General features: G+C 31.2%; 2 protein-coding genes and 1 long non-coding RNA gene across 3 annotated transcripts; all 3 read left to right on the top strand.

Annotated features, from left to right (window-relative positions):
* Positions 1 to 2,209: 2,209 nt before the first annotated feature.
* On the top strand, positions 2,210 to 8,342 carry LOC130891508 (uncharacterized). The gene is made up of 4 exons (XM_057796307.1): positions 2,210 to 2,398; positions 4,526 to 4,679; positions 7,850 to 8,038; positions 8,110 to 8,342. The coding sequence occupies exons 1-4, from the start codon at positions 2,210 to 2,212 to the stop codon at positions 8,340 to 8,342; spliced, it is 765 nt and encodes a 254-aa protein (XP_057652290.1).
* A 6,350-nt stretch (positions 8,343 to 14,692) lies between these two features.
* LOC130891158 (putative aminopeptidase W07G4.4) lies at positions 14,693 to 110,812 on the top strand. The gene is made up of 8 exons (XM_057795744.1): positions 14,693 to 14,849; positions 14,909 to 15,296; positions 40,096 to 40,305; positions 45,386 to 45,563; positions 54,231 to 54,517; positions 94,041 to 94,140; positions 108,174 to 108,368; positions 110,564 to 110,812. Exons 1-8 carry the CDS (start codon positions 14,836 to 14,838, stop codon positions 110,728 to 110,730), a joined length of 1,539 nt encoding a protein of 512 aa, XP_057651727.1. The 5' UTR covers positions 14,693 to 14,835; the 3' UTR covers positions 110,731 to 110,812.
* Positions 58,818 to 62,133, top strand: LOC130891159 (uncharacterized). Its single transcript, XR_009058858.1, has 2 exons — positions 58,818 to 59,642; positions 61,565 to 62,133. It is a non-coding gene; the product is annotated as an uncharacterized LOC130891159 (long non-coding RNA).
* Positions 110,813 to 288,358: the final 177,546 nt, after the last annotated feature.

Genomic DNA, 288,358 nt, shown 5'->3' on the forward strand with positions numbered 1-288,358 from the left:
GAAATATTTGGGGATAATGATCAATAGTAATGAGGAAAGAAAAATTTGAGAGTAGCAGAAAGAGGGATATTAAGAACAATAGATTAGAATCCAAATAAATAATGAATGAATGAATACGTCATCTGAATGAATTCAGATAACGTATGGATTATGAAATAATAGATGAATTTGGAATGAAAAGTATAAATAAAAGATTAAAACACAAAAACATAAGACGACAAGGGCATCTGTGAAAAGCAAATGAAAGCACAGTGCCTTTTCCAGTGCTGCAATGTGATCTAGGATATAGAAGAAGAAAAGTTAGGTGCATATAAGAGTGGTGAAAAGAAGTAGAAAAGGACCTGCGTAGAATAGTAAACAAGCGATGAAAGGAAAGACTGAGGACAGAAATAAATACACAATGGGATTGATATACCCCGCAAAAATGATGTAGAAAGTTTTAAGCGGCTCAACCACAAACAAAATTTCAAAGTCAAAATATTTTATTACTCAACATATTCTCTTCTTAATTGGATACATTTATTACAGCGAACCTGCAACGTATCTAGACCTTAAAAAAATGTTTCTTCTTGCTCTGCAAACCAGACCTCCACAGCTTTTATTACCTCCTATTATTTTTTGCATGGCAACATAAGATTTGTATGCAGGGGCGTTGTCCAGCAAAGCAAAACACCTTTGGATAGCTTCCGCGTCTTTTCTCTTTAATTTTTTTTCCGTAGAGTGGTTAGTGATGTGGAATAGTAATTGTAATCTCCAGCTATTGTTCTACCCTTATCCAAAAAATCAATCAAAATAACTCCATTATAATCTCAAAAAACTGAAGCAAGAACTTTTCCAGCAGATTTTTGGATACGAAAGTTCTTAGGGCTTGGAGAACCAGAGTGTCGCCATTCCTTCGATTATTGCTTTGTTTCTGGATCTTAGAAATGTACCCAAGTCTCATCCATAGTAAAAAATCGATTTAAGAAGTCGACATCGTTTTCAAATGGTGCACAGATCGAACGCGATGCTTTTACTCTTGCACGTTTTTGATCAAAATTCAAACATTTCGATATTTTCGGGGACTGACACAGAAACTGGCCTTCCCGATCGGTCATCATCTTCAATGGAAAATTTACCTCTTTTGAAGCTTGCAGTCCAATTTTTCACGGTCACATACGAAGGACATTGATCACTAAGGGTATTAACCATATCTTTGTAAATCTGCTTACCTCTTAACCCTTTTAAATACAGTTACTTGATGATGGCTCGATACTCCAATTTTTCGATTTCCACAATTTCGGTGGACATCTTTTTTCTTTTAATTTATTGTATAACTCCGGTTTACTTTTTTGACGCCAAACTTTACACAGACACTTCTAATAAATTATTGTTCGTTGCTATGGTAACGCAATATTTTGTTTATGCATGGAACTGGTCTAGACTAACTAGATATCAATACATCCTCGTATATAAAAAGTCCAAAGTTTTTTGTGTACCAGAACTTCTAATTTAATTTCAGTACACCTCAAATTGATTAATTTGGAATATTCCATATTCAGCAAATTAGAGATGGGACTAATACTTATATCGGAAAATGTAGCCGTGAACAAAAATTGTGTTTCAGCAAACAGATCAAGGTGAACTGAGGCTCACTCTTTATAATATTCCTTTGGTGGAAAATTTTTTAATCTCAATTTGTCCTCCATATTATTTTTTTTTGATTAGAAAGCTTTAAAGGGATTATTTAGCTATATTTATTAGAAAATTTCAGTTTACAACAAGGTATGCATGTTTTTTATAATTAATTATACCAACAAAATATTCAAATTTGAATAAACTCCATTTTGAGACCTAGAAAAGATTCATCTGAGAATTATTAATATTTGTATATAACCATAAACTTTTTTTTCATAAACATGTTAACTTAATTGACTTTCAATTTTCCGTATTCAACAAATTCAAAATTCACTCATCATCCACTAGATCGACCAACCTAATTCCACACACGAATCTTTAAAAAGTGAATACTTCCATACTCCAGCGGAATATCAAATAACGACCGGATCTACTAGCGGAACAACGCCAAATACAAAAAGAAATCCATACAAGAATCAATTTACTGATTAAAAATTCCATCACAATCGTCCCCTGACCGCTATAATGTTCTGTATATAACTGCGCCCATGTCAATTTATCATCAATTAATTTCGTTGATTCTTCAGCCAACATGTGGAGGTACTTAGTTCCAATTACATTATTTGCAGTGTACGTCACTGGACAAGGCGGTCCTAGATCAGGGGATGAACTTGTTTCTACAGTTTTAGACAACTGTATTGAAATGGACTGTGTTAAACAGAATGTTCTGGGATACCTGAATAATGTACTCCACATCCAGAGCGATGTTCAGAATACTAAGGTGATTTTTTTGTGAATAGTGATTAACATTTTGGTAAACACGGTATGTATGGATTTGTTTGTGAAGTTGAAAATAGGACAATAACAAAAAAAGAAATAATCTCTACTCTTTATTTTTACTTCTATTCCCTTTAAATTGAATAATTCCCCAATTGTAGTAACGCACGTCACATTTATTGACTAGTTTTTCTAACTAAAAATTAATACAAATTATTATTTTTGCACCAAATCCATGTTAAACATATTTTTTCGAGAACGCTTTCGTTTTTAATGTGTCATAACTTCTATTCTCATAATCTTGTTAAATTGTTTATGTTCCATAACACTCCATAATACTAAAATTCTGTGATTTTCAACCTTCCATCAGTTTCATTAGTTCTGTACAAATCATCACACAGTGAAATAAACCAATTTCAATCAATTCTTTTTCGTTTTGAGTTTATGTTTTCAAGAATAATTTTAATGTTCGCACTTCCTATATTGTGAAAGTGAAAAGTGATGATAATGATGATGATGATGATGATGAAAGGGTTCCTAGATTTTTCATTCAATTTTCTCAAATTATTGTATAGTGGTTTCGTATGCAAAGGGAGTTATCAATGGATAATAAAAACATATGAACATTATATAATATAGACAATTCTTCTCTTGTATATTTTCAGATGTCAGTTGTGTACCCATTTATTATTTTGTATTTTTTGTCCTTTCTCATATTCCTCTGTTTCTTCAATCTTTTTCGTTTTTCCCACCAATTATTTGATTTATGTTCATTTCTCTCTTCTTTCTTCCTAAAGTTTCCAGTTACAAAATCTTTCTCATTACCCATCCATATCAATTTTTTTATCCTGTCCCACTCATTTCCCTGGTAACTACAGAAAATAATGCAACTGAATCTGTATTCACCTGTATTTCAGAGGATTATTATCACATCTCACATTAACAAAATACAAATATGTATTGTTCTCACATATACACGAAACATTTCCTTTTAAAAGCAAACAAACTCAAGATCTGCAGAGGAAACTATTGCTATATTAGGGCCATCCAAAATTACCTGAATTCAATAATTATTATACTTATATATCCAAATAAAAAATATTCAACCCTCTTTATCCCGTTACTCTTCTATGATCTATGATACGATTGATCTTGTACTGCGGTTTGTGTCATTATATTCAGTACATCTCGTAGTTAATTTCTATTTGCCACCTTTGAAAGAGTTCTCCCATTTTCTGTCAGCATACTTTGAAGATAATCGCACATGGTTACTTTTTCTAATATAATATCGTTTTGCTTTGCTACATCGGCCACATAATCGTTAGCATAGTTATATAATATCTTAAAATGGGCTACTAATCTTCAATGCTTCATGGTTCTTACAATAATTATACAAATATGCTCATATTCTCTGCATATATTGACTATTATGATGAGCGCTGAGTGCTGAGCTCAAAATGTCCTCTCACTTTCTTCCTCTATACATTGTGAACTTCTGTAGTCATTCCTCTTCTAACAACTGTGTCAAAGGCTAATTTGGAATGAATGAATACTGGAACAGCTGTTCTCATTTTTCAATTGTCACAATCACTTATATAAATATATTACCTATGAATTAATAATATTCCGGATGCTTCCATTAAATATGCAGGAATTACTTGTTAACTTTTACGATTCCATTTTTGGAATAAATTATGGACCAGTTCGGAAGTGTTCCGGAAGAAGCGAAATGGATTCGTAAGCGAAATAAATCATCGAAAAAATACCTACATTTGTATAAAGTTGTATTTTCATCACTATCAACAATTCGATACTGCCACAAGAATATCAGTTTAAAAAATGTAAACTCAAATAAAGAGTAACGAATGAAGATAGATCTCTGGTGTGTTGAAAAATTTTCATGAACATTATTCAGTTCATTACAGCTTTTTGCAGTTCACATTATCTGAAATTTGTTTGGAATTGAAGGGTGAGTTAGATTGGGATGAATGAGAAAGAATGATTTTATACAAAAGACATTCTATCTATCTAGATCGAAATGTCCACACAATAAACATGGGGCTGTATAAATGCATGTGATGGTTATTATTTTGTGTTGATATGAAATAGTAAACTGGGAAAATATTTTTAGAATCTTGACGCTGCTATCCTCAAAAGAGTACGAAGAGTATTAGATACACATGAATTCAGACTAAGAGTTCCAGAGCCCATATTGGAACAAACCGATATTGTTTACAATCCCAAAAATGGATTAGACATTGTTTCTAATGATGCAAGCAATGAAGGTAATAAATCCAATTCAAACCAATTGAATTTAATAATTATTTTTTTCTTATTTAGATTATTCTAATTCTAACTACAGTTTTTTAAATTTGGTTTTTGTTATATATAATCATCAAATCCCGGAATAATACGTGATTCTACTATCTAATACATCTTTTGATAATTACGTGATATAAATTATTCTTATTTTTTTTAGTTGAATTCCCACTTCAAACTAACATGATAATTCCATTAATCATATCAGAATTTGTCAATACATGAAGGCCAAAAGAAAATATTAACCCCTAATTACTCAATATATGTTCAAATTTAAACAATAATTTAGGGAACTCTATTTCTTCACTAATTTTTAAGATGTTATCATCCCTATAGTCCCTTGAAAAATGAATAATTTCATTATTAGACCCCAAAAATTCAGAAAACATGTTATAGTCCATCCATAACAAAGAACTTCAAATCCATTATACAAAAATAAGAGGATTTCATAAACAATAAAACAATTTCGTAATGATGTAATATTTGATAGGGGTAGTTCTGGGAGGTAGAGGATGGAGACAAAATTTGGAAACAGTCTCCTCGAAGATTACAATCGCCATGTTTCAAAAATTTGCACTTACTCGAAATATTTGTTGATGCAAATGTTAGTTGATTCACCCGATATAGATAAGCTGAACTCATCATATCTAAATTTGATCAATATCTCTACCTTGAATGGCACTTCATTACTTTAATTGATTACTTCAATTAATAAGCTCCGAGCATGTACGAAGGTTGTAAAGAAAGCTAGCGACTTAACAAATAAACAACACATTCTTTTTCTATAATAACCTTTACAAATCATAGTTGCCGTCTGTCTTTTCAAAACATGTGTTTAAGTATGGGATAACGTCTTTGTCTGATGAAAATATAGATCCTGTAAATGAAACTACCTCTGTCATTATAAAACGGTGGTGTCCACGTATATGTCCATGGTGGTGATGCAGTAACTTCGAAGACATGTAATATTGTTATGATCGATATAATAGTAAGAATGAAACATACTTGAAAATTGACCTCCATGGCACCATTTCATGGATTCAACTTTAGCGTAAATACATTAATAGCATCTTTTCATCGATATTAAAGACCATATTGTCAGTCACCATGCTTGGGAGTCCACTTGTCGATATATTTCCATAGGTTTCTATCCAATAAAAAGTGTAACGCAGCCCTTATTTTAAGTTTGAATATTGTATAAAATGACAGCGTTGAAATGTGTGATGATACTCATAGACACCAAAATATACGTTTCTTACGTATCTGCTTCACATTGACTTCTCGTGCCAAGGATAAAAAGCATTATTCTCTATTGACTTTTGCTTCTTTTGTCATTTGATATCCATATCATGTTAGTTTTCTATTTTGAGGTCCTGAATATTTCTCTATATTATATACGAGTAAAGTCTTCTGGTTTCTTATTCATCACGACATTGAAATTATTTTCTCAATTAATTTCAGTACATTGAATCTAATCCTAAAAACAACAGATCTAATTCATAATAGCTGACTATGTATCCTAGATTTTTTATTATTACTCTTTCTTTGTACATTGCTTTAGATGTAGATTGTAATTTTTTATCCTAAAGAAATTATACCACACGTCATATTTTTTATGCCTGAATTTATTCGATACCTCGAGAATCATTCGAAGAAGTTATTATTTTGGCTTCAATCCACTACGCACTCACGACAATCATGTTCACGACCACGATCTTCTCGTTTCCAGTAGGTCCAAAGCGTTATAATCGTGATCCCAAGTGGAATGACTTACGAGGCGTTTTGAGCATTGAGATAAATATCAACGAATAGTAAACCAAAAGATATAAAGCGAAAGTTTTAAGAGGTTATGATATAATTGAGAATGTGAATGTTTTAGTTGAGTGATTAACTGATTTACATTAAAGTGAAATCAAAATATCTTCTGCGGCGATAGTAAAATATTTGGTGGTGCATGACAAGAATGCTTTAAAAGCAAAAAACTGCGATGCTTGACTTTTGCAAATTCTGCTAATTCTTTCAAGGCTAATTTTGACCTCTTGACAAGGGTCGTCGTGAACGTTAGCTATGACCGTTCTCGTCGCGAACTTAACGATCGTAGTAGCTATGTGGAATCCCCGAAAGAGTACTTGAGGTGCCGTGAACGCTTAGTGGAATGCACCATAGCCAATAATTGCAATTGCAAAAAAATTATTAGTTCCAAAATTTAAAATATTATGTATCTAAAATAATAGTTGAAATCCTGTTTTAACAAAAATCCCGTGTTCTATTCAATTAACAGTAATCTTTGAGATCAAATTCATAATTTTTTGTTGATAATTGTCAAGATTCGGAATTTATCTTACTAAAAAAATATTTATAAATGTTCTATCAATAAATCTATACACTTGAGAAGTATTTTGGATTTGTCACCAAAAACAGTAGAAATTTCGAATTGTAATAAAGATATTAGAATCCATTAAATCCAATATAATTTCATGATTGCTTCTTAATGAAACACTAAGTTGTTATAGTAACATTTACTGTATCTGTTTTAACTAGAACTTTCCTTACCATTATGTATTGAGATAAATAATTAGAGGCTCATTCCAGCTTGTCAATTTGCTACTATAGCTGCTCTTCTTAGATAGATTTGTAGAAATTTCATGGTGATAATGCAGTAACTTTGAGGACAAGATTTAATTTAAAAATAGAAAAGATACGACAAATTATGAGGATTAGTCGGGACCCCAGTCTTGATATCGAAGTTCGCTCCAAGTAAAGCCTCTGGTTCCAAAAAGGGAACTGAAACTTTTGCGAAGCATAATATAGTTAAAGATCCCTGAAAATTGACCAACTTCATAATGACAACAAAACGTCTCCTTATCCAATCACCAGATTTAGCACTTTGCGGAAACAAAACCATTCGTGTCAATGAGAATGTCATGAATGAACAGATTGAAACTATCGAGATGGAAGCAATATATTAACGACTTGTCTACTTCACTTATGAAACAAAAATAGAAGAATTCTAGAAATAGTATTTTCCAAATAGTTTATTAATGTTTTTCAACACAATATGTTCGAGATATAACGTATCTGAAAATATAATTATTTTAATTGACCATATAACATAATAATAAGTACTCTATTTTAGCAAGAGGTCTCGGTTTAAAGAAGAAATTGTTATTCCCAATCCTATTATTGTTAAAACTGAAGAAAAACTTGTTGCAGCCTCTTTTCATCAAGCTTAGTCTTATTAAAGCAACAAAAGCACTAATTCTGAGTAAACTAGCAATCATTATTGTCATCGGTTTCGTCGCTTACCAACTTCTTGGAAAATCAGGTAATTATCACTTATCAATTAAAAATTATATTTCATCATACAACTCTTAACATCTTTCTCCCAAATCTTAGGTATGCCTCTACCTATGATGTCAATGGCTCCCGCAGAGCCACCAGCACCTTTGTATGGAGCCCCACCAGCTCCATCCCCAGCTCCACCAAGTTCATATGAGCCTGGTTGGGAACCGAACACAGGTGGACCTTACCAAAGAGTATGGACTGTATCAAATGAACCAGCACAAAATTTGGCCTATTCCGCATATTATCCAGGCTCTTCTGCCAGTTCTTCAACTAGTCGTCCTTGAAAAGTTTGAAAGCTAGGACCTTATTTATTTTGTTTTTATTTAATAAATTATTTCAAGCGATTACACTATTGTTTTCCATTTTTTTCACACAATTAAAAATATATTTTTCATAATTTGGAGTGATGAAATACATCTCCATAGATAATTAATATCGTTATATCTAGAATATTCGATTTAAGCTTTTTGTACTCGAACTGATTTGATATTACCAAAAGATCATTTCCATCTTTCCTAAAAAGAAAGAGAGAGTAGGAGTCAAATAATTTGAAAAGGATCGAAGCAAAAGACTTATACGAAACTTGATTAATATTTTAACACCTCGTTGTTTCAACATTATTCATTAAAAGAACTCAAGTGCCTTAACATGAAAGCTAGAGCAAATTAAGGAGGAAAGAAGAGTAATCTTTCTAGCCCCTCTACATTGCATCCTCCTCAGAATAACTTGGCCAACACGCCCAGGGCTCCTGTTAGTTATTGATCTCATGCAACTCAACAGCACGACCACGGTAATTCATTTCACTACCGAACAGGATTAGAGTTATACTACAACTAATGCTTTATTTGCCAGAAAAAGAAAAGTCGTCAATACCACTCCTGCTGGTACTATTATGGCTATTGTAATTCACTAATATCCGAAACGATTATGCCACTTGTCAATTACATAATGTTTCCGGAACGTCGCCACTATCACGATCATTGCTCCACTCAATGAAATAACTCAAAAAAACTTGCTCAACCCAAACGACAATTGACCTTCAACTGTACCAAAAATTGTAATACCGACTATACGATTATGTATGGTTGCATCCCAGTTCCTCTTCATGCGACGGTCATTTCTTTATCTCCATAGATACTTCAGATTCACAATCTTTCGCTCTTCCAGCTACTTTTTGAGTTTCGTCATCTATAATTCATTCAATCACTGGATATCCTTGGTTCTTATTAAAAACAACTTACGAGAAATTTTACGTATATCGTATATCACAAATACATTTTTGACATATTAGAAGCATTAGTAGAGTTTTTAGTAGAAAATATTTTGTTTTTCATCTACGTCAATATTAAATAGTTTAATATTATCTTCATAAGATGGAGCTGTAATTGATGGTATGGCTAGTTACCAGCTTTGAAACTAACCCAATAGAGCATATTAAGCTTAAGCTGATTGAAATTCGTTATCAAATATATTAAACTAAATTCTTATAATTTCAACCACACCTCCTTATAATAATTTTTTGCGCAGTCATTGCAATATTTCTCAACATTGATATTAAAAAATGTGTCAACTTTGGTGGGATGTACATCATTATAAACGATCTTCCTAATCAATGTCCATACTACTGTCAAGTTTTTGGTTTCTGGAGTCTCAATTTGATTCTTAATTTTTCATCGTATATGTCTTCTGTATCAAATTGCTCGGCTCAATTGATATAACATTATGCAAGTTTGATGCATACCAATAACATCAGTATACATCTGTATATTTTTATGTAATGTCGCTGCTAAATATTGGCCAGAAAATATACGCGTTGTATTAATTAGAAATCTTATACAATGCGGTCCATATGTATAGAATAAATTTAATTTTATCGTTATTATGTACTATATGAAAAAAATGTGAAACAGGTCGATTTTTATTCTTAGATTGACAATTTACAGTATGAAAATATTATCCCCCTCCAGCACCCCCTCTGAAGTATAAACACCCCCTCGAACATTTTAAATACGAAAGGGGGTCCCTTGTTGGGAAAAGATTATGCAACACCAATTATTGTATTGAATTAGGTAGAACACTTTAATATCACTCAAAATATTCAAATTCAAAAGATACTAAAGTAAGTTTTGATGAGTATAAAACATGTATTATTCAGCAAAATTATAAATTAAGATTATCTTTAATTCAAATCACAAGCTAAATTAAACTAATAAATATTACGCTAGATATTATATTATCAAACATAAAATTATTTAAACCGCTACCTTTGTGAATGATTCATCTAAACTTGAAAATATATAGAGATCATATTATAAAAAACATTAGAGAAGTGTGACTAAAGATGGATCAAAATCAGTTTATTACGGGCTTTGGCCAACTATTTCGACAATACTCCTGGAAAACACCGGCACTGCACTGATGATCATTGATTTTTCCAAGAAGTTGTCTTTTTTTTACACCGTGAAGGTTCCCTTCGCAAGAATTCACGAAAAATTATACATTAATTTATTCATTCCCTTTTGTTGCTACGCGCTAGACTTGTTAAGAAGTTCATTTTTAACTTCACCGATCAGTATCTCTGTAGTTTTCCAATGAACCTTGATTTTTTAAATAGCTCTTTTGAAGTGGGATGAGCAGTATTGTTAATTGTGTAAATAAGGGAAATTTTTAACAAAACCATATAGCCTATTGCCAATTCTAGCCCTAGTATTCTTATTTTGTGATCTATGCCTTCTCGCCACATCTTTGAAGGTTTTCCTCTTTTCCGTCTTTCCGCTGAATTCGAATAAAGAATTTGTTTCTTAGACCTTTTGATAGGTTTATATTTCTAAATAGTCTTGATTTTAGGTCTTTCGTCTTTTAGGATTCCAATTCAGTAATGCTTTTCTCCCTAGAATGTAATGTTATATTGATTTTGACGGTTTTTCACATTTTTACCATATTTTGATGGACATTAGCCTCTTGATATTTTAGGATTAATTTAGGATCAATGGAGATTGGCCATTTAAGCATTATAATTTTAATGAAAAAATTGTTATATTTACAAGAAAAAATAATATTAAAGACTAGACATGATACAAAAATGAAATAAAAAACAAAATTCAATTACAATTATAATTTTTATTAATAAGTCTTATGAGACTTCTTCCTCATCAAATTCGGACCTACGTCTGTCGAAGATCTTGGATTATTGTAATAGGGCTGATGTACTTTTGGAGAGACTTCAGATCTCTCAATTTGGCCTCATCCAACGATAATGGTATATTGTTTGGAGGTAGTACTTGCTACGAACTATGATACAAAATGATTATAATATATATAGGAAAATAAGAAAAGATAGCACAAAGACAATAAAGACAATGAGAATAAAATGGCTAAATGTCAGTATGGACAACTCCGAAAATGATAATAAAAATAATGTGAAATTATATCAAAATATAAAGAAACAGAGTAGAAAACGAAATACAACGAATATTAATGAAAAAGAGTGGAGTATTTCAAAAGTGGATAGTGATAGCAAATAGATACCAAAAAGAGATGATATAAGTGACAATGATACCATACTAGAAAATGAAGAAAAACCGACGGAAGCGTAATGGCATAATCAACAAACTGAAACACAATAAATCACGAGGACCAGGTGAATGAATTAATAAAATATGGGGGAATAACCTAAGCTATAAAATATTCAATATCATAGATAAGAGTATGGGAAACAGAAGCAATGCCAAGAGAGTGGTTTGCTGGATTGATTATACCAATACTGAAGGGAGGAAATCCCAACATATGTAGTAATTATAGAGGTTTAGTTTGCTTAATACCGTATACAAAATACTTACAACATTAATAAATGAGAGACAATGAGACTAACAAATGTAGACAAAGAATAACTAAGGATACATGAGAGGAAAATAATTAGGAAAAATCATGGACCCGTGAAAGTTGGAAATAATGAATATAGAGGACTTATGAACTATGAAATCAAGAATATATTAGAAAATGAGGATGTGTAAATACAATTACAACAAAAAGGATCCAATGGTACGGACACATTAAAAGAATGGGAAAACGGCAGGGTATAAAGAAAATCATAGAATGGATACCGAGCGAGAAAATATTGCTTGGTAGACCAAAAAATAGATGGGAAGATCAGATTGTGCAAAATATGAAAAATCTGGGAGTACGTGACTGAAACAAACAGATGTGGGTCAGAGAAAAATGGATAACAATAGTCGAGGCTGAAAAAATATGTGATAAGCTATAATTAAATAGGGATAAAATGGACCAACAACAAAAAATACAGGGTCGAAAGATCTCAATTTGAGCAGATACAATTTTCAATAAAATGTATGGACTTACTTAAAAACTAATACTATACCATGCCAAAGAAAAATACAGACTTTCTCATCAATTGTCTGGAAAATTTTCTAAGTCTTTAGAATCAAACTTCTACTACATCACTGAATTTGTACATTTCAAATAATGGCGATTATTACAAATAATTCATTAACTACTCAAAATATTTTCTCCGGAGACTTAGATTACTAACAAAATAAAGAAAATTGGCCTTTAGTGAGCTGTATTTTAATCGAATTTGTCGATGTCATTTTTATTCGCGATGTATTTTCAGGCATATGAAAGTTACAGTGTTTCCTCTATTAGCAAATTTACACTTCGTCCCCTTCAAATGATATCGAATGATTCTCCCAAAGCTACAGGACATACTGTTTGTTCAATCTTAAAGAATCACTCTGTATTTTGAGTCGTTACGATTTACTCTAAATGAATTTAAGTTCTTTATTTCCACATAAGTTGTTCAAGTGTATAATGTGATATTTAAATCTGAGCATAATTATATGACTAAATCTTCTAAATGGTTGTAATAAATATCTGGATATTAAGAGAGTAAGAATTGAAATATATATATATATATATATATATATATATATATATATATAACAAAACTCTGATAACCTTTAATCTAATTGTATCGACTGTTATCAATTGTGGCAAAAATTTGATTTTACTGATTAATTATAAAACTTGGTTATTATCTCAAGAGGAAAGAAAGCGTTTATTAATTTATGAATATTATTTATTCTCTTTTATTGGATAAATGATTAGGCAAAATATTTATCCAAATAATTATAAATCTAAAATACCATCAATGAATATCCTTTGTTCAATTGTCCGAACAATGACAAAATTATTAGTAGAATTTGTAATTGATTCTTCGGCTTCGATTAGGTCGCCACCTGGTCTTTGGTAGCTAAAGCATTTGAAGACAGTCAAGGATACTTTAGTGTCGATAGCGTCTGTGCAGTAAAGATTGGTGGGTAAAGGGGTTACAGACCGTTTTATCTAAACGCTGTTGCCATGTCAATGAAATATCAGTACATCCGGATTATGATACAAGTATTTAAGTTTCATATAATGTTTTTCATATTAATTCCTATCGATCAGATTGATTAACTTCCTAAATAATTTTTTTTCGGTGCTCTAGCAAATTATTAATTTCCATATAAATAAAAAACTCTCATCAAGTTTGAGCCCTTAATATTAATTTTAAGTACTTATAATTTAAACATAAAGTTTCATCATTTACAATGTATGTAAAAATAATTTATTCTTTTCAAATTTCTAATACTCACTTTTTACAATAATGCAAATCAGTTTGCAGAAATTGCTTTAGTTTTTTGTATTTTTGTACGAAATGAGCATTAGAAATTTGAAAAAAAAATTTCTTACAAGCATTTTTAATGGTAAAATTGATATTAAGAGCTCAATCTTTTCTATATGTAGATTAATATTTTGCATGAACCCAGAAAAAAAATTTTCGAAATTGAATAACCCTACTATCAATTGGTACATTTGGAAGGGATTAAGAAGTGTATATGAAACAGGATATGGAAAATATCAAAACATTTTAGATAAAAATATGTAGACTTTGTGCTCAAGTTATAAAATATAAAACAAAATTTCAGGTTTTGTCTTCTGTGTTTTATATTATCTATCTTTCATATCACATTTTACATCTGTCCTTATGTAATTAAAATTATATTTTGGTACAGTATGAATCAATTGAAGGGAAAAATAATGTTATATCAAGATTGGAGAGACGTTAGGTTATATTTAAGAAATATATCACTGAAAAAACGGATGTAGTCCATTTTCACTTCATGACTACAATCAAAATTTCGGAGTAAATATGACTCGTTTATATCTAAAATGTAAAACAACAAACTTTTATTCCTATTTCTACTCCGATATGAAACTATAATATTGTGACTATTTTGAAATATGTTCTATTGAACGAGAGAACGTATGCAAATACCTTTCCCGTTTTTTAACTGTTTGTTCCATGTCGGAAGTAAAGGAATATTTTTGGCACAACCCGCTAAAATTATATATAAAATTCTTACATCTTAGTTGAATCATCAATTAGATGATTTTTGAACCATACCTTATCTAATGGAGATACATAATCCGTTACAAATTCTTGACCAGTAAACTAGAAAGTTTCCCGCTAATAATATTTCAACTAAATTTGAAAATACCTGAAATATAAGTTTTGAATTTATATTTTATAAACCTGGCAACGTCGCTATTGTCAGTGTTAGCAAACCATACATTAAAATAAAATTCTGTCCGTTCCCACTCCCAACAGTTTATACTCATCCCCACATACACAGAAATTCACAATTTAGGAAATCAGCTGAGTTGTGCTTCACGCGGCGTAGACACTTTCCGATTTTCGTTGAAATATTAAGTGATAACATGAGTCCTATAGGGTAATTAAATGAAACATTCATTTGTTTATAGTGTTATTATAAGTTATATTCTATTTCAGTCCACCTGAAACTAAAGTAATTGTAGAAACTTCATTAGAATCACCTGAATATGATGGAATTCTTATTGTTTCTGCTCCAGGCCAGGTACTAAAATGTACGAAATTGAAACAAATTGTTGAAGAAGCATTAAAATTCGACCCTTCTTTAAAATCAGAAATAGCTGTTTTACAAACCGACTTACCGGCTAAACGGTTAGTTTACTCTCCTACTGGACCCATTGATTCTGATTATGATGATGTGAGAATTTTCAAAAATAGTGCAGCGGCGGGTGTTAAGAGGGCGCTTAAAGCTGGTATTAAGAAACTGTTGTTAGTACTTGAAGAATTTCCGGCTTTTGAAAATGCTGAATTGGTTACACTTTTAGGAGCACTGGAAGCATTATATACGGTAAGAAAATTTACAAATTCTGTCAGAAGTTATAAAAAATTTTACGCTTATTTGGTAACATAAATTTTGAGTTAACAGATACAGGGTTTTTAGACTTTGGCATCTACTACTAGTAAGAAAAACGTTATTTATATAGATAAAGAACTATGAATTTTATTTTATTATTTCGTTCCATACAATTTTTATCATGATACTTGGTGTATAAAGAATTGTGTACATATAATTGAACATTTTTTTTCATATTCGAATTCATTTGATTACAGAAATAACGAATAATTATTAGGGTGTTTTTTTCAACAATTTTTTTGGTACCATCGTAAAATTTTGTTACAATTGCTCAAAAAAATTTTATTTTGGACCCTTTTCGAGCATGGACGTTTTTTTTCAGAATTAAATGCTCTACAAAAGTGTCTATTACAGTCAAGCTGTAACTTGAACTGGCGAGGTAGAACAGGCCTCTAAACTTGATTTTTCCATGAAAGTCGCGTTTTTTCTCATTTACCTCGTGAATAACAAGAGCTACAGAAAAAATGTGAGCAGCAAACTTGTAGAAAATTCAATTTTCTATAAGAAATGTCTGCAGTACCAAGTGGATAAAATCAATAATTCCTCGAGATATTTAATATGATAAGATTTTTACAATTTCAAATTTTTATAGAAATCACGTCAAAAAGTATAAATAGTCGGAAATATGTCAATTATAAAAATTCTATTAATAAGCAATTAAACACGTACATTTCACTTGTTTTTTCTCGTTAGGTACATATTTTAGTTTTAGCGTATAAACTACAAAAATTTCTAACTTTATTATCTATTATTATTTATCTATAAATGTAAAATCTTTTTTCCTACAATCGATACTAACATATTTTCGACTATTCATATTTGTTTACGTTCCATTTAAAAAAAAAATAATTTGTTAAGAAAGTTGTGATGAATCATAAATATGAGATATTTTCGATGATTCTCGATAAAAATTTCAAATTACAAAAACTTTATCATTAAATCTTATATTTTAGCAATTTGGTGCTGTGGACCTTTTTTGTATAAAGATTCTACAAGTTTTTTGATCACTTTTTTTCTAACTCTGGTCATTCATGTGATAAATGAGAAAAAACGCGAATTTCAATAAAAAATCAAGTTTAGAAGCCTGTACTATCTCGCCGGTTCGAGCAGGGTTGCCAGACGTCCCGGATTTCCCTAACTTGTCCCGCGTCCCAGAACAAAGTGAAATGGGACGCTGTTTGTCCCGTATTTTACTTTCACGAGTGACAATATTCAAAACATTAAATGAACAGTTACACAAAATGTTTCAGTAAACAATGTATAATCCCGCAATAAAGAAGAATAATATTGGCGCCACCAACAAACCACGCCATGTCATCCATTTCACCAATCGTTACTCAATTCATTTCACAGTAGTCAGATTAAGCTCGAACTTCTGAAGAAAACCCACTTTACCCTTACAATTTTCCATTGTAAGGGACGTCCTTAAATATTTAAGAGAATAGAAAGAAATTGATGTTGGTTCTAAGTGGAAGATGTTGTTTGAGAAGAGCACGGCCGATCTACCAAATATATTTAAGCTTGTTTCCTATTGTCTAAGCTTACTTTTCTCTAATGCCTTTGTGGAAAGAATATCTCATACGTGAACTAAAAGAGCTAATTGTAGCAATCAATTAATCTGATGAGGATTGTTGATTTTCTTGAAAATATTAACAATAACGTCAAAACATTATTGATTCATTGAAATCTAACAACAAATATTAATTTAATGTATACCACAATGTTAAATTATATTGCTATGGTTGAGAGTAGACCAAACCTAATAACCGGACAGACCAGCCAGTAAGGCTGGACATTTGGGTAGAAAGGCCGGACAGCCTACAGTATTGTAAAATCAAGTTTGTTTGATTATTATCAATAATCTTGTTGAATCCTAGTAAAATAAATAAAATCGAATGCCAAATCAGTCATAGGTAGGTACTTTATTATTGATCAGTCAAAAAAATCAAAAACTTCCCTTCAAGTTAAACAATAAAACAAAAAATAACTTCTTCTCTTCAAATTACACAATAAAAATAATTATTCATATTTTTGGTTCGCCGAAACCTGCTTTAAGAGCTCAGTTTTAAATATTTTAAATTAACTTCCACAACCAAAATTTTTGGTAAATGTCAATATGTAATCTGTTGTATTCTTTCTTCCATTGCTGAGCTCTCAAGGAGAAAGCTCTTTCAACCTTTGCGTTATGTCCTGGGAAAGTGGTGCTGACAAATAGTTGAGAATTCTGAAAAGCAATCTAGACATATCATCGATTTAAAATAGGCTACCCATTTCTCATGTGCTAACAGCTTCTTGAAATCAACATTTTGTTGGTTAGTATTAAAAGACTTAAGATTTTGCAGTTGTCAAAACATTTGCTATCATCAATTTGGACGTTGTATTATGAAGGATGCTTATAGTTTCGGAAAATTAATTCCCTTCAGGAACATCTTTTAAAGTGATACATGAGAAATGTTTTGTATTTTTTTATAAGTTTCCACTCCAAGATCGTAATATTGTACTGCAATAATGTACATGTTTTTAATATCATCTTTGAAACAGCCTGATGTTTCGTTGTTCTCTTTGAATTTAGGCAAAATGGAAGTCACTTTCAGTGAGCAAAAGTTTTGAATTCTTGCATTTATGATATTCTTCATCTCAGAACAGTTTTCCAAAACCTCATTTACAGAAACATCAGCCTTCTCTGTATCTTGTATCTTTGATGTAGTTTTGATAAATGGCCATGAAAGAATGAATCACAAATAGCCTTCGTTAAGGTCATTTCCAAAAAAATCTATCTGTATTATTTTTTTCCTTTTTTTAGGATATACGACTTAAGAGATTCAAATAAAAAAACTCAGCCAGCGCGTCCTTCAATGATGAAGTATTTTTTTAAAATGAATGTGTAATTCTAAGTTAATACTTTTGAGTTCCTCTGTACATACGGTAAATGTAGAAAAATTATATCAGATAATTCCTCCAATATATTTTTTAAAACATATGGTGGAAGAAAAAAATTGCTTCTGCTTTTGTTCTATCACAGGTCACTTCTTTCGCAATAATTGAATCAGCATAAAGGTATTTTTGAAGTGAGACTGTACAGTATAATGAATTAAATGACTGTACCATGTGAAAAATTATAGTACCCTTGGCCGCTCGTATTTCCCGTTTTGTTCCCGATCTTGATGTTACAAATTACTATTTTTGACGAACACACAAAGTTTTTACGGTGTTTTTCGTTATTTAAATGCTTTTCAAGTTCATAGTTTCCCCAAATCGCTATTGATATTAACTGGTCACGAAGCTCAAACTTCACTTCTGACGGTTCTGCTGATGGCTCAAACATTTGATATTTTATTTTTAATTCTTCTTCGGTATTTTGAGATCTGAAAATTAAGAAAATTTTTTATTCATTATTTTTGTTTTAAAAAGACTTTTACTAGAAATTGTCAAAATTCACTCAGAAAACGCACATTTGGCTTTTTTCAATATATTTTGGCTACATTAAATAAAAAGATAAAATAACTGTGTTACTATCTAGAACTCAGGGAAAAATATTATTCTTCCAAAAGTTGGTGGAAATTATCAATATATTGGTCATAATTTGAAAAAAAAAATAAATTATAAAATGCATGAGACCTTTTCAAGTAGCAGAAGTACATCACAAACAATACTTACCAAAATTATTGTTGCTAAATACAAAACTATCGACTAGTGCATTATCAATCGGGGAATAAACAATACCAACAAAGCACAGTGGCGGGCGACAGGCGGCACATCGGCCTACGTGATCCCACCATCAGTCGACTCTTGTCGCCTGCGCTCGGCCACTCTCGTTTGGGAAATGTAAAAAACCGGACAAGCCGGACACCGTTTATTGTGGCCGGACAGGCAATAAAACAGCCTACCTATGTCCGGCTTTATTTGAACGCCTGGCAACGCTATATATTGCTATGACACTATTATTCTGTTATTTTCAATTCCCAAGAAAAGAAAATGAGTAAAAACTATTTTAATATCTTTTCATTACTGTCCTTATTAACGTACTTGTATTTGCATTGTAAAGAAAAGCTTTCGCTAAAAAAATTTCTATTATAAAAAGAAAAAATATCAAATATCTGGTTGAAATAATGTTTTGGTCAAACTCGAACTTAAAACAAATCATTATTTTAAATAATCAAGTTGATTTAAACCAAACTTCCGTTTAATTAATATTATATTTTAATAATTTGATTAAATGTGGTCAAAATACATAATACATTTTTAATACATTTCAGAAAAAATACGTTTTAAAAGTTATTTTTTCAACTTTACTATGTTTATTTCTATTTCTATTTCCCGCTCTTGCTTTTCGCGAGGGAGGGATACGGGAATACGGGACACATTCAGCTGCCGAACCTAACCAAACATCTGGCAACCCTGGGTTCGAGTGACGGCTTGGCCGCAATGGACAATTTTGTATAACATTCAATTCTGAAAAAAAAACCGTCCTTGCTCGAAGGAATACTATGAAATGCCGCTGAGCTATAGAAACTTAATAATAAAAAATCAAAGGGCTCAAACTTTCAGATAACTTTTTTTTCTGAATACTTGCAACAAAACTTTACGATGGGACAGAAAAAAAGTAGTCTAATAAATATATATGTAGAGCGGACAATACATTTACACTTTTTTCAAATATGGAATTTTCTGTTTATATAAAGTATATACTTCTATAATAATTGTATTAAGTTAAACTGTCTTCGCTAATGTAAAATAATTTGTGTGAGTGAGTGTAGATCAATTTCTCCACAGATCATTCGAAGTAAGTACAGTATAATCAGGTTTTGGGGTGACAAAGTATTGTAGCACTCCCAATATTGTTAAATTTCCATGATAAGATGCATTTTGAGAAAAACGGGCGAAAGGTGAAAAAAGAGTTTAAAATAAGAAAATGCATTTTCTTATTACACGTGGAATACCGATATACTTACTGTACATAGAATCAATGTTAATTAAATTTCCTACAAAAATTATCTGTTGCCCTTTTTATGTACTATTACTCGTTTTCAGACAAAATTCGTTTGCAAGTTAGGATGTATAAGATTTTTTTTTATTTTCTCGCTACTACAGGATTGCTAAAATTCAGTAAAACAAAATTTAATATTTTTGTTCAGAATTATGGTAGAGGCGAGCTTCAAAATACGTTGTGTTGCTAAAAACCTCCACTTAATTTCCAAATAAAATTTTTTTGGAAACTCCTCCGTAGAGCTCTTATTTTATTAGATTTCCAGGTGTCTTTACAACTTCCAATTACAACTAGATCGTTCTGGACAAATTCAGCCAAAGTACGCGGTTATTGCCAGATGCTTAAAAAATTTAGTTTCATGAATTCGTATTTTCTTAACTCGAACAAATTTCCCGGCATTCCGTAGGAAAAGATCTTCATATTTAATAAACATTTGACGTAGAAAGTGAAGCTATCATTTTCAAGCTTTGTATCTAACCTTTTTGTGTTAGCGTAAATTAATTAAAGAAAAACTTAGTCATCTCCGGATATACGTTTTTGTTGCGTAATTCAAAATTTTCTTCTTCCAACAGATTATCTCAAAAGATCAACGAGACACAAAATAAATGCCATTCGATTGAATCTTTCTTTAATAAGAACTAATGACATATCTAAAAAACTTTGATTGGATTATAAACTGAACGGCTTCAAAAACACAACGTACTTACTTGTTTTTCCCTACGATAATTTCCAACAAAGTTTGTTTTCCCATACTGCAGCAAAATAAGAAGGGCTTTTTGTCAGAAAATGTTGTACGTAAAAAGGATAATAGATTTTTTTTCAGAAAATTCAATCAACTTTCATTCTATAAGAACAGTTTTTTTCTAAGTGTTTCGGTTTTCCAAATATAACACCGGTAACAAAATTTTTTGTCACACGAAAACTAGCTATGATTTTCGTAAATGTTTGGCTTTTGGTATGTGCAGGATATGTATTTTTAAAGAATATTACATTTCAAAGCTTTGTATGAAATTATAAGCTGCTCATTGATTAAGTCTTTGTAATTTTCCGCTTTATCATTTTCTAGGAAATTTTGGACAATATTTACAAAACATGTCCAGGCGAAATTTTTCCAGTTCATTCAAAGTTTGTATCCTTTATCAGTTCCCGTATTTGTGGACCAATAAATATTCTCTCTTCAATTTTTACCTCGCTGAGCTCTGAAAATTTCTCTATTATGTAAAAGAATCCACTGCCATCTTCAGGCATAGCTTTTACAAAATAATTCATCACGCCGAGCTTTATATAATATTCTGCCCTAGAGTAAGTGATCCACGATTGGGTCATACTTTTTTTATGGTGACTTTTTTTGTCTTCGCTATCGCATTCGCAAATGAAACAGCAATATGTTGTGTAACCATGCTGTAGCTCAAACAAAAGAGCAATGACTTCAAAATATCCATAAATTTTCCAAACATGTTCACTGTAATTAATTTTTTCAAGAAGGAACTTCATGTTCTCGTAAGCTTCTTTCATATCAGAACTTTGGGCAACCGGCACTGAAGGAGATTTGTTTCCGTTGAAGCTTTTATGCTAGTTTTCGAGGAATCAATTAACAATTGGCAGAGAATTGGATCATAATCAAAATTGAATAAATTAATCACTAAGGGATTGTTATTACAATAGACTGAATCATGTCGGTAATAAGAAATTTTCGTACCAAGGAAGTTAATTCCAGTCGTTTAACCTAGACCCCAAAAGCTCACCTTGTTTTTTAGACATATTCAATTCACTCATGTACGAAATCGCTTAAATCACTTTGTATCAATAAATACGGTTTTATAGAAGTTGACGGTTCATAACTTGGGTCACTCTTTTGCAATACGGTCTGTCGCAAAAGCGTGAAAAAATGAACCGCTACGGTACTTTTTTTCACACTTTTTGACCTATTCAAAAACTGCATTCTTTATTCATGCAAATGAATGAGAAAAAAAACGTGAATATTATAAACGACGTAGAAAGAAATTTTTTTTAATGAGGGTACATCTTAACAAATATGAATCATCACAAAATTTTTAATTTCTGGCTATTTTTTGCTCCTGCTGCCTGTACCTACTAAATATACAAAACGACTCTCGATCGTTCCTAGAATATTGATCAATAATCAACGAAAATTATAACCATTTGCTAGAATTGTAGTTGAGCACAACTATACTCATTATCAAGTGAATGTGTTGACATTCATCAAAAACAACACTAACGACATTTATCTAAATTGGGATACCCTGTGTACATTATCATTGTCTATACGTGTAAAACTGGGTCCAAGTATTCAAACTATTCACTTTTTTCCAACTTACAGACTTTGTATTAGCATTAAGTAAAGATAATTCAAAAAATTCCTCATATCCTCCGCAAAATGGACGTGATATCTAATCTTAAGATAACTTAATATAACAAAAGAAAGTTGATGTCATTCTTTACTATAATATCAAAATGTCATTAATTTTTCATGTGATGATTTGTCTTGATTTTATTAGGTTTCGTTTCTGAGAAAATTAGTATAAATAACATGTAAAAATTTACGTTTCGGTCTTTATAAAAAAACGTCATCCCCAAATTAGTTGGGAACATCAAGTTTTACATGTGATCAAGAAAAATCATCACGAAAAACATATAAGTAAATTGAAGAAAATGTCATTAATTATTGAAAGATTATTAATAACTATAGATGTTACTTGACTAAATATTATAATTTATTCAAATCTGTTAAGAATATTACAAATATTACAGTTAGAATTATGAATTTTAATCATTGTTATTGTTATAACTCATTGTTAGTGTTGATACAGCATTATGTTGGAACTTTGTTTCTTGTAACAATATTATACATAGCAGTGATTATTTATTATCTCTAATTATAAATAAATAAAAAATGTCCATTGTGAATATATTTAATGAATACTAAAGTCAACTATTAATCGATATAAACGCGTTCATAAAAATATTAATTTTCAACAACACTAAAAATTTTATCTTTCAGATAGGATGAGATGATGTTTATTTTTAAATACAATAAACATGACCCTATTTATTTGTTTGCCTTTTAAGTAAATTTTATGATTATGCAATTGTTTGTATGTTATGAAAATTCTGATTTTTATGATCTTATACCGAAGAATTAAAATGTGACTAACTACCCATAATTAATTAGTGTAACCAACATAAAAAGTATGAAAATGAGAAATACATTTCTTTCATTAAGTCTTTTTGAGACTGCACTTCTTATTTGATAATGTTTCTAGAATTATATTTAGTTATAAACTTTTTCAAGTTCAGTACAGAACAAAAAAATGATCTTCCCTGCGACCCAAATTCTATTGTGTCCCCCTTTCTTGTGTTTATGAATCCAGTGTTTACGACTGATTCGTTAATCCCACTCCTTTTAAAAAGTATAAAATGTGGGATGACTGTAATTACCAGAGATTTTCGTCTTCTATTTCAAGCGCTCCCAGATGTAGAGCAAAATTTGCTATGATACCTTTCAATTCTCTTTATACAAGAGTATTGGAAACAATATTTAGCACAGTGGGTTTAACTTTGGTTTTTTAATCCAACAATACATTAAAACAATTGTTGGGCAATCCTAAGGATAAAATACCAAATTTGGAAAAAAACTGGTATAGGTAGTCGTAGCTGTGACCGAAAGTATATTGGGCAGACTGAGAGATCCGTTATTGTTCGGTTTAAAGAGCACATAGCTCATTTGAAATATGGAAGGACCGGAAAATCAGGTATTGCCGATCACGCTGCCAGTCACAATCATGACATAAATATTAATAACGCAAAATTGTTAAAAAATTTACCCAATAAAAAATTGTTTGATGCAAATGAGAGCATTGAAATTGCTAGAAGTAAGAGTAGCTTAAATAGGGACAAAGGACCAATTCCTTTAGCCCACTCTATAGTTTAGTACTCAAATGATGAACATGAATATTCCCGCCGAGGAGTTTTTTCCCGCTGGAATTAAGTTTCGCGGGAGAGGGTTTATTGGTGGGAAAATTTAGTATAAAACAGGTAAGTCAATTTATTAGATCTTAGTTTACCTTTAGTCTCTGAAGACGATAACTTGGTGTTAGTGTAGTGTTGGTAAAAAGTATCAATGCAGTGTATATAACCATGTTGTTGTGGTATATTTATGTATGGTTAGCATTGTGATGTCATTCGAAATCTAACATGGCGGAATACCCAAGAAAATACAAATACTGCTAATCATGGAGACGAAAATTTTTACTGCTGGATGTGGTCTTAAGAAGAGTAACATCATTGAAATGCTTGCCACGAGAAGAGCTAGACTATTTAAAATTAACTTGTAAACGACTTTGCAACAATGATGTGCTGGATGAAATAAAAAGACGAAGAAATCTTTCCAGTAGAACTGAAAAGTGAAAACCTTAACCGGTTTGTAACAGTCTTTCAAGTAAAAGCTCCTTCAAGACGTTTGAAGTTTTTGACGTTGTTGAAGGGTGTTTTATTTTGTCGGTAACATTATTTTGGCTTGATGGCGTGCCTTTGTGTTTTCTATTTACTAATTGAATTCTTCATTTCAATTTTGCATTCGAATTATTCTATTCAACAACTATTTTTATTATTTTTAATCGTGATTGATGCAAAATTTTTATTTTTAGTTTAATTTTTTTTAAATCGGGTTTGTTCTTCACAATGAATAGAGAAAGAGTTCATTCTGTTCATACTCGTAATACGAATTTTGAGAAAGAAAAACAAATTATATCAACTGCTTCACATACTTTGTGCACTCTCCAATAGTTATGAACATAAGTACTCCCTGTAGACAAAAATCGCAATTAGTAGAGCTTGAATACGGTTTGAATACATCCTTAAATTACATAGTACAATCAGATTACAATTTATTAAATTTAGGAATTATATTTGGTGTTTTAAGTAGTTCTGTTTAATGCCGTAGTATGTGGAATAGTTATTCAAACTCGTTCTAAAAATTCCTGTCGTTTTATGTTTCAAAATAGTTTTTTCTATGTATGTATATATATTTCGTCTTATTATATACACTATAATGTATAGAACAATAATATACACAGTGTCTTCTTTATGCCCGTAGTTTCAGCAGAGCTTCGCAGTACAATTAATGACATCAAAAATAAATACTCATCTGGAACTCATAAACTTATATTTAAAATGTTTTCGAGTCTGTCCGATTGCATATTAAATAACCTTACGACTTAATTAATGTTTCATTTCAAAATGGCAATTTTTCCAATTGCCTTAGGGCTGTTATAATTATACCTCTGCTTAGAGGAGGATATAAAAATCAAACATCGAATTATTACACAATTACACTCCTCACGTTATCTGAAATTATAGAAAAATTGGCCAAAAATAGGCTTTTATCATTTCTGTTTGACTATAAAATACTTACTACTCATCAATTTGGGTTTTTTAGTAACAAATGCACAAAAGATGCTATATTCTCTCTCCTACTCCAGCCTAAACAACCATCACTACATTACAACAACTTTTTGTGATTTATCTAAGGCTTTCGATCTTTCTATCTTAATGGTTCAAGTCATACCTTACAACAGAATTCATCTTGTAAGCTTTGATACAACTATGTTTTCTTGCAAGCCATTAGAATGTGGAGTGACCCAAGTTAGTACTATGCCCTATTTTGTTTCTTCTTTTTATAAACGACGTGAGTGATGATATATGTCTATTTGCAATTTCTCTTGGAGCAACCCTGATCTCATGGCACTTCATAGGATCATATCTAGTGACCTAATCATCCTTAAATTATGGAGCGATTTTAATCTTCTTTGACTCAACGTTTCAAAAACTATAAAAAACATACAAAAATACATTGAAACCTTTTTTATTGAATAACACCACTATTGACGTCATTGAATCTATAAAATTATCTAAAAAATTAAGTTCCTCCTGTTTTGCGATGCGATCAGTTTCTAAAGAAAAGAACTTATCTACCTCCTTAACAGTCTATTATTCCCTTATCGAGTCGCATCTCCGATATGCCCTTCCCTTCTTGGGTACGAGTAGTGCTACTCAATCATTAAACTACAAAAGAGAGCTGTTAGTCCACTGCCGGGACTTCTTTAAAAGATTAAAAATTCTGACTCTTCCTTCCTTATTCATCTTTGGATCCGTTTGCCTAATTCATAAGCACGCTTCTCCAATTTCAGAAAGATCGTTGCAATGCTATCCACTTAGGAACGCGGAGCACGACCTTTGTCTACCTACTCCACGTTTAGAATTAGTTAAAGGCTCAATATTTTACGATACAAAACATATGCAGAATCACTTGCAAATTTTCAGGGCATATTTACTGTAAAGTGCCTTCTACTCTGTAAGCGACTTCTATCCTAATAATATTCAATTCCGGGCATGCGGTATACTGGTTTAATTCTTCTATGGACTTATAACTAATTAATATCTATTAGTATCATCTATAATTTTGGTATTCATTGTGGTTTACACTTGTATATTGAAATTTTATTTCATTTGGATCTTTATTTAGTTAGTTTTATGTTTGTTTTTTTATTTTTTACACGCTTTTGTCTACAAATTTTAACAATTTTCTGACAATAAAGCATCTCTCTCTTTAATAATACAAAACAAGTAAATATTATAATAATATTTTCCTCCTCGGATGAGCTTGAGCTCGAACTCGTACGATATCGAGCCATTATGTTAAGAACCTTATTTTTTATATTTATTAAAACGACGCCTGAGTCAGCTTAGTATTCAAACATAACCAAAGGTTTAATGGGAACTTCTTCCTATAAATGTATCGACTTCTAATCATATTAACGATTCAATGAATTCAATGCAAATTGCATACTTGTCAGGAACCAATGAAATAATAACTTCATAATTCGTTCTCTTATCATTATCACGAACAAAATAATTTATAATTTAATGAATAAACTGAAAAACAAGCTTTTATGGTTAGTCAAACTAAAGAATAATTCTTAATACAAGACGAGAAAATTGATGTTATTGTTCTAAAAGTGTGGAATGCTTTCAACGACATTTTTCTTTTAAAAATAACTCCTTATTTTGAAATAAAACCAGTAAGGAAATATAACTGTGAAGATTAAACATCCCTCGCTTTTAGAACAGAAATGTTTAACTTTTCATCAGTCATTTGAATCTTACATCAAAAATTATTTTTCACGCTCTAGTATAATAGCATGTTTTCAATTGGTCTTTTTTATTCAACTTAAATTTTATTTTGTTTCATTTATTTCTTATAATAAGGCGTGTTGTCTAAAAAAACCTACTCGCAGGTTAATGTAGAATAAATTTTCATAGTTCATCTTGTTGTGGTAGTCCCCAAATTTAGAGTCCGTTTTCCAACGAACGTATAATTCTAGAATAGCTTCACTTCCTGCATAAGCAGTTCCTTTACTATAATTAAATATAGTACTAGGTACTTTCATGGTGACAGAATTATTTCAGAACTTTACTTAATTTTGAGCATTGTTTTTACCTATTTTACTAAATTAATCATTCATAAAAATTTTTTCCCGCAATATAATTGAAAAATCCTATAATAGCCATTTATTATTCTGTTGTTTGCAGAAAATAATCTAAAAGAGAAACAATCAATAACTGTCAAATTATACTATTCACGTTTATTTGAAATGTTCCAAACATTTATTTCTTTCTCAGCCTACGTCATCGACAACCATAATGTCCTAATTGTTATTCTCTTGACAACACAAAAGACAATAAACTACGTCCTAATACGGGGTGAAACTCTTCTTGGCACAGAAGTATAAAACAAATAATGTTCATTATAATTTTTTAATATTACTTACATAGGTTTTTGTAAGGATCACATAGATTAATCACTCTACCTATCAATAAACAATAATACAGGGTCATTCTAAATGGTGGACCCATTTTTAAAAATTCGTATTTATTAAAGTACAAATATTACTTGAATAATTTTCATACCAATAAAAAGAGGAAGTTTCAAAGTGTTTTATAATGTATTACAAGTGTTCAATGCTGCACGGAAAACATCTACGTAGTATCCATCTCACGCACGAGTGCACGGTAGCAGTGATACGGTTCCGCAGATCATTCAGAGTTGTTGGTAGAGGCGGGACGAAAACAGCTTTCTTAACATAACCCCATAAGAAATAGTCACATGGGGTAAGATCGAAATATCTCGGTGGCCAGAATAATGTCTTCATTTCCCTTGCAATCAATCCAGCGCTGAAAAAGGGATTCATTTGAAAAGCCGGATATATCGAGGTGCCAATGAGGTGGAGCTCCATCCTGTTGAAAAATGAAGTCCAGAGAATATTCCATAATTTGAGGGAATAGCCATTGTTCCAACATATCTAGGTACGTTATTCCAGTCACAGTTCTTTCCGCAAAAAAAAATAAATAAACCTTTGTACATGATAAGGCACAGAACACGTTTATCTTCGGTGAGTCTCTTTCGTGTTTCAATGTTGTATGTGGATTTTGCAAAAACCATATGCGAACATTGTGTCTGTTAACATTTCCACTGAGGTGGAAAGTTGCTTCATCGCTAAAACTGATACGCTCCATAATTTCTAGCACATTAACACAAAATTCGAGACGTTTCTCCTTGTCATTGAGTTTGAGAGCTTGCACTAGTTCTTAACGGTAGGGGTCAGTTGGTTGGGGTATTCCAAGCTCTCTACTAGCTCTAGTGGTAGATTTAATTGAGCTGCGAACAAAACTGTCTTCTATCCGTCTGACATCATCTTCTGACACACGCGGTCGGCCTGTGCTTTTTCCTTTACACACACTTCCAGTCTCTTTAAATTGATCAAAACAACGAGTAATGCTTTTTCTAGTTGGTGGTTTAATACCAAATTCAGCACGAAATGCCCGCTGCACTACAATTTGCGACTCACTTCTTGCGAACTCAATAACACAGAACACCTTGTGCTGCACAGTCGCCATCTCATTCACAACTGGCAGTGACAGAGAAAGTAATACTTTAAAAAAAAACTTTGAAACATCCCCTTTTCATTGGTATAAAAATTATTCATGTAGCATTTGTACATTCATGTACATCATTTAGAATAACCCTGTACTTTTCTACTATTCTCTCCATCTAAAATCAATCAGACACACTTTTTTATGCTATGTTTTACGCTCATCATAATCAAATTCCTCAAAAAATGTTGATGTGTTTTCTTTAGCATAGTTGCAGTTTACGCAATGTGTAAAACGCAGTATTTTTTCGTATAGTCTCATAGTCGTAACACTTGTTTTAGTAGATAGTTAAAATATTTGTCCGTTATATTTCTAGTATTTTCGTATGAAATAACATTTGTATAAATATAATGAGTGTATCGGGTGTAAACTTATATTATCATCTAATTAACCTGCTCTAACCAAACAGCTGAAGGTAAAATATGCAATTTGTGCCGTTCGTTCGATTTCGTGTTGAAATTTAATATTATCAAGGAAATATGTCATATGTAATATGCCAATCAAATTTGAGAAATCTGATTGGCCGACGCCGACGGCTGAGTTTTTATTTTGCATACAGGTCGAAGATTACCCATGTCTACATTTACACACAATGGCAGTTGAACGGCAATGCCAATTAAAATTTGACTTTCGAACCGTTGGCAAGTGACAGAGCGAATTGGAGAGAATTAAAGAATTTTCTTAAAAAATAAGTATTAACTGCGTTTTTCTGTGGTTGTCACAAAAATATCGTGTACAATATGTGTTGCAAATTCGATTTCAAGACTGTGTTGGAAGTGATTCGAGAAATTATTCAACAGCTCCGCTTATTTCACAAACTTCTTCACTCACAAAATAAACCATCACTTTTAACCTTATATATTTCTGGTCCATACTACAATATCGTTTTTTTCTATGGAAATAGACTTTCTGGAAGGTTTTTTTCAGCGAAAACCTATCTAAAAGTTTCCATACAGTGCTTCGACTCAGGGTAATTCTCATATTCTTCAACCATGAGAATAACTTCCATGCACTTTACTCCGAAATTTTCGTATTAATGGACAACTTGGACATCCTTACTATATGGAAAACCCTAAAATCGGATTTTCGGTGAAATTTTCGGGAAGAAATTCTTGGAATTATAATAAAATAAAATTTCTAACTTTTATTGGCAAATAGGTACTTATAGATTTTTGATACAGCTATGTAATCGAATGCGTGCATCGAGCGCACATTTACAGGTATAAAGACGGTGTCTTCAATCAATTCCTGTATTCAGCATGAAATGTTTTTTACCGTAAAGAAAAGAAGAGAAATTATAAAAGAGTCGACAACAGAGTAACAAAGAGTTAATACTTTCTCATCATTGCGATTATAGTCATATTCTCCTAACGTAACCTAAACATTCTTAAATTAAAAAGCTCTTTGTGGAAAATTCAAAAAAGGCAATTTTTTAATTATTTTGAACCTAATACCAAACATGCATTCATTCTTAAAAAATAATTTTTTCTATCAATTTTTGTTCAATATTTTATATAATATTAAACATATGCTCATTTTGGAAAATCTTAGATGATGCTGATGGTTTTTCATTTTGTCTTAATGATAATAATTATCCAAATGTTCGTATGTTTGCCCATCTCTTCAATCAAATTTTCTTGTGCGCTTATCGAACGATCTTTTGGATTCGATACAGATAGGGTGCGCTAGATGCACAAAAATATTTGCCAAATGTGCCTATGCGCTCGATGTACGTGCGCTCCTCACAACCCACCATGTAATATTAACGATTCTTGACCATTCCAAACATTTTCCAATTGTCTGTACAGCTAAAGGTTATAAAAGACCAATAAAAGCCCGAAAATTTGTATTACCTCAGGTTATTTAAAATGTTCATAGTTAGATAAGAAGGTTTTATTACTCTCTCGGGTATAGAAATAGACTAATTAGGTCAGTTATCTTGGTTTTTTCACTGTAATTACTTGACACTCTTAGAGTAACTACGCGTTCACCTATATGAAGTAAATATACATTCGATTTTGCATTTCAGTCATTCTTTGATAGTATTTTCGATTGAATTAATTTGATCTAACGAGTTCCATATATATTTTATCTAAAACGAAATTTATTTGAGCCAGAATCCAAATGAGGTTTCAGATGTAAAATAGCTGCGATAATTCAATGGTACGTGAACGCAATTAACATTTCTATGGTTTGTAGAACAAATCTTATTAGGAAAGGGAATAAAAAAGTATTTCTTTTTTCAAATAAACTTATAATTTTTTATTCTAAAACTATTTTAGTATACAAAAATGAGCAAACCACACATTTAAAAAGCATTTAAATATGAAAAAATAAAATTTTGACCTAAATTTTCGTACAATAATTGGTCTTTATGAATAATCTGAATATTATATGTTGATGATGGCGTTGAAATTACAAAAGTAGATATATTGGGAAGTTGGTCATATACGTACTATCATTTTCTAATAATTAGATGAATAATTTGCTTTTGAGGAAAGTTCCTTTTCATCTACTAACGTCCAATCTGATAAAGTTAAGTTATTAAAAAATGTTTGTCGCAGTTCCATGAAGCCGTGATAACAGCTGCTAACTTTCTGATTATCAAAAGTGTCTCTTCTCCAAAACAATTTTTCAATTTATTGGTGGTTATTCGCTTGTAACAAAACATTCCAAACGAACCAAACGCGTCGCGGGTACTGAATTAAATTCGTCTAATCAGTACGTTGCGCCGAAAGAACAAAACGCGCAAAACATTTTCGGAGGTTTGTCGGTAAACAGGACTTAACCAAAGAGAATTTATTTGTTTGCTGGTGTTCAATGGATACGGCAGTTTCGATTGTTTGTTGCATTTGTGATGTAGTAGAGGACAGGCGTTTAGAGTTAATTGATGAGTTTGAAAGGCAGCATATTTTATGGGATCCGACAAATGGGACATATTATAATAAAGTAAAGAAGCATGATGCATGCGAATATTGAGGCTGAAATTAGAAGCGTCTTGTCTTCATTTTTCGTTTTTTTTTTCTTTTTTTCTATTTTTGATCACCTGTCAATGCCTCTATAATTAAAAAAAACTAGCGGCTATGGTTATATCAGATGCATCTCTGTAAAACACACAAACACGGACTGATTACTGGTGGGAACGCAGCGAACACGGATCCTTCCACGCAAAATGTTTTGTTGCAGATTGTTCCTAATAGAATGTGCATTGTTGAAATGTTCCAATCTATCAAAAGATCGTCCTTTGTACGGTGAAGATTCTGTGTAATAGAGATTACGTGATTCAAACGGGCAATTAACGTTCTACCAACGATTCTGTTTTGTGTTCTAACTGATATAGAAATAGTTCGTGAACCGTTACCGTGACGGTCTTTTCGATACTTGGTTGATAGTACTTTGAAGTACTGTTACTAAAACCGTGCATAGCCGGAGATTGCGCATTTAAACGCTTTCGTTAACCATTCCAAGAACGATCCAGATTCACAGGTTAGAACAAACCTATAGAAAGGTTGTGGTAACCAGTGAACCTCTTGATTTCTATTTGTGTTTTTAGGTTTTTTATTTGAGCTCATGAATATTTAATTTCATCAGTTGCTGTGTATTTTGAGTCTGATATTTAAAGGAGATGGAAGTATTGCTCATCCGATTTTGCCGGAAATAATAAATAATAATAAATGAAGTTAAAACTGCAATTTTCTAAAAGAGGAATTAACTGAAATTGGAAAAGTAGTAACTCTAAACATGTTATAAAATGAAAATATCTGTTATATTCAAATTTTACTCTCTTCTTCAGTCTCTTACAAGATTTGATTTTAATTAATCTCTTGTAAACTAAAATATGTAAAAATATAAATTAAATAGCGTTATCATTATTTTTTTTATATCAAAACATTCTACAATATAAACGGAATTATAAAAATTAATAGAAATATTGTTGAAATGTAAACCACATTTTCATTATTTTCTAAATGGACTAAATGTTCAAAATTCCCTTATTTCACTACTTTTATTTCTGTTGTTTGACATCTTTTTGTGGTTTTTAGTAAGTTTAGTTCATGTGTTGGTTTAATCAATTCAATTGCAAACAATTGGAAATAACATAATCTAATTGTCGAATCAATACATTAATTACAGAGACGTAACAGATGGCTTTCTTTTTTTTATCGAATTACTGACATTGAGTTTAATTTTGTTGTCAAATGAATATTGTCCACATATCGGCACCTAATTAAATTATTTTCTTACTCAGTTTTTTTTTATCCAAGGTCATTTAAAAGTATCGAATGTTGTTATGATACATTTATGAAACTAAATTTTTCAATTTAGGTACTAATTGTATAACATATTTTTTCCAAATTATCGTTTAATTCGTTCTGTATAGAAAGACCATAAGAGAAAATAAATTCATTTCAAAAGTCAAAACAAAATATGGCTGTAGCTCAGAAAACGGGAACCTTCAAAATCACTTGCAATTTCGTATATACGTCAACAATCTATAAGTACTATGTAGTCAGTACTAATATGCACCCATTATAACCAGAGTTTTAAATTATTTAGAGAAAGGTTCCTTTCACGGGGGAGGTTCTTTCAGCTCTTGCCGGGAAGGAAGAAGGCGCCCCTCGCAGCTCCTTCCGAGGTGCGGAAAACTCATTATTACATTTGCAAATTATACTGGTCAGTACTGATTTACACTTTGGCATAACCTCTTCAATGGCAACAAAATCATTAAAAAATTTTTTCACCCCCTTCCCTGACGAGACGCCAAAAATCTTTCCAGATACACTTATTTTACACATATTTGAGTGTATGTAGGTGATTCGAGGATTTCCGTTTTCGGAACTTCTAAATCTCTCAATCAAAACTAGATTCTTCAATAAGTTGGACATAGGGTAAAACTAAATACTACTCTTCCTTCTCAATACATTCAATACCATGTTCGACACGGTATTTCCACAGAATGCGATTGGTCCTGCATTTTTTTAGAACATCAAAATTGAAACCGCTTAAATTGTTGAAAAAATATGTAGAATTTAGAAATAACATTATATATTTTATGTGATTAAAAGTTTTATATGCTATTTATACAACGTAAGTTCCGCAAAAATCAAGTGCCGTGTAATGATTGTGAATCTGTTTACATCGAACATACATCTCAGCGTTTAGAAAATATGTTAATACGAAAAAAAATGAAACTGCATTCACAAACAATAAGATATCACATAAACATAAATTCAGTAATTCTTAAGATGGAATCAAAATACAAGAAAAAGAAAATTATTAGGAATGATTCACATACGTATCAGCGAGAAAACTGTCAATAAAAAAGAAGATCTAAACAATTTAAGTAAAATCCTTAGTTCTATTTCATAAATTTCAATGATACTACAAAAATTCAATTGATAACTTCAACTTATTGGCCCCACCTACCTTAGTAGGTGAATTTTAAAAATCATTTGTTATTAATATATATATATATATAAAAAATATTTAATTTATTTATAATAACGAAGATATAAGTCAAAACATGAAAATATTCTTGTTTTATGCCATTTGTGAATTGAGAAAGAGTGCGACAGGGATACTACAATACAGCTATTTCAGTCAGCCTCATATTCGCAGCGCTACGTGCCCGTTTCATTTATTTATCGAGTTCGATGATGTATATAGATAGTAGCTATAATTCCTTCACTTCAAATTTAAATCTTAGGACAAATAATATTGACGTGATCCATCTAAATGTAAGTGATATGAGGTTGAATGCCAAATTGGGTATCAACATGTTTTTGGCTTTTGTTGGAACGAACCTAACAACGCTTAGTTCTCCGTCCGACCGGATTGTAAAGTAGTTATTATGTTTTATGAAATCATAAATCACTTTAACATGCCTAAAATGCAAATCTCATGTCTAAACGCTAAATGTTATGTAATGGATTCTATGAAGTTGAAGCAGAGGATACATACTATCAGTTGCAATGCATCAGTTCAGTATAAAAGACAAAGGATAGAGGTTGTTGAAGACATGGAAAGAATGAATAGAGAAATTATGTTTCAAGTGAACATAGATGAAGTAATAAAGCGAATGGAAAACCTATGTCTTACCGACCAAGAAACAAACGAAAGTGGACAAACGTCTAATTCTCCAAATAATCAACTATACGAAGAACAACGAGAGTTACAGATGATTTTGAAACGTATATCTGCCGTTTGCAAACTATTAAAATCAAGGATCAAATATAAACAACACAACAAACTATTAAGGAAACACAGTAGAAAAACTCTATAATAGTATTGCTATTATCTCTGTTATATTCATAATTAATATTCTTATTATTTATAAGTTTAAAGAGTTACTGTCGTATTTTGAACTACCATTTAGTAAAATGCTGTTTCAAATTTGTTTGTATTGAAGTGAATCAATTTTTTGTATTATTATCAAAAGTGTTATTAAAGTTGATGTTCCGTTAAATTTGTTCTGATTCATTTTACTCCTAACTTCACATTGTAAAAATATTTTTAACTTCATGCTTTTATAGTATGGCCGCTCGTTACAGTGAGTAATCACGTGCATAGTGCGTGAGAGAGAAATTGTAAGCCTGAATCACACCATACACAACACTAAAAGGTATTTAGTGGCAAATTTGAATTGAATTGTAAATGCTTTTTTCAAACTAACATTTTTATTTGAATTTTAAATACTTTATTTTAATATCATATCATATAAATAATACTTTTATTTATCAATTGCATAGCATTCATACATTAAAATCTTCGTTCACTTAGTTAAATACTAAATGTTATACCTACATATTTCACACGTTGCCTTGATTTTTTTAAAAGTATCTATAAATATATATGATTATTATTTTAATCGTAATTTTGTTTTCCCTAACCTTAAATAGCTAGACGGTTTTTCAAATTTATGGTATATTAAATAAAAATGTAAGAGTACCTAATACTGTAAAGTAATATCTAAGAAGGAAATGTCGTGCTATATGTTTTATTCAAATACGTATCAAAGGTTATAAAGTAAATTCATACAAAACGATATAAATAATAATAATAATCTTTATAAACAACACAAGGTTCTTTCCTGAATAAATTCTTTGTTTTCAAAAAAGGTGGTAGAGAGGGATATAAAGGCGGATGAATTTTTATTTTAATCTAAATCGGAATCTGATTCCGACGAGGACGAATCAGCTCTTAAATTTATTATTAGAGGTTCCACTTGTTTCTCCATTAAATTATCAATGTCCCACATTTTATTTCGAAAAAAGCGGACATGTTGGACTGCCTTACTCCAATTGGTTTTGGTAACATTATTTAAAGCTTTAGTAAATAAAGTTTGGACATCACTAATTTTAAATGTTGTGTTTTTCCTTGCCACCTTACCCTTGATTTGTACCCATATGAGTTCAATTGGGTTGAATTCACAATGGTAAGGTGGCAATCGTAAAACAATGCCAATAGTTCTATATGTTGTTGTGATATTTTTTTACCCACACTAACCAAAAGATTGAAACTACAATAAAAAGAATAACTTGGTTGCAATGAGGAAAATCGCTCCAGTTTTTATAAATAATAAATATTTATTATGCTTTGTATCCTCAGAGTCATTTTGTCAAAATTCTAAAAGTATTAAGCAATGACGCGTTTAGAAATGATTGTTCTTCATATTGAATAACGTAAATAGACAGTTTAAATTTAGTTCCATGAATATCACAGCCACTTTTAACAATAAAATTTATTTTAAAATAGAGGATAGTCAATGTATAACATAACTATAATACCACATATTAAAGAATAATAAAAATTAAAGTACATGTTTAACATGCGCTATTATACAGTCACATAATTCTTACTGTAAAAGCGCATGTTAGAAATGTAGTTTAATTTTTAATTTTTATCAAAGTAAATAAATAACATAATAAAACAAAAGCTTAAAATAATTATTAATATAAAATTTTTAGAATATAATAATAATAAATTAATGTAACGTGCAGCTGTGTGAACTTTCTCAGACATTGCTTTAGCCAATACGAATCGTTATAAAAGGTACCACTAGCATCCCACGAGCCGATCACGCGTTTTTATTGCTCTCACTACCGACCGGCCAGATTATAAATGTTCTTGATTTTGGGTCTCTTCTGATTTGAATTTTTTTTTATTTTATAATTTGACAGATGAAAATTTGACGTTTCGACTCTTACTAATCATTTAGATACATGTTTCATAAAAGCATACATCTTGGAATAAATATATTAAATTTATTAATTAAATCAATCATTTACAAACAAATTACAATTTTTTATTCGAAATAACACTATATATACAGGGTGATTCTACTCAACATGCCTTTCCGAGATACGAGGTGTTCACAGTTTAAATTTAAATTTTGATTTTCGCAATAATTTTTTATGTTTTCACAATTTCTCTTTGAAAATTGGCAATTTTACGTTTTTTGGTCATGAGGAATCATAATTTGTACTCTAATTTAACATTGCTAATAGAGGGCGTTAGTTACACTTGTTTGTGTGAATTAAATCAATGTAAACTTTTTGGGGCTAAATTTACAGCTAAAATAATAAAAAAATATTAGAAAACGATAAATTCTACAAAAAAAGTTTCTGTTCTTTGATTCGTGTAGCTCAATCGGTTATCGAGTTATTGGCTTCTAAAAGCGTCTAAAATTTGCCAATTTTTGCAAAATAAACAAAATGTTAACCCAGATTTTCTGGATACAATTCTTTTTACTAATGAGGCAACATTTATCAGACGAAGAATATTTAATTATAAAAATAATCATATGTGGAATTCTGAAAATCCACATGCTATGAGGAAAACACATTTTCAGCACGAGTTTAATGTTAACATTTGGTGTGGTGTAATATGTGGGTATTTAATAGGCCCTTTTAAACTTCTAACCAATTTAAATGGACTTTTTTATTTAGATTTTCTTCAAGAACATTTTCACGAATTACTAGAGGATATACCTCTCGCTTAATTATTTAAATTAAGACAAAATATGTGGTTTTTGCACGACGGAGCACCACCACATTATTCTTTACAAGTTCGTCAATACTTAAACGAACAGTTTCCGCATCGATGGATTGGTCGTGGAGGTGAATTTGCTTGGCCACCAAGAGGCCCTGATTTAAATCTTTTGGATTTTCCAATTTGGTCGCAAATGAAGGCATTAGTTTACAAAGAAAAAATTATTTCTTTTCCACAACTGCGACGAAAAATAGAAGAAGCCGCGGATGTAATTAAAAATAATAGACAAGGATTATTTGATATTAAGAGATCTTTACGAAAGCGGATCATAAAGTGTGTTGAAGTAAATGGTGGGCATTTTGAGCATTTGCTTTGAAGTTTTTTATTTTTGTTTACAAATCTGTTATTGTTACATATTTAAGGAATAATAATTTTTTTTTATGAAAAAATTAGAATTTATTGAACTTTTTAGAAGCAAATAACTCGATAATCGATTGAGTTACACGAATCAAAGAAGAGTAATTTTTTTTTGGCGCTTTTTAATATTTTTTTATTAATTCAGTTGTAAGTTCAATTTGTGTGTAAAACCTTATAAGATACGGCTGGTGCAAGAATTGAAGCCATACGATCTCCCACAACGTCTAACATTTGGTGAAAGGGCGCTGGCAAAGTAGGAGGGAGACCTACTTTTTTATAAAAAATTGTGTTCAGCGACGAATATCATTTCTTGTTGAATGGAAACGTCATCAAGCAAAATTGTTGCATCTGGAGTGAAGACCAGCCAGAAGCATTGCAAGAGCTACCAATGCATTCCGAAAAAGTTACTTTTTGGTGTGGATTATTGGCTGGTGGCATCATCGGGCCGTACTTCTTCAAAAGTGACGATGGCCAGAACGTTACTGTGAATGGCGAGTGCTACTGTATAATGATTGACGATTTTTTTTTACCAAAATGGAAGAATTAGACATGCCTGACATGTGGTTTCAACAAAACGGTGCCATATGCTACACGGTACGCGAAACAATGGCGAAATTTCGAGTCGCCTTCGGTGAAAGTTCATCTCACGTCTTGGGCCCCGTCAATTGGCCGCTTAGATCTTGTGATTTAATGCCTTGTGGGGCCATGTTAAGGCTAATGTCTACAGGGATAAACCAGCAACGGTTGACGCTCTGGAAACCAATATTGAAGCATTTATTCGTGAAATACCGGCCGATATGTTGGATTTGGTGTGCCAAAATTGGACCTTGCGCATGGGCCATCTCAACCGCATCCGCGGCCAACATTTGCATGAAATCATCTTCAAACATTAAATTATACAGATCGTTCTATCGATTCCAATGAAAATTTCATCAAATTTTTCAATTTTTTTTTTCGAAATCAAATCCTATACTTCTCAAAAAATCACTGATTATTTGTAATCTCTGTTTTTTACTTAAGATTTCAAAATCATTTTCGTAAGTCCTTTCAAGATTCTGCCTTTCTTATTCAAACTTTCGATCTTGTTCAATTGCTAATTGCTTCTTTATTACTAAATCTTGGAACTGTTTTTGTTCAAATACAGAGCAAATATTGCCTCACTATATCCTATTCTTCTTTGTTGACTTATTCATTTTCATTTCCCAGGGAAAACTTCATAAGTCTACACAAAACAATATAATTTTTCATCACTTTATTCCATTGAATTCTCATTCATTGTCAATGAAATCGGTATAACAGTTAATTAATGTATATTTATTCTTTTAGCCACTTCAAGTGAGGGAACATGATCCCTCAAAACAACAAAAAGTTGATTACTTGGGAGTTTATACCTACAATTCGGACAAAACAAAAGGACTGATATCATTGGCTGTCGTATTGGAAACTGGTAGAAGAGTAGCATGTGATATTGGTGACTCTGACCCAGAACGAATGACTCCAGCCAGAACAGAAGAATATGTCAAAAATCTATTCAAGGTAAGGTGAATTCGTTTAGTTGTTTTATAAATCTATCAAATACAAATTTGATACATTTGTAACATAATGTACTCGTAGTTAGGACGATAATAATGGAAGTAGTCATTTTGAAGAAATAATTATTCAGCTAGAAAAAGTAATTGTTGCAATAATCTCAATCTGCTTTAACTGTATGAAAATATCAAAACATTAATTCCTTTTTTTTCTCCAATTATTTATTCAAGTTTTAATTTAAAGAAAAGAAGCAATTATCAGTTCATATTATATATATTGATGAAAGCCGAACATTTCAACAAACTTTTATACCTAAAGAAACATATTATTTATCATTACAAATAGACCTAAACAAATTATGAATATTTTCTAAGAAAATGTACATAAACAAGTTTAATAATAACTGATTAAGTGCAATTGGTGGGAGAAAAGTGACCATGAATTATAATAAAAAAATAAAGGTAAAAAAAAGTTGTGCAATATCGAAAAGAGTTCAAAATTGAATGTAATAATAGATTAGGTATAAAAATTCATTACCAATGGAAATGAGCAGCTTATCTATGAATGTGTTGTAGTTTTAATGACAAACTCAATAAAAAATCTACCAGAGAAATTGAAAACTAATGATAACAGTTTGAGAAAACTAAAAAACACGTGTTTGAAGCACATCAAACTAAAAAGCTGAAAATAATTTTTAAAATAAGCTTAAAACAATAATTAATGAAAAATACTAGTATTATCTAGGCGCCCCATGCTTTTTTCACAATAATACTAGTTTCTTTAATTCATTATTCTTCTAAGCTTATTTTAAAAATTATTTTCAACTTTTTTAGAGTATACTGTGAGTAAACGCGGCACTCACTATGAAAAAAGCTTTCTCCTGGTAAATTGTTCATCCTTAATTGTAAACTGCCTTCTGATACCTTTACGGGCTCAGCCATCCCACGAAATTTCAATTTACGATTAGATGTAACCAATTTGTGGACTTTTTTGATGCTTTCTAGAGGAACCACCTCAATTGGACGATCAGAACGCTCATCATCATCGGTGTCTGTACCACCAGGTTTAAATTCAGCAAACCAATAACAAGTGGTTCTTTTCGATGGAGCAGAGTCCTTGCTATACTTTTGAAGCCATTGCTGAGCTTGTACAGTATTTTTTTATCAAGAAGCAATGATAAATTACCACACGAAATTGTTTTGAAAATAACAAAAGTAGCTTCACTTAAATGGCTGTCACTTTTTACCAACTAATCGAAATGTCATGGAATTGGTACTTCATAAAAGTCATGTCGATTTGACAATGGTAACGCCATCTGTGTGTCAGTCACTCGACTTATTGAGTTATGGTATATCTTACGATAATTGTAATGAGAGTATGTGAAAAGACTCTAATGGAGTTGCTATATAAACAATGAAAAAAATAAAACTGCATTATCAGACTACGGAATATTAAAAAACATTTTTATAAAATACAGATCATTGAAACGGAATTAAATACAAGAAAAACAAGAGAAAATGGTTCACATATAAATATACAATATCGAGAAATCCATCAATGATCAAAAAATTAAAATTTTAAATATGACAATTGAAAACAGAAAATCTTACTATTATAAAAACATTAGGTCGAAACATCAAGAATATATCATCAGCAAAAAAATAATTAAGAAATTACAAAAATTTATATACAATATTTTTCAAAAATGGACATGAAAAAAACACTTTGAAAACATAATAGAAAAAACTTAAGTCATATATTATTAAAGGGATAATGACAAACAAAACTTGACAATAACAAAAATAAAGAAGAAACTAATAAGAACAAAAAAATACTCTCTCACCAAAATTGGTTTTAGTTGTAAAAAACCAGTACTGAAGGCACCAGTCTATATAATCTAGAGCCACAAACCATTGAAACAATATAAAAGAGATAAGTAGTCATAACAGGGATATTGTACTCATGAATTATTTTCTTACTATTATATAGTTTAGAGTGTTATTTATATGATCTTCCATCCTACTAATAAGAAACCATTTCTTTCCAGCACTAGTTTCTCATTAAATTCAAAACATAAACAATACTAAAACTAAAAAATATAATCATTTGTGAAAGGATGTGACTTGATATAAGCAATCCAAATTATGATTTGGTTTTTTTTCTGTGGATGGAATTCTTTTTAATTTAATGAATCAAAGTTCAAAGGAAATTGATAATGGGCAGCGATTCAAAAAACAATCCAACTTCCAGTATTAATAAGGAACTCGACTTTGTGATTCAGTTATCAGACATTGGAAAAGAAAATACAAAAAATTGAACTATTCAATGTTTTTTATTTCAATAGATCTTTATTAATGCATGATAAAACGATAACATATCTCTTTATTTACTTAATATCGATGCAATAATGTTACAGATTAGTCTGGATAAAATGTTTTCAAAGTGTGTAAACTTCCTTTTCAGTAACTATTTAATTATGAATTTGATGTTTGTTTTAACTTTTAATGTAGGAACAATGAAGCAACAAGTCGTAGTCGGTGTGGATGAACTTCTATGATTATGAATATTTGTATACATGATAATAATTGTTTTTATCCCTACTTCTCTTTGTGAATATTCATAAAAAAATAAAGTTCGGTGTTCCTTTTATATTTTGATTCAAGTATGTTGTATGAACATGATACATTTTCTAAATTAAAAAGAGATTTGAAGTAACAGTACGATATCCAGATGGACGTCAAAACTCTTCACTACAAAAGTAGCAGAGACAGAGATAAGGGAAAAAATATCTCTATCGGTACAACCAGAGGATGGATGTCCATAAAGGAAACAATATCTTCATTAAAGTGGAATTTGATAGTTGACTACTAACCTCTGAAAACAACCTCTGATTAGTGTAACCAGAGAATGTCCATAGGGGGAGTATCATCTCCGTCAAGTGGAGCTTGCTGGTTGACTAACAATGTGACATTGCCATCATAAAGTTTGACATTTTCAATGGTGAACATACTTAGAACGTGTTGTCATACGAGTGTTATTCGAGTTTACAGATACTTGAAACTCATGTTGGTACAAAATTGGAATTATGTGATTTTCAACATGGGTTAAACCAACAGCAGTATGGATCTCGCTTCGACCTTTGGCGACGAAGCACCACCTCCAGCTACCGCGTATCGCTGGTTATCCGAATTCAATCATCTACAGGATGAATTTCGTGAAGGTCGTCCAAAATGGTCTGTTGTGCCAGAAAACATCGATGCTGTGCGTGTAAACATTCAATGCTGCATAAACATTTGGTTGTCAAAAAGATTTGTTTGCATTGGATACCGTATAATTTGACAATCGCTCCAAAAAAAGCTCGTGTCGATTGATGCAAAGAAATATTGGAAAAATTCAATCTTGTTTGCGCACGGAGCACTTCGAGGCAAATAGTCGTCTGTTTTCTCGGAAAAACTGGATATGTACCCACCGTTCCTTTAGGGATTTTGTGTATGTTCTCTCATCCAGTATGGATTCTCATTAGACCAATAGCGGCAATTTTGACGATTAACTTGATCGTGAGGTTAAAATGGGCTCTAATCAGAAAACAACACATCTTCATAGTTGGATTACGGTGTTATATATAATTACCATCATTTGTTCACAAAACTATTTCTGTCAAAATCGTCTTCCAAAAGCTCTTAAGTTGGTGTCATTTTATAGGGACGCACTTTATTTTCCTTAATAAAAATTTTTTGCCAACGTTGTATAGTGGGGATGCTTTTCGACCAGAATTATGTAGGCTTTCTCGAAACTCATTCGTATCATCACTCCTTTTTTATATGTATTACATGACGAAGCTCGCAAAACTGCTTTTTTATTTTGCTAAAGCTGCAACTCAACGCTGTCTTAGAGAGTCAAATGAGATCACCTGGTATAATTTCGGCTGGATCGCCAACTTGATTTGATGCGGCGTCAGGCTACAAATCGCTGTAAAAATATACCGATTTTATCTTGTCTGTTAACCTATAAATATAAAGGGTGTGTTGAAAGTTAAGATTCAAAATCAGTGCAAACAAGAAATGGCTGGAACAGAAAAATAATAAATGTGGATTAGGCGTGTTAAAAAGTAACTAGAATACAAGTAGAACAACAGTTGATGATATAGGTTTAAGGTTTTTTGCTATAATATCCTTTTTAAAAAGATGGACCATGTTTAGATTTAACGCTGCATTAAGATGACGTTCCAGACAAAATTGTACCACGTGACCTTTTTTGGCGCTCTAGCGCCAACATGAAATTTTATTGGAATAACTTTTCGGAATAACTGGAAATGTCGACACAGTTCCATTAGAGGAACGTAGAATCGCCAAGTATGAATCGTACACTAGAATTTGTTTGCCAGAAGTGTTTGAAAAAATCAGGGAAACAAATCGCAGAAGACGAATCATTCTCCACCACGACAATGCGAACTCTCACACAACAGTTCAAAAAAACGTTTTTGAATAGTCATAGAATCGAATTGACGGGTCATCCGCCGTACAGTCCTTCTTTGGCACCTAATGATTTCTTATTCCCGCAGATCAAAAATAAATTGCAAGATCAACGTTTTTGTCCACAAGAGGTTGATGCGTTCAAATCACAAGTTTTGGATATACCTGAATCGGAATGGTAAAGATGCTTTGACAATGGGTCAAACGCAAGTAAAAGTGTATTGATCTCAAAAAAGAATATTTTGAAAAATAATAGAGCCGTATCCAATTATTAATAATTGGTTTTAGTTGTCTATCTCAAAACTTACGTAGCAACCCTCGTATATCTCAATTTTTGTGGGTCTCAAAAAGGTTCAAATTTGGAAATATAATGCTTAGAAGAAGAAATCAATGATTAGTAACTTGAAATTATATTAGCTACTTCTAGTGAACTGAAATATGTCTGATCTGTGAAATCTCAAATTATAGAAAGTATTAGTCCAAGGGGGCTGAGATTACTGAATCAGTGTATTTAGAGATAGTAGTTCCATCCAAAAAGTCTGGATCTTTCATTTGTATCCATTATTACAATTTATCTGTTACAAAAATTCATTCAACTTTATCTATATTTTTAGGATTCTAATATTAAGCTGACCGTAGTTAGTGATATTAAGGAAATCAAGAAAGGTTATCCACTATTTGAGGCTGTGAATAGAGCTGCAAGTGTACAAGAAAGACATAGCGGAAGGATTATCTACTTGGAATACAATCCACCCCAAGCTGTTAAAGAAACTTTGTTTATAGTTGGAAAGGGTTAGTATTTCATAAAGTTTTAGTACGAGAAAAATTCAGAATATATGGAGCATCCTTACAATTATAGTTGTAATTTTATCTCGGAATTCTATTAGCCTGGTATATTTCTGTAGTAACGATTCTTTTTGATGTTATTCCTCTTACATTTTATTTTTGTCAATAATTGCCCACAATGCATCCATCTCAATGCAAAGATATCTATTTTATCAGATAGCTGAGCACTTGAACTAATAAAATTCAGTTAAATCTAGTATGGGAATATACACACTATTTGAACTCACTGGGAGCACCCAACTCCTTTCATCAGTTTCCTTAAAAGCCATCAAGTCGTTGTCATGAAAAATTGTCGAAACAAGTAGAAATCGGAAATATGAAGTCTGCACGTCTGCAAAATGCAAAAATATTCCTTTCTTATTCTACCAACTGGCCCCAAAAGGCCTTTCATTAATCAAAGATGAACTAAGAAGAGTTACAGTATACTGTCCAGTAAATTACCAACTAAAGAACATCGGAGAAACAGCCGAAACCTTCTCTGGGAGTGAGAGGCTGTCTATAGATAAAGGCTATGATACTTACCTGGTAAACAGTTCGGGATACACAATAGAACAAAGTGTTAATGAGGCAAGTTCCCAGCCTTCATCTTGTAGCTTATCTAAGCTAATTGTCACCAAATTCCTGTATCTACTGTCATAAGTAGTGATGATACAATGTCTGTGATATTTTGTATTATTAAATTTATTGACAGTGTGTATATATTAAAATCCATCATTTAATTTCACTCTATTGACTTGAAAAATGTTTTGTATCTATATATTCCTAGAATTGAATTGTTATTAATATGTTTGCAAATATTTTCACTGTACTTAGATACTGCTTAAGTTGAATGAATTAACTCCAACACATTAGGCTGATGCGCTCCTACGACCCTAATTGATAAGAACTAATAATTATATAGATCATTAAATACAATTGTACTCACTCATATTTTATGAAGATTAATGGCAAAATACAATAGAGGGTAATAGCATTTTTTTTAAAGTATTTTTTGTTTATTTTATAAGCACTTGATATGAAATAATGTGAGAAAGTAAATATTGGTAAGAATATGATAAGCCACCCCACGACGATCATCATGAAACTCTATACATAGACTATTGATATTACGAGAAATCGATTTATCATATCTATTTTTTGCGAATTACGTTACTGAACTTTGAGAAGGCGTTTTATAAAAACGTATTACATGTTGTTTATTCAATAAATTGACAAAACAGAATCTGATACTATCGCAAGTTTACAATATTTATATGTTTTACAAAGTGCCTCGACGGCGTTATGCAATAAAGCTGAATAAACAATGTTCATTAACGTAACTTGTGAAAACATTTACTTCCGGAGATACCGCAAGTGGCCATTATCTCAGGAAGGCTAACAGATATCGAACCATAGATAACTTTGTTCGATAGACTTCATCAAAATCTATCTGTGTGAAAAGTCATGATGATTGACGTAAGCGCAGAAGAGTTTCTGTGAAAAAAGTATGCAAATCTATTGTTATTTGTTACACAGCAGTGTTGATTAAAATCAATCTAGGTTTTTTATATACATTTTATTTACATCTTCATATATATACATCATCTATCACTTATATCTTATAAAACCAACCATGTGCTAAAAACCCGGTAAAACCATATATTAACTTAACTTTACTTTTCTCAATAATAATCAACTACTAAAACAAAACTATGTACATAGAACATTAAACTACTATTTCTACAAATCAAGCGCCATCTCTATAAGAAAGCATTAACTTAAAATAACTCCTAAAGATTTCTATTATAACACCCTCTCTTAATGCGCATCTTATAGAGTCTATAAATTAATATACAATCATATTCAAAATATATCACCTATATTACATGAAATTAACAAATAAAATAAAATTAACCCTCTCTCGTTTCAAAATCTAAACCTAATTGTTTACAATTTGAGTAAAATTGTGGTTTTTGCAATCCTTTTGTTAATAAGTCTGCTAACTGACATTTTGTATTTATATATTCAAGGACAATACAATCATTTTTTACATTCTCATGAATAAAGTTATATTTTATTTATATGTGTTTGACACGTTTATTATTCTCAGGATTTTTAATAAGTGCAATACAACCCTGATTATCTTCAAATACTTTAAAAAAATTCACATCAAGATTCATATCTAGCAACAATCTTTTTAACCACAAAGAATCCTGGACAGCAGCACATAAAGCTATCAACTCCGCTTCAGTACTGGACAATGCAACACAGTTTTGCTTTCTGGTTACCCACAATACTGTATTACCAAAAACTTTAATAACGTACCCTGACACTGATCTTCTGTCATTCACGTCTCCTGCCCAATCCGAATCTACATAACAGCTCAATGGTAATTCATTCATTCTCCTTTCATACTTTAATCTTGCCTTTAATGTTCCTTTTAAATACCTTAACAGCCTTTTTAGTCCAATCCAAATTTCTTCTGAATTTCTTTCTTGAAATCTACTAAAGTAGTTTACTGTGAAACTGATGTCTGGTCTTGACCCTAACATTAAAAACATCAAACACCCAATCAATTCTCTTACTGGCTTGTTTCCATTTGTATCATTTTTGTTTAGATCTATTCTAAATTTTGGGTCTATTGGAGTTGAGCATGGTTTAGAATTTTCAAAATTAAACCTTTTTAAAATTCCCCGTAAATATCTTTCTTGATTTATTTCCAAAATTCCTTTATCTCTGTCATAACAAATTTCTAAACCTAAAAAATTTTTTAACTCACCTTTGTCCTTAATCTCGAAATTATTCATTAATTCATTTTTGCATTTATTAATTATTGTTAAATTTGTTCCACACAATATAATATCATCCACATAAAGTAATAAGTAAATTACATATTCTCCAGTCTTTTTATAGTACAAGCAGTAATCAGTTTCAGATTTTGTACTTAGTATTTCTGCATTCTTGGGCATTGGTGCTTGTATCCAAGTTTTATTTTTCTCTATTGAACTTATTTCTCTTTTCATCGCTTCCATCCATAAGTCCTTGTCTCTTCTATCAGTCAAGTCTTCCACTGTTTCGGGTACATTCTCAACATATGACATTGCATCAAAGGCCATATACATTTCAAACTCATTATATCTGTTAGGTTTTCGCCTGGTTCGTTTTTCTTGTATTTCTTGTTCTCTGTCTTGTAAATCATCTTCTTGTAATACCTGTATCTCTTCTTGTATTTGTTTTACTTCTTCTTGTTCATCGTCACTTTCTTCTATTATTGCATTTTTACTATCAAGTTTTCCATTTTCCTTCAACTCCATTCCTTCATTTTTAAAATAAAATTCGCTCTCATTAAATATTACATCTCTTGCAATGACTACTTTCTGTTCCATGATATCCCATAATCTGTATCCTGTTATTGTGTATCCAATCATCATACACTTCTTCGCTTTAGAATCAAATTTTTTTCTAAATTGTTTTGGAATGTGGCAATATGCTGTAGATCCAAAAACTCTTAAATTACTAATGTCCGGTTTCTTCCCATTCCATATTTCAGCCGGAGTAACTTGTAAAGCACTACTTGGGCTTCTATTTAGAACGTATGCTGCTACTCGAACTGCTTCGCTCCAAAATTCTTTAGGAATATTAGCGTCTTGCATCATGGTCCTTGCTTTGTCCACCAAGCTTCTATTAAAGCGTTCTGCCTTACCATTTTGTTCAGGACTGTAAGGTGTTGTATAGTCAATAAATGTCCCATTCTCCCTGCAAAATTGCTTTATTTCATTTGTAATGTATTCCCTTCCATTGTCACATCTCAATGTAGCTAATTTTAAATTAAACTTAGCCTGAACCATTCTCACATATTCTCGGAAACATTCATACACTCCACTCTTAGCTCTTATTACATAAACGTAAACAAAATTTGAATAGTCATCTATGAAAGTTACAAAGTACTTGCCTTGTTCGTGACTAATTGGAGTTATTGGTCCTGCAACATCTGTGTGCACTATCTCAAGTAATCGTTTAGCTTTTGTGCGCGTTCCAAAATTCAACCTGGTCATTTTACCCTTTACGCAAGATTCACAAAAATCAACTTTACCTATTTTGAGATTTTTTATACCAGTTACCAAATTATTTTTAATTAATTTCTCTAAATTTGCATTACATACATGACCTAATCTTTGATGCCACAATTTTATTTCATTATTTTCATTTTCAATATTTAAAGACTCTACATTGTTTACTTTAAAGGATATTTCATATAAATTGTTTCAATAACCAATTCCGATTAATTTTTTTTCGCTATACATTAGTACCTTCCCATTTTCAAAAACAACTTTTACATTTACACTTTCTAACCTTTTTACAGACAATAGATTTCGCCTTAAATTTGGGACATACAGAACATTTTTAATTTTACATTTGATTTCTTTTCCATTGACCTCACTAAAAACTTCAATATTTCCTACTCCAATGGCTTCCGTGTAATTGTTGTTTTTTGCAACCGCTATTTTAATGGGTTTTTTCAACTTCATAAAATCATGAAAATACATTTTATCATTTACTAAATGATCAGTACACCCTGAATCGATATAAAATACTAAATTTTGGTTACTTACAGTTTGGTAACAATCTTCTAAATTAGAGTTTAAATTTGACAAAAAACAAATACCTTGTCCATCTTGTACCTCATCAAGTTCAGTTCCTTCTTAATTTTCCATATAGTTTGCTCCCTTATTGTTATTGTCCTGATACTCATGGTCATAATTTCTTCTATAGCTTGTTTCTTTATATCCTCTTCCTCTGTAACCAAATCCTCCTCTATAACCATTTCCTTGAAAATTTCCTCTAAAATTCCCATAACCCCGAAAACTACTTTGACCTCCAGTAAAACTGCCTCTGCTTGAACCTCTGTTTCCTCCTCTCTGATTTCGACAATTTTTCCTATAATGACCTCTTTTTCCACAAGTATAACATACACCTGGACTATAAGTTGAAAAAGCTGATGAGTTTACACTATCTTGCTGATAATTTCTGCTTTCGCTATTGGCTTCATACAATGCACTTTTTCTTTCAACTTCAGCTCTTAATTTAGTTTTTGCTAAGCTTATTGTTAGATCTTCTGGTGGTATGTTCTCTAATATGGTTATTACGGTTTCAAACTCTTTCGGCATATCAAGTAATAAACTATAAACAATATCTTGCTCTTTCATGTCTGCGCCTGTAGCATTTAATTGTCTTATGGTTTCATCAAAATCAGACAAAAACTTTTCTAATTTGCTACTATCTTGAAGTTTCATAGACATTAGTTTTCTTCTTAGAATTAACTGGCCCGGAATGCCTTTCTTTTCATATCTTTCCTCTAAAACTGTCCATATACCAAAAGCTGTATCTTTTCCTCTAATTAAATCTATTTGCGAGTCGTCCAAACACTGCACTATAATAGACTTACATTTATTGTCCTTCTTCTTTGCTTCAGCTCGAAGTTTGTCACTTTTATAATCAGAATCATTAAATTCCTTTTCGATACATTCCAACACATCTTTTTCTTCAAACAAAATACTCATACGATACTTCCATGTGTGATAATTTAATCCATTTAATAATTCTACATTAAAATGGTTTTTAATGCCAATAATACTGTTACTGTTCACCTCCATTTTTTTTATTCCTTTTTTATAATAACGACCTTTTTCAATATTGAGTTGTGACCTGGGCCCATAACCTGTTGTTATTTGTTACACAGCAGTGTTGATTAAAATCAATCTAGGTTTTTTATATACATTTTATTTAATCTTCATATATATACATCATCTATCACTTATATCTTATAAAACCAACCATGTGCTAAAAACCCGGTAAAACCATATATTAACTTAACTTTACTTTTCTCAATAATAATCAACTACTAAAACAAAACTATGTACATAGAACATTAAGCTACTATTTCTACAAATCAAGCGCCATCTCTATAAGAAAGCATTAACTTAAAATAACTCCTAAAGATTTCTATTATAACAAAATCCATAATTTTTAGCAAATAAAGCACGTCGCTCCATGAAGCATGATTCATACATATGGCTGGCTAGCCTATCGATACCTCAGCAATGACGGATACACTCATGAGTGGGTCAATCACAAAGAAATATTTATTTCTGATAGCAGGGTTCATACCCAAAGAATTGAGGCCAGCTGGAGACCTCTGAGAGCATTCTTCCGCGATAGGCATGTACCTTCAGAATATTGGGAAGACACACAGGACAGTTATAGATTTAAGTCCAATTAAAATATTTGATTGGAAAAAATCATTTTTGTTTACCTTCATTTCAGTCTCTAACACAATCTAACCTAACCTAATCTATTCTAACCTAACCTAATCTATTCTAACCTAACCTAACCTTACAAAAATTGGTAAATTTTCATTTTATCTATTGATTTTTCGTGTAAATAATGCATTCGCATACATTTTCCACAGAAAATCTTATTCGCTTGTGTCAATCATCATGAATTTTCACACACAGATAGATCTGTGTATGTGTACGTCAATTCTAGTATCTCCGGAAGTAAATGTTTCATGATGATCGTTGTGGGGTCGCTTATCATTTTTGTGCCAAAATATTTAATCAAAAGTGAAAAGATAATATCTAAATATTTGATTGAAAATCACAGAAATTTCAAATCTTTAACCACATAAGAAAACAATTCTCATTAGTTCTCATTTGTCACGTCAACGCAGAGTGTGCTGTTATAATATAGTTTTTATTTATTATTTACGTATAAATAAAACATTTTTCTATATATAAGAATAAAGTGGAAAAACTTTTTATGGGTTCTTACCTTATTACATAATCACGTCAAAAATTGATACCATAATAATTTTAATTACCATAAAATATTGGAATAAGTTAAATTTAAATCTTACTTACATTAGAAAGATCTGACAACGAAAATAATTACATCTCGCAGGATCGTCAAAACGACTAACCATTTTTATTGTGGTATATTAGAATTTTTTGCTATCATAAAAAACGTTATCAGGTATTTTCGTCGTGGTATTTTTACATCCTAGAACAAAACACGATTTATATATCATAGAATAGGTGTCATATTTACTTTGTATCATATGTTCAGTGTTTATTCTATACGTATGACGTCACGCAATATGGCATCCTTACTGAAATGTTTAAACTATCTACAAAATTTTTAAATTTTCAATAATTTTATTCTCTATTATTATTGATCAAAGAATTAAAATATATATATATATATATATATATATATATATATATATATATATATATATATATATATATATAATGAAAATTGTATATAAACTATACAAAACTATTTTTTTCTCAAACCATGTAAGTAGCCTATTATAGAAGTTGAAAAAAGACTTTTGTTAAATGTACCTAATTCAAATATTGCAATTTCGAAATAGTTTGTGAACATTAGATGAAAATTAATAGTAAAGACAAAAGAAATGAACAAAAAAATCGGTTATAGAAAAAATCTACCATTAACCTTTTCTAATATATGTATTACTAATATTGATTTTATTAGAAGTATAATATAGCCATCTTTATAATAGATTTTATAAATGCTTGTGAGAATAGAAATCTTTTGGTCGAATAGTGAGATACTACCATAGCCTTTAAGGAGCAAGGCATTTCTCTTTGGATTGACGTTCTTGTATGGTCAGGGCACTGAAACAATTTCATGAATGCAAAACGAAAGATCGAAACAAGACTGATGTAAAGTGACTGAATAATCAAGATGTATTTTTGTAACTTGAACTTGAAGTACTATGACTAGCACTGCATCCAGAGTTTCTCAGAATGTATCTAAAATCATAGATACAAAAATATTTTTTGATATATTTCAATAACGCTGATTTTCCTTGAGTGAAAACTTTTGTAATAATTTTTTTGGAACTGTGGATACGTTTAAGGTTATTTTCTTAGAAGACATTTCAAATACCATCGTATAATGGACAAACAGGTGTGCAGAAATCGTATGCGTGGCCTAATACTTTAAACTGCATTATTGTTGAATGATCACAGTATTACAGTAGGTGCTTTTCAAATCTTCTTATAGAGAAAATCTAGACAATAACTTCTCTGTCAATCCTATCAAAAGTAGATGTCTCACAAAAGATTTTGATTTCTTCCAACGTAGACTAGAGTTGATTAATTCAACCAATTTTTTATTGGCTTCTTTAGTTGTTGTTTTTACCAATCATCAGATGGATAACGCTCCAACGGATTGCTTTGATGCAGCTTATTAGGTCGTTTTCTGTACCTTTTTGTGTCCTTATGACCCACCTGACTTATATCTAGTCCACCCTGACTTATGAAAGACAATATACTGTAATAAACCGAGTATCAATCATGAATAAAAATGTTTTAAGTATTTGATAAACTAAGAATTTATATGAATGTGCTCCATAAATTTGATATACCCTGAAATTGTATTCAAAATTTTCTAAAATAATTGTTAGGGTCCATAATCTGTCAAATAAAACTAGATGGAAATTATTTTTTAAATATCCATAATTACAAATTACTTTTATTGTGCAAATTATTTTGTTCCTTTGTTCCCAATTTTCGAATAATCAATGAAGTAGTATATTATTTGTAGGTGTTACTATGGATACTGGTGGTGTTGATGTGAAGATTGGTGGTGCTATGGTAGGAATGTCACGCGATAAATGCGGTGCTGCAGCTGCAGCTGGTTTTATGGCAGTTGTTAACCTACTACAACCTCAAAATCTCAAAGTAATCGTTGGATTAGGTATGGTTAGAAACAGTATTGGTTCTAATGGATACACTACTGACGAGGTATTAACTGCCAGATCAGGAGCACGAGTACGTGTCGTGAATACAGATGCAGAAGGCAGGATGATTATGACTGACATTTTGTGCAAGGTAATTACCCAAATAAGTCCATCAAAGTCACATATGCGTAAATAATAATTTCTAGTTTCTTGCAGCCTTACAAGAAATTCATATTCATAAGTCAAGTAAACATTATCCGTTTTTAAAAATTTATCATTTCAAACTTAAGAACTTCAAACTTTTATTTTTTGCATTTTCTAATAGGAAAATTACAATAGTACTATCTGCGTTTCACTATGGGAAAATATAGGGAAATGAAACTAATGGAAAAATAAATATAGAAGGTTTCCTGAGGTTTTAGGAACTCTAGTGACCAACAGTGGCGGATTTACCATTTTGCCGCCTTTATTGACTTCTGAAATTGGATATCCCATTTTTTAACTATTCAAATTACATTTGCTATCAAAAAAATTTCAACTTGGTTGGAATTTCTGGAACCGTTGGTGTAGTAAATGTGATTGATGGTGTAGTGGTGGTGTAAGCTGTGTATTCACAAAGAAATTTCAACTTTATAATTGGAGAACTAACGTTTCCTATAATATCCTTGTTTTTTACAAGGCAAAGAGTTGTTCGAAAACACAATTTTTAGCTATGTTACAAAGCGTTTAGCAAATTACTTTTCTTTTTATAAAAAATTCAGATCTTATCTTCTCCATAATTTTTGTTAATAATTTGAAAAACAATTGAACAAAATTTGTCGCCCCTTGAAATCAGCCGCCCTAGGCTACAGCCTACTGGTAAATCCACCACTGGTGAACAAAGAATAGGTCCCCTTCTACCCTTGCATCTGCCTGGAAAGGTAGCATTCAGATACTCACCAACAGATCTTGTGAAATTGGGAGGTGCACTATCATCTTGAAACCAGTTAATTTCTATTGGAAACATTAATATGTATATGACACACAAATTGTGAACCTCACTTCTCTTGCAAGAATCTCATATATCTTACTCCATTTAGAGTTTGGTTAAAGAATTACTACCCTACCTTTAGTATAGAATTCACTCTCCGTATAAAAACTGGGGCTGTTTGAGTCAATCTTATAGTTTTTCAAAAATGTTTCATGTCAGGTACGTTATTATGGAAAAGATGTTCTTTTTTGACCTGACTTTATTTTAAAAAAACTTGGAATGATTGATAACTAACTGCTTACCTTTATTGTGCTTCTAATAAAATTAAATGCAATAAGGGTAGTCTCAGTCAGCACAAAATATTTTAAACCGAAACAAGTTCTTTAGGAAACAAAACAAAATTGTCCCTTATATTGGAAAGTAATAAACCCATCATTTAGTTTTTTTGTTCATATAAAATTTTTTAAGCAAATTTTCATATAACAAAAAAGATTTATAATTTCATGAAAAGATGGCGTCCTTAATTTCAAAATGAGACGGAAGAAAATGAAAACGAAAAAACTATTAATTATATTAATAGCACTGGATTCATTACAGTTTTAATTCTCTGTTAAATATTATTAAATAAGTCAACTATGATTTTACAAATGAATTTTGTCGTTCAACGTTTTATAAGTACGGTTGCGTGGTTAGGATAGTCAAATGATCACGAGTCTAAGTCTACTGGAGAAATATGCAATTTGTATTTTTATTATACTCTAATACCAAGTTGAAAAAGACATATTGAGAATATGTGAGTACAGAAATGTAAAGGAAATATGGTAATATAGAAACTATTACTTTTTAGATGGAAAATTAAGTAAAGTTAAAGTTTATTGTGATGACACTAACATACAACACACAGTTAAATAATAAATTAAATATTGATATCAGAAAGTGTGGGCATTTGATGAATACAATGAGTTCGGAAGAAGTTGGAAAAAATTTAAAACGCCTACACTTTATGGTATAACTGTGATCATTTACTCTTTAATCATTCTTTCACATAATATAACCATACTTTGATAATTTCAACATCACATTGTACATTAGTATCCACGACAATGAATTTGAACTTTAGTCAACGGCGGATTTTCAGCTAATTTTTAGATATAATAGTACCTATATGACCAACTTTCATTTACATTTTTGTACCTGTCATCATCAGCATCTATTATTTGAATAATATTTTTATTGAACTTTATTCAACTGTTTATACCACCACTACACCAACACTTACAATTACACTGTCTGACGCGCGTTTCGATAACCAAGTTATCATCCTCGGAGACTGAAGGTAAACTAAAATCTAATGACTTGACTTATCTGTTTTATATTAAATTTTCATACCAATGAACCTTCTCCCGCGAAAATTAATTCCAGCCGGAAAACGTCCTTGCCGAGAATCCTCACATTTATTCCTTGTCTACTAAATTATAGATTGAGCTGCGAGGAATTGGCCCTTTGTCCCTATTTAAGCTAGTCTCACATTTAGCAGCTTCAATGCTTTCAAATGCATACAACAGTTTATTATTGAATACATTTTTTAACAGTTTCACTTTATTAATTTTAAGGTCATGATTATGATCGGCAATACTTGATTTTCCGGTCCGCCCACATTTTAAATCAGCTATGTGCTCTTTAAACCGGACAATAACGGATCTCTTGGTCTGTCCAATATACTTTCCGTCACAATCACTACAACTTATTTCATATATACCACTCTTTTCCAAATTCGGTACTTTATCCTTAGGATTGTCCAACAATTGTTTTAATTTATTGTCGGATTTATAAACCAATTTAAAACCCTCTCTGTGGAATATTCCTTCCAATCCTAAACCTAAACAGGATTGAAAGGTATCGGAGAAAATTTTTCTTATTTTTTATTTTGGGTTTGGAAAAAAGTGGTTTCACTTAGAGACTTCTTAAACCTATGACGATTAATTAACCTATTTACAATTCTTTTATCATAACTGTTGAGTACACCTACATCCTCAATAAAGGTCTTCCTTATTTTATCTGGAGACTGGCTATCTTATGTTGCTTAACTTGCAAAAAATTTGATTTTTAAATATTTACTCCATTTTAAAAGTGTGGTTTTTATATTTTTTCACTTAATTTTTTTATCAATATAATAATAGCAACATATTTTTTTATTTTTTAATATGAGTTTAATAGAGAGGCAATTTACTGGCGCTGACCATACTGCATATTTTTATAATTCTATAATAGATGACAATTATTCATATATTAGTCTAATTAAGGATTGTAATTATTGTTTTTATCACAACCTTCTGCAGAGTGTAATAATGTGAATACCAAATACCTGATTGATAAAGAAAAATATGAAAGGTTATAAAGGAATTATCAGATATCTAGAATAATTGCAGTTATTATTACTATAGTTATTTATAATAATTACTGTTCCTTTCATATATCAATGCCATCCGTTAGTTTCTTACGGTAAGATTTCAGTAATTGAATAATTTTATTTATTTTAATAAGAAAAATGCAAATAAAGTTTTTATTTTTAAATATCGTTTCAAACAATTATTATTTATAGCTGGTAAGCTGCATGCTGTTTTTTTTCGTTTATATAGTGCATTTTTATGTTTTAATACCTTAACCATGAAACTGTTGAAGGTATTATAAAATTTTTGCAGAATATTGGGAATAAATGGTTTACAAAAATTTGGTCAAAACCGAATACACTGCTCAAGGATATATTTTAGTCCAGTTTGTAACATGCCATTCGACTTGTCACGTCTTTCTTCAAATATTTTGAATATTCCTTTAGTTTACGTATTGTGGCCCAGTAGCCACTTCTATTTTAATTCCAACGGTTTTTTAAGAAATTAATTTGTTGTCGATATCCCACTCCATTCGAAAAATTCAATAAAACCTCGGTATTCATTCTAAATCTATCTGTCTATATTCTACAATAAATATGAGTAAATTCAGTTAAATTTTTGGTAATATTATCATTTATATTCACTGGTAAGTTTTTCAAATATCTTTTTTTATATACATATGGTGCTCACAAAATTCCAGACATCTTATTAATTTCTTTTTCTTTTCATACACGAAAAATAAAATTTTTGCATAAAACAAAAGGAAATATATATAAGAAAAATTGAAAACTTACTATCGAACATAAAGGGTATCTCCACAAATTTTACTACATTCACTTATATTTGTTGTAGAATGTAGACAGATAGAGGGCGATTTAGAATAAATACCGAGATAATATTGAATTTTTCGAATTGGAGATCGACAACAAATTAATTTCTTTAAAAACTGGAATCCTAAAGAAAAACGTAACAAGCCGAATGGCATGTTACAATTATTATAAATTAGCACAGAATTTATTAGACAATTCATGTGGTTGTTGATTTATTTAATGATTAAAAAAACATACCTCAATGAGCTGAGTCAACAAGTATATAACAAACTACATTATTAGATTTATTATATCCAAAAGGGGAATTGCATTTTTTAAAAAGTATTTTATAAGTTTTTGATATGAAATAAGGTCAAAAAGTAAAATACTACAAATATTTAATACAAATACAAATAATAAACTTAATCACTATAAAATATTAAAATAAGTTAAATTTGAATCTTACTTACATTAAAATGATCGTGGCAACAAAAATAATTATATCTTGTAGAATCGACCAACACTTTCAAACCATTTTTGTTGTAGTATATTCCAATTTCTTGGCATCATAAAAAAATCTTTATCGGGTATTTACTCATGGTATTTTTACATCATGGCTCAAAACACGATTTATATACCATTTTTCAAATTAATGAAAGTTTAATAATAACGCTTATTTTAGAATCACCGAGAGAATAACTGTCAAATTTACTTTGTATCGTATGTTCAGTTTTTATTTTATACGTATGACGTCACGCAATATGGCGTCCTTACTGAAATGTTTAAACTACCTACAAAATTCAGAAATGGAGTCGAATTCAGTTATTATTAAAATTATTTAACTCATTGTTTTCACAATGCAACCCCATTTTTTCCCAACATAGGTGGATTCTACTCTAAAATGAGAGGAATTTATGCTTACAATCACACCATATCGAAATCAAACTATTTTTGAAACTTTAAAAAACTAAAATTTTTGTAGTGTCATTACAGGTATTTAAATGGTCTATGGGCTATTAGTAAACTGGAGTAAATCTATACTGAAATGTTGAAGCAATATTTGGCGCTCTAAATTGTTGGTTATTGGGATTGAAGTTAATACCGTAGGTAAAATCTGAAATTGATGAATTTTTAAGAAAATCTAAATCAAATTTTCCAGTTGAATTTCCATAAAATAATATGAGCCAATAAAATCTTATTCGTATTCTTATCTTCCGAATTGATATGTTACCCATTTCTGATAGTAACTATTCTGCTTTGGTTACTCCCAAACTTTCGATTGTTTATTCATATTGGAACATGCTGTAAATCAATGAACCTTTGATCAAATATATTTCAAATCTCATTTGTGTGTCTTTTTCCGGTTAGAGTAGGCAATAAATTAATATTAAATTGAAAAAAGAAAATGACATAGTCATTGCTGATAAATTAATTATGATTTACAAAGCATAGTGCAAGGTGAAGGGAACGCAAGACGAGACTGATCTAGGAAATTGCTGTTCAGAGACGTGCTTATTGCATTAACAATAATTTACTACAATTCTTACAATTTATTAAGTATATAAATATACTGAAGTACACAAAATCCGTACTAGACAAAGATATTCTCAGTATTCTAATAAACTGAATGTTTGAGAGGGCATCATAAATAACAGAAGACTGGAACTGTTCCTTATTTGGGGATATTAAATGAGACGAGTTTGTTGTATATTTTTACAAATTTGATGATACTTTATAATGTCAACCCTGCAAATATGATTTTACCGTATTGAAGCTGTACTTTATTATGCGGCAGCAGCACGAACTAATCTCATTCAAGTTTTTCCTCATTACCAAATTACCATAGATATTTTGCAGAGCGTTGTCGAACAATTTCAACACGTCTATTTGATTGGCCAGAAATAAACGATGCTGCTAAAATTCTCACAGACGTAATAACTCCTAGCGGGTTGATAGGACAGTTGAACAATTTCATTCAATAAGTGTAACCACTTAAAAATTGAAGTATTTTATCCACGTCTGTTGTATACTGTACCAATTACACATCTGTTTGCCCGACCTTAATAATACCCGTTAATTACGGCAGTGATTACTTATACTTGATCCTGAAGCCTTTTTACCTTCTCAGGTATAAGCATGTTGAAATTGAGTCATTACGTGTGCTCTATTTTTCATAGCATTTTCCATTCTCTCCTATCTTGTGTCTATTGTTTAACTTCCTGACATCTTATTCCTCGATTCTCCCCTGCTATCTTCTCTCCAGCTCCTCCTCGGTATTCCTTTCTGTGTTTTGCTGGTATTCGTGTGCCCTTCGAAGCACAAGCTGGATGGTTGGTCGTGGAGATAGGCGAGGAATAGTCTAAGTGTTTTAAAGATTGTGGGATCCCTTAGCACTGCATTAATTTGCCGCATCCAAATCTCCGGATAGCCGCACTATAGGTGTAGAGTCATCGGATCCATATGTGAGAAATCAAGTCTTTTCTCTCTCCTAGGACTTACAAGCAACTATGGTCTCCCTGTCAGAACCTAATTTTACAGTTTTCACCACCTCAATATGTTGGACGCAGTACTTGGTTCTCGTGGCGTTAGGTTTAAAGGTTTTAAAGGTGAGTTGGCATTGTCTATTTTGGTACCAGGCGGCCACATACATATATCCTAGAGTTGCTTCAAGTAAATTTTTTTGTACACCAATTTTGAAATCGGAATGCAAACTGTCCCCAGTTTTCAGCATTGGGAAACATCGTATAAAGTCATTTGCTCTTAGTTTTTCTTTCACATAGTGTGCAAGCTTATTTGCTGTATATGGAGGCGGAATGTTAGACATTAACACGTAATTTCAATCCTACTTTGTAGGGTTTATAAGAGATGGGGATGAGACAATTTCTGCAGATGAAAGAAGAATTATAATTTCGTTTTTTTTTACATGGTCGGTCTGCGTTGATATTGTTGTGTGGTCTATTGCTATTTGTCTCATTCTTGGAATCAGACTTTTCCAGCATAAGTGTCATTTGTTTAATACTTTGTCTCAGATTAGCTATTCCTTTTTATAACATTGGTGAGTCGTGAACCTGGACTTGAGCAGATCCATACTACAAATATCATGGACAGAAAGAATTGTAAATATGGAAAAGTTTTACGCAAAACGGCAACACGAAGAGAATTATTGGCAACACAAAGAGAATTATTGACTACAATAAAAGCCCGCAAATTAGAGTACTTCGGTTGTGTAATGAGGGGATAACAATACGAATTCCAGATATTAATTATTATGCAGGGAAAGAGAGGTATAGGATCACGAAGAATATCATGGCTGCGAAACTTTAGAGAGTGGTTTAACTGCACATCAAACCAACTTTTTAGAGCAGCTGTGAATAAAATATAAATAGTCATGATGGTCGCCAATCTTGGTCCGAAGATGGCACTTTAAAAAGAAGAAGAAGGACACCATTAACCTATCTATGTAAGTTGATTCGGAAGAAACTGTTTTGTATTTTTCTAAATAATCACAAGAGCGGTCACAAAATAATGTTTTTCTCGGTTAATTTTAGCATAGTCAAATCAAACTTTTTTATTAAGGAATGATGGTAGAATTCAAAAATTGAAAAAAAAAATAACATTATATCCGGTGGCTGAGGGTCCTTAACCCCTATTGCACGCTTCTGGAAACAACGCAACTAGTAGTTTATCAACCTGATAATCGTCAAAAAGTTTCAATAACAATCGATCACACCATTTAAAAGTTATCGACAAAAAATCGTTTTATTTTGAAAAACAACACCCTGTATCTTAGAAAGGATACATTTGTGGACATAAGTTCCCTATCTGGATAGGCACAATTTGACCCAAGGAATTTCCCCTAGAGCGTTTGCAATCGAATTTAGGACACATTATTTTCTACCAATGATATTCTGGTTTAGTACCAAATACTTTGTTCTCTTTTGGTTTATTCTTAATCTTATAATTATATTAGTTAATATTATATATTAATAAAATTAATCTCATAATTTTTACAGTCTATTCTACTTTACAGTACTACGTCTTTTTCAGAATCCTTACCAAAATCTATAAACATAACATGTGGACTTAATTTTTGCTAATAGCTTTTTTTCATTATTGTAATTATATGATCCGTTGGTCCTCTTCCTTTCTTGAAAACTCCACTATTTTTTTTTGGTACTGATTCAATTTGATTCTCAGATCACAATCAGAAGTGATATCCTCTTATCATTTTCACATCTTTTTTATTTATTATTGGAATTTGTGAAATCTTGAATAAAAATTATTGATTAAAATTTTTTATTATTATATAGATATAGATTTCAAATGTTTACTGTATAAAATTTCACAATCAGTTGTAGTTATTTGTAAATAGTGAATTTGTAAATTATATTGAAAATTTTTGTTTTAACAAGAATCATAAGTTGAACTAACATTAGTATTTCCATTTCTTGCTTGGTTAGGTATGTTTGTTTAGTTTTAAAAAGTATTAGTGGGAATATGATGAAACATGTTCATACTCATGTAATCTAATTGAGGTACTTTCAACTAATTCACATAATCAAATACTCTAACGTACCTCAGCTGTTATATTAGTGAGTTATTAGCTTTTTCAGTTCTTGCAATCAACTATAATATACAGGAAGGCTATTTTGTCAAAATATATATTATTTTATGAGTATTACTATATTTTTCGCGCACTTTTCTTCCTCTTACACTTAAGTGCTTGTCTTAAGGTGGTAATATTCAGCATAGACTACCGGAATGGAACAATCCTTAGAATAATAATAACTTTATGTTTTATGTTATTATTGCTATCACATTATTAGACCAGTTGATGAAATGGAGCGAATAGAGAAAACCATTTTTGCGTGAATTGAGCATAGATGGTGTAAGTGAGCGGAAAGAAAATATCGTCGTAGGAAAGTTTAAGAATAAGCTCCAAATACGCAACAACTCAATTCTGCTCTGGACATTTAAATATGTATCTAACTACGAAGAGAATTTAGTACTCAGGAAAATAGCAACATGGAATATTGGAAGCAGAAAATGGAAACAAGACTAGACTAAACAGTGTCAATTTGATAGTAAATGAAAAACTGCTCACTTTGAAAAAATGTTTCCGATCAGTAACATTCAAGAACAAGGTAGTTGGAGTCATAGATGAGCCACCCTCGTAATTGTGGCTAAAGTGAGCTCTTTTAGTCAAAAAAAAAGAAACAAAAGATACAACCAACTGAACTGTTTTATGTGGTAAAAGAATTTGAGGCGTTTAAGTACCTTCAAATCAAAATTTGGAAAAATGTGATGATGATTCCGCCGGTGGTGAAGAATGTTGAAAGGATGGGATGCAGACAACACACAACAAGTAAGTAGTGCGGTCTGATAAAAAAAAAACTATGACTAACCCTTCATTTCCGCACATCCACACATTTTTCAGATCGTCTCACTAAAGCTTATATGCCACTATAAACATATTATGATCCATCTTTAGAGTCAAAATGTTCGTATACTTCCTGTTTACTTTCATCTTCGCTTCTAAATCTTTTATCCCTTCAGCTTCGCGAAAAAGAAAATATCGGACAGGGCAAGATCAGGATTATATGGTGGGGTTCAACCTCTGCAAAGCCACAATCGTATACAGTAGTCTTGAAATGGAAGCACATTGGACTGGAGGTATTATCATGAAGCAAGGGCAGCAATCAAAAACATACTCTCACAGACCCATAATATTGTAGCCATCACTTTTTTAGGTGTTTTTCGTGATCTTTGCTTTTTTTGTTAAAGGACTGTCTTTCCGGGGACACTCTATGGAATCTCTTTTGGATGTCGTATCTTAATAAAATCTTCATCACACTTGATCTGATTACACTTTCTTAGTCGTCACGTCAAAGCTTTAAAAATCGACTCTGCTTTCCCACTTCGCTTAGAATTCGAGGCACCCACATTGGATTAATTTTTGTCATATTCAAATACTTATGTAGGATTCTTAGAACACTTGTTTTGGAAATACCGGTGTGTGCTGCAATTTCTTTAGGCGCCGGTCACTTAGAACAATATGTTCTTAAATAGACACCGTCACAGGACCTTCCCCGCGCGGGTCATCTTGTAATGATTTTCGTGAATACAGTGAATCGACTGGGACCAATTTTGAATTGCTCAAAATAATGGGCACGAATCATAGTAAACTTTGTGTTAAGCTTGTTGAGACTTGCCACTGGTGCGTGTATAAAGATTTATTATTGATTGATTATTGAAGATATATTTTTCATCCGTATAAATTTTTATGTATATCGCACAGTTTTTCAGAAATTTTGAAAAAAGGAGAAAGTTTCAAAAAGGATTTTTCGACGTAAAACATAATTTTTTCGAAAATATGCATTCTAAATCGTTCAAACTTCCAGAAATTATTATTAATACGTCAATAAAATAATCACACTGGATTATATTTTTATTGCAATTTGGGTACTACTGCTAATGGTGAATTTGACTTTCTTTTCTACAAAAAAAATATAAATCGATCTTATTTAGGCCATAACTTTGTTAGCTTTTATGCTAGAGATTCCTATTATCTCTCATTTTAGAGCGTATAGGTAGACCGTTTTTCCGTTACTCAACGTTGAATTTTGGAAAATATTCGTTCGATAAAAATATTAAATCTTCAATAAATGAGAAGTCGGTTTGTATAATGCTTAAAGCAAATTAAAAAAAATCAATATCTTTATTTTTTATAAGCTTCATTTTTGTTTCTTATACTTTTTCTGATAAGATCAAAAGTATTAGAATTATTCATGAAACATCGACTAAAAACATTGGTTTTTTCAAGAAAAATTTGAGTTTTCAATCGCGCATAATTGAAAATTATTGATTTAAAAAAAATGCTAAGAACAATGTTTGCTTGAACTTTGGACCACTTATCAATTTTCGCTTTTATTTTCAACTTCTTCTAATTGGGGTAGAACCCACACCTAGCGCAAAAACACGCATCGTAGATTTTGCTTTTTCAGGTATTTCCTACACGCTGACAAAATTTCATAAAAATCGATGCAGGTTTATGGAAAATCGGAGGTGAAAACCTTGTCTGAAATGAGAAGGGGAATAATACTGAAAATTTGGAGTTCTGCTAAAAATGACCTTCATAACCTGAAAAATTATTAAAAAAATGTGTTTGTCCAATTTTGATACATAATCTGAAATAAATCAAGAAACATGAATTCTCTGAAACATTTGAAACATAAATTCTCTGAAAAATCTGAGCAATCTAACATTTTTAAGCCCTCTAGAACTGAGTTTAGTGGTCCCAAAATTGGACCCTGTGTCTTTCGAATATTCAGTTCCCGAACAGATCCTGGCAATTTTAACATGATTGTCCTACTATAGCTTTTAAATTAAATTTTAAGTAAACAACAATCAAAAATTAAAATTGATTACGTTGAAATGGAAATCATATTATAATTCAAAAATCAAAATCAAAAAAATCCCTTATATGGTGTTATTGTCTGAAACTGAAAAAACATGGTTTTTTTTATTTATACACTTCATAGAGCATAAGATGTGTATAAAATGTTATCTGTTGCCCTTATATTTATTTCCCTATGAAATATAAAACAATAAAAAATTCCGCAAATAATGCTCAAACTAACCTTGATTGATGTATCATATAAATAAGGATGTGTAATATATTTACTATAAATGAAATGATGAGTTCATTATTTGCGTTATATTTCTGTAAAATAAGTTTGTCTACGTCTTTGATTGTATTCCATGTTGTATTAACCGTCTGACCTCTATTGTTACAACGATTCTAATAAATAGTGCACGATTCTTGTAAAGGAACTTGAATTACTTAATTTGTTTATACAATTTTTAAATTTTTTATTATATGTCGTTTATGCAATAACCTTTAGAAACAAATAAGAGAAAACGATAGAGACAGCTTCATTATAAATGTGATTTATGTTCATCTAATCGCGATTCTCTTCCTTACTCCAACCTGTAACCATTTTCGTTTGTGGAATTATTTTTTATAAAATTAACAAAAATATTTTTATGATCAGGGAATTATCGGAATAATGACCATTTTATTAAAAGTTGAATTTAAAACTAGAGTTTTCGGAACATAGTCGCATTCGACACATAACTGGAATTTCTAACTTGAAATTTTATCTTCAAGTATTAATTAGATAATTAGGTAATTACGGTCAAACCTTCCTACTCGTGAAAAAAAGTTTCATACAAAATTTTCATTTACAATGTTGCTTGAACTCGAACTAATTGTTCCCATTAAAATTTTAACTGCGGAATCCATTTTGTTTTCTATTGAATCGTCTACGTAACCCTCCGCAACTGTGCTGGATTTCCACCCACCGTGCTTCTTTAGTTGAATAATATCACCTCCAGAATCCAATAATAGAGACGCCGAAGAGCGTCGAAATGTATGCCCTGGGTAGTTTTTTGGATTAGGTAAATTCAAATATGTTAGCGATAAGCGAGGGAATTTTTCAAAAGGTGTCGATACTTGCAACTTGGGTTTTTCATTTTCCATTTCTATACTGCAAAAAGAAATGATTTGATTTGACATTTGTGGAAGGTTGGTTTCCATAATTTTTATAAATCTTCACCTTCACTTCAGTTTAATCTATTGTCAGATATTTCACTAATAACAGTAAATCAACGTTGAACATAAGTTTATGTATGAAGTACTGTGTTAATTAAAACATTTCCGGTATTATTAATATCGTTACACTTCATTTTATACAATTCCTCCCTTCGCTGAGCTCCTGCGATTCCGAATATTAAAGCAACCTGAAAGATGTTACAAATAATATATGAGCTTACATTAAAATTGTTTGCTGTCGTACCTTTTGCATGAGCTTGCAACAGAAACTTATTAATTTCTTCACTGGCAAATGTTTTAAATTTTTTGGGTCTATGACCAACTGATTCATTTTTCAAATATGCAATGAGCTTCGACTATTTATTGATGTGTACGTAGTTATTTACTATTAGGGTGCCTTTCAGTTTTGAATAAATCGACCAAAGTGTTGAATATTTCCACATTTTGGATTTACTTTCAGAATAAGCTGCTAACACTCTTTCTATGAAGCTGTTTATGCCTTTTTTAAAACGCCACTCCATAAAAGAATTATATTCCTTCAATTACTATTCCCTGGATTTCTCAGGGCGAAGATTCATAGTCGCTGGTGGGCAATTTAAACTTTCTTCACTATTACTCTCAATCACTCCTTTTAATTAGACACAAAACGAATTTTCTTGAATGAATATCAATAAATAAAAGTGTGACAGTTTATCAGAGAAACGATTTGACACCAAAAAGAAAGCGTTGACAGCCCACAATTTTGATAAAACAATTTTATAATTGCGATAAAAAATGACACGTTAAGGCACTTTTTTTAACGTAAAAGCGTGAAAACATGAACCGCTACGGTACTTTTTTTCACGATTTTTGCCCGATTTATGAATGCAAATGAATGAAAAAAACTTGAATATTACAACGGACGTAGAACAAATATTTTATTTTGGTATTATGTGGTGGATTATATAAAAAAAACAGCTGATCTACGTCAAACTGGCGGTCCTGGGGTAAACAATAGATTTTCTCGTAAATACCCGAGTCAATATTTCTTAGCTTTTCCGTTAGGGTTGTTTTGTATTGTTTTTTTTGTTTTATGGTTTTAAGAGGAACCCATAGATAATCCTTAGATTTGTTTTAGTGAGACTAATACGGTTGAAACTGAGTATATTGCGGTTTTTTTTATGATTCAATCAATGTACAATTTCGTGATTGAATTAGGGGAGTTTTTGAGATATTAATTTCCACTGTTTCGGTCAAGTTCATAAAACATGAGTAGGTTCAAAGTGATAATCCTGTGGCAGCTGAAATGTGAAATGATAAACTTGAAGCTTTAGGTGGAGTTGACCTTTTTCATTAGATGATAAGCGGAATCCTGCTCATTTTCCACAAGTTTGCAATATAATTTTGGTTTATAGTATACTATCTACACTAAGCAGTTCTTTTGGTAGCAACTGTTTTAAAGCAGTTTTGCAAAAAACTGGAAATAATGAGGTCTGAAATCGATCAAATAAGTTCCCAAACTACACAAAAATTTACGACAAAAGCATTTGTTAACCCCACAGTAGCAAATTTCTCTATGTCTTTCTGCATTAAAAGACGGAACAAACTTTATTAAAAGCACTTTATTAATGGCGCGTTGTGCGCCTGCGTATCAATCAAATATGTCACAAATAAAGATGATTGTATTAAAATCGTCACTCCGATAATTATTTCGATTACATCAATATATTTTTTCTATTATAATGTAACTGCATCCTTAAATATCCTTATATTTTACTTAGATTGAAGATTCTGGACATGAATAGTTCTTCCATTTATTAAGTTACCAAACTTACACTGAACCATTATTGTACCTCGTTGGTTTTTTCTAGAGACTCAAATTTGAAACCTAAAACATGCCGAAATATATGCCTAAATGCAGAAATTACAACAAAATGTTTTATGCAAATACAGTTATAAAAAACAAAAACAAATGAAATTCTCAACTATAAAATGTTATGGGGTTTTATAAGCAATTATCATCAAAGTCAGAATCAGCATTTGTATATATTATAATGAGTAAGACACAGGATACACCGTAAATCTATTTTCTTTTCCTTCATAATAATATTTCCGTACACTATTTCCAAACCACTTGATAATTTCCTCTATACCTTTTCACATTTACATTTCACTTCGATTGTAGTTTAATTACATTTTCGTAATTCAGCACGTTTGATCACTGAAAGAGGTATATTGTTTTCAGACATGATTTCCACTGCTAAATATTATTTGATATCTTAGGAAGATATGATGCCTTCATAGTAACGACCACTCATCGTGGAGGAATAATAGTAGAAGTAGTATTCTAAATTAATTTTCAAATAAGTTTACTCTCATATCTTCATGTCAATCAGTCATGCATGCATTTCCCTTACTGTTAATTAAATAAATTGAGTTTTTTATTTTGTATTTTACTACCTTTGAGCATTCAGTAATGGCCACATTTAAATGTTTCTTTGATTGTAATTAGAATTTGATGGTGCAATGTCTGCACAGTGGTAAAGTCGAATTTTAATAATCTTCTAATATCGCAACTCTTATTTTCTTATTTATTTCATAAATGAATAGTCCTATGGATAATGTCTGGAATAGCTAGGAAACTTACCTCCCACAAGAATTCAGATAGATGAAAAATTTATCAATTTTTTTCAATTTTTTCAGTTTGATTGCCATTATCAGATCTGGAGACAATCAAATATATTTACAACTAATTAAGTTTGTAAGTACAAATGTTTTTATTTTATTACGTATTTGATAATATTCTCACTTGTCATTGCATTCTCATATTTGAATTATGGAAATTTTCAACAAAATCTAGAGCAATCGCACTGGACATATCGAAGCTTTTTACAAGGTTTGGCATGCTAAACTTCTAAATAAGTTAAGTTCATACGATTTGTCGTCCTCATTCGACTGGCTTAATAGCTTCGGTTGCTATCGATGAACACACTTAAGAGAGGTTTGAGTTCAAGGCTGTTGATCCCCAGAGATGTAGATACTCTCTTTTTCCTGTATATCAACGATCTACTACAAACACGATCTATACGCCGATAATAGCTCACTGGTGTTGTCGTTCAAATCAGCCGCCCCAATAAACTCAGCTAATACCCAAATCCTTATACAGCAAAAGATCACCACCATCAATACTATCTTGAAAACATTCTGGAGTGGGGTGGAAGCAATATGATTAGGTTTAATGCAGCAAAGACTCAGGTTGCTGTTTCTAGCTGGCACTGCAGCTGAGTATTTTATTTCTGTCTGGGCATAAAATTGGCTTGTTAGGTGTTGAGGTTGGGAGCAATATGTCCTGGCGTAGTCATATGGCCGAATTATCTAAGGCAGCTTCAAAAAATCTTGGAGCCCTCTCCAAGACCAAAAAGCTATATACTCCTCCTAGAGCAATATTTGTAAAACTTTCGGCCGACAGACGTGGCTCACAAACACCAAGGATGTATCTTAACCAAGAATGAAATTTTGATTACAGTTTCGGAATGATGTTATTAGTTTCATAGAAGTTTCAAATGTATATGATCTTCAAATGATCTTTTGATTTCTATTACTTTTTCCGTGCGTTAATTTTTCCCTGCTATTTAATATATATCCTAGATATTTAATAATTTTTATTGAACGAATTACGCTCATTTTGTAACAAAGTTTAATATAAGGAGTTATTTTTATGTTGAAATGCCAAAAACTATAAAAATCCTAGTAATCTATCTAGGAGTGCGCTATAACTCGTGACGATTTTTAATTCGTTGAGATAAGGATGCACCAACTTGGGACGGGGATATTTCAGGTAAATGAAAAGGTAGTCCGAGTACCTAATACAACTCGTGAAGAATTCATTAAAAGTATCACCTGGAATTTAAAGCCCAATCCACTTGGGGAAGTTGGGAAATCCAAAAATTGAAATCTAGAATATCTAAATCCTTTAAATTGCATTTTAACATTAGGTAGGTACTAAATAATAGAATAGAGGAATTTTTGAAATTTGAAATCCCTAAAATTCCATTTAACATAATAATGCACACTGGCAGTTGGTTAGGTTAGATTAGTTAGGTTAGTGAAATAAAATAACAGAATATGAATTCGTGAAACAGGTCTCTTATAGATACAAAATGTAATATTTTGCATTGTTTTGTTATATGTTTAGAATGTGAAATATTTCTCATTGAAATACACTGTAAATATGTATTTTATTTTTGTTTTTCGTTTCTTAATTAAAATCCTGAGCATAATCTGCCGTCACGAGTTGTCTAATCTTCATGACAACCACGATCACGAGTTAGCATATTGTAAGAGAAATTAAAATTTTATGGCGGGTATTGGAATCAAGAGTTGGCGCAACGATAGAAGAGGAATTGATAATTTATAAAGTTCAATTAACAAACGAAACAAGAAATTCTGAGATGATCGCATTTATCCATTGGTCGACCAGGGTTAAAATGATCATATGACTACATCCCGATTAACTTGATCAGTTTCCGAACAACAGTGAACGTGATACAGGTTAGAATTTGAACATTCAGAAAATGATCAAGTTAATCCGATCGGAATTTCCAAAATGTCGTTGAATCTGTCATGTAAATCTAGGCACGATAAACAATATTAATATCAAACCTCTATACAATACTTTCTAAACATGATTTAATTCGTTTTTTTTTTCATTTTGTCATCTATATATTTATTATTTATCGTCCAATAAGATGAGGATTCGAGTTAATACATATTTTAACGATTTATAGATTTATTTGTAGTTAACCCTATAATTTGCATTGCATCAAATGTCGTTATTTATATTACTCTCTCCAAAAATTTCGAACCAAGTGTTAGCATGTCGTTTTTCAATTTTTATTACCGTTTCAATAATTAATGCAGTTAACGGGACAACGAGAATATCATCTGGAATGTTCTATCTCGATAAAGGTTAATCGTAAATAAAAATAGTTGACGAAGGCAAATAAATTACTAACATTGACTTTATAATTTTATAAATCACCTCCGCCCAACTATAATTGAATATAATAGGAAAAAACCAGATGCAACCAAAAATGAAATATAAGTTATCAATTTGTAATAAATTCAGTAGCCAAAATTCTATTTTTTCTCAAAAATACTCGGAATCTTCGATCATTATTTCCAGTTACAATATATCACATACAATAAAATCATGTATACAGGGTGTCCCGATTTAGATATAGGACATCATCGTTGATATTGTTGAATAGAGACCCTAATTTTGATAAAGTTCGTTAGAAAATGCATTTATAGCACAGTTCTCATAGCAAAGGTTTATATAGAGGATTGTAAATAAGACAGAAGTAAATGTTAATGAACAGATTTTCACTAGATTTTAATGTGGCCATCCCGAAGGAACTCGAATATAATACATAATAAAAAATAAATAGGTGAACCTTAAATTTTTATTAAATAATTCTATACATCATTGACGGTAGTACGAAAAATAGTGAACTTTTAATATTAAATTTTCACATTCATTTAAAGAAATTTATTGGGTTAAGACATTTCATTAAAACTCAAAAATAAAAATACACACCACCAAATTTATATGAAATACACAAAAAAGTGTTTGCAAAAATTTGTATGTTAGGTACTAACGTCATATAAATATATAATATATAAGAATAGAGTAACATACCTAATTAAATAAGACGTTTTCTATCAATAAAAAATCATCTTCATTAGTGTCGTCATTTTACAAAAAATGGTTTGATGAATTATGATGAATCTATTAACCTCTTCAAATTTCCCAGACTTACTCTGGGAGAGAGTGAAGGAGGAAGGAAAAAGGGAAGAAAAAATATATTGAGTCCCATAGTAGCTAAAAAACATGCTCAAGTTCAAATATTCGATCGATTATTGCGACATATCTCTTCATTTGAGCCCAGATTATGTGAATTGTGCCAAGCGTAACATTTCAACTCCATATTTCTTCGCTATATCATCTACACTGTACTTTTCAAATTATGATTTTGTTTAAATAATTGTAAGAACTCTTCTGCCACTAGTTCTTTAGTAATTGGCCAGTCGAAGAGTTATTGCTTTTTCCATTTAGCGTTAGTGACGGTTCCTTTTACTTTATATAGTAACTGATAACATGCGTTTTCCTTATCATAGAGTCGGTCTAAATGTAATTTTATTTGGTTATACCCTAGAACTTGAGCAGCAATTTTATGAAGGTTCCTATCAAGAACTCCTTTATGTCTTTCAATATGAGTTATACTTAAACGGCGAACTTCAGAAATTAGAAATTTTGAGACAGTAGACAACCTTTCATAAATGCATGACAACCAGACAACCTTTTTGCTTTTTTTCTTTTCCCAAACTAAATTTAATTCATATTGAAGATTTCTACAATTTGTGTCTTTTACATGTTGGCAAGTTTTATCTCCATTGGATCCTAATTAAAAGTTTATCAAAAGTGTGTTTTTTTTGTAAATAAAATAAATGCACTTTTCTTTGTATCACTTGTTTCTCCATCCCCGCTTATATTTAAATATTTAGAAACTAAACCCTGAACAGTACTAGAGTAGAATGTTTTACATGCACAATGAATTGCACTTTAATTTCAAGGAGTATAAGTTTGTGCCATTTATATCACACAAATTCAATTGATCGATATCACTTTGTTTGGCTTTGTAGTACAAAACTCACAATTATTTCGCATATTACAATCAGAAGACTATACAAATAAAAATGAAAATCTTTAATAAAATAATTTATAATAGGTATGCATAATACTGTCGATCGATTAAAAATTTTAATCGCTTCCAAGAAAGTTCAGGGCTACGTAAATTGAACTTGAATTATAAATATTATCTACATGTAGAAATTATATATATTCACTTTATTTTTTTATTGCAATGATTTTATGAGATAACCAAATCTTATTTTGGAGCAAATCCGAGGTTTGTCCGGAGAATACGTATAAAAGTTGAATAATAACTTTATTTTTACAATCATTCCAATATTACAACATATTACCTCCTTAAAAGTAGTTCCTTAGAAATGATACACTTCTTCCAACGCTGTTTCCACTGTTGATAACATTAGTGAAAGTCTTCAGTTGTGATGCTGTTTAGTTGGCGTATCGTTTCTGACTTGATGGCTTTCATATCTCCCAAGTGCCACTCTCGAAGCACCGTTTTGCATTTCGGGAACAAGAAGTCACAATTGGCTTAATCAGGTAAATAATAATAAGGCGGGTGGGTATGTCACGGTGATTGAGTTTCGAGTCAAAAACTCACGCACAACGAGCGACGTATGAGCAGGCTAATTGTTGTGATGAAGGATCTACGTGCTTCCTTGTACCAAATCCTGTCAAACTCGGCCCACATGAGCTCTTAAATGTCTTGAAACTTCAACATAAGAAAATTCCGTTCACTATCTGGCCTTGCGAACAATGCCCTTAGAATCAAAGAGAACAATAAATATTGTTCTCACATTGGAACTTGATTTTGGCGCCTTTTTTGTTCTCTGTTCTCCTGCTAACTTCCATTCCTTGCTTTGAGATTTTAAATCCACATAGAATTCGTAAAACCAGGACTTGTCTCTAGTGATTACTCACTGCACTCAACCCTTTTTGCTTTCTGTTTTGGAGTGAAGAGATTCGATACGATTTTCCCATCAAATTTCTTCATTTCAAGTTTTAATGTCAGAATTTCGTGAACGATTGTTTTGGGGATTGACAGCTTGCCAGCTATTATTCTGTCTCTCAATCTACGGACTTTAAGGACACAACTCCAAATTCTTTTAATATTTTCTCGAGTTTGATGGGCGTCCTAGGCGCGAGTCTTCTCTCATTTCTCCTCGACCTTCTCTAAATTTTTTCAACTACTTGTTTACGATTGGTTCTTTCGGAGAACTGTCTCCGTAAACTTACTTCATACACAAAAATATCATGGCATTTCTTGCCCAGCTTTCTAAAAAATTCAATGTTGATGCGCTATTCCTCAATCAGAGAGCTCCATGCTCCCCATGGGTAACTTTCGCTTACTCCTACTTGAACACAGAGTGCTCTAACTCGAACTGAGCGTTGATGGAATAGGCTCTAGCAACAGTGCTAACTGGCAACGCTTGCAACCTGTAAAATAAAGTTGTTATTTAACTTTTATATGTATTTCTCGTGGATCGTAAGCTGTAATTTTTTAATGAAATATAATAATTATTCTCATAGGGTATGTCAAGTTTTAGATACTCGTAAGTGCCAAATATCATATTGTCATTCTTTACGAATTACAATTTTACAGAAACTCATAATCTCGAGATAAAACCAAAAAATATTATTGCTGTGACTTTTAATAAGTGCGCTAATACAGTTGGAAAGACTACTGAGTCTGGGTGTTGTATTGCCAGGATCATGAGGATGGCGTCTTATTGAAATGACTCCGAGATCCCCAATTCTTTGTGTCTTATTGTTATGAAGGTAGTTTAAGAGCGAAGTTCTCAAGGCAAATGTTGATCTAGCAGCATAAATAAAAAGTCAATTATGATTACGATAACGTTATGTATTTAAATTAAGACATCTTGTATATATTATTTATTAATGTCCGTGATAAACTGCTTTCTCTAATAAGAGAATCGTTATTGGATTTATTGAATTCACTCCAAATTACAGACATTCTGTATATCATTGGATATTTATGATTTGTGTTAATAATTCTGCTACACCTGGAGTTTAGTATTGATAGTTTTCAACATAATCAATAATAAGATTTATCATTGAATTATTTACTGTCAATGTGGGATTGTATAAAAGAATGGCTGTAGTTATTGTGAACAAATGAATACAAGAATATTTTAACAATTTCAAGAAATATCGCATTCTTCCACATTTCACAAAAAAAAATGAAAATAAAGGATATTTATTTCATTTCATATTAATAACTAAAATTTAGTTTAACTAGAAATGAAGCTGCTTAAATCGTAACTTAGTGGGAATTTTTGGAACCCTTGGTGATATACATACCGAGTACACTATTACACTACCACTACATCAACAATCAAAATTATACTATTTGACGTAAGTTTCGATGACCTAATTACCGTCTTCTTGGGGGACTGAAGATAAGCATAAACCGAATAACTTTACTTACCTATTTCATACTACATTTTTCCACTAATGAACCTTCTCCCGTAGAAATAATTGTAGCGGGATAACCTTTTTGGCTGGAATCTTTACATTTATTCTTTAACTACTAAACTATAGATTGGGCTATAAGGTCCTTTGTCCCTCTTTGAACTGTTTTTACATTTAACAATTTCAATGCTTTCAAATGCATCCAACAGTTTATTATTGGATACATTTTTTAATAATTTCAATTCATTTATATTTAGTTCATGATTATGACTGGCAATGTGATCGGCAATGCTGTTTAAACCGAACATTGACGGATCTCTTAGTCTGCCCACTATACTTACCTTCACAATCACTACAATTAATATACTCGATTTTTCGGTCCGTCCATATTTTAAATGAGCTATGTGCTCTCTAAACCGGACATTAACGGATCTCTTAGTCTGTCCGACATTACAGCTGTAATTATTGTGACGGAATGTGTAATAAGTTTACTCAATTCATTGTTCACTTCACGAAGGACAAAATGATCAGGATAACTTACACACTTATAATAAATAATAAAATAAAATAAAAATAAAAAAAAATAAATAAAAATATCAAAAATCCTATTGCTGAATTTAAATGCTTTTAATTTACAGATCGTCAGAAAGCCAGATTTTTGCTATCGGCTTACATTGAAAAAAAAAAATAGAAAATCGAATTTGTTTTTTTTTTTCTTATTTTTATCCAATTTATTTTATTATTGTTTTGTAATTTTTTTCTTATTTATTTCTATGATTTCAATTCGTGAGATTAATTGATAAACACTGTCTCTTACGTTCTTAATTTGTTTAGATATATTCACTCAATCCCTTAATTAACTTCAATAAATAATTCAATTCTTCGAATACTCGCTAATTCGTTCTGTTTACTACGACTATTTATTATAAACTGAACTAAACTGCAATAAACAAACCCGGTTATATATACAATTAAAGTTCTGAAAAGTTCTAGAAAAAGTTAATAAAAAAAAACAATTAAATAAATGCATCTAGAAATGATCTATAGGAAACAATGTTAATAAACCGCTGGCTATAAAAGCGGGTATAAAAAAAACAAAAATCAAACGGTTTACGCGGTTTATATTAAGTAAGTCAAAGGTGCCGTGCGCGCTTTCGCCGAATTTTAGAATTTTAATAGGACCTGCTCTATAGCGGAGACACGTTCGTAACAGTTTTATTCATTGTCCATTAGACGTACAGGCTAATTAATTTTTACCATACTTTACTCAACTTAGTCATTTCATTTGTTTCGATAAAATGTTCTAATCAAATTTTCACCACCTTTTAGCAACTTATTGACTTAGACGTGGAAAACTTTCTCGCTCTTGATGGAAATACATGCTTGAATAAAAAAAGTTTGTGAAATATTTGAAATATCACTAATAAATAGTGCTACTAGAAACTAGAAGATATTCGCTACACTTTGTAGATACGATTTAAAAAATCTCATTGGTTATATTTTTTTATTTAAGCTCACAAATATTTTGATTTTTGGAGACAGAGAGAGAGAGAGAGAGAGAAATGCTTTATTTCCAAAATATTGTTACAATTTGTAGAGAAAAGCTTTCAAAAACTGAAAAACAAACATAGAAATAACTAAATAAAGATACAAATAAAATAAAATTCCAATATAAAGAAAACCACAATGAATAACATAATTATAGGTAATAGTACTAGGTAATAATTATAAGTTCATAGCAAAATTAGACCACTATGCAGTTTGCCGGGAATTAAATATTATTACTAGAATAGAAGTCGTTTATAGAGTAGAAGGCACTTTCCAGTAAATATGCCTTCAAATTATTGCGGAATGGGGAAAAAGATAATATCGATTTGATTTCAATTGGCAAGTAATTGGGCATTGTGAAATATTGAGCCCTTAACTAATTCTGAACGTGGAGTAGGTAGTTAAAGGTTTCTAAGTGGATAGCTGAGCAACGATCTATCTAAAATTGGAGAAGCGTGTTTACGAATTAACGAATTCAAAGATGAATAAGGAAAGAAGAGTCAGAATTTTTAATCTTTTAAAGAAGTCCCTGTAGTGAGCATTGCTGTTTAGTCCGAGAGAATATCTAACAGCTCTCTTTTGTAGTTTGAAGATTGGCTCAAGTTGAGTCGCACCACACGTACCCCAGAAGGGAAAGGCATATCGGAGATGCAACTCAATAAGGGTATTATAAACTGTTAAGGAGGTGGATAAGTTCATTTCTTTGGAAACTGATCTCAGCGCAAAACAGGAGGAACTTAATTTTTTTATATAAGGCGGAAATATGTAACTCCAATTTCAAGGAAATGTCCACTCTACTATTGGCTTGCAAGAAGACATCGTTGTATCAACCCTTCTGACTTCTGTTGGTGAGGGAATACTTGAACCATGAGAGAGATCTCCTCCTGAAATCGTATGACTGCAATTTGTTAATTAAAATATTATGTTTATCACAATCGAGAGCCCTAGAAAAATCACAAAAAATGTTGCAGTCGACTGATGGCTGTTTAGGCTATACCATATAGCATAATTTGTGCATTTGTTACTTGAAAACCCATAAACAGAAATGATAAAAGCCTCTTTTCGACCAATCTTTGTTTCATAAACATTCAAAGTGCAATTCTGGAGCACTACTTTTTTTGTTTCAAAATTTTCTCATATTTTTCATGTGTTTTAAACTTATGAGTTTCTTTAGTTTCTAATTATTGTTTGTTACCTGAATGGAATTGAAAAATTTTTTCATAACATATCCTTGACATATATGATAAAATCAAGGTAATTGAAAAATACAGGTAGTGTTATGGTTATCATATCATCACTTCATAGGATTATAAAATTTTTTATTAAATTTTCTGACAATCTGTAATAAGAGCCTTAAAACATCCTTAGTCCTTACCGACAACAAATTTCATTATTATAAAAGTGTATGATTGGATTGAAGTGAATTATTTAAATTAAGCATATCAACTAATTAAGATGCATCTTTAAAGAAAATATCGGAATTATATGCATTCTCAGATCGCGCCATAGACAGGCGTTAAATTAGGTGTACATGTTTTGTTATAACTTCTTACGATTACAAGATTATCTAAGAATTATGTAATTCTTAATGTGGTATACAACAATATATTTTTCTATTTTTAACACACCTGTACACTTACCTTAGTAAATATCAAGTTTATTATCAGACTAGCATTGACTACAGAGTTCAACGTTGCCAAGTCTATTGCTAATAATAATGAAACGTAAAACTCATAATATAATAATGAGGAAGATCCGGTATCGAAACGACCTATTTATAGTATTCCACGATTATGATGCTATACAAATTTAGACATTTGTATAACCGAACGAATCTTCTGTTTACATATTCTAATAACTTATTTCGCCTATATCGAACTATCTTTGTTGTCTCTAGCTCCAACCATTTTTTTAAATTTTTATTACAGTTACAAATACTCAGAATTTCGATAGGGTTAGTATTTACAAAGAGATTTTCAGAAGTATCTACCAGACAAATATTAGTTTTTTTAAGATTCAGTCAAGGGGAGTTTACGGGTCATTTGGTTGTGGTTTCACAGAGCTTGTTTTCGCAATGATACTTGGTAATTATTGCGCTTAACTGTCATATATAAAAGTTCTTTTCTCAAGTTCACCAAGGTATGTTTATTTGACAGCTTTAAAACTATACAAATTCAATCTAATCTTTCTGAAATATATTCTTCTCTTTTTTCAGTAATATATCATATAGTTTATTGGAATCAATCCTTTTTTCTAAATTCACATTATCGCTTACTCCTTTTTATACCATTATATTTTTCCATTATTGTATTATAAAAAAAGGCTAACTAAATATACTGTTTATATTACCACTGCACCAGAACTCACAATTACACCAAGTTACAGGAAAACCTCCGGAAACCTTAACACCGACAAGCGGCGAGGTGAGTTTTAGGAATAGGTTTCACCTGAAGGAAATATAAGAATGATCAAGGAAGCGTTTTGAAGTCATACAAGTATATCGGGTCTGCTTTGGTATTATGTCAATATTGACATAAATGGTGATGCTAGGGATGTATTTACACTTTTATTGGCAGTACCTGAGAATGGACTGCTCGCAAGAGTAATTTGAGAAGACGGTTAAGTATAGTGTAGTAGGAGTTTGTACTATATTCGATTATGGTACGGTTATAGGTTTCATACGAATGAAGTAGGGTATATGGGTGAGTTCATTTAAATTTTTCTCCGAGTGCTTTACTGGAACGGACACGCCTCCGTATCTAGATAATTCACGATCTAATCGACGCCATCTAAGGTTTGCAGAATTAACCACTTCTTTCACATCCATTTTAAATTCCACCAATTTTCAAATATCTTTTCCTCAAAGCTGGATAATTTTGAGAAATATTATCACAAAAACAATGTAATTGAATATTTTGAAATATATTAAAACAGTACCTATTTCTTTACTCAAGAGAATTTGTGCAAGTCGGTTTTTGCCAGTAATAAAATAATAAGCATCTATTGTTTTAATTGTCGTTTCTTTCCGGGAGTGTCACATTAAACCCATGTCTGATTATCTCTTTTGATGGATTTAAAAAACCTTGTTCAGAATTGTACAGTTACTTAACTACAAAGCAATGAATTTTTTGGTCGTTACATTTGTGCTAAATTTTGTGCAGCGCAAGGGTAGAATACAAAGAAGCTCTTGATATTTCCGGAAATTTAAACATAATTCTTTATCGTGACAGATTTTCCAAAAATGGTTTGGTTGAATTATTTATTTACAAGGCTTTCTCTAGCAACAGATTTTACTCCTTAACCCCCTTCATTATTCAGATTCATTAGTTCATCTTTTTACATCATAACTCATAGAGCTTTTGATTTTCCATTCTGTCTAAGGAATTAATAACAACTCGCAGTTCACCTTTGGTGAAGAAATCTAAGCAACTTAAATGGGGTTCCCGCACATATTTACTATTACTGAATACTGGATACAGGAAAATGAATCAGGTTTCATTGAAAAATATAGAATTATTAGCAGATACGACGGTGAAACCCTTATTTTATCTTCCGACGAGGACTTCTAGCCTGTACTAAATTATGATTTTTTACTAGTAGAAAATACTTTTGAGCTTTCCATAATTTACAACGAAACTATCGATTTATATATGATTTTTATTTATAGACTTTGTCAATCATATCCATTCTTTTTTCGAGAACCTTCTAAATTTACTCTACGTTCTGCCTACTAAGAGCAAAAGAGTTCTAAGCTGTGATTTTAATACTGACTTTACTAATGATTGTACCCCACGATATGAATCACCTAGTAATTAATTCAATTTTCGCCAAATTCGTGATACTTTGTAAATTTCTTAAGAAAAATACTCAGTTGATGGGGCTTTTCTCTAAACAAAACTTCATCAAATTTCATATTTTATGTTGGATTGATCTTTCTGAAGATATTGGCTCTATATTTTCGTACTTTCTTGGTAAAACTATTAGATGATTCAATACAGCATTTTCTCTTCGACCTCGTACAACATCACATATCATGGTCTACGAAACGTACTTTATCCAAGAATTTGATATCACTATTGTATATTAAAAAGTTAACGGAGCTAAAAATTTCTAAAAGAAACTAAGTCTGTTATCAATTATTTGAGAAATAAAATGCGATCATCAAAAACTATTAACACCATCCATGCCAAACTTAACAATTATTTCGTGATCTTTAGTAATAATATTAGCTCTACATTATTTCCAAGTCGTAATGCTCTTTCTTTTCCCTAGCTTATAAAAACAGCTATAATTGTTCCCCTGTACTGCACTAAAGACGCTATGTTTTCTATTCTTAATGAAATATATACATCACTTGATAATCAATTTTATACGGCTTCGGTTTCTGTGATTTCGCTAATGCCTTCATTTGTTTTCAACATAAAATTCTGATTAACACACTAGAGTATTATGGCATCCGTACTGTTTATTTAAAATGATTTGTATCTCACCTTTATTGTAGAAAACAACTGGTTCTAGCTGCCTAGTGTGTTGTGTACCTAAGGGCTTAATTTTAGGTCCAATTGTTTTTGGTTTTCATTAATCCACTTATTTGTGGATAACACCAGTGCAACCTGGAGTGCTCCAGATATACAAGCTTCACATTATACCATGGGCAAAGATCTCTCAAAACAGTTTTATCCTACAAAAGAGTTTCACAATCTCTGAAACTCAACAATGACTTAATACAATCCTCAAATTCGATCAAGTTTCTTGGTCTCCTTATGGACGGTGCCGTTCAATGGTCTGTACATGTAGAAACCTTGAAGATAAAATTATCTTCTGCTTGTTTTGCTATTGAATCTATGTCTAAACAGCTCGATTCTCGAACTGCTTTAACAACTTACTACTCATTGTTCGAATCGCATCTTCGCTATGATTTGCCTTTCTGGGTATCTTGTAGTTTGCATCTCTTCGAATCTTCAAATTACAAAAAAGAGCTTTTCGTTATAGTTATGGTTCATGTAGTACAACGTAATTAGAATTGTATTTTAGAAAATTTTAACTTTTCCCAATCTTTTTATTTTATAATCCGTTTATATGCCTCGAGATTACCTTACTAGAAAAAAATAATTGAAATTTTACTTATCAATTCCATCATATTCGATGCCAAAAAATTATTCAACCAGCTGCCTTCAGAATTAAAGGAGCTAAATACCGTTAATAAGTTCCGGAGATTAACAAAGACATTTCTGCTCGAAAGACCTTAGTGAGATATTAATATTGTATTATAATTATTATTAAATTATATTCTCTAATATAAAATTGTGTGAGTTTGTTCATAAAATGACAATTAAGCTTTTATATTTCTCTCCAATATGACCAGCAACCATCTACTGCATGCTTGATCGTCATACTGGGAGGGCAATCTATTTCTTCGATTCAACTCAAAACCTCATCAGCTGGTGTGATAGGTGTTGAGAAATCTCTAGAAATTGAACACTTCTCTGATAAATATTTAGTTTGGTAATAGTTGAAAACTGGGCTGGAGTTCCGAAAACTGGAACCCACCGATTGCCTTGAAATTTTCTCAGATACTCGTATCACACACTAGATGATTGAAATTGATGATATCTAACGAAGAAAAACACATTTTTTACCAAAAATCGATTTTACTCATCAATATAATCTCTTTCAAGAGCAATACAATCATTGCAACGCTTCTGTTACTTCTCGATACCGTGCTGGTAGAAGGCTTTTTTTGCCTCAAAATGGGCTTCAGATTTAGCAATTACTTCTTCATTTAAACTAAATTTCATACTAGCTATTTTTTGAGATAAACCAATAGGCACTGGGGGCCAGATCTGACCTATACGATGAATGAGGAAGCAATTCGAAGAGTAACTTACTCAATTCAATAATTATTGCACCGACTTGTGAATCGGTGCATTGTTTTGTTGAAACAGTAGGTTTTTCTTTGACATATGAGGCCGTTTTTCCTTGATTTTTGCAATTAAACAAACCAACAACACTATGTAGTATTCGCTAATACTATCTATCCCAGCTGAATGTTGGACGCTTCAGACGTGGTTCACCGGCTGCAGTCCACTCAGATGATGATCTTTTAATTTGGGACTGAAGTGACGGATCCATGTTTCATCCATTGTCACATATCGCAAAACATCTGATTTATTACGTGTAAACATGGCCAAACACTGCTCTAAATCATCAACACGTTGTTGTTTTTGATTGCTTGTGAGTAAACGCGGCACCCACTTTGAAAAAAGCTTTCTCATGGTAACATATTCATGCATAATTATGAACACACTGCCTTATGGATATATTTACGGCCTCAGCTATCTCACGCAATTTCAATTTACAATTAGATATAACCAATTTTTTTGATGTTTCTCCACCTCAATTAGACGACCAGAACGTTCGCCATCATCGATGTCTGTACGACCACGTTTAAATTCAGCAAACCAATGGTTTTTTTCGAAGGTGAAAAGTCCGATTAATACTTTTGAAGCTATGACTGAGCTTGTATGGTATTTTTTTCATCGAGAAACAATGATAAATTAACACACGAAATTTTAAATCCATTGTTTTGTCAATAACAAAAGTAGCTTTACATAAATGGCTATCATTTTTTTTCTGACTAATCAAAATGTCATGAAATTTTAGATATAGCCGTTTGAAAATTGTTGCTGCAAAAACGTCATATGGATTTGTCAATGGCAGCGCCATCTGTGTGTAAGTCATACGGCTTATCGAGTGATTTAATGTCTTATCACCCACTCCTCTCACTATCAATACTAGTTTTTTTCATCACACAAAATAAGTTATTCGTTATAACTGAACCATAATAGAAAAATCATTTATTTTTGATTAAGGCATACATGAAGGTAGCACAAAAAACAAAAACTACTTATTTATTATTTCAATCATCTTGGCATTTCAAGTTCAATATTTATGTGTATTAGAAAATGCAGAACAATAAATTTAATTTATTTACATTAGGAAATAATTTAAAAAATCGTACATCCACTTTCGTATGAAAATATAGGCACAAATATCAATAGCCGAAAATAAGTGGTTAGGTTAGATTGAGAAAAACTTTTTCCCATCCTCCTTTCTTGCAAGACGCCAAAAATCATTTTAGCACAATCATCTAGTTTATGTTGAGAGTATATGGTGAAAATTTGAAGCCAACCGATGAGTTTTCGTTTTCGGAAATCCAGCTGAAAATTTTTCATATTGATGATACACAATTTAATTGAATGAAAATATATTTGTGTCACATATTTTCTGAAATATAATAAAAATGCAACATCGCATCGAAAAGTATTTATCGGCCAACCACGTGATTTTTTTCTACAAGCAGACAAGTGCAACTGCAACTCACGTTTTCTCTTACATAATCCTTGAAGCTGTGCATTGCAGATTTCTTAACGTGTGACATTTAAAGTTTAAAAATACACCTTATAATTGCACACCTAGTTAGAATGCATTTTTTTATTTATCGTATTCATTTTTTTCAATATTGTTACATATTCTAATAACAAAAACTATAATTATGTTAACAACCTTCTTTTTTCTGTTGTACATGGTCATCATTTGCATGATGTTATTCATTAACCAAAAACTAGTTTTATTTATATACGTAATTAGTTTAAATACAATATTATGATAATACATGGACGTGACTTAATTATAAACTACTGGGATAAAATTAAGTTGAGCTACTCTAACTTACCTATATCCGAAATCGTCCTGATGACAAAGCGTTGAAGTTTACCTGAAACTAATAATTTAACTTACAAAAGGTGTAGACTGACATAGATTTTCATTGTCAGTCCTTATGTCCTATTAATATTGTTAGCTTTTTCAAAACTTTTCTCAATAAATTTTTTGATCCAATGGTCTACGATCTTAGTTATTTTCCCTCTCTATTAAAAGTGAAGATTCGAATACAATGTCAGGAAATTTTTGATAAATGTTTTTCTATATTTTGAGAGGCTATTAAAAGCTACTGGCAGTTTTGTCACTTTGGTCTCTAAATAAAACTTGATTTTTCAATTGTAAACTGAGTTCTGAAATCGCTATCGAGGTCGTCCCAAGTTAACAGAAACAGCGGTTGCTGCAAGCTTACTCAATCAATAGCCAAGTAGTGGCCAAAGTTTTACAAACTCAACAGGTAATTCGTCATTATCTGCAGGTGGAGTCGACGCGCAACTTCGTATTTGTTAATAAATTTATAATTTCACTTAATCTGGTTTTTTATTTATCTCTGTGTATAATAGACGTAGTTCAAAAGGTCGCCTTGAACTGTTTTTCCATCATTATCAATAGCCAGAAGTAATTTGCCAAGATAAAACTAATATAACCATATCAAAGAAAAAGTGCCATAAAGTGATGTCCATTGACTGGGGTAGCAAACGGCGTGCGGAGTTCACAAACACAAGCAATCAAATAATATAATTATTTCACTAAACTTTACAGTATTATAATTATGTTTCTTTTAAGAAGAATCTTTTGTGTTACTATGTTATTGTATACAATTATATCCGAAGGAATACAACCATATTACAACATTATCTATAATATTGCGAAATTTGAGCTGATATGAGTTTTTAAAATGGAACAATAGGTGTCGTTAATGAGCTGTGTTCATTGACTAAGTAAACGTTGACATTCATTATTGCAAAGCCGGTATCAATTTAGATATTGAATGAGTCATAATAGTGAACATTTGCAATTGGTTTGCAGAATTTCGCTATGGTCGTGTGTCCGACTGTGATGAACGTTGGCCAAAATCGGTTGTCATTCTGAGAAACGTCGACGCTGTACGGAACATGATTCAAAAAAATCGGCATGGGACTTATAGATAGATAGAGTGCAATCGATTTTATATGAACATGGACAAAATACGTTGCATCATTGTTCATCACTACAATGCCAGATTCCATACAAAACGTCAAATAAATTAATATTTGAAACATAGATTTAATGTCTCTTTGTCCATTCTCACCTGATTTATCGCCTAATGACTTTTTTTGCTCTTCACTATCAAACAAAAGATGCGCGGATAGAGATTTTGATGACCTCAACAAGCTGTTTTTATAATTTCAGCTTCAGAGTGGAAAAACCCAGAATTGGTTTGAGCGTAAGGACGGTTATTTCGAAAATCAATTAAATATATAGTTTCGAACTTCATTTCTATTATACTTTTTGTTAAAACATAAGAGGCAACTTTCGTGTCTAGTCGGTAGGCAAGTCAATTCCATATAGTTAGCATTAAAAATAGAAATTTTGGGTTGAGGTCTCAAAATAAAACTCTCTCAGAGTAAAATGCCAACGTTTCGATCCTTTATTTGATCTTTATCAGTACTTAAAATATTCAAATACAAACGTTTAAGAAGATGAACAAGTAATAAGAATTGTGAGATTAAAAAGTAAAACAATAATCAGAGTTTAGTGTAACAATTAAAAAATCTATTAGGTATATATACATGAATAGGACACACTGTATGTGAGAAAATAATTAAGACAAATTATATAACATTAAACAATAAAAACATTGCTGTATAAAACAGAAGAGCAAGGAAAAAGCCATTTAAAGAAGGTATTTATACATATAAATAAAAACCTGTACAAACAATATACCTTTTCAAATTATTGACTTATAAATATTCAAAAGATGGTTATATTGAACCTTGAGATTGGCCATATTACTACGATTATCAACTGCATCATTCAGTTCTATGTATATCATTTCGCAGATGGTTCTTTTTGAATATTATGTTTCGTATACAGAATTTTGCATTTAAAATAAAGTTGTCACCATTGAGTTCCAAATCCACAAAAACATTCGAAATTTCATTCTAGGACTGACAATAATATCAAGAATTACTTTAAAAATAGAGAAAGCAAGATATTGGAATTTGTTTAAGTGATCCCGAATTACTGTCCGAAAGTAAAAAAATATTGATCTCTAGGGAGAGATAGGGAATAGTAAACCGATTCTCTTTTTCTCTCTTCCAATTGTTCACTTCACGTACTTGTCACTCTTTCTAACTTTAATATTAACTCTATGGTCAGCTTTTTCACTAGAAAGCCTTAAGTAATATTTTTAATTAAAAAATATTACGTTCAATTTTAACAAAAAAAGGTAAAAGTCATTTTTTAGTCGTGTGTTTTGGCATGATCTGGTAACTCTTTTTTGTATTTTTAACGAACCAGCATATCATTATTCAAAAAAAGGATCACTCATTATTGAATACAATCAAAGTGAACCGATCTTACGCAGTTCATACTTATCAAAAATATAATTTAAATCAACGTAATTCTTGCGCCGATATTCAATCAGCGAAAATTGAACACATTTCTTAACATGATTATAAAACCAGATAAAAATTTAGTAATTCTAAATAATTTGTGACCTGATCAAAAATCTGTATGTCCAGAGGCGGATTGATAGTAGTATTAATAATTTTTACTTGTTTCCAATGATTTTATTTTAAACTTTCTCCACGTGTATACTAAACTATAGTATAGTAAATACATACTCATATTCATAAATTAGAAAGACATTAATTTGAAAAATATTAAAATATGGATATTAAATTTTTAAGAAATTTTACGCCCGTGCGTAATTTTCTTTTCCAAATAATTCTCATATTCTATACATTCACGGTTCACTGCAGTAATCACTTATAAATTGTCAAACGTGACAACAGGTTGTTTGTTTATGTTAAATTAATGATAATATTGTACAATCTGGTAAATAAAATGTTCGATGTTTCTTTCTGTTTCTCCTCTCTTTTTGTTCCCGAATCTTTTTCTTCCAAATAAGTTTATTTGTAATTCAAAAAGACTATAACTATGACACTGTCTTCGCAGGCACATATTAAGGTGAAATAGGAATTTCATTCTAATTTTTTTTAGATTCTCAAATACTGAAAGATTATTTTGAAAAATTTCATAAAATTTTTTCAAAATGGTGAACTGTATTATGCCATTTTTATTTCATTGAATACATTCGAAGGATATTTAATACTAATATACCAGTCAGCAGTTACTGTTCTTTGTTTATTTAATACAATCAGCTTTATATAATCGCTTTTCGAAAAGACCGCAGCTCCTGTTTTCCTCCCAGCATATGTGAGCATAGAATTTTGTTTTTGTACGAGGTAATCCCAGTTTAAATCATCAAATCATCGGGATATAAGCACCATTAATCACCCATAACGATATTTATAACGTGTTTGCTACAACCATAATCGTTTTTTTTTAATCATAATTTTGGATAATCTATCATATTTGCTTTTCTGGCTTCCTTTAACTAATTGGGTACCCGTAATGAACATCGCTTGATTAGACGTAGATAATCTTTAACTTTCGTCTGTGTGGATGTTGAACCAATCCCTAAATTCGATTTCGTTATGGGTCAATAGATGATCTTCTGTCGCTAGTTTTCTAACACCTTCAATAATTCCTTGGAAAATCACAGTACACGGTCGGCTAGTTTGTAATTAGTTGACCTATTCCTCTCAAATGCTGCATACCAATGAAACACTGAAAATAGCGAAAGGAAAGACTGGCTAGACCGTTTCATCAAACATTGTTGACTTCCTTCTTACGGTCTTGCTTAGCGATGCTCGTATTGAACTAATCAAGACTTTATCCCATGTACAAACACAACAAATGCCAAAAATTCCACCTAAAAAGACGATATTATTCAAGAAGGTTATGTTGCCGCTTATCTTAAAATTTTCAGCGTGATCTTCGTGAAACGGCAATAATCGTACTCATAGAAGTGGGTTAGAAATTTGATGAGGTGTTAAGAGATGTTTCCATAATGGGAAATTGTACATAAATGAATGAATAGTTGTAAAATAAATGACGAATAAATTTATATATGAATCAGATTTGTACTTCCTCAATTACGAAGCTTAACGCATTAAGCTATTTTATTTCCATCACTCATCACGCCTTCACTATAAACTTCAACAAGTATTAGTGGCACTGATTTTCAGCAGGAGAAACTTCTCGAACTTAACAATCGAATAACTTCACAATCGGAGGGATTACTAGTTGAAATAGCAAAAACAACCAATTACCTTCGAGACGTAAATCATAATAACGACCGAGTTTGAACTGGCGAACACCTTAAAGTGAAGTCACTAATAGACAATGAAACTGTCTCTATATATACGTATCGGCTTACAACGCTCTCCGACTTCTTCTTGTGTCCACTTTAGGACCTGCTTAGGTATTCTGTTCTTTGATTAGTTGTTTGGTTTCAATATCACTTTAATGTGTGTCTGTCTCTCATCATCTTTCTTAGTCTATCATGCTTTAACGTGTTCCTCTTGGATTTGCCCCTTGCTGTTTTTCAAAAGTCTATTTCGGTTATCATTAGCATTTTTCCGTTGATTGTTTTATCTGCCACATGTTATAGTACTAGAATCCTGTTGTATATTCTTTGTTTGCTGCCTTTTGGTATTGTTAGGACCCATAGTATTCCATTTATATTTATCTCTTTGATTGTTGTGTTGAGTGTTCCATCTTGCGTTATTTTCATTCTTACATATTTGTATTCCTTGTAGTGTTTTATATCTGTGCTATCCTCCAGGTCGATGTCTTGTGCTGGTACTCCGATACACATACATAAAGTTTTTTTTTTTTTTTTAATTACTTAGAGACCTCATTTACTGTAATCTTCTATAAGTTTCGAATCAAGTTGCTCATGATCCTGTGTTATTATTATTTCATCGTCTGCGAAGTGTGTATAGTGTAATGTTGACATCTCTCCGCATTTCACAGTTTGCTAAGAGGTATACTGTCATATGTCTTCTACAAATCCACATATACTAAATGAATTTCTTGTCCTAATGTTTATTTTTCGATCATTTGTTTAACACAGTATAGGTGCTTAACTGAGGATCTGCCAGCCCTGAAACCAGCCTGTTCTTCCGCCTCAAGATATTCTCTTTAAGTTTTGGTCTGCTATATTTTGCCCTACATTCTGCGAATTGTATTAGTCGTTGCAATGCCTCTATACTTTTTGCATTGGTCTCTATTTCCTTTCTTGTGAATTGTCGACATTATGGAGATTATTCAGTTCCTTGGTACTTCCGCGCCTTTCATACAATTCCGGAACAGTTTTCTTATATGTTCATATAATGTCTATGTCTCTGCTTCAATTAGTTCGGCAGGAATATCGTCTGGTCCAGGGGATTTTTCGTTTTTCAGGGATCTACATACTTCATCGATTTCTTTTTAACTGACATTTAGTGGAGACAACTTTAACTAACTTCATCAATTTTGATATATCTATTTTTAATCTATTTGTCGTTATCGTTACACTTCATTTTATACAATTTCTCCCTCCGCGGAGCTCCTGCGATTCCGAATATTAAAGCAACCTGAAAGATGTTACAAATAATATCTGAGCTTACATTAAAATTTATTGCTGTCACACCTTATGCGTGAGATAATGATCGTCTGAAGCTTGCAACAAAAACGGATCATTTTGATTTTTTGGGTCTATAGCAAACTTATGTTTCAAATATGCAATGAGTTTCGAGTGTTTATTGATGTCTACGTCATTATTTTCCATTAGGGTGCCTTTCAGTTTTGAATAAGTCGATCAAAGTGCTGAAGATTTCCTCATTTTGGATTTAGTTTCAGAATAAGCTGCTAACACTCTTTCTGTAAAGCTGTTTATGCCTTTTTTAGAACGCCACTTCAAAAAAGAATTATATTCCTTTAAATACTGCTCCCTTCTTTATGAATGCAAATGAAAAAAAAAACGTGAATATTAAAACGAACGTAGAAAAATGTATTTGTATTAAATATTGTAGGTAATGCAAAAATAGCGATGTATCATGTGAGAAACTGTGCAAATTGTTAAAATAGAAAAATAAATATTAGTGCTGTTCCTAAAACCAGTGACCTTTTGCCAATACTATATAAAGATTCCAAAAAAAAAATGTTGATAATATTTCAGTTGAAATAAAAAATCCATTTGCATATAAAAACAGGATTTTAGTGAATTCGGTTCTGAAGTAACCCCGATAAAGATTTTTAAATCTTCGAATTCTTATCGGTTATTGCAGATGAAGATAAGGAAAGTAGCAATAATGGGCGTGTCTGTGTGTGCATAATTTTAAGGCATATATGGGTATCAAAAAAACTATCGTACGTGAACTCGGTAGGTGACGTTTCGAATTTTGTGAATGTGAATGACCTCAAGTATATGTATACAAATAGGTAGTGCGTTGTACCCGAAAATACGTGCGTAAATCTGCGAAATGTGCGTGAGAACGCATGAATTCTTTTGGTTGTTATATCATATGGGAAGTTGAAAAATATTTATTTTTATTTAGATGCATTCGAAATGATACGTTTGGCGTTAGATTTCATTGATAGCGATTGTATGAAATATGTCATGACACAGCTGTTGCCATGAGATAAATTTATTGATGATGGTTACACATCAGATACGTTTTTTTTTCTTTTGGTTCAATACTTATAAGAAAGAAACATGTCTATGTACTAATGGATTAACATTTAGCAAATAACTCTAGATACTATCACAACAATGTGAAATGGGAAGCTTGAGTTTTATGTGAAAATCAAAGTAATATTGCAGTTGAAATATACGTAATGTTATAAAATATTTATTCAAGCTATTCGTAGTTAAATTTCTACTAATAATTTAAAATATCTATCAACTTATTTAGGTTTTTTATCGTCACGAAAACATGTATGATACGTCTTGTCGTTAATGAGATACAGGGTGTTGAATTGTTTGTAATAAATGAGCTCTGTGAGTGAAATTTATTTTTCCTGTTGACTCTATTGGAAGTAATCCGTAAAAAACGAATAAGAAATTTCAATAATACGGATTTTTTTGTGTTAACAACGACGCCTATGTTTATTAATAATGAAATGGCTAATATGCACTTTTTGTATGGATTAACGAATAATAATGCCTTAGAGGCTAGACCAGCGTTCCCCAAACTTCTTCAGCCATGGACTCTTAGGAAATCAAGCACAGTTATCACGGAACTCCTTAATAAAATTAACAGCAAAAAAATTCGGATTAGGTATTTATTTTAGTTATTATTATGAAAAATATGAAAAAACTTTAATGTAAAGGATGGTGTTGCTTTTTTGCAACTAAATCAGTTATATTCGGGTTGATGTTGCTACTAAGTTTAATATCAAATCAGATTCTACTTGTAATCTGTTTCTGTATTTGTTTCTTGTATATACAAGAGTAAAGAATGCCTTTTCACCACATAGGTATGTGGTTGAAAAAAGCAATAAATGTTTTAGTGCTTGATACTGAATGAAGATTTTTTGAAATTGCATTTCAATGCCGAATCACAGGATATTTCTTTCCATTGGTTTTCATGTGCCGTTGTCAAGCCAGTAATATCCCAAGATCACTTGGACACAACCCTCTGGTTCTTTATGTGTAGGGATATCTAAAATAGCTCAATTACAAAACCCCGTTATTAAATTTTGGAAATCTCAAACATCGTATCATACAAGGCTGTAATGTTATTCGTAATAATCCTGGTATCTTCGAACGTATTCGTCAATCCATTAAACGTCGAGCAGATGCATCTTGCCTGGAGGTGCACATTGTGAACATTTGCTCTGAAATGTACAGTTATTTCATGTTTAATACAAGTTGTTGCATATAATAAAATGTTAAATCAATTCGACATTCTGTATCTCATTAAATACAAGACTCACCTAATTTGTAGAATTTTTTCATGTTTTCTGGAGTACCACCTCACGTTCACCAACATCGGTGTCTGTACGACCACGTTGAAATTCAGCAAACCAATAAAAAATAGTTCTTTTCGATGACACAGAATCCAGATAAAACTTTTGAAGTAATTGCTGAGCTTCTACAATATTTCTTTTCATTATAAAGAAATAATAAATTAATACCCGAAATTATTTTAAGTATATTGTTTTGAAAATAACAAAAGTAGCCTCACTTAAATGGCTGTCACCTTTTTCTGACTAATAGGAATGTGATGAACATACATAGTCTTTTAAAAGTTGGTAATTCATAAACGTCATATGGATTTGACAATGTCAACGTCGTCTCTGTGTCAATCATACGACCTATTGAGTTATGTCATAAGTTCATAATCTAGTTATTAAATTGCTTTTGTATCATATTTTTAGTGATTACTCACTAATTTTTTTGCAGTTCAAAGAAGATGCGATTACAGCTGTGAACCCTCAACTTTACACCATAGCGACATTAACTGGTCATGCGCACAAATCAGTTGGGGAAGGCTACTCTATTGGTAAGAACACTGCTCCATATTATTCACTATTTTACTCACGAATAGTAACATAGGAGAAACATATTGAATATTGAACTTGAGTTTTCAAATTATTGTAAAAACTCACTTGATTGAATGAACTCTATTAATTTCAAGCGATTTAATTAAGAAGATTCATTGAATGAACAAATTTCATTGAACGAACTAAATTCATTGAACGAACTAAATTCATTGAAAGGTGTTTACAACAAAACGAAACAATTTTTATAGTAAAATAAATGCTGACACATGTTTACAAAATGTGATCTTCTTGCGTTCTAATTTTTAGAATAATCTAGATTATTCTCCATATAACTTCTTCGTCTCTACGAATGAAAAATAACGGAGGTATTTATCAGAACTTGTTCTGTTGCTCCTTTTCTTTTTTCAAATTAATATTCTTATTTACCTCAATTTATTGATTTCTTAAAATTTGTCAGCAATCTGAAGTTCCTTTCCCTCGAAGAAAACGTAGATATTCGCGCTTCTGTTTTGAAATACGTAGTTGAGTCTTTCACTGCATTATGCGTAAAATTCGCGACCGCACGAATCCTACTACGACTTATATATTTAACTTTCGAATATTTATTTTTGATAATTTTATTAACAAAAATTACATATTTACAAATAAATGAACTCTGTTAATTTCAAGTGATTAAATTCATTATCTAATGAACAAAAATCATTTGAATGAATTAGATTCATAATAAGGTGTTTACAACAATCCTATTTTTATAGTAGAATAAATGCTGACACATGTTTACAAAATATGATCTTTTTGCTTTTTAATTTTTAGAATAATCCACTTTTTTCTTCCTGTAACTCGTAAGATCGAGTTATTGCATATTTATTATGAAAAGAAATAACACTTATGTCACAAACGGGCCTATCAAGACCCCAAAACAATTAATATGACGCACTGGTTGTGTCATGCTTTAAAATCTGCATCAAAACAATGCTATAAAAACAACCAATAACAATTTAATTTTATTAACAATTGCGGTTTAATTGAAAATCATCGACCTTGACTTCAAAAGTTTATTTAGCATCTTAAATAGAGAATGGATTTTTTTTTATTTAATAAGCAGCAACTGCATAAAACGAAAAATAACAGTTTTATTTGTAAATGATGATCACGTACTTAATAATTATTTTTATTATTACTACTGAAAGATAGAAAAATACTTTTTTATTATTGGCAATATTTTAATTCAATAGACATGTTTAGTGATAGCAAAGATCAATGTCTCCAACAAAAAATTGAAGTGAAATAACTACAAATATAATACAATTTGAGATATAAAGGGGGTTCTGGATTGTGGAGCGAATAGATGACGTGAAAATAATGCTGTGAAATAAAAAAATTCTCATACGACCCCTCGTTTCTGAGTTATAGTCCTAATTTCCAAATTATACATTCGAACATTATGAATTTTTAATGGATGATTACGTATGTCGATGTAGTGTGTTTGACGGAATAAATAATCTAAAAAAGGCAAGAATGAATTGTTCAATCGATTTGTTAACAAAAATGTACTCTTTTATTAATTCGATAATATTTATGGTTTATGAGACTTTAGTGCTGCGTTACTTTTTATATTTTTTTCGAAATCGAGTAGATTCAAATATCTAGTGAAAATATTTATAGCCCAACGCACATTCATAGAGACGGGTTGGCTCTGGGTTCCTGGGCCCAACATCTTGTTGTTCGATTATATGCTTTAATTACGATGTTGCATATTAGTGGGCCCTCAACTCGTCTTACACTGAAAAATAACTTTACTGCGTATCTGGATTTATAAATAATTAGCATAATTTGACGTTTTTGTTCTTTGTTTTATTGTGAAGAGATACGCTTCTTTCTTTTCTAAACCTGCCCCGACATTGTACGATTCTATTTCTCTTGTCAGTCTTTTTCCTTTCTTGATTAAAAGCGGTTTTTCATATTCTTTGAAGTTCTCTGAAGATATCTAATGACTACTGGCAAACACTATTCTTTATTGACCGCCTTACGTTGTTCTAACGCCACTATTCATACAGATAATTCCAATGAGTATTATTCCGCCGAAAACTTGTTGGAAAACTTGTTAGCTTAAAATTGCTTCACTTTACCAAATAGCTATTTGTATAACAAGAAAGGAAAGTTTACTGTTTATTGCGTAGCCCTCAAATGACAAGTCATTTTTAGATAATTTATTTGTGAAACTCACAAACGAAATTAATTAAACTAAGAAGTAAAGTATAACTTATATGCGTTATTTGCATTCCACTTATACCAACCACCGCAGTATCCCCCGAAACTATTCGTACTTGGCTGATTACAATCAATTTCATTAACTTAAGCGATTCCCACAATTTACTTCGAACTATACGCTTTTTTTAAAGAGATTTCTGCACATATCCTTCAGCGATATTCGTAGACTCCCAACCTCCCTGTTGCTTTGAAGCAAGAATGTCTCCCTCAAAATTTGCAAGTAAACTAGCCGAGGTTCTTCTGAAACTATGACCAGAATAATTGATGTCAAAATGCCAATATAATGAGAGCCATTCCATGAAGTCACTTTTGCTTCTCCGCCCTTCCTTTACGTCTCTAAGGATGATAAATATGACTTTGTTCCCTACAATGACGCCAGAAAATGTATAATTTGGATAGAGGTAAGTGGAAATAGTATATTACATAACGAGTTTGGAAAGTGATACATTACGCCTCAGCTACTGTTTTGCACGAGCAGCGTAGTGGCGAGTGCTGAAACGTAACTAGTGCGAAATACCCTTTCCAACGAGTTTTGTACACTATTTTTCTTACGATCACGTAAAAAATTATTATTCTTCCTATTTTTCAAATGGGAAAGTCAATTAACATTATCACACATGTGTTGAAAAGTATTTCAACATATGTATTGAAATACGAAGTGAAAATTTGTGCGTAATGCAATTCTTTAAAATTTATTATAATAGTTGTTAATAACAATTGAACAATTATTGTAAATCAATTGTGCCTTATTATTTAATTGTGATGAATGGTTATTTATAATTGTAACACTGCTCGGTACATCAGAAGACGAAGATTAATAATTGGTAATTGCCTCCTATAATCGTAATTCGTTACCATTTTTATTTTTAAAAGATTAATTCATATAGCCTTCCGTTACTCTAGAAGATTGCCAGCTACCAAGTCTTTTGGTGATCTCCTGAAACAATGGCCGGTATATTGCTTGGTTCCGGCAGCTCAAGATATTCAGCAATTTTACGTGGTATATTATCGATTGTGTTTATCCCCACAACCTCTTTTATGCATGTTACATTTCTGTAATTAAGAAATAAAGGAAGCATTCTCCGAAAAGGATTCAACGTTAGGTTTGTGTCGCCTTATGTGAGGCAATTTGAGCTTTTTCTAAAATCTCCGGTGGAGCTCTCAAAATTTCATCACTTTCACTACTATCAGACATATTCGTAGATAAAGTTGAGAAAATGTTCGGATACAATCATATTTTGTTCAATAAAATATATATAAATGACGATAACATTTATTTTCATAGCATGCTACTTAAGAAAACGTGTCCTATTTTTAATGAAATTGCGTAATGTGCTGCCTACATTTACAGGAATCACTCTTTCAATCCTAGATATATATCGCTAATGCTAAAAGTTTTTATGTTTTTTTATTGACTATATTTGTGTAAATAGGCCAAATAAAGTCTAAACCAAGAAGTTTAAGTTTTCTTCTCAAAACATGTATATGTTGAGACCTCATTACGTGCATGTTATTGTTAAATGTCATTTACAAGGAATGTTGGAATGGGCGTAGAAAAAGTATATAAACATGTGTGCTGAAAAGTTGAAAAATCCTACAAAATATTTTTTCATTCATCTACTTTATACATTACCCAGTAATAGTAATAACACTTTATTTTAACGTTTGAATTATATTGCAGACATTAGTATGTATTTGAACACAAATCACAACAAACTTTCAATTTTTATTGTAAACACTAATATAACCTCTAAAAATCATATTGTCTACTTCTTCAGTTTCCTTAAATTTGGCTTTTTGCCTTTTGACCCCAGCCAGACTCATATTGTATTCGTGTATTCCCTTTTCAAGACCATATATAACATTAGAAAAAGAAACATTTCAATAAATGTATGTTTTGTTATTTTTTTTGTACATGTGTGGAATAAGTAGGTAAAAAGAGTGTGCAATTTATCATTTTCAATTCTGTATTTTTACGCGATTATAAATACTAAATGTCGTGTGAAGCAAACTGTCATCTAAAGTAAACATTTCGATAAACAAGTTGTTGCTACGATAACGGAAGCAAAAGAAGGGAGAGAATACGTTTGTCCCATATACCAAGGACGTAAAGCGAATTTTTCATCCTGGCGAGAGTAAAAAGTAATTTGTTTCTTTTTCTCTTTGCTCAAAAATATGTATTGTTATAATCACACCTTGAACATTATTGTAATCTTGTAATAAGTGTATCATTAAAATCAAGAAGAAAAAACTTATTATTTCAGTGAGCGAGTGGAATACTTCAGTTATTAAAGGTTACAAGTAGATTTTCTTCTCCCTAGTACTTTCTGTGATAGTTGTACACTTTGTATTGTAAAATTATTTTATTCTGCTGTTGCGGCTGATTTCCACCCTCTTAGTAACCAACCCCACAAATTGTTGCCGATGAATATCTTATATATTGAAACTTATGCAAGACACTGATGAAATATTTTAAAATTTTGTTTCTTATGACTCACTTTGGTCAAAATAAATGGATGATCTGATGTTTCTTTAAGAAATTTATTCAGTTCCTTCGGTGTAAAAGTCTTGGATTTTTTGTTGATAGTCTTCAGATTGGTGTTTTAGGAATGCTTGTAGCTTCATATAATTATTCAGATAGATGTTATGGTGAATAGTTAGGGTTCTTTCAAGCATCTTGTAGAAAGCCAATAGTGGAGACGACTTGTAGGTCTTGTTTAATTCTGCAAAATACACAGATTTTCGGGAAAAGAAGTGGTTTCTCACTACTTGCTCTCAATAATGGTTTAATTTTGACATGAAGATTGAATAACCTTATTTCATTTCATTCCAAAACTAAGAACTATTCATCATTTGTTAAAGCAGTTTGACATGGTGGAAGAGAACGTGCAAAAAATTGCATGCAATTTTTTCCAAAGTCAGGATATTTCGTGGATTAAAATTCCCCATCGTTTCACATTATAAAATGCTCTTGCCACTGCATTATGGCTAACAAAAATTCCAGTGAAATAAACAAATTTTGGGACCGATTTTAAAATGAAAATCACGAAGCTAAGTGGAATGAATAAGAAAAGTGGTCAGTGGATAAATAGTAATAAATATATCTGCTGCTTTTTGAAACTGATGGTTGATACGCGAAAAGTTACTAGACTTTTCCCTGGAATTGCAACTTGAACTTGAACAGAGACTTAAAGAGACTTGAACAGTTAAATTATATAAATTGAATTATGCGACTACACATTTCCGAAAATTTTCGAATACAAATATTATTTTTAACATTTTTTGACATTATTATAAAAAATTTTTCCCCGCATATAGTTTTCTTCAAAATATTCTGTATAATGTGCAAACAAAACAGTCTTGATGATTTGAACAATGTTTTATATAAGGTAGATCAATGTTAGATTCATTGTGATAGTTTCCAAAAATAGTTATAATAGTTGTTAAGGGTAACTTCTTTATCAGGGCTATGCTTGCAACAACAATATTAAATCCACCTTTTGTATTTTTTTATTTCTTATCGACAACATGTGCCTTGTTCTTCAATACAGGAAACCGGTAAATCGTAAGGAAAATGAGGACAGATAGCGGTCCTCGATCGATAATTTCGCTTATAACAAAATTGAGTTTTACAGTTAAAGAATCGTTATTCTATACAGAATCGGACTAATTCTTCTTATCGACCAAATATACGTTCTCCGATATTTTATAGTTCAACTTGTAGATGAAACAGGGCTGAAAGTAAAGAACAAGTTTTTCTTTCCGATTTGATCTCTCATACATTGAGATGAAAATTTTACTTCCCAATATTGGTTAAGTACATTCTTTTCTCCACTTTGCTCCTTTGTTTGTTTGCGGGTGAGTCCGCCATCTTGAGACGCAATTCCCATGGCAGAGGACGACAGCAATCTTATAATAAACTTTGCAGTATAGGCACAGAGGGGCTTAAAAGCCAAAATGACTCTCCAAAATAATTACAATCTACTTTTGAAAGTTTGACAGTTTTCGATACCAATCGAATTATTCTCAGATCGTTATTATCGAATTCAGATTTAGTTTCTAGTGAACAAATATATTGAATTTGCAAGCACAGTGCGTTTGGACAACCAGCTGTACTTTGGATAGATGCGGACGTCAATAATAAAGCAGACTGATTTTTATATAGAATGCGTAATGATGTTTTACGTAATTGTATATTTATTACCCGATATTTTCGTTTGGATGGTAGATAGATTCCTTGCACGGAAATTCTGTTTAAACTATGACTGCTCACCAAGAATGAATGAATTTTCATATGGTATTATTAGATCGTTTTTTTATATTTCATAACTTTAACAACGATACTTATAATATTGACAACTCTTATAAATACAATTTATATAACAATATGATAGTACAAGAATTAGTTAGTTAGTTACCATTTGTAATCAGTTACTACCGTTGAGGTCCAAAAATTTGAAAAGTAAATTCCATTTGAATTAACTGAAAACATTCTAAAGCACAGAATCACTATTTGCAGTTCGCTTCTCTCTTGTCAAAGCCGATTACCTTTCTAGAGCAAATTGTTACTGTAGATAAAAAATTATTGAAGACAAGGCTACAATGGTTGAATAAAAGTCTGGAATGCCAACAAGATGATGTATTTAGTGGAGTTTAATATAAATATTCCATTATGAATACGAATCATTACCAACCAACTAAACTATTACAAATTAAGTGATTGGTGGAAAGATCACACTGAGTTTTGAGAGATTAATTCTAGGAGTATAATTTGGTGAAAAAACTATACCATTCGCGATCGGAAGCTCTCCCACAACTTGCATATTTTAAACGTATTGTCCAATAAACAATTGTTTCGTTCTTGTCTTTTTGGAAACATTTCAAAAAACCATTTAACTGAGTTCAGATTGAAAACTTTATCATTAATTAAATCTTGTTACTTTATTTGAATAAATTGGTTTCAAAATGTATTCAAAAACGGTATTAATTATTATTGGATTTGGCACGTTAGATTCCTTTTAGTGAAATATTGCATTGCTAAATATTTTAGAAAATGAAGGATATGAAAAGTTAGAAAAGTTATAAAAATAACAGAGAAAAGAAAACTACATTAAGTAGTATAATGAATATAAAACTATTTACTAGTAGAACTATTAATTAACTGTTTAAAATTCTAAAAAACATATTGAAACTAGACACTAGTGAAAAAATATATGCAGTATTCATGTTTTATTATAAGAGTGACAAAATAAGTTTCGCTATTGAGTATATAGAACCCGAAATGTCTCTACGCTATATTACAATTTTGCTATAAATTTTGCTAACAGCATCATTTTATCCTTCAGATACTACATCATTGCGCTCCAAAGAGGTAGTATGGACCGATTTCCATAGTTCCGAATTCATAGTTTCTGGCAGTTTCCGATATGTCCATAAAGTTTCAAAAATCCATTCTTGGCTGACTTCAATATACTGAATCCCTATTATAAACATTCTTAAATATTTGTTTTCAGCAAATACACTAGATTTCTGTGAGATTGGGGTGCAAGTAATAACTTACTAAAACTGAAGCGTTTAGACAAAACATTAACGTTCCGTCACATTCAGGAAACGGTGTTTTTTTATTTCTTACAATTGTGTTAACAATATATATTCATTGTCGTGTATCAAACTTTTTTACAAACATATCTGCAATAATATAAAAATTGAATTTCAATAAAATAATGAGCGTTCTTAGAGTAAGTTTGAAAATAAGCGAGGAATCATCTATACATTTTTTTGAATTCATATTTTGATAAAGACTGAAATAATTTGGAACGTTAATTTTAAATAGATTTTCTATAAAAAGGAACAAAAATCAAGGTGAATCATCACGAAAAACATAAAAACGTCTATGAAATAAGAAACTGAAGAAATTTACTTTTTTTATCTAAGTAGATTTTCCAAATGTCACTTGGAATTTAGATTGTGGTTTGACCAGGCATATATAATTTCATAACATCTTTTATTAATTCATCTCATTTATATAGAAAATAAACATTGAAAATACCAGTTCAAATATTTTTATTTTGTTGTTTTAAGATTCATATTTAAGGTTTGCTATTATTAATTATGTTGGTTGTAAATATATAAACGTACCAACCTCTATATTTCGGCTACTTTAAAAATTTCAAAAAATTTAGAGCCACATTCTAGTAATAGCGACAGAATTCTAAAAAACTCAAATACTAATCTTGGTTTTCATTTTTATACTTATTTCAAGTTTTTATTAAATTTATCGCGAACTGTTTAAAAAAAGTCGAGTAAATGGTATTCTTCAAAAAAGATCTTTAATGAAACCAATGAAACCCATTGAAGTTTTTGGGATTGTATTCACTTATGCTAAAGGATTGATGGGATTTACTTAAAAACCAGCCAGACTTATTTTTATTAAGAGGTACAGAGTGTAATATGTTAAAAACCTTTTGTCACTTTCACTATATTCACCGATATTTTTAATGTTTACAGTAAGATAAGAATTTAATATTATTTTTATAAAATAATCAAACGTAATGCAGAACATTGCTCAGAAATTCTTCGTTAACCTTTCTTATAAAAGGTTACATTAAAGAATAAATTCCGCTTAAACTACTTTCAACCGAAAATCTTTTGATTTGATTCAACAAATTAATACCAATCCGTCTCTGGATTTTGTGGTGAAAGATACACCGCCCACAGTGAATTCGTGATACTATTTCTGAAATAATTAAATGACCCTTAGGAGAAATACCGCTGACCGTTAGTCGGTCAAAAAAAATGGCACACAACTCTTTACACAAGATTTATCTCTTGTACCATTGCTCCGGGGTACTCTCTTGATCATAAACCTACTTGCGGTACATTGTTTTTTGTTTCATTCCTAATTCGCAGTTTCATATAAACTTTTATAGTCACCTTTTTAATCACGAATTTATTCTTAATCAACAGTTATTTTACGAGGAATCAATTATTTCAACTTCTTCTGGAATTATTGAAGTGGTTTAGATGCCATATTAAGAATACCAAACAAAGATGGTTCCTAATAATGTGGTAGGTCATTGTAAAATTATTACATATATTACCGAACGACATGAAAATTATACGTCAAACTATCTGATTTTGATACCAAAAAAAGGATATTCTAATCAAGTTATCAATTACTCATACTGAAATATGTAACATTTCGTTCATTCATGATGATACTTCATTATCGATTTACATATTTTTATCCTTCGTTCCTTCCTCATAAATGTCATTGGCTAAGTGTTATTTCCTAAACCTACAAAAACGAAGTAGCCCCATAGACTTGATTAAGTCTTACTTGAACACCATTTTGAAAATAAAGTAAAACAAGAGACCATAAATCAAATAAAATTGGTGTAGCAGTTTGGTGAAGAAGTTACAAGTAATCAGAGGAGAGTATACAGAGGTGGTCATAAGTCTCGGGAAAGCTCTCGAAAAAACGGCAGGTATCCATGCGGGAGGTCTCGTAGGTCCGTTCTTTTTTGAGGATCGCGTCACAGGCCAAAGTTATCTGGAAATTGTTGAAGATTTACGTGGGCTCGTGAAGAACGATTCAACGCTAAAAAAATAAAACAAAATGAGAAATATTATAATACATATTTAATGGTAAACAAAAACGAACACTGAACTAAAATACAACAAACTACTTATTGAAATGTAGACCACATTTTGTCCAATGTTTCGAAATATCAGTTTTTTCTTCAATTTGTAGCATCGCATATTGTACATTGCCCACAAAGTGGACGGATTCTTTTGTCTGGTTTGTTCTCCAGAATATGCTAAGAATACACTTTCGGAACTGATATTATTCACCTTTTTTCCTTCGCCCCACTCCATTAATTCTTTCTCGGAGGACAATTTTCTCAATTTACTAGTGGCGATCTTAATATCCATCCGACTTTATATAACATTTATTTGGTGGCAGTTGTTTACCACATAGCATAACAATACATTTTTTGTTAAAGGTAATCTTTTAGGTTTAGGTTTATTAATTTTGAAAATATATTTAAATTAAACGTGCTGTCGAATTCAGAAGTTAACTGATAGAGATCCTTTGCTAGACAGATGTAGAATTACCAGTTTCCGAATCACAACTTAATTTTAGGAACTCACCACACATGTTATCACGAGTAGTGTCATAATTGAAAAAGATAAAAGCTTCTATTTATTCTAATAGAAGTTTATGATTTTCTCACAAATCACTCCTTCTAGTGAACCTTCATGAAATTAAGAAAAATTTTGCAAATTTCCATATTTTCTTAGAGTTAATTTTATCTCTGTTGGAATTTTCGTTTATATACCTATTTAAGTAAGTTGAGGAAAGAGATGATAGTCGGACGGAGCCAAATCTGATGAATAAGGGGAGTGTTCTAGTACTTCAAAACCTAAATCACAAATTTTTTGCATAGCAACAGAGATTTTCGTGCAGGTGCTTTCCGCGTCTTTTCTCTTTAATTTTTCCCGTAGAGTGGTCAGTAATGTTGAATAGTAATCTCCAGTTATTGTTCTACCATTATCCAAAAAATCAAACATGTTTACTCCATGGCAATCCCAAAAAACTGAAGCAAGAACTTTTCCAGCAGATTTTTGACACGAAACTTCTTAGGTCTTGGAAAACCAGAGTGTTGCCATCCATCGATTGTTGCTTTCTTTCTCGTCCATAGGAAAAATTCGGTTTAAGACATCGTTTTCAAATCGAGCACAGATCGAACGCGATGCTTTTACCCTTGCACGCTTTTGGTCAACATTCAAACATTTAGGGATCCATTTTGCAGCAATTTTTCTCATGTCCAAATTGACGTAAACTATATGATGAACGAGTTCATATGAAATATTCAATCATGTCATGAACTGCATCGATATTATCGGGGACTGACACAGAAACTGGCCTTCCTGATCGTTCTTCTTATTCAATGGAAAATTTACGTCTTTTGAAGTTTGCTCGATACTCCAATTTTTCAATTTTCAAAATTTCGGTGGACATCTTTTTTCTTTCAATTTATTGCGTAACTCTGGTTTACTTTTTTGACGTCAAACTTTACAGTGACACTTCTAATAAGTTTTTGATCGTGGCTATGCTAACTAGATATCAATACATCCTCGTAGAATAACAAAAATGTTGTTTTTTGAATATATCACAAAAATTATATGATTAGAGGTGGGCATATTTACATCCCTCTTCATTATTACTAATAACAGTGTTTGTAAGTATTCTCAATTTATTAATAGTATTGATAGAATAATTTCATAGATTCTTAGATAATAATTTTGATACACAAATTAATTGATAAATTCAAATGCTAATGATAGATCGTTGTCATTATTGAATTGGACTTGCCCATAATTAAATATGTAAATGAAAAATAATCTATTGAACTATCTTCGATCAATTTTACACATAAATAGTAAATGACATATGATAAATCATATGTCACTTATCGAACCATATCAAGGCAGCAATCAGGGCAATTGGCATAGTTTGAAAATAAGCGAATGAAAATAAAATTGATCATGATTATTTCTATGAAACTAAAAAATTGATTACCAGGTAGTGGGCATATAACTCCTATTCAAGTCACTTATCATAATAGATACTACGAATTATAAATGATATTACAAATAAAATATATTCTGAATATTGGTTATCATGGAGGTACTATGATCATGTCCACAAACAACGACTTTTACAAAATAACACAGTTCAATGATATAATATCCGAATAAGAAAGTATTCTATCGTCTACCACTAGACTTATGACATCTATATTGTTTGTATTTACAGAACACCTCACGCTGACGTGCATACTTTCTGTCACAAACTATTGACATTACCTCTTGGAAGCAAACTAATTCTTTGTGGTGGTCTCAATATTGATTATTCCAACGTGTGTGCTGGTCAAGAACGTCTTCAGTTAATTTTTGATTTTTTTGGTATCGTCATGCATATAACGACACCAACCAGAATAACTGAGATCAGTTATAGTACTATAGACTATGTCGTGTATGATCCAGAATCCACCGACTGTACTGTCTTCAGGTTCTGGTTTTCAGGTTTCTCCAGTCGTAAAGCAAATTATACCACATTTTTTCAGATAAAAGTTTTCAAAACTTCAAGCACCGTTGACAAACAACTGACAGGAGCATGATCGCTGGTGATGTGTACTTTGAAATTCCAGGTTCATAAAAACACTAAATAGTCTAGCATCCAATTCTTTTCCCCTTAGGAGTATTAAAAATAAACAAAATAAACCCTAGTTCACTAAAGATTTACGTATATCTGCAAAGAACATCTTTATCTCACCTAAGGAAATTTTCGGAAAGTTTCTTCTTCAAAAATTACGAGAAACTATACAGAAAAATGTATCATAAGATATAATGATCTAAGAAATAAGTCTTCTTCATCGAGCATAATTTCTAATTCACTTGATAACCTCAATAATTATTTTGTGAATGTAGCCAAAAATTTATGACACTCTATAATTCCTTCTCATGATCCGCTTTCATATCTCCTTGAGGCTAATGCTAACTCACACAGTTTCTTCTTTATGCCCGTAGTTTTAGCATAGCTTCGCAGTATTAATTAATGACATTAAAAATACTTATCTGGAACTGATGGAAAAATGTTTTCGAGTCTGCTCGATTGCACAATAAATCACCTTACCACTTTAATTAACGTTTCATTTCAAAATGACACTTTTCCCAATTGCTTTAAGATGACTATAATTATATCTTTGCATAAAGGAGGAGATAAAAATCAAGCATCGAATTATCGCTCAATTGCACTCCTTCCCACATTATCTAAGATCATAGGAAGATTGGTCAAAAAGAGGCTTTTATCATTTTTGTTTAAATATAAAATACTTACTACCCATTAATTTGGGTTTTTAAGTAACAAATGCACAAATGATTCTCTAAATAATATCTACTTTAGCCTAAACTGCAATCACTCCACTGCAACGACTTTTTTTGATTTTTCTAATGCTTTTGATTATTCAATCATAATATTTTAATCAACAAATTGCAGTACACTAGTTTCTCTTTGAGCAACCGTGACCTCACGGCACTTCATAGGACCATATCTAGTGACCTAATCACCCTTAAATCATGGTGCGATTGTAATCTTCTCTGTCTCAACGTTTCTAAAACTAAAGTTTTATCATATAAAAATAAATTGCAGTTTTTTAATTAAATAACACCACCATTGACGTCGTTGAATCCGTAAAATTATTAGACCAATTCCTTGAAATGTGAATTACATATTGCCGCCTTATCTGAATAATTAAGTTCCTCCTGTTTTGCGCTGGGATCAGTTTCCAGAGAATTGAACTTATCCACCTCCTGAACAGTTTATTATGCCCTTCTCTTCTCTTCTATATACTAAAAATTATCTATTACTTTACCTATAATTTTGTTACTGATTGTGGTTTTCTTTCTGTATATTGAAATTTAAATTTATTAGTTTTATCTTTATTTAGTTATTAGTTTTTACAAGCTTTTGTCTACAAATTGTAACAATTTTTTGAAAATAAAGCATTTATCTCTCTCTATTCAAAGCCATACTCTTTGTTATTTTGATCTTTGATTTCGATGAAGCTATCATGAACTGTTCTAAACAGAAAACTAGATAAGGAACAAAAGTGTGATTCATTTTGTATTTCATTATAATCTACATCAACTTGAATTTGATTCAATTGTTCCAAAAATATATTCCTGTTATTAGCAATGGATAATGGACCTGCTAGAAAGCTGAACATTTCCGGAAAATTGCAACAAGCTGGAGACAAAGTTGGAGATCTATTTGAAATATCCAGATTACGTCGAGATGATTTCAAACATCATAAAGGGGAAATGGAAGGAGACGACCTTATCCAAAGTGCTGCAAAGCCATCAACATTAGTTACAAGAGGTCATCAAGGTAAGTGAGAAAATTGGTTAGAAATTCATCTGTTATTTCTGTCTTTTTTATTGTTCCTTGTGTAGGCTCATGACGTTACAAATTTGAACCAATTTCTGAAACAACATAGGTTTTTAACCACTTCGCACATATATTTATTGCAAAGTGGTTTGGGAATACTAAGGTTCACTTAGCGAACTAATCAAGAATAATAAGAATGAACTTATAAAATAATACCATCATATTGAAAAAGAAAAAAAGGAATAAAATACTGGAACCACACAGTAGAGTTATGAGAGGCGAAGACACTACGACAAGATGAGAGAGGAAGATTGCATGCAAATATCCAAACAGAATATCCCCGTTTGTGTAAGAGACTCTGCAAACTCTCTCTGGTAAAATAGGAAACAAACTGAATTTAAGGTTACACCATCAAGCATGACTCCATACAAATATTCCGTCCAAAAAACTTTGTCAGGGTCATTGAAATAGGTAGTTGTTTATGTTACTTGGACTACACCGAAGAATAGGGTGAATGATGGAGCAAATCATAGCTTAATTATAGATTTTTTAAGGAACGACATATACATTGTCGTTGTATGAAAGAACTTTCTTCTTAGACAAACATGATAGTTTTTCAAATAATCATTGAATCGACTTATTGAGATGGCCAAATTATCTATCTTCAAAGCGTCAATATCCACATTTTTTGAATCAATTGATTTTGAACTTTATTGCTCTTCATATGGACTGAGATATTGGTCTAACTAGTCCGATGAAGAGGAGCGATAACATTGCTGTGAATTTGGACGTCGTTGAAGTAATGCAAATAACGAACGCCACGAGATATAGATGGAAAATGATTAGATGAAAGGTTAACGATCTTGAATGCCAATATCATATGTTTATAATGAGATAAAGCCTTATTAGCTTCGTTCATTTCGTCCATCTGCAGCATATATTCTTCTCACACAACCTCATTTTGTGAACAAAATATAGGAACTCGTGTGAATTAATAGCATTAAATTGTGTTAAATGTAGAGCCATCATTTACTTATTGTGGTAACTAAGCCGTAAAAGGTTATAATTACCGTTGTTAATCCAATGCTGCTTTGATGTTAACAGAGAAGTTTATACGAGCTTATTAGATTACGAGAATGCTTTTGATAGAGTACGATGTGAAGAATTGATACAGATACTGAAAGGAAAAGAAATAGATTACAGAGACATCAAACTAATAGAAACCCGTTATCATAACCAGACAGGCAAGATGAATATATAGAGAGAGAACTAACAGAAGAAAAACATATAACACCAATACTTTTTAATATATATTCGGAAGTAATTATCCAGGAAGCACTAGCAGAAGAGGAAGCGGGGATTCGAATAAATGGAGTCTCAGTTAATAACATAAGATAAGCTGACGACACTGTCTCATTAGCGGAGAATATAGAAGACCTTCAAAAAATTACAGAAAAGGTAAGAAGAGTCAGCGACATGAATTTAAATAAAACTAAATATATGCACTTATCGAAAATGCAGAACTAGAATGCACTAGAATACACTGACAGCAGTGAAGAGATAGAAGTAAGGATTGAAATTGGTCGCAGTGTATTTTATAAAATGAAAAACTTATACTCGATCCTTCTGTACGAAATGGAGGTAGCAAAGCAATAATGAGAAAACTGGAAGCCTTTGTCATGTGGATATTGAAAAGAATACTGCGAATATACGCAAAAAGATAACACAAAGAGAATTATTGACTCCCAAATTAGAGTACTTCGGTCATGCAATGAAGGGACAACGATACCAATTCCACAGATTGATTATGCAGAGAAAGAGAGGTATAGGACGACAAAGTATGTCATGTCTGCGAAACTTAAGGGAGTGGTTTAAATCCAAGTCAAACCAATTGTTTGGAACAGCTGTGAATAAAATAGTCATGATGAGTCCTTTCCTGACTCAACTAGATAATGTCCAGCTACTAGTTTTCATGGAACTAGAGAAGGTATAATACACGCAGTTACAGTTTCTTTGAATGATAGCATGGCACACCATTTAAATGACTGCAGCTCCAATTATAGCGCAGCGACTTCTTGTTAAAAATACTTTTGTTTTATTGAAATTTCAATAATATTGTTCGACGAATTCTACGTATACAATTTTTAAGAAGTTAGCATATAATTTATTATTCATAATTTTCAATAATTTCTCAGGTCCTGGAGCATTTTTAATTGTGGCTTCCGGTTTGGACAAACACGGTTCAGATAGCGAGGTGCCTTTGAAGTATACCCACATTGACATTGCGGGGTCAGCAGGCTCTCTTCCCTTACCTGCTACAGGTGCTCCCGTTCTTGCTTTGTCGCAAGCATATTTATTCTAGAAATGATTGTATTGTATTTAACTATATAGTAATTAAAAATGTTGTCATCTCTCTTTTAAATAATAAAAAGTTATTTTCATTACTTTTTTTTCGTTTTATTTGTCACCGAATCTAGGAAAATTTCTCAGTATGTGTAAATAAACCTATTTGAAACGCATACTCACTTTTTCCTAACCAACAATAAAGATACTTATAAAATTTCAGCAGACATAATATAACCTCCTTGGAACGTCTTATTTCAGTTTCATAAGGGTAAGTGGTAAGTAAAAGTTTATTTGTTTTATTTTTACGTATTCATAAGAAATGGCCAGATATTACAGAAAATTGTACTGTATTTAAACGGGAGTGAGAGAAGTGGTCTTTGGACTTGACACTAGATGCTCATTACAGCTAGACACGTGTACAAGCGCTTTTCAGACAGAAATAATTTTTATTGAAAGATATGGGGAGAGGAACCTGAAAAGAGACTTTCAATATAAATTCCGATAACCAGGCTGCTAGCAAAGGATTGAACTTCTATGTTATCGATTCATAACTAATCTGGTAGAGTCGTAGGTATCCCCAGAACTGAAATGAATCATAAGGTCTTTCTCATTGAGGTTTTCGATCATGCAGAAATATTTGCCGAGAAAGTAGCTCAAAAGCCTTTCAACCGACTGTAATATTTCTGTGGGACAGAAAAGGTTTCAGGAGGAGGAGTCATACGGAAGAAAATAACACTGTAAGAATGCTTACAGGACTTTAACGGAAAGGAAGAAAACCCAAATCGCGTGGTTACATAATGTACAGTCATTATAAGTTACTTACGGATAGGGTTCACGCCAGCATGGCGACATAGCGACAATTGTCGCCAAATCATCAAGAAATGTCGCCAAAATCATACACATCGACGACAAATTTGTCGCCCAAAATATTTTTAAAAAAACCTATGTTTTATATTTACTGTGCTGTTTTTGCATAAAAGAATTTATATATGCCGCAAAAATATGTATCAAAGTGTCTGTAGCTTGCATATGTTAATTTTTTTACTTTTGTCTACCACGTTATATTTTTGGACCACTAAATCATAACTTAGGTGGTCCTATTGGACCACTAAATTTTCATTGCTGGTGTGAACCCTACTTATGGGTTTGTTTTCCAACACACTTAATAGGAATAATATTTCTCCGGAATTCGTAGTAAACAACAAAACAGATCCTTCGTCTGATTGTAGAGACATCACTACTGATCGCATGACGATCACGTATTTTAGCTGTCAAAAAAAGCTTGTGCTCTCATCTCATTAAAACTAATCTTGAAATTGATAATTATTTTTTTAATAATTCTCTTGGTAGTCCAATAATAATTTCGAACACATATTTTTTCCCTATATCCAAACACTCCCGCACTCAGAAATTTCGACATTTACAATGTGATCTTCATAATGACCTCATACAAACTGTCACTGTAGATTACACAGAACACATAACTACCTTCCGCGTAATGTTGTGATAGCACTCGCGTATACACGCATTCATGCCTCGAGTTGTCACATTACGTTATCTCATTATGTACCTTTTCATTTGAACACAATTTTTTTTCATAATTGTTTACCACTCACAAAACTATATATTATATCAATGAAACATTTTTTATTCGTTATTCCATTGTAGTTTTATTGTTTTATAAGTTGTCTTAAATCTAAATCAATTCAATGAAGTTTTATTTATTTATTGTTATTAGAATGTTATTATTGAATAAAAATATATGCAGATATCTCAATATACTTCCATAAATATTAAAAAACTTTATAATATGCATTGAAGCATGAAGCTGAAAACGTGAACAAAATGTCAACAATTATAAATTTATGAAATTTTAAGAAAAAATCCGCATTGCAAATTACAGAGATACGTAAATATGAATTTTATATATAACTATGGATTGTTCAAAAACTATTCATTCATTTAATGAATGCCATGTTAAACAGGCACGTTTTTTGCCATACTTTGTTGTAAATAAATTTTTTTTTCTTAATCCAGCTGGTGTGGTGTCTTAGATAATTGGATCTTTTATTTCTGATGATGTAATTAAATAGAAATTTTATGAAAAAAAATTGGATGAGTAGAACATAATTGTTTCTGCCAGAAGACGACTAATAGAAACAAAATGATTACATAGGTAATTTATCTATTCTTACTTGATATACTGGAAAGAGGAACTCCGACTGCAAATCTGATATAGCGAAGCAAGTTTCAAAGAAGCTCCAATAAAGGTCAATTTCCAAACTTTTAAGCTTGAGCCCGAGCTGATCTCCTCGTTCACATTCAACATAACTTAAACAGATTACGAAGTGTTGTCGATAAACACAAACGCTCACGTTCAAATTCACGCCAAGCTAGTGCTGGGAGATTGCTAACTTTTATGTCAGATACTCGCGTTGCAGCTTCTGCCTAATTAAAACAGCTCATATGACCACGCATACACAGTGGCTATAAACAAATTCAACCAAACTTGAAACAATGACGAGATTTTAATTCTACCATGCAAATGAAATGTCTAAATACGAAAAATATTTTGTGGTTACGTGGAATGAAATTTCTGATTGATCCGAATAAAGCTTGCCAATCAAATCTCCAGTGAGAAACGAAAGTGTAAAATTTTATAAATAGTGTCTAACAAAAATAAGAGCATTAGCGCGGGCGCGAATGTATGAGTTTTTAAATCCAATTTCTTCTTCTTTTTCTTGTTCGTACGTTAGGACTTAGTGCTGTGTTTGCATTAATGGTTGCCTAGGTGCAGCTGGGATGATGATCACCAGCTTTCATACCATCTTGTAGGTGGTCGTCCTGTTAATCGGGATGTATTCGGTTTTTCTTCGTTTGCAATCTTTGCAAACCTATCATCTGACATTCTGTCCACGTAGTCTTTCCATTCCCTTCGCCTATTTCTTGCTTATCTCACTACATCCTGGTTGTCACATATCTTCCTTATTTCAGAATTTCTCTTGTGGTCAAATAATATGTGTCCCGTTATTGATTTTAGCGTTCGCATTTCAGTAGTTCTTAAAAGCCGCTTAGTTATGGTGTCTCTGGTATCTATCGCGTATGTCATTACTGGTCTCACACACGTCTAGCATATTCTGACTTTGCTCCTGGTAGTCATATATTTATTCCGCCAAATTACATCTATCAGATACCCCTGATATTAATGACGCCTTTGTTGTTTGAGGTCATTCATTCTTTAGATTTTTATTACTTGTTATGTTCGCTCCTAGATATTTGAATGACATTACTTGTTCTACACTCTGATCGTAAATTGCGAGTTTACATATACTTGGTTCTTTGGATACTGTCAAAGATTTGGTTTTCTTCAGGGATGTTTGCATGTTAAAGTATTTCCCTATTTGTTCAAACCTATACAGTAGCCTTAGTAAGTTATCTTCGTCTTCTGAGATGATCATTGCGTAAGTCCAATTTAATAATCGATAAGAAACTAAAGCTTTCAAAGTATTGGTAAGGAAGTCAGTTTGTTGAGAGTGCGGACAGAAAGATTTACATGTCCAATGCTAATGGACATGTAAATTTTAGTCTTATAAAAATGTTTTGGAGTACATTAAAAAAAACTTCGAAAATGTAATCGTAAGTGCTGTAGTGATTGAAAAAAACCGTCAAGTTTTTTCAATATTTGGTAGAGATTTATATAATAAATTCTATTGTAGAAAGGGAATACATACGAAACTAATGCCTAATTTGATGACTGATGAACGCCTACGAAGTGGATTTAAAGCAGTCAAGTGATAATCTGCAGTTGCTATATTTATTGGATGTTATGCGTGAAATTAAATGTGAATACGAATGATTCAAATTCTTTATTTTCTCTCTAAGAAAGGTTCTGCGCGATATATACAAAAAGGAACCCTAAATTTCGAAAGTACATAAAACATTTTTCATTAGAACCTCTCTTGATTTCTACAGAAAAGAAAAAAATTATACTTATTATCGTGAAACATCTATCTTTGCTACGCAATTTGTAACATAAATTAAACAATTGTATGTATTTAATGCCAGAAGATGCAGGGAAAAGCAAATCTACTTGTTTAAAAGTGGATGCAATATCGTAATCGTAATATAAAAAAATGAATTTTAAAATATAAGATACCTAAAATCAAAAACATTTAGAAAAATAAAAACTAAATAGGTCCGACCAAGTTTTGTTGTCAAAGTTGATAATGAAATATTCTTGTCAAAAATTACTCACATTGTTCAACACAACTGTACAATTTTCTAATAATTTTTTCAGGTATTCCCAAAACTAATATAAAAATATATTGTCTTCTCGAGAGATGGACATGTCTTCATCGAAACAATATCCAATTAATCGCTTATGCAATCACTCTTCTTGAATGCACTGAATTGACCTTCCCTTTCATTGTATTACATATAGAGAGAAATTGAAATGAGTTATACAAAAGTTATGCCAAAAATTTTTTTCAAAATAAACTAACTCCACAATAGTTAATAAAAATACAATACCAAAGATTGTTTGAATATGGTATTGAATAAACAATATCAATAGTTTCTTGAAATATCCGGCATAGAATATTTGATTTCAATTCAGCTCAATTTTTATACTCTCTTCATTATTTAAGTGAATTTTTCACTCTAGGAAAGACGAAAATGTGTCCATTCATGTTGCATCTATAACCACTGTGTGTAATGATTATCCATCAAACCTCATTATAAAGTTAAATGTAACCTCCAGTCATCTGTGAGATTTGATGGTTGCAGTTTTTATGTAGGTACCTAGATCACGGTCTGAATTTCTGAAACCATGCTTAAGAAATTGTGCAGATATTTTCAAATAAAATAATGTTTAATTCTAAATATATATCAACATTTAATAAAAGTAAAATTATCTTCAAAATAAAAAAATATTTCTAGTCCTTAATTTACATTCTACAAGACGCTATGCTTGTTTCTGTAAAAATTTCTATAGATTCTACAAGTTATAAATATTATAATGCTCTTATATATTGAAACAATTTTCATCTGGTGGGGTGAATTTATATATAAGGTGTATCTTACTGACGCAATTTATTTATTAACTAACACGAAACACACTAAACTATTCATCATTTACTAAACTATGCACTAACACTTATTGCTCAAACTTAATATTATTTGTGGGCAAGTCGTTATTTGTTTTCTTATTTCGAAGGCGTGTCAAAGACGTTTTGAGAGTATTTTGACTTGTTCATTTCCAAATAATTGAATATTATTTTCTTCGCAATTTGGGGTGAATTGGCCAGCAAAATACCAGAAGAGCATACTAATTATTTACGTTCAAGAATCACATGTCACAGAAAGCTAAGAAGAAACTTGGTTTGGGTCTTGTGCGACAATAGTGAAACACAATTTTTTTGTTAGATATCGTTTTCTTTAGCATTAAAACAAAAGAAAAATGTATCTTGTTAGGTTAGTGGCCATATGAGATAAGAGGGGGGGAACGAATAAATATAGTTTAATTATACAATGCGGTCCATAAGTATGGAATAAATTAAATATTATCGTTGTTGTTTACTATGTGAAAAAAAAACTGAAATGTTAAATTGACAAATTGACAATAGTATAAATATATCATCTCCCTCCAGCAATATTGTCTGGTATATTGAAATATACTTTAAAAATAATAAGGTAATTTCGTATTCTTCTAAACCTATTCAAAGTTATTAAAAGGCGTCAGTATAATATTTGTGCGCGTATTAAATTTAATTATGGCTCATTTGTTCGAGAATGAAAAAGGAGGCTTATGAAATTTTTAATCATAAATACCCTGGTAAACACGTTTCGCAGCCTACAACTGTCAAAATTTACATTTCCAGTTTCACGAAACTGTGAAACATTGAAAAACCGAGTAGAAATATTCAATTTACTGATGAAAAAAAATTACAAGTACATTTAGAGATTGAGGAAAATCTGCATAAGGCAACTCGAGAACTTACCGCCGTTATGAGGTAAGTAAATAATTTATTAAGACAGCTTTGCATAAAGAAAAAACCACCCTCACAAAGTTCAGTTGGTTCAGGATTTAAATGAAGATGATCCTGATAGAAGGCAAGAATTCTGTGAATTGATGATGGACAGAATGAACGCTGATTCGCAGTTCATAGATAATAGTGTTTTTTCTGATGAAGCGACGTTCATTTATGGATCGTTTAACAAAAAGAACTGTAGATATTGAAGCATAGAAAATTCTCACTGGATGTGTGACGCCGCTCACGCACAATATGCTTAAAAAATAGAATGTTTGGGCTAGTATCAATAAGCATAACACTATTGGCTCTTATTTTTTTGAGGGCACAGTTAATGGTGATGTTTATCTAGATTTTTTGAATGACTTCTTAGTGCCTACACCTACAGCTTCACCGCATTTTGCACGTACGACTAGAAATTATTTAAACGTGGTTTTTCCCAATAGGTGGATTGGAAGAAGTTACTTCTTATGGGGTGATTTAAAATCTAAAGAATATTTTAATAGACCAGACAATATTGCTAATTTAAAAGCTAGGATAACGGAAGAAATTGTCAAAATAACCCCTGAGATCATACAAAATGTTGTACGAGAATCCAAAATCACCTCGGTTATTGTCAAGTGCCAGACACATTTAATATATTCGAGGGGGTGCTAATAATTCAGAGGGTGATAATATTTTCATACTATTGTATTGTTTAGACATACCCCAATAAACAAAAAAACCACTGATTGAAAATAAGAACTTGATTCCAGACCATCAGTTTGGCTTTAGGAAGAGCCACTTCACTATTGATTAGATCCATAGCACTGCAATTAAAATTGAACAAAATTATATCCAAACAGTTTTCGGAACTATAGAAGCCGTACATTCCAAATAGAATACAATCTGACAGCCTTCTCTATCGTGTAAATTTCTATTCAAAGAATATTATATCCAATTTTCAGTCTATGTCATAACATAACAAAAATTATGTACTAAAATTTGTCCTTGTTGATATTTCAGTTACTGCCTTATGTGAAATTGCCTTTCAAACGATCTTTTCTAACTAAGGAAAACTATGGTATCCCATTTTCCCCTTGATGTTAAATAGCCAAGACATTGTATTTATTATTCTATTGGCGGATTTGTAAACAAGTATGTATTTGGAATGTGGAAGGAATTAAAAAATAGTCATAGGCGAAATGCAATTTATTATGAAATGTAAAAAAATAAGATATCGTATTTATAATTATTTACAACCAAATTGACACTGACATGTAATCTTGATATCAATATTTTTTCAATAGATTCATTAATTAATCGGCGCCGCTGAGTTTGGTGCAGTTCATTTTATTAGCTAGTGCAAGGATATTACTGCTTATCCTTGTCGTATTTTATGCATGCCTAATGAAATCCTGTTCCTGCATAAGTCTGCAGCGTAATGTCGGTCAAGGATGTATTGCGAAAGTATTATCAAATACAAATAGTTATAAACTAAATCATATTTATTATATAACCAAATAAATCTTTTGTGATCCTTATCGTTATATGAAATATTATAAGTAGGTTGAAATATATTTACGAATACCATATCTTCGTATTGGTTTTATTGTTTATTATCCTGTGAGTGACATGATTCAAAATACTTCTCGTTTAATTCATTAACACGTTTTTAGTAGTATTTCCTATTCCCGAGCAGTTACTTTCCGAAATTAAGTTCAATGCATTTACCGCATTAGTTTCAACCATATTTTTGTCCCATCGAACCGGTGTCCTTTGATCAACATTATTAAAATGAGAATGAGCCAATAGTTGCAAGAAAAACGTCGAAACTGTGAGAGCTGATGAAGCTATAAGATGTTGTGTTAATTTAAGTGAAGCAGTCAATCTCCGTTTCTCCAAATCTGGGGGACGTTATCTTCCTACTACATAACGCAACCTCTTCAATATTTCAGTGTAGTAACATATAATAGTACTTAATACCTTCACCTAACATAGTAAGCATTATCCATCTGCGCCCACTTTGATTTTAGTGATTGAGTGAAAACTGTCGCTTTGTTTCAGGTTCATAGAAGTAAACCCATTATTAATAATCATTTATCATCTGGAGTAGAGCGGAACTTGAACCAAATTTAATAATCTAATCATTTTTGTAATAACAAAGAACGAAAAAAGACAGTGTAAACAAAAGCACATCGTTCGGGAAGACTTACTTGTGACGCTTATGACTAACAGAGTTTACTTGAAATTATTGATACAGAGATATAAAGTTAGGCATGGTAGTTTTGGGATAAACCTCATATAAATTACAATTTTAGGAATAGAGTATATAAATATTTGTTTTAACGAATCAATAGCATTTATAATGTGTTAAAATGTTAGTAATTTGTCTTCTTTTCCTTTATAATGAGGACTAAGACCATGTTCTATGTACAGACGAAAGGTTTAATACATTTTAAATATATTTTCCGTTGCAGATATAATTGTGTATTAATATAAACTAAATAAAAGTCAATTGTGTATTCCATTACCAGAGGGTCATTTTCTTCTTTCTTATATTTCGAACATTAACTTTTTTTGACTAATTAAGAATTTTATCAATTTTGTTTAGATTAATTTTTTAACAATGTTGTCAAATAATAATATTTTCCTGTTTCATAATGTAACACGTGATTTGATTATTATAAATATCTTATTTGAGTTTCATAAGAAATCGATTAGATTTGAGAGTGAAACCTGGTACGAGCATTTTTTTTATAATAATCGCAGATAAGTCAGAAATCACCTTAGAGAAAAACAATTTACTTGAAGTGGGAGTCATCACTTACCAATGGTTGGTTTTTTCACCTTATTGGTTTATATTAAGGAATTTACACTTCTGTTCACTGAAAAAGATACACGTAACATTTGCCTACGTAAATCTGAGTTCCTACCTAATGTAACTGTCAGTTTAAGTGACTGATAATTCAGTAAATAATTTCAGTTGAAGTAAAAGTCTACTTAAGGCCTCCTCAGTTGAGATGCTACAAACAGTGTGTTCGCTGGAGTCCAAATCTGTAGGAATTTTAAGCATTATTTGCAGTTTTTCCTCCACGTAGCAAAATGGCTGCTATGCCCGATGAAGCCACAGCAAGAGCTAATTTTCCTTGCGCTCGCACCTGTGCCAATATGATTTTTGTAAGAAAAGTCTTCCCTGCTCCCCAAGGCGCATCCAAGAACAGAACATTTCCTGCATTTTGAACAACTTTTTGGCAAACGCGTTCACGCGTTGCTCTGCTGTCAATTTTCGCAATTCCTTTTGCAACAAATATCATAAAAATACCTTACAGCTTGAAATATATACAAAATAGGTTCGTTAGATGGCGCTTATAATATTAACACCACAATTAATTTTTCCATGGCAACGACTTAATATCGAATACATCCCAGGTACTTACTTACTTACCTACAAGGCAGCCGCGAAACAAAAGTTTGGTAATTAACTTTTGATCAACATAACTTTTTATTCGTACACCAATTTTATTTAAATATAGACGTTGTCCGCAGACGAGTAGTATTCAAGTTTTTTGAGTGAATTTGTAAACATGGAAAAAATTGCTCATGGTTATGTGATACAATAGTTTTATTTGAAAGGACTCACTCTATCAAATATAAAAGCTGAACTAGATTCTATTCTGGGTGAGACTACTCCTTCGTTATCAACATAAAATATTGGGTAGCAGAGTTTAAATGAGGCCGTAAGACCAAATGAGGTGATGATTCCAGAAATGTTGAATAAAATCCACAAAGCGATACTGGATGATCGTCGACTGAAAGTGCGCGATCTATCAGACAAAGTAAGCATATTAACTGATAATTGGGATATGAGAAAGCTGTGCGCAGGATTTTTGTCAATGTCTCTCAGAAATCAGGTCGAATTTTTGTGCCGTTTCATAACAATGGATGAAACCATCACTTCGCCCGCGAAACAAAAGAAAAATCGAAACAATGGACTGAAAAGACTATCTTGAAAAATGGAAAACTACCAACGGTTAGTATTATACGAACTTATTAGTTGCATTTGGCTGAGAACAAATTGTTATTTCATTAAAACAATGTACCAGATCCACATTTGTTATTGTAATGGCCAAAATTAATGAATTAAAGTTTCAATTGCTACCTCATGCACTCTATTCGGCAGATTTAGCCCCTTCTGATTATTTTTTGTTTCCAGACTTGAAAAAATGGCTTTGTGGTCAAATACTTTCCATAATGAAGAGGTGATATCGGCAGTTAATGGCTATTTTGATGTGCTTGACGTTTTGAATAAAAGAAGGTTATAGAACTTATTGGACGTTGCTGGGAAAACTGTATGGAGCTAAAAGGAAATTACGTTGAAAAATAAATTTATTTTGTTTCAAAATTTTTGTGCTTTCTTTGTTGGGCTACGTACTTTCTCGTTCATTTTGTTTATGAATCTGTCATAGTGATAGATGATAGTGGAATCTTATATTTTAAACTTATATCTGTATATGGCTGATGCTTTATAGAACTCTTTTAAATGTGTGTTTAAGAAAGTAATGTGAATCGTATAGAAACGGTATTTGCGTTAAATCGTAAGTAACTACGTTTAATTCTAAGTCTTATCTCCAAATGTGATTGAGCATTTCTTGTCCTTATCGCCATCTAGCTTCGCCTATTTACCAAGGTCATTTCAAGATTGAGCACTCAGTTTCTGCTACACAGTCTTCTTAATCGCCTATTATCGAAGTATACCTTAAGGTATTTTATTATTTTGGCAAATGTATGGTATTACCACTAGTGCGAATACAAAATATTCCTGGAGAGTCCGGCTCTGGCAACCGTAACGTTAACAGTGAAAGTGTCAGTTCATATGAAAAAAACTCTTTTTCGATAGTTATCATAGTCCTAAAATCTATGAAACTATAGATATAATCGTTTAGAAGTGTTCTTAACTTAGAGACATTACTGTAAGTAAAATCTCATACATTCATACTAAAAGAGTGAATTTATTACACACTGCGCTATCAATTTTACAGCGCACCGGTTTGGAAGAAGAATTCACAAAAAAAACAAACCAGCTCTTATCAACTTGATATGAAGTGGCCTGTGCCAAAACAGGTCCGCACTCTAGAATCAAAGCGGAAATATTTCTAAAATTAATGATGCAAAATACAAATGTTGGGACTTCTGACTACAGAAGCTCTCAGAATATAAACCCTACAAAAACATACTCATCTATACTTAGTCAACCACAATTTCCTACAAAACATCAAGCAATTGTTTTTCCAGCTGTTGATAACCTGAAAATTCAAGATTACCTGATATCACTTGGAGAACTAATCGGTCTAAGATATTGTAGACCGCTTCATGACCTTTCATAAAGGGCTGATCATTATCAACAACACTTCGATCCAAGCCCGAAAGCTTATAACACCATCCGAAAGATTGATACTCTCAAATGTATGCCCCACCATACCACACTCAGTTCTAATCGATGAACTTAACAAAATAGGTCTCAATACACTCTCATCAATGTCCTTCCTCAAAATTAGCTCCACAATTCCTGAATATAACCACATCTACAGCTTCAGAAGACCAATCTTTATTTCACCATCCATAATCCAAATACCCGACTGTCTAATGATTACACACGAGAACACCAGCTACAGAATTTACCTATCCCAAGACCGTCTACTATGTTTTACATGTAAAAAACCAGGTCATACTGCAGCTAACTGTAAAAACTTATGAACAACCCCAAATAGCTGAACTACCACAAAACCCCACCCAACCTTCCCAGCAGCCCCAAAATACCGAAGCCAATACTCCACAAGCACACACCAAGATCCCATCAGAAACCCCTATAACACCTCACTCCCAGAATGTACCCCCCATAAACATAAAAGAATTTCCGCAAAACAGCACCAAACGCAACTACGAGCAAATAAGTACGCCTCCCCCTCAAACAGAAGGAATTAAACCAGAGAACCCTAAGAAACCTTCTTTTCCCAAACCAAATAGGCCAAGTAAAAAGCATAAAAATAAACCAGACATCTCTACAGAAATTCTCATGGAACCAATTAGAAAAGTCATTTCAGAACAGAATCCTCCTTTCATATTGGACCACAACCAGATATCTGACCTTTTTGAAAATGTCTACGGCTCATTTGATCCAATTAGTATAATAAAGAACTACACAAATGATTTTACTGGATTAATAGACATGCTAACAAAAATTTACCCTTTCTTGAGCACAGATCTATCAAAAGCAAATGCACTAAACTCAAGAAGAAACTGTTTTCTCACCTACAATTGAACATACCAGAAACGGACCTCTCAGAAACAGAAAGTGAATCATCTCAAACAAATATTAACTAACTGAACCAATAATTTACTTCAATATTTTTCTCCCCGTATTCTCATGGACTTTACATCTATACTACAATGTAATATCAATGGCTTTTATAACAACTTACCAATGTTGCAAACCATCCTATCCAAACAGAAATGCGAAGTTATTTGTCTTCAAGAAACCAATTTCAAATACAATAACAACGAACCGCTCAGGCAATTTAACAGCTTCTACAAGAACCGAATAAATGCTGAAATAGCTAGCGGAGGAGTAGCAATATTTGTGGAAAAATCTCTCCACGCTGCAGAAATCACGATCCTTACAAACCTTGAAGCCGTAGCTATCGAACTACACACTAATCCAAAAGTAAATATATGCAATGTATACATCCCTCCAGCATATCAAGTAGATGCTAAAGAATTAAATGAATTATTGGAACAAATTCCTCAACCTAGAATAATAGTCGGAGACTTCAATGCCCATAACACCTTGTGGGGATCAACATCAATAAACCACAGAGGTCGCTTACTAGGAGATACTCTTGATGACGCAAATCTGTCCATCTTAAATGATGGGAAGCCAACTAGATTTAACATACAATCAGGACAGGGTTCATGTATTGACCTCACTATCTGTGACCCAACTTTGACTCCAGCTCTTTCCTGGGATCGGCTGGACTATACCTACAACAGTGACCACTATCCAATCTTCATTCATAACAATAGAAAACCAAATCACAATCACGACTTATATCCAAAATGGAACTTAAAAAAAGCAGACTGGGCTCTTTTCAAAACAATTATCACAGAAAGTTTGACAAATTACACAATTATAACAGATATAGACGAAGCTTTAGAAAACCTTATTAGTATTGTTCAGCGAGCATATCAATCGGAAGAACTACACATCTGAAACGACGGAATCCTGTGCCATGGTGGAATAGTGACTGCGAATCAGCAATAAAGAGCAACAAAAAAGCCTTCAATAGATATAAAAGACACAATACATCAGCAAACAAAATCGAATTTTTGAAAACCCGAGCCGAAGCTAGACGTACAATAAAAACTGCTAAACGCAAATCCTGGACAGAATATGTCTCTACAATAAATTCTGAAACACCAATGACGGATGTATGGGAAAGAGTGAGAAAAATATTAGGACTTTATAAGCACCACAATATACACTTGCTAGAGAAAGACGGACGCACAACCACAGATAACTCCAAAATAGTCTCAATACTAGCTACCACTTACAAAAACCGCTCCATCACACGCAATTCCGATGATACTGTTATTACCCATGAGAGAGAAGAAAAGGATGAGGTAATGATACAATTCGATGAAAACGAACCCATCAATTTGCCTATTACCACCCAAGAATATGATGAAGCTCTTTCAAGCCTGAAAGAAACGTCACCAGGACCAGATGAAATACCAGTTGTCTTCTTGAAACATCTCCCCTTAATTGCCCACGAATACACCCTTAACCTGTTCAATACCATCTGGCTGCAGCATAACTTTCCTGAAAAATGGCGTGAATCCGTAATAATTCCTATACTGAAACCACAAACCATTAGAACCCATCCCGAATCCTATAGACCTATATCACTCACATGTGCTATGTGCAAACTAATGGAAAAAATAATAAACAACAGACTGCTCTGGACTCTAGAAAAAAGAAACCTTATTATACCGGAACAAAGCGGATTTAGACAACAAAGATCAGCCCTGGATAACATAATAGACTTGGAAAGTGAAATCAACGAAGCATTTGCCCTAAAAAGCAGCTGTCTAGCTATTTTCTTTGACATTAACCGAGCTTTTGACACTGCAAGACATGATTACATCATAAAAAAATTATACGAATTCAACATACATGGTCACTGCCTGGATTTTATCAAAAACTTCGAACATTTAAAGTTAAAACCAACGGCACCACCTCCGAAAAAACATATTTTAATAATGGTGTACCCCAAGGATCAATCATAAGTCCCACACTCTTTATCATCGCAATCAACGACATCCTGAAAAACTTAAAGTTACCAGTAAAAGCTCGACTATACGCAGATGACTTAGTTGTTTACTGTAAAGGAAAAAATATTAAAAACCTCTTCTCACAAAGTCAGGCTTTTATCCATAACTTAGAACTGTGGTCACAAAAAACTGGTTTTAATTTTTCAACTACAAAGACTCGCTATATTCTTTTCTCAAGACAAAAGAACATACCAAACATACCGGTACTAAAACTTTATAATGAAGACATAAAAATCTAAACAACAATAAAATTTCTCGGAATACTATTCGACCACACACTAAGCTGGAACTACCATATTAGAAACCTTCTCCTAACAAACGACTGAACTTACTGAAAACGTTAACGAACAAAGAATGGGGTGCAGATCGACAAACATTACTAACATTGTACCGAACACTTATCCGATCAAAACTGGATTATGGATCAATTGTATATTCAACAGCAAACAAATCGCTACTGAAAAAACTCGACAGCATTTACAACTCAGCCTTACGTTTGATAACAGGTGCATTCAAAACAACACCAGTGGGTCTGTACTGCGAATCAGGGGAACCATCCTTGGGAGACAGAAGAATATATTTGAGCCTTACATATACAGCCAAACTAAAATCCAATCCTTCCAATCCGACCCTCCAAAATTGCTTCTCCAAGAACTTCCCAAATCTTTTTTCAAATAAACCCAGAACCCCCAAACCTTTCTATGCTAGAATTCGATCATATCTAAGCGAATTAAATTTCTTTATTCCTGAATCTTCTCAAACTCCACCATGGACAATAGGAAGCACGAAATTCATCACCCATCTCATCTCTTTCGACAAACACCACACCAACCATAAGCTAATCGAAGGACACTTAAATAACATACTCAATGAGTACAAAAACTTTGTACATATTTACACAGATGCATCATCATCTCAAGACGGTACGGGGATCGCAATCATTACACCAACCTCCAAATATATGATAAAAGCTCCTCTAACCCTATCCACTTTCACTGCTGAATTATACGCAATATATCGAGCTATCCACTTCGCCGTTTCATCAAACGAGCCTAATCATGTCATACTCACAGACTCTCTTAGCTCAATCCAAAGTCTTCAAAAAATTCACACCACAAATTCATTAGTAATCAAAATCAAGCAAAAACTGAAATACGTACAAGACAACAACAAAAAAATAGTATTCTGTTGGATCCCCTCACACATTGGAATAAAAGGAAACGAAGAGGCAGACCTGATGGCTAAGGAAGCTGTAATTAGTGATAGTGCGGAGTGCGTGAACTTTTTAACTACTACCGATATTAAAACAATCTTAAAGCGTAAAGTGTTTAATGAATGGGAGATCAAATGGTCAACATCCACACACAAACTTCGTGAAGTGAAAGACTCAATAAAACCATGGTCAATACTACCGAAAAATCGCAGAGATGAAGTTCTTCTAACACGTCTGCGTCTAGGCCATACGCGACTGACGCACAGCTACTTATTTGATGCGAAACCCGAACCAAAATGTAGCAACTGCAATTGCAAATTAACTATAAAACACATAATTGCAGAATGTCCATCTCTTAACTCAGAAAGATCATCATCAAATCTACCACTCGGAACAACACGTGAAATTTTAGGACCAAAGTACAACATTACTTACCTTAAAAATTACCTTAAACAGATCTCTATCATAAAATTAATTTAACAATTATTCATAGATTAAATACTTAATCTTTACTAAATCGCTAATAACCAGTATACGGTTGATGCGAATTTTGTAATAAAAAAAAAATATTCCTGAAAACATACTTTTGTTTATGAATCTGATATAGTGATAGATGACAGTGGAATATTATATTTTTCACTCATCTTATACACACATTTCTGTCTGTATAAGATGTTAATGAATAATGTAAATCGTACACAAGTAACGATTCGCAGATAATGTAAGTAATAATGTTTTTACATTTTATTTACAAATATGATTGAATATCTCTTGAAAAATCTACAACATTAATATAACATTGTGTATAGGATATTGTGATGCTTTAATTTATGTCTCATAAATTAATCGTTATATGAAGCTTGCTACTTAAATTTTGAGATATGGCAATAATAATGTGAATATGTCACATCTGAAATTGCCATCGTTAAGTTTGACATTTTTAATGGTGAACGTACTCCAAACGTGTTGTCATGCGAGTGCCATTTGAGATGTTCACAGATACTTGAAACATCTTGGTTAAAAAACGGTATTGTATTGTGAACAACCAATAGCAGTGTGCAATCAACTTCATACGGAATGAATTTCGTGAGGGTTGGCTAAAATCGGCTGTTGTGCCAGAAAACATTATTGCAGTGTCTAAACTGATATTGCAAGATCGTCATGTAATATATCGTAAGATCCTGGCATACTTTGGCATTCTTTCCAATAGCACACATTTAAAACTGCATGAAATTTGGTTGTCAAAAAGCTCTTGTCAATGAGTACAAAGAAATGCTGAAAACTTCAATCCCTGTGCTTCAAAAAACGTTTATATGATCATGATAGACGACGAATCATGGATCTATGCGTAGTATCCACTAATCTAAGGAACCATCGACTCTATGAGTTGTTCGTGCACAAAGCATTTCAAAGCAAATGGTCGCCTTTTTTTTTCTAAATAACTGGGTAGAAACCAATCGCAGAAGATGGATCATTCTCCACTACGACAATGTGAGCTCTCACGATTTGATGGGTCATTCGCCATACAGTTTTTCTATGACACCCAATGATTTCTTATTATTCCCGCAGATCAAAAATAAATTGCGAGGTCAACGTTTTTTTTTACTTCATTTACATCAGAAGAAGTGATTGATACGTTCAAATCACATGTTATGGAGGTACCTAAATCGAAATGGAAAAATTGGTTCAAACGCATGCAATAGTATATTGATCCTAATGGAGAATATTTTGGAAAACAACAGCCCTCGTTCGTATCAATATTTATCTAAAATAGTTTGATACAGCAGCTACATCAATTTCCCATTTGAGCGAAGCATTGTATTTTCATTTTCAGTAGCAACGCAGTATTTATCCAAATAAACCTCTCCAAATTCTTTATTTAAACTGTTTGTAAAGCTAATGGATTGATACTTGATTATTTGCTATTATTTTATGTCTATTATTAGATTTACATATTATGGTAATGAATTTTTTCACCCTTTTTTTTTGAAACACGTTTAAACGATTTAATGTTTCAAAGTATTATTATTTATTGTAGTTATTTTAATATGAGGAAGGAATACACAACAAGAACCAAAATAAAATTTTACGATTAATTGCAAATGAATCACTTCATAAAGTTCAAGGTAGCAATAAGATCTTATATGTGACAAGCGTTATAAAAAAAGACTTGTAGTAAAAACGGAACAGATGCAAGATTGTTCAAGGCTGCAAATATTATGCGTTTAAATTATCTAATTAAATATCCTTGTTTAAGATGTATTTTCAACTAGTTGTAAAAAGACAAAGGATTCGTGTATCGTATATTATAAATTGTACGGTTTAAATATGACGATTAATAATTTTGAAAACACTATTTAGTAATCCCACTTTTTCAAAACGTATCTCATCTCATTATTATTCCAAATTAAAATTCAAAGGCCAGTTACGGATTGTGGGATAATAAATTGACGGGGATCCATTTATCATAGTCAGTTTTGAGGGACATAAAACGTGTAACCTAAGTTTAGTTATCAAATTTGAAATTAGCAAAACACTATTTTTCAAAGTCACGCTTTCTCTTGATATTGGGTTTTATAATAAATGTTATTATTTAAATTCTTATCGTATCAGAAATTAGTTGATTACGCATCTTCAAATTAGTATCATTATCAGTACTCCAGATTAGGGAATAAAAGTAACTAAAAAAACTAGATGAAATTATTTCTAAAATGGATAGATTTTATGCTTTATAACATATTCTACTTTGTGTTCCTATAAATCAGTATTATACCTATAGAGTCATTTTTCTATAAAATATCTTATTTCAGAGATCTAATCCTTAGATTCCTTTGCCAGTGGCATTCATATGCTTAGTAATAAGAAGCACATGCTTGTTAAACTATGATCAATTTCACATATTCATTGAATTGAAATACATTGTTAACACAGTTATCACATTTATTGCTGTTTTTATATATGTTTATATGTGTTTAAGGTACGCCCGCAGACCTAAACTTGAAGCTATCTCTTGTTTTAGCGCCACTGCTCGTGCCGTCCATATATTGGGTTTTTTTGGCTGTATATGGTATATGATTATATTGAATTCGGTATTGAAGCTATATCTTGACTAGCTCTTGCAGAATGTGGTCCTATCTTGCAAGCAGATTAGCCTTTGTATGTTACTTAAAAACTCTATAGGCCCTATTTACTGCCTCTTTATTCACAACGCTACCAAATCTTAAGTTATTAATGCCCTAACTTCGTCTGCAAACGATTGGTTTTATTTTCTTATTACATATTTTTCTCATGTTGTCAACGACATGGCAACTTTTTGTGTGGATTTCAATGTGTGAGTATTCCATGTAAGCTTATGATCAGAATATAGATCAAGGTAAATGGAACATTCATTATCATTAGCTCTGGAGGTTTACTTTATGTTACTCTTATTTACAACATTTGTCAGCAGTATTTATGGACAGCACTTAAAGGTACAATACCTTGTATATTTTCTACTGAACACAATTATTACGTCGTCTCCGAATCCTAGTCAGTAAAAATACATCGTGAGTAATTCTATTAAGATATCAGAAAGCGAGATTGACTAGAGCAATGGCGACAAAACTTCTCCTATCGGATAACCTGTAGTGCCTTTTTCTTCGACAGTGACTTAATTCCAGGATTAATTTGTACTTTGAACTTTCGAATAACTATGTGATCGTCGTCGGGGAGTTAATTAACCGAGAATTGTCGTATTTTAATTTTGCAATAAAATATTAAATTCATATGATTCAAAAAAGATCATTCAAAATAACGGTAGATATAAACCTGATGTTAGGTTTACATCTAAAATACTAACAACGTAAAACGTAACAACGTAAAATACTAACAATGGTTTCCATATCAAATATATCCTAATAGAAATGTGAATCTTCTTATTGCTAGCATGGAATCTAAACGAGCTACTCGACAAGATTTAGAAGATAGAGCAATCAACACCCTTCCGAGGAAGGCTTACGTACAAGCCATGTGGAAAACTGAAGCGAACAAAGCAAATATTATCCTGAATTTATAGTATTTTGTCGATGAATAAATAATAATTTTATTGTTGTACCACAAAAACTTCTTTGACGAATGAACCAACATTTACTTGTGATGGTATTAATAATACTATCATCTGTAGTCAGACAAAAGTTTACGATTCAAACGATTTATGAGGAACAATAGGAGAATATTCCTTTAAACATCATAACACAAATGTAATATCAACATGAAAGTGCTCCTTTACATATCTTTTATCATATTGAGCAACATTCAGACGTAGGATTTCCAAGGTGTTGAATTAATCGAGGAGTTCCTATTAATTAGTCACCGATATCACCATACCTTACACCTCTAGAGTATTGTGTATAGAGTTGGTTAAAAAATGGAGTAAACACTCGGGATGTACTAATTCGATTTTTTTAATAAACTGCAGACGATAGTAAGGATAAGAGACGTAAATCAATTAGTATAACAGGTATTCTTTGTTAAGTAAGCAGAAAATGTTTGAAAGCTATTATAAATAACGTTATTATATGAAATTTTATTTCACCGTCCCCACTCACCCAGTATATAATATATACATATTTATTAGAATGTGTATCACCATGTATATTTGCCACTTGGTAAATGGCAATACTGGGAAAAGTGTAAATTATTTTACTGTATGCAAACAGTAAAACTTCCTGTATAGATAACAAGAGTGTATGTTAATAGCACATTGACACGATGTAGGTTATAAGAATAAAATAAACTGAACACGCTCTTACGCAATACCAACATAACGATTCGCATCATTGTCTGGTCACAATGGACAGGTCAAATACGTGGTAAGACTAAAATGCAATTCATTAAATGCACTTTCAAAGGCTGTACTGATAAAACTAAGTCAAACTACGAGACAATAATATGTGTGTTTACATGTGAAATTTCACTGCGACCTAAAAGATTTATTTAGAAGATAAATTATCTTTTATACATTTTCCAAGTCAATGAGAAATTATCAAGAGAAATATATATCATAGTACGTATTCACAAAATAACTAGTTTGATTTAATGGAGAGCATATGTGATAAAATACTTTTAAGAAGCGGAGAAACAACTTTAAAATATTCAAACAAGTGTTACATTGTCAAAAAAGCGATAGTTCACCTAACCGAACATCTGTAAGATACACCAAGGGCTGGTTTCTTCATATGTCAAATAATTATTAGCCATATAACTTGAGTAGGAACTTTTAATTGTCGAATAAATATTTACAGTTTCTTCACCCTAGTTGTTTTAAAACTGAACCAACTAGGAAAGTATTTGTCACTTTATCTACTTAACAAATAGTCCACCGTTGTTAAGATGTTAAGCCTGTAAAGCATTCTTCCATGTATTGAATAAGGAAAGAAATAAGCGAAAAAACGTTCTTCTACTGACGGTTTCCTATGATCTGTGTTTGTGGAAACGATCTGTGCTTAATTTTCTTTGCACGTGTTTTGGGAAGTTTAATGTTGAAGTAGACGCTAGTTCGAGAAAGTTGTGGTGGTTCAAAAATTGTAGTTTATAATAAAAATATTGGATAAGAAAGAAAAAAGAAAACAGTCGAAAAATGTAATTTGTTTAAATATAAGAAATTGTATTAAAAATGAGCCTTCAATATCGCAGACAAAATAAATTTTTGTAATAAAAATGTTATGATGTAATTTTAGACTACCAGTAGAAACTGGGATCAATAGACACCAATTTACCTACAGCGTACGAAAAACACAAAGCTGCAACTTCCAGAAAGACGAAGAATAGACTTGTGTTACAAAATCTAAAAAATTAGTGATTCTCGAAAGGAGTTGGTAGACATCCAACTTGCTATTGCAAGAAAGGAACTGACATATTTATAACAGTAGCAAGTTTTAGAAATGCAGAGGGCAGTAGAAGAGCATGAGAAGAGGATGGAGTTAAAAGATAAGAGCAAAGGGGATATCCACTATCCTCAATCACTATACATTAACACAATTTTCCAGCTTCTATTTGTGAGTTATCAAAAATGTGACTATCGTGAGTGGATCCTAGCCTTGCCACAATTTTTGTAATTTCAATCTTAGCATTACATATAACTTGTGTGTTAATTGAAAAGAATGATTTTCTGTTTCTAAACAGCTCAGCATGATTTCTATAATACTCTGTGAGCAATTACCAGTATTTCCGTATTAGCCGAAGGAAATTTCATAAACCTTTCTCGTAAAGTGCGAACAGCATTGTTAGTAATTTCTTAAACAGTGTATTTGTTATCACCACTAAAATTGCCAAGAACAATATAGAAACTACCTGCAGCCAGAAATTTTAAAGTTATCCAAAATTTATTTATTGATAAATTTCTGAAAAAATATGAATAAGAGTACAAAAACACATACATAGAAAGATTTATTAGGATAGCAATTCATTCCTTTGTTTCGTTTTGTAAACTTTATTCTATTTTTTAAAAAATATGCTGAGCGGTAAACGGAATCGTTTATAAAATTCATCATCGGACCAAAAATTGTATTGATCAATTTTATGTCGAACGGATTAAGTTTGTATTTTTTCAATCAATTCCTCAACAAAGAAATCTTTTATACAAAATTCGTTTTAAAAGATGTGGAAGATATGAGTTTTCTTAAAAAAGTTTGTAAAGTATTTTAATGTTTTTATTCTTATTAAAAATTGGATCAGAAATTTTGAGGACTCTATTTTTCATTTGTTTGATTAAATTAATTTTAGTGTTACGTGGGTGATATGAATGATAATTGTTATATCTCCCAGAACTTTTAGTTTTCTATACCAATAAGTGAATACATTGTTTAAATTGTGACAAAAAGTATATTGTTCAGTCGAGAAGGTCCCTGATCAGTCGGATAACTTCCCACAAAAGTGATAGCAGATTATATCCTGATAGATGTTTATTAACGTCTCATGTCTATCATGAAGGAAACAATATGGATTATGAATCTGTTTTGACAACTGAAAAAAGTGATTTAAATAACCTTAGTGTAATTTATGCATATCTTTTAGATTCTGAAAAAACAAATTCTACAAAAATTCAACACCATTAACAACAAACTAACCTCACTTAACCTATAAATTTTAAATTCACCTATAACCATAAAATTTATTGTCATTTATATTCTAACCAATAAATATTGAGCTACATTCATTACGACCTAGACCATTGAAATTTAATGTTATCCATGAATTAAACAATCAATATTGAACATCATTCACTACAACTTTCGTTATCTAATCTATAAAAATTCAACGACTTTCATAATCTAACCAATTAAAAATCAATAAAAATTCCTATAGTAACCAGAATCAATAATTCAATTAATCAATATTTCTATCAACTTCAATTTGAATAGTGAATTTTGAAACCTATTATCTTTATTATTATTGTAAGTAGAAATTTTATTATATTTATACATATCTCTTATATTGTACTTGAAGATAATTTCAGTCCCAGACGATGAATAGATAAGTATTTGAAAGCTCCGATAATATATTAAAGTTAGTCCACTTTGGTGTTTCATTGCCACGTTTCCAATAAATAAATAAGAAAAACATCACAGAACTTTTTTAGAGTTTTATTTCTCTTCAATAGACTACCTAGTTAAAAAATTAAAAATTACAAGGGAAAAAAAAGATTTAACTAGAAAATAGAAAAGCGTCCAGTCTATTCTTAAAAATATTGACAGACGGTGCCGTTACAATATCCTCAGGTAGATGATTCCATGTTGAAAAAACTCGATTACACAAAAAATGTTGCCTTGTCCGACAAGTGAATATTTATTTTTTCAATTTCCATCTGTGTCCTGTGCCCTGTGCCGATTATCAGTATTCACATTAAATATGTTTTTTAAGTGACCATAATTGAAATTTAAAATGCGATAGGTGATTATCATATCCCCTCGAAGACGATGTTGTTCAAAGGTCGGTAAATTCATTATATTTAGTCTTTCTGTATAACTAGGTCTTGTACGCCCGTAGGATAATCTGTTTGATCGACGCTGAACTTTTTCGAGATCTTCCGGACACCACATAGTTCCACAATACGCCATAATTGTATTTGTTGTTAAATTCTTGGTTGTAGGTGTCTTTTGATTTAAAAAATATTGATACGATAATCAAGATCGTCTTAAAAAAAATTCAGGTATTGAGATATGAAGGAAAACATTTTTAACGTAATTATCTTCTTGAATTCATCTGAAACATAATTATTCAAATTTCTCATATGATTTCATATGATTAGTTGAGTAGAATGTGTGAAATAATTTGAGAAATTCCCATTTTTCATTTTTCAGCCACATGGCTGAGCTATAAATTTTAAATACGTGAACATTCAATTTATAGAAAATTTGGATCTTGACATTTTTTCTTATTTCATTTCATTTCAATTATAAAGATTTAGGTAGTCAATTTTATGATTGAATTTAGTTCTCCTTTTAGTTTAAACCGTAAATACATGAAACAATAGATACGTTGAGTTGGTTGTGACCGCCTTTAGGTGCGACTAACAGTGAAACTGAAAAATTTGCATTCAGTGCCAATGCCATGGTAAGATATTTATTGCACGCTTTCGATTTGGTAAGTTTGGTGATATATTACTAATTAGGGTTATTCGGTGATGTGTAGTATGAAATAAATTGAACATACGGACCTTTTCATCTATTGTGAACTCAATTAGCTGTTTATACATATTACAAAACAAAATAATTGTTATGAGGAATATTTTTTTCTGATATATATAAAAAACAATCAAAGAAACATATTAAGATTCGTTATTCTATGTTCTTATTTCAAAAGCAATAACTATTAGAATTAAATTAACTTTGTCCTCTACCTATCCCCAAGCCCCGTTTTGTTGCTTATATCTATAATTTATTACGTTCGACTAACCGCACCTAGTATCATTGTTTTATGTTCAGCTGTAAGTAAGGGTTGTCTATTAGTTATTCATCTATATCAGACTACCCTGACTTTGGCATTTACATTGGTTTATGTCCTGTAGTCCTCAAAATTGCTTACTATAATTTGTGAAGAACCATGTACTATCCAACTAAATATTTGTATGTAATTACAACATTTTGCATAATATAAAGATAAACATCGACGATTCGATTAGAATACCTTCTTAAGATTTCATTTAATTGTATTTTAATTCTTCTGTTGTATCAGAATGGAAATAACTTCACTGTTTCAGTTTAACTCACCTCATTGACCTCAGCTATATATAAGGAACTATTTTTTATATAACTATTGCTATAATTTTTACAATTATTTTTACTAGTAACTATTAATATGATGGGCCATAAATTTCTGCGTTTTCGAAATTGATATAAAAGAAACAAAAGATATTGTATTCAAACAAATGGCTATTTGAAATGAAGAACATAAAATTGAAAATTATCGCTTAAAAATATTATATTGTCGAAAACTTTTGGATATATGACGCCGGGCATGCTACGCATTTCTTGTTGAATGTTCTCCTTTAGTTCAAGTATTGCTCTTGGTTTATTCACGTAGACTCAACTTATAAGAAAACAGTTGGGAGGAGGTATGAGCTGCGGAGACTCCTTGGAATATCTCATCTGCACTAGATCAATTTATTTGGAAATCTTTCTTTAGCTAAACGTGAACTGTAATTAAATATATGATATATTGCGCCAGTTGCTGCATTCATGTTCTATTTTTGTCACTCTCAGAAAAACACGTAGCATTTTAAGATATTCTGCAGAATACGCAGTTACTGAATCGCCATGTGCATTTTAAAAAAAGACAAATTATGTCTTTTGAACTTTCATTTTTGGAGAGTGTTAGGTCTCTGGTGTTTAAATTCAGGATAAACATATGCAATTTCCTTGTTCACATGCTTATTTTAGGGGTAAAACCACTGTAGAGCTCGGTTTTTGGGTTTTTGAAGATCATTTTTGGATTGATTTTTCATAAAAACTTTACGTCAGATGCAAAATCTTATTAGATGACTTTATTATAGACGATTTAAAAGAATTATATTAATTTTTACAGGGCGTTTAAGAACAAAATTGCGTCAATACAGAGTTATAAGCATAAGAGGAGTTTTCAGAGAGGCCTTCACTACAACTTTTCGTCGTAGCTATTGATCTGAAACAAGAATAAAATTTTTTCTTAATGTGGAATTGAAAGTAAGAGAAGTACGTGGCGGTTCCAAAAATATCAAATTTCAACAAAATGGCGGCCGTGTTCGCCCGACCGCGTAGGATACCTAGCGTCTGATGCTCATAACTAGAAGATTTTTTTTTTTTCGAAAAATCATTTGAGAATCTCATTTTTAACATAATTACCTACCATTTCAGCTAATAAAAAGATATTGACTTTTTGAAGTTTTTAGGGTGGTGTTACCCCTTAAGTGAAAGTGGAGAAGGAAATGTAATGAAAGTCTTAAAACAATTGAATATCGTATTCTTGTCAAAATTGAATCATTTGTTTCAATATTAGCACTAACTGTATCTTGAAGGGATGCATTTTCAAGTCCAGCTTTAATATCCGACGTAGATTTTTCGGGGTACACTGAAAGCGTCTGACTAGCCAATCTTGGATGAGTCCAGCAGACTTCTTCTACTCCATGGCCGCTTTGTTTGTTTTTTGCTGATAGTTGTATGAAGTTTTCAACTCTTGTATCAATGGAATTTTCACTTGGACACTGATTAATATGCTGTAATACCATCTAAATTGTCGGTGAGATCCATCGCTTTTGAACAATTGTTTTACACAGAACACACATTAATCTCCAGCCAAGCGACCTATTGGGACTTTATTCCCAAGAAGCGAGGAGCCCCGTGAGTGCTGCTCCCACCCCTATCCGTGCGATTCCTACATACATGAGTGACAAGGGTGCAAAAATTGATGGCCTCAATAATATCTATAATTTCACATTTAGTATTATTTTATTATTAGACAAAATTATCAGCTCAACTGCGTGTAGTAGCCACACATTTCATGTACCACTTCTCAATTTATACTTCCTTATTTTGAGGGGGTAGGTTTTTTTGCAACTTCTGCCCATCTAGAGTCTGTAATTTCCCGTACCCACATCTATGTTTATATTATTATAATTTAAGATTGAATGTGTATTGCAAGCAATTAAGTATAATTTTTTTATTTATATATTTTATCATGCTTTCAATAAATAGATTTTGAATTACTATTGCGCTGAAGGAATTGGTATATTTATTACGTGAAACGAACGATTGAGCGATTATTTATTTCAGTACTAGCATCATAAAATTTAGTTCTCATGAAAATCATTTATATTCAATATATGTATATTGATTCGATTTTCTCTATCATTTATTATTTAAATGCTTCCAAATGTCATTTTTATTGTTTTCTATTCATTCAACTTTTGCAACTTTGTGCATTGCTTACATTGTAATTATGTTTTATAAAACGAAGCTTAAACGTTTTTGTTGTGATAAAAAATTATCAGAAAGTTTCATAGAAAATTCCAAAATTTCTTATATTTAAAAATATTTATAGAATCCTATTTTTTGAATTAAACCTCATTTGAATTGATGTATATGTTCTAATGCATTTTGTTATCTTTAACACAGTTTTTATGGGATTGCCTTCAGCTACCTATAAGCATTCTCCTTGATATCATAGACGATGTCAAAAGAATCTTTTTAAATTGCAATTTGTGTATAAGTAGCAAAAAAATCGCTCGGTACAAGATCATGTGAAAAAGGTGTGTTTGTTGAATTTAATCATAAAAAATATACAGAATTATGCTGACTACTTAGTTATTTTTCGCTCTAACGAGACCCATGAGTAGGGCTTCGTGAGATGTGACATGTGCTGGACTGAAGGACTAAAGATCAACCAAAAAAATCGAGCTTTATTCTATCAGAAGGCGCAATATTATCACGCCACCAAGTATAAAACTAGGAAGCGTCTTTAATCTTGTACATGTCAATAGATACATCTGGTTTCAACAAGATAGTGCACCTTATCATTTCTCAAGACCTGCTCATCGGTATCTGGATGTATTTTCTATTGATAGGCCACAGAAATCCTCAGACATCAATCCTCTGAACTTATTTGATGGAAAGCAAAGTTTTTGAGTCTAAACCGTCAAATGCTGACTAGTAGAAGCGATTGAGGTCTCTTCAAGCTATAAGGAATGTTCAGAACAAGTCTCTATTAAATATAAGACATTATTAGATAATCAATGAACACTATCACGAACAATTAAATCATTTATTTTTTTCTTTCGATTAGTTATTTCTCACAATTTCGTTTACTTTTAATCATCTCGTGATTAGTGAAGTATAGAATTTTCATATATGGCAGTTAGTACAACTTTGTAGGGAGCACTTAGTCGATAAAATGACGTTTTTGTCGTCTGTAGGCGAGCTTGGTGCTCATGTCTATCGAGTAAGTCTTGAAAATATTGCTCTAAGTGGTATTATGTTGGACAGCTCGGAAGAGCATTGGTAGTATCGGTAAAACAGGTCAGGTGAGCGGCCTTTCTTCTATGCACCAAGCTGTTCAAGTACCTAGTCAACTCTGGATCGCCTGTGAGTATATTTGCTCTCTTCTGTATTGAGTCGAGTATCATCAGGATATGCTTGGAGGCGAGTTCCAAATGTGCGAGCAATATTTCATAGATGGACGAATAGGATAGTTTGTACATTTGAAAAAGAAGTTTGGATTGGATTATTTGATGCAACATGAGGTAATTTATTATTTTTTATAGTTCAACTTGAAAAGGAGATGTAGAATAGCAACTTTATTAAAATAAGGAAATAACTATGTTGTTCTAATACAATTATTTATTTAAAGAAGAGTTTGTAAAACTAGAAATTGTTGAAAATTTTAATTACCTCAAGTTGTTATAAACTAAAATGGACTACTGTTTACTTTTGAGTCAGTCAGGTTTCGGTCACAATTGAGTCATCTGTGTGTGCAGACACATGTCACTAATCATATGGTAACGAGTTGGTTACTTCACTCACATTTAAGTTCAGTCTCTTTTCATTTACTCCATGTGTATTGAGCATCAGAAATACTAATAGCATTAAAAAAATAGTATTCGAACTATTGGATTTATTCCAAAGTAAGACACTCTCTGTATATATTAGAGAGCACTTTTTCGAAGTAACAATTATTTCACTTTTCACACATAAAAATTTACAACAAATATCAAACATATAACAAATATTTTATCATGAAAACATTATTGTATAATTTCTATTTTCCAGTGGAATTTCTGCATAGGATCTAGTCTACTTTGTAATATATTTGCAATTATCTATCGATAAACGAAACAAGATTTTTCAAAGTCTTTTTATAGTACTAAGATACTATTTTTTCAATCATTAACTATTCATTAACCATAAATAATTATCTTACAAAACGGTTAAAATACTTAAATATTCACTATATAAGTATAAGTTCGATAAAATTTGCTTCTGTCTCCCCCGAATTAATTCCTTTCTCTGAATTCTATTCTCTTACACTGTATTACTGCCATACTAGCATAACTCGTCGGTCAAACTTGATATGCAGTCAACAGTTTCACTAAGAAAGTACCTAGTGTCCTAACATAAAATATATCCGCCTTCTATGCAGAATGTTAATTGGTCATTTCTTCTATAATAGAAACAAAAGTAAAAGCTGCGAACATCAATTGAATAGAAATTGAAAACGCTACATAAAAGCAGATTAGTAAATTATGGGGTTAATAATGTTTTTAAATATTATCTGCACTCAAGTTGTATCTTATTACTGTTATCTACACTATAAATTTTGTTGGAGTTTACATTTTATTGAAGAAAATCGTTGAGTCAGAATTCTCACTTTTCTAAATTGATAATAAAATGCAAAAATGACAAATTAACTTAAAGATAATGAGAAAAATGTAGGCTACAATAGAATAGTAAAAGCTTGGGTTAATCATATTTCTAAATACTTTCTACATCAAGGTTGTTTTACTACATTTGCAGTTGGAAAGTTGCCTTTGTAGTGAAAGAATTTACAAAAATGGAGTTTACATTTTTAAATTTATTTTAAGTAAAGCATTGAGTAAGAATTCGTACTATTCTATACTAATTATAAAATGGAAGAATCTGAAAATAATGAGAAGAATTTAAAAAAAATGACTCTACTTATTTATGTATTTTTTAAAAACGAGTATCTGAGCTGAGCACCACTAAAATTGTACAATGTAGGACAAACAATATTTCTAAATAATATTCATTCCCTTTATCTATTCATCACAGAATGGTTTTATTTTAATTTGACGGTTCGGAAATAATGCGATTCATTATCAATAAATCTTGAAAGAGTTCATGCAAAATTATTGCAGAAATCATGGTATTTCAGACATATAATGAGAAAATATTACTTCATTGCTAGGATACGTCTTGTTCCTTCTCTTGCCTTCTTAATAGAAGGATAGTAAGTACATTGACGACTTTATTGTGATACTGTTGCGTTTCTTATTTTGTATCTTTTCCCTTTTCTCATTCACTTTATTTTGGGTGGATCCACTGCTGGTACATTTAGTTGTAACTGAACATACAGTGTGCAGTTGGATTGAACATTTCCTTGTTAGAGCTTTAGTTTTAAGAGATTTTGCTAGCTCCGGTCGGTCTATTACAGAAGAAGTCGATGAAGTTTTACAATTGATGCAGTAAATGGAGGGTTATTGTTCGACAGAGCTACAATACTCTTTATACATAAAAATAGCGGATATTCAATCTATCTTTGAATATGTTAATTGTTCAACTAATTCTACGTCTATAATTAGATTTCGAACATTTTCAGTAACATCTTATAACATAATATAAAGAATCTTTTTTAACGAGACAAGCTAATACTAAATTCTCCTTTGGATCGATGCTTTAATGTTTATAATAATTATTATTGTGTTATTTTTACAATTGATTTTGTCTTTCAATATCTCTGAGAACTTTTGACAAGTTAATTAAGATTATGATTGATGATGACGACCTACTTTTAATGTTTGTAAAGAATTTTAATTTTTTCCTAATTTAAGATTTTTATTTCTAAATTAGCTGTGGTTCAGTAAGGAGCCTGAAGCCTAATTCTCTAATTACCTCCCACTTTTCTCCCTTCTCTAGTTTTTTTGAAACATTACCAAATCGAAATAAAGTTTGTTACTTTCTATGTTTTCTATGTCTAATACTGTTATTTCTTCGAGACGATTGTTATATTCTTTGCAATGGTTGTTCATTGTCCTTCCCCATTTCTGATGTTGTGTGGTAATACTACAATTCCCAGTAATCACTCCAATAATTTTCTGGAATTAGTTAGAATTATTTCCGGGTATCGTGCAAACAATTATGGTTGACTATGATTCCAGGTACCGAGTGTTATGAATCCAGGTGTGTGCCGCAACAGCTCATTACCACTTTTGCTTTTCTAGTTTATGATGTTATTGTTCTCAAGGCTGGCTATGTAGATCGTTTCGTTGTGATTTACCACTTTCTTTTAACAGCCTATCAGTTTTTTCTATTGTGAGATTTTCGCTTGAAAGATATTACATCAAGTTTTAAGTTAGTACAATTTTCATTCCATTTCTTGAAGGCACGCTTACTTTTATCCCTTCAAAGTCTAGTGCATGTTTTGAGCGATCCCTATTCTTTGTCACCCTATTCCACACATTCCTTGTAGATTACTTATATGTTGAGAATGTGTTTGCCTCCAAATTTTGTTATTCTTCAGCCTCCGAGCAACTTTTCACGATGCACCTTTATGAACAATCCTACAGGCTGCACGCTTAGGGTTGCTTCCAGTGCTGCTACACTCTATACTTTTGTGAGATTTTTTTTCGGAAATCCCCAAAATACCACTGGGCCTTATTTTTTACATCTTTCTACAGGCGTAATCAACCCCACATTTCTTTTTCATGAAAGATTGGAGTCTCGTGTGATTCCTATGCAGGATGATTTATTAGTGTGATAAAGTTCAGTGCCTACTTTGGCCTTTGAGATATCAATTTGGAAATTCGAGGTACTCGAGCCATCATTAAATGAATCAGCTCAGTGGCCACCAGATTTCAATAAAATGGGCTCATTTTTCTGGGGTCACATTAAGAATGGAGTGTACAAAATACCTCCAACAACAAAGATGAGATGATGGAGAGAATAGGGAATCTATTTCGAAATGTTCTGATAGAAATGCTTCGTAATGTAAGTAAATCTTTCAATTGTGGCTTTAAATAATGCATAGATGTCTTAGGAGGTCATTTCGAAAACCTATTGTGATAATCAAGACGTGTACATGTACAGTAGTTTTTTATTGTTTCGTTCCTGTAATTTGTTTGTAATATCAAATAGCAAAGATAAAATGGCAATTTTTGACAAATAAATCATAGCCAACTCACAATTGATTGTTAAATGATTTGATATCATTAGTTGTAAAAAATTATTGTTTTCTACAGAAAAATAAATATATCTAATAATTTTAATCAGTCACTGTATATTGAGCTTTATTTGTAAGGCAAAATTCTTGTTCATCCAATTTTGATATTGTGGACTTATATATCTTGTATTTTCTTATAATAGAATTAATTCGGTGTTTTTAGGATCATATTTTCCGTCCACAAGGTGATTTCTCCTAATGCCTTTTTCTTAAAATTGTTGATTGTTTGTAACCCATCGCCAGGATAAGATATTGTTTAGATATTTTTTCTTTTTGGGTTATTAGAATCTTAATAATCACCATGAATCAATATAATGGTGACATCACTTATTCTTGTAGTGTTCCTCTAGTAGTTCCCCTCTTAATTTTGTCTACTCCTATTTCCGAACTGATTTACTTCTAGATCTTAAGGCACCTGGAGAAAATTCTTCTACTCCTAATGATTGTTCAATCATCCCACTTGTAACGGAAAGATCTGAACAAACTAGGAGGGTGAAAATAAATTGCAGTTGCCAAATGTTACATTGACGAGTATAAATAACAAAATAGAAGGAGGAAGAAACATTGTGGAAGTAACTAACAAGAAAAACTGTACCATACAAAATGTTAATATTACAAGTACAACTAGAACAAGAAGTACTTAGAATGTGACTGGTCAAGGAAACCGGCAAATTTTGATAACTGTAGTAATAATACTATTACTTTATTATAATTGTCATGAAAAAATAATAAAAATAATTTTGTTTTTACCTGATGGTTGTAGATAACTTATAGTATTCTATTCGCAATAGTGTCTATTACTCATTCGGATGAATTACACCACTCGCTATATTCGTTGTGCAAAAATTATCCTTATGAATAATAGCCATCATTACTCACTCATTGAATAATCTATTAACGTAAAATATTATACGAACCCTCCAAAACGGAAAAACAATTTTCTCGCATGTGGAGTATTCTAATGATAACATTATCTATTTTCAATGGCACAATTACAAAGTTGTTCAACGTTCTAAAAAGACTCTTTTGCCATGGAATCCACACTACGCAAGTTTCCGGATTCAACTAATGATTGATGTGTCAGCATAATTTTGTTAGTTTGATTCTCATTCATCTTAAGGTGAGTAGGAGTGAAATTATTGAATTGTTAATTTTGATTTTGCATCTTATTTGCTTTCATTACACTTATTTATTTTTAGATATCCTGTTGCATTGAAAATTTTCATAATTTTCTTGAAGGATGTTATTTTACAACATATATATACATATATAAAATTTATATGTCTTGATAATAAATTACGAGATACCGGACTATTGAAACTATTTTTCAAAAACATATAGAGTGAAATCAAATAAAAACGCCTGAATTATCTCGGAAACAATTTACACGATTTTTATGAATTTTAGCTTCTAAGGGTTTCGTAAAATGGCCGATGTTATATGTTTTGAATTATTTTCAGATCTCTTTTATACATGGAATCAATTCTTTTTTCATAAAATGTTTTCTATGTCGAAGTCAAGATAATACAGGGTGTTTCTAAATTCATGCGACAAAATTCAGTTAATTCCTCGTATGAAATTATGATGAGCCTTTCCTACAACAACATTTCCTCATCCCACCCCTTTCCGAGAAACCACCCTTAAAAGGTGTTGACTAAAATTTAGTTTTTATTTTTATTATAAAGTTCCATTAAAGCTATAAACTTGAAATTCTGTAATTTTCGTGTGCTCGCAAAAGACTAACCACGGGTATTTAATATCAAAACTTTGAGAATTTTATTTTATGAAATAAACCTTGTTTTACTTTGAAAATAATTTTTATTCCTACATTTTTTCCCAAATCCAATAGCTGCAGAGAAAGAAAAAATTTATAACTTTTTTAATGAATTGAGTGGAAAACAGTAAAGATGGTAAATGTAATATGATTCATAATAATTGCTGGAAATAACTACCTCTTGTCAAAAAACATGAACATATGGATTGGTATTGTAGGGGATAACTTAATTGGACCACATTTTCTGCTTCAGCGTTTAAATGGAATTTCTTATACCAGTTTTCTCGTAAATGATCTTCCTTAACCAAAGCCATCGCACTCAATATTAGACAAAATATTTGGTTCATGCTCCAGTACAATGGACTGCTAGGCAACATTTAGATGCAACAATTCGCAACCGTTGGTGTAAGTGAGGAGGGCTCCAATTGTCGAGGCATTTTTTTTATTCCAATTGAGGTACTTCCAAAACCAGTGATTTGAACGCTTCTCCGGACATAGAAAAACTTTGACCTCGCAAATTATTTTTGATTAACGCGAATAAGAAGAAATCATTGGGTGCTAAACAAGAGCTGTATCTTCTGACTGTTCAAAAATCGTTTGGGTTTGAAATGATGTGTGAGAGCTTGCATTGTCGTGGTGGAGAATGATCCGTTTTCTGTGATTGGTTTCCCTGATTTTTTCAAACACTTCTGTCAAACAAATAATGGTGTACCTTTTAGAATTGGCCATACTACGCTGCTCTAATGAAAGGGTGGTGAAAGTTATTCCAAAAAAACAGGCGACCATTTGCTTCGTGCTTAAACATTTGTTGAATTTGGCACGTCTTGAAAGACCCATACATTCGATTGTTGTTTTCTATTCATATGCATAGATCCATGATTCTTCGCTTGTCACTATCTTATATATACCTTTTGAAGCATCGCTATGGAACATGTTCACGACCGTTATTCCTAAATTTGGGGATGCTATAAACCAACTTTTTTTTCCGTGTAAAATAACTTTAGACAAAAATAATTTTGGTTTTTTTAGTTTTTGGCGTTACATATCATTTTTTTTTTGTTTTATTATGTAAGGTCACAAATTTGTGTCGTTGATTTAAGGTAAAATATTATTAAAATAAACAACGAATGGACGACGATCGACTGGCGAAAATCGCAAAGGAAGAGAGACCCAATACAAGTAGACCGCCTGGAAGACCACCAAAGCGCTGGTATGAGAGCTGGTTCTCGGAGTCACAACTTAGGTTGCCTCTTTGAAAACACAAGACATAGTCTTAAAATAAGAAGAAGAAGAAGAAAATGAACCACATTTCACATTAATTTGACTCATTATTTCAAATAAAATACTACAAATTTTAGGATTTTATGCTCAAAATTAAAGACAACATATGTATTTTGAATGTATATATTTATTTAAAAACTCATAATTTTAAAGAAAAGTACTCAAATAAAAAACTAGATATATAAAAGAACGAATGAAACATTGATTTTTTCAATAGATCCTATTTTACATTTTTGTGTCATATGCCAAAGCATGGAGATGGACATAATCCTATAGGACTACCTTCATTCTCCTTACATGCCAAACAAGAATACCAGGTCATGTTCCTTTTTTTGATGGCTGCATAATCTAAACCTTTTTCTCTTTCCTTCGTTAAATGGAAAATGATCGTAAATAAATTTCAAAGAATATACTGTATATATTTACCTCAATATTTTTTAATATTTTTAATACTTCAAAATTATTTTTTAAAGAGAGAATTGTATAAAAAGTACAGCTAATTTATGTAATCGGCATCATGAAGACTAGCTCATACGTATTAGACATAGAGAAAAAAAATTTTTCAAACATCGACAATACCCAATATAAAGGAGTATGTAAATAGTGGGTCTTTTCCAACTGCCGTTCGTAAGGTTTTGAATTTTATACTTACAACATTTTGAACAGTAAATAATTAAGATTACCTAAAAAAATAACTACAGTTTTATAATATTTTCACTAAGAAAGTAAATACTACTACAAATTGTTTATCCAATATTTGTTTTTCTTATCAATCGTATCGATACATTTACTACGGATGGATTATATTCAAGCACAAACCCAGCACTTAAATTAAACGAGAAGGCAGGAATTTATGAGAATTATAATGTTGTATTATGTTTAACCCCAAAATTTAAATGAAGAAACATATCTCGAATTATTAGGAAACGTAAATATAATCGAAAGAGAGATAATTGGCAAACCTTCTTATTACAGCGTATGGCAATATTTCAGTGAACGATTTCCTAGGCAATAAATTAGAAGGAAAAGTTATATGGGGAAGCTTGAAAGATTTCTCGATTTAATGTCCTCAGATTTCGTTTTTTGGGGTTATTTAGAGATTAAATTTTAAAAGACCAAATCCGATTCCTTCGTAGAACTGAAATAACAAATAGTAAACGAAACTCATGAAGTGACTTGGATCAGTTGTCATTGTTTTTGCAAAATTTGTTCTAAATAACTTTTTGATTATAAAAGAATAACAAGCGTTGCGTCCAATATCTATGATTAGTTTGAGCATATTATCGGTTTTCTGGGGATCGGCAACATTGACAACGGGCTACTAAAATCTCCCAGAAACACAGCACTCATGGTTTCAAGGAGATAAACAAGGACCGGCTAAATATAGGAGATAAATCTGCTGGATACAACAATGAAACTCGTTTTAAAAAACTATTATCAACAAAATTAATACGATCCCAACACTAGAAGTCACAAGGAGATTCGTTTAAATTCATAATAACTCAACATAATAATGGATGAAAGCGAAAACATTAGACGATCATGTAACGTAGATAACATTAATGCAAGGGTATCACAGCGTGGAACCAACAAATACCCAAGTCGAATGACAGACGATAGACCGGTAAAAATAGCAAAATATAAATCTCCAATTGGAACACGGAGAAGCGGTCGTCCAAGAAAGAGGTGAAGTGACAACCTAAAGCCGGGATGAAGAAAGATATCGAAAAAGAAACAGGCCTAGACCTATTATGAATGAAAGAAAAAAACTTTACATTTTTGATAATTATTGCACTTCAAATCAATAAATCCTTTTCACCAAATTATATTCGAATGCTCCATCTAATGGCAATTCTAATTATGTGTCACATACCGTTTATTCAATATTTAAAAATAATATGTGGGCGGAACCAGAATCAATATATTTTGGGATATCCTTACAATCCTAAAAAAATGTTGGGCAGGTTGATTTTTTTGTGACTTCTTCGTATAAAAAATTATTTGACATTGTCGTATCCAAAATTCTCATAAAAACTATGACTGTGCTTGAAAACAGTTTTTAAATTTGTTCATTTTCTCACATAAAACACAAACTCATATCGCATTTTTCTAGGTTGACCTCGCTATGTGCTAATACCAAGTTTTGGTTGGGTGAATGAACTTTGTCAATCGAAAACCAAATATTCTAAAAATAAATCGATCCTCACAAGTGGATCTTTTACCATGATGATAGATGATAATGTATTGAATAAACTTTTGTTAGTAGATTCTCATTAAGTAGTCATTGTGATCGTATTATTTTTATTCTGTGCTCTTACTGTTTTGCTGCATAGAATATTTACTTATTTTTTCAAATAATATCTCGATAATTCCGTTGTGGTTATGTGACATATCATTTTGTAATATTTTGCAGTGGAAGGCAATAAACATTCATAAATGATGAGAAATAATATCTAGATTCATTCATTTAATATTTTATTGGTTAGCAATAATATTTTTTCAGTGTAAAAAACATTTATTTATCTATAAGAAAACCGCATTGAACATCTTGGAATATTGCCACTTAAACTTCTACTCATTCTTAATTAATAGTATGACGTCTGATACTCAAATGCTTTTCATAATACCGAGATTTACATGATAATTTTCTCAGCTGAAAATTTACTAGATATATAGCTCAACACATCCTGTTTAAAAAAGAAATACATATACACACGATGATAAAGGTTTCATATAATTGAGAATTAATAAAAATAAATATCGTGTTATCTCATGCGATAGTACTATAAATCACCCGGCTTAAATGATGGTTCTATTGAAGATGCCCAGATGTCATTCCTGTTGAAGAATATTAGTAGGATACTTGAATAATTAGTATGTTGTCTAGGGCTTAGTTTATCTGAACTACAACTGTATCATTATGTGAAATTTTGGGATCTACGATCTTTGACACTACCTACTACTCTGCTAATAGTTTCCAGTAGAACAATTTTTAGCATTTTGGAGTTAAAATTCAGATTAGTAGGAGTTAATACTGTAATAAAACAGCATTTGCGAGACAAACGTGCCTCAAATTATAAAATTACTTTTTCAATTATAAATAACATATATATAATGCTGTTTTATATACAGTGCTTTTCAGATAAAAGTATCCACCTTTAATAACTTTTGTAATACTGGTATTTAGAAAAAATCCAAAAACACGTCAATTTATGTTGGAAGGGGCAAGCATTATGGCTTATTTAAACTTACTGGAAAAGCCACCCCCTCACCCCTAGCAGCATCCCCTTTATTTTTTTAAATTACTTTTCATATTTTTTATGTAAAATTTGGATACTCCTCTTTGAGCTGATTTCAAAAATGTATAATACTTGTAGGTTAAAGTGGTTAGTTTATGAGATAAACAATTTTTCTTTTAAGAGCACAAATTTTACTTATTATTTACTTTCACCTTATTTGCCTGTACTAAAATGGGTTGTACAACAGTTCAAACTCTTTAATCTTTTTAACTGTGCTATTTATTATGAAGTTACAATAAGTGTTCAAAATTTTCTATCCTCTCTCGTAAATCATCCAGAGATTCTGGTTGGGTAGCATAAACTTTTGTTTTTAAATACCCCCATAAAAAGAAGTCTAGGGGTGTTAAATCCGGTGACCTAGGTGGCCACTCCATCATCTGCCCCCTTCTACCTATCCAACGAGCGGGGAATGTTTCGTTTAAAAATTGTCGGACAGGCATAGCATAGTGTGGGGGAGCTCCGTCTTGTTGAAATACCAGTAAATCTTCGGAAAGGTTATCATCATTTTCTATTATTGTTGTAATACGTGGGTCAACCCCTTCCCTGAGTAACTCAAGATATGACTCACCATTTAAATTTCCGTTGATGAAGAAAGGTCCGACAATGTGGTCACCTAGGATACCACACCAAACGTTTAACTTTTGGGGATGTTGTGTATGGAATTCACGCATAATATGTGGATCACTTTCAGCCCAATATCTACAATTATGCCTACTTACTAAGCCATTTAATGACCATGAGCATTCATCAGAAAAGCAAATATTGTTTAACAATTGTGGATTGTTATTGATAATTTGCGTCATTGATTCGCAAAACTCTAGACGACGATCAAAATCATCTTCATTCAACTCGTGCACCAACTTAACTTTGTATGGGTGGTACTTGAATTTATGTAGAACTCGGAAAACTGTAGAAGATGAAACACCGATCGCTCTACTTATTGTTGACAACGATTGGGGTTGTTGAGCCTCTAAGCTGACTTGCCCCAAAATTGCCACTTGGATTGCTTCGTTATTTACGAGTCCCTCTCGCTTATGCACTTTATTGCAAACAGACCCTGTTGTGGTAAATTTCTCCATCAGTTGAATTACATACTTATGAGTTGCATGTCTTCCGTCATGTAATTCGTTAAATATTCTAGAAGCAGCTCTTGCACAATTATTATTTTGGTAGTATAAACCTACAATTTCAATTCTTTCTTGCAAAGAGTAAACCATTTCAGAGAAACAAAATAAATAATGTATCAAATTACACTATCAATAGTGACTACAAATTCTAGTTGACAATGTCAAACTTTAATAAAAAGTAGAGTTTTTTGTTGTTTGGATTTTTTAAGTAGAATAAATAGCACAGTTAAAAAGATTAAAGAGTTTGAACTGTTGTACAACCCATTTTAGTACAGGCAAATAAGGTGAAAGTAAATAATAAGTAAAATTTGTGCTCTTAAAAGAAAAATTGTTTATCTCATAAACTAACCACTTTAACCTACAAGTATTATACATTTTTGAAATCAGCTCAAAGAGGAGTATCCAAATTTTACATAAAAAATATGAAAAGTAATTTAAAAAAATAAAGGGGATGCTGCTAGGGGTGAGGGGGTGGCTTTTCCAGTAAGTTTAAATAAGCCATAATGCTTGCCCCTTCCAACATAAATTGACGTGTTTTTGGATTTTTTCTAAATACCAGTATTACAAAAGTTATTAAAGGTGGATACTTTTATCTGAAAAGCACTGTATATAAACTTGTGGACATCTTGGTTCAATGTGCAGCATTTGGGTGCTGAAATACTTCTAATCTGCTTCTTTTGATTAGAATATTACTTACATGTACCAGTTGGAATAGAAAAAATTGAGATTTTTGGTCCATTTATTGTTGTTTTAGCTGTATTTGTCCCCTCTTGGTCTTCATTTCAGAATTTTCTTCAGGCCTTTGCTTATTAACATACCGTTATTGTTATTCACATTAAGATATAGAATTGCTTAAGCTTCTAATAAAATATTTTCATCAATTTTCACTCCAAACTGCTCTGCTAGCTCAAAAATCATTTTCCAAATTAGTCAATTTCCAAAATTGAGAATATTTGATAAAAATTACAGGCAAGAATAAAAATGGTACCAACTTAATATTTCAATCATTTTATGGGTGATACATAGGTTATTTCCCATTATTGATTGGCAATCCTTTTTTTAGAATAAAGTAATATTTGGTAAATATTATGGAGAATTCCTTACTAAATTAGATTGTTTAGAAATGTTTACATTTCCAGGCTCCAGACAATATATTGGGAAAGCTGGCTTAAAAATAGCTGTTCGTGAGTTAGATTTTGATAAGATGGCCTATATCTTTTTACGGTATTTAATTTAAATTGCTACTAATCCGGGGCGATTGCATATTACATAAGAAAATTTGTTGCCACTTTTCCAGTTACTACAGGATGTTCATGCATTCCAAAAGACTGGCTTACCTCTGTATTTATTTCCTTGCCTAAGAAATTAAAAGCAAAGAAATGTGATTGGTTCAGACTGATAAGCTTGATGAGCCAAGTGCTTAAATCCTACTTAGAATTATACAAGCCAGAATCCATAAATGTGAAGGCGATCAAAGCGATACTCGATTTAGATTTCGCGAAGGTTTAGGAATTAGGGAAACACTAGCCAGTTTATTAATACTCTTCCAGAAATGTCGAGACATGAGGGAAGATGTCTATGCCTGTTTCATAGACTACAAGAAAGCCGTCGATCAAGTTAATCATATCGTTCTTCTGATATTACTACAGAAAAAAGGGTTGGACAAACAAGAGTTTACTGGAACCAAGAAGCCACGGTTATATATGGACTAACGATCAGAGCCGGTATGTATAGAAAAGGGGGAACGAAAAGGTTGTGTTTTGTCGCCAATACTGCGATATGCAGACGACACGGTTATCATTGCGGACAATCCAGAAGCCCTTCAACGCCCATTCAACAAAGTTTTAGAAGTGGGAGATCAACTTGTCATGAAAATTAACGTCTTCTTTTTCTTCCTTCTTGTATGGTAGGCTTAAAACCTGTTTCTTTTTCATTCTCAGCCTTCTGGATCCAAATTGTCCCACCATCTCTTTCTCGGTCCACTAAAATTTCTTCTGCCTGTTGGCGATTTATCCTTTTGCGATACGCACTAGTCTTTCTCTTGTCATTTTGCTAATATGACTATTCCATTCTTGTTTTCGTTTTAGTACCCAGTCAATTACATTTTCTACCTTGCACGTATTTCTTATGTTTTTACTTCTTTCTCTGTCTAAAAGTATTTTCCTGCTATTTTCCTGAGTACTTTCATTTCCGTTGTCTCTAAAAGTCTTTTTGTCTTGGTTGTATCGGGTCTTGTCTCTGCTTTGTCTCTGTTGTGTATGTCAATATAGGTCTAATTGTTGTTTTATATATTCTGCTTTTTATTTCTTTTCTAAGATGTTTTTTTTCTAAATGGTGTTGTTGACACATCCTGCTAATTTATTTGTTTTGACGACCTGCTGTCGTACCACATTCTCGACATCTCTCTAGCTCGTTATGTCAATTCCTAAATGTCTAAATTTTAATACCTGTTGTATTACATGACTATCAATTTCTATTTTGCAGCGTATAGATTCCTTAAACGTTGTAATGTATTTTGTTTTCTCAGCTGAAATGATCATATTGTGCTGTTTACCTACTGTATTGAAGATGTGTATTAGTCTCTGGAGATCTTCTTCGGAATCAGCGAGCATTTGGTAACCTTTGCCCTATCGTACTTTTATTATAACTTCGTCCATTATTATGTTGAATAAAAGCGTCCACGCATGACCATCGGGATCTAAAGCCTTGTTGTTCTTCTGACAAAGATCTAATTGCGTTAATTTTGTTTGTTATTACTTTTGTGGCTAGTTTCAAAGTTCTGTCTAATAAGTTTATGCCCCTATAGTTATTTGGCTAATTTTTTTCTCCTTTTGTAAATATTGGAATCATTGTACTAGTTCTCCATCTGTCAGGTATCTTGAGTGGAGTATAATTTTTTGGGTCAGATTGGTGAGTGCTGTCGTTAAACTGTCTCCTCCGTATCTTAGTAGCTCGTTTGGTATACCGTCTTGTCTGGATGACTTCCTATTTTTCAGAACTTCAAGGGCTTTTTGTACTTCTTGTTTACTGATATGTAATTCTTCTCTTATTTATGGTATATTAGTATGTTTGTGGTTGTCATTTCCTTATAATAATTCTGTCAGATTCCTTTCCCGTTCTTCTTGAGGTATTTTGTTAGTTTGCAAATTATGTTATTTCATACAACACTAACCTAACCTTACCTAATGTAACAGAAATAAAAGTAATTTCCACAACAAGACTTCCAAACTCACATCTAAACACAAACATATATGACACCGCAATAGAGAAAGTTGAAAAATTTAAATATCTTGGCATAACGACAAATGTAGACCCTGACGTCGAAGAAAAATCACATATAGAACAAGCTAGAGCCAAATTCCTAAAGGTAAAAAACCTATTATGTAACGCAGCCTTGAACTTAAAATTAAGTTTTGTAAAGGCGTACGTGCACTCAGTTCTATAGTATGAAGCAGAAATATGGACATTATAAGTGGAAACCATGAACAGGCACGAAGCTTTTGAAATGTGGATCTTCCGTAGACTACTAAGAATATCATGGACTCAACTGATATCTAACGATGAAGTGCTTAGACGTATGGGAGGGGAAAGAGAGTTACTTACAACAATAAAGAAAAGAAAGGCCGCTTATCTGGACCACATATATCGTAACAACAAGTATGATATACTGAAATTAATAATAGAAGGAAAAATCGAAGAAAAACATGGACCTGGTCGCAGACAACATTGATATAGTGATAAGTAAAATATCAAAGAAATTGTGAGTGCTAAAAAATATCCGTTTTAAGTAAGGAATATTTTAGCGTTACTTTCGATTCTCTTGGGGTTATTTTCTATTTTTTCCTATAAACAGCCCAATTATAGGATGTGTTTCATAACATATATATGCAATGGAATGATCCTACATTATCAATCACATAGCTCATACATAACAAGAAATAGATCTACAAAAAATTCAGTATTTTCTTCTTTCCATTCTTGACGCCTTTATCTACTTAAATAATAATTTTTCTGGAGAATACCTCTATCAACCTTTTAAAATGAATTTGTTATATGTACTAACCTATTTACCAAGTCAGGTTTGTATTTTTACTTATTTTTTAATTAGTTTATGGTGACTGCGGTCAACACATGACTCGATCACACCCATGTAACCAGTTAGTATTTCTAATATTGAAGGCTATCGGTCAATCTATCCAACCAGACATCCACAAGAAAACCCATAATTACCTACACTGACTTTACAAAACCTCCTTGCATCCAATTAAAGGAATTAATTGAAAACTTCAATGGAGTGTTGAGAACGAGCGTACCTATCTTTTCGCTTGGACCTAAACAATAATAGAAAATTGTTGCGAAGCATTTTATCTTTCAACAATATCCGCTTCCGCCCATACAACTCTGCACTTCCTGGTTATTCGTAAGATTTTTTATCGTTATTAGAATTACTACAGACTGTTTCCGTGCAATTGATAAAATAAATATTCAACTATGTATAGATATCAGTTATAAATTATAAGTGCATCAATTCCCATCATTAAAAAAGTATGGAAACTATCAACATACAACAGCATCTTGCTTACGAACTATATTATTGAATGTTTGTCTTTTGGTAATATGTAGTAATATATTGAATACAGTTTTTAAATTTTTATAGTGCATGGTTTATATATATATATATATATATATATATATATATATATATATATATATATATATATATAACTGGAAAATAATTTTTTATGAAAAATGGTGATATCAATGTAAAATCTTCAATCACAATCTACCAGAACATCGCTATAAATCGTGATAAGTATTTCATTGGAATTTATCATAATTAAATGTGAATGTGTGAATGGATATTCCATGTACCGCAAAATATTTTCCAATTCTGTATATCTAATAAATTTATATCAATTCATTCAAATAAAGTCAACAAAGAACCGATTTTTGAATTGTTTGTGATTAGAAATAAAAATTTGCTATAATTTTTAACATTAGAAATATCCAGAAAGAATAATTTATCATCCTCGCTGATTTGGTGATGATAGGTCTTTACAAAAAGAATTACATGGCAGCATGTAGGTATAACAAATCATAATATTCATGAATAACTAATCAAAATCTAGATTCCTCGCTTAATGCGATGAGATGCATCCTCTGCATCTACTCAAACGTTGAAAATGGATATCTGCAATTAAAGGATGCACTAACTGTAGAAGACATGAAAAAATTTGGATATAAGCAGGCATACTTTTCTTTCAAGATCATTATTTTACGATTTGGCGCCTTGACCATCATTGTACTACAGTTAACACGATGGACCGTTTGGGTATGGGTGTTCGAGAGGCTACAATTCTACCCCTGTCAAAATCGCTTACATTGTATTTTTGACGTGTTCGAAGTCACAATAATTAACAATATTACTCATTTTAGATATACGAAAATAGATACCTTTAGAAAAATTTGAAAAAAACCGTATTTCTAAGCAAAAATTTGTTATTTTTATCATAACTTGCTCTAAATAAAGTCATCATGAAGCAAAAATCAAGGTCAAGAAGCCATGTTGCTGTATGTAAGTATACTTTGGTTGATTCTTCTCATTATATCCAAAATTAAATAGCTGGTTACCATTTTCTAGTGCACCAATTAATTAACCTACAACTTGAAATATACATGAAAAAAAGTTTGGCTTAATATACGATGTGTTTCTAAATTCATGCAACAAAATTCAGAGGTTGATTGCTCGTATGAAATTGAGATGGATCTTTCCTATAACAAAAATTCCTCAGCCCACCCTTTTCCGAGATATCATACTCAGCAGAGTAAATATTTGTAAATAAAACACGGATTCTACGGTATCATTTTATTTCATAAAACTTCATGTTGAAAAAAAAGTTTTGATATGAAATAAAGTACCTATTGTTAGTCCTTCGCGAGTGCACGAAAATTTCAGAATTACAGAAAGTTTCTAGCATTACTAAAAATTTAGAACAAATTTAAAAACCAATTTTAGTCACCATCTTCTAAGGGTGACATCTCATAAAGGGGTGAGCTGAGGAAATTTCATTATAGGAAAGACCCATCTGTATTTCTCAGGAGCGATAACCACCTGATTTTGTCGCATAAAATACCCTGTATATCTGTTCTTATCGCTTATATTGGGAAAATAGCAGATAATTAATTATGATTAATAGTCATAAATTCAAGAAAGATTTTCAAGAAACCACATACTTTTTTCTCATTTCAAAATAAAGACTAAAGATAGATTATTGGAGTAAGTTTGAAGTTATAAATATTACAATTGGTAAGAAAATCTAGGATATTATAACACAAAGGATGAAATACTGACTCAGGAAAAGAATAGTATTTAAGAAATGAGTTGTAATTATTGCGAAGGGGTTGGGCAATCAAAGAATTCTGTTAACGTTCGGCTTAATAATCATCTAACTCATGAACTTATAAATACATAGAATATTATCAAGCATGCTCTTAATCATTATGGAATGAGAATTTAAAGTGGAATATGTGTAACAATAGGTTGTTGTATCCGTAGTGAAGTAATTAGGCGTATAAATATTTTCCTTCATTTTAACGTCTACAGCTCGAAAATTTGAATTATACAGTTTGCGTGCAGTTAATGACAAATATCTATTAAAAGTTGAATAATATGAGGCTTGTTAACAGTGTATTATTTGAAACTTATTAGACTTTCGACGGTGAATCGATTGCGTGCATTTCTGTGAAATCCGTCATAATATTATGGTCAATCTATATACGAGATGATTCATCAATTTTACAATATTGTATAATGAACGAAAGTTTGCAATGTTATGGTTATCAATTATTAAAACAACATTAATTCCTTGTCTCCAGGTTTTAGTCAATAGATCAAAATATATGTTTATATGAAATGAGGAAACAATTCGAACTCCAATTAATTTTCAGTATAAAAAAAAGGATACCTTTTTTTATGAAATGCCTATAAACATTTTCGTTTGTCGCTATAACAAAAAAATATCATATATTTTATATCCTTCGTATTCTATCTTTTTACCACAAAATTAATGTTTATGTCAGTTTTCCTCATTTGTAGCTCTTGGACTGGATGGAGCACAAATTTCGATGATGATAGCATTCACATTAGTTCTATCTCTTTTATGATTTACAGAGATCTCTCTTCTTTACTGAACACACTGTTTACAGCACCACTACACCAACACTCACAATTACACTGTTTGTCGCGTGTTTCGATACTGAGTTTACTTTTAGTCTCTGAAGACGACAATTTGGTTATCGAAACGCGTGTCAGACAGTATAATTGTGAGTGTTGGTGTAGTAGTGGTATAAACAGTTTATTCAGTATCGCCGACGGTTCCAAAAATTCCAACTTAATGCGTTACAGATTTATTCGTAAGTGATTAAAATCAAATAGAGACGTATTTCTGCGACGGAAGACTTTTGTACCCTTTCACCCGTTTTTAGATCTCAAATGAAAATGGAGACCCAACATAAAGTCCAGTAAATCAATGCCCCCCTTCTGTCGGATATTTTCTCTGCTTCAGGACAATTGATGTTCTTATATTATTTTCTATTCCGAAGTATATTGTATAGTTGAATAGTATTTTAAAATACAAGTAACTTAAGGCTTTTCATTCCAGCAAGAGTTTCAAATTCGTACATGAGCTCGAAGTGCAAGGGAATGAAGGAACGGAAATGGAGTGTTTTATACTTTTGTACCATTGTACTGTACCATACCATGGGAAAATACTGAAACCCTTGAGTGATTTGCTTTTTAAAATGACTCATGAAAAGTTCTGCCATAAACGGCCCATTGCTGTTCTTTCGTTTTGTTTCTAGAATTCGTTGTTGATATAGGAACAGTTTTGGTCCATACATATTTTTATTATTTGTAAATATTCTTCTATTATATCAGCTCTCAAATTATTAGATCTCAGTAAGTAAGTAACGAATTTTCACTGGAAAACTCTCCGGTTTGATGGGTAGGTGACTAAACTCCATCTTTAACTATGAAAATATTCCAAATAGGTGTACAATATAATGTTGAAATAATAGGTCTCATTGCCTCCCAGATGTGTGAATTTTGGGAAAGCAATAAAGCTTTGACTAGGGTAGAATTTGATGTGTTTAGGAAAAACACCGCTACGCACAGGTACATCCAACATAAGATGGCCAGTCTCAGCTCATCTCAGTTCTGGTACATCGGTTAATCCACTTTCCTCTCACCATCGAATGATACAATAAGGAAAAGACCTTCATTGAGGATGTAGTTGTACTCAACGGTTATGATAAATTAACCGTCATAGGTTCAAGAACACTCCATGTGAAACCATTTTCCTCAGTTTGATCATAAACATTAAAATTTATAAGGTAATTAGTTTAAATCATTTGTTACGACAAAAAAAATTAATAATTTATCGGTAAATTCTAGGAATGGACATGACACGGTACTGACATGGTAACTTAAGATATTAAACAACAAGTGCATCAATTTTCCTCAGTTTGATCATAAACATTAGAATTTATAAGGTAATTAGTTTAAATCATTTGTTACGACAAAAAAATTAATAATTTATCGGTAAATTCTAGGAATGGACATGACACGGTACTGACATTCAAGTGATGTAGTATAAGTTTTCTTTAAGTGGCAAGTTATATTGTATAAAAATAATGTTTAAATATCTTAAGAATTATTCAATTAACACAAAATTTTTATTAATTGATTATTAATTAATGACTAGTACAAAAAAACAATACAGGACATTGAATATCACAGTTAGAACGGAATCACCCATGTGTATACGAAGGGATGGGAAGAAATCAAACAATACATTAAAAGAATTGTTGAGTGATCCTAAAGATAAAATATCAAATGTGGAAAAGAGTAGTATATATGATATTAATTGTAGTGATTGTGACGATATAGTGAGCAGATAAAGAGATCCGTCAATGTTCGGTTTAAAGAGCACATAGCACATGTGGAAGGCCGAAAAATCGAGTATTGTCGATTACATTGCCAGTCAAAATCATGAAATACCTATTAATAATGTAAAATTGATGAAAAATATATCTAATTATGAAAGTGGAATCATGCAATTGCTAAATATAAAAATAGCCAAAATAGGAAGAAAGGGCCTATTCCTTAAAGCCCACTCAATACATTAGTGGTTAAGGTGGTCCCGCCAAGGATTTTTTCCCACTCGAGTTATTTTTCAAGGAAAACATATAGTCCTAAGAATAAAAAGGAATTTATATCAATAATATTGTAAACTTTGGATTTCGTTATTGCTTATGGAATATTACCAGAAAGTAAAAAAGTAAACTCAATATATGGATTTGTAAGATATTGTCGATTAATAAAATTCACTACCTCCGGGATACTTACTAATTTTGATATTTTGGACAAAGACACATGAACGTAATTTGTTACTGTATTCTTAACTAATTCTTATTAATGATTATTGTATCAACCCTTATATTTTCCTTTTCAGATTCCAAAATATTTATTTCAAACACTGTGTCATAACTACCTGTTTATAATTTTATAATTGTTCATACATAATTGTTGGATATATTGTCAGTATTATTCAATAATACCTGACCTCAGATAATCACTTAAATGACCCTGACACGATATTTGCTTATGATTGGCATTGTGATTTTTATTGAGATCAGAGCAAGTAGTAAAAATGTTTCAATTGAATAATTTGGATAATATATTGACATGGCATACTAAAAAATTGAACAAAATAAATATTATATGAAGAATATAAAAGATACTATCACAGAGGAAGATAAAGTTATCAAGAGATGAAAATTCTTCGAGGAGCTCATGTATCCAGAAATTGAATAGAGATTAAAGAAATTGCTATTGATAAAGATCTGGAGAAGATGAGGAAGTAATAATTAGTAGAAACAATTGAACAATGAAGTCTTGAAAAGCACCAAAAAAGACTACTGAAAGAATGAAATATATGATTGAGGAAAATAAACAAATGGAATTACTAAACGAAATAATGTTGCTGGAGAGATACCTATAATAATCATACTACCTATATATAAAAGAGGAGGCAAAACAGATTTTAAAAAAATATTAAAAAATAAGGTCGAAGTCACTTTAAGTGGGAGAAGTACAGGGTACTCAATATTCACAATAAAACAATTGACTTAAAAATTACTGCACAGAGATGGGAAAATTCATTTGGTTTTTATAGATTTACAGAAAGCCTTTGACCAAATAGGAAGGGATACCTTAAGATAGAGATATGAAGACAATAGCAATGATGAAAGCAATTGTAATGTTGGGCCATAACGAGGGGTAGAAATTAAACAGCGATTGAACCATTTTTCTATTGTCTTAATAGTTTGGAAATACCTTTTTATAATTAATGATGACACATAATATTGTTTCATAATTACGATATAGTTTACCTACGTAGACAGTAAATTGCAATATCACCAAAACAAAGGTGATCTGGTTATAAATAAATAACAGTTAGTGTACAGGGTGTATACATAGATAGAGATATAAAAGAATAAAATAATTGACTTAAAGGGCACCACACAATGTAAAAAATGTTATACGAGTAAACAAAGAATTTATTTTACTACAAATACACAAGCAAAAAATTGAGGTCACCTTAAAATTTTTATGTTCTTTGAACTTTTACGTTTTCAGATAGTATTCGCAAACTGTACATCATTGAATGTGCTTTTGTAAGCTGAATATTAAACAAAAATGCATTTTTTTCTTGGATTTAATGATTTAATCTGAAAAAACAACAAACTAACATTTTGGGCGAAATTCAACATTTTGTTTTTAGGGAAGATATGGTGCGAAAAAAATACTTGACATTAATATCTCGTATTCCCTCCTCTTGCATTGATGACTGCTTGAAGTCGGCGCGGCATACTTTGAATTAAGTTGCGGATTACATTCTGATCGATGTTATCCCATTCCTGCAAAAGAAATCTTCTCAACTCCTGGACAGTTCTTGGTGCTGGTGCGTGTCTGCGGATCAGTTCTCCCAACTCGTCCCAGACATGTTCTATGGGATTCACGTCTGGGGTACAGGCTGGCCAGTCAAATCGGCTAATTTCTATCTCATCCAAATACTCCCTGACAATTCTGGCTGTATCTGGTCTCACATTATCTTGCATAAAAATGCCACGTTCCCCAATAGTCACCATGAAAGGAATAACATGGTCTTCTTCCAACGATACATTCACTAACGTTGACATTTCTCACTGATTTCGCAGTGAAACCGCAGTAGCTGTCCGATTCCGCCGAACTTGTGGACACCAAAAAACGGTCATCTCGTTGAGTGGTAACTCTTTTTCACCCAGACCCTGGTCTTCTAGTGATCAGGCCAATCTCAAGAAAGCGCTGGTACACCCTTTGCACACCACAAAGACTAGCACCAACAATTCTTGCAGTTTCACGTTGCCCTCGTCCATCTTGTAACAGCGCAACAAACTGGAAAACAAGCAAGGGAAATATTAATGTTTAATTAGCGCAAAGGCACATTTTTCATTAAAGTCGTACTCTAATACATCGAATGACAGCTAATGACAGCTGTCAAGTCTCGCTAAAAATTTGCTTTAACGCTTACTAATCCTTATCAATATTGACGCTAAACTTATTCGCAATTTCTGAAGTGACCTCAATTTTTTGCTCGCCAGTGTATAAGTGTTAAATGTAGTAGGCACACTATTTTTTTCAGTATTAATAAATAAAATGATAACGTGAGCATATGAAAAAATTCTATATTGGGGCCTGGAGGATGGAACCAAAATATATGTGATAATTATAATAGCACGAGAAGATATATAATACTACATAATACCCAAATACAGGTAAAACAAATTGAACAAGTGAAGAGGTATAAATATCTAGGTGCAGTATAAAGATGTATCAATAAAAGTATCGTTATCTGGAAAAAAGTACTAAAAACATAAAAATATACATTGTGAGTAAAGTAGTGTGCTATAGAATAAGAAATGGAATATGCAGAAACAAACTTGATATAAAACATGTATATATACAATAACAATGAAAAAGAGAAAATAGAAATTCTAAAATTTGAGACGCTTATATTTGTTTTCAATAAATAATAGTAAGTTCAAAATTAAAGTATCAATAGCCATTAACTGCCGACTTCACCTCTTTATCTGCCATTTCTTTTAAGTCTGGGAACAGAAAATTATCCGAATGGGCTAAATGTGGCGAATAGGGTGCAGGAGGTAGCAATTCAAACTTAAATTTATTAATTTCGGCCATTGCAATAACGGATGTGTGAGCTGGAGAATTGTCTTGATGAAAAAACAACTGTCTTCTTGCTTGATTTCCTCGCTCAAACGTTGCAATGAAATCGAATAATACTCGCAGTTGATAGTTTTTGTTTTTTCAAGATAGTCAATGAAAATTATCCCATGCGCATCCCAAAAAACCGACGCCATGACCTTTCCTGCAGATGGAACAGTCTTTACCTTCTTTGGAGCCAGCTCTTTCTTTTCAGTCCATTGTTTCGATTGCTCTTTTTTTTCTGGTGTAAAGTGATGGACTCAGGTTCCATTCATGGTCATGAAAGGGAACGAAAATTCGGATTTATTTCTATGAAACATTTTCACGACGCTGTTTTTGTTTTTTTGGGAGCAAACGTGGAACCCACCTTGCGCACAGCTTTCTGATGTCCAAATTCAGTCAACGATCATCCAGTACCAATTTGTGGATTTCCGTTTCTGGAGTCGTCACCTCATTCGGTCGACCATTGCGATGCTGGTCTTCGCAGGTCGTATGGCCTCGCTTAAGCTCTGCTACCCGATTACAAATGTTTACAAATTTACTGAAAACGTTCACCATTGATGGCGTCTTCAATCTTGAAACATATGTGTACTTTCTAAAACAGTGGTATTTTTCAAGCAACTACTGCCATCTTTAGATCAGGCCAGGTACTCTGGGACCATCCTCATATAATGGACAAATGTAATCAGCTAGTCAAAGAGAAGAAATCAACAATATGTTGGACTACATACGATGTTTTAAGAAAAAAATTTATTCCATTCAAGTAGTCAGATTTATAGAGCACTCTGCAGTTCAGAATAATCTATATTTGAAGATAAAAATCAGTGTATTAAGAAAGGATTTTGTTATAGAGCGGCATCCATGTAAATTTGAACATTTTAATTGAATACAAGTCTTGTTGCTCTTTATATTTTTGATCCAAGAATGACAAAACATTATGATCTGATTCAATTTTATTGTTTCTAAAATATTTTTCATTGAAATTGATATACTTTGCCATGCGTGTGATAAAATATTCGAAGCACTTTTCTCACTCCTAAACAAAACTCAGTTGATGCCTCATTTAGGTGTACATTGGACGACCTATCAATTTGATCCTTTAGCTGGTTGAAAATTTCATGCTTCTGGCAAAAATATGGTTGCCTACTATCAAGATCTAAACATCTTATATTGCGTTAAAGACTCTTGTTGCCACCTCATAGATGTCAAAAAATTACCCAAAACTATGAGGTGATTCTTCCCCGAACAAATTTTATTGGATTCTATTCGTCTTGAAAGATCCGCAGAGTTAATTGCTGTTTTATTTCGGCGTCTACGATTCACTACCTGTGGAGTTGCTACACACAGTCGTTGAAACAAATGTATATTTCATTGCAATGGTCGATGCAACTCTTCTAATGAGCATTGGTCATGTGTAGTAACTTGATGATAATTGTACTTGAGGTCTAGATCTCATGGTATGTCAGATAACGAATTACTTAATCAATTTTAGTACGATACTGCGCTGTGTGTACATCGACTGATTTTCTTCTGGAGTACACGTAGGCTAGATTTGAATATATACTACTTTTTAATAGTGTAGTAGAATGGTACATCATTACTGCATAAAGTTATGATTTCATTGATGTAATCTTATCGAGATAAATACTAATTCTCAGAAAGTGTTCAAGTGTCAATCTGCAAACAATACTAATCATCCTCAAATGAGAGCATGGGATGGTTAGGTTAGAAAATAGTGAAAAATATAAACTTTACAGAGTACATTGGATTTTCGAATCACCAAAAATGAAGTAGGAAGTAGGAAGTATTTCAATATAAATTTACAATTACAGATAATATTAACAACACGAAGGACAATACACATTTGCCCATGATTTGAAAAAATTGCATTATTTTTTCATAAAAAATTTCTACCTAAGGAAATAAAGGAGAACCAGATGCGAAAATATCGAATTACTCGATAGGAAATCTTATATGAAAATACTAAAGCAATTCAGATGTCTTGCTATCGGTATAGAAAAAAATAAAATAAAAAATCCGCACGTGCTGATATGGGACCATCTTTTGTTGCACCTAAATACACATACACCTATGAGATTCAGGAAGATTTTTTACGATGTAAAAAAGATAAAGGATGAAAATAAAAAGCGGAAGACGGCTCGTAGGTAGAAAGTAAATATATTGATGGTAGGAGGGTGCCCGACATATGGCACGTGCCAAATATTAACAGCACCTTGCCCATTATAGACACATATAAAAAATATATAAAACCACTAATCAAAAAAAAAAGAACTAAAATGCAACAGCTTGCAAAGGCGGAAGTGGATAGATAGGTATTCTTAAATTAAAATCTGATACACCTCAAGCTGCCTTTCGTTGTTAATTTGAGGTTGAATACGTTTTACTTTCTAACATTAATTTTGAGGTGTCTAGATTAGGATTCTCTAATGATATATATGATAACCAAACTCAGTTGCCGGTTTCCTCGATAAATTTACAGTAGTATTATAAGCAAAAACATCAGCTGTGTGTAAATTGCAATAATCCTATTTCAAACTTTGAAACAATTAATCTTGATTTTATGGAAATAAAATATTATATCAGTTTTCTATATTATAAAAGTTTTCAAATGTATTCCTCAAATTAAAAGTTACTGACGATGTTATTTCAATGGAAACCCTAATTTTGTTATTGAATTTTGAATCTCGTATTCCATACACTAGTGAATGTTTTAAAGAAAGTGTTAATAAAACATTTTTTTGTAGACTTATAGCTTTAGAATTTTTAAAACAGAATTGTAGAATGGCCATCGTTTGAAAGAGTGTTTGCTAGGATCAAAGTACAAAGAGGCATGAGCACAAAAAAGTACAAACCTTGCCAAGCACACTGTTGCTGACTGTTCGTTTGAGGGTTTTATTGATTATTTGTTGCTTTGTTGGGTTTGTATATGAGTTTTAGTAGTCAGTAGTGAGTGTTAGAGCTTGATATTTTGAATAATTAAGTGTTTGACTGACTGTGCATTTTTACAAGATCTAAACAAGCCAACATTCAATCACTTAATCACTCTAACGCTCATTTACTCAACACTAGAATAATTGAAAACTTAAACCCTCAGACACTAAAACAAAGAACGTACAAATATGTGCTCAAACACACAGCAATTGAACATATAATTATTATTATAATCATTAATAATAATGAGAAAAAACTGTATTTGTATTTATTTGTATTTATTAAATACATTCGAACTGAAGCAAAAGCCCGCATATACAAGACCGCATCAGACCTATATTATCCTATGCAGCAGAGACCCGACCTGAGACCTCTAAAACGAAACGGATATTAGAAACTACAGAAATGAAAATAATTAGACGAATAGCGGGAAAAACAGTAATGGATAGAGAAAGGTGTGAAAACATAAGACGAACATGCGGGATAGATAACATCAATGACTGGGTACTGGATAGAAAGATAAAATGGAATGAACACATTGACCGCATGACGGAAGAACGAATTGTGAAAATATCAAGGGACAAATCACCAGCAGGACAAAGAAGCCTTTGAAGACCTAGGAAAAGATGGAGTGACAACCTCCCAGGTGACTGGGACCTCATACCCTCGTGTTTAGAAAAACAGTCTGCTGCTTTAGCTGCTTCAGTGAGTTCGTACTTACAATATTTTTCATGAAACACTGAGTTTTGTTAAAATATGCTCAAGAAATAATAAAATTAGTGTAAATGAGTCAGGTAAAAACGAAAAGTAGTCGGAACAACATTGTTGTTATGTTGGTATGCGGATGAATGACCATACCATTGGAGCGAAAACCAACTTCATTATGTATTTTCTGCTGATATTATAGATTCCGGAAAATTTACGACTTATACTTATACTTATAGGTCAATGACGCCTAATTTAATCTATCATGTTATGAACTCCACAAGAGATGGTGTCATGTTTGAACTTCATCTTTGCGTCTCCAGGTCACAAATATAACGCGATTGAGAGTGGGAAATGGTATACAACCCAATAAAGCAGATCACAACGAGACTAGCATACGACTAAAATATGCTCAATGAAAAGTTGACAAAAATGTGGGAAAATGATGACATAAAAATTGAAAGCTCAAGGCCCTTTATGTATACAAATATATAGAAAATATAAAAATAAAGTCTCATATATAGAGTACATACTAATGTATGTTAGTTGCCCCTGTAAAGTTAAAAGATATAACTATCAATACTACAACAAAAAGTAGCAAGGCAATCACTATTGTTGACCTTGATGAGAGAAGTAATCGGCAATGTACCTTTCAATGGAGAGGAACAAATGTTCTATAAGAAGACACAATGAAAATAAAGAATAATTAATCAGAATTAACAATATATTTTTTAAGCTGCCCATACAACACAAATCAGACACTACTGATCACAGCTTCCTTATCAACTATATTATAGGTACAAAACTATGGGATTGAAGAGATTGGAAAACCAAGGAACTAAATGCAATTATAAAACATTGATACAAAAACTTAACGAACATAAATACTATCCTAAAAGCTGTTTATAAAAGTAAAAAAACAGTAATGAGCAATGTGTGCAGCCAGAAAATAAGAAGAAAGAATGTAGAAAAAGCGTAGAGTGAGACAAAGGAAAGACATTCATGATCAATGGATCCAACACTTGGTTCAATTGTAAGGAGAAATTGAAGATAGTAAGTATAAGTAACAAATAAAGAGGAAACTTGTGAAGTAGGCTAAAGGATAAATCAATAGTGAATGAAAGTGGCAGAGACCGAAAGAATAAAGATTGAATTTGTAATATGACGGCAGCTTTCATGATACTAATTCCCAAAAAGAAGATAAAAGTCAGAAACTCACTGGGAGATGAGCTTAATGAGTACGTTGAAACTACCAACTAAAGGCGAAGGTAGACTTGAATTTATGGTTTGATGATATGAAAAGTACATTTGGTTGGACAATACAAAAATATATTATAAAATTATTTGAATACCAGTAAATTTATTTTTCGAAAATCAACTAAAATAAAATAGAAAGGAACTATAAATACGAATTTCATTATTCCGAAATAAAGCAGCTACATGGACAGCTCCTGTCACGAAATTAATTAAGTAATATTGATAAGCAAAAAAAAGTGATTCCACTAACCCACTTTCACCTTACATTTATTTGTTTGATTATATTCTCAATTTTGACGCATATTCACAATTACTAATTTGGAAGTTTAAAACAAACAAACGTATATTATTAACAATCTATAATTAAAGATAATAAACAAGAAACAATCGATTCCTACTTGTTTTAGAAACACAACCGATAACTAATTATAGTACAACGACAATACATTTTTTCTAGATAATTTATTTGTTCTCTTCAACATTTTGGGTATATTTTTTTATTAAAATTTCTTAGGTTGATACCGTTAATTGGAATGCGTGTATGGAGTGCAAGTGAGTCGAGCGCACGGGGATTCGAGCACACAGATTATATAGGAGAGTATATATAAGTAGTATATAAGTATATAATAAAAATTATAAAAGAGTTAACAACAGAGTAACAAAGAGTTAATACTTTCTCATCAATGCGATTATAGTCATAGTCTCCTAACCTAACCAAACCAAACCTTTTTTTTTTTTTTTGCCCAGAGGTAGGGTGGAAGCTAATGCCTTCCTCACAACGGGCGGGTGCAAATGCTGTGAGTTTGTGTGGGACTCTCACCCACTAAACCACCCTCCTCAATCCTCGGGAGTGTCGTATGCCGGGAGGACAACAATTGTCATTACATCAGCGTACAACACTGAATCCTTTGGATTTTTGAGCTGTTTCTTAGCTTCACTTCTCTCCACCAGTCCGTCAAGACGGCACAAGAAGAGAGAAAGTTACTGAGCCACTCCACCAACTTCAAGGTCTTACAGCTCCCAGGAGTGGAACCAAACCAAACCTAACCTAACCTAACCTAACCTACCTAACCTAACATAACCAAACCAAACCGAACCGAACCGAACCGAACCGAACCGAACCGAACCGAACCGAACCAAATCTAATCTAACCTAACCTTTTTTTGCCTTGAGATGGGATGGAAGCTAATGCCTTCTTACAGCGGGCTGTGCAATGCTGAAAGTTCGTGTGGGACAAAATTACACAACACAATCTGACTTTAGTCTTAGTTTCGTCATAGCTAATAAAAGTGTTTATAAAAAAGTGGGTTTTCATGAGACGATTCATATTTGGCAATTAAAAGAATAGTGGAGGAGTCCTTAGAGATACTCGGCGTTTAGACACTATAACCAATAAAATCAGCTCCAGGGTAACCATCAAGATAATACGTTCGATCTATGTTTTTATATAAGTTTTTATAGCAAGTGGTTAATTCACATTGTTTCTTTTGAATTCTATTTAGTTATTTGTTTTGTTCCTTTAATTTTCTAGATGTTTGGAGAATTATTCTGGACATATAAGGAGTTTATGTAGCGAAGTTCAATTCAGTTTATAATAAATGCTCTTAATGAACAGAACGAAGAAATTATTTAAGTGATAGTGATAAGTGAATTATTATAAGTTAGTTGAAAGTAGTGGCTAGTATTTAAGTGATTGACAAAGTACGAGTCAGTGTTTATTAATTAACCCCACGAATAGAAACCATATAAATAAATTAGAAAAATATTATAAAATTATCTAAGTAATTCCAGTATTAACGATTTAAGCCATAATAACAAGACAAACCTTAGAGATAACACTACAATGAGTCTATTTGACGTAAAGAATTTATGCATCATCCCTTACTTTGACGTAAATCCAAATGAACTATTTAATCTTTAAAGGATTAGAATCAATGCAAGTTGACTGCCAGTCAAATTGTAATTAAACGTGATCAATTGACGAACTCCTATTAGACGCTACAAACTAAAATGCGAATGGAGAACCAACTGAATCCAGAGCATCCGAGAACGCAGGCGAAGATCCTCATGCTAAACATGAGGAAGAAGAGCAGACAAATCACACGACAATAGAAAATCCAATCCTTGCCATATCTATATCCAAGAGACCACTTAACCACCTAAACAACCAGATTGTCTTCAGAACAGTCAACTACAACCCGTCTTCCCGTAACATCACACATCTTTTCAAACAAACAACGCATATACGTCCAACTCTCAAGAGATAATCTAGAATCCAGTATTATCGTTTTCTTGAAAAACCACCTCCAGTCAAATATATCTTGTTACAGAGCTGTTGGAAGAAGATATATGAAATTTTATGCAGAAATGATGAGGTGATGTGATATCATAAGGAAGATCTAGATATAATAAGCGTGGAATTATACCAGCGGAGGCAACATGAACACTTTTACCATCACTCATGAGGCTTCTAAGTAGAAGTGGGTGGCAAATTCTTTTCATATCTCAATAACTACATAAGTAAAGTAAAATAAAAAGAGTATGGGAGATTTAATACCTTCAATACCTCTCATTTAAACTAAAATTCAGGTGAAGTTAAATCCAAATCTTAAACTTGGGTTTAAGCTACAGATATCACTTTTATAGAAGTTGTTCATTGACAAACTTCGTTTCAAACATTACCGGCGTTCTAGGGGTAGTTCAACATGAAACAGAGGATTCGAACCTAACTTTTTCAAATTGTTTTTACAATATTATAATCTTTAAATTGTACCACCTTTTTTAATTTGTTTTACTGATAATATGACCGTTTATGATATTTTCATTATTAACTTCCCTTTCCAACTCCTACCAATTTTTTTCCATTTTCTTTCCAAGTTACTATATCTCTTTTTTGAACCAAAAGCACTATTTCATGAAAATTGTATGATTTTTTTGTTCTTTGTTTATAAACTTTTATTGAATAAATATCGGAAAAATTTTGGTTGTATTTGTGACAACTCTCAGAAAAATATCTTTTCAACTGTGACCTGCCAAATAGAGCAATCATGTTCATTGTTGGTTTAAACTAGAGATAAAACCATAATTTAAACTTTAGTTTGATCTTCAGTTATACCCTAGGCTGTAAAATTGGCCATTACTGGTGATAATTTCATTACGCAAATATCAGTTTATTAAATTTGACATGGTGTAGTATTTTATGGTCCTCTATCTTTGAGAAATGTAAAATAATATAATCCAGGACATTATAAACCTAAATGGGCTGAATTTTATTTTCAATATTTCACACACATATTCAGTTTCTGGGAATTAACTGTATCATAAACTCAACAAATAAATAGAATTACACAAAAGACGAGTCTTCACACTTTGACCAAAATAAATTGTTCAATAAGGCATGCTATATTTTTAATTAACTTTTACCGGAAATCGGTATATCTCTTTGCAATTTTTCTTGAAGGTCAGCAATTGATTTCTTTCACAAAAAAAAAGAAACCAAATACAAAAAACACATGCCAGCATAAAAAATCAATATTCATAAAAAAATTCAAGGTTCAATCTTCGTTGACCGTTCTTTTCGAGGAAACAACGGTACCACCCTAAAAAAATTGGGGTGGTTTGTATGCGGAAGAACTTTTGAAGACCTAACGGTATCTTCTTTGTGCAAATGGACTCATCCTAACTAAACTCATTATAGTTTTTTTTGGAGTATTTGTAAGGGCTTATGGCGTGGCACAAGGACGGCTGGTAGACGTAATAAAAATATAGTGAAACACCGGTTAACCCTTCATTATTTAAGTTAATTGCGTTATTAAAAGGGTTGAGAGTGACTCTTTTGTGCGGAGATTCCACTGCTATTGGCAGATGATAGTAGCATAAGGTATTGCGAAAACATAAAAGCATTTAAGAAGTTTAGATTGATTATCTGCATAACCCAACAAAATATAATACGTTTTTATTGAGAAAAAATTGTATCACAAAACATATCATACGAAAACTTGTTTTCAATAAATAGTTATTTGTGAGTATTCAATATAAATGGTCTATTTTTGATCAAAAGTTTATTTGAATTCAATACACAAATATGTCACATAGAAAAGATTCAATTATATACTCTGTCTGTAAGTGCAGTTAAATAATTCCTCTTGAAAATCTTTTGTAAATTAGAAATGCTTGTGAAATCTCCAATGCAAAAAGGAAATTATCGGTTGATCTGCTACTAGAAAGAAAATTGTGACTGTAAATAATTTTAGAATATTGAAATTGTTCTACGTAATTAGTAATAAATTGTAAACAATCGTTTTGACAACTACACCACTGGCACTTGAAATAGAATCTTTTCATGCACCCATAATGTAGCTAACTAATTTAATTTTAAGTTTGAAGGACTTTGGTAGTAGTAAAGCTAGAAACGTCACACCACTATGCACCTGCTTCAGGGATGATATGCCTCTAGGTGGGACCCTTGTTACTTGTATTTCTGTTTAGATTTAGTTTTGAATTATTTAACATTTGATTGATGTATATTTTATTAATACTCGTAATTACGTTACTAGTAAGAACTCTCTAACGTTGTTAGTGGTAATGGACGTTTCTACAAATTTCACCGTACGAAGTAAAAGTTCAGTTCTTAATAAGTAGAAACATTTTCCTTGAACGACACACGGAAATAATGGTTTGCATACCTAGACGACTTAATTCCACACAAATATGTTCTGAACCTATCTAATTAACAGTGTCCAATCAGTCAATGGATGTTGAGTTTCCAGATAAATAAATAGAATAAAGCAACAAATGTATTTGAAAGGAGGTTTTAAAATTCACATTCGACGGAATTTAATTGATATTCGTATTTAGAGAAGACATTACGTGTCACATATTTTCGCACATCAGTCGCAAATGACTTTTACTTGATTGTGGAGAAAAGTAAATTGAATTGAATTGAAAGCTAATATATTATGGGTTGGCAAAAATGTAATTTGAGTTTTGAAGTATAAAATAAATCACATTTTTAATAAAGAATAGTCTCTAATAAATTATATATTTTCCATTTTACTCAATGACCTTTTGTCATCTTTCTTTCAGCTTCATGATTCCGCGCTCATGTAATTTCTGGTCTTTATCAGCAAAAATCTGAACCAGATGTGATTGAATGTCATCGTCATTTATGAGAGTATAACCATTCAAAGAATTCTGCAAACTTCCAAATAAATGGTAATCGGATGGCGCCAGATCAGGGTTGTATGCGGGATGTGGCATCACTTCATAGCCGAACTTCAATAGTTTCCCACGAGTTGTATTATCATGGTGGAGCACTAAAACTCTCCAACTCCGACTCCAACGGCATTTCTGGCCGTTTTTCTTTGATTGCTTCATCCACTTTTATTAATTATTGACAGTAAATATCAGAACTCATTGTTTGGTCCAGCATTTGAAAACAGAAGCATTTGAAAACACTCAACTTCTTTGTAATTCCACCAGACTGACAGCGTTAGCTTTTTTATTGTTTTTCATGTGGTACTCAAATACCAAGCTCCTCAACTAACCCAAGACATTTTAAGAGTTTTTCAATTATTGTGCGCGATTTATGTAGCTTCTTCCGCAGCTTCTTGAATAGTTATATTACGATCCATTTTGGTTTGGTCATCATCAACCTCAGTAGTTCAACCAGAACGTTGCTCATCTTTGAGGGAAAAATCTCCGGAACGGAATTTTTGATACCAATTCTGACACGTGCGCTGTGTTAAGCAATCAATACAATAAACTTTACATATTTCTTTGTAAGCTGTAGCAGCTATCTTTCCTATACGGAAATAAAAAAGTTAAAATTGCCAAAAATGGTAGTTTCTGTAGTCCATTTCAAATTAACCAACAACTAATAGCTTCAATAAAAATCACGCACTACTTGCTTCTAAAGTTACGTCAATGTGATCAGTATCACGTGACAAAAGGCAAAGTACTATCATAAGTTATTCAAAAAATAAATCAAAGCTCTCTATCAACAAAAGGATGCATTTCGCAATTCATCAGAAAAATTTAAGTACAAAATTCGATACAAATTAACTTCTATACAATGTTACTTCATTCTCTCGTTACATTTTGTTGCTATAATTACTTCATTTTCTATATTGGAATTAAATTCTTTAGTAATGAATTGAGGTTAATTGGATATTGAGGTTAATGATTGGTGGTACTATCGATGTCTGTGGGGGCAAAACTATGAACATAGTAGCAATATTACATGGTTTAGTTTTGTTGTGTTTTTTCAGGTACCCATATTCTTTGCCAAAGTAATAAACCTTTTATTTTATTTTAGTTTCCATAAATCACATATTTTCTTGCCATTAATTTAATCGCTGTGGCCAAAATATGCAACTATTCCTCGTTATGTATTAAATTCTGAAGAAATTAAGTGTTTAACGAGAGCTATTTAGGAGTATTTAGGAAAAGTTTTTGTTTAACGTCGTACTGATCACTTATATTTTGGTACTGATATGTCGATGTCCAGCTATCCCAACGGAATCATTTCCACAAAACACATTTGCCTGATATTCAAATTTAAAATGTATGGTGCAATTTGAAATTGTGTCAGTTGTGGGATGCGGTATGTGATGCGGATATTTTTTGCCAAAAATTTATTAAAAATGTGTAGAGGATACAGAAATAATATAGTAATTAAAATATCCATCTGGAAATGGCATATCCTGTTTAGTAACGTGGACGCCCAACATATGTGACTGAGGAACTGGTCGTTGAAGTTATGAAAAGATTTGTTGAAGCCGTTACTTCACAATAACAGATATTAAAATTTTACTCACGGATATATTGTCTAAGCCTTGTTATAATAAATTTTATGAAAAATGAGTGTCAACATTGGTTAAAGACCAACATAAAAAATAGCGAATTGGGAGAGCTTTTATGTTTTTAGACGCATACAAAAGATATGGTGAATCATCATTAACACGTCAATTGCTAGAGAAAATTCCACTCCTTAGTTCCGTGAAACTAAGAAAATTTACAACAAACATCTCTCACACCTAAGATCATGGCAAAATTAAGGGTTCTCTACCTTCATAAATGTTACAATAAATTAGATAACTATATTGAAAATTAGACTTATCGCTTTCTTTTATTCTAAACATTGGCTACTTTCTGAATAGTCCTCTCACAATCATTATGTAAAAGAATATTATACAACATAATCCATAATACGTTATTAAGCGAGGATGCACATTTACATACAACCTTGCTTGGATCAAAAATTTACAAGGCACATAAAATCTTCAGAAATAACATGCAATCTTGCCATTAGAAGAATTTACGATTATTATTATATTTAGGAAGTTATTTTCAATGCATGCTACTTACATTACTAGTTTTAATTGGTATTTGAGTTCAAATTTCACTCTTAGTCTTCTTGTTTATATCCTTACTAGTTACCAACGCATTCCAGTTTATAGTTTTTAATTTACTTTGAAAAGCATTAATACTCGAATTTAATTTTGCGATATGCTGTAACATGATGTTGAAGTTGAAGTAGATTAATAAAATGATTTAATTAAATTAAATTAAAGTATAATATAATATAATAAATATAGTTTAATATTACTAATTTAATATATCAATTGAGTTTACAGTCGAGTAACCACTGAAAGTTCAGTTACGCAAAATCTCAGTCTCGACTTTAGTGAAGCACTCACAAATAGTGTTATCACTCACTTTAAGATCCATAGGGATCTTGAACATAGCAAGTTGAGGGTAGTATCTTGATGGCCGTATATCTTCGTTACTTAAAAACTTGAGCCAGTAACTAGGGTAAACGTTTTTTTCTTCAAATAATCAATTAAATCCAGTGAATAATTCGTTGAATAAGTTATTCTTGTTTCTGAGAAGATATATGTGAATAAATTGTAATCTTCTCATTGGGTCTTTTAATTCCAGACATCTACTGTCAATCCACCTGTCGATAGCACTGAAGAGGTATTTGTATTTGTAATTTTCTTGTTTTATGAGAATATCTAATAATCTTTTCTGTAGAAGAAAAAGAAAATCTGCCGAATTTTCCTTTTTCATAACTTTTCAATGATCTTAGAGACCTTTGTATTAAAAAAATAGTTGGGTAAAATTGCTACAAAGGGGTAGACGAAAAAAATATAGAGGATAGCGGTTGAACATAAAAATTTCGTGTGGTGTTATTTATATAGTAAGTTGTGTATCGAGTTTCATTAATTTGATATACCTGCTTGAAGATATTATAGAAAGTCTTGTGGGTGCTGACTTAGTACAATTGTAGAGAGTTAGAGCGTGGTTCAATTTGTTTGGATTTTGTTCAGAAAAGTGCTGAAATAATCATAAAGATCCTTAAAACCACATTAGTTCTACCAATTCCAGTGCTGTTGTGATCTTGTAGAAGATTTAACATGCTGACAACATTCGAACTTATCATATAAGCTGCAAATGGTGACTGCTCCTTCAATTTCTATTTCTATATATAACCACCTAAATAAATCTAGAGACTTTACTGATAAATAAAAAACTGACAAATATTATTGGGTAGCTAAAGAATATTTTCCTGATATCTCATTGCTTTACTGGTTTTACACGCTTGTCCTGTTTCTATCTATGTATTTACCTACGTAACGGAATCTTGGGGCATTTAATAGATTAGTTCCAAACGAAACTCGCTTTTTAGAGCCCGACGAGCACAGCGAGGAGTGCTTTAGAGCAACGAGTGCGACAAAAGTGTTATATAATTTTTTTTCTATTTTCTTTGAACATTATAGGAAGAAAATTGTGGTAACTATAATTAGATGGTAACACGGATAAACAAACTAGATAAACCATTGAAAGTTTTGAATTTTCATTTGTCGACACGTCATCTATGAAATAATTCAAAAATAAAATAAAATGGTTGAAGAATGAGGTGAACAATTTAATTGCACACCTCCGGAATTATGTAATGTGGCAGAAGAGACCATAAATAATTATACTTTTGATGAATTTGGTTTTATTCTACTTCGATGAGGGGATCAACAGAAAAGACGTTTTAACTTTTTTTCCATTTGCTCAGTACGATACTCGTTTGCCTATCGTACTATGTTATCGGTGCAAAATAGAAAAAATAATATTTGAATGAGAAACTTTGAAACTCTATTTGAACTTTGAACGTCTATCTAGCAAAAATCTTTGAATCAAATTATAGTTTATAAAACTGGATAGCGATAAACGCACCAAAATTAAAGTAATGTTCAATAACATTAAAAAACAATTATGTCTGAAATAAAAAATACTGAAGTAAGATAAGCTGCGGTTAGATAATTTAATAATAGTATCCTTTTTATTGATACAGTTGAAATATCGGAATAATGAATCACTGTATTCATTTTAAGTTATTGCATTCTAATATCTACATCCGAACTGAAGTCTCGAATTACTTCACAAATTGTTCGAGGTGGATTAACCATGGACCAACTACTTCATTCAACAGACTAGCAGTAAATTGACAAGAAAAAAATCGTGTCAAGATATTAAAATAATGAAGGAATAGAAATTAAACAATTTTATTAGAAAACGTAGCTAGAAAATGGAAAATGTGACTCCACTTTAGATAAAACTGGAGTGATCAACAAAAAAAAAATCAGAAGCCTGGACGAGGTATTGGTGAAACGGAGACTGTTTTAGTTGCTAGCATTCTTATTCTTTCACGAATTTTGATTTCATAATAGTTTTGCTAAAGATCTTTTTATTCTTCATCCATCACTTTAATTTTATTCCAAGCGATGTGGATACCATTTCTAACTATTAAATCCTCATGTCAGTTCTCGAATTTTAATAGAAAGAAGGTGGTAATTTCCAATGTCATGAATGCAATGTGAAAATTTAGATGTAGTTCATTATTTGAATTAACAGATAGAATAATTCTATTTTTGTATAAATAGAGTGTTAATACCATATCAAATAACTATCTAGATGACGTATCACCATATTGATGTAGGTAAATATTCATTTTTAGTGTATGTTCACTTTAGTTGATTCTTGGTTTTCTTTTTTCCGAGATAAAGAGTGTGTGTTGTTGCCAACGGATAATAGTTTCTTATAAATCCAATATCAATCCATATCTTTAATTTGAAATGTCAGTACTATTTTTCATTTCGCCAATCAAATAACATAATAGAAATTTTTCACGATTTCATATATGCATAGTGTGAAGGTAGTACTTCAAAAATTTACCAAGAACAATGTACAATGTGGTATATATTGATATGTAAGTAATATACTACGAAAAATCTGGAAATTACTTTACATCAAGCAAAAATTTTGTTTTCTATAGGGTGAGCGGATACGTACTTACTATCTTCTTATTAAGGAGTATTTCCATTTGAGCATCATTTTATAGTAATTGAACTGAAAAACTTAAAAGCAGCAAAAATAATCAATTTTCTCCATGATAATGTTGATAGCAGAGGAAATATCTACCATTTCATTAAGCTATATGACGTTTTAAGTCTATGTTACTAGTATAGGGGAAAAAACGAGAAAATAAAAAAATATATATTATAATATGTAAAATATTATTATATATATATATATATATATATATATATATATATATATATATATATATATATATTATTATATAATATATAAAATATTGATTGCATGATATATTTCAAGCAAGGTTGAAGAATTGATTGTCATACACTCTTCGGGCAACTGCAGGATGATGATCGAAAGTTTCATAAATATTATAGATTTAATCAACTAATGAACTTGTACGCATACATTTTCCTAAACTGAATACTAGATATGACAAAGCAGTGATCCACGACTCACAGTCATGCATTTCATATAATTCAGTGTCTTTACTAACGAATAAAATAATTCCCCCAATTCTTGGTTAGGTGGAAACATCATTTGATGACATCTAGGCAACAGTAAGCAGAATGCTACTAGGACGCGGTGCGCTACAACGCGTTACTCGCTGCTGCTTGCTTTATTTTCACATTCATTACCCTCTCGTCATAATTCTCAAGTCAGTGCAGAAGAACTTGTAACCAGAAGCAAACAATTTTACTTTATAATTATACTTGTTTTTTGTATTGAAAGGATTTATACGGTGTTTCCTTTTTGGCTTTGAAGTTTTACATTATTTATTTTGGTAGGGGTTATAATGCTATAGTGATAAGATAAAATTATCATTGTTTCAGATAATTGTTACTAGTCACATCATATTATTGCTATTTTTTTGCCAATTGGTTAATAAACATATACCTAAGCCAGATAAATTTTTTCATTTTTTCATTCCAGCTCTTTACTTTTGTATACTTTCACTAAGGCACGTCGCAAAAATTATATCCTTCTACAGAAATATTAAAAGTTATCCCTAGTTGTCTACCTTCGATCTATATGTTGATCCTTATAGTGCACAATTGAATGAAGTAACTTTATCATATAGAAATTTTTAGGTGGTGTAGTAATTTCGAATTTTGACTTGTTTGAATTGTCGAAACTGTAAGTTATTATCAAGTTTGTGAAAGAATATATAAAATTTCCGTATCTAAAATTATACGAAACGTTCAAGCAATAAAATATTAAGCAGATGTTGAATGAAAGATGTTAGGAATTGGTGTTATTTTGACATAAGAATTTGATAAATGCATAATGATTTTTGTTTGGCCTTACCATTTTGGTAAGATTTATGTACAGTGAAGAGCTCATTTGAATAAATAGTTCTCATTTTTTAATGTTGTGTCTAACGAATTTTATATGAAACATATTATGTTAAGGAAAAGTAATATAATATTTATCGCGAGAAAATGACCAATAACATATTTAACAAATATAATAATAATAAATATAAAATTATCAATATATTTTACTAAACCAACATCTAAAAAATAAACAGGAGAAGTAATTCCATATTTGTATTTGATATCTCAAGACTCAATAAAATTTCATTAACAAACTATGAAATAGCAAAAAAACGTAGAAACACCACTAATGTCTGTAGAAGATGAGCTATGCACTAATTCCATCTTATTTGGTGCCTCTCTGGCTTCTTCATCACAATAAAACTGTTTTTCGATAAATTGGGAAGCAGTATTTTTAAAACCATAATTTCCAAAAAGTTCAGCGATGGTATCCTGATGGTTATCCAAACTTCATGTTTTCTATTAATAACAATCAAGCCTTCGGAATGGAAACGTTTTCCGATGCAGCATGAATTATCATGATGCTTTGTCCTTTATTATTTTTATACTCGAATCTATCCAATGTTTCTGTTGAGAAACACGTGTATCATTCCCTGACTCATGAATCTAGACAAAGATGGATTTCACCATATCTGGGAGGAAATTCTCCAGAGACTTCTATGGCCACATTGGACATTAGTTTTGTCGTTAATGGATCTTTAATCATTCCTATCAACGATGTTCATTTTTTGTGCTAAGTATAACATGTATCACTTTTTTCGGAAACAAAAAATTTTAAGTCTATATTTTACTGTAGGTATTGATGCTTTAGAGAAATGATGCGTTTCTTCAATTATTTCCAATTGCTTCCAAGCATGACACTTCAATATATCGTGAACATTTTTCATAATCAATTTTGTACCAGTAGTTGTATGCGCTTTTTGCCCAGAAAACAAACGACAGAAAAGAAACATTGTTGAACTTAAAAATATTTGCATTAAAATTATCGCGCCTACGACTTTTACAAAATAAGGATTTGATGATGACCTGATTATAGTTTATCTTAAAATGCAAAACAGCAGAGTTTTTATAACAAAGATCTATATATATATATATATATATATATATATATATATATATATATATATATATATATATATATATATATATATATATTTAAAACGGAATCTAATACACGAAAAAGGGAATTTTTAGAAATGGTTCACATTCATAAGAAAAAGCTATAAATGGTAAGAAAGGTCTAAATAATAGGGAAAATTGATGAATGAAAAGTTAATTCTATCCTTATTTTGATATTCATGATAAAATGATTTATAAATCAATATAAGTATGCAAATTGTCAGTGTCAATATCATATTTTGATAAAGACTTACACAAATTTCAAAATTTATCTTTCTTTTAAAAATTATCAAAAAAAACTAATTTTAAAACAGAAGACACCAAAAATTAAGAACATTTGGATGCATTAATATATCAAAAGGTCTAAGAAATTAAAGAAATTTATACAGAGTTGTATAGCAAAGAAAAGTAAATTACTCTAGATTTTCACTAAGTTTTAGTATGACCACTCCAATCATACATCATGCATAAAAAATAGTAAACATTAAGTAACCAAATATATTTTTATGAAAATATAGAAATAAATAAAGTTTAGACTTTTCCTTCAAATAGAATAATAAATATACATACAACGAAATATATATGTATTCCAACAATATATTTAATATCGAATTATGAATGGGTTTTCTCCCGATAATCATAATTAATTGTCTTACTCCATTCATTGGTTCTATTATTTTTTCTAGTAACATATCAATTCTCTATTTCCCAAAATTTCTTTTTATCTGTTATGGCATGTCTTGCAGCGTTACATCAATTGTCCGGTGCAATTTTCAAATTAGTCACACAATAAATGATGAACATCTTGAAGTTATACCATCAAATCCCTTAACTTGATCCCAGATAACTTCAATGAAGATAAGTTTACAGTGATAAGATGATTAAGGCTACACTTTTCATGTTCTTTTGTGATTTGCATCGATATATTACACTATACTTCTTAAATATTGGTGAATATTGTTTACATAACTATATCTTTTTCTAGTGATTCCTCTTCAGCTAATCTTACGTTGAATACCGGCCAATCGAAGATATCTTACTGTTTTCACCAAGTTTTAGTCAATGTTCCTTCAATTTTTAGAGGTAACTGGCATTGTCCATAACTATTACAGAAATGGTCTGAAATAAATCTTTTAGTTCACTGAAATATTCATGAAAATTATCAACAGTGCTTACTTCAAGGTAGCAGGTTAAAATTTCAAACAAATTATACTATCTAAAAATTTTCTATGAACACTACAAGTGACAAGTAAACGGTCACCTCCACGATATTTTATGTTTCTTGAAATCCTTGAGAAATACTGATTATTTTTCAGGTAATATTCTATATACCTAAATACATTTAGATCGCTACGATTGAATAAACTTGTTTAATTTAGATATTCTTTAATAATTTATGTGCCAATACAAATCTCGTAACAATGTCTAGTGTGAAGTTAGTTAGTGAAGAGTTCAACGAAACTGGTGCAGTAAAATATTTATCCAGAAAACGTACAACAACTGCAGACAAATCTTGCAATGTATGTGTCTTGTTAGAAGTAGATCCACATTTGTGAAGTAGAAAAATTAGAAATTTTAGAAAATATACAGTGAAGGCGATTACAGCAGATGCTCAAAATGTTTATATTTATTTCAATACAACGAGCTATACGATTTTTATAACTTTGCAACATCCTATTCGATAAAACCACGCCTTCCAATCCATCTTCTAGGAACCACATTAATTAGGTATTGCTTCACCACACACCATCTTGTTGTAGCAAATATTGTCATTTGGGATATTGTTATTGACTAAAAATTTCTAATAATGAAGTTTTTTTATATGTAATTGAATAATACTTACTTGGATTTCGAATTATCCGAGCCAACTCAGGTATAATATTGTTTTCCATTGAAAAAAGGAATCAATTATTTTGTCGCCTATTATTCAGTTTTTCAGGATATTAGGTGTGGGATTCACGCATCCAACGAGGATTGTTACGTGACCAGTTTCTACAATTATGCTGATTTCCATTAATACAAAAAGTGGTCTCATCGCAAAACATAATGCTGCTTTGTATGGATGAAATTTATTATCTACTTCTACGCTTATCACCATATCCTAGTATCATTAAAATATCAATTCGTTCTCTTCCAGATAAAGGTTCCATTGTGACTTTCAATAAATTTCAACACTAGTAATTTATTGAAACGTCAAATTTGTTATTTGTAGCAGTCATAGACACCTAAATGTTTATTTTAATTTCCGAAAATATGGCATTTGGGTATAGAGTACATCTGATGAAAAATAATAAGTATTTCTTAAGGTTTTCGAAAAGCGAAAAATATCTAGGGTGATCTATTTGAAAAAACAAAGCTCATTATTTTTCCGGAAAAAAGAAAGATCTGACAACAATGTAAATACCACCATAATACCAGCCGTATCACAAGACCTTTGTGCACAAAAATTTATAAAAATCGTACAAGACGTTTCCGAGATAATTGAGGGGTTCCATATATAAAACTCACTCTGTATATATGCCTATCAAGTATCTTCAACCATTTTTTCTTGCCCTAATTTTTATACAAAATAGCCCTCATTTATATATGTTTCATCAAAATTAACAATTTTTCCATTTTTCTTCCTAAATCCTAAAATATTGCCTTCCTTAAATAATAATCTGATATTTTTTGTAAAACTTCTATCTTCTTTCTCCAAAACTAAGTCTAATTCATCTAAAGTTTTCCATAATTTGTATCCTTTGAAGAAAACCTTTCCTTCTAATATCTACTAAATATTTATACAAATTAGATACATCTCTTTGTTGAAATAACTCTTCGAGTCATTTATTGAGTTCAGTGAACAATTAAAAACTATAATTCGAACAATTCTATTCATGTGTTCATGTACAAGAGCGCCATTAGTTCTGTACTTAGTTTTCCTAGGCATTATTCCATTGCAGTTCGATTTCACAGGAAAATAATTAAAGGATTGTGGTATCTAATTGCAAAAATTTATTTGAATATATCGCTTTATATCGCCTATTGTTACAGATCTGACAATTCTTCGTGTCACAATCACAAATTATGTCAATACTATAATTTTTTCAATCTGCATAACGTATTCACCTCATAACGCGTTTTAATTATTTCAAAGAAAGTTTAGGGAAACTCAAATTGATATTGGATTGTAAATCTTTTCTACCTGTGAAGATTACGTACTTACCTTAATTTTGTTGATTAAAGGTGATTAAATGGTTGGAAAATTTTTTGGCAATGATGAAAGAAAAATAAAATACATTGGTGTTTTCATCAACTATTTATTTGAGAAGAAAACCAGAGATTTTATTTTGAAATAAATAATACTGAGCATATTATTTTAAAAATTTCTTGTTACTGATTATGCTCAGTCATTTCCAAATATACAATAGATGCAAAGATCATTAATTTTGATTAACAATTTTCATAGAAGATTAAGTTAATCGTATGATTATCTATATATGTTTATTGGAGGGAACTTGAAATATCTTGGATTAAACTAAACATTATTCCAAAAATCCTTTGTCTTTAATACAGTAAGTGATAATGAAGGGAAAAAATTAGCATAATTCATAAATAAGGTTCTTTTGCTAATCAAATGTTAATTTCCTATCAAAAACCGTAACTAGTAAAAAAAATTAGCAAAATACAAAAACACAACTGAGAATTTCATTACCATAAGCCAAATGGAGATATTAAATTCATTAATTGTTGTCGGAACTTTGATGTTCTAGACAAACTTGATATCTTATCATGAAAAGAATCTTTTTAGTTTCATTTTAAGGAATAGTACTTTCCAATAAAACTTTTAGGAGAGCATTACATTGAAAAATACCGGACCTATAATATTAAATATAAAAAAGCCACCTATTTTTTGCTTGTTAGTTTCTTTTTTCCCTTAAAAATATCTCGGTACAACAAAATAAAAAGTTTACAACCTCTTAGGTAATATAAAATATTGTAAGAGTTGCACAATCCTAATAACTTTTAATATTTTGGGACTATTGCTTTCCGATAATAAAAAAATACAACTGCATGAAAGAAATCGTTGCCGACATGTTTTGTAGAAAAGTTGTAAAAAGGGAAGAACCAAATTTTCAATTTTAGACAGGAAAAGATCGGCGTTGATGTAATAATAGTTAAATAGTTACATAAATAAATATTTTTATTGCTTGCTATCATAGGGTCAGCTACTTTTTTATTGCAATGGATCTTCCAATCAGAAATTCTGTTATACCTTTTTATTCATTGGAATATACTAAAAATTAATCAATCAATGAAGTAGTGAATTTCTCTTACAAAGCTGGAGCCAAAAATATATCATGTATTGATTTAAAATAGTACACGGTAAACAAAAACATTATTTTCATATTTTATTCATTATCTTTCATAAAGAATCCCACTGAAACGGAAAAAGTTTAAAAGTATCTTTTGCTATGTGTTAAAGCTTAAATATCCAAGCACATTTCATATTGTTGAATCTAATTTATCATATACTGTAATTGAAAAACTGATAGTGGGATAATGGAATTTTTAATGATGATTGATGTTGACGATGGGATGGGGACTCGACAAGATGTATAGGCTTTATTTCATGGAATGTACCCAGATCATGAACGTATTTCTATGTACAGCAGACAGAATTGAAAATGTGTACAGAAAATCAGTAATATAATAAAATTAGAATTCAATGGACTGTAGCATGCAATTCGGCTTGTTACGTTTTTCTTCAAACATTTTGATTATTCCTTTGTTCATGTATTGTGGCACAGTAGTCACTTCGGACTTATTTATCCCAACTTTCGAGTTTTTGGAAGAATTAATTTGTTATCGACCTCCCACTCTATTCGAGAATTTCAATAAAACCTCGAAATTGCTTCGTATTCTTCCTCTATCTATCTACACTTCAAGCAAAAGTAGAGTTTAATAAATTTGTGGTGATCCTATTCTCTATATTCGGTAGTTAGTTTTTCTTATTGTGCTGACAAAAATTTCCCTTATCTTTCTGGATTGACTTTTGCTTCAAGCCAATATTGTATAATAATTTTCATATGAAATCGTATTTTCTATTTATTTAAGGAACAGAACGAATAGAATAGAAGAGATACGTGTTTGGTTATATTTTAAAAAATATAAATTCAGTTTTTTTATATGTTAGAGCATAAGCTCCTTAATTTAGATTGTTTAGTTTTCATTTTAATTTAATTCATAAGATTTTTCTAGCTTTTCCGCATTTTTTATTAATTTTTAACGTCGTTCGTTAAAAAGCTGGTGGCGTTCAATTTAATATTAATTATTCACCCCATCTGAGTACCAGTTTTTATATACTTAACTGAGGCCGAATACCACTTCCCGAGGATGAGGCTCCTGTCGGGGATTTAAGGTTACAGGACCATCTGAGAGCCATACAACTTTTTTTAATATATTTTGATTCTAATATATGAATTTGAACGATTTACAATAAAAAATGGTAAATTTCATGTAAGAAAACAATTAGCTACTCAAAACATTTTTCAAATATGTCTAAACTATGAAATTGCTTGAGCAAAAAATGTAAAGATTAAAGTTCAAAATCTCTACAAATTAAAATAAATAATTTGATAGATGCTATTTTTACTATCCATTTATTTGAAATTTAAAAACATATTTGAAAAATAATCAAATAAAAATTCACTTTATACTAGATACAAAGTTTGTGGGTCTTATATTTGTAACCTTTCTTATTTTCATTTCGTCTTCATTTGAAATCGTGAAGGGCTTAGTAGCATGTTTCCATTTTAATAATAAGTGTGTCAGCTTTCGTTTCAAAACACATAACTTGATAAATCTGCGATTTCAATCAATTTAGATTCAGTCTATTCTAATATTGTAATTGTATGATTGTTTAATGAACCTCCTATAATTCCACACGTGTTTTCAGGAACCTCTATGTCATGGCAATGCTTCTAAGGAAACGGAATTGAGAAAATACTATTGTATAGCCGTGTCATTATTAAAGTTAAGAATGAAAAGTAGAATACTGAATCTACCTTGTAACATCAGAGCAGTATATGACAGCCATTCATTATCTAATTTTGGTTTTCCTAGCTGCAATGAGATTAACAAATCTTCAAAAAGCCAGTTTCTCCGAAAGGAGACGTTGGTAATATGTATAAATTTAAATTATAATTCTATCATCTTTTGATTACAGCTTTTTTCTTTGCAATAAATAAACCAGTTCTTCAAACTCTTCAAACTCTTCAAACTCTTCAAACTCTTCAAACTCTAGCGATTAATTTCCTTATAGATGAAATATCATCATATATTTTACATCGATGAAAAATCTATATGCATTAGCAATTAATCAACATATTTCAAATCTCCCGTTTTATTACATTTGGTATTGGAATTTTTCACTGCTTTGTTCCATCCAGTATAGCTGCTTCCATTTTCAGGCCCAACAAATTTAGAATCTTATTTGTTAATCCAAAAATGGATTTTCTTGTAATAATTGAAAGTTATGATAGTTGCTCCATTAATTGTCAAAGTAGATAAAAAGATATTTATCATTTATTCTTCCTAATTTTAACTTAGGTTATGTTATGGATTAAAACAAATATTATACACTTCTAACTTCTAACACAAAAAGCGTCTGCTTTAGTGAAATAACTTGAAAATACCGAGACGAAAGAAACTGATACACATTAAATGTCTAACATAAGTTATTGTGAGTTTTAGTGGCAGACTTTGATTGGTAGAAAAAGGTTATCTCTTACACGCTACAAACTACCTTCATTCGAATGTGCAAAAAATATGGAAAGGACAGATGTAACATAAGCAATTTTCTTCTTGATACTGGAACTGAAATGTATCATAATCATTTATACCTTTCTAATTTATTTGGAGCATCAATTAAACCAATTTTTTCGGTTCTCATTTCAATAATATTTCTTGTAGTTCATCTTTACTAAGCAATTTAAGGATTTCTACAACAATTTCTTTATTCTTTAAATTTATGTGGTGCACAGACTATGATTCCACTGAACGTTATTTAGATTACAGGTTATACTCGTGGTCTATAACAACAAACTCGTTTTGCCTGAAATTGTATTCTTTCATCAATTTACTCGAAACCGTTCCAATATATTTCCAATGAAGCATTGGAAATAAATAATCTTTTATGGATATTCAAATATTTTTTCTCGTTATTTTTATATTTGCACATCAAAAACAAACAATGTCAGCTATACATTTTTATCGATTATCAGCAATAACATCGGAAACTACGTTTTTCATAAATAGGATGTGGAACTGACAGTAATCATTCCTACATTAACTGAGTTATTGAGCTTTGTCAGCCTACAAACTCACACTATGTATTTACGTGTATGTATACTAGTATACTATGTATACAAGTTTATTTAAAAGTTTTATTTAAGTTGAAATTTTTAATGTGGAATTATCATTTTTTTTTGTTTCGTTAATATTGATTGGTTTCTCAAAATATTGAATATTTATTTTAATTTTAAAGTAATAGTGACAACTTTCTTGACGGCTAGGACCAGGAAGAGGAAGATGAATTTTTATTTTACGAGTAGTAGAGAGTCGACCAGGTAAAAAATTTTACGCCCGATCCTAATTTGAATTTTACAACCTGCAAATATTGTTCAATAAAAATATTTGGTTTGCGATTTTGCAAATTCGTACCAAAGTCGTATTACGTCGATTGTTCGGCTAGTTTTTTAAACTATTTTTGTATTTTTTATGGCTATTATAAATTCTAACGACGCCTGAGAATAAAGTAACAAAAGATATTCCTAAAAGTCAGGAACCAACTGCGAAGTCGGTAAATCTTCATAAAAGTATGAGGTGCGTGTTATGAGTTTTATGGCAAATTTTTTGAATATGCATGAAAAAACCGACTATGATTTTATGGTAATGTATACCGTCACGCTACTGGCCATTAGAGTTTTGATTGAAAAGCATTTCTAGCAAATTTCTTGAAAATATACCATTTTTTAAAAAACTTTTATGATTCCTGGTATCTAATAGATGGCTTTCAATTTTTTTCAATTTACTTTGATATTTAAAAAAAGTTACTTTATAGTTAAAAATGAAGTGAACTTCATCATTAAAATTGTAATGCATGCCTTATTTGAATCAATAGATGTATCCAGAATATTGAATTAATAACTGTACAGGACTGTCAGATGATATGTAAATATGAATAGTCTTTCCTCGATATCTTCTGCTCGTCTCAAATTTTGTTAGCTGCTCTTTTTCAAATTATTTTTCTACTCTTTTTTGTCTCTACATTTATCTATACAATTGATATTAGCTTTGTTATTTCTTGTGAATTCTTCTGTGTCGTTTAGTTTTTACTTCCATGTTATCGTTGATATGAATATTGTTAGGTACTTTCATTTATAGTAAAATAGTAATATGGTCGAATATATCAAGAGTTCCAACGCTTTTGAACGATAAGACAATAGCTGCTTTCCATTCACACTCAAGTGTGACACACACAGTAATGTGAGTATTTTATACTCAGATAATTATGTCATTGCTCAGTGAATAAAAAGAACGTGTAATGTGTGTTAATATTAACAATAACCCCATACAATTCACCATTTTTATTGGTTAAGTAATCCATACGTCTCTAACTCATAGCAGAAACGAGAAACGACGTAACTAAAATAATATTATTTATAGGATTATTTACATCAATGACAAGATCTGACAACGTGATGTCCCCAACCTCACTTTCAATCTGAGTTCATAAAACTAACTAAATCACGCGGTTTTAAGCTTGTGCAGATTGCTGGAAATAAACTCAGTTTGATCTCACTAGTGAGAGTGAAAAGGAACGTGCATTAAACTGAGTTAGAAGTGAGAGTAATCTGAGTTTTGGTGTAAATGGAAAGCAGCTAATAAACGCAATGAAATGAGCAATGTATAAAAAATTACACTAGTAACAATAAGCTAATAATTAAGCAAAATAAGGTTATATTACTTCGGGCAACTTCGATCTAGTTTGGTCGTATTTCACTCGAAGGTCCGAGGCCCATTGAGTTACACTTAATTTTCTATGATTTGGAAATATAGTTAACTAGCTGAACCCCATGCTTATCTCTTTCTCCTGCATAGCTCATTTTTAACTATTTTCAACCTGTAATGAAGTTTTTTGGTTTTTCAAGTCCTGCTTTTTTTTCGAGACAATCTAATGTGTCGTCTCCCAGCATTTAACGTCATTTCTCCATCAATCGTCTCTCCTTCTCCGTTACCGTCTCTTCTTCTCCGTTACATTCTTTGTTCGTTCACTCCTCATTTCTGGAGTCTTTCAGGCCAACAGTCCAATGTTCAGTGATCACTAAAATGGTCTTCTGGATTGAGTATTTCATGAATCATGCCATCACTTCTGTTTGACCATATATCCTAAGGTTTGACTCTGATTTTTGTGTCAATAGCAACTTTTAACAGTACCATCGGTAGTAGCACTACCTCATCTTCCTTGCTTTTGTCTTTTTTTATGCTATTGTTTTTAAGGCTGTCTGGCTGTTTGTATGGATTGGAGTGTTTTTGTTTGATTGGCCACTTTCCCTTAACAATCTCTCAGCCTTCTATAGCGTAGATTTCCGTTTGAAGAATAGTTTTTAGACTGTACTACTTTTGGATGTTCAGTTCCCTCAAAAACACACCAGTTACTGTTCTGTTTTCTGTTTCAAGTCATATGTGAATATTCTTATCAATATAAAAATATATTTCAGGAATATTAGAGCAAATTATGGAAAGTCTACATTGCTTGATGAAGGTGTTAAACTAAAACTAAAGAAAATTGGAATTGACTAATTTTAAAAGGAAAAAAAATTATGTTATAGAGAATTCATAGATACTCTGCAGAGGTATTGTCAAATTGATGACGATTTAAAAAGGGAAACGTGGAAACACGAGAGAACGAAATACTTAAGAAAGAGTTTTTCCATCTGGCAACTTTGTGTTTCTTGTTTTCAATTAACAGTTACTGCCATAAAGCAGACCCTTGTACGGAAACTAATATACTCAAAATCACTACTTTATTAAACAAAGGTACATTTTATGGCATTTTAAATGCAACCAGTAGATGAAGCTTATTTGTGTTATGTAAATGGTCCCAAAGGTTTATTTCTTCATTAATTGTTGATAATTTGAAAAATAACATAATGAAATATAGATACTAAAATTCTTGTTTAATTTTGTGAGTTTATATAATTCATTATCAAAACCAAACATTATTGTTGATTTCAAACTACATTATTTATAATAAGGTACTTGAACACATATAGTTCTACCGTTTAAGTACCTTGAATTAATAGCTACAACATATTGTTCGGAACTCATCTTGTTCTAACCGATACTTAAATGTTGTTTGCGAATATCCAGAATTAATGAATCAAGGCACGCATATAATAACAATCGGAATGGTCCAGCAAAATTATTTTATAATTTTCCATCACGATTGCAAAAAGGTCGTTCCAATATAATCCCGAAAAAGGAACAAATTGAAACTAGAAGTTATCTACGTTGAAATAATGACCTAGACTATAATAAGCCGTATGTAATTTCTAGCTTTAACTATCTCTACTACGTTCTATACCATTCATTAGAGCGCTTTTTAAAAGTTTTCTGGGTTTTACTACATCACGCATTTATGCTGAATCTCATTTATGATGGTGCAGTCCGCAATAAAAATAGATGGAAATTACCTTCAGCGCATCTTCAAAAAGTCACTGAACCAATGACGTGAAAAATGTGTGTTGGCTAATAGTTAACCTTGAACCAAGGTGGTTGAAACCAACTTTTCAATTTCAACTTTAAAACATGAAGATGAAAAATTACGACTTGGACCGCATACATGTTAACTATATGTCTCTCCTGTTTTAAAATTATTTTTTCTTCTATAATTTTTCAAAGAAAGATAAATTCTGACGTTTCGACTTTTCTTTAAGTCTTTATCAAAATATGATATTGGCACTGACAATTTGCTTATTTATATTGATCTATAGATCACCTTCATCGTGAATATAAAATAAGGATGAAATCAACTTAAAACTTTGTTCCAATAAGAAAAAATAAATATTTCTTTGATTTTCACATTTCATATATATAGCGGTAATCAATTAAATTTATTAGAATCTACAGAATAGAGCTATAAAATTTACTTAAATTATTTAGAACTATTTTATCATTTATAGCTTTTTCCTTCTTATGAATGTGAACCATTTCTAAAAATTCCCTTTTTCGTGTTTTAGATTCCGTTTCAATGTATTATTGTTGATAGATAATCTTGATTTTAGGTCTCTATGAATTAAAATTTTTCGGAATAAGTATGACTAGCATCAATATAATACTAGATTTTAGTTGTGGAAAAACCAAAGTCTTCATATAACTTCTGAAGTAATTAACTAATCGAGTGCGGAGCACATAATTTCTAGATTTATTAGCATAGTTGGTTATGAGGCAATAGGGTTGTTAGAGCAACAAGTTCTTCAACTACGAATGGAATTCATCCACTAGTTTGTAATAAGTCATTGGAGAAATTCAGACGTCATAGAAAGGGCGGATAGCTCTTTATTACATCAATGCATGTTTTCTCTCGTCTACTCGTCAGAGGTTCGAGAATAGACTAAAGCTATATAGCCCAGATTTGGCACCTAAGGAGTTATTTTTGTTCACCCACATCGAAAAGGAGTTGTGTGGTCAACGATTTTTTGAACAGAGCAAACCGTTTCAGCGTCAACACTTATTTATTGGAGCTACTTTTGAGGGAGTGGAAAATATATTTCGGAAATTGTAAACTGTATCAATATTAATGAAAAAATTCCGAAAAACAATGGAACTTGTTTCGACTATAACTTTTTTTTAATGTTAACACTGTCATAGATAGAGCCTGTTTAATATAAAAATGACGTTTTATTATGCTTCGCTTACAATCCTACCAAGCATTTCACGTTAATTAGCAGTATCTTAAATAAGCTACTCATTTGTTTTTCTGATAGTGAAAAAATCATTCTCAACTTCACATTCTTCACATTTATTGCCTAGAGATTTTTCTTTAGGATAAAATTTCTTACATTGTATGATGAATATACAAAATGAAAATTGTAATTTCATACCGATGAGTTTACTTCAGAGATATAAGATTTTCAATTAAGTAAACATAGTTGGTATATTAAAAAGTTTCTTTTCTTTTGTTTCTACAAAGACGTGGCATTTTCAGCATAGCGTATTCAAATTAATTATAAGAAGAAACAATTATCTACTTGAAACATTTTTCTTAAAACAACAATATAATTAGTATATTCAGTTGATATTAAAATGAAGTGGGCGTAATAACATTGATTCTACAATTTGTATCATTGCAGAAGTTTGAGCTCTTCAGTATTGTATTCTTTGAAACTGAAAAGGTTGAAGTAACTGATTCGCAGATGTTTTAATTTTCCTGATGGAATGTCACTAAGCTGGTATTTTGTAATTGAGACGGGTTAAATAATTTTTGTGATACTGTGATTAATGGTAATGGTAAAACTTCTTGAGAAAAACATAATTAAGTACCTATTATCTTCCACACCATTTAAGCTCGAAACGAATTCAATTATCTCTACGACATGCGCCAAAGATCCCAAACCCTGAAATAATTTTTGCCAGTAGATATTGTTCATCTGAACCTTCGCACAACAATGTGTTTCGCCTTTAGTACCCTGGACTTTTTTGGTATAAATATATCGTTTCTGTGGAAATGTTGATCATATTTGGTACTATTACGATGTATTATGATTACTTTGAAAATAAAATATTCTAAATTGAACTCATCTACTTTTTTGCCTTGTTATCAGATGTGTATATTAAAAGTTAACGTTCATTGCACGTCCAGAAATGGATTTTTCCATACTTGTATGATTACTTATTTCTCCTAATGAAATATACTATATATTCAGAGACACAGATGAATATTTACAAATACGAACTACACTTTTCAATGACCTAGAGCAATTGCCACTAAATTGTAGGAGATAAATGAATTTCAGACAGGATGAAGCACCGTCTCATTATCTTTAATAATAGGAAATAGGAAAAGTAGCATGGGAAGTGAATTTCGCTCACTACCTAAAACTACAAAATGTTAGTCACTTGAATTTCATTTTATAGGCAACTCATTATTACTCTGGTTTCAACTCTTTTATAATTTTTCTTCTTTTATTTAAAGTAATAAATATTTTAATCTAAATACAGGGATTGAAGATACCGTCTTTATACCTGCAAATGTGCGCTTGATGCACCCTCCTATATAATCTGTGCACATGAACCACCGTGTGCTCGACTCACCTGCGCTTGATGCACGCATTTCGATCGATTCGAAAGATTTGAGCTTCCTGAAAACAACGTTTAATTTAAAATGGTCATATTCTTTGTTGACAATAGAAGGCTTTCGATATTTAAATGTTATTAAAAACGTTTCTTTTATTTAGATTATAATGACATGATTCTTTTCAAAACCACAAGTTGTCTTTAAATGTTAAATGTATATACTTCTTACAAGAAATTTCAATAGACGTTTTCTTCTAAATACTGATTAATGACGATTACCGATATATATAAAAACTTGTTAAATATCATGACGGAATGTCAAAGTTGAAGCATTGTAATCATCATAACTAAAGTATATTGGTAGGTAATAAAAAATCAATCTTTTGTCGTGCGATTATTTTTTCAAATAATTTAGTATTGGCCGCTTGAACTTTCGTGAAACCAGGACTATCGTAATATTTTTAAACATAAACATTATTTGATTTAAATGTTAACTAATCGATTAGATTTTCTAAGAATTTCTTTTCTATCTCCCAGTAAAATCATTATAATCTCTTTAAACTACACACATACGCAAGAAATTTCAGTCACACCTACATACATAAATATATTATCATTAATGAATGATCTTGATTTCAGGTCTATTATAATGAAGAATGACATTTTGAACAGTTAATATTTTTATGGTGCCATAAAAAGGACGCTACCCTTTCATCCCTCCTTCAAATGGGGGGCTAAAGGAGAGACTAGGAGGGGTCTATCCAGTGTGGCTATTAAAGATATTGTCTAAAGCTATTGATCGTCGGTGCTGCAGGTTTTTTGCGATTTCCTTGGAACCAGGGGAACCGGCCAAATGGCCAACTATAGGGCAGCTGTACCCGCCCATCCCCACTAACTTGAAAATTATGATATAAATAAATAAATAAAAATAAATAAATCAAATAAATAAATTATAATAAAAAAATCAGAAAAAATCCAAATCTGTTTTTGTTTTCTTCTAGGCAATGGTCGGTCGTTTTTTCTACTTTCCAGCCAGGATAGGAAGCACAATCCCATGCAACCTCCACAACCCCAGCCCTGCAGAGGAGCAACTCCTATATTAGGGCCAATTCCAACACTCCTTCCTCCTATAAAAAAATTTTCCAACGAATCTCTCCCTCTCTCTTGCAAAACTATTAGTAAACGTAGAAAAGAAGTGCTAATTGAGGAAGAGGTGTTGTAGAGAGGCGAAACTTACAGATAAGTCCCACACACTCTTGTAAAACCGAGGTTTTTTCAATAGAAGCAGAAAAACTGAATTCTTGGTATGATTTGCATAGTTATATTAAATACATTTGAAAAACCCAGATGAAGATATCATTCCTTGTATGTAATTTCGAATGGTGTTGCGGGTGGAGGACTAAAAATAAAACTGTCCAAGAGCTACTTTCGTTGAATGCCAACGTTTCGATTGTTTATTTCATCTTTATCAAGGCTGAAAATATATGGTAATTTATAACTCAAACGTTGATAAAGATAAACAAGTAAACAAAAAATTGCGAAACTAGAAGTAAAACAATATAAACATCTATACATGTATATATAAATGTATACGACACACTGCATCTAAGACAAACTATATTACATAAACAACCAAAAACATTGTTGTATAAAACAGAAGATCAATGGAAAAGTTATTTACAGAAACCAATACATACACATATAAGTAAAAACATGTACAAACAACATACCTTCTTAAATTATTAGTCAAAAGATAAAATATATAAACATATTCCGCACGAAGAGATAATTCTTCTGTTAAGATACATCTATCAGTGAATGAATACTCCCAAACTTTTCCAATATTAACAAAAGCATGAACGGTCAAAATTGTTGGAATTATTGCCGTATTGCCATCAAGTACTAGTCCGACCAGTGTTTGTTGACTCACATACATACGAGGTCGCGCTATTAAATAACAGACCGGTTACGGAAAAGGATTTTATTATAAAAATTTTTCTACAATGGAAAGCTCCGCTTCAATATACTTCCCTCCCCTCGCCACACACCTTTCCATACGTTTCTTTTATTGATCGAAGCAATGCCGAAAGTTTTCTTTGGTGAGTGACTTTAGTTGAAACAGTCACACAACAGACCTGGGCGCTGGTCATCTTCAATGCTCTCTCGGCCCTCACTATGGCGCTTACACCACAAAGCATGCGCACGAGATAGAGAATTGTTCCTCTTAGGCCTCTTGCAAAAATTTATAGCTCTTAGTTGGAGTTTTTTTTTCAATTTAACAAGAAATTTGAGATTGATACGTTGCTCCTGTTTTTCGTGACACATGGCAAATATTTTTGTTTTCGTGAAAATCAAACATTTTCTATTTGTGCAGCAATGAAAAATTATTTTTCTAGTTATTTACTATTCATAGTCAAGAAAATTTGAATTACATCTTGTTAACTTCTTGTTCATTTCACGATAAACGGCTGGAAACTTATATTATTGAAGTCTAAGTTCAAAAGTGTTGGTTTAAATTGAACTTCTAAAATTGTAAAACATTTTGATAAGTTAATCCATAATCCGATGTCGTTTTCATCTTGGATAAGCTTGATTTCACAAAATATTTTGAAGTGACCTCAGACTTTGAGAACGAAGGAAATGGCAGGTGGTCTCAATAAACCTTGAGTTTGCCTTTTCTGAATCCCAATAATGTTAGGCATACGAGTCTTCTCACTCTAAGTTTAACACACATTATATTTTCCACACCTCAAATATATATATTTGTTTCTTGAATTGTTAAAGTAATTCTAAACTAACACTCATATGAAACTATATTAGATTAGTTCTCGTAAAAAATGTAAGTAAATAGCAAAACTTAGAGCAATGTATAGATTTACTTTTACATCCACACCTAATCTAATAACCAAAGATTAGCAGTATGCCATATATGGCATACTGCTATGGCATCCCTGATAGATAAACATAACACTTTGCGAATTAACTTTTAATTTAGCGTCTGATTTATTAACGCTCGTATTTTAAACGATTCGACCTAATTTCGGTCTATATCAAAATACATTTAGATGTATAGGAATGAAAAGTAGATATAATAAAGTAATTTAATAGAAATAAGTATATAAACAAATATAGTCTGTGATTTGGAATGAATTCAAATACATTTTTTTATAAATGATTTTTACTTACGGAAATAATGTATAATATGATTTACAAGGCATGCTTTCAACATGAATTTAAAGTTGAACATAGAGCAGGAAGAGCATTTTGTATCAAGCTTCATTCTCGAAAATATATGAGTCCAGTATAAAATCTAATACTATGAGAATGCGGTGCATATGCAAGCTCCGCTTCGCTTGTAGCAATTTTAATGATTCATAGAAGTACAGAATTAAAAATGTACTTCATCACAATTTCACATGTTTGTAGGAAAAATTGACATCACTTAACAACTTTATATGGATAGAGACAACAGATGTCTCAAATGAATTTATATTGTCTTGAGTTTTCAATTAATTTCGGTCGTTCACCAATGCTCCTATATTGAAAACCCATTTATGTGTTTTTCATCACTAATTAACTCAATCAGAATATAATTTTTTTTGGAACTATTTTCAGCAATGAAATTAACTATATTAATTATAGATTAAAATTTTAAAATATTGATTTTTGTTCATTTTCTACCAGTTGATTACAACATCGTTGTGCGAGGCGCTACTGATAATACTAAAGATTTTCCAACAAAATGGTGTCAGAAGCTTGACTCTAGTCGTAGTTTATTACACCTAAGGTTTATAATCTACCTTCTACAATAATGATTCATTTTTATAAGGAAAGGTATACCAGCTTCTAAAGAAATTACGGCTTTTTAAGCCGAGTATACAACCCACGATTTTCTTCAAACATTTGTTATTGTCAGAGGCGTCTATTCGACAAAGAACATATCTAGTTATATTACGATAGTTTTTCTGATTGTATATCTAATGTGATTGTGTTTGATAGTGCGAATAAATGTATCAGAATATCGACATCAATCTGAAAGTTTTTCGTCAATTTTTTTTATCATAATTGTTGACTAATATTCTATCTCAAACTTGATACACTAAACTAATCATTCTAGTTTCGTATATATTATTAAGTCCTCACGATCCATTATACATTGTAAGAAAAAGGAAACGAGGAACACATGTTTTCATATTATTGTTTCCCGCACCTGTCCACACCTTTCTTGTTATTCTTGTTTTATCCATACCTTGCATTAGTTTTCTGAACTTAGTTTGTCCAGTCATTGTGCGAGTTAAATCTGATCAGCTTCATTGTTTCTCTTAGAACAAATCTCGTTGTTATATGTATAATCCGTCAATACTGTTGCGTTTATGTTGTCAACGCGGATACAATACGAATGTAGAACATTCCATTTACATGACCATCAAATATGAAAATGATGCCCAGATTTCTACATACATAAAGAGAAAGCACAAGTAATGCTTAAGGTACATTATGCTAACATAGATCTATTGCAAAAATAACTTCTCTTTCTGCCAGAAAGGAAGTCTATAAAACCCTAATTCGTTAATTTGTACTCTATGGATGCTCACATTAGCAGACAAAGAAAGACATTATAGATTGGAAAGAAATAAGTCAGATGTAGAGGAGTGTGGGAAAAGAAAATTAAATATAAACATGAGATAGGAGATATCTTCAAACCTTTTTGGACAATTGCCACTAAAACTCCAGTCAGTTGCATCTCGTGTATTATTCTGATCCCCAATTATGAGGCTTCGCAAATTCTTATCCTTGAGGGTCATGTAGAATATTTGTGGAAATAAAATTATTATTTTTATTGAAATGAAATTGTCTATTGTTATTAATATATTTAGTTTCATAAGTTTGACGCTGTCATATATTCTTGTTTCATGTCATTAAAGATATGAAAATTACTCTGCCACTCACTCTCTTTTAAGAGATCTTCAAAAAACAAGTACAAAAAAATCTGCCGTTATTTTAAGTTGAAAGTTTGAAATTGTGTTTTTTTTTATTCACCTTCGTCTGTGTGGCTGACGGAGTAATCCACTATTTGTTTCAGGGATAACTCGAGATATTCTGTAATATTGCAGTGGCTTAGGAGGTACATATTTGCTCTTCGAACCGGTAGCTACTTTATTATCACTCAATATAGCAATAATATTCTTATTAGAGCCAAGAAAGAGCAGGTCTAAGAAAAACAATGTTATACCGATTTCGTAAATTAAAACTCAAAGCGAAATGTGAGGAAAATTTAGAAATAAATAAAGCATGCTAAAATATTACAATAACAGGAAAAGATTTTAATTTTTGATGGAAGAAAACTCACCTGTTTTATATAGCAAAATTTGTTTGAAAACGAAACAAAAACTGTGTTGAGCTTTACTCTTTTATGTCCAAAATAGTAATTATAAACGTAGATTAGGCATTTAGTTGTTGTTTATGACACAAGACAAAAAAATCTAGTGAAATCTAATTCCCCCTTAATTTGTGTCGATTTTTTGTTTTGGAAAGTCTTATATGGTTATCAGTTTGATTCTTGTCTGTTTAGTTTTTACTTTTTCCTATTTAAAAATTATATATTTATGTTTGCTTTCAATGTTAATTAGCTACTGAAAAACTTTGATAACCTACTGTTAACTTTTTCATAACAAGCATTATTGAGAAATTGAGAAATCCGATGTTTTAGAAGAGAAGAGAAGAGAAGGAAATTTTCGTTTTTATTGTTATTTGACAGACAGCGTACTTTACACAGTCTGCATCATTGTTATGTCGCCTTTCATTGAGGTATAGCTTTAAGAAGAGAATCAAAATATCATTTTAGCTTCGTATGTAAGATACACGTGAATATATAAAAAATTGAATTTAACTTATATAAATTATATAAAGCACGTAGAAAGAGGAATAATAATTACGACAAATATAAACTTTACTTGTTTTTCATCCTTTTGTTTCCTAAAATTCTGTTCATCTGAATTTATCGTGCATTATCTGAAAACAACGGTATTTTTTTATTCCAAAATATTCCAAACGGTTCTTTAATTTAAATACACTTCATTGTAAATGCGACGATTTAATTCAGGCTATTGCACCGGATTTATATATAGAATTGTAGACTAAAACAACTGTTCGTTTTCCTATTTTCTCACCATTTTAATATAGTTCTATTAAGAGGAAAATATATAGTTTTATTGTTAAATAGGCGTTGATTTAGCGTGAAGAATGGCTCAGTTATCTCGGAAACGTTTTGCAAGTTAGCAGTAAAGTTTGGTGTCCAAGAGTTTTGAGATATGGCCAAAAATTTGGTGATATTTCATTTTTCCATACGGATCTTCTTTTTTTTAAGAATAGTATTTTGTGATGTTCTCTAAACTAAACTGGCTATCGGGATAATAGATAAAACTTTTTTTACCAAAGGTAATGGGAATGGGTAACATACTTAGTCAACCAGATACAGCTGCACGCCGTCTGACGCTGTCAAAATTTGTGATAATTTTAAAAGAAATGGTCGCTATTTCTATTTATTTTTGGGTAACCGTTGAACTATTGTACAAGGTGTTCCTGGAAAATGAAGTTGGCTATTACTGGACAGTTTGAAACAATATAAAGTATATATAAAACACGAGCTCGCAGTTGGTTGATTAATGGAGATACCTGGTGAGCGATAGAAAGCAGTTCAGGTGATAAAAGTGAGCTGATGAAATTGTTCATAGAAGAAGAAGAAGAAGAAGAGAAGAAGAAGTTTCAAGTTTTAATAAATTGACTTCTACCATTAGATTGATGAATACCCTTCACAATATTTTATAGCTGTAGCTGTAATAAATTTAACCAAATCAAAGATGATTTTCAAAGCTCCTAGTTCGCTGATTACTCGAATATGATCAGCAAGGTTTTTGTTGATTCGAAAAATATTTCACTGCAGCAGTTTTGTAACATTTTTCCACCAATTTATTCATAAATTAGATCAAATTATCAGATTGAACTAATTTATTGAGTCATCTTATGTATTACTATAATTTTAGCGGAGGATATTGCAAATGCCGCTAAGACTGCGAAATATTTTCTACACAAACTCTTTGCGAAAATTCATACATAGTTATTGATGATTATGATAAAGTTCAGTGTCTTCTTTGTTAGAGTTACATTTTTTAATTGAAACACCCTATATTTTATTGCATATTTGAATTGACTTCTCCATAAAAATAATATAGGGTTGTGATACAAGGTATTTAAAAACTTATGACAAATTCATTAATAATATTACCTGGAATTTAGTACCTAACCCTCACCCACTTTATAAACAAAATGAAATATTTTTTTATCGTTTTTATATGTGTTTAGAATGTAAAAAAGTTTTTCTGAAATACTATGTGAATATATATTTTATTTTTGTTTCTTATTTCATAATTAGAATCCCGAGCTGCAAAATCTTACGTCACGAGTTGTCTAATCTTCATAACAACCACCATCACGAGCTGGCACATTGTAACAGAAGTTAAAATCATTAACCCTATATATGACAAGCTGAACTTTCTAATTCAGTGATATGATAAACAAATTTCTAGTTTATCGGGTATGGGTAATTTTTTGATAATAGAATAGAAAGCTACTAAACTTTCAGCAAGAACCGTAACGTGGATCCTATATTTCACAATTTCGGTTTGATAGACATTTGTGTGTACTATTTTTGTTAATTCTAAAAATTAACACTTCTATGAAACGTGTCGTTTGATTAATCATAGTTAGATTCAAATATTAATTGAATTGTAATTGTAAGATTTTATTATGTAAGTTTCATATAATTATTACTATATTGAATTTTATTCTAGAGTATTTTAGAAAGTATTGTAAATTATTTAAATTTCCAGAAAAATGTTCGGTTATGATTCACTATGTGTTGTGAAAATTATTGATTAAATTAGTTGATTTTTTAGTAATAGAATAAAATATATTCTAAATAATATGTAGAGCAACCAACAAATGAATGAAAAACAGTCTGCGGCAGTTATTTCTAAAAAAATCCAAGTAGTTATGGTATATATGTTATTTTATAATAGATGTAACATATAAATATAAAACCATTTTAACAGGTTGTTGACTCAGTTTTAATAACTGTGCCTGTAGTAATTTCGTTGTAAATATACACGCAACAAAAAATGAATGTTTTGATTCCGAATTCCAAAGTATTACAGCGAGTTTTTTGATAAACTTATGTATTATATACTATTTTGAAAAAAAAATTTGTACAGCATTTTCATGAAGTTTTGGATTAGAATTGTTAAGGACTCTATTAATCACCTGTTTGATTAAATTAGTCTCAGTGTTAGGTATTAAAATGTATATGAGAATCAAAACTATTGAAGGAAAATAATAAAATATGAATTTCCTTACAAGGAAGTGATGAAATTATATCATTTACATACTTTGAAATGAAGAAAGGCGAAATATAATAAAGTCCAAAATATAATCTGCTAGTATAGTAGATATTGAGAGCCTTGGTGTTTCAAAGATTTGTTTGTAATTTTGATTATATTCTTATAGAATTCTTTTCAATTTGTAATTTTCACTCATCACTTAATTTCTCTTGTAGAGATATTAGACTCATATTTTATGGATATCCAAACCTTAGACAACACAATTTTGTAGCATTACCACGTCAGTAGAAGTTTAATTATTTGTAAAGAAGTGTTTGATATAATATTCATTGTTATAATTATTGTTATAAAGATTTTGTCAAAATTTCAGTCAACCATAGAGGAGGAGTTTCAGTTGGGGAGTATAGTGATGCTCCAATTGGTGTACCTGATAACGTAGTTTAATGAATTTTTAGTAAAGAATAGTATTTGGAATATATATTATTGTTGTTCATTGCCACATTCTCACAAAAAACGCATCTTATGGATGGCAAAGACTTCGTTCAAATATATATATACAGCAACATAAGAGTTTTCCACTATATTTTTCAAGATTTTTCCATTTCCTTATTGTTTATTCCGAGATATTCTACAGGGCAACCTGCTATTAAAATATGCTGAGCAGCCCCTTGTTCAAAATGAATTAATATATGAAACCCCCATAGACAATTTGATATTAGTAAAAATATTTTCAAACTCTTTTATAGATGATGATGCAAACTTCTCTAGTTTTCCTACGAATGTTCAAAATACGATTTATTCACATAAAAGAAAAGAAATAATTCCAACTTCAAGTAAAATTATATTGATTGCAACTTTTTTGTTTCTGCCTCTATAAAACTTGGAAAAGTACGTTGAAAAATGAAACATTTTGTGGTACTCACCCTGTTACTTCAGTGTGAAAGCAGAAATGATGGTAATGCTATTAACACGCGTAGGTAACTAAGCACTTTGTAAATTCTTCTTCAATCACTTTATTTAACCATATAATCACTTTGTAATCTCTTGAAATGAATTAGTAAATGGGAGTATTATCATTAAAGCACCAAACAATTTCAAAGCGCAAATGAACTTTCAACCTGAGTGCAAACTTGTTATACAGAGTTTTCATAAAGTACGTTGATAATACTTCGCTTATATTTAAAAACAAACTCTTCAGTACATCGGTATAACTTCATTATAAGTATACAAGGTGCAAAGTATTCTAACGAAATATTTTCTTAAATATCAAATCATATATAAATTTTTAGTTTTGCATAAGCTATTAAAGTATAAATACAACCGTCAGGATCGCGTAATTCTATATTTAATAGTTCCAACGTTACAGTCGTTTGAAATTAAAATTAAAAAAAAATAGTACCTTTTTCTGTCATCAATATTGTTTAAATGTCATGAATATTTACTCATTATTATTAGTGAAAGGTGTTTATTATAATTGGGTACTTTACCTAATAAGACAGAATAACGATTCTAATAATGAGAGGTAATGGTGATCGTAAAAGAGGTAATTTACTTATTCAAAACTCTAATCGCATTAAAACTACAGATACTGTAGTTTGGATGATTGTGACATTTTTTGAAGAAGTGACTTCAACTAAAATACGTCCTAGAACTAACTAACCGACCCAAAACCGTTTCTAAGGATGAAAAATTCTTTACTGTTATGAGAAAACATAAGAATAAATTTCTTCCTTATAAAGTAAAAGTATGTTTAGAATCATTTGATGATTATAAACGCAGAATTGAAGTCTGTGAAATTATAACACAAAATATAGATAAAGATTCTCATTTTACAAGATTAAATCATATTTATGTTGAATGGTAGTTAATCACCATGTTGATTTTGGTTTGTACATAATGTAATGATGCTGATCCTAGATGGATATGAGGAAAGAAAATAAATGTATTTGAAATCTATTATTTGTACAGGCTTATTGGCACCACCAATTACTAATTATTGAAAAAACAAATAATCATACGATACGCAGTTTGCAACAATTATAATAATTTTCGGCTTAAGCAGGATGGTGCTTTACCACTATTTATTGTTTTTGCTATATATTACTTGAATGAAATTTTTCAATGATAAGAAGGGAACAAGAGATTGGCCAGCTATATTCTCCAATTACAGATTATTCTTATGCGGATATTAGAAAAAGATTGTGCAAAAACAAAACCTGCTAATCAGGATAAACTGAGAAATAGATTACAGATAAATGTCCAAAAAAAGAAGACAATTTTAGAATCTAATTGAATCAGATCAACAATAATGTTGATTATATTATACTTTTTATTCCATTGGTAGCTTACACAAGCTTTTAGAATATTACAATTTGATATGATCCTCCAACCAAATACATCATCAATGGCTGATAACTTTTTCCGCCCTATATTACTCACTTGTACCATGTACTTATTATTGGAAAAATTGGTAAATAAAGGACTCTCGTTTCTTGAAAAATACAATGTAATCTCAAAATAGCAATCCGGATTTCGACTAACTATATCACCTCAAGACAATCTAATTGTTCTTCAATCCCATATATCTGTGGCACTAAATAAAAACAAGAAGTCATTGCAGCGGTATTCAATATTCTTGTTGCTTTTGATATCATTAGTAGATAATCAATTTCAAATAAATTAATGTCAGTTGATATCCACGATCACACTATTTATTTTATCCAAAATTCTCTAGCTATTAGATTTCTCAATGTCTCTGCTAATAACACTCTATCGTCAACTTACATTCAGCATGACATGCTCACCAAAGTCGGTTTTGAGCCCTATTCTATTTACTCTAGCTATTAACGATCTTTGCTTTGGTCTCCTTTCTCCCTTTAACTAATAATCTAATAATTTTTAGTCATTTTTTTAGAGTACTACTAATCTAATTCGGTCAGCAGTAAATACTACAGAAAAAATATGAGTAACTTGGGATATAATTTATCCGAAACATAATTCCAAATTTTCCAATTAAGTAGGCGACCACCTACAATGTCCCATCATGTCTTTATTGTTAACGTTGTGGATAACTATCTACGATTTCACCAATAAAACCCATTCCATTTATTTTACCACAGCTTCTCGACGGCACAGACCTCTCACAAACAAGCCTTTTCCCTATTTCCACTATGTCACCATGGATTATTGACCTATTGACAACACCAAAACAGAAATCGACTGATTGCTTTGGAAGAAATAAAAACTAGTTAATAACTATGTTTTAACTTTATATACGGATGCTTCCAAGAATGAAACAGGAGCAAGCTTCGCAGTTACAACGTCGTCAATTCCAATCAAAACATCCCTAATTCCTCCAATCTGCAGCGTTCACACAGGTGAACTATTTAGCATTCTATAAGCCATCAATTTTATCACTCAGTTACTATCATCTAGCTATCTTCCCACATTGGCGTAACGTCGTAGGTAACGACCTATCAGACCAACAGGCAAAATGTGCTTCAACTCAAGCCATCACCTACAATATAATTACTCATAAGGACTTAATATCGCAGTTAAAAAAAACCAGAGTAACTTGTCAGCAAAACCTGAATACTTTCTTACACTCTATGCAACACCCTCGACCAAGTAACTTTGTAGGCCTCTCCAGACAAGTTTTAATCATTATAAGGATAAGAATCGTTCACTCAAGACACATCCATTGATATCTAATGTTTCCCACTGCCAGACCTATCTGTACCAGTTGTGGTTCCAATTCCGACTGAATGTCGCAAATACGTCATCCTAAGGATACAGTTTCAGTTCGAGCCTAATTACAAATGCATCCTAAATGATTCTGGCCAAATTTCTTTCGTATTCAAATTCAATAAGGTGTTGATGTATATATTTAAATATAACGAGTATAATCACATATGGCTAAGTAGCCATGGTAGACTAACACGTTAAAAATAAGAAAAAAAAATTATTTTTCAATAACTGTGAAATGAATGAAGTTGAAATTATGAGTTGTTTATAGTTGTGTTTTTGAATCAATATGTTTTGAAAACTGAGAATATGGATAGAGTTATTATTTAAAAAAATTCAATAAGTTGTTTTATATATTCATTTGGAAAACCATTCAATCAAAATTTTTTGTAGATCAAACCAAAATTGTATCAAGTTACGTTACTTCATAAACACAATATAGATATAGTAGAATACCAGAAAGTAGAGTACCAGAAAGACTGATAACAAGTTAAAATACGTATCAGGAATTTTTTAAATAAGAATACTTGTTTATTTATAATCAAGGGATGATATCTCCCACGTTAAGATTTCCTATGGCACACTGGTATTGCAATTTTGATTTTGTTACGTTAATTATTGCTTATATACTTCAATCGACGCCTCTTTTTTCAGGTTTCGATTCCTTAAAATACTGTAGGTGTGTATTTTTCTGTCTTAAGACTTCTTTCACTTGTAATCTAAGATTTATCTCTACCACTTTATCAGATTAGTTCTTCATTGAAGATCTCAAATTCATATTATATATATCTGCACTTTTGATGCTTATTCTTCTATTTTTATAATTCTAGCAGCATTATTCTTTTTTCTACCTTTTCCTTTTCTTGTTATTATTTCCAAACAAATATAATTTGTTGTTATTTTTAATTATTATTCTTTTGTTCCTTCGTAAATCAACCACTTCTTTTTTCACACAATACACTTTAATGATTTACTCCACGTTTTTCTTATAGTGCTTTCTGCAGCTACGTTTGAAATCAAGTGCTTTAATCCTTGAGATACTTGGAATTTGTTCGAAGCATTTCCTTCTACTATTAATCACCTCAAGAAAGTCTGCCAAAACGGCCTTAATTTATAAAAAAAATTTCAGCCATAAATGGGAAGCTGATTCTACGTATTTGATAAACCTGTAAAAGACTCTCGTAATATCAAGAATCGACTAAGGCTGCATTGTTTACGCATCATGTGAGAAAACATATATAGCACAACACTAAGAAGCCTTTACTGTTTCACCAAAGAATCACCCCTCTGACTTCGAAGAATCCAACTGAGTATGAGCTATGCAACATCAGTTCTGTCCCTGTTAATCACAACATTAACACAGATCGCTTTTAACACCTATTCGATTACAAACAAATACCTATTCCGTTCTATAAAAGAATTCACGAATATACAAACACCCTAGCACTTGATTACTAGTTTTCTTTCCAATTAACATAAATGTCCCCCCTCCTTGGACAATCCCTATTCCCACCAACAACGTTAACATCAACTCCTTTTAAAAAAGAAGAAACAACAAGCTATTCTCTAATAACATAATCTTTCCGTAATCTTAGGGAAGTGAGATTCAAAGCATACCATTTTCTGAATACAGATCCATCCAAAATACCTAATGCCCTAGAAGCTGTAGTAGTATTAATGAACGAAATACACATATTTAAACTATCTCCAGATAATAGCGTCCAGCTGGAGAACTCTATGCCATATTACAGCTAGAAAAAATCAATACAATAGAACAGCCATAATTACAGACTCCATGAGCTCAATACATACCATTCAACAACTTTCTCTCATATACCCAATAGGTCTCCTAATTAAAACCTAATTACACCTTATCCACCAATCCAAGGCATATTGGTGGATAGCAATTTGACCCAACACACACAGGCATCCTATGCAACGAAAAAAAAACAGATCAACGTGACAGAGCAACAGATAACAACGAAGCAACAATTATGCGCAAAGTGATAGCAAAGACTATAAAGAGATAATAAAAACAAAAGCTCAGTACACGTGGCATAGGGAGTGGAAGGCTAGGCTAGGGCACATTAAAGTGACACCACTCATATCTATTTACCCGAGAAAACCCACCAATATGTGAATCTTGTAATGTTAATTTAAACGTGAAACACTGTCAGAAGTACAAAAACGAAAGACTAATTAACAACTTCCCAAATAATATAATCTCTCTACATAACAACAATTGTAATACCACAAACTTAATCAATAACCTGTGAAGTTGATGCGACAATAAATTCGAAAAAAAAAACAAATTTCCTCCTATCATAACTAGAATTCAATGCATACTTCAAGATGTTCCGTCCTGTAAATGCGTGATTTATTGATAAACAAACCTTAATTCTAACATGAATGCAAAACAATATTAATAAGAAATAAATGAAATTTATCATTTAACCATTAATTTTATACACACCAACCATCTGCAATTCTCCTGGGTGTCGTAAAAAAATATAGGCTTTTAATCTTGTGAGTCATTCTCTCAGAATAAGAGCATGGAATGAATCTTTATCTTCATAGTTTAACACTACGGTTTATTGACCTGTCCAACCTTGTTTCTGTTGCAGCTAAGCTACATCTCTAGGATAGATTATTTCATTATATTATCTGCTTGATGTTGAGAATGGAACCTACTTAAATACAGGATGTCTCAAGATTTAACTGAATCATTACAAAAGTTTAATGAAATCAGTAGTTTACACGTAGTTCTATCTAATTGGGGTTATTCACTCTAGATATTTGTTACGTGTTAGTTGTGGCGTTTCGATCTTACGTTATAATTCTCTTCGTAAATTTAATTATGGGAAAACGGGAGAAGATTATCAAAAACATGGAGTAATTGTTAGGGGCATCGAAATACCTATCTACCAATTAAAATACTGAAGCTCATTAAATTAGTTGGTGGATTGTGAGAATTTCTCATTTTTTGTGCTTTATTATTATGATTGTTATTATATGAAAAAGTGACAAGTTACTTGAAAATTGAAAACTTCACTACTATAACTGAATATTTTCATTGTGATTATATTGGTTTTTAAGTGATAAGTAGGAATATAAAAACTAGCAGTTTCTATTGGTATATTTTTCAATCAATAGTAAACAAAAATTGTTAGTTTACATTGAGGACTATTTCAATTTATATGCAAAAGGTGGTTTTTGCTTTTTCATAATTTTTACAGAACGCCCACTATCATGTTTTGTTTAACTTAACGAGAGAGACCATATGTGGTTATTTCTGATGTCGTTTTAGACATTGGTGAGTGATAAAACGCAAATTTTAATAGAAGTAACCACAACAAATTATTTATATACCATTAATTATCAAAATGTGATGTGTGTCGTTAAGGTTGTACATGCGTAATGAATGGTAAAAATCGTATTTCAATCCCAAATTTAGACATATTGTTCTTCCAACAACTTACCTATACACAAAATATTATAAACTTATAAGTAACTTGAATAAATCATTTTTCTGATTTCCTGAATTTTTTTTTTCGCTCCATTTACGGAGTGCTTTTTCCACAAGTTCACTGTTTGAACTTTGAAAATATTTTAAGAAATTCGGAAAATTTAGATCTTTTTTCTACCTTATGAGGTCTTCTGTCACTTTTGGTGATTTTTCTAGTATGAACAGATTTCCCTTGACCAGGTGAATGAATCCATCATAAGGTAGAAAAGTATCCACATTTTTAGTGATCGTTTTACTTATTGATTTTGTAAGGCTGCAGAAGGGATCGGGTTCAACATGATACTTGAGCCCAGGTACTTAGACCACCCCGAATTTCTCACATTTACTCAACGTGCTTAGAGCACACACACTATCCCATTCTAACTTTTTTAAACAATACAAGACTCATTAAATAGATGGTAGACCGCCACACTTTTGTAAGATCCCCAAAGCTTATTTGGCATGGAGATAACATTACACTACTAAACGATGCTTAAAAAGTCTCTGATACAGTTTCAGAATAATAGGAAAAATCTGAGAAATATAAAAAAAATATAAAAATAGATTTGACATTATTTTGAAAAATAAAAATTGAGATGTTAAACAAAATTTTCGTCACAAGGGCCCTAATAACACAGATCTGCATGATTTTTGCAATGCAGTTCAAACAATTCCTCTTTATCACGCTAATACCTTCTAAACGAAAGAAACAAATATTCATAAAGCCCAAATACGTACTACTTTTCAATATATTCCTTTTTTGATCTAAGGTAGTAAATTTCATGAGATGTTATCAAAGTGAATGGTTCTATGTAGTTAAGAAAATTTGGAAAGTCATACATGCCACAGTCTCAGAATGTCAAAAGGACATAAATTCAATTATGAAGATTCGAAAATTTTTAAAACGGAATCAAATATAGGCAGAAAAGAGAATTTTTAGAAATGATTCCCAGTCATAAGGACGAGAATGTTATCAATTATAAAAAAGACCAAAATTTACAGCTCTATTTTAGAAATTTTAATAAAACTACAAATAATTTGATTAATAGCTACTTCATACTTTTGAGATGTAAAAAATAAGGAAAAATTAATTGTTTATGTTAAAACTGATTTTATTTTGATATTCATGATGAAGGTGATGATATATTGGTTAATATAAATATGCAAATTGTCAGTGTTAAGTCATATTTTGGTAAAGACCGTAGCAAATCAAAACGTCAAATTATAAAAAAAAAACTAATTTCAAAAAACATATCAAAAGATCTAGGAAATATGAAATCTAAATAAATATTTATATATATTTTGAATATAATCGATACACAACATTATAAAACCTGTAAAGTCATTTTTTGAATGAATATTAAACGTAACCGTTCTGTTTTGTTTTTATAATGTACCAAAAAATCTCACGTGTTACATTTTTTTTCTGGTCACTTTTGAATTTAGACTAAAGTATGCTATTCAACTTTATGTTACAGTAAGGAATTTTTTTTTGTCTACCAGTGTTATTGCACCTCTTCGGGTAAACAACCTCTATATCAATTATACAGTATCATACACTTTTTTTAGTTTATGTTAATAAATACTTCATTTTATATAATCCCAAAAAAATTATTTGGGTATAAATCATTTGGATGGATTTAGAAGACCACTTAAAAGCACATCGTGAGGAGTTAATCTTATTATTAGAAGATTCTTTGGAATAATTTTGAGTCTCACGTTTAATAACAACAAGGAAACCTGCAGGAATCATTTGTATTTGTATAAAAGCCAAATATCTATTACAGTTTAAATTATTATTCACCTATAAGAAAATATGTTATTATAACGAGATATATTGAAAACGTGTATTCAATTGGATTCGTTTATATTCATCACTTAGTGATGGATCAGGTGGTAAATATTGTTTTATGCCTCGGTAACAGTGAAGCAATTGACCATTTACGATCAACAATTCTAGCCTTTCATAAATTTCCTCATTTTTGTAAATTGAGTATTTTTTTGGAAGATACTTGATAATTGCTATTGCAATATAGCATTATTTAACTGATCCTGAATCAACGTTCATCTGAAAACAATATCGAACGAAAGAAAAAATGTGTATCCAATAGATACGGATAGTGTCTTTCCACCCTTGACAGTTTGTCTGAACTCTACTTTGTGTCTTCAGCGCCACGGCCAATTTCCTCATTGGTATTATATATAGATTAATAGATGATTTCAGTTTCCAGTTACTTTATCATATTGTTATTTTTAAATGTGAAGTAATTGACCGAAATGTGCCAGGTACAAAGGAAAGAAGTATACACTCTCACGGAGATTGAGCAAAAATTGTCATTAAAATTCATTTCAAAGCTCAGTTTTATCAGTTTATCTTCAATGTGCTTTTATAATGCTTGAAATTATTAAGTTATCAATAACACTTATCGTCCAGGGTTTCCCGAACATACCATGGACTGACAGAATCGCCAATGACGAAGTACTAAGACGCATTGGTCGAAATTATTGAGATAGAAAAACATCTTACGCAAGGACAAATACCTACTACAGAAAGGCATCGACAGGAAGAAGGAATTGGTAACATAAGAGAATGGACAAATCTCAGCATCGGAGAATTGTTTCATGTTGCGAGAGACAGAGACGCATTTAAAAATGTGGCCGCCGTCAATGAGAAGACGGCAAGAGAAGAAAAAGAATACTCGTATTCTCTTGATTTTCATTGACTTTGTTACATCGCGGCACAATTTTCTTAATTGATATTACATAGATATTATAATCGATTCCCGAAAAAACCTAGAAATATTTTTGATAATTGGGTGGTATGTATGGGTTGTCTCTAAAAATAGATACTTTGGAAGCGATAAATACAATTAGTGGCTCCATCATTAGAAGAGCTTGATATACGAGAAAATTATCAATTCAACTCACTTGTGGATAAACTGTAATCTGTAAAATAGATTTAAAAATTTGATTGCATAAAATATCTCAATAAAAAAGAGATGGGTTTAGAGTCAAGATTACAAAAGGTACTGAGGAGACAAGGAACTTAGGAGAGTATTCATAGTAACAGTCAAAGGGAAACAGTATTATTCCAAATACTAACCTCTAGACTATTTTTTCAAAGTATAGTCACTTATTATTAACACGTATTCACCGCATTCACAGCCTACAATGCTTGGTTTTTATAAACCTAAAACAGGCTAAGTAAAAACCACTGAAAGGAGTCTACAATGTTTTTGATTTGTTATTATTGATTAAAATTTTTACGTATTCAACCCACTTCTCAATCGAGGTAAAACGATTATTAAAGTTATATATGAATGAACATTTTTCATTGGCTATATATTCTGAAAAATAATGTGCTACTCGTTTATTTATTAAGTTATCTAAAGAATAATAGAAGCAACAATATTTCAGATCTACTTGAAACATCTCGATTTGCCAACATTATTGCGTCAATAAAAAAATCAATAATTATTTGATTTCAAAATAAAAAGCTTATATTATTTATTATAAAATTAAATTCATTATTATACATAAAATTTGTTGTAAAATAAAGCGTAGCCCCCGTAGAACTTGTAGTTCTCGTTCTTAAAGCGAAATATTTTGGGAGTGGAAGTCACCAATCAGGCAAGCAGGAGTATGCGAACACATGATGGTGAAATCTAGTCAGCTGTGAGAGTGCGGACTCTTTCCGCAGGCCAAACGTGACGTCACAGGTGAATGACTTCTACGTCACGTTAGTTCAATGGCAAATCGTGACCCAGATCTACCTGACATGCTGACAATAGATTATACAAACACTAAAAATATTTGCAAACATATTTATGAAGAATCAACAGACTTAACTCGACACTTTTTTTATTGAAATGCTTGTTTTGAATACTGCCTCAACAAAAACGAAGATATTTCAGTACTTTTATATTTACGACGCTAAAGCCTGACAGAGAAAATATGTTGGTTCTCAATTTGTTGATACTTATGCGGTTATTGTTTGATTCAAATTTAAATAATATGATCAAAAAGACAACAAAGTACTAAAAAAATGTCAAATGGAAAATTAAACGAGGAAACAGTCAGTGGTCAGGTGGATTGGTCTTTCCAAAAAAACATTCGACCTACTGAGACGTTATTTGATTTCAAATCAAACAAATGGTAACTAATAACATACTTGTTAAATGCATACCAGAAAGGATATGGAATACCTAGGAACAAATCTCAGGTAACATGGAATAAATGCTTCATTTTGCAATTGTGGAGATTTGGAGACATGAAATATAAACATAGATCATTCGTTTAGGGAAGCGAAGAAGTTTATCCGAGTGAAAGCAATACAAATAAGGTTATTCTTCATAAACTGTAACCGTTCCTCCTTATATTATGTCAATTTCTGGTTATCACTAATTATATGAAATGGAGGTATAACACATAATGATGTGTTTAAACGAATAAATTGCATTCGGCTAACTGGCAAAATGATTCGTAAAAGCATGTTTAATTGAAAAGAGAATTACTACAGTGATATGTCGAAGAAATAAATTTTAGAGTTCATTAATAAAAATTAAAGGACACTTTTAAAAGTTAGCAAATGTATTTTAAATGAGTAGTTTGGAACGATTATATTAGATAAAAACAAAACTCGCCTTTTTTATCTTATTCGTTCATATAATATTAATACATAAACGTTGTTATAAATCGAGTTAGCTATGTTCCATCAACTTATTGTTAGTTTTATTGTGAACAGTAAATATTATGATATGCACTGTGGTTATTGTAACAATATAAAAAAATTGGTAAAGTTAGTAGATTAAAACATTAGTTCAATTATCATAAAACTCTCGAACAAAGGCAAGTTCACTTACTGAAACTGAAAAGTTATTGGTCATATCAAGGCACAGAAATGAAATGAAATTTTAATAGCAAAACTAAAAACAGGCGAGACGTGCTTATTATGGTCTTTAGAATGTACAATGGAGTGATACTGTAGAAAGACGTGTTTCAAGATATACATGATGCAGATGAACTTTAATTTAGATCTGACAAGATGGAATTTTTAGAATATATATATTTTATTACATATAGTCGGAGAATAGTTGAGAAAACTTCTATCTGTTTAGTGCGGGATCGACCAAAGGTGTCGGCTGATTATACTTTATAGATGGTAGGTATTGTTAATATTTACTATTCTTAACGAAGTTTTGTTGCAAAAATCTTTGAACTCTAGGGGAGAATTTTATAGTCCAGTCACATGTCATTTGTCACAATCGGCTTAAAAATGGTTCAAGTAGAACAATATGATTGATATTCTTAGAATACCAGAAGTACCCGACACGACAAAGAAAGCACAAAAATTTTGGAAAAAAATATACTTATATTTCAGCATCATTTCCTTTTAACTCCATACACTTTTGCCAGCAATATTCAATAAGCTCGATACCCTTTTTATAATAAGAATCGTCAAGCTTCTCAAAATAGCTAGAGAATATGGTGCATGTGGCAGCAATTCAAACTTTAATTCATTAATTTTAGCATTTGCAATAACCGATGGTCTTGATTTCTGAATAAATTTGCATAGTTGATAGCTTTTCCTTTTTCAAGATAGTCAATGAAAATTATCCCTCGCGCATCCCAAAAAACCGACATCATGACCTTGCCTGTAGATGGAGCGGTCTTTGCCTTATTTGCAACTGGTTCTTCCTTTTCGGTCCATTCTTCTTGTCCATGTATTTTTTGCTTCGGGTGTGAAGTTTTGGACCCACGTTTTATCCATGATTATGAAATGGCGTAAAAATTTGGCTCCATTTCCGTGAAACATTGCTTAACACTTTCCCACAGTTTTCTCATGTTCGAATTTTCTTTTATGCGTCTCAAATAAAAGTATTGTATCACATAACTATGCCCTATTATTTCAATGTTTACAAATTCATTGAAAACGTTCACTATTGATGGCTGCCAAACAAAACAACGTGGCGTCTGCAAACTTGAAACATAGGCTGTATAGATTGTGTTTTTCCTAATACAGTGATATTTTTCTAGCAGCTATTGCTATCTCTAGATCAGGCCAGGTACTTCTGGGACCATTCTCATATATCTCAAGCATGCTTGCCCTATCATCCATATAGATAATGGCATACAATTAAAAACGTCGTTCACGTAATTGAAAGAATTTGAAGCGAGACTACGAAAAATATAGTACCTAGGAGAATCCATAATGTTTCAAGTTAAAGGTAATATAACGCATTGGTAAAGTTTCGTTAATATTGAAATAATGATCGTCTGAATTTTACTCATAAATAATTATTATTATTGATTTTTTTTTCAAAATAAGGTGCTAACTAGTTTGTAATTGTAAAATAATGGATGAAATATGAAATGAATTTTACAGCATTTTTCCTCTTAAAATATTTCAAAAATGTGAGGTGATCCAATTGGAACGAGACGAGTTCGAACATGAGCATTTGAAAAATATGCGTCTGATGAAATGGACAAAGAAAGTGACTGTTGTTCGATTACCCCCATATCGCTACGAAATGAATAAGATCGGGTTATTTCGCTACAAATAAAAAGAAATATGGCACGTCCAAAATGACATTCTCAATTTTCGAATATCTCTTGTCTTCTCCCCATAAAATATCAAACAATATATGTATCGTTTCGTATGTATTAATATCCACTGAAAATTTATCCAAAGTAGGTATTATTTGTAAATAGAATGAATGCACTTTTCTTAAGATTAGTTGTATCGCAGTAACTCCTATTCAAATGAGTTGATCTTTTAGGTACTACTTGCATCCTTCTGTTCTCCATAGTGGGTTGTTTTTTCAAATCCGGTCATACTTGAATAGTTTTATATTCCGAACTGTTTTATTCAAATTTTCATGTATCGGGTGGGCAGCTAAGAACGAGTGCCGCGAGAAACATGTGGAAATTACTATCAAATTTTATGTCCACCACCAGAGGGCGGGTTTGAAATTAAAAAAGCAAAATCTAACCTAACCTAACCTAACCTATTAAGTAGCACTTTATAAACAATAATCGTTCTACAAGCTTTAGATTATCTCTAGTGTAGGTGGAGAGAAGCAACCTATGAAAATGCCTGTAAGTCCGGTTCTGCTTCTAATTTTCATAAAATTGTTACATGTTTGTCAAACAACAGTAAGTAAAATTTGAAATATGAAATAATAATTAATGAAAATGAAACAAGAAAGCCATCTTTGTAACACGATAAAGAATAAATTGCCTGTTGAAAACAAGTATGACTTTCATACATATCCAAAAATTACATGACATGTTCTTACATTATCGGGGACTGGCATATTATTTCATATATATTGCGCACTGTTCTATCCACCTATCCACCCTGATAGGACGTGGAGAATTATTTATTTGAGCATCCAGATCTCCAGACCTAATTTGCTAAGACTTTTACTTGTGGGGCCGAATAAAAGACCTTCTTTACACAACACACAACACACAACAAATTATATTATTGGAAGAATATGACAGGCAATACGACAATTAATGACATCAAAAATAAATACTCATTTGGAACTGATGGATTTACACTTAAAATATTATCGAGTCTGTCCGATTGCACATTAAATCACGTTATCACTTTAATTACCGTTTCATTTCAAAATGGCACTGCTTTGCGCTGAGATCAGTTTCCAAAGAACTGAACTTATCCTTCTTCTTAATAGTCTATTATGCCCTTATAGTCGCATCTCCGATAAGCCCTTCCCTTCTGGGGTACGTGTGGTGCGACTCCATTTGAGCGAATCTTCAAACTACAAAAGAGAGCTGTTAGATATTTACTCGGACTAAAGGGCTCACTGCAGAAACTTCTTTAAGAGATTGAAAATTCTCTTCCTTCACCCTGAATTCGTAAGCACGCTTCTCTAATTTCAGAAAGATCGTTGTACGGCTATCCACTTAGGAATGGGGAGCACGACCTTTTCTTACCCACTCAACGTTCGGAATTGATTAAGGACTCAATATTTTACAATGCAAAACATGCACAATCACTTGCCAATTGAAATCAAATCGATATCATCTTTTTTGCATTCCGCAATAATTTGAGGGCATATTTACTGAAAAGTGCCTTCTACTTTGTAAACGACTTCTATTCTAATAATAATATTTCATTCCAGGCATGCTGCATATTGGTTTAATTTTGCTATAGACTTATCATATACTAATTAATACCTACCACTATTACCTATAATTTTGTTACTCATTGTGGTTTTCTTCTGTATCTGAAATTTTATTTTATCTATCTATCTTTATTTTATATATATATATATATATATATATATATATATATATATATATATATATATATAATTTTTATATTGGTATTTTGGGTTTTACAATATTTTGTCTACAAATTGTAACAATTTTTTGACAACAAAGCATGTCTCTCTGTCTCTCTCAATTTAATTTACTTTAGGTAGGTTAATGTAAGGAAGTTCCATCCAGAATAAATTTTCAATTTCCATTTGGGCGAACCAGCCTAATAGATGTTCGAAGAAAAATTTTCGCCGCTCTCATATTTTTTCAGCTATCTCGTTACAGAAAGAAGATATCCAGACTTAGTGGTTTTCACTATTTTCTGTTGATTTAGTTTACTTTCAACAGACCTATTTAAACTTTTATCTTTCAATTAAAATTTGTCAAAAGAAATTACAATTTCAAAAATATATGAAAAACGCCTTCATATTGCTGGACAAAAGCTTTTTCAAATTTATACAAATCGGACCCACAGGCATTCTTTTATGTCAGCGCTCCCATTTTTTCCCAATTCTTAGTTGAAGGGATAGACTAAAGCAGGGCTACTTAAACTGTGGGTCGTGACCCCCAGGGGGGTCGCGAGACTACTGAAAAAGGGTCGCAAAGATCTGATACTTTTCAATCATTATAAATAAAATTTTAAAATTAGTATACACACTACGTACAAATATAAATACAAATAAAAATCATACAAAATACTATTGTAGTTTTATTATAACTATTTTTTGAAAAAAGTGGAATAAATGAAAATATGGAAGTAGCATTTAAAATAATAAATAGAACGCGCTCCTCGATTTTCAACTGAACGTTTATATGGAGGAGGGGGTCGTTTAAAATTTCCTAAGCTTGAAGGGGGTCGCTATATAAAAAAGTTTAAGAAGCCCTGGACTAAACCTTGTGGAATGAATAATGCGCAGAATTTCTTGAACAATTATCGTATATAAAGGGCCACTGGAGTAAATTTTGAAAAAGCCCGCTCTTTCTATTTTATATTTTAAAATACCTCTTCTTGTGGTGGACCCGAAATTCTTAAAATAATTCCCACATTATTCTCGGAGCCCTTTTGTTATAATTTTTTCTCTGAAGCTGTAATATAATCCGTTTCTGAAATATGGCCGACGGTCATTATTTGTTGGTACACTTGATACAAAAAAGTCGTGTTCATTTAACACTAATTACTTGAAGTTTTACGTAAACAGAAATGTAAATCATAACTCAAATATTTTTCAATCTGCATACTAGTTTAGGTCAATTAGAAATTTAGATTGTTACTCAATTTAAGGCTACTTAAATTGATTTTGAATTCTTAATATATGTTTTTAGAGATTGAATAATTACCTTTCTTTTCATTATCAAAATGATTAAGAAATTGAACAACATATATGAAAAAATTGGTGCTTTTATAAATCTTCTATAAATGAAGAAAACATAAAATTTTGTTGGAGAAAACTTTTCATTTTAGGGTCATAAAAATTATGCTAGCGAACATAACCTAGCATTGACATGTTTATTAAAGTGTTTTTAGTAGTCCAATGCACAGGACTATAATTAAATTTATCATTCAAAATATCTATTAAAAGATTGCGAATTACCATCTAATGACTTCCGCCTTTGTGTCATCATTATAACATCATTCTTTTTGTAAAGCGTTTCATAATTGATTGCCAGCATATTCAGAAAAAAAACGACAATTATTACTTTTGAACACTCTACCATAACGTTTCTCAATCTTTCATTATTCGTTTGCAATGCGGCTCCGCTATATCTTATGATAGAATCGTTGTTTTTCATGTGCTCTCTATCATTTTTGATGTGTATCAAACATCTTCGAGAATTACTGTCGCTTTCATGTTCTGCATTGCACCAAGTAGTGTCTGTAGATTCAGTTCAGTAGAAGAGTTTCTAGACACCCTGTATAATAATTTTCCATATTATTCTTAATTTCTTATTATTTGAAGTATTTTCTTAACAAAAACCATTCTGTAGAAGTCTATGAAATTAGCTGCAATTTCCAAAAAATATTTAAATATTCCATTTCTATGGAAAAATTACGTTTATATTGTACTAGCAGATATTATTACCTGAAAATACGTTTTATGTATTCATATTCAAGTTTGGTATTGACAACAAAAGCCTCCCATAATCTCTTGTGGCTTTTCAACAAAATTTCTGTGTAATTTGTAGGGTTACGGTTGTTTAAATAGTTCATTGATTGCTAGGATCGGTTTATCCTTTCATAAGGGATTTGTATACAAAAGAAGCATTTGTGGTTCTTGGTGCTTAAATTGATATTTAAGTCCTTGTAAATCACAGTTAGTCAAAGATAACATTCACACAAGTTCCATTGACAGCAACCGAAGAATACATAATTTTTGCTTCTTAAAGATATTAGTAAATGATTTATGAATTTCAATCATTGAAGATAAGAGAAACCAAAATTTTGGAAAAAAAATTATGAGGTGATTTTTTTACCACAAAGTAATTTTATGATTTGTCAATAAGATATTTGAATGATGTATCAGATAAATATATTTTCATAAATAAGTTTGCCCACTTTCACTTGAGCGGTTATGTCTATTATTATAGGTAAACATCCTAGGAACTCGTAAATCTGACACTACAAGATATTTTTATTATAGAATTGAAGTTGAGCTGTATATTTTTTTTCCAAAAACTATTATAGAAAATTATACAATGCGGTCCTTATATATGGGATAAATTCAATTTTGACGTTATTATATACTATGTGAAAAAAAACCTGAGACAGTTCGATTTTTATTCTTAACTGACAATTTACAGTATGAAAACATTATCCCCTTCCAGCACTCCCTCTCAATTATAAGCATCCCCTCGAAAAATTTTAAATACGAATGGCAGTCGTTGAAAACGGATTTTAGACCTTTGTTCAGAAATATAATTAATAATAGATAATTTCACAAAACGTAGAATGAAGTTAATAACGTCGAATAATATTTAGAATGAATTTTCAATGTACTTTACAATTAAATTAAATGTTCATTGTTTAATTTGTTAATTTCTTTTGTTGTCCTAACTTTAAAAACAGCAATATTTTCTGGTTTACCAAAATATACTTTTCATATATGTTCTGCTAAACATCAGGAGAAATTATTTGAAGATACTAGAATATTAGACAAAAAACCAAATAAACAATTGATATAAATTGGTTGTGGTAATGAAACAAGAACTCAAAAGGAGGTTTGTAAAATTTTTAATAATAAATATCCTGGTCAAAACGTGTCGCAGACTACAGTCAGCAAAATTGGAAGAAAGTTTCGTGAAACTGGACATGTGAAAAATATTAAGAAATCAGATAGAAATAATGAACTGATGAAAAAAAGTTAGATGTATTTCTAGAGATGAGGAAAATCCGCATAAAACATCTCGAGATCTTACCGCCGACAATTATGTGAGTAAATTATGTATTTTGAGAGTTTTGTATGAAGAAAAATACCACCCTTATAAAGTTTAGTTGGGTCAGGAGTTAAATGAAGATGATCCGGATAGAAGGCAAGAGTTCTGTGAATTGATGATGGACAGAATGAACGCAGTTCATAAACAAATTAGTTTTTTCTGATGAAACGACGTTTCATTTAAACGGAACTGTTAACAAACATAACTGTGGACATTGGAATTCTTTTTCTTAATGTTAATTATCCAAATGAGATATATCGATCTTATTATTACCAACAAGTCAGAACTCGACTGCATTTTGCACGTACAGATAGAAATTATTCATACGAGTTTTTTCCCAATAGGTGGATTTGAAGACGTGGAATTGAGGTTATTTAAAATCTAAAGTATGTTTTGGTAGACAAGACAATATGGCTGATTTAAAAGTTAGGATAACGGAAGAAATTAACAATGAGTTAGTTCATACAAAATGTACGAGAATTCCAAAATCGCCTCGGTTATTGTAAAGAAGTGAATGGTGGTCATTTTGCACATTTAATTTAATTGTAAAGTACATTGAAAAATACATTCTAAATATTATGCGACATTATTATTTTCATTTTAAGTTCTGATCGCACCAAATTTGCATAAACTTTTTATTGCTCAACAGAGGACTAAACCAACAAGGTGCCACACAACCCTCTTCCTTATTTCCGAGTGGGCGCCTATAATTCAAAGGGGATACTGAGGGGATTAATAATTTTTGAACGAATTAATCTATAACTGACACTCATTAATAATAGTAAAAATTTCTAGCATCTTTTCCTCTATTAATAGTGATAATAGGTATTCATCGCTGTACCAGGTTGAATAATGAAACTTCTGTGAAAATTTTGAAAACTGGAAACATATCTCAGTAAAACTTCATAACAAAAGTAGTCAAATTGAACCCTCGATGTGAAGCTACATTGTAATGTTTCTTTAAAAAATAATGAAAACTCGTAATAATAAAAGGAAAAATAATTTCTTATGATTTCACATTCTATTAGTGGAGTATATTAACACCGTATGAATTTTATGATATTTATTTATAACCACATTCTACTATCACCAATTTAATCCAATCTTTCTCACGAGATCTGTAAATTTCTCCCATTTATGTACATTTATATATCCATGTCAATGTGACGAGCTATATATATTTTTTGTAGAGCCAGTTTTAAATTTATGTTTTTCTTTATGTGATTTTTTAAGAAGGCAACTACAACTAAAAGAAGTTTAAAATATTTTCTTACCGTTATTTAAACACCGTTGGATTCATTTACTCGTGATAATCTTCTGTTTTTTGCCATCCAAATATGAGGTCACAATCAAAAAAAAATTTCAATATGATAAAAATAATAGAAGGAACAGTTAAGTTTACTGATTCCAGCCTGAATCTAAACAATACAGGGTGTTCCGGGACTTGATGCAAAAAATTTGGAAGTGAGTGAAAATAAAGCTGTGATATGGAAAAATTAAAAAAATATACGTCTTTAATGTCAAAACTTATATTTAAGTATATTTTCTTAATTATAAATTCGAACATTATGAATTTTTATTGGATGATTACGTATATCCATGTTGTGTGTTTGACGGAATAAATAATTCTACACTACTATCTGAAGCCCAGAGGCGGCTCATGTCGAATGGTTAACAACCCGTAACTTTACAAGATAGCAAAAATTAGCTCTTCCGGAGCCTACGAAGGATATTTCTTTGAACTTAGAAAAGCATTACAAGATTCTTCCTTATAGCACCACATTTATTATATTATTTTTTTGTTTTTATTTTATATGTTGTAGTGTAGCCAATAAATTTTCCTACATTTCAATTTTTTTCTTATGTACCCTACATGATGTTCGTCAGTATATAGTTCAATTAGAAATGTTTGATTGGTTTTAATACCTCCTGTAAGTATTTTCGATAAATAATTACAGTTTATGATACTTTTTTACAGAATGTCTCTTTATGGCGAACGGTTTCCTTGGCATGCATAACGATCTAAAAATCCCCAAACCATATCGAGTTAAACAAAGAGTACATTTTTGTTAACAAATCGATTGAACAATTCATTCTTGGTGTCTTTAGTTTGTACAGGTCGTCCCTTTAAAGCTTTCAGATCTTAATCATTAGGAATGAGCCGCCCCTGGGCTTTAGATAGTAGTGTAGAACTATTTATTCCGTTTAACTCACAACATGGACATACGTAATAATCCATTAAAAATTCATAGTATTCGAATGTATAATTTAGAAAATATACTTAAATACAACTTATGATGTCAATTTTCATGTCAGAGTACTATTTTCATCTTATCTACTCACTCTCGAATTTTTTGGATCAAGTCCCAGAACACGTTGCAGATTAGGATGCTAATTTTGGAAAAAATACTTACGAAAAAAGTTGCAGTGGCGTTTAATTGATATAGATTCAATCCTCTGGAAATTATTATGGTAAATAGTTGTATTTCCTGATTTATAAAATATAAAAAACAATCTTACTAAAACGAAATGTATTGATAACTTCTTTTATTCAGTAAGTCTTTTATCGAGTGTACGATAATATATTTTGGAATTACAAAAAATTCACTGTTAATATTAATTTAATGGCTAATGTACTGTCGGTGTAGTCGGTATCATCGACACCCGCAATGGCTGTTTATTTTTGAATGACAGAGATCAATTTGAAATTGAAATTATTGATATCTATTGATAGATGGTAGATTTTAAGCTGTTTGCTTATTCCTGTCCATTCTCCATATCATTTGTACACAATACTTATCACGTCGCATAACTTTATTCACAGAGTCACTGAATACTACTTATTAGTATTTGAATTTCATCTCAAAGTAATGCATAAAAAGTTACTAATAAGCTAGTAGATTTATATTTCCTGGGAAGGTTTGTCGACCGATATCTGCATATCTCGTAATAACCGCTTTCACTGAAAAAATTTAATAAAAAAAGGTAAGATGATTTTTTCGTTAGTATTAGATTCTTTGATATAATCTGCATCGAAAATCTGCTAAAACTAACCAATTTCACGATAAGGCGACTATTGCCTGGTATTTTCGTTCCTAGAGTAGAAACTACATAATAAAGCTGCAGCTTCATTTTAGATTCTGTCAGAAACGGTGGAGGTCTTCCATCACATGACTAATACGTCAGTTCAATATTCACATGAATATGAATAAGCTGACATCAATAATCTTTCAGTCCTACGACATTTTAGGTATTATAAAATGTCAAAATTCACCAGTTGATCATATACTATATTCGTACTTGATGTAAATTTAAATAAAAATTCAAAATAGTTCTTGAAAGAACGGATTTTAACAATGAATACACGTTCAGTTCAAAAATTTGTTAAAAAGGTAAACAAACCTCACATAAAATTCGACTTTTAATATGGTCAGTTATTCACGTTACGTCAATTATATCGTTATCTCTTTTTACGATAACTACTGTCAATGTTTTATTTATATTGATAGAAGAAGATAGTTTGTAGAAAATGTGTGTTCGATAGATCATAGATTGAGTTATTGATTGAATAACTTTACTGATAATAATTAATTGAATTTGGATCCTTAAAAGTAAACCACAACATCACGTTGCTAAAGCAAAAGTTGCAGTTTTGGACTAAATACATGAAGAATCTCCAATTAAAATATCTAGTATTTACGACGTTTTGGAAATCAATTGGAAAAAATCCAGACGAGTTAAATAATCTTCTGAAGAAATATTATTGAATTTTACTAAACTAAGCTGCAACTTTAATACCGACTTGAAGATACATCCAAGAATCAATAAATGATAAACGCAAAATTTATAATTTATTAACTAAACTCATAGATCAGTCATTTTTAAGTTATATCAAAATCATGGCTCCAAAAAAAAGTTAAGAAGTACAGACGTTGTGACTTTTTCAAACAAAGTATACATTCCAGAATTCCAGAGACAACAAATTTGGAAATAGTCATATTAGATACGTTAACAGCAATAATAACAGTTAATTATCATTATTTTATTCATTCCATTCCCTATTAATTTCTAGGTCACTCATATATAAATAAAATTTGTTACATAGTTCATGATTCAATTAGCCAAAAGCAATTACGAATTGATCATAGTTACGGCGCATATATAAGCGATTATTTGCTTGGCGAAAAGTCGATTCGTTTTCTGGTTTATCCAACGATATTTTTTGCGATAGAACCACCTCAAAAAGTCAGAAAACGTTGTCAGCTTAATCTCTCAAAAAATCCATTAAACTAAACAATGGACATCATCTTCAAATCGTCGATAAAATGAGAAGCAAAACTCTACAGCTACATCGACAGATAACAGTGTTTCAAAAATTGCAATAATTGTATGTTCAATATTAATTCAAAATAAATAATTATCGTATAGAGCATTCGAAAAAAAAAACGATAATTATGTTTCTCGTTTTCGTGATTCTTCGTAGATAACGTCTCGTTTCTCATAATATTATCGATTATTTTCGAATCTCTTATAACTAAATAAATTCACAAAAAAGTGAATACAAAATAAGCCCTTAATTTTTGTAATTTTTGTTTTATCTCTAGTCACATAATATACCTTTTCGTACTTGATAAATGTAAACTCTTAATTTCATAATGTATAGTACAAAACTATACTTGAATCAAAATTGAGATTATTGCATTACAAAAAATTTGATAATTTTTGAGATGTGACTTAAAAAGAATGTTAAACATTCCATGGGTCATGAGAATAACAAATGCAAATGTACTAATCCAAAAGAATATCAAATACTCTAATAATGATTGTTTCCTATTAAGTCGGTTAAAACAAATAGGGAGGAACACAAACCGGTTCCCACAAGTATCTTATTGCCACTAACAAAGTTAGTTTTAGCGAAAAAATATGCCCTAAATAGTAAATTTTATGTCGTGGGAAGACGATTACTACTTACGAGTACGTCTACTTAACATGAAAGGTTGAATCGTGGGCCACAGAAAACGTTTGTTACTTGAAAGCATTCGAAATGAAATACCTTCGAAGGACTCATTTGACGCAATGGAGTTCGTAATCAAATCTTTGGATCAACCCTTCGAAAACTATGCAAACTCAAATTGAAGGAGTGCAGATCCGTTGCTTGGTCAAGCAGGAATCACGTTATCTAAGTTCAGCTTATGATGCTTGATACAAAGGACAACACATGGCAGACCAAGAGTGAAGTTGGAAGATAAAATAAAAATAATGATAACGAAAAAGTGGTTGAGTTCAATTAAGCAAGGTTACATGTCATTGATCGAGATAAGTGGTTTAGAGTATGCCAAACATTTAGACCGCAAAGTAGGTGAGAGTATAGACCAAGTAAGTACTAAAAAGTACTAAACAGAGAAAAAGTTCTCCCTGGGAGTAATAGCAAAGAAAAACAACATAATTAAGCCAGATATTGATAGGATATAAGTATAAAGTATCTCAAAGGATTATGCAAGGAAGAGTAGATTGCGAAAAAGGCGTCGAAACCAAAATTATAAGCTGAAGAATATATGAGATTGGAAGAGCATGCGTGTGCCAGATTTGTTCCACATAAACAAAGAGCATTCAGAGCACATATCTTAGGGGAAAGTATGAAAGGGAACCAAAAGTATACCAATTGATCAATTCGTATTTATAATTCATTTAACTCAAGAAATGGATTTAATTTCATTATCTCTAATTATGAGTAGATACCGGATAATAGTTAAGTTCTAGAAATAGGATATACAATCACAAATTAAAACTAAACTAAAACTAGATATTGTTGTGAATGGATTCTGAAGATATGTGACCAATTATTTGCTTTTTTTATTACGTTTGATATTAGGAAAGATATAAGGTCAAGAGACAATTCTTTCTCCTATTATTGGAATGCTATTTGTCGCAGCTAGCCCAACTTCCGCCATTATTATTTACACTATACTGGTGAAAAACCTCTGTGAAAATTACTCTGGGGTTTATAAATTGAAAATAAAATAATACAGACAAATCTCTGTTTCAGTTCGCGGAAAACATGACTTGACTTTATATGATGAAGAAAGAGATAACGATCCATTCATGTGTAAATATTTAACTTGAAAAAAGTAAATTCGGAATTTTGCGAGGAACAACATCATAAAATGTATGCTAATGAAAGTGTAACACTTAAAACATATAGTTCGTTCCACGATATTACATCTTGACTCTAATAAACATCCGGTATAGGTAGTTAATAATCCCAAACAACTAGCAGTAGTAAGTACTTAAGACGTTCATAATTATAAATTGGAATAATATTTACATAGAAACTTATTCCAAAATAATAGTGCTAGTATCTAATCGGATCATCATATTTCCTCTAAAAAATCTGCTTTGATGAAAATATTTTTTTATTTTGTTATTGACTGGTGCTTCAGTTAAAATTTTAGTTCAAACTGCAGTTACTGAAGAAAGCAGGCGATCCAAAATTTATCAGAAACTTGGACAGCGTAGAGCATAGAAGAAAATTATCTGACATGACTCTGTTTAACCGATATCACCACGGCAAATAATCTTTCGAGCTGTCCAAATAATCTGACCTAGAGCAGAATTTGCAAAATCTACACAACAGACAAACGTGATTCATGAAAACCCAGGTAGTCTGCTGACTCCCAAAACGTCAATTTATAGGGATTCCTTTTTTTAGAGAAATGCAAGTCTGTGGCATCAGCTAACAAGACATGTTATTTCTGACCACTATAGTCTACATAAAAAAAAGAAGAAAAGCTTCAATTGAAAAACATTACTTATATATTTAATAAAAAATATCATATAGTAAAAGAAGTGATGCTTATAAAACCGAATGTATAAAAGAATTTTGTAATTGATTAATAAAACTGTTTTTATCAATTTTTTATTTTATTTTATTTTATTCTACAACCATCAATTTAAATATTAAATGTAGAAGGTTATATATCAACCAAATAGTGAAAACTGTATAAAGAGAAAATGAATTTATTTTCGATGAACGACTGTTTATTTTACTCTTCGCAATTCACAGATGTCAGAGATTACTATAGATTATTACGTGGTACGTAATAATATATTTTGGAACGAACTATACAAAAGTGGAAAAACAAAAGTGTGAAAATGTTTGTAATAAGTGAATCAGTCGAATACAAATAATTACAAAATTCTACAAGCATTCGCTACTCTATAAAAAGCTTTTATACTGCTTATTTGTCCAGCTTCTTAACATCAAATAATCTCCTCCCTAAATTCATGGATTCTTCATTTGATATTACAAACAATATTTTCATTAGTAACCACTTTTTTATTCGGCCATAAAAATAGTTATAGTATCCTAAATGCTAATGAACATTTAACCTAATTTCAAGGACAGAATATTCATATCCGTGTCATCATGGAGATTTTCATTTGCAATTGAATAAGTACATAAAAATGATTAAATGCTTCAATTTTTCATTATTTCAAGTTATAGTATTGTCATTTACTTTGGAGTCTTAATTTGCTTTATTTATCAGGACCCTTCTTGTTATTGCTTCCTGCTGTTTTATCTTTAAACTGAACCTTATCTGCTAAATAATTCTCAGCTACAGTAGTAACACCATCTAAAATGCATTTTTAAATTTATCAAAATTTCACCTGCATCTGCCGTAACACAAATTCAATGTACACTGTATTTAGTATAAAAAATTGGACATTATTCTTAGTATTTCCAGACAAGTTCTTTTCTACTGGTTGATGCGACGCCCGCTCTTATACTTTAAGAGTAATTTGGACATGTGGCGATCGCTGTTTCTATTTCCTTTCTAAAGATAATGCAGAGACTCTTCATTTTAAAAAACAGATTTTACCTAAGAGTACTTTTCTTTGAGAAATGGTAACCATCACACTAGAATCCCTCTCTTCAATATAAAGGACTTTCATTATAACCCTTGACTACAATATGTGATATTGTTTATAAATTGAAGTTTGTAATGCAAACAGATGTTCTTTATGCAATAAATAACAAGTGCATTATGCAAGAAATTGATAATATCTTCACGATCAACTGTTGCAACTTTCTTGGACCATAACAGATGCTTGTTTGATCTAGAAATGCTCAATTTCAATAAATTGTTCTATGACCAGATTGCTATGAAGTAGCATCATAGATTGTAGTATGAATCATTTGGGATACAGGGAATCCGTGGATATTTTCTTAATCTACAAGCTTAAATGCCTACAAATAAGTGAAATTACTAGGAATTAGATATTATGAAGATCATATAATAATACTTTGACTCCTTTGTTTCAATTTCAATGTAACTATTGCCGAACCACTCTTCAAATGCTGTGTATTTTTTCTCATATCTTCTTGAGACTTCTCTGGGCTCAGAAAGAGCTAGCGTTACCGGAAATTTGAATTATTTTTTAGAAAATAAATTCATCACAATAACAATTATAATTATGTCATAAATAAACAAAGTCTTGGTATCTATGAAAAATGTTTAATACGAAATTCGATTGTTTCACCATCAGACTAAACTAGAAAAAAATGTGTTTTGCGTTTGCCAGAAGGGTTTAGAAGACGTCAGCTCACGTAATATAATGCTGCTTATTACAAAGTAGTACAACACTAATTATTTGAGTAAATTTTTAACGATAACCTAACCTAATCTGCCACCACAATTCCTCATGCAAAAACAAATATGTGGATATGCAGCGAAGATTGATTTTAGTATCTAATATACTTTTTTACATTAAAACGACTGTTAATAATTTATATTGACTATTGCTATGTGTATTTAAAACATCATAGAAACGGTGTCATTAAACATTAATTCAAATAATTAGCGTTGTACTACTTTGTTACCAAATTATTATCAATAGCAGTATTATATTATGTGTGCTGACGTTTTCTAAATCTAAAATAATTTCAATCGGATTCTGGCTATATTACTGGCTGTTTTCGTTTTTGAACGTACCATATATACCACGTCAATTAGGTACTAAATCTTTCTGGAGGAAAACATTGTCTAGATTCATTTTGTATTCCCTTTATATTTAAATAAGTCTTTTGTGAAAATTTAAACACAGTAGCAGTCGTTGGTATATTAAAAATTTTCCACTATATTCTCAACATAGTGACAGATAATAAACTTTGAAGAAGATTTAACGACGAATCTTCTGCTTTGATTTATCTTTGAACTTATCAACAAAGAATCATTCATTGTGGATGTAGCCAGACTATATCATCTTTAAGACTATTCATTAATGCTGACACCCTACCTTTACTTTAAGTCTTTGAGTCTGAACCCTTTTCGATAGATAGCAATTCTGCTTTTCAAAGAAAAAACAGTGGATGTACCTGAAGAGTCATATATCTATATTGAATGTTGAAGTTTCACTTCTCGCCTAGATATTATTATTATTTTACAAGCAAGATGTCATCATGCTAGATCAATAATCACAATGATGACACATAATATTTTGACGTATGTACTCCATTCATACTTATATTCATTGATTCTCTATTGGAAATATTCTCCAATAAATGCCTTTTGTAAAAATATTTTTAGTTGAAATTCTTGATCATTTAAGTTTTTGAGTATCAGATTCTATTCTTTACAAAACTTACTTTTTAAACAATTTATTTTTCTCTCAATTGCTACTTCTAAGATCTTTTTTATTTATTTTCTTGAATAAATGATCTAAATTACGAACCTATTTCAATAGATAATGTGTTTTAATATGAAATATTTTCAATGTTTCAACCTGATGACATTGTATGAAAATATTACTCGTTTATCGAAATAAAACATATTTCAAGTATACACGCATTTTTTATCATTAATTGTGAAAATTCAAATTCCAATTTACGAAAAAGATCAACAATTATCATTGTCATAAAATATCTATAATAAGATTGAAATTCATAAAACAGAATTATACGTTTTGTTGGAATTGCTTAGATCCTTTTCATCATTGATGCATTTTCCATTTTTATGTATATGAAGCATTTCCAAAAATACTTTGTAGTATTGCATTGTTTCAAGGATTATGTAATATAATATATAGTTTCTTGTTTATTAGTAGTTTTTGATATGCTTCCGTCCGTAAATATTATTATGTGGAACCTCATATACAATATTAGTTTTTTTGGTCCACTAAAATAATGTCATATGAACTTGTGGACCTAGTAAAAATGGGTGATTTACATTCGGAAAATTTTCTCTTCCTGCAGTTTTTGCTTTAAGAATAGTTCTACATTTAAACTAAGATATAATAATTGCTCAAACAGCTCAATTAGCATAACTGAATACCACTGAATTTTAAAAAACAATTTACCAGAATATTTGTACACAAAAGTTACTTGTAGAACAGACATCCATAACTAGAATTTGAGACGAAGAAATGTAATAAATATACCTACTCATCATAAAGATATATATAAATGTTCCTCTTCATAACAAGTTATACTAAATATTTGGTTATTCCCAATTATCTGTTATCTTGTAATGAATTTAAAAATAAATATGAGCGACTGCTTTTTGAGCAACAGTGAAAAAATTGTGCTTTGTGTTCAGTATTTACTGATTTTTGTATTTCTATGCTTTAATAAAAGTTTTGTATAGTGTTAGTGTGGAAGAATTGGTCAATCGACCTAACACAAACCTTTCATTCACCTTTCTATGATAAATATCGATAATTTGTTGTTAATGGTAAATAATAAATAATTTATTATTATTATTACTATTATTATTATTATTATGCGAAAGATTTATGCACTACTTAGCTTAGAGCTGGTATTATTTACCTATTCCGGTAAATTTGTCGGCGAAGGTGTTTTTTGGTAATCGCAGTTTCGCCATGCTATCGTGTGAGGTCTTAGGCACCACGCCGGTTGTTGACATAATAACTGAGACTATTTCCACATTTTCGTTGTGCCACATCCGTTTAATCTCAATTGCGAAATCCGCGTATTTAGCCAGTTTTTATTGGTGTTTGTTAAGGACGTTATGAGTGTTTGCTACATCGACCAGAAGGACTGAATTGACTCTTCTATTCTTCTATCAACCAACACGATGTCGGATTTGTTATTCGTCACTTTTCTATCGGTGATAATGAAGCTATCGTAGAAGAGACTGAAATTGCCATTTTCGAGCACCTTCTGCAGCTATTACTTGTAATATGATGAATACGTATTGAAAAGACTGAACTTGTTGGACAGTTTCTGGTGGATAATGCCGCAACTTGGTAATGCCGGTGTAGATAGTCGGTATTAGCTAACACACTACAAGCAGGTGTGTTTGAAACACAACATTAAATAAAACTCAGATGGATAAGTCTTAGTCTTTTAGTCAGGTTCACATTGCTGGAAAGCTGCCTTTACATTGATGTGATATAAGAGCCGTTCCTCGTATTTTTAAATACCAGAGGAGGATTATTCCCCTTGACACAATCCCATAGCTGTATGCAATATGTACATACGAGAGTGGGAATTCATGTTCTCAAAATTGCTTTATTGTAAATTTCAAGAGGGGAATTTTGTCCAAGCAGCCATCACATAGTCAAATATTTTGTGACACTTTTTTTTATATTAACAGGAAAGTATTGGCTCCTTTTGTTTCCAAAATGGACACATCTTGGAAGATACCGTAGAAAGGAGAACTGAAATTAGTCAATATGATGACACAGGATTTATTGAGTTTGGTGGTATTAGAATCATTGTTATCTCTGCCACTTTTCATATCTTTGGAACATTTTTAAGTCTAAAATATTCATTAATAATGAAAGAATGTAAATATTACTTTACCAAGAAGCTCTTTTAAGAGTTTCCCTGTAATTTTATTCCTTATTTAGATGTCTGATACTGTATAGGATATTTCTCATTGGTAATTGTTTTTTATTAGTATATTAAGTGCATGTTTGATCATCACAACACCTGAATTCATTTTTTTTGTTATTTCATTCTCCGTTTACTTGCCCTTCCCTTGTGGTATATATTTCTGTTGATACATATTGTTGATATTGTTTCAATACTAGGTTACTTTCTTCTTTAATATTTTCCATTTTTCAAGAAAATTTGCTTATTTTCCATAAAATAAGAGTTTTGTATTCCAAATTCCCTTTTCCCAAATATTTTTTATTATTTCTCTTTATAAACTTCGATCACATCTTTCGAACGTGTAGTATTCCATCATATTGATTGTCATTGATTATTTGTAAACATATAATTATCGTTTGCAATATTCTCAACATTTACTTGTTTTGATAATTGAAGAAGTTGTTTCGTCCATGCTATTAGATTTTTCAAACATCAATCCAGTAATTGTATAATTAGCTGGATTTTTTACAACGCTTGAAGTCAATAACATGAGAAAACAAACTAAAATTTCCGTTGCTATCTTAGCTACGCACATTACTGGAATCAACCGACGTTTTCATCACTCAATTAAATGTAACAAGAAGTTTAAGAAATCCAAAAAATATACAATTTTGTATGAAATTCAGATCATAAACAATGATTATGGCGCACGTGCTACTAACGTGCTGGGCTAAAAATAATCATTTAGAATTATATTGATCGTAGTTATTAACATTATAAAACAATTATCTATTACCATTATCAATCTTGTAAGAGAAAAGATAGTTTCAAAACTTTTAAATAGCGGTAATTTCAAACCTTTTGTATCACCTCGTAACAAAGAGTTCAATGTTTGTTGCGAGACATTGCATAATTTTGCATTATATTTCAAAGTGATTCATCAAAAATTTAGAAAGTTCAGTAACCCTAATACTCTTGTCTATATTTGTTCAAAAATTTATGTATAAGTGATATGGGGGCATAAAGAATTTTCGCATGATATTCTAAGCAATTCTAATATTTTCAGCATAGCATAGCATAGATAAATGGAGCCGGAATTATAATCTTAGTAAGTTGATATATGGAAGAGTTGCACATAACAAAGATGCTGAAAAATCTGTGATAAAGAGGGAGGATCAGTAAATAGAATATTTTGAGCTAAATGGAGCTAAATATTGATTAATCACTTTTAATATTTCATTAATTCGTATATTATTTGATACATGATCAAATGACATTCAAACTCAAAAATCGCTCCATTGTTATAATAAAATAAAGTAAAAAATGAAGGTTCCTATTTAGTCGATTACAATGTTTTGTTTTAGTCGACATGGCATGATAGGTGAATGCGTTCTTTTGATGTTTTTCTTGGGTAGGACTTTTGATATTGGATTTATTTACTATGTCTGTATATTCGTAATAATAATTATTAGTTAAATTATTTAGTACATCTTAAGCAAATGAATATTTTTTTTGTAAATTTAGATAACCTACTTTTCAGTTACGTTTCTAGTAGTGTAGATCCATGGGGTCTTTAGCAAATATCGTGAAAATTGCATTTTGAAATTTGAAAGTGAGTCTAAACTAGCACTTATCTAATGTTAACATTCTGATTTATGTTTGGAAGAGTTACCTTGTATATATACATAAGGTACGAGCTGTAACTTGTTAAAAATCTGAATCACTTCCTCCAAGGGCGATGGGTGTATGCAAATCAATTCAAGGTAATGTTAAAACCTATCCCAATAAATAAAATATAAGATAATTCATCTATCAAGTAACACTCATAGGCAAGAGTTATTATTAAAAGTGATTGTCGATGACAATGAATTTAATGATAAATTTATGGTATTTGAGGTCCGGTTTGTTACTGCGGTTTGTTACAGATGATTAAAATTTTGGTGTAATTGAGAAAATTCGAGTTTCACTACCTTTTTTTAAGTATTTTTCTGAAAATATTCTAGAAGTTCTAAAAATATTTCCAATGATTGGTTGATTGTGGCAGTGTGTACTATGTTAACTCAGGAATGCTACTTTGAGTGCACCTGTACCCCAACCTTATTATATGTCCTGCCAATAGTGAATGGATGGAGCTGCCCTAATTAGCTTTAAGTAGTCTCGGTAAACGTTAACCAAAGCTTGGTTTATGCAGTCAAAATTTCTTGGTGAAAATTTTTAGGTTTACGCAGTAAATTAAGGATAGTTATTAATTACTGGTAAAACAATAGGAATTTCCTGTATGGTTCCTTTTCTCACACAAAAGTGGAAAGCTCCTGATACTGTTTATCAGTGTTCTATCGTCTGAGATATTGCTGACTTTCAGACTTCAGACTGCTTTTTCCTATTTTTGCCATCATCAATTTTAAAAATAAAATACCACGGGAGAAATCGGCGCAATACAAGAATAATATTTTCATAACCAAAGAACAATGATATTGTAAACAGAACAATATCACCAATAAAGACTGACTTGACGTATTCTGTGCTGTTTAACTCAACAAAATTAAGGAATTAAACTAAGAAGTTGAAAGTTGGCGATTTCTTAGTTTAATTTTAATTTGAAATTATTCTTAATTTTCTGCATGAACTACAAGTATCATTTCAGTGTTTTGCAACTACTAATTGAAATTGTTAGTTTAATGTTGATTCTTAATTTTGTCTGCATAAACCAGTTATTACATTATGATAGTAGAAAAATATTTTCAAGATTCAAGATTCATTTCAATTGAATACTACTTTATTGGACTATATCTGTACAGCTCTTTTTAGCTAAAATAATTTCAGTTTTCTGAAACTTCCGGTTATACCGGAAGTGAACAAAACAGAATGCTATGGTTTTCATAAAATTTTTGGAATCTATTCAAAATTTCAAATTTTTTCAAATGGCAACCCACTTTTTTCTTTTTCCCATTGGATTGTACGCTATAAATTAAGAGGACTTTTTCTGAACACCCTATATAAATTTTTGTCAAGTTTTTCTCAGATTTTGAAAGCTGTGTTATTTGTCCAAATCTCCAAAATATTAGAAACACTTAAACTGAGAAATATAATTTTTTTAGTGGAGGGCTGCATGTGTCCAAAAATTTCGAAAATGCCTCATATAAAGTTATGTTGCTGGGATTCGAAAAATTTAATAAAAACCATAGCATATATTTCTGAAAGGTTCTATAGAAATTGTAGAAAAACTCTACTTGCATCAAGAGACCGAATACACTGAACTCAGCTAATTTTCTTGCAACAACGGTGGATTAATGGGCACGCATATTCACTAATATTGCGTTTGAGAATATTCATCCAAGATGTGATTGTTGAATCACTTTGGGAAGTTAGTATAAAAGAAGGAGCAGAAGGAGTGATTGAAAGCTGGGAAAAACTAAATCGGACCATAATAGAAGCTTCAACAGAAGCCCTTGGCACCCGAAATATAAAACAACGAAAACACGGTCCCAATAAAACCACATGGAAGGCTTATCTAAAGCATATGACAACAAAAACGCCGGAAGAATACGATGACTATAAGAGGGTTAGAAACGACACCAATACACTAGTAAGGCAAAAGAAAGAATAGTATTGGGAAGCATTTAAAAAAAAGAAAAATGACTTTTATGGCCTCCAAAAACAGATGTGGAGATTCATCAGAACTTAGAGAAAAGAAGCAAGTGAATACAATAGTTCAAACCACATAACAAAGGAAACTTGGTCCAATATTTTAAAGAATTGTATAAAAAAGAAGATACAGAAAGCATACCAGACACTCCAAAAATCGCAACTAACGAAGTAGCTGAAATAGAATAGAATATAGTTAAACAAAAGCAGCACGAACAAATACATCGGAATCGAGACCAAATATCGAATCTAAAAGGCTGTAGACATACACAGCGAAAACCAGGCCAGATACATCGAACACAAAGAGAATTTTAGAAACCACCGAAGTGAAAATATAGCGCAGGATCGCTGAAAAAATACTTTTTGACAGGGAGAGAAGCGAGGACATTAGAAGAACATGTGAGATAGACAACGAATGGATATTGGTAAGAAAGAGAGAGTGGAACGAACACATAGATCGAATAAATAACGTCAGAATGGTCAAAATAGCTAGAGACAAGTCGCCCTTAGGGCGCCGAAGCGTTGGAGGACACCGCAAGAGATGGAGCGACAACCTCTCTAATAATTAAACGGCAGAGAATACGAAGAAAAGCAAGCATTTCGCTTACATTGAAAAAAGAAAAAGAGAAAGAAGAATTTTTAAGGCTAACGAGCATAAAAAGCAATATAAAACGATTGCGGCAACTTCCTTGTAGATAGCTTCTTCATATACAATGCGGTCCATATGTATGGAATGAATGTTCCAAATGACCGCCATTCAATACTTAACAATGAACGAGACGATTTTGGAATCCTCGTACATTTTGTATTATGACCTTTGGGCCTCTGGGCAACTAAAAAATATCGAAAAACCAGGTAGAAATGTTCAATTTACTGATGAAAAAATGTACTTCTAGAAATTGAGGAAAATCCGCATAAGACTGTAGCTGTAAGCTATATAAATTGACGTACAAAATTCTAGTCTGCCTTGTATTTACGTACGAAGATTCTAAAAAAACACATAGTCATACTTTTTCTACCTAGTAAATTTTCAATTAAAGCTGTGTAACTATAAATTGTCAATCATGCTACTTATAATATATTCGTTTCTTACCTTATATGTAAATTAATTTCAAACTCTCCCAAAAATGATCAAGTCATTATAAGTTGAATGAACACAATGTGATTTCCGATAACGACATAAACCGAAACGTTCATTTAATTACAGAAATTCGCGAAACTTGCTTTGTTCTGGAATTTTAATGGTATAAGTAAATACGTTAAAATAAGGAAACTGTAGTTGATTAAAATCTCCAATTTAATGTATCCTTTACTTACACTGCTCAATAATAGGCACTTCAATTTCTCTTGGTTCATTTATTTTCTTACTACATAATGATTTGATTTCCATAGTTATCTTTTCATTTCATGAATATAATTCAGGAAACTTCAAGCTACGTACAGGTCAGAATATCGATGAATTATGAAACTTTATATATTTAAACATGAGATCATTTATCATATATAAAGTCATGTTCGGGTAAATACAAAATATGAAGAATATATAATGTCCCCGTTAACTGTTATTGTACAATTAGTTAAATGTCGCTTATTTTAATAAGTTTGTATCGGTGGCTCTTTCATTTCTCGCGATCAGATTAATTATTTTCCCTTCTATTTTTTTTTGTTAATAAAATATTATTCGCTGCTAATCCTCGGGGACTCTTTCACAATAATTTGACTTTCTTGTTTGTGTCGCCTAAAAATATTCAAATATTAGATCAAACAAGTTTAATAACAGCCGGTTTGACTTGTTTTTATCTTAGTTTGAATCTCATTTTTATACATTTGCTACTATTCCTTGATGTATTATTAGGTCTAATTGATAGAAAAAAATGACTGAATGAAAAAGTAGGTGAACGGATACGTTTCTATATTTGATATATAACTGCCGCAACACTTTATTTTCAGAATTAATGATGTTTATTATCTGTATGTTTCCAACATGTCGAGTGTTTGGAAAACGAAAGATATGTGTATACATAAAAATAATCTATGTTATCTCTTTTCTGTAAATATTTTTGTATAGAATAAATATATAAGAATCATTTAGGGGTAGGTTAGATGTTGCTGCTACAATAACATAGCTGTTTTTGTTTTTTTTTTATTGAATTTGTTCCATTCCTCATACATTACTATCTGTATTTTCCATAATCGGCTAGCGTTTCGAAAACGGGAACCCTCATAAAAAATCACCTGCAGTTTTGTGTATACCCTCAAATATATATGAAATATATGAAAATAAGTGTATCTGAAAGAATTTTTAACGAAGGAGGTAAAAGTTTTTTTTCTATGGATTAATATTGAAATTGATTATATCTACCTTATCATCTCTCCTCTCCCACTTCTCCCTTTGTCCAACCCCTACTGGTGTTCCTTTTATGATAAAAATTAGTTATTCGTAATAGCTAAAATTGAACCATAATAAAAAATCATTGATTTTTGACATAAACACACATAAAGATAGCAAAGTGACATTTTATTTGCATGATAAATTAATTCTTATTTTTTAATTGCTTATTATTTCATTTTTTTCCTCAATTATAACAATAATATAAATAAATAAAAAGGATATCTTATGTTCGTAATAATATAAGAGAAAAATTATTCGTAATCTTGTGAAGCTATGTAAGGTTGTCAAATAGATATTCAAGGATTATTAACGATTTTTAAATAAAAATGTTTTTCATCCTCTTTCCTTGCGAAACGCCAAAAATCCTTATAGGTACAATTTATCTAGTGTGTGATAGAGTATCTGGTAAAAATTTTAAGCCTATCGGTGAGTTCTCGTTTTTGAAATTCCTCATAATCTTTATCCAAACACCGTCGGCATAACATAAATGTGGGACCAAAACTATATCTTGTTTGTTTATAGAGTTTAGTCCTTTCTCAATAATGAACACATGAATAAATATGAAACCGCGAATTGTCATCCTACACAAGTCGATCTTTGTATGGAAGTGATGAAATAAAAAAGCAACTAAATCAATTAACTGTAGACTTTACATCAACAACGATTTTTTTTGTTGGAATAATTGCAAAAAATATTGGGCCAAATCTGTAAAATATCAATCTATATATGGAAGTATTCTTATTGCATTGATAAATAATGTTTACTACCATATTTTACAATCAGTTAATGGATAAAAGTTTCTATCACTTCCAGTATTGTTGGAATAAAGACTTTTCTTCCCAGTTTACTGCTAATTGAAGACTGGAATTCTGTGCGAATGTAATGAGAGAATTTGACTTTTGGGATGATCCTTCAGAATAATGCAGTTCTCACACTTCGACTGCTTTTCAAAAGCACTTAACAGATATAAGGTATCATAGTAATCTCCATTGTTCTCACAAGATACGCAATCCTCATTAAAATTTGAATTCTTGACTCGAATCATTTATCATTCAGTATTTGCACTAATATCTATTCAACAGGACTTATCTATAGCTGATAAAAAAGAAATTTAAATTAAATTTAGGTAATCATATTTGAGATACGCAAATTGTTCCAACATTTGCCATTGTAGTAAACTGGAACTGACTTCATTAACAGCTTGGACAGAAATAGAACTAAATGAAGCTATAACGTTCTTTGCTCCAAGATGTGTGAAAGTTTTTCTTAAGTCTTCTGCATTACATGAGGTATCTTTCACGCAAGGCATCAAAAGTTAATCATTATTAAGTTAATATGGTAATTTCCAACTATAGTTCAATATTGTTATTGTCTCATTAGGAGACAAAATCGAAATAATCCAATTGTTTGGAGACGCTGCTAGTAGCATCAGGATAGTTGCTGAGGAGATTGACATGAGACTTCCCCGACGTGACCTCTTCAATTATGAAAAATTATTTGGATTAATACTCTCTTTAACCAAGCGATCGTAATTGTCAACTTCATAGAATACACCCACACCATGATAATAATTCATTGGTAAAATGTGCTTCAACAAATGATATATTCTAAAGTATATTGTTCGGGGTTATATATACCACTAATGGAGTTGTATGCTGTCAAAACTATACATACCGGATCACAGATAATTCTCATTTTGTTATAAATTGTTAAAAACCAATTCTCTCAGAAAATAAAACATGAACTTCAGGAAATCGCATGATTCGTCTCTTTTGTTGATGAAACATTAAACGCTGTTTGTAGAGAAATATAGGGATCATAACATTCCTCTATACGTTTTTTTTTGTCTAGAACCAGCGTCTAATCACAATTGCATTCCATTCATTCCTTTACCATCATCTCATTAGAATGAAATAATTTTTTAATGAAATATCGATGTCCATTGGTCGATAGAAATCGGCACTGAAGTAACTGAACAAGCTTACAATATTTTAACATTACGACTAATTCAAACTATTCAATTACCATTGATATGACTAAATTAAAAGAATCAAGATTTGTATGCCTATTTATAGAAAATTTAATATATTACGCGGTACTGAAGACTTTTTTGTCATTCGTCTGGTTAGGCTAAACGCCTCGACAACTAATTTCCATGCTCCTGAACAAAAAAAATTTATTACTTTTCAATACATATTCAATATCACATGTTGCGATTAATAGAATGAAGAGAAAACGGCATAACTCACTATTCTCGAGTTTTATAATAATTGTTTCTTAGATAGTTTTTCATTGTTTTGGGCAGTGTATATCATGGGATTTTCTGCGAAGCATTGGCAACAACTGTATACTTGTCTGATTAAAGTTGGCCCGGGTATTTAACGCTAGAGATCTTGCAAGATGTCTTCCTGAAAGGGGAGATGTTTAAAACCAGCTTATCACCAACGACGTGTGTGAAAGTTGTATAAGAAAAGAAAGGTAACTCAATTTTCATTCAAATATATAATATTACCCAGGTAACTCTATCCGAAAAGTGTTTATGAATGATAACTATACGTTAACTGTGATCATTATTCAGTATTTGCATACGAGATTGTTTAGATTATGATACTCAAAAGGGAAGATTAATTGAGATAACGGATTAAGCAGTACTTAGTAATGGTTTCTATGCTATTCAATTTTTCTAACGTTGTGCTGGAAAATATTTTCAATCATTTTTAATGGATAACAATAAAACAACAACCTCGCTTAAAGGAGACGGTTGGAAACATTTTTCAATTTTCAAAGTTTCAGGATATTTTAGATAAACCAGCAATAACAACTTTACAAATTCAAGTCCTGATCTCAATAAATACTAATTGAGGATACTTTTGTACATTATCTCAGTAAGAGAACATATGACAATTTTAATATACGTGTCATTTTGACAAATGTATAAAATAATGTTTAAATAATTACAGGCTCATACTTTGATATAAAAAACATTTTCCCATTAATCACTTTAGTTGACTTCTTTCTTACTATTCAAAGAAATCACTTTCAATAAATAGACATTGTTGAAAATATTTCTGTGTATGTTCAGATTAATATAATAGTCTGTAGCATATGTGTATTATTTTGAAATTGGACAAGTTCATTTGAAAATTACTTTATTTACAGATACTACTATGGGTCGAAAAATGGAATTAAATCGAGAACATTTTCATGCGACGATTTGCTATGACTTTCGACGTGGATTAAACCAACAACAAAACAGATACTGTTCGTAAACTGATATTGTAACATCGGTTTGGCACTTACCGTGAGATTGAGGCATAATTAGGCATTAGACCACTCGCATACACTCAATATTGCATAAATATTGGGCTGTTAAAAAGATTTGTTCGCGTTGGATATAATTTGACAATACCTCAAAAAAATATCTTGTCGATTGATGCAAAGGAATGCTGAAAAAATTTGATCGGGCTACTTCAAAAAAGGTCTATAAGATCGTGATAGACGACGAATCATGGATGTATGTATTTGAACTCGAATATAAACAACAATCGACGGTATGGGTCTTTCAAGACGAGCTAAATCCAACAAAAGCTGCTCGTGCACAAAGCATTTCGAAGCAAATAGTCACCTTTTTTCTGAATAACTGAACATGTAGCCACCGTTCTATTTTAGCAACGTATACCGGTCAATTCTGAATGGTACATCAGCATTTTTTTGCCAGAAGTATTCGAAAAAATCGGGAAAACCAATCGTAGAATACGAATCATTCCTCACCACGACAATGCGAACTCTCACACATCCGTTCAATTGATGGGTTATCCGCCGTACAGTCCTTGTTTGGCACTCAACGATTTTTTCTTATTCCCAGATCGAAAATAAATTGCGAGATTAACGTTTTTCTACACACGAAGAAGGGGTTGATGCGTTCAATTCACATTTTTTGGAGGTACCTCAATCGGAATGGGAAAACTTCGACAATTCTACACACAGTGTAACAATTAATTATGAACTATTTTTCATTTTCTAAATGAATTTTGGACAATGAAAATTATTTAACTTCTTGTTACTTCAAGCGTGAAATTCACATAATCCTATTATAGAAAACGAATAAGTATTGTATAATATTATGCCAATTTCATTTATTATTTTATTGAAGAGATGAAGAAAGAGAAGTGAACGGCTCTATGAGATTTGCTTGCACATAAACAAGTAATATAAAAATATTCTTACAAATAAGGAACGCGGCAAAAGATGCAATATACATATCAGCCAAAATAAGTGGCATCAAAAATATATTATTCAATAATCTCTCTGATTTTAATGTTTAGAATGTGCATCATTATAACCATTTTTAAGTCAGTTTAATTCAGTACCCATTTTCAACAAAAGCCTTTGATATAAATAAAATCCTGACCTTGAGTTGTGCAATATTCGTAGGATAAAATATCTTGTGTTTCATAATACTCCAGTTATTTATGCACATATAAGAACAAATTCATTCCAATCTTTCGGAAATTATAGCTTTCAATCAGATAAGAAAGTAATTACCCAAAACAAAATGTTATATTCACTATTAGCAAATATTTAAGTTGGAAATATATTGCATTACTATTTGATAATGATATTCATCAACCATGAAGAAATATCATGAAATTTTTTAAACGAGCGAAACTTTTTAAATTGGGGATTTCCTGGAACTTTGGCAACCATGGTGTGTTTGAATTGGCGAATGGTAAATGACCGCGAACGGAAAGTTCAATGTCCGACACAAGCCCTGACCTACTAACTTCGCGAGGTCAATGCTCTGCCATTCTAGTTTCACATCTCTTTCGGTCAACTGAAAGATGCCAGTTGCAGCAAGCCACTGTCCAAAACAGATAGGAGGAGTTTGGAGACACTTTCAAGAGAAAGCACAGAGAAATCATATTTTTTCGAAATGAATTATGTATTTATTGAGTATGGATCGACATATTTTAATGAAATTATTACAATTATTTGACAAGATTTTCATCATACAAATACAAAATATAAATGAATTTTAATATCATGACTATTCACTAAATTATAAGCAAACTTTTTATATTGAATGAACTGTTGAATCTTATAAGACTTGTTGAAATAAAAATTGTTATACATACATGAAAATATACACGTAGCAAAAAACATGTGTCATAAAAGAGGTTGTTAAGTATAAATTCCAAAATAATAATAAATAGGGAGAGTGGGATAACGGTTGATGACTCCGTTACCATGGAAAGTATCCAAATAAAGTTATAGATAAACATTTTAGGCATCGACATGTTCCTTATCTGAAAAATAAACCGATATGTATAGGGCGGCTTATAACTACGTGACTATACTTTAATATACTTTAATTAAAATAGTAATTCAAGAAATAAAAAAGGTAAAATCTGATCATTTTTAAATGGAAACCCCTACGAAATAAACACTATGTACCGGGTGTCCCAATAAGAATGGCTCTCCGTCATATGTCGGGAACCGTTTAGTAGTACAGCTTCGGGAAAAAAATGAATAATTTACAAATTTTGCCTAATTAAGATGTATTTAAACTATGATTATCGTATTCTTCAAGAAATTCAGCGTATATTTGATTTTACAAGTTTGAATAGATAGGTTAAGTAGAACTGGAATTACAGGCCTTTTTTCATAATAAAGTTTCCGCTTTCCCCCAACTCTTATTTAAAGAGATAGACTAAAACTTGTAGAATCAAATATACGCTGAATCTCTTGAAGAATACAATAATCATAGTTTAAATGCATCTTAATTAGGCAAAATTTGTGAATTATTCATTTTATAATTTTTGGTATTTAATTACGCCCTCTAGCGGTGGACCTACATCTCTGTAAATAATTTCCAGGTTGTTCTCGAGGTCACTTTTGTTATAATTTTATTCCCCGAAGATGTACAATAAACGGTTCCCGAAATATGGCCGAGAGCCATTCTTATTGGGACACCCGGTACATTAATAACTCGTGAATAACTCGTGAATTATTATTTGGCGTAGTGAGTTGATGAATATTATTTTGATTTTATCTATTTGAAACTGAAATAATTGATTAAAATGTGTATATAGGGTGAGGTTAAAATGGAAATTAAGAAGAAATTTGAAGTTAAACTTTGAAATAAATGTTTCTTTTACTATTTCATGGTTTACTAAGCCAGCTACGTTTTGGATGGGAGAATTGCCTCTCAATCTATTCTCCAAATAGTATGCTCAAAATCTGGTGTATGCTGTACATGATCCATTCCCTCCCACTTTTTCCTGATCTTTCCGTTCGTATTCTGGTATTGAATTTGTTTCTCACTTGATTCTTCTACTACTTTTGCTCACCAAATTTTTCCTTGAATATTTTTTCCTTGTTCTATGTGCATAATTTTTTCTCTTCTGAAACTTCTGTCTTTATCTGTATGTGCTTCAGCTCCTCCATTCTCTTGGACCTCATATTTTTTTTCAGGTATGTTTCTATAAAAAAATCTTTGGATTACTACTCGCCCATGTTAATCATAATTCTCCTTCTTTCCTACCCCTTGATGTTCTTCAGAATGTTTTGCTTTTCAATTTATCCAATCTGATTTCATGAGTAGTGAACCTGTTGTTACTAGGACAGTTTATTAGATACATATTTTTTATTGGGATTCAACGTGCAGCACACAAATTATATTTGCATACTTTGAACTGTCAATTATTTGGGTACTTCGCCAAGGTACAACATACCCCATGTCCTACGGTGTACCTAGGACACATTGAGAATTGAGGGGTAATTTAAGCAAATTATCAAATATTCTCAACCAAATTCGTTTTATTCTGTCTATTACAATATTTAACAAAACACCTTAGAAATTCTGCAGAAAGTGGACATAATATTGATAGTTTTTTTTGAGTTTTCAAAATCAAATATATCACACAATAAATAAATGAATATAGCAATAACAAATAAAAAAAATATTATTATTTCTCTCTTAACTTTTTAATCACTCATTTGGACTAGCTTTTATGAGAACACATATGTAGATATATTATTAATCCTAAGGAATTTAGTAGAAATCCCAGAACTTCTGTATCTCCAGAACATATTTCTCTGTTCTTATTAACTTATTGCGGGGTTTTAATTTTTACTATGTCACTTATCGGGTACAGATCCAGTTTTTAACTGATTTTTGAAATAGGAACATTCATACACAAATATAACGCAGTCTCTAATATTGTAATTTTCTCTATTAACACGTTCTCATCTTCGTTGTCATTGTCGGAGACACCTTCAGATATGTCACTCGGTGAATAGTTCGTAGAATCTTTATTGGTTTCTGTTTTGGATAATATTCTTTTTGTTATAATTTTTGTATTATTGCATCTGTTTTTATGCGAAAAACTATTTTTCCCTCAAAAGATTGATGCCTCTGCTTCATTCAATTCAGTTTTTTAATCTTCATATTTTTATTTTTTGCTTTTCTGGTGTATTGATGTTCTTTTTTGTCTTCCTTTTCGTTTTTCTTTAAGAGGTTTGTCTTTTGGTTGAGGGCGAATTACAGTCAGCAATATCAAAGTTGAAGATTTTCCGTATATAACTTTGAAACCTGAAGTAGTCGGCTGACTGAAAGGCAATTCTGGTGGGTGATTTTTCGATAAGTGGACGATCAAAATAGGATGCGGGTATAAAATCAGCATCTGTATGGATATTTCCATTTGAAGGATGGAAACCTCTTGAACTAGAATCTTTGCAAATATTGGTGTGAAGGCAAGAGGAAAAGCTTTTCTCACCAAGCCAGCAATATCATATATAGTTGATGACCTGAAGACATTAGTAACTCGTTAGCCGTTGTATTAAAATGAGTTTTTAAAAGCATAAAAACTGACTTATCTACTAGATAGTAACCAGTATCTGGATGTAGAGTAATAAGCTTTACACCATTATCTCTGGCCATTTGTATATCCGGTACTTAAAAATGACTTTGTGCATGATTGTCCATCATGACAATGACAGGTTGTTTTTGGGTAAGCTTTGCAAATTTAATAAAATGATGAGTAATATCATAAATATGGACTAATTTGACCAACCGTATGGATTGACGCCTCCAATACTGCCTTCAGGAGCTCCTTTTATAAGAAAGTCTTTAAAGTTTACACGAGCATGCGTAGAATAAAACTACCACCTGCATTAATAGTCTCTATCATTGTAACTGTGGTTCCTCTTTCAGGGCAACTTGTTTGGCGCCAAGATATCTTTGGTGGACAGAACAGTCTCTTCTAAGTTTCAGATGTCGCTTTTGTATTAGCAGTACATTGAGAAATGTCTTAAAATTGTCGAATGTTAAACTCACAGTATGTTTGTTAAATGCCGAAGAGTGACTAGTAGCGACAATTCGTTTTGGTATTGCTTCGTAAATAATCGCGGCCTCTAATCTTCAACCATTTTGTTTGTATCCCAGCTCTTTGGGTACTTTTTTTCCATTAACTTTTTATTTATTTTATTTTCTATATATTTAAAGTCAATCTAGATTGTAAGTGTACTGCGTCTTTGATATGGTCAACCAGACTATGCTCTTCGGTGCGATCAAAAACTTGATTAACTGCAAGATTTTCGTGTAATGTCCTTAACTGTTTCCAAACAAAACTTCAAATGACAACGCACAGTTGTTATTGGTGATCCAAAATGTTTGGAAGCACCGAAATTGGAGAATTTTATCTCCTTAATAATTTAAATAGCATTTGCCAGATCATCCCCATTAATAGGCGTATTTTTTCTTCTCTTTACTTCTAGTCATGATTTTTGAAATAATAAAGATATTTGATTGAAAATAGTTTTTTATTTTATTGACACTACTGTGTTCTTCGTACCATTTTTTCGATTGTTTCCGTTACGAGTCTCATTTAAATCTGTTTTCTATAACGGTATTTTTGTAGACCAATAATTTGTTACCGTTGACAATCCGCATTATTTGTGCATTGGTAGCTTAAGGTATCTCAATTCTAATTGTGATTCTCTTATATATACTCTTTGTGACGATTGAAGCAGTTATAAACCCTATTTGACTCAATTAAGATGTCATTAGGGTTAAAATTTGGATTGCGTCTTGGTAACTCTCATCTGATTATAGTGTAGCAGTTTTTTTTTAAATATACGTGTCCTTTATATTTGACAATCATCAGTGGGTTAAAAAACTTATTTTATTATTGTGAGATAATCTCTAATGTATGATGAAGAGAGTCTCGTATTACTTAGTTGGTCTAACATATTATGGGTAATACGAGTATAAAAAATGTATTAGAATGAGTTTTTGCTCTTCTTGTCAATTAAATATAAAAATATAACATTCCGTCAATACCATATTAATCAAAAATTCATTCTCCATGGAACTCGATCAGTAAAATTATCTTCATTTCATTCTCATTTAAATCTCTTGGTTACTTTTTGGATGAGTTTCAATGTGACAGGCTATAAATAAACGGCACGATACGTTTCAACTCAAGAATTACTCGTCTGCCAATGAAACATCTTCGTATCTTATACTGAACGTCGCATTTATTACGGTTGTTAAAAGTTTTATACAGAAGTCAAATAATCAGATCAGAACATATTATTTCTGATTTAAAAAAATCTAATATGAGTAGATGATAATAAGTAAATATTTTAAATTAGCTTACTACTTGGAATTAAACAAATCTTGCATCTTGCAAGCAACTTTTTACTTACATGAATTCAATCAATGTTGTTACGGTCCTGATAGCGGATTCCTTGAGACTTATGTCGTGAGAACAACTTATTCAAAAGGAAGTATGTACATGGGTTATACAAATAGGCTTCGTGAAGTTTGCAATATTACGATTTCAAACACTTCTGGTGAATTATTTAAGATGACTATTCTAAATTTTCACATCAAACTTCATACAAATATATGAAAAATGAGTTTTATAACTTCTCTGGAAACATTGTATAAATTACTGCATTTCTTAACCCATCTACAAATCTATTGGTCTTAGAAAGAACTTCAAGATTAAGAGGAGTTATAAAATAAACAGAAAATTTATCAATTAATAATCAAAAAACAGGTTTGATAATAAATATAATATAGTAAACTGCTAATTTCACTAACTAATAATGTACTAGGTAGATTTGTTGTGATTAGGCGTTTCCATTTGCATGGAATTCATATATATTTTCAAGTTTTCAACTTTACTCTAATTTTGAGAAATAAAAAGTCAACTTTATCTAGAATCTTGGATGAGGAATATATTCGAAAAAAGTTGTTTAAAGAAATTTTGTGATGGGAAAGACCCCTCATAATATTGTATGGGAAATAACTGAATTTTGTCGCATTATTTGGGAAACATTGTTTATATTGAAATATTTGCAAAAAATCGTCAATAGAACCTAGTAGTAACGATGATCTTTATATTGAACACACTGTTTGCATTACCACTACACCAACATATTTACACTATATGTACAGTACACAGCATTTGTTTAAAATAATATGTCTCATTCCATCATGTATTGAGAAAAGCAGTGACAAGTTTGAATCCGTTCCACGTTGTCTGGTAATACACTAGTCGATTGAGTGTGATATTATTTGTTATACTTGACGTGAAAGTTATGTCGAAAAATGTGTTAAAGAAGCTAATAAAGTTTGAGGATGATCTTAGACGTCGAAAATTGAGGATAATGTGAACAAACTGGCTTGTTCAAACATGGTATTGAATTTTCAAGTGCTTAAGTAAACAAAAAAAAACTCAATTTTTATCGAAATCAAAAATCGTCTTTGTTCAGATCAAAATTTGATCACTGGAATTGTTTATGAAAATTTGACGTTTGCACTGAAAAAACAGTTAATCACCTCGTTCCAAAAATGTTCGTTAATAAAAGTGGAACAAAACGCTGTAACAAAGATCGCTTTTGATTCGCAGCTCTTAGCTGCCAAAAGTCTTTCTGTCTGCCCAAATCTACCTTACAGACTACAGACTACAGACAACCATGCTACCTTTAGCCAGTCTTGAAATTTTGGGGTGAGAAAATTGAGTTGAGATGATTCCTGTCGTTGAGGAGACCTCGATGGAGCAAATGAGAGTATTTCCCAAAGAAGTTTTCCAGAAGCTTTCAATCACGGAATCATCATTGATTTTTGCCTTCAGTTCTGACATAATAATATACTTATTTTCCTTTACACCTCATATCAATACAATTTAATGTATATAATCGTATTTATTTTTGTATTAATTTTTTCGCTAAATTTGATTATAGTTTTTTGAGATGGTTAGTTGGAAATTGCAATTGGTAAATATTCGCACGACTAATTTCACAAACACTCAGTTACTGTTTATATATTGCAAATGAAATAGGATAATAAATAAAATACCACTTAATCCGTACGTACTTCTTAAGAGCTAATGGATAACGCAAGCTACCAAAATAGGAAGTTGATTAAATATCCCTTTTCTTTGAACATGAAAAGGAATACATCCGGTATACATATGCGAACGATCGTGGTATACAGTTTCCTTGCTTCAATCGTACATACTCGTATATTGAATCATAAAGAACATATTTAGCATCAATTTATATCCGCGATGCATCATAATAATTTTATTACTATTATCCATATTGATATACAAATAATCGAGATATCCGTAATTATTATATATAATCGCCCATATGGAAAAGGCTAAAAGGACCTTGATTTGAGAATTTCTTACAAGCTTGTTCCAAAACTCGTCAAAACAAACTGTACCAAAACACACTAAAACAATCTGGATTTGAAAATTTTTGAGAAAACTCGTATTAAAATAGATTAAAACGACTTTTCCAGACTTTCGACTGAAGACTAAATAAAAAATAGGTTCAAGCTACCTTGATTTGAGAATTTCTTACGAACCTGCTTCAAAACACACTAAAACAAACTGGATTTAGAAATTTTTGAGAAAACTCGTATAAAAATAGATTAAAACGACTTTTCTAGACTTTCGACTGAAGACTAAATAAAAAATAGGTGCAAACGACCTTGATTTGAGAATTTCTTACGAACCTGCTTCAAAACACACTAAAACAAACTGGATTTGGAAATTTTTGAGAAAACTCCTATGGAAATAGATTAAAACGAACTTTCCAGACTTTCGACTGAAGAGTTAATGGAAAACAGGCTGAAACGACCTTGATTTGACAATTTCTAATAAACCTATACCGAAACACACCAAAACGAATGAGATTTGAAAATTTTTGGTAAAAATCGTATGAAAACAGTTTAACATGACGTTTCCAGACTTTCGTCCGAAGAGTTAATGGAAAACAGGTTGAAACCACCTTGATTTGAGAATTTCTGACAAACCTGTACCAAAACAGGCTAAAACGAATTGAATTTGAAAATTGTTTACCGAACTCCTATTAAAACAAGTTGAAAATACCTTTTTAGAATTTTGATTAAAAGATTATTCGGAAAATAAGCTAAAACCACCATTTTTATAAATAAAGTGTCGAGAACCAAAATACATTGAATTCTGAAAAAATTATGGACCAAATCAGTCATATTTCATTATCTCAGTAAGGTAATCATAGATTACCTTACTAGAACTACGTAGAACTTATAAATTTCGAATTTCGCATTACAAGTAATATCGTTGGTAAGACAGGGCTGTAGTTGTCAACTTGCCTGTGAGTCTATTGATTTCTTTAAATCGAATTATAGCTCTGTGACGTTACTTGTTCAAATTCACTTTGATACTTTCAAACCATAAAACCATGAACTTCGATCAACTAAGCAAAAAGTGTAAATAAGTATAATCGGCATTTTAAATATTTTGTCCTGATATTTTATTACAAATAAACAAACAGTGTATTGAACGAATCCCAATTTAATAGATATCAATTTTCCATAGATATCAGTAAATGTAATAATTGAGAAATCAATTTTATTAATAGAGTATAGTGACAATTCTAACTCTAGTGTAGGAATTTTTATTTTAACATACTTGCTTCTTCTGTGTTTTGTTTTTTTTTGTTAAGTTAAAATGTTATTGAAATGAGTAAAAAATCAAGTGAATATGATAATGAAATAGAAAATAGATAAAATATAACGAATTATAAGGATACCAAAGTCAAGATGTATAAGTCTTTGGCCAAAGTGTTAGACGCATTGCAAGATTTCTTGTAAAATATTAATTAGCCAATTATATTGCACCGTTTTATTGTTTCTTACTTACAATAAACTACCCATTAATTTAACATAAATAAAATAACATAAATTTAGAAATCATATGTTTATTGAATTTAAAAGAAAAGTGAAAATAATGAAAGTAAAAGTCAATATTTAGTTAAACCACCTTTAGCCACTATTAAAGCTTCAATTCTGCGCGGCATGCTATCAATGCAAGATTGTACTCTGCGCATTTGAGGTTGGTAATTCCACACGGAAATAATTTTTCTAGGAGTTGGGTTTGTTGGTGATCACCTCTTTAGCCACTTCTCTTTCTATCAGCTAATTCACATTTTCAAGGCTATCAATCGTCCAATTCAACATATGGACATTTTCTTTTTTCAAAAAGCTTTTACAGACCGAGTAATGAGACAGGGAGCTCCATCTCTTGCATGAAATTGAATGGTTCACCATCTGGAAACCATCTCCGAACTGTGGAATAAAACAATTCGTAATACTTCTTTGTACTGATCTTGTCTCATTATTCTTTTTACGACGTACAGACGTCCAGTGGCATTGTCGTTGATGACTGACCAAATCACACTATTAGGAAGATACTTTTCACCATGACGACCTCGCACATACAGAACTTTATTATGCAAAATTTTGAATGTGCTTTCGTCACTGAAGCAGACCTATATAGAGAAAATATATGAATTTCGATACTTCTATGCTTCCTTTAAATGAAAACCATGATAATGTATCAATTTTTCATTAAATTACAATATTGCACCGATCTCCAGACATCCATATCTTTATCTTTGTTACTTTGTTTAGCCTACATCAGGCGATTTGGTTTTATTATAGCTGTTAACTAAGTGAGCTCAGAAGTATTTACGCTAGCATCCGGGAGTTGTGATTGTGCTAGCACATCTATTTTCTGGACAAATTTTCATCAAACATCTCTCTGAGCATAGTAGTATAATACTGTAAATCAAACAATCACAGTCCATAAAACCACAGAAACATGTCCGTACCTGTCGCGATTCCGATACAGGTTTGTACTTGTTTACGTTCATGTATCACTTTGTCATCACAGTGTTGCAATACTTCAAAAATGAATAAAATAATAAAAATCAATGATATTATAGTTTTACTTGCATTCACCGAGTGAAAAGCAACACAATACTTAATTTAAAGCAGTTAAAAACGATTTTTACCTAAGAAAAGTTAAAAAATTTTGAAAATTGCTCCTGATGACTGTTAATTAGCGATAAAATTGATAAGAATTATTATTTGAATACAAATATAATGAGAAAATAATTCGATATTACGTCCTAATCAATAGTTTTTTGATGGTTTGTAATGAGCTTCACAATATTAAAAAATAAAGAGGGACGGCATAACCAATTAAAATTTCAAATAAAACACTAATGGACCAGGTTCATAAAAACGGAAGATTTTTTATAATAATAAAAAAAAAATAATATGACCATTTAATCTCATAATAATGTTACAATATAGATAAATAAATATAAACAAGTATTCTGGGATGATTGAAGTGATTTGAAAAACCATTTTTGTGATTCCTTATAGAATTTTTCATTCCTTTCAATGCTCACTATTCGAAGTGTGTTTCATAAGCGAACCAGATGAAAATTTTGTTAATAATTTCTTTCCCTATGATAATAGATGGGAAGTGTGAGGGAATAATTTGAAAAGCCTCTTTTACGTCAACTTAATATCAGTTAAGTTAACTATTATATAGTGTATTATACGTCAGATAGTTCCTTGAACACGAAAAAGAGTTTATATGGTCAATGATTTCCTATCATCTAAAAATTTCATTGATAATAGTCGATATGTAATAGTAGCAGCAGGATATAGCTCAGATTGCTGTATGTCGATGGGAAAACCGTAAGTTAATGTTATAAAGTTATAATGTAAGAGTTAAACGGTATTTATGGCATATTTAAATGTAACAACTCAACAAATTTACTTCGAGTTATTGCTTGCTAATTTGCACAAAATTAGTTGACACATTTTCAAATTATTACAATGATTTCTAAAAATTCAAGCAACAGAGAATAAATCAACGTTTAGATGGGATGTGAGATACACAAGTGTTTTATTAAAATGACAAAACCATCAAAGGCTGGAGAAGATATTTTTCAAAGATTCATCTTTATGTTTCAATTCCATCGTCTAAAAATTATCAATAAAGTTAGGGTAGCCTGATTTGGAGAAACAAATTCTTGAGCACTCAAATATACAAGTTACCCAAAAAGATAATGATCGCTCTTATCACCCACCAAAAAGGTAAGAGCTATGTGTATTTGAGAGCATGTTATATCGCTCAACTTAGGTCTGATGCACACCTAGCTCCAACTTCTGATCACCTTGGTTATAGATGTTTTAAAAAATCCGAGATAACTGGGTTTTTTGAAGGTCAGTTACCAAAATCTATTAATGTGATTCAAGCTAAAACGAGAATGAAATGAATTGAATTGTTATTCTTATTGTAATTTATAATCGTTTTTTTTTAAATTAATATTATTCACCGACTAACTAGTTAAACAAAACTAAGTTAATTGATCAATCTGCTTATGAAAATATTTGAATTTTGTGAACTTTCTTTGCTTCATTGAAGCGTAATGCAAATTAATACGTGAACTCCTCTCAGACAAAAATTTGCCATCTTATTGTTAATATACTAATATGACAAATAGAAAAATTCAGCTGATTTCATGAAAATCAGGTAAGCTGATAAATTTGATTAGGCAAAAGATTGTCCTGTGTAACTTCTACGGGTTTTCTATCGATAAAGTCAGTTGGCTTATCAATAAATGCATATCAGTTATCTTCACTGCCATTGGCTCATAGAATATTACAGATTGATATGCAAACTGTTCAAAAAACAATACTAATTTGTTATTAAAAACAAAATTCGAATTAACTTCTTTCAAAGAACTGCCCTTGATAACCTATGCTCTCATCCTAATCTTCATACCATGACTAGAGGTATTTCTTGAAGATTTATTTCTACTTTGTGCTCCGATCCTACTAAATCCAGTAATCATGGATAAACAAGAAAACTTTTAGCAGCAATATAAAGCATAATCTTTTATATTTGTCATGCTAAGAAAAGATAAAACAAAATGTGGTAAAATTGTAAAACAACTAGAAGCTGTGTGAGGAAAGACAAACTGATGTCGGTAAATTTTGTGGCAAAGAGTGTCGAAGATAAAGGAGCATTTATTAAATAAATGAGAAGATACTAATATACCTATGGATGATTCAATTTTCTTCGACAAAAACTGAAGAGATTAGAAATATAATTCATTGGCCTGAAAAGAATGAGTTTCAATTCTGAATATGCATAAAATGTGGCAAACAAGTAAGTGATGAGTTAATTACATTTGACAGCGCTAAGTAGCTAAAACTTGCTCTTTATCCGCAAACCGAAGCAACTGATGTAACATATGACACAATAAAACAAAATATTTGCCGCTGAATCTATGTATTAAAAGCGTACTATCATAAATTGCGTAACACATAGCTGGTATAAGACTACATGCTCCACAAATGCGATCAATCCACAGACCTGGTTTAAGTCTTTAGAGAACTCTTAAGGAATAGTTCATTGGTTTTGTATCTGGGAAACGGTGAGGCCTAGTAAGTAAGTTTATAACTATGTATCGATAGTTATAAATAACCACAAATTACCCACACCACATATTTGTACCCCGAAGTATTTGGAAATGAGTTGAGTCAACACAATATTGATTTTTGTTCGTTCAATAATTGGCATTTTATGTAGTCTCTACACCATTGTTATAGAAACGGTTTCAATACTTCAGAATAGACATATTGCAAGTGAAACATCAAGTCATAAATAAAATCCAAACTTATTCTATTTGACTGTTCCACACAGTAGAAAAGAACATGTGTGCTGTATGACAACGTTAAGAAAAATATTCTTGTTATAAACGAGCCGCTCGTCGAACATTTTTTAATTAAATATATACTAACAGCAGTCAACGTATCCATGTGAACTGAATATAATGGCATTTTCTCACTCATAACAAGATTAATTATTTTTTAATTGGATTTTGTGGATAGTAGATACCACAATAATTAATTCGTCGATTAATTACCGTTTGCAAATGATTGATGTACAACACTAGAATAGAATAACTGTCTTTTTAACAAAAAAGCATCGGTTATTTAAGCAAAAAATTAATTTATTTCTATTCTTTGTATTTAAGAACAAGCACATTTCTGAGTTATGAATCAGTGACGCAAAATTAGGATAAAATCACCAAATTACATTTCTAATAAAACTAAATAGAATTTTCAAAGAAAATATACGTGTATTGGGTTGGCGACAAAATTATTTCGGTTTTGTAGTATAGAATAAACACTTTTTCTTAACAATGGATAGATCTTAATCAATAATATATTTTCAGGTTATCGTCATCTGTGAAAGTTTGACTATTCAAAGAATTCTGCAAACTTCGAAATAAATGGTTTTCAGATGATGCCAGTTCAGAGCTGTATGGGGAATGTGACATCACTTCCCAGCCAAGTTCCAATAGTTTCCTACGAGTAGCCAAAGATGTGTGAGGTCTTGCAATATCATGGTAGAACACTAAACCTTTTCGATTTGATTCTTGTCGGTTTTCTTTGATTGCTTCATCCAGTTTCTTCGATTGTTGACAGTGAACATTAACATTGATCGTTCGGTTCCTTGGAAGCAGCTCAATAAACACAACACCTATCTGGGGATAGCATGAGCTTTTTTTGTAACTTTTCAGCTGTGGATGTGGATTGTGCTGGATCATCGTGTTTACTCCATGATCGTTTTTCACCTATATTACTGTACAGGACCCATTTTTCATTAACAGTAATGATTTATTTCAGGAAAGGATCGGTTTCATTTCGTTTAAGGTGCATATCGCAAATGTTGATTCTTTGTGTTACCTAGCACAAGACATTTTAAGTGTTTTTCAATTGTTGTGTGCAATACATGTAGCCTTTTGCTATTTGAATACAAAAATTGAGGGATACCTAGGACAGAGCCGCCAAAACTACACAATTATATATTATACGTCATTAGGAAGATCCTTCAATGACATTTGAGGCAAATTATTTTTAGTTATATTGTTAGATGGATGTTGTATTTCAGATATTTTACATATACAAAATTTATTTCATTTTCTCTTGCCACCTGATAAGTCAAACCAAGTTTTTAATCCGAAAATTTTCATTTGTCACTGAGTGCTGCTTTCAATCACATTGTTACAGATATCAAAATTGCAAAAAGCAACGACTAAGGATTTTGAGGTTATATCATCTCCCGGCAAAGTTAAGGCAACCATAATTTGGGATTTATGTGGTGTTGTTTGGATGGATTCTTTGGAGTGAGGTGAGACCATCGAAACAGATCGTCATTGCCTTACTGTGTAGAGGTTACATAAAGTCATCTGAAGTAAACAGTCATCCGAATGCATGAAACTTTCCATCTTCTAACCTGTTCAGTGAAAACAAAATATCTTAACAGCACGTATATAAACAGATTTGCTTTTTATAACCATCCTATATATGAAATGAATAAATTTTTAGATCTGGTTTATCCTTGGTATTAAGTGCCATTTATACAAATTTTAGATTGTATAATAAAATTCTAATCAATTTTAGTTATTTTTCTATTTTGGAAATATGCAAACAAACTAGTTTGCTGTCCATTAAAAAAGTCGCGTGATAACTTTTGGGCGTATACATAACCATATAAGTTTCGTTAATTTATCTATGTTTCTATAATAAATTGAGTATTTTAAAAAAATGTCACTTCCTATAAGTCACAAATTTATTTGAGTATTCAGTATTCAGTCTTGAAATATACGTGAGTAGTTTGAACAAAAAACTGAAGGTGAACTGTTCACCTTCAGTCTCTGAAGACGATACTTTGGGGATCGAAACGCACATCAACAGTTTAAAGGTGAGTGTTGGTGTGTGGTAGTATAAACAGTGTGTGAAGGACTTTTTCTTAGAGCTCCTTCTCTACTCAGTCAATGTCTTCCACAGCCACTGAAGTGCATGTTTTAATTACTCCTGTTATAAATATGCAAGTCACATTTCAAATCAAATTCTGTAAAGGTGGTACGTACGTTGGTTCTGCTACAGGTTCTGCTGTTGGAATACATACCACTTGCGGTTATTGGTTTTCAGGTCCAATTTTTCTCATCCTATTTATATTCATTATATCCTCTTCGTATTTCATTGGAGTATCCAGTGTCATGTTGACGTATTAAACTTCTTGTTGCTATATAAGTTCAATTCCATCAATTTTGACAAGTGATATAGTTAAAGACTGATTCAACTGATTCTGGATAAGCCTCATTGAATAACGTCTTATTTCTTTTATAGTGGAGCTGCAAGAATTCGATCTGGACCAGTGGTTTTGAAAGGTTATAACTTTGCTGCTAATCTACTAAACGATTGCAATAATTCAATTAGTGATACGTATTTCTCTATTGAATATTTACTTCATTATATTTGACTATTGGAATCTATGAGGTTCAATAACAGTTAAAGATGATGTCTTAGTTCTTATTATAGCTCTAATATTCATTACGTACAAACTAAACACACTATTTAGACTACCACTACACCCACACTCACAGTTGGTGTAGTGTTAGTGTAAACAGTGTGTTCAGTATAAATATCAACCACGGTTCCAGAGATTCCATACAGGGTCTTGGCCTAGATATTATGATAACAATCTATATCATATCTAATCATGGTATTGAGTCTGGTTTTTAGTTATTTTTGTTTCAAGTCAGGATTAAAAATTAACTCTTGGTCTAGTTAGATCCAATGTAATGTGAATATCGCTGTTATCCTCATAAATATTGGACATGCTGACTAAATCTGGAGGATTTGGTACATAGTCGTCACCAACAATCAAAAGACGTCTTTGTCATTTTCTTATACTATATCGGTTTTATGTATGTCTCTCCTACAGCAAAATCGTCGAAATTTCTTGATTTTATTCGATAGGAAGTCAACCTCGAGTTTCGAAATGCGTGAATAAAAATGAACACATTATAAACTTGAGTCACGAATTCGTTCTGGAAAAACTGGATAGTTGGAATTAAATTTGATTCAACTTTGTATACTCCTCGACTGTCAGGTTCCTGTTTAATAGGTATGAATTTGAGCAAATTATATTTCCAAATTCGTTCCTATTAAATATGAACCAAATATAGCTAGAAAAGTAATAATAACTGTTATTTTTATATTTGTACCCGTTGGGAACTTAGAAGCCTCGTATACTTTTTTCGAACATTCATGGTTAAACCTTGCGCGTTTCGATCCTATATATTCTCATTTTACGTTGTTAAAAAATATATGCTATGAATACAAGATTTTAACGAAAATCTTTCATATTATTGTGTAAAAAATATAAATTTCTGCAAGATATTGCTAAAGTATGGGAACAATTGACGGATTTTATTTTATTCAACATATCAAATATTCCAATACAGTCAGTATGTAATAGACCCACGAAATTATTAAAATATTTTCCCCATATATCTAAGACTACAAACTTCAACTGCTGTAATATAAAGAAACTATTTATCAAATATCCGTGTAAAGTCAACATTTGCCAAGTAGGGCAAGTAACTTTCCCGGTAGAGATATTATTGTGAAAGTTTGGAAAACACGGTGAAAGTCTATAATTTGAAATCCTACTTCCATAAAAACGAAAATAAGTAGAAGAAACTGTTTTTAGGAAGAAAAAAACTAATTATTGTATTTTGTATCGTTATAGAATAATTGTAATAAGTAATAGACAAACAAAAACTAATCAGTATTACTGAACGGAAAAGTTTGGTGTTTATTCATTATAGTTAATACTATAGGAACGTTGACTCCTAAAAATTTGAAGTTATTAATTTGAAAATAATAACCTCTATATTTCCAAACAAATTAAGTCGTGAATCAACCATCGATAATTCAAATATTAAATATACAAAACATTATATACAATGTGTCCAAAAAGAGTATCGGGTATCTGTTTTCGCTCCACATTCGAAACGGAGCGACGAAAGGAGCAGGGAGGGGTTCGTGGCAAACGCCATTTTGTGGAGTTTTAGTCACGAGGGAACAGTACTCGGGGACGCATCGCGCATTTTGCGTACGAGCGTATTATCGTAACGGTGATTCAATAGTGACTGCTCAATGTCTATATCGTGTGGAAAATCGTACACGCACGCACCAAGTGACGATAGTATTAGGAAATGGATCAGAATGTTCGAGAATATAGGCGCGACAGTTAAAATCAAAATAATGGTCGCCCTCGTTTAGTTCGCGATGAAGAAACAATTGAAGAAGTTGTGGCGTCGGTTCGTCGAAATCCATCTTTATCCATCCAAAAGCGAAGCCAAGCGTTAAACATCAAAAAATTTTTTTAAAATGCTCATTACAATCCTCAAGCAAATTACACATAGAGAACAAATACGACAATTGTTTTAACTCTAAAGTATTATATTCATGATAATTCGTCTCATAATAATTGGGATACTTATTCAAAGTTCCACAAGCAATTAGAACCGTTACGGGTTATTCCTTAGCTTTCTTGAATTTTGCTGAAACGTTCCGTTAAGTGAGATTTTTACGGTGCAATTTCTGCAAATGCGATTAACATAATTAACATTGCCGAATGGCATATTACAATATAGACCAATTCTAACATTAGGAAGTGAATTGGTATTGACAAAAAAGTAAAATTCAGGCGACAGACCTGGAATATCTAGAAGAGTGAATGGTAAAGAGTAAAATAAAAAAAAACATAGATATAAGAAACGCTCTAAATATACAACTTACATTAGATTATATACAGGAAACAGACCTAAATTGATTGAGACAATTACAACGAATGAATGAAGAACGAAGAACCAAAAGACTAAGAAAATCGCTTGATAGAGTTATAACAGGAATATTAAATGAACTAGAAATAAATTGGAAAGCATCAAAGGACCTAGCTCATAATAAAAATGAATGGAGGAAATTTGCACAAACATAACCATCAACACCCTATACCACTATAGTAGAAGGGCTCACAGATTATATATAAAAATTGCATCAACTTATCCGAACACTATTAAACTAACATGGGTACAAAATTTCAAGAGTTATATAAGACATTGTACTGAAATATGTCAAGAATCTTGGTTTATGTTCATTCCAAAAACATTCAGAAATAGAACGGGATCTAATGAAATAAGTATACAACCAGATTGTGCGCATCAACAAGCTATGACAGTGAATCGCCGATTGTGATGTCCAAAATGGTCCAACATGCATTTGGACTAATTGCGGAGTGCTCTTGGATCATCAAAAAACTTATGGGATTCTTCTTGGATTCGGAGTTAGCGCTGGAGTTTTTATTCTGAATTTATGTTGTTTACATTGTGATATTCATATTTTATTTTATTTGACGCATATCTTGATAACATCATTTTTCTCTATGATTTGTTTTTAGTGTGGTATAAAAATACAAATGGATTTAAGAAATCATCTCATGCTCATATCAAAATCTCAAATATTTGTTGAGGATTTATTGAATGAATTTTTTCTTATATTTTTATTGAAAAATCATCCCGATTTTCGATATATTTTTTCAATTGTTACGGCTTTTTACCGGAAATCACTCTTGAAAGTTCTATCTATTTATTTATATGATCATAATCTGAAAACATCTAACATTTGCATATATACCTACTAAATAATCTTATAACTCAAATGAGAACGCTTGAATTATAAACTTGTCTAAATATTCTACTTAACTTATTTATTCTTGTTTCGATAAGTTAATATGAATGGATTGAAGTTATATGATACTGAAGGATGCTCTAGAGAAACGATTGAAAATAATATTATTGTCTTTCAACATGAATTTGAGGGCTTTGATGATGTACTTTTCTTGAGATAATTACGTCGAGGTGTCTGAGGATGATTTGCTTTTATCACATTGCTTCAAACATTCAAACATAATAATTGTTTCAAAGCAATTGAACATATTGAAAAGAGATAATGTAAAGTTAGAATGAACAGAATCGAAACTGGTTAAATGATGATCTCACAATTTTTATAGTTTGTTGCCTGATTTATACAACGAAAAATGTTAATAAAAATCAAATAACTCTTGATAATATAATCAATAATTTCCGAAAGTGCGTTATTTTTGGAAAATCAATCAATGGATAATTATGATAAGATTACGACTAATACGGGTTGAAATAATTCATAAAGATAAATCCAAAAAGATTTGGTTTGGAGTTGTGGGGTTTGTGTGGTAAGAATGGATATTGATCCAATTGGGCACGGTAAAAAATAGGAAATCTTATCAAGAGTTATAACGAATATGTTGTATATAGTTTTTATTCCCTGCAAATTTGAAAAAAAAAATCGTGCCAGCGATACCATACGATAAAACTGGGCAGACAAGTGACCATTGAGGTTTGTAAAAGAAGTGGGATAGTAAAACGGAGGATTTTTCGACCAATAATATGATCATAAAACAAAAAATTATGTTAGGTAGAAAGATCAACAACAAACAGATAATCATAGTCAACAATAAAAAAAAATATCATGATCACATACATAAATCAACACAATTTATGAATTATATGAATTGTAAACAAATAATACTATAAATTTTTTGTTATATGTGAAAATGGACAGAAGTAGAAAAAAATCAGTGTTAATTTTCAAAATTCTGAAAACTCTATTAAAAATGAACCAAATTAATTACGAAATCTAGCTGGTAGTAAGAATAAATATTATTTAATTTTCTATTTCAATTGATTAAGGCATCGAGAAAATATAATAAATATATTTCTGAGTAAAATACCTCTAAACAATGAATTCATCTGCATGTAAATGACCATTCACTTATAACTATGAAATATTTGTAATTTTAATAATAACTTTGAAGTTGAAAGCTAGTTAGTATTCATACAAAGAAAAAGTAACTAGATAGATACAAGAATTAATTAGGTGAAAGCAATTGATAGTAACTAGGTGCTAAAAGAACCTGTTAGTATTGACAAGTTTTATATGAGCCTAGTTCATTAAAACATGCAAGAAAAAGTAATTATTTATCTTCGGGTGCAAGCAACTGCATGAAGATGTGGATCAATGAAACAAGAGAGAGCTACACAATTTGTGTTATACAGAAAAATGCAAGTAATATTATGAACAGTCAAATAGTTTTACCATCATTAAACCAATATCTTCAAGAAAGTTTAGACATGTTAGATTTTGGAATTGAAAGTTCATTCTGTGTTTTTCTTCCAATATACCTCTCATCATCGACTAGACGTTTCTGAAAAAGAAATTTAAACCAATTCAGCGAATAGAATTGGTGCGATACAATAATTATCAATAATTCGATACCATGTATAATAAACATCTGCGCTTCAGCTCATATTCACAAAAACTTTGTGCTGTTGAAGCTCTTTCCAGTCTAATTATTCAACCGACTCTCAAATGCTCATTACTACTAAGTATTGGAGAATTCGAAACATGATTTTTATTAATCAGACGTCATAAGCTTTGAGTTTGCAAAAAATTAATATATCGTATGTACTGAAATTATCACTGACCTCTAATCTTTTCCGAAAATCCTAATATAATATACTGTGTCTCCGGAGCGGTGGAGCGAAGATAAAGAATCGATTAGAATTTTCATTCTTTATTCCAGCCCTTGAGAATATCATGGAAAAACAAAGTTGTATCCCTAAAAGTATTAATCTGTTGAAGTATACTATCAAAAATTACTTTACTAAACTTATACTATTTTTAAATACAATGTTAATATTAAGAAAAAAGTTTATGTCATTCGGTGTTATGGAACCGGCGAAAAATCGATAAATACGGTTATTCATCTGTTCTTATCCAAATTTTGCAATAAACGAAAAAATTGTCGGGCGTTTGTTCAAGAAATTTCTTACAACATGAAGCATTCATAATAAGAAGAAATATATAAAAGCTTGTAGTGAAACTGGTTCAATAGATGCAGATCCCAAAATGTCACTTATAATTCCAAGCGAAATTTGTCAAACACTGGAGAAAGTAAAGAAACAAGGCGATTGCAGTTCTGTTATTATTAATCTTTTATAACTCCAATATTTGTACTACAAATGGTATCTCGTTTTCATAAACTAACTATATTGGAAGAAAGATTCATTACGCAACTAAAGCAAAATTTACTAGGCAAATTTTCAAATAAGTAAATGTTTGGATTAGTGTACAAATTCTGGAGAGATTCATTGATTACCTTCCTTTGAATATTCGATAAACCTTGCTTATTCTACACAAATAATTAGTAATTAACTGACTAATCAGTTTGGTGAAAGTTGGTTTGGGAAAATAAGTGGCCTACTAGATCCTTAGACCTCATAAAAGTTGATTTCTTTGTATAATGAAGGGAACACAAATATTTAATCAAGAACACATTCTCAATAACAGTAAAACATTAAAAAAATGAATAGTTCGCGCAGATAGATCCTATACTGGAAAACAAGTCTAGACGTCAGCTTTGGGATAATCGAAATTGGTATATGGGACTGTCGGTTCTGAATAACTTTTTAACTTAGTTGCCACATAACCGACACCTCACAAAAAATAGGTTTTTTGGAAAATTTGCGAGGCTTTCTTTTTGCTTAAGAACCTAAATTTTACTCAAAATTATTCTTCTATCAATCAGGGCTGAACCCCAAAAAATAAAAATTGTAAACGAGAATTTTTTAGCTATTTACAACTTTTTACAGGAACAAACTTTTTGATTCACGATAATATGAATATTATTGCTGTTTGTCTATATATTGATTGTAGTAAAATTAGAAACATGACTGATTATCTTATTCTGAAAATTGATTTGAATAAAGTTCATGCCAAGTTACCATGTATTCAAAATTAGAAGATTTCAAATGAAATTTGTTATATTTAGACTTGCCATTTAAGCAAATATCTGATTAGAGTACCTGGTATCAGGAATCTACATAAAAGAAAACTTAAATATATCGATTCAATACAGAATATGCCCTCCAAAAAACTGGTGAACATAACTGGTGTTTTCTTGGATTATTAGAGGGAAATGGGGTAATATCGATCAGCAGGTAATACCAATCAAGGCGAATCTAGGCGAACTATTGTAGTCATGTGAAGAATTATCTACTGTACGCCTGGCGGAGGTTATCGAAAGCTTATATATATTATTACGCTAGTCTGCGTTATGTCGTTGGTAGGCTATGGTCATTTCTGACCCCCATTTTTATCTATTGTATTGTTTTGACGAATTTATTCTAAGGTAAGAACCAAATTTTTTGAGCTTCAATTCTAAGGAAAACAAGGAAGTAATTCCAAACTAAACGATGCTAAATGTTCATTACAGATGCCAAGAAATAGAAAAAAAAACACAGCTAAGGAAAGTCGGGAATGCTTCAGCAAATATGGAAAATAGAAACTTTGCAAGAAAACAGTTCAATATCCTATTCACCACTCTATACGATAGAAAAACGAAGGTATCAGAATAGGACCAAATTTGGGTCGTAAAAGTACTTTTCCTAAAATTATGATGGCCACAAGAATGAAATTCATGGCCGATTTATTTTATGGCTTACCTCCACAGGAGGTGAGACGACTCGTATACAGGATTCCACAGACAGAAAGTGGAATTATTCTATGACAATTTGGAATTTTCTATGTCCAAATTCAAATATGCACGATGAAGGCTTTAGGAACTTGTATCCCTCCAATGATCATTTTTCCATGGAAGGGAATGGCAAAATCCTTCAAAAGATAGGGCTTCTTGTGTAATATATCACTGCTCCCACAATTGATGGTCTAATGAATCTCTTTTTGTGAAGTGGTTCAGACATTTCATCAAACACTCGAGATCTAGCTCAGGAAATCGTGTGTTGTTGATATTAGACAACCATAGGAGTCACATAATTTTAGAAGCTTACAACTTGTGCAGCGAAAATGGCATTTCAATGTTGTCTCTTCCCCTTCACGGATCCCACAGGATGCAAACATAAGATGCCACACTCTACGGACCTTTGAAAGCTGCATTCCACCGAGAATGTAATCTCACTATGAAGAGTCATGCTTTACTGAGAATCTCTTCATATGACGTGTCGTGCCTGTTCAATATGGCTTATTCCAGAGTTTAGAGCTGCAACAATGTCCAGTGTTGCTTCTGGATTCCAATCAACTATCATATATCCCATACACTTTCAATGAAAACAGTAATATTGTTATGCCTGTTGCTGTTCAGCTCAAATCGACTTACGTCCCTAATGTTTCGCAAACAGTTACTTATAATTTGTCTAATTTAAGTCGAGCTGAAATATTATTGAACTAGCCAGGAACTTCTTGTCCCAAGATTGACAAAGAAGTTCTAAATCCCAATATTAACTGTGAATCATCTGAAAGTTCGCAAACTTGTAGCTCAATTTCTTCAGCAGGTTTGGCAGGAGGAATTCAACGAAAGGAAAAACATTAGATGAACTCTATCCAATTCCACGTATTTCTGTGAAGCAGAAAACTGGACGTAGAGTTCAACAGCTCTCAGAAATACTCACAAAGACCCCTTTGAAGCAAGTTTTAGAAGAGAGAACAGAAAAGAAGAGCTAAATCAGCTTAAATGTTAGAAAAAAAAAAATAAAACACTGAAAGGCAAAAACAGCTAAAATTAGGGTGAAGAAAAAGGTGTTTGATAGCGACTCATAATATAATTACGTCGATGAGAAAACCTTATGCGATGACGACATGGAAGATGTTGGAATGAGGAATGAATGTGCTATAGATGCATCGATTGTGGTCTTTGGGTTCATCAATTATATAGCGGGTGAGATTCACCTGAAGGTTATTTGTTGGATATATGCTTGAAAAAATAACCAATAGAAAGTTTTAAACTCTTCATTCATTTAAAAGAAGATTTATTTATTATTTTCATATTATTTCATAATTTTTTGGTAAATAAATGCATTCATTCATTTCTTATCATAATGAGTACCTTTGAAACATCATATCATCACATAGTGATTATCCCAAAATGTGATTGGTATTAGTCGCAGCATGAAGAAATACCGATTCGAGAGATTTTTTGTATTTATCCTCATAAATCTCAAAAACTCCGAATAAAGGAGCTGAGTTGGTATTTTCCGAAATATACACATATAACAGCTTTCGACCTAATTTTTCGAATTTGTTTTAGAACTAAATCACAAATAATCCTGCTGAATCGTTGAAAACAGGAAAATGGAGCAAATAATTTTGAAATTTTACGTGAAGCTTAGTAAAACCTCAACAATGTTTCAAGTGTTTGGTAGCGATTTGAGCATTCTCAAAATAGCCAAGACGATATTATATATATATACTCGCCAGGGTTGTCTTTCCACATCATAAAAAGATTATGTGCTGATGTGATGAAAAGATAAAAATCAGTAATTTGATTCGACCAAGTGATTGTTCTCATTCCTTATTAAGTCAACAGGTTTTTGGAGAAGTTCTAAATCGTAGTGTTATACTGTTAATACGTTTTATTTACCGTCGACTTTTTTTGTACCATAAGATAGAATATATATTTGAAAGAAATAAGATTCACATTTGTTGCTGAGAGAAGAAAACTTCTATGTAATTATTGTGATAATAACTAAAAATGTAAGAATTCAAAATATTTTACGACAATCTCTTTATTGATTGACCGCATACCGTATGCAAGTAAGAATATTTTGTCTATCGATCAAATATTTTATGAATTATTTTCGGAAAGAATACGTGAATAGAAGTTTAAATAGATAAAAACTAAAGTGTTTTTGTAGATAGTTTTATAGTGTAACATCAAGGAAATTTATTTCATTATCTTTTCCAACCTTGTTTTCATTATATCCGGTCATATTTTCAATTTCATTCTTTGTAAGTGATGCAGTCATCTATATAACGAAAAAGAATGAAATATCTGTTAACTTCACTCATGGCAGTTTCCTCAAGATGTTCTAAAACCATACTATTATTTTCCTTCATATTCCATTTCTCAGAAATTCGTGAACCAAAAAAATGAGATATCTATTAATGATAAATACCTGGACACTGTGAGCAAAGTCTATTTCAAGTTATCCGTTACTTTTTTTGTACAAAGGAAATCAAATCTTGAAAATTAAAGAAAAATATCTTTGTAGAATCAATGAAACAAATTTTATGTTGATATTTGTTGTTGATAAACAAATTTATTTAGGAATATATAATAAAATAATATTTGATTACAGAATGATACGATTTAAATTATTAAACTTTGTATAGAAGTAAATAAAATAAATTCATCCAGTGATAATGTAAAAAGTAATTGTATTTTCCACCATATGGTCACAGACAATTCCTTCTAGTACTCAAGTCAACGTCCTCCGCAGTCTCCGCTGAAGATTAGATTCTGCAAAGGAATCTGAAACACGAAAAAGATTTCTGCGTGTACGTTATTGACGTCCCATTCGTCGGAGCAATGGCCGATACATCGCGACGCTTCCTGGTGTATGAATGTAGGTCAAATCGCCACCTCCTTAAACAAGAGGTCGAAGGGAGAGGAAACGCGACCTAGAGTCGCGGCTTATTCTTCGTGTTCTTCATCTTCTTCGGTCAGTATGCGACTGGCCGATGGTTCACTGGGGTAAGGGTGACTAACCGGTGTCGATGACCCGCTTGCTACAAGAATCAGAAAGAATAATCGGCGACGGAGAAAGAATGAGAGGAAATCTTCGGAAGATTGTCTTGAATTTTTATTTATACACAACGATCCGAAAGTCGGCGGGTTGATATTAAAAGAAAATCGATTATTGAAACCATTACATGTATTTTTTGTTTATTATGAGCTAGAACTTTTATAGGTTTTATAGTTTTTTTCTATCATGATAATAATCACTTTGTAGCATAAACCATGCAGTGTGCAGTTAAGTCAAGAAAAGTTTTACAATTTTCGATAGTTAATATTTTGCACGAAATAAAACGAAACAAATTCAACGTCATAAATGCGGCGATTCTATCATGTAGGTAAATCTCATTCTCATAAATCGATAGTTGATATTATAATTGCTGAAAATATAGTTGTATGTTTATATGTCAGTTTTCATAAAAGTCTATCATGAGATTTTTCTAAATACATCAAACGACTCTAGAATTTCAATCGTTATATTTATCCAGATTTCGAAAAATGACGATCGCGAAGTCTTGAATAGGAAAGAATCTTCTCAAAATAAATTCTTTAGATCTTTACGAAAGTGGAGGAAAGTAATTATTATTAAGATACTGTTGAATATCCAAATAAAACAAAATTTCAGATTGAATATACGTATAATGAGTACCACAAACGCAATATTCCTTTCATTTTGAACAGTTTATTGCACAGTAAACAGACGGTTTCTGTATCTAATACATAATAATACAATAATGCAAATCAGCTTGAATGTAACAAATGAAGAAAAAGCAAAACACTGAAAGGCAAAAAACAGCTACAAGTACGGTGAAGAAAAAGGTGTTTGATAGTATTATATTAGATAATTACATCGATGTCAATGAATTGGACGATATAGAAAACGGTGGAATTGGAAATGATGTTAGTTTGATTTGCGAAGAATTCGGTAGTAATTGAGAAATGTGTTATAGATGCACCGATAGTGTGCCTGAAAAAATAACCAATGAAAAGTTTTCAGCTCTTCAAAGAAGAAGACAATATACAAAAAATACAATAGTATTCAACAATTTGTACGATGCCTTTGAGAAATAAAGTGTGAATGAAATACGGGAATCAATTTTTAATATGTAGCCCTTAATCATCAAGTTATGGAAGTAATTCTCATTTTCTTTAGAAGCGAAGTAAATGATTCCAATCTCACAAACATTTAAAACTCATATACGGTTTATAGAATCGTCTCGAAATTTTTAAGAAAATAAATTCGGGATTGCTATACATAATATTAAACATCATATGCTGACTGCACCCCTACATAAAACCTTTGAAATCTCCTTTATATATCAAATGATACAAGTGTACGACAGGATACCCAATCCCACAAGTGCTTCCTCTAGAATTAATATGATATCAGATATTGATGGGACAGTTCCTTTTATATTTTCATTTTGGTAGAATTTGACAATTAGCTTTCTTCTTTTTCTATAAAGAAGCATTGAGACGAAACATTTGAAGGATATTCAGTCTTCCATTCAATATGAGCAAGGTATATATAGGCAAGATTACCCTTTTTGTGTCACTGGTTTTAGGAATAACTGGAATTTCCGTATTATTTCTATGTCAAATATATGCAGTTCAAATTATTTAAAAATTTGAATCTTAAATAGTAGATCAATAAGTTAAATATCTCTCATTCTAATTTGAAAATAATATTAAATCAAATACCATATTTTACTCTAACAGTAAATAGTCAATGGATCCCCTTGTGTGCTGTAATATGTTTTTATACTGATTTCTTCCAACATCAAAATCAGCAAGTACGTTTTCGCGTAACTCCTAATCAGCCTCTCTCCATCTCTCAGTAATAATGTTTTCGCTATTTTCCAGATTCTACACAGTGAAGAAGTGCCATGCTCCCATATATTGCACTCCAACAAAAATAACGAACTTGTATCTTTATAGTGAAATGTTTTATGAGAGATTTCTTATTATATACACATGAATCAAATTACATCTAGGATTGATTGATAAAACAAAAAGATAGATCGTATTCAGTCTCAATTGTTTGTTAACCATGATTTCAAAATTATGTAAACTGCTCATTAGTTCTATCGGTTTCTGTTTGTGTTTTATTTAAAACTTAAGCATTTTGTTCATGATGTAACGAACATCAAACAATTTGTGTCAAATATTCTTTCTCGGTTAAACAATAAATTATTTCTTTCTGTATAGATATTAAACACCAACAGAGATAGAGAGTGAGACGGTCAGAAATCTCTTTTTCAAATGATGTATGCAAATTGATTTCAGTACCTGTTATGGAGTTCCTAGTTCTAAGAATTTATTCCAATAATTAAACGTGCCTCTATGTGCTCAACAGATACAGGAACGTGACGGCTTTGACAGACAGGACGATTCTCCACATCAAATAGTCGTGAGTAAGTTTTGTGAGGTTGATGTTGAGTCTTCTTATTGCCACAACTTCTCACCTTCCCAAAAAGTTTAGGAGCAAGTAAAGTAGATAGGTGGATGTTATGTAATGCTGTAGAATTTTTGCTCCATATATCGCGCCTCGATTCTCGTATAAGATTTCTGAGGTAAGTCTTCAGATAATTGGTAGGTTATACTAGGATATCAGAAGGATTTTTGGAGACTTGAAGTTTATAGTGATTCCAGTGTGAGTTGGCAGCCAGATGAGAGATACTTTTATATCAAGAGCAATAAGTGTTTGGTAGATGACATGAATGTTTTGAACTATGTAAATATAGTTTTAATTGACAAATGGACAGAAGAGGGTCAGTATCTATGGCGATATATTTATGGGGAGAAGAGATAGATTTGAAAGCTTGGAGGATACTGTAAAGTTCACCATTCATTAACCATTTTGAAAGGTGTCATATTCCACACACGTATATATTAATATATAAAATGTCGTGAGGAATGTATTCCATTCGCAGGAATGGTTCCAAAAGATAGTCTGATTGTTCTTGACATCTCCTAGTTTTTTTGGCAAACTGATATGATTCGATCCTAATCAATTTTGAGAGGTACTTTATTGAACACATTCATTCGCATATTTAATAAATTATTTAATTTCTTTGATCATTGATAATATCAGCTTATAAATTAACATTTTGAAGATTCCTAATTAGCTTCTTGAGTGTATAAGGGACCCCCATTGTCTAGCTTCTGTTTTCTTGTAATTTGTTTTCCACATTTTTCTTCCTCAGTTTAATAAATCAAATATTTTGTGAATGTATCCTGTATATTCATATAACTGTTTCTGGTGAATTTACTTATTGCATTAATTCCTCTGTTAACTGTATTATTTTCATATGGAGCATTAAATTCCCAAATTGGCATACTGTTATTTTAGCTATTTTAACGGTCGGTTGCGTCAGGTTGATTGAAATTAAATGAAGCTACTCATTTATATTTTGTTGATTAATCCTCATTTATCCTCACCATATATCCGTAAGTCACTGAAAATCACAATAGGGGATATTCAAATTTATTTTTTATTCAATTGTTGACTCATCTCTATCGAGTTATTATTCAGTCACCTCCAAGCTTCCAAATCAGAATGCTATAAAAATTCGTTTTGTAATTAATTGGCATTTCTTTGTTTTTTTTTTCACTATTCTTGTGTATCAGATTGCATATAGATTCGCTGAGTAATGATAGATTTTTATAGAAATTATAACTTTATTTGGTCGAGTGGATGCGGTCTATTCCATTGCTTGTGAGTTAACTTGGCTTCTTAAAAAATGAAATCATATTGCTATAACTTTTTAGTCTTTTTCAATTTAATTCTATTATCTGGGTATTATTTTGTTCAGTATACGTTTTCCTTTTGGTTTGCTTCTCAAATTTGTCAAAATTTGTATCTCAATTCAAATATTTTCTTTATTAGAGTCCTAAGCGAACTTAATCTTTTCATTCACTGTTTCAATCTGATATCTCCTTATTACAATTTTATGTTCCTATCATAGCTAATTCAATTTTTCTCCAAGATATTTTGAGAAACTTCTATAATTGTTTGTTGTTCGTATCATTTTATAAATGCGACAACATTTCACAAGAAATTAAGCTTATTGTTAACAATGTAAAGCAAATGCTTTAGAGTTGAGAACACTATAGAAACAATTAAAATAGAAAAGCAGTTTTGGAAGTTACTACAGAATGGAAATAGTTAGGTGATGAGTAAAAGATATGGACACGAAGTTGGAAAGCAAGGGAACAAACACATGAATATAAGTTAATTCTAATTCTAATTGTTACACATTTTGTGTAACTTATACTATGAGTAAACTGTTTATTTTACTGAATTTTAGGTAATTCGTTTTGGCAGAAAATAGTATTGCTCTAATTATGTGATTTTCATTATTTTCTCTCCTTCTTAAGCTTTAATTACAAAATAACATAAACTAGGCAAAAATAAAATAATACAACAAAAATATTATCAAAGATAACAACATTCCCAAACTTTTGTAGTTTGGGAATACTGAATCAGTATTTCATTTCTCTTCGTATTACAGACTATACGACTCACTCAAGTTTAATATATCTAGAACCATTCAAGATCTTAAATTCTTTAATAATACAAACTACTAGACTAAGGTTCTTGGCGAATTATTCCAAAGCCAATTGGTGTCCGAATTACATCAAAAAAAGATATTTATAGATATGTAAGATAATTCTAATAAGGTATGGTCTCGCATTATCATGTATAAACATGAAGTCATTAAGTGATTACTCGGTACTGCATCACTGTGGAGAGTTTCTCTAATGTATCTAATAAACGATTTTAATTTTCCTGCTAAGTCTCAGAAGTTACGTAAATTCCACACCATAATCGCAAAATCATTGAATAATAAGCTGGAAAACGATGTGCACAATCTCCACTTCAAACTCTGTGGGAACATTTGGAACTCGAAGTATTTATCGTGTCGAAATCTGTTATCTTTGGATTATAATAAAATAATAATAAAAAACTCTAATGATTGTTTAACATCTCTTTGTTTTAAAGTGAAAAATTGGATTTTTTACAGGTCAAATTACAATTACTTCAAAATTTTTCCCCTCATTCAATGTTTACACTGTCTGCCAGTAATATAATATGGCCTGATTTCAGAATTAAACACAAAGTTGTGAATAAAACTCACGAGGAAATGTACCAACAGATAAAAGAACATATTATCTGTTAATGACACTTATGATCTGTGTAACAAGAACCCGAATAACATGCAGAGCACGCCGTCGATTTATGATGATTTCTTAGTGATTACAGGGAGGGAGAGGTATGAATTGCATCTTCCCTTCACTCATGGACAGTTCAGATGTTGATGGGAAGTGCAACCAATTGTGTGGTCGAATAACTAGAACGGCCTAAACCGCAAAATATGAATATGATATTGATGTGTATTCAGTTTTTAAGAACAACTTCTTTCTTCACCGAAATCAACCACAAATATCCTTTAGCTGGCTATACACATGTTGAATTCAACTAACAACACAACATTATAGACAGGGTAAAAAAGAACCAGATGTCCCACTTAGATATTACATGCAACAATCGAACCAATTCATATCGCACAAATATTATCATTTGTAATCCACGACTTGTGTTTGCTTCTAAATATATTTTCCACACCTTGCTAACTGATGCATCGGTCGTCTAATAGTTAGAAAATATATCGTTCTATTAGAATGAGGTTTATCAAAAACTGCTTGTATATATGTTTAATTTTTTTAAATAGAAGAATTTTAAATTTAACTTTAATTTTTCATTTCATTTACATTTTCATCTACTCCAAACGCACAAACTGAAGTATGAAGTATGGATTTGTAAAGTTTTTTCTATTGTTTTAAATTAAATTTGATACTCTTCACTCTTAAGCTTAATGGAAAAATAAATTCAAATAGGATATTATTGGTAACAAATTTCTTAATTGATATTTTTTAGAAAGATAATAATAAGCAAAGGTTATTTTCCTCTAAAGCAATATAATATTTTTGACATAACTATTTAATACAATAATATCTGGTCCATATATTCTATGAAATGTAACTTTTTCGATGGAATTGATGATGAAAAAGTTGTCTATTTTCCAAAAATTTTGAAATTGATTAAATAAATTTTAGAGCACAATTTTATATATCTATAAATATCAACATCTAGTTTTTAATTAATGAAAATGTTTTCAAATTTAGAAGTGCAATTCACATTGATGAATTACACTCTGGGTAAGCTAGATGTAATTCCTATTCTTTGTTTTATATGTTCCACAATATAATTACTTTTATTTTTTGAAAAACTCAACATATTTCTTAAATAAAATCCAAACGATATATATATATATATATATATATATATATATATATATATATATATATATATATATATATATATGAATTGTACGTAGTTGGACCAAAAGTACGTGAGTTCAAGCACGATGTAGAGGTGTTTATGGAAGAGACAAATTTTTTAACACACGCTCCTTGCTATGCTACGTGCAATAAATAACATGGTTGAGAATTAAAAGTACTTTCTGTGTTATATCATTACATATTGAAAGAAAAAGGAGAATCAAACATATATTTTACGGTTTCAAATTAGTCGATTCCGTTTATCTCTCAATATGGATATAAACAGAATTATTATGCTAGGAGATTAACAAGACAGGAGAAAACAAGAAAAAAAATATTTTGGAATATTATGTTACTCGCAATAAATTAATTGCAGCTTGAGTTATTCCTCATTTAAGTAGTATTCGTATACATTTTTCTCTTTTGTGTCTCCAAGCAGCTGCTGATTTCACAGACTTAAAACTAATTTAACAATTGATACATAAGCCATTGAGACATAAAACAGAGCCAAACATCGGGATTTGGTCAAACGATATCTAGATCGATTTTGCCAAAGATCAATGGAGAGTTAAAAAGGCCACTGTAGTCAACACTGAACTGGAAAAATAATGTCTAGTCCTGGCGACTTTTTTGGTTTAATTCTACTTAAAGCATCACTCAGCTCTCCTAGACTAATAAGTAGTATCTCATTTTGATGCATTTCATTTGAATTACAGTATATCATTGGATGTTGTGGAAATAACTTTTCAGCCCAGCCCGTCTCATGTAGTATCGGTTTCGTTGGTTTGAAGTGGAAAGCCTTTGTTACTATTTCATATTCCATTCCATTCCATTAACTTTAATATATATAATAATAATATATTTAATATATTTTCCGAGCTTTCGAATACTTATGTATTCATCGTCTGGGAAATAATTAATTTAGTTTTTCGGTAGTTTAGAATTGTATTCATTCTTATAAAAAATTTTAAATTCATAGGCTTCAAAATTCAATATTGAAATTGACGTTGATAGAAATATGTTTTTATGCTTCCAATTAACCATAAAAGCTAGACCACAATTTAATGAGTAAGTGTTATTTAAGAACTTAACTGTGCCCCTCAAGTTAAGTTTCCAATATAGGATTCTTTGTTTACTTTCCGACAACACCAAACCAAATGTTTAGGATAAAACCTGCGATTTTTAGTTGCCATAAGTGTAATCAACCTCCGATTAAAACTGATCCCTATCCAATAAAAGATCAAGATCGACAATAGGGAACGAATTTTGTCCATTTTTTCAGTATCTAGGCTTAAAAGTATTTACAGGCATTTATTGTACAAGTCATATTTCAATGTCAATGCTTATATTATATTCCATTCGTGATAAGAGGGTCTACCTGCTCGGAAGAAATACAGTGACCAATTAAAATAAGAAGTCATAATTTCTTTTCACTAAAAATGTCTTCCTAGCCTCAAGGATTTTTCATTCGTGCAGATATTTAATATCTTACACACTTTTTTTGTTATTTTTTTAATTGTTTTCTGAAAAATGAAAAGTTTTTGAATGAATAACAACTGGAAGTATCTTCAATAACCTAAAAATATTTCGGTGCAAGATAAGATCATCTTGGAGTATTGCTTATATATCAGTCATAAGAAATAATAATAATAGAATAAAAAGGGGCAAAACTTCTGTAAATCTATAGAGTAGCTCTTGCAAAATTTCAAAACCATCGAATATCAATTGAACAGAAAATCGTATATATACATATATATATATATATATATATATATATATATATATATATATATATACATATATATATATATATATATATATATATATATATATATATATATTAAATAAACCAGTTTTGTTCTGCAACAGCGATTTTGTCTTCAAATCTCCATTTTCCAGCTCTTGATGAATTGGATTTCGTAGTTTCACTTGTCCTATTTCTATTTTTTGGAAGGATCGCCTATGACTCGTATAACAATCACAAGTACACAACTGTCTTCACCGTGTTTCAATAATCAAATTAACGTCTTCAGAGACCAAAGGTAAACGAAGAGTTACTTAATCCGACTCATCCATATATACGAAATGTATGCGTTTGATGCAGATGTGGAAAAAAAATTATTTTTTTGTACTATCTTTCCTAAAGAACTATTTGGTGGTGGTCCAAAAATTTTTACACGCAATGATCTGGTTTCTATTGGACTGTCCATCTATAAATGCAGAATTGCATCTGGAAAACATTATGCAAGATGAGGAGAAGTCGTTTGCACCAGGGTGGCCACCGCGCATCCTTAACTCAAATCCAATAGAACACTGGATGTTTTAAGAAGATTAATTCCTCATCTTTACAAGGCCCAATGATTGTGCAATTACTCGAGCGTGTTGTTTTCTAGAAACGGGAAAAATTCTTTCTAGAAACTAAGGATAACTTTTTTTTGTAAACTGGAAATTCTTCTGGTTTATAAAGTTCAGCCCAAATTTGTATTATTATTTGCAAGCAAATTTGAAATAAATTTTTTATGAATATTTTTATAATACATCAACTCTAAATTGAATAGAGCGTGCAAAAATCAAAACAATAACAAAATTTATAATAGCTTGTTGAGTTGGTTCTGTAGAAAAAAGTCCTTTCTCTCAGAGGCTCTGCAATGTCTTATTTTTGTGTCCCTCACATTTCAATGAAGCTAGGTGATCCTTACACCGGACATTATGGACCTCCTCGTTGACCCAATATACTTTCCATCACAATTACTATAATTTTGTTGGAAACTACTCTTTTTCATACCCTCAAGATAAGATACTGCAGAGTTCCATGAATATATTTATAACAATTTTGTAGCATCGCTTAATAATCATGAAGGACAATAAAAATAATTTGAATAAAAATATAGATAAACATAAAAACTATTATTGGTTGTATTCGAACTTAATAATCAAATAAAAAAACCTTCCAACGCAAAAAGTTTATTATTGAAAATTACACTTTGAAAGCAGATGGACAAATATACATCTAATACAGTACGAAGAGTATAGGTAGAAATAAAATTGAATGAAATTTAGACATAAAAATTTCCAAAAAAATTTTTTTGCCGAGTTTTTACATATTAACAAAGCTATTTAATATTTATGTTAATATGATCAGAATAATATAATCAGCAGCTTTACATAAAATAAATCGACGAAAAAATTGAAACATGTGATATGCAGCTCCCTGTTCTCCACCTGGCAACGAAAGCCTCGTGTCCAGCACTTTTTGTTGAAAAAGAATAAGTACGCCACGAGCCAAGGGTCTAAAGAGGGCATAACAAATGGTTTTATAAAGACTTACAAATATGAGTATCGGACATTCCGGCAGTCAATAGAGATTATGATGAATATAAAGTGAAGGGCTTGCGTTAATTGGGCTGACGAAGGCTCGTACAAGGTGTGCGTCCACCCATCGCCCATTGACCTATCAAGCATACGGTCTTTGCTAGTCCTTTGATGACGGATTAGTAGACTAAGGTTTGTGTGTGTTCTGACCGATGGCTATTGACAAGAATTAAGCATCTGGAAGATGGAGATTTTGTGGTAACGCTTCACTAAATATAGAAAAATCTGCTGCTCTTTTGAAGAAATCGGTTAATTTAACACTGAAAAAAACAAGTGCTCCTTCAGAGAATATTTTACAGGGTGTTCACTCCATTGTTTGTGCATGGACGATTGAACATATTGTATAAAATAGGAGAATCGCCTTTTTCCGAACATATTAAGAATATTTGTAGTCTGAAAATTAAAAATTTTAAGACATTATATTAATTGTGATTTTTCTATAAATTAAACAAACAATCTGATATTCCCTGATATTATGAATTCAAAAATTTATTTTTTATCTATACAAGTTCTTATTGTTAAAATAGAATAATTTCATAAATAATTTTTTCATTCTTTCAAAAATATTTAATTCTATAATTTGGCTTTTCAATTGATATCTAGTTTCAAGTTGACATTCATTGTTTTAGTGCAAGTTTTGATGGCTAATGCCAAATAATTGCTATTGGCTTTTCCATTAACAATTATTTCTTTCTGTAATTTCAATAATACTTTTGATCTCATATCATTTATATTTGTACTGCATGTAAAAGTTTCAATAATTATTACTACATAGACATAGACATAGTTTACTACCTTTAAAGGCAAGTTGGTAGAAAAACTACTCGTCGAAAAAATATAACCAATCATTGACCAAAGAAATATAATACCAAATCATCAATTTGTATTTAGACACGAGCAAGCAACACTTGAGAAAGTTCACATGTAATTAAAAAATATTTAAATATTGTTCTGCAACGTTTTTAGACATCACTTAGGCCATTGACGAAGCTATCCTCAAACTCATATGGATCTATGGAGTCCCTTTCGAATCGAAAGTCCTACGCATTATCGTAGTTACTCCATGGTGTGTGTTTGTATAAAAAACTTATCAATAAGTTCTAACAATAGGTTAAACCTTCACCCAAACAGACTGGTCTCTAACCTGATACTGCAACCAACAGTTCAGCGTACCATACGACCTAATTAGTAGGTTTTAACGAGTTTTAGTGTGGTTTCAATATAGCCAAACCTAATTGATCTAGTTATTAATTACAGCTGTAAGAGGAAATAATCAGTGGGTTTCTTTCGAGCATGTCAACAATCAATTTCTATTTTATTGTCACATTATTTGCTTATTGTAATAATTGTTATAGATTGCAAATAAAATTGGCAGTTAAAAAAAATAAATTATATTCCCCATAAAAAATAACTATACTCGAATATACTCCATAATTTCCTTATTTCTTAATTCTATAATTTGGCTTTCTCAATCGATATCTAGTTTCAAGTTGACACCCATTTTTATTGGGCAGGTTTTGAATAATTGGCTTTTGTATCAGAAATTATTTTCTTCTGTAACTCAATAATGCTTTTCATCTCATTTCATTTTTATCTGTTCTGCACGTATAGTTTTCAATAATAATTAGTATCAGACCCGTACTTACTAGGTTTATTATTTGGTGATTGTAGAAGGAAACGAGACCCACGAGTCTCATAATCAATCGAGGAAATGGGACTGGGAGAGGTTAACAACCATTGCCTATATAGAATCAGGAAACCTAATAACCTATTTAAAGTTCATGTCAATATGCCGGTCAGCATGTACCTTCAAAATTATATTATGAACTATCGATTCTTCTTCTTCTTCCTTTTTGTATGGTAGATTTAAAACCTGTTTCTTCTTCAGTTCCAGCCTCCTGGATCCAGATTGTCACACCATCTCTTTCTTGGTCACACAATACTTCTTTTGCCTGTTGGCGATTCATCCCATGCGATACGCACTATTCTTTCGCTTGTCATTCTGCTAATGTGACTATTCCATTCTTGTTTTCGTTTTAGTACCCAGTCAATCACATTTTCTACCTGGCACGTATTTCTTATGTTTTCACTTCTTTCGCTATCTAAAAGTGTTTTCCCTGATATTTTCCTGAGTACTTTCATTTCCGTTGTCTCTAGTAGTCTTTTTGTCTTAGTTGTATCTGGTCTTGTCTCTGCTGTGTATTTTAGGTCTAATTTATGTTTTATATTTTCTGTTTTTTTTTTCTTTTGTAAGATTTTTATTTTTCCAAATAGCTGCTACTTTATTTGTTTTGACGACCTGCTGTCGCACCTCATTTTTGACATCTCCATAGCTCTTTATGTCTATTCCTAAATATCTAAATTTTAGTACCTGTTGTATTACATGACCATCAATTTTTATTTTGCAGCTTATAGGTTCCTTAGACATTGTCATGCATTTCGTTTTCTCAGCTGAAATTATCATATTGTACTGTTTACCTACTTTGTTGATGTGTGTACTAGTCTCAGGAAGTCGTCCTCGGTTTCAGCGAACAGAACGGCATCATTCACGGCATCATTCGCGTAGCAAAGTATTTTAAGTTGTTTGTTACCCATCTGATACCCCTAGAAACATGCTCAAAGTCCCAGCAGTAACTATTGATTCACTCTGAAATATTTCCAAATTCATACTTGATACTAACTGTTATATGCTACCTTTTGTAGTCATCGTATTAATAATTTTTTGTTTAAATTTTATTACAATATCAGTATTTGATTCTTTTGAAGTCTAAACAACAACATTGGTGGAGAATCTCTCGCACGTGAACAGCTACGTAAAGTTGCTCATGGGTAAAGTGAACTTAATCCGAGGTTAAATCTATGCCAACTCAACGTTTAACCTTGTGACTTTTCAATTGTAATAGCAATACTGACATTGATTGGTAGCTGCAATCTTAATTTAATTGAACCTTTCTTGGTATTTACACTATCCTCAACCTAGTGCCGTTGCAATTTTCGATATAAGGATGGACCCGATTATTTTATGTTCTAGTTTGTGAAGAAGTATACCAGACACAATTATTTTGTTCAAAAAATCTGTTAGATATATCACCACATCATCTTGACTACAAACTGTATTAATAGAAATGTTTGTTTGATATTCGCCAGTTTCCGCTATAACCTGACAATGACGGGTAGGTTGTTTTATGTCATTAGTGCTATTCATTTCTGGACACTTTTTTACTCCAACATCAATAGAGGAAATATAGAAGATACCTCAGAAAACAGAAATATTTCTCTAAAAAATCGTTGTTAGAGAACGTTTGGCACCGGCTATATGCTCCTAGGCCGCCTACACCTTCCCTATTTGAAACAAATATTTCCCAATTTTTGGTTTCGCGTAACTGGCTTTTTTATAGAAATGAATCAAATTCCTATATCACATATCTACTTATGACAGTCTCGTTAAAGTCGGTCCAGCCGTTTCAGAAATTAACCGTAATAAATATACAGACAGACAAAATGTGTTTTTTGATACAAGTATCCGGCTGATAATTCGAAATTATCAACAGATATTTGAATTTTATTCATTTGTATAGATGTAAAGATTCAAGTTTGTGAAAGCACTACTGTACTGTAAGTAAGGGCAGTGATGGATTTAGGAGCAGGCTGAGTAGGTTGTAGCCCAGGGCGGCAGATTTCGAGAGGCGGCATATTTTGTTTACAAGGATAATACAAGTTTTGATGAGACTTGAGTTTTCCAATAGATGTACAAGAGAATTTTGAGTATTTTGAAGAAATAAGCGCTTTGAGAGAAAATAATAGAGAAATAGAAATAAGACGAACCAAAAAAGAGGATTAGATTATTCACCTGATAAAGATGTTTGGAATGGTTGCGTTTACTTCAGACTCAACATGTTTCTCGTTTCATAAATATTTGGCAATAGGCCTATAACGGATCTAGCGAGAAATTTCTTACAAAATTGAATGACTTGTTACCATCGGTTATAACGGAAAAGCTAGTTTCCTGGAAAAAATGTACCCTAATGATTTAGAAATAGACATAACAGAAATGAGTTAGCTATCTCTTGAAAGAATTTTGATACATTAAGTCTATCTTTGTTTCTGCACTTAGCATTTAGAAAACATTTATCCAAACTTTGATATAACACACATAATGATCTGTGTATAACAGAGAACAGGTGGAAGAACTTAACTCACCTTAGTTTTAAAATTATAAAGTTAAAAGTTTTTTTATAAAGAATGAATGTGATTTAAATAATCATGAGCTAAGTATAGAATTTCAGAAGTTAGTAGAGGCAGCTAAACATGAATAGCCTACTGGCGACATATCTGGGAATCCGCCACTAAGTAAAGGTCATCTCAAAATTCAAAATTGTTGAAACATCATTTATTTAAGATCTTTTGACGCCTGAATTTATCACTCAGTCTGATTTTCTGTGTTTGATTCTTTTGGAGAAGTATTTTAACCAAAGATTTAAAAGTAGGCCAATTCGGACCTGCCTATATTCAATTCCACACTTCATTATCCCAAAGCTTTTTCATATTTTTCTCAGCAGTTTATTTTACTTCCGTTTTCTTCAAGTACTTCAATTATTTATATCTTGTTTGATTAATCGAATAGTGTGAATAAATTCAAATATTCCTTCTTTTAAATTTGAAATATCGGATCCGTTGTCTATGAACTTTCCACCGAACTTTATTTACAATAAATGGGAATAACCTTAGCATACAAGGTTCAATATTATTATATTGAGCCTTTTTTATTTCGCTGGAGAAGGGAACAAGTTATAATTCGTTCGTTTGATCAAATAATAGCCCTTATTCAGGAATAGCTCAGTCAAATTCTCATAAAATACATTATTTCAAAATTTTCCACACATCATATATACGATTCTTGGTCTTAACAGGGCCGGTTGCATCCGAATAAAACGTTTATTACTGTATTTAATTATTACCTAGTATTGATCAATGAAGCACATATTTTATATAATATGAATTTATAAAAATGTTTGTTCACTAAAACTAGGTGCCTGTTGAGATAATGACGATTTTTATGAATGGACATAATATATTGTGTACTACTCAAAATTTTATTTACTCAGCCTAGTTTCTATAATATTTATCTGGAAACACCCTATTTTCTGCTGTTACAAAGACGGTATTTTCAGAATAGATTACGGTTAATTTTTCTAGATCTCCGTTTTATTTTCGTTCGATAAATAAAAAAATACAATTGAAATGAATTATACGCAAAACCAATTATTTATTTATAATACTTTCCTGCAAACAACATACAACATAATTAATATATTTAGGAATCTTTGGTTATAGTAACATTTATTGTAATTGTATTACAATTATTGCAGAAGTTCTGTCCCTTCGATAATTCATTCTTTAGAACTATGTTGAAGCAGACGGTTCGCAGATGTTTTAATTTTTCTGATGGAATATAGCTGAGCTTATATTTCGCAAATGTGAAGGGTTACACAATGTTTGCGATACCGTCTATTGGGGTAAGATTGGTCCCTTAAGTTAGAAAAAGTTTTGCTGTACTGTATTGTAATCATATGATGTGTTATCGACCTAGTTTACCCATTACTGGATAGTAGCCCACCTGTTGATGAAGTGGGAGATTAGTTCCATATCTCACAACCACTCCAGTGTTGCTCCATCTTTACTGTGAGAAAGTGGTGAAATTTGTTGTCTCCCAACTTTTACTTGCGAACGTTAATTCTTGAAGAGCTACTAGCAAGCAAGAGTATAATAATATTATACATTCAATTATTTCAAGTATTTTTGGTGTAATAATGCTGTTACCTTTGTTATATACAAAATAATTCGATTTTACTATTTCATGACATCTTTGGCCCAGAGTTGGGGTAACTTTGGCCCAAGATGGTTACCCCAAGACTGTTATTTTCGATAGGTATAATACTGGAGTAGTATTTTATAAGCAGTTTCTTACACAAAATCACTTAAAATATTTTTATTACAATTGTAAGCACTAATTTTTGGATTTTTTTTGCAGGAAATATGCCGAGGTATCGAATAAAACCTCTTGGAACAAGAAATTATGCCAATTACAAACCAGAAGTGTTGAGAAGTACTTGTAGGCTATAAGGTCAGGTGACTTAACCGAAAGAGCTGCAGAAAAGTATTTCAAGTATTTTGCAACAAGTTTCAGGAGAGTGCTGATGGTATGACATCCAACATGTTGAACGTAATACCTTCGATTTCTATAAGCAAGAAATAATTTTCTGCTTTCATATTTTTGTCCGTAGATCTGTATATTTACGGTAAAGTGCACAGGGCTCGAATACACATACCTCATTGGTAATGGTAAAACTTCTTGACATATGCTTTTTCCCATATCGCAAAAACTTAACAATAAAGCAGCACATCCACTAAACTGAATCATATTAAATAATCTCCACGACATGCGCAAGATATGAACGATGAAATCACTTTTGCCAGTAGATATCTGAGGCTTCGCATAAAAATGTGTTTACTTGTACCCTGGACTTTTTTAGTACATAGCCCACCGCCTGACGAAAGAAAAAAGCAATAGTTTTTAAATATTTTGTGTTGTCAGCAAATTTCTTTTACAGCTAAACAACACTTTAGCATTGAAAATCAACTCGATAATGTGGAAGATTTCATATTCTTGACTTTTTCGACAGAATAAACTAATACATCATCTGTTACAGTTTTAACTTCCTTGAGATCTCACCATGCCAGAAACTAACTGCATCAAATTGAGAGAAAATGAAACAATGCTGATAATAAATATATTTCTGAGAATTTTCCTATTGTTGACAGTTTTCTTCACTACCAATAACGACGAGACTACAAAAACATTGAAATCTGTGCTAGAAAAGTGTTGGGTTATAAAAATATTGAGGGAAGCAGATTAATTGAATTTTTTTTATACTATACCAAGCTTTCGAATGACTTTGCATACATTTTCAAGGCTGTAATAAATACCAAAAGAAACTGGTTCATAAAATAATAATTTTCCAAATTGTTAAAAGCTTATTTGGATGTTAAGATTATAAGTCGAAACAAATATCGCGAATTTTCACAGGAACACACATAATTCAAATTTTCTTGTGAGCTACATTATCTTTGTAGCAATTTCGAAATTTTGTTTTGGAATGAAAATTTTTTCCCTTCATAAAAATCGATCTTACTGTCGATTCGTTGCCAGCTTATTTTGAGTTGATTTTTAAATAATATACGGGGGTAATCAGAATTTAATATAAAGGAATGGAAGTTTGATGAAAAATTGTTTTTTATTTATTATTCATATTTTATTATCGACATATGTAACCTTAGAAAATTTGAAAAAAAAAAAGGGAAGAGACGAAATGAGTCAAAAGTCCGCGAATTTTGCTCTCAAGTCCGTCATTCTCGGGCTGTAAACCCATCCCAGCATGATTATTGTAAGTGAAGCAAACAAGTGTGCGAAATTCAGCATCCTTTTCTGAGTATGTCCAAATGGTATGAAATTGATAATTAGTATAAAAACGTGATGAAGAACAGAAATTGTGAACATAAAAACCAAATGAACTCAATACCTCACCTTAAATTCTGACCGGCCGGAGATCGCCAGCATCCGCAACTGAGCTGTGCCAACTGAGTTGGAAAATTTTTCCTTGTAAAGTCTGAAAATTGTTTATTAAGATGGAAAGCCGGAAAACTCTTACTAAATGTCGCTCATTAACTCGAAAACAATAATTGGGATACAACACGTTGGAAGAATGGACGTTTTTGTGGTGTATACATATACACATAATTAGATATATAACTTGCTAAGTGATTCAACATTCATCTTTTATTCATTGGTTCCTCTAGAATATCTATAATTTTTACGTTATCCAAATTTAAGGGTGTAACTCTTCTATAACGTGTTCATATAATGCACATTTTGTTTTTTTTAACTTTGTATAGTGCATCGTGATTTCAAATTTTGAGATTTCATACCTACATATATCTTATTGCAGTTTTTACAGGCAATACCTACCACAGATCACATTAGTTTTGGTCAATGGATCATCTTTAATTTAGTGCAAAGTGTTCGGGGTGGTTTTGCAGTTCTATGTGTGATTTTAATGTTTGTTTCCCCTTTTAATTCCATAACAATTTTTTCAGAAAGTTTTAATGTATGGAATAGAACCAAAAACTATCCTTTGAGTATCAGGGATGTTTTGTTAATTTTCACCACTGCCTACCTCATCATGGTTATAATTTAGTTAATTTTTTTTGATATTTCGTGGTTCTATTTTTTATATCGTTTCACACAATTCAGGAGATCTTAAGATCTTAAAATTAAGTAGCTCACCAGACAACGTACAATGAATGAAAATATGAAGATCAAAGTATAACATATGTATATCATTAAGTTAGTTGTATTGATAACTGGTAAGTCACAATAAAAAAAGAGAAAGAAAGTTTTATGGTCAGTGTATCCAGAAACCACAAACAATGTAATGTGATACTTAGATCGAAAGAGTTTCTTCTAAACATAGAACAGAGAGTCTATAAGTCTAGTCCAGAAATTTGAAAAATAGTAAGTAAAGTTAGAAAGTTATGAGTGCATCCGTTGCATTAGTGTCAACTGTCTTTCTGTTACTAAGTCCTTTGACATTTCAGTTCAAAGACAGACAACGCGATACAACTTAGTGCGTTGTTTAATATTGCTAAAAAATCAATAATTGGGAATGTTTTTAATACATCTACAAATTTTTGTTCTGTAATCCTGTGATCCTTTCGAAGTATATTCGTGTTGCACAACAACTTATATTTAATATTTTTTCCACTTAGCTCCGATTCGACATGTTTTTTCGTCATGGCAATTCAGAATATTTCAACTATGGATACTGTCACTTTATTTCTGAGACATAGTCAATTTATAAGTAATGATCCAGCTTGTTTTTCGAACTCCAAATAAAATTCTTTAATTTTCTGTGATTTTCCACAAAAAAAAAAACGAATAACTGAAAAAATATACTGGATACAAACGCATACCATTCAGAAAATAACAATTCCAGTCGATAATGTTGTAAAAGATAAGCAAAATTATTAGCAGTTTGAAAATCGGAAATAAGTAATATTGTGAATGTTAAAGAAAGATTCCATTACGTCAATGTATGGGAAAGAAATGAAGAAAAATTAGACATAAAAGAGGTCATGTTATGGAAATATTAAAAATGGAATATCGATGGAATATCATCTTCTGGCAACGCATTAAGGGCAGCTAGAGAGCTTTGAAGACACAACAAGGGGAAAAATTGATGAATTTTTTTTCAATGCATGTCAATAATTTATTATTATTTGATAAATGTTTCCACTTAAGAACCTTCAGCCAATTCAAAAGATTTCAATATATTTTATCATAAAATAATTACAAAAAAATTCTCATTATAATTAAGTAACGAGGCTTCTCATGTATGTTATATGGACACAATTTTTTTGTATTACAGTTAGTAATTTGTTACTACCTTTAACTGTTACTTGACCTAGAAATAAGTGAGAATACTTTTGGTTCGAGAAAAATAACAGTAGTTTCACGCATCTGTAGCATGGCGAATATGCCATAAAAATTAAATGGACATGCCATTGGCTATTTTTAATGTTCCAAAGTCAAAGGTGACCTACCTGCGAATTACTTCGAAAATTGACTATATGATTCCGTGAAAAATATCCGTCGTTATAGAGAATAACTGTTATTATTATTTTAAAATGTTTTTATAATTATAGAGCAGAAAATAGCTTCACAAATACATCAAAAATACATT

Source organism: Diorhabda carinulata, chromosome 3, assembly GCF_026250575.1.
Source record: "Diorhabda carinulata isolate Delta chromosome 3, icDioCari1.1, whole genome shotgun sequence".
NCBI lineage: Eukaryota > Metazoa > Arthropoda > Insecta > Coleoptera > Chrysomelidae > Diorhabda > Diorhabda carinulata.

Bases quoted from the DNA above. Each gene is read 5' to 3' on its own strand.
- LOC130891158 (XM_057795744.1), top strand. The intron at 54,518-94,040 runs GTAATTACCCAA...ATTTTTTTGCAG, and splicing joins TGACTGACATTTTGTGCAAG to TTCAAAGAAGATGCGATTAC. The intron at 108,369-110,563 runs GTAAGTGAGAAA...ATAATTTCTCAG, and splicing joins AGTTACAAGAGGTCATCAAG to GTCCTGGAGCATTTTTAATT.
- LOC130891508 (XM_057796307.1), top strand. From the start codon at position 2,210: ATGTGGAGGTACTTAGTTCCAATTACATTATTTGCAGTGTACGTCACT. The intron at 2,399-4,525 runs GTGATTTTTTTG...AAATATTTTTAG, and splicing joins GCGATGTTCAGAATACTAAG to AATCTTGACGCTGCTATCCT. The intron at 8,039-8,109 runs GTAATTATCACT...CCCAAATCTTAG, and splicing joins CCAACTTCTTGGAAAATCAG to GTATGCCTCTACCTATGATG.